Source organism: Sturnira hondurensis, unplaced genomic scaffold (assembly GCF_014824575.4).
Source record: "Sturnira hondurensis isolate 20B ecotype Veracruz unplaced genomic scaffold, ASM1482457v3 Scaffold0011291, whole genome shotgun sequence".
In the NCBI taxonomy this organism is placed as follows: domain Eukaryota; kingdom Metazoa; phylum Chordata; class Mammalia; order Chiroptera; family Phyllostomidae; genus Sturnira; species Sturnira hondurensis.
Window position 1 is genome coordinate 2,268,892 of NW_028083922.1, and position 288,358 is coordinate 2,557,249.

Here is a 288,358-nt window from a genome sequence, read left to right on the forward strand (position 1 = left end):
AGCTATCAGTTTTGGGGGAAGAGAAGGGTTTTAACTTTCCGGCCCTCTCCTGCTAATGGCAGTACAGAAGATGGGAATGAAAATTCTCAGAAGAACATATGCACCAGATTTTTGTATGTAATTTCAGAAGTTCACGAATCCCCTGAAGACCATTTTCATATAATTTTAAAGTTGCACTCAAGCAGAAATATCCAAAATGTTTGCATTCCCATTTGTATATAGATAAACCTGGCTATGACACAGGAGCAAATAACTCCACATCCCAGTGATTTAACACAACAAAAATTTACTTCTTTCTTACCCAGAGTCCACTGTGAGTCTTGGCTATCTGTACAGGCAACTAAATGTTTTCCAACTGATGACTCTGTAATCCAGGCTGATTACTAGGCCTCCCTACTATGGCAGGCAAAATGAGCCTTAAAATGTCTTTCACCAGCAATTAAATTCTTCATATTAGCCTGGATGGCGTAGCTCAGTAGGTTGAGCGCCAGCCTGCGAACCAAAGGATCGTGGTTCAATTCCCAGTCTGGACATACGCTTGGGTTGCAGGCCAGTTCCCAGCAGGGGACGCATGAGAGGCAACCATACATTGATATTTCTCTCCCTCTCTTCTTCCCTTCCCCTCTAAAGATGAATAAATAAAGAAATAAAATCTTTAAAAATAAATACATAAATAATTCATATTAGATGTATCATTCACAACCTATTGATCATAAGTGGTCACATGTCCCTGCCTAATTGCAAGTAGGGATGGGTAGGATGGGTAGGAAAGAGCATGTCTCCCATGGGTTCAGAAAAAAAGTGAATGGGGTGTGTGAATGCACCAGAAGTCTCTCACAAATCCACCCTCTCGTCACTAAATACTCACCACCCTGGCCAGGTAGGTCAGTTGGTTGGAGTGTTGACCTGATATGGCAAAAGTCACAGGTGTGATCATTGGTCAGGGCACATACAAAGAAGCAGCCAATGAATGCACAAATAAGTAAAACAAAAGAAATCAATGTATCTCAAATCAATAAGTTAAAAACATTTTTTTAAACCACACATTAAAAAAATGCTTGCTCTTCTTTCTACAGATGGAATACAGTGACTCCTTTTTGAAGCATATAGCCCCAAAGTCCCACCCAGGCAGTTTTATTGCCCAAGACCAGGCTCTGTAAGAGTGCTAGGTCAGGTCTGGACGTTGCTCCCAGTGGTCTGGAGACCCAGGAACCAAACGGGTATTTCCTTACTGTACAGTGGTGGAATGGTAAAACCATAACCATGATAAATATTCAGAAAGGAAAGAAGAACAGAAATATTGTCAGGTCTCTTACCCTGGGCACCGGGGAATATTTGTGGTTAGACCNAACCCTCCTTATAAAATGATGTTTTTTTTTTTGTTGTCCTTGGGTTAATGTGAAGGGCATTTGAGGAACATGGAACCTTGGGGTTTGTAACATGTTTTTTTTTTTTTTTTTTTTGTGTTTCCTAGACAATTGGGGGCTGGTGTTGTTTTGCTTTTAAAGCTCAGAACAATCACTAGTGCTTTTAGCCAAGGTTTGTAGTTTCTTTTTCAGTATAACTCTTAAAGTAGGCCTATTACCTGCTTCCAGTCAGCTTTACATGCCAGTACCCATACCATTTTATTAAGACAAGTAGTTCTTGGGTTGCCTGTATTTCTCTGATTTCCTACCTCCATACCTCTCCTGATTTTTTGGCAAGTATATTCGGTCTATAAGTTGTGGTGGGAAAGCGATCCATTAGTCACATTTTCACTTTCAGGCATTATTTTTCCCAAGTGAAGAGAAAAATCAAGGTTCCACACCCTTAATTTATTGAAAAATTTTGCAAAATAAATATGAAGTCCATATTCTTAGTTAAGATCTTCACTGCAAGGCTGAGTTTTAATGATCCTTTGTCACTTAAAGTCTTTTTCAAGTTTATCTCCTACTTGGAGTTGAAAATACAACCATGTGTGGCTCAAAATTTCTGGTTATCTCTGTTTCTGCATTTTAGGGTTACAAATTAGCCATTCCTTTCTGAGCTCCATTCTTATAACCTTGCCAAATGCATCCAATAGCACCACATGCACACTGTCTAATTTTTCAATCTTTTTCCTTGTTCAAACCTCACTGGGTACACTTTCTGCTTCCCAGGTTATTGTAGGTTAGAATTATATCGAATGTTTTACCACTGTATAATGTGAAGTGACATGTCTCTAGCCTCTTAACATTAGGTTTCTGTGCATACTAACAAACCTCTAAGCTAATGCCACAATGTATTTTTGCTTCTTTGAGCAGCACACAACTCCCATGACAATATCTGCATTTGTCAGGATAGGCTAGACTTAATGCTGTGTTAACAAATGGCTTCAGAGTCTTAGCCATTCATTCTGCAATCATGCAGCCTTTGGCTGATTTGGGACTCTTTCTTGCCTCTGTTTCCCACGAGGTAACTCAGTGATCCAGGCTCATAGGGGATATACCAAACTTAGCTGCATTATATGAGTCATGTAGCCTTTTTGGTTGATGTGACAGTGCATCCGGTCCAGAAATGACAGTCATCACTTAACCCACAGCTTATTGGCCAGAACTAATTGACAAAGTCCTCCCTAACTTTAAGGAGGCTTAGAAGGATGCTGTCTTCTGTGTGCTACATCTGTGGAGCCTCAGATATTGGTGAACACTAATAATGCCTACAACATCATACATATGAACTAAGTACAGAAACAGTACAACATTTTGAATAACAAAAGATTTTAGGTAAGAATATGCCAGTCAGTGAACAGAGTAGGTTGACCTTACTTTCTTCAATCTGGCCTAAATGGCCATTTCCTGTATGATGTATAAAGCCCAGCTTGGTTCATTGTTAAATAACTGAAGTAATTATTATTTTATATCCTTTTCACACTTCCTTATGCCAGATACTACTTTTTAGGAGATGCTTAAGTAACAATAGTCCTTAAGAATTAAAAGAGTTGTAATTTGTAATAATTTGCTTGTAGCATATTAGGTTTAAATACTTTTTGTCCTATTATATTTTTATTGTGGTAAAAAGTATATATAATAAAATGTACCATTTTAACTGTTTTACGTGTACAATTCAATGACGTTAAGTACACTCATAATGTACAAGTATCACCATTCATTTCTAGAACCCTCTCCAGAGTTAGAAGTTTCTTCTAAATCTGATCCAGGAGAATCTGGTCTTTAAGCGCTTTATCAAGAATGACTGAATTGTATGTAAACTGCACCTATATCCTCACATGTACATTTACCTTCTTTTTTAAAAAATATTTTATTTTAAAGATTTTATTTATTTATTTTAGAGGGGCAGGGAGGAAGAGAGGGAGAGAAACATCAATATGTGGTTATACCCATTCAATAGTAACTCCCCAATTCCCTTTTCCTTCAACCCCCAGCAACAGTTATGCTACTTTCTCTATGAATTTGCCTATCCTAGGTACCTCATGCAAGTGAAATCAAACAGTGTGTCCTTTTGTGTGTGTCTTGTTTCACTTAGCACAATCTTTTCAAGGTTCATCCATGTCTTAGCATGTATTACAATTTTACTTCTTTTTTAGCTGATTGATACCCTATGGCATATATATAGCACTGCTTTAAATATTTTTTTATTTTTAAGTTTTAAGATGGATGCAGTGTGCAACTTAATAACATCATAAAGGTTTACCTTTTGAGAAGCAGGAATTCCTAATTCTGAATCTTCAAAATCTCATTTATTTTTTTCCCTTTTTACCTTGAGTGTAACTTGTTTCCTTAATAATGCAAAGCACTAACTTGAACATATCCTCTCCTTGAATTTTCTACTGCAAGGATTCTGAAAACTGGGGAAGTTAAACTGAATTTACAAAATCTGCTGATTGTCAGTCATAAGAGGGTTGAGGGAATCACGGGGCCAAAATGTAGACCACTGTACTTGAACAATAATGGGGGGGGGTTGGAGAGAGAGAGAGAGAGAGACAGAGAGAGAGAGAGAGAGAGAAGGAGGCAGAGACTGGCAAGGTGAGGTTGTTGAGCACTCTCTGGTCAAGACGGACAGAGCCAGACGGCAGCAGGTCATACACATGGCAGCTGCTCCAATAATTGAAGACAAAAACATTCTGAGAAAGTTTACTATTGAAATATATGTGCTTGATGTCTCCTTCAGATCATCACATTATGGGGGAAATCCTAGGAGATAGTGGTGAGGGAAAGGGAAATGGAGCTTTAAAATTCATTACCTGGTCTGGAAAACAGTAATTGCTGAGTGTCTCATGAAACTGACACAAAGAACAAAATTTAGCATTGGGTTTGCAAAATTATTGACCCATATTGGGGTCGTTCAAAATATTAATTCAATCATTCAACAAATAAAAATATTGTTGCAATTTTTATTTATGCAATATGCTGGCCAGTTGAAAAGCAGAGGTGAAAAAAATTTATCAGGAAGTTGTTTCAACTTTACTAGAGAAAGAAGCAAACAACTGTGGGATGATTGTAGGAAGCAGGAGCATATGAAAGCTTCACTAGGGCAATCAGGTTTTACAGAGAAAGAACATTTCTCTGATTAGGGTATTTCTCAGTGAAATAAACTTGAAAACCAGAGCTACGCAGAAATCTTGGAAAATGAAGAAAATCAGAGCAAAATTAGAGATCAATAAAGTGATTTTTAAAAAGCATATTATGCTGTGTGTAGTTGTGTGTGTGTGAGAGAGAAGTGGAAATTAGGGGTAAGGATCAAAGGAATGGAATTTCTCTTCAGTAGTATTTTCATGAGCTCACAGCATTGTGTTGCCAGGTATAATTAGTGAACTCTTCTACCAAGAGGAAGTTTTATTTGGAGGGCCACTTGGATTTGGTCAACAGATCTTCAGCTGTTGAGAAGTTTCTTCTAAATCTGATCCTGGAGTATCTGGGCTTTAAGTACTTTATTAAGAAAGACTGAATTTTGTACAAACCACACCTATATTCTCACACCTACATTTACCTTCTTTTTTAAAAAATTATTTTATTTTAAAGATTTTATTTATTTATTTTAGAGGGGCAGGGAGGAAGAGAGGGAGAGAAACATCAATGTGTGGTTGTCTCTTGCACACACCCTACTGAGGATCTGGCTGCAACCCAGGTGTGTACTCTAGACAGGGAATCACAGCAGCAACCCTGTGGCTTGCAGGCCAGCACTCAATCCACTCAGCCACACTAGCCAGGGCTATATTTACATTCTACTGGGTTGGCTAAAAAGTTCATTTGGTTTTTGGGTAAGATGGCTGTAGTAGCACTTAGTTGTCTTTAACTTCATTGGAAAAATTTTGTTACATTGTTTTCTGACAGCTTTCATATCAGCCAGCATTTAAAAAAAACTTACCAAAATTGATGAATTTTTGTGTAGCCATTTTAATATTGAAGATGGAAGAAAACAGGTGACATATTGACATATTATGTTTTACTATTTCTAGAACAGCAAAAAAACCTGAAACGCAAAAAATATATATTTGTGCGGTGTATGGAGAAGGCGCTGTGACTGACCGAATGTGTCAAAAGTGGTTTGGGAAGTTTCATTCTGGAGATTCTCACTGGATGATGCTCCATGGTCCAGTAGACCAGTTGAAGTTGATAGTGATCAAATCGAGACATTGAGAACAATCGTTTTTCCACGCAGGAGATAGCTGACATAGTAAAAATATCCACATAAAATTATTGGTGAAAATGGAAAATGTGTTTTTTATTTTACAGAAAACACTACATGAGCTTTTTGGCCAACCCAATATAACTATATAACTCTATTTGTACTCTTACTATATTATTTCTACTGTGATTTGCTATTCCTTTTGCACAATTCCCACTGAAACAATTTAGATACCTGGTGCACTTTCTTCAGTCACACAAAAGTTTCGTGTTACTCCCTAGCAAGAAACTTTGTAACTGGTTGATCGTAGTCTGTTAATCGATACTTTTTATACTTGAACATTGTTTCATATGAAAACACCATGAAATCAAGTATTCCATTCTAAGAACTGCATGGTATAAGTGAAGAATCGCATTGCCTAAGTCCTTTCAGGAGGCCATCTTGTAGTTGAGATGGAAACTGGACTTTACGATCACTTTTCCTTTAAAAGGCAAAGGGGAAAGAATGAAATATCGGGACTTGCTAGGTGAGGTTTAGCTGAGCAAGTGTCCCCGGAAGGGGGCGCGAGGTTTTGAGGTTAACAAAGAGTGACAGCTGCGGGGTCACGTAAGGTCCCCGCCAGCGATACCATTTAGACTGGTCACTTCGCTAATGTCCGGTCTCTCTGAGGCGGGGCCCTTGGCTGCACTCTCTGAAACCGAAGACCAGAGCACTTCAGAAATTCGCACCAGACCGTGGCCAGCCTGAAATGCTGTTCCAGGCGCATCAAGCAACCTGCCAGTTGTTCAGTTTGACCCCTTTGGTCCCTCCGTAGTCTGAAATTAGCTCCACAAACTCAGCCCCCTTTGCCGAAGTTAGTGTTCCTAGTGAAGAACCTATCCTCCTTTTGGAGGGGGATCGCATTGTTCAAGTAAAAAAATTCAGGGGCTCTGTATAGAACACTTAAGTTATTGACTTTCTGCTCAATTAAAGATAAAAATCGGTCGGGTATGGCACTGGCTACATTAAGATTAATCTGCAGGAATGTTCAGACTTGCACGGCGTGTACTACAGATTCCAGGTTGTATTGCCCGTAACAAAAATGGCGCGGAAACAAGTAAACTGGGTACCATTATGAGTTCAAACATCAGGATGCCGGGACCATATACCTTCAAATGACCAGCGGATGTTATTGTTATTACTTCCGGGTGAGATTGCTCCGGCGCCATCTTGTCTTGTTCCTGAAGAAGTAGAAGCATCGAAAGGGTTGGAGAGATACTACAGAAACGGTGGCAACAACAGTGTGCCGGAACCACAGTGGGTAAGTGGTCGAGGACCGTTACGCGTGGGAACTTGCCGGGCCATTACAACCATCATAGTTTCTGTGGCGAAGGTAGCATAACTTAAAACACGTAAGCTGCGTACACTGTTTGGCGCGACTGCTGGAACCTCATTCCCTCAAAGCCGCGGCGTTCGTGTGACTTTTGGTGAATCAAAACGGCCCTCTAGGTTAAAAGGAGTTGCTCCCATGAAGGAAAGTGCTCACGACCCCTTCCTCTAACTGTGGGAGTTTCTTCTCGGGTGAGAAGGGACCGATTCTTGGGTTCCTGACCCGCCGTTAAGCACTGCGCGTGCGCAGTGGGAACTTCTCGTGGAGAGGGGGATGCAATGGGGCGGAGGAGGCGGAGGGCCCGGATCTGGACCTTTTGCGCTGTGCAGCTCAGACTACGCAGGCGCAGCCAAGGACACCTACGTCCTGTATAATTGGGTTCCTTAGTTTGTATTTTTCTTTTTATCCGGTGATGGACATTATCTGTTAAGCCTCACGAGGGGAAGAGGAAGTGTCTGATACTTCAGTTGTACTATCCTGTGGTGGATATTACTGTGATCTGAAAATCTGGGGCACTTTGACAAATTTTGATTGTCGGTGGTTGTTTAATAGAGCAAAATAAACTTGGAATTTCTGATTGGACGGCAGCAAGGCACAACCGTAAAAACAAACCAGAACACTGTAAAGATTCACTCGTTGGACTGCTTTGTAAAGTGTCCTGGAAGTGTAGGGAAAGTAAATGTTTTTTTAAGGTGTTCCTAGGACTATATTTAGTTTTTGTTTTACTAATAGACTTCGTTTTTTAGAACAGTTCTTGATTTACAGAAAAATTAAGCAGATCAGAATTCCCGTATAAACAGCCAAACTTCCATTACATATAGTTTCCCTTGCTATTAACATACATTAGTATGATACATTTGTTGCACAATTAATGGACACATTATTATTAATGGACACAATCTTGACACATTATTATTAACTGAAGTGTGTGTTTATTCATATTTCCTAAATTTTAACCCATTCTTCTTTTTTTGTTCCAAGATCCCATTTAGGATACCAAATGTGTCCTTGTGTCCACATGATACCATGTGTCTTTCGCCTTCTCTTGGTTGTGACACTTTCTCAGGCTTTCCTTGTTTTCATTGACTGTTTCAGGCTGAATTGTGTCCTTCCAAAATTTATACGTTGAAGTTCTAACTTCATTATCTCAGAACATGACTTTATTTTGAGATAGTGCCAAAAAGAAGTTAAATAAGTTCATTAGGGTAGGCCCCAATCCATTATGACTGGTATCTCTATAAGAAAAAGGTTAGGGCACAGAAAACCATGTAAAGACATAGGGAGGAGGCATTCATCTACAAACCAAGGATAGAAGCCTCAGAATGAAATTTACCATGCTGACATTTTGATCTTAGACTTCTAACCTCCAGAACTAAGGAAATAAGTTTGTGTTATTTGAGCTACCTGGTCTGTGGTACTTTGTTATGGCAGGCCTAGCAAATTAGTACAGTGACCTTGACAGTTTTGAAGAGTACTGGTCAGGTATATTGTAGGATGCCCTGCTATTGAAATTTGTCTTTTTCAGGTAAAACTGGTGTTAGGGCTTTTGGGGAGGAAGATCACAGTGGTATTGTATTCAGGACACATACTATAAAATGATTTATCCCATTGAGATTGGCCCTGATTACTTGCTGAAGTAGTGTTTGTCAGGTTTCTGTACTGTAAAGTTACTCTCCCATATCCACTCCTCCCTTCCCAACTGTACTCATTGGGAAGAAGTCCCTTTGTACAGTTCATGCTTAAGAAGTGGAGAGTTACATTCTATCTCCTTTAGGATCAAGTATCTACATAATTTGTTAGAATTCTGCATGGGAGATTTGTCTCTTTCCTTTCATTTATTCATCATATATTTATATCTACATGGACTCAGACATTTATGTCATAATTTGTGTTTTAATTCAGTACTACTTTATTTTTTGCTCAATTTTTTTTTTTAAGTTTTGGACTTTAGGAGTTCTTGCAGTTATCTGGTGTGCCCCTTTGGCATGCCCTCATTCTGTCCTTTCCTCTCCCTCTTCTTTTTCCCCCACTTTCTTTCTAGTACTACAAGATGCTCCAGGCTCATTTTGTATGCCCCAGTCCTAAGAATTAGCTCTTTCTCTATGGATCCCCAATTCCTTTTGTCATAGAATGGTATTAGAAGCAAGATACATACTGGGGTGTCATTACCTTAGGCTCTTGCTCTCTATTGTTTTTCAGATACCACTTTCATTGGTACCTATAAACAAAATATCCAACTCTCTGATTTTTAAAAAATACCTCTGTTAAGCTGCAAAGCATCTCAATATATATCAAAAGCATGTCACATAAAGTAGCAAAAAATTTTTTTTACTGCATTCCAAATAATAACAATATTAACTTTATTGGTGCCATCTCCACCTAATGTGAGTTGAACAAATGAATTTTTTATTTTGAGGCCAGTCAACTGGTGTGTAGGACTGAAAGGGCAGGGGCGAAGAGGATTATTACATTTCGTAGTTTCTAGACTTTGTATTTGATGTGAGAAATACTTGACTGTGCATCAAAGACTAGATGTGCTTTTGTATCTCTTTGATTTTGCAGTTGAGAGGGGAAAGGAGAGAGAGAGAGGGAGAGAGAAACATTGATCAGGGCAAGCTTAGCAGTTTTAAGAGTGCTATGTAATTTTGGAATTTTCTATATGAAATTGCATTTTTAAAAAGAAAACCTCGTGATGTCATTATTTATGCTGTATCACCTAAGTGTCTGCACACTTCCCCCCGCCCCACGTACAATTTGTACATCAATATATTTCAGCATATAAAAGTCTACTGGCCCTGGCTGGTGTGGCTCACAGGATTGAGTGCTGGCCTGCAAACAGAAAGGTCACTGGTTTGATTCCCAGTCAGGGCACATACCTGGGTGTGGGCCAGGTCCCCAGTTAAGGGTGTGTGAGAGGCAACTGATAAACGTATCTCTGGCACATCAGTGTTTCTCTCCCTTTCTTTCTCCATCCCTTCCATTCATCATCCCCTCCCCTTTCTCTAAAAATAAATAAATAAAATCTTTCAAAAAAAAAAGTACCAGCCCAGGCAGGGTTGCTCAGTTGGTTGGAGGACCATCAGCCCATACACCAAAAGGTTATGGATTGGATCCCCAGGGTGTATAGTAGGTTGTGGGTTTTATTCCTGGCTGGCCATGTAGAGGAGGCATCTATCTGATTGATATTTCTCACATCGGTTTCTCTAAAATCAATAAAAACATCCTTGGTTGAGCATTTAAAGTCTACTGTATTTTTTTGTATGGCTGAATAGGAGTCCACTGTATGGTTCACTCTTATCTTTTGCCCTTTGGTTGAGAGTATCACTAAAAAATGTTCACTGTTAAAAACACACTGCAGGCTTTTGAATGACATGGTCTTCATCCGTGGTTGAAGTTGTTGAAGTGGAATTGGTGGGTCAGAATTTTGATAAAATACTATGATTCTGAATTACATTTTCTTCCCAAAAGACTAAATCATTTGGTGCTGTTTACCAGCATCCTCATTTGGCACTTATCCTCTGTAGCCAAACCAAGTCTCTCAACTGCAGATTTACTTGAAGAATTTTATTAAATAGCTCCTAACCTCTTATTTCCTTGACTCCCATTACCTTTGCATGTTTTTATTCTGCTCTACTTCTCCAAGTTTCATCTCTTTCCATATTTTTCTCAGCTTAAGTGTATGAAACACTGTGTTTGAATAGTAGCTTTCATAAAAACCTTTAGGGGAGAAAAGCTTTGGAAAACATAGTAAAAGTAGAAGTGGTTGGTTTTAACAGAAAGATGGCTATAAGTAATACAAGTGAAACTCTTGAAAATAAATATACAAGTAAAAATCTCTGTAGGAAATTTAATTTTTTTTTCTTTTTAAATAATGAAAACTTCAATATGAAGAATAGGGACAGAAAGATTTTTTCCCCCTAAAGATAAAATGAACTCTGGATAAGTCTTAGATTGCTTTCAGAGAAGAAAATGGAATTGAGTAGAAATGGGTTGGCTTGATCAGCTTTCCCCCTACTAGTTGTAAACTTGAGGAAAGCTATCAAAAATGATGCTAAGACAACCTTGGTGGTGATATTAACCGCTGCTTGTTGAAGCTTCTGGTGCTGAGTTTTCATGCATTTCTCATTTAATCATCACAATTACCCTAAGAGATAGACACTATGTCCTCCATTTTACAGATGAGAAAGTCAAGGATTACAGAATAGTTTATTTGACCACATTCACACAACTAGTGAGTGATATGGGTAGGTATCATGAATCAGAACTTGTGCTCTGAAGTCTAGGTAACATGTAAGGACCAGAAAACTTAAAAGGAGAACTGAAAAAGTTGCCCATAAAAACCATTAAACATAAGTAAAAGAAACTTTGTTTAGAGGGATTTCTAGAAAATTGAATCTATGTATTGGAAATGATGGTAGGGAGTCAGTACACACATTTTCACCATTCAAGTGGTTGTACTAAGCACATACCTACTTACAACTCCAGTAGGCACTATATAGTGCTAGTTATAATGTCTGCATTGTATGAGTTTACAACCTTCAACAGGAAAATTATGTATTGAATTCTAATATGCCATTAGAACTTTGGAAAATACCAGGCTGTTCTTAGTGCCAGATTCTTGGTTCTCATAAATGTAAGTCAACAGCTTCTCTGTCATTAACCTTTAAAAGTAAACAGAAAGAAGGAGCTACAGACCATTTATTTGGTGTTTAGTAACTGCTATGTGGAGGAAGCTGACCTGTACCTTTTGAAATATAAACAGATGAGTAGATTTGTCTATCGGCTTTGAAAAGCAGTTGATCTAGTGGGAAGAAAATGAATCTATGTGAGAGAAAGGCTGTTCTTTACTTGTTGGTGTTAATTTTTAATCTTAGAATTTCATAGAAAAATTTAAATTAATGCATTTTATTACTTTGCTTGTACCATTTGATAATACCAGGTGGATGAGATGTTCTTTTCAAGTATTTCTTTCTTTCTCGGCATATATGACAATCCCTAAATTGTTTGACAGTGTTTTGCATTGTTAATAATTTTTTCAAGTAAGTAAAAAAGATACTTTGAAAGAAAAAATGTTGAAAAGTATTGCTTTTTCATTTCTGATGTACCTGTTTCTCTTAACCTTTAAGGTAAATACTTTATCATTATAGTTAGTGGAAGAAAAAGTTCCAAATTAATTTAGAGTTGATCACATTTTCCTGTTACATCTCTGGAATTTATTTTTATTCTAATTTTTCATAATCTAAGAGCAAACTTACACCCCCCCCTTTTTTTTCCAGGACATACGTAATCTTGCTGCTATGCTTCCAAGCTGTAGTATGATTCAATCTAAAGTTTAAACAGAAGGTGAACCTCTGAGGTCAGTCAATATAGCCATTTATATTTCTTCTGGGTTTTAATTAAAGTTATAATTGAAGTTACTTTTCAAGGGCTGTAATGAGTCATATACCTTTTAAAGGATTTTAAAGGTATAGTTGGAAAAGAGGAGTGGGGAAGAAGGGGAAGAGGAACAAAAATCAATCCGAAGAGAGAAAAAGTATATTTAGCCCTGGCTGGTGTGATTCAGTGGATTGAATGCTGGCCTTCAAACCGAAAGGTTGCTGGTTCCTTCCAAGGTCAGGGCAGGTGCCTGGGTTGCAGCCTGGCCCCTGGTTAGGCATGTACAAGAGGCAACCGATTGACGTCTCTCTCATACATTGATATTTCTCTCCCTCTCTCCCTCCCTCCCTCCCCCTCTCTAAAAATAAAGAAATCTTTAAAAGAGAAAAGAGAAGAAAAGAAAAAGTCTATTTAGCTTGGAATTGATACCCAGTTCAGTTGTTGACCTCTACTGTGGTGCTATTTAGTGCCTATTTTGATGTATTTTAAAAATGCCCTTATAATAGACTATATTCATGCAACTAGAAGATAAGTGCACTTGACTCATAAGTCAAGGTAACAAAGGAATGCATATTCCCTAATTCACAGTGTTCTTCAATTGAGAGGTCAACAGCTGTCATTGATAGAATTATAAAATATTCTGAAAATGCTGCAAAGACTGGAGTTGTAAACTCTAAGAGCCTGAATTATAATAGCCCATTGTCCTGTCGGAGTTGGTTTCTCTTCCATGTTATCTGGCTTCTTTACTTTTTGTGATGCTGCAATTCTAAGGCTTTTGTCTTATTTTTAGAGGAAAGGGTCAGTCTAGAAGGATTTATTTTAGTGAACATGTATTTAATGCCTACTTTATACAAAGCCTTGGGGTACAAAAATGAAGAAACATAATGCTGCTTTTCCAGATGTGTCCTTGGTTCTTGAACAAGGTTGTATATCAGTGTTGGATAAAGTGCAAAGACATTGGATGTATAGGAATTTGAAATTTTTACTATGAGGGTTTTCAAACTAGTTGATGGAAAGGTAAACTAGCGTGAGACCCCATACCCATTATCTAGAATAGCTATTAACATATACTCTCTCCCCTAATCTTTTTCATGTTAGAGGAACCTGGTCTTGTAAACTATCTCACCTTCTGGGTTTATCTGATTGTTTCTTTTTATAAATTAAGAAACCTGGTCTTGTAAACTATCTACTTGCTGTATTTATTTGTTTCTTCTGATACTGTTTCTTTCATTCCTTTGTCCACTTACAGTTCCTTCACACTAGAAGTGAGATTGAAAAGCTTGATTGGATTCAGTTAAACATTTTTGGTGAAAATATTTATAGTGATTCTGGGGACATAATATTGTATCTCATGGGGAGACAGCATTACAGATTATTAAATCCATAGGATGATATTTCCACTTTGAATTGTGATTTCTTACCACTTTTCTTCTAAGATAGTCTGAATTGTTTTATTATGATTAGCATATGGCAGTTTTTAAAATATTCTGCTTTAAGCATTAATTAGCTGTAATTATTTATAAGGAATAGTTTTCCTTCATTAGCTAGGACTATTTTGTTTCTTCAAGGAGTATTGGTTGGAGGAGATTAAATCACATTTTTTTCTTCTTATTTTTTTTTTAATTTTAAAAAAGATTTTATTTATTTATTTATCTTTAGAGGGGAAGGAGAGAGAGAGAGAAACATCAATGTATGGTTGCCTTTCGTGTGTCCCCTGCTGGGAGTTGGCCTGCAGGGAACTGGACTACAACCCAGGCATGTGCCCTGACTGGGAATCGAACCTCGATCCTCTGGTTCGCAGGCCCGCGCTCAATCCACTGAACTACACCAGCCAGTGCCTTTTTCTTATTATTTTTAAAGTAATTATATTTAAAGAAATTTATAGTGGGGAGAAATTAGGTTTTTTTCCCCTTTTTGAGCTAAATTGATTTGATGCTTACCACCACACTCTGACATCAGTATTAACATGAAATTTTCTTCCCTTGCTTGCCAGCCTAAAAATTCCAGTTGCCTCTGGCAACCTGTCGATCAGAATTTTAGAGCTCTGATCACATAAATGTATCATCATGTAATAATTTCCATGTGAACTTTTAAAATAATTCTCATTCTCATTTTTAACTTGTGTTCATTTTGTTGAAGATAGAAAATCCAATATATTTTTAAAGTCAGAATGTGGGATCAAGGAGGACAGCCTTGGCAGCAATGGCCCTTGAACCAACAACAGTGGATGCAGTCATTTCAGCACCAGCAGGATCCAAGTAAGGATAAAAACTGAATTTGGATGGTGGGCAAGCAAAAATATATGGAGATAAGTGGAAAATATTCTATGTGATTAAGGGACATGGAATTGGAATTGGTTTATTGGATCATGTTATAGTCCGTATGTAATCTTTAAAACTAGTTCTTTTTTCTAAGGAAAGTGGAGTCTTTTTTTCCCCTTTTTAAAAAAGTTTATTGAGGTAACATTGGTTAATAGGTTTATAGAAGTTTCAAGTATGCATTCGTTGATACATGATCACAAAGTCTTTTCTTAAATGTAATTTAAGTAAAGCATACTTCTGTTGTTAATTCTGAATCTTTCAATTCTGGGTAGATGATAGTCAATTAATGGTATGTTAAATCATCATTTCTCTTTATTCAACATTTCAAGCATAGACAGATGTAGAAAGACAGTATAGGGAGCCCTCATTTATTAGTTAGCTTTAAGTCATGGTTAATTTTGTTTCATTGATACAACCCCTTCCACTTTCTTACTTTTATTGGCTTAATCTGGACCTATTTTTTAAATAACTGCATAGTATTCTATTATAGCACCATACTGTAATTTAATTGATCTACTTTTGGATAATTGATGATTATAGTTTTTACTTTTAAAAGAAATTCCATAATTTCATATGTATATCATTATTCATGTGTTCAGTTATTTTCTTAGGGATAATTTAAGAACTGGGTTTGTTAGATAACAGTTGCATATTTGGAAAGTTTTAGATAGACATTGCCAAGTTTAACTCCATGTGGATTATGCCAATTTATGTTTCCATCAAAATGTATAAGAATATTTTTTTAATCTTTACTAAACTGAGATGCGAAAAACTATCTTACTTTATTTCCTTTATTAATAATGCTAGATCTTAAAATGTTAAGTATAGATACTTGAGAAGGAAAGGAGGACCTTTAAATTACTAGGGACAATGAATTTTGAGTAAAGAATTACTAATAAGTGGTTAGAAATATATTTTGACTAGAGAAGAGAGCCTTAACTGAAGAAAGGTGACTGAGGAGGAGCAGGAAGTATAGGTTGCTATACTCATCCAAGGTCTTACAGAGTCCAGTGTAGGCCTGAAGGGGACCTATTTGAGGAAGAATTTGTTTGTTTCTGTTTTTTAAAGAGTTTTAAAAACCTCAAACTAAAGTGCAAAGGATACGTTTTTTATGAGTTAGTAATATTAGAAATTAATTGGTTAAGAGTGTTTTTGTGGAGTCCTTTACAGAGAGTCTCAAGTAGTTTATTTTACTTCGTACCCTGAATGTAGGTGTAGGTTCTTTTCTGAGTGTCCTTTTGGTCATAACATTCAGTAATATCTAAAATCTCTGGTAAGGAATTACCGAGATGCTGGTTTTACTTAGAGGCACTATTCTTAGAGGCACTGAATGCTAAATTTTGCTTTGTTAAATTTTCAGGCCAGATTGACTGGGCCGCATTGGCTCAAGCTTGGATTGCCCAAAGAGAAGCTTCAGGGCAGCAAAGCATGGTAGAACAACCACCAGGAATGATGCCAAATGGACAAGATATGTCTGCAATGGAATCTGGTCCAAACAATCATGGGAATTTTCAAGGGGATTCAAACTTTAACAGGATGTGGCAACCAGGTTTGTTGTTTGTTTCCCAAATTTTAGGATTTTTTAAAATAAAAAGATTAAACTTAAATTGTTTAATTTGCTTATTAGCCTTGTGACTTCTTGATATTAATGCTTAAAGAATAGGCAGTTTTAATTAGATTTGACCTTGAAATTTTGTGGTTAAAATTATTCTGTACTCAGTCTGCTAGCATTGTGGCACTCAGTTGATTCTTTTCTTGGTTCTTCATTCCTAGGCTGACAGGGGCTGGGAACACTGGAAACCTCACTTGGCATCTAGGGAAGAGAGCATTCTATGGTCTCTCTGTTGCAACCTCTGGCCTTTTCAGAAGCAGGACTGGCAGAGCAAAATATGTCTAGTCTCTAAAGAAAAATTGTGTCACTATGTGACAAATTAATTTGTCAAATATACTCTGCCCCTACCATCCACCCATATTTACTTCCCTTTTTTCACATAGTGAAGATCTTCCATAAGTTTTTATCTGTTTTGTTTGTTTGCTTGCTTGCTTTTTTACTTCACAGTATGATTTAGATTCCTTGTTGCTAGTTCAGTTTTCCATTACTTGTACTATTATTTTAAATAGTCACTTCAGTTTATAGAAGAATCTTAACATTTAAGTGTGTTGATTGGTGAAGTCATATCTCCCTTTCCCTATTAATACTTATTTTTGTTTCTCAATGTAAGAATGGAAAACTCAAAGTAATTCACCAACATTATTTTTAAAAGTATAACAAATATTTCAATATTCGTTATTATGAGAGTAGTTCACTTCTAGTTTTCTTAAAGCTATGCTAAATTTCCTCAAGTTTGACAATGTTTTAGTTCCCATGTTCAAGTTTATAAATAACTCATCCTAGCATTTTCACTTCCCCAACTTCGCTCTACTGGTTTTCTTTGTGACCTTGGCAAGTGAATTATTACTGTGTGCCTCAATTTCCCCTCCTGAAATTGGCAAAAATAATACCTATTTCTCCCTACCTCACAGGGATGTTGTGAGGATAAATGTGTTCATGGAAGAAAGAAGTTATATAAAATCCCTAAGCATTATTTTTATGGTGTTGTTACTGAACAGAAATAGAAAAGTTCAACAAAAAAATTGCTTTGGATTTTGTTACATTTATTAAAGATAATTTTGGGCATTTGGTTTCCATTTGTTTAGGATATGAATTAAGTGGAGTTAGCTCATATGAATTATTTCTTAGATTAATTCATTGCTTATTTTTAAGATATGCAAAAGGAATTTGACCTAGAAGTCATAATTTGTGTATTCATTTATTTACTGAGCTTTCTTGAGAGTTAAAAAATTTGTGTTGATTTTGTTATAACTCCCTGTTGAATGTTTTTATGCCTAAATCCTAAATAGAATGGGGAATGCATCAGCAACCCCCACATCCCCCTCCAGATCAGCCATGGATGCCACCAACACCAGGCCCAATGGACATTGTTCCTCCTTCTGAAGACAGCAACAGTCAGGACAGTGGGGAATTTGCCCCTGACAACAGGCATATTTTTAACCAGAACAATCACAACTTTGGTGGACCACCCGATAATTTTGCAGTGGGCCCAGTGAACCAGTTTGACTATCAGGTGAAAGATATTTTGTTGCTTTAATATTATAGATGTGCACATAATCCATTCTTTGGACGTTTGTCTCACCAAGAAAGAGTACCTGAGATATGTGTTTCACTTTTCAGTCTTACGCAGATAAGTGCATATTATGTCTCAGAAAAGTTACCAGTTTTTGAGTATTAAAATCATTTAGATTTTTTTTGTGTGTGATTTGCTTAGGAAAGTGGTATAAAGGATCATTAGGGAAAATTTTGGATAAAATGAAGATCTGTAAGTGCAAGAGTTATATTATGTTTTGTTTTCTGATTTATAATTTCAAAATGGTATATTTAAATGTTCAATAAAGTTTAGAATGCACAGTAACAATACATTATTTATCAATAAAATTATCGTTAAGCTATGAAGAACATAGATGACTTTCTAAGTGCAGTGCCTTCTGCTGTGTAAAGTTATTCTAGTGTCGTCTTTTTTTTTTTTCCCATTCTAACGTAACATGTTTGTTAATGGAATTGTACACAATTTGCTTTGGAGCATCTAATTCATTCCTAGGGACATAGAACTCTATGGAGAATAGTGTCATCATTTTCTCAAACCACTCTGCCAGGCTCTACCCTTTTGTAATGCTAGGTGACATTTTGAAATTGTAATTATTACCTTATAAACTAAGCTATCATAATTTAAAATTTTGAAAAATAAAACTGTATTATTTTACTAATTTTATGGGTAATGAACATAAATATAAATAATAGTCACCCTGAGACAGTAATCATCATATTCATAACATATTCAGATACTTGTTGCATACTCATACTTGATATACGGATATGGTAGTTTCTGTGACAAGGAGCCTTCTACTTGTACCATATTTGCTTGGTACATCCCCTGGCTAAAAAGACAAAGAACTCTGTTGGCAACTGGCTTAGAAAAGCCTCTTGAAAATGGTAAAATTGAAGAATTAATTTAATATAATGATTTAGTAACTTTGATCTTTGCTTAAAATAGCTATTTCTTGCAAGATTATAGAAATAACCTAAATTCACAAGAACTGGAAAGTTAAAATTGTTTTAAAATTTTTTTCCTGTATTATCTGGTTCCAGAAAAATGGATGTTTTGATATTTTGGTAGTGAAAGGATTAGTTAATAAATGGATATGGAATGAAAAAGTTCATATACATCTTTTTCTTTGCTTCTTGAAAATAGTGTATCGCCTGGATTTTGATGGCTCTAGCATTTTTGTAGGCAGAAAATATTTTTCTGAAGAAAAGTTAGCCTAGGTTCTTAGGGTTATAGAAATATTGGTGGGTATTAGGACCGCGGAATTCTTGGATTTGCTGCACACATGGATTTCTACTGTCCCAGTTCATAACACACGTGTGTCCCAGAGTGTGTATTATATTAATGTGAAGAAAAATAAACTGCAATACTCTTTCAGCATGGGGCTGCTTTTGGTCCACCGCAAGGTGGATTTCATCCTCCTTATTGGCAACCAGGACCTCCAGGACCTCCGGCACCTCCCCAAAATCGAAGAGAAAGGCCATCATCCTTCAGGGATCGGCAACGTTCACCTATTACACTTCCTGTGAAGCAGGAGCCTCCACAAATTGGTAGCTATTTAAGTTTAGTGAACCACAATTGGCATGATTTCTTGATCACATAAAAAGAATTTCTTGTTTTCTTAAATTGTTCTAATACCTGTGATGTTAGAAATTGATACTTTAAAACCTATTTTATAGTCATAAACTTTAAAATTTCAAAGAAGAGATTTGTTTAAAATATTAAATACTTAATTTTCTTTAAAATAAATCTTTACCTTTAAACATAGATTTGGTGATAAGATATAAATTTATCATGGCCATAGCATTTTAATCTCTAATGTTTTCACTGTTTGATTGCATTATGCCAATATTTGAGCATCTTCCCATTTAAAACCTACTTTTTCTCTCTGGTTTCTTTCTACTCTCAATTCATCTGATACACTGGTGCCAGATTAATTTTCTTTTCATTATTTCACTTTCTATAAGTATTTTATAGAAATTTTCATTTAAAAATTATTTATTGATTTTTTTAGAGAGAGGAAGGGAGAGAGAAGCATCAGTTTGTTGTTCTACTTAATTATGCATTCATTTATTGATTCTTGTGTGTGCTCTGACCAGGGATTGAACCCACAACCTTGGTGTATTGCGACGACGCTCTAACCAACTGAACTATCCAGCCAGGGCGAAATTTTCATTTCTTAAGTAACATATTAGAACTAACTGATAATAATAATTTCTGATGATAAATTATATATTTACGCTACTATACATCTAGAAATCCAAATGTAGCAGTTAATGGGCCAGAACATTTAAATCTTTCCTTATCACAAAGTAGACATTTTAGGGAGATTATTACTTCTTTTGTAACTTAATGGAATAAATTTAAAAGTATTCCAATGGAATACTGTTTTAAGTGAATTTTCACTGTGAAAACGGACTTGTGTTTGACTCTCTTCTGTCTTGACATTTTAGGAAGCGGTGTAGTGTAAGTTTTGCTCTGAAATGTCACTACTTACTGGCTTGGTAACCTTGAGCACATCTCTTAATCTCTTTGGGTCTCAGTTTTCTCATTTGCAAATAGATCAAGCAATGGTAGTGGTTATATCCGGCTTTTTTTTTTTACGGTTGAGATGATGGTTTAATGTGCTTTCTAGTGCCTTGGCATATTCTAAACATTAATACAATGTTTATGCTGCTATTAAAAGTATTTGAAAGAAAAGCATGATGTTTAATGGGCTGTTTTTGTTATCACTGTTTTGCTGGACAATGATAATGGTAATGATAGTGTTTGTTAGAAGCGCTCAAGCGGCACCAGCATTCTTTCTCTAAAATATTTATTCACAAGTTTGTGAGAATTCAGGAATAGGATATACATTTGATTTTTGCTTAATTGACTTACAGATGTTCTTTTTCCTATGTGAAACAGATGCAGTAAAACGTAGGACTCTTCCAGCCTGGATTCGGGAAGGTCTTGAAAAAATGGAACGTGAAAAGCAAAAGAAGTTGGAGAAAGAAAGAATGGAACAACAACGTTCACAGTTGTCCAAAAAAGAAAAGAAGACTACAGAAGATACTGAAGGAGGTGATGGCCCTCGTTTACCTCAGAGAAGTAAATTTGTGAGTAGAATCCCTGGACCTGAAACTCCATTTGGTATTTATATGAAAAGGTTATTGAAATGTTTTAGTCTATAGAAAATATTAATGTTCCTGGGATTACTTTCCGCAACTATATTGGGGATTATGTTTTTATATCATGTGTATGTTATTGAGGGTAGAGTAAGGAGAAAGGGGGCATTGAGTTTATGAAACATTTCATTCTGGAGAGGAATTATTCAGTGGAATGCATGATAGACTTTACTATGACAAACATCTGTATTCTTGATGTATCAGGACAATGCTTCAATCAGCTGAGCTACCAGGCTAGGGCAACATCTATAGTCTTTTGTTTTGGTACAGTTAACTCCCTAATGGTGGTTTCTAAAACAAAGCTAAGTTAAAATGGCACTAGAGAGTAAATCTGCCTTTTTGAACATTTCAATAAATACTTATATTGTGCCCTGGCTGGTGTGGCTCAGTGGATTGCACACTGGCCTGTGAACCAAAGGGCTACTGGTGCAATTCCCAGTCTAGGGCACATGCCTAGGTTGCAGGCCAGGTCCCCAGTAGGGGGCACTTGAAAGGCAACCGCACATTGATGTTTCCCTCACTCATTCTCCCTTCCTTCTTCTTTGTCTAAAAAATAAATAAATAAAATATTTTGAATAAACAAATACTTATACCAGAGGATATAATAGCCTTTATAGTTTTTGACATAAACACTGAAAGTAACATAAAGTTTTAAATATTTAAATCTTCATCAGTTAGATGGCAAGAGTGGCTTAGGAATTTTTTAATTTAGCAGTAATGTGCTTCTAGCTGGTAGGATAGTCATAGCACTGGCTTATATCCCACTTAGGAGATGGGTCTTCCACCCAAGGCCATTTTCTGCTTCAAAAAATAAATCTCAAGGACAGCAAGGTAACTGGATTTAACAACACATTGATTTTGCTTAAATTCCATAAATGCCGTAAATTACTTTTATTTTTACAAAAGGACCATGCCCAAAGATGTGTTCTTTGTTCTGGGTATTACAAAATAAACTACAGACTACCACTGTTAAAGTTTACCGTAAAAATTAAGCCCTGGCTGGTGTAGCTCAGTGGGTTCAGCGTGGGCCTGCGAAATCACACAATCTCTGTTCGATTCCCAGTCAGGGCACATGCCTAGGTTGCAGGCCAGTTCCCAGCAGGGGACTCATGAGAGGCAGCCATACATTGATATTTCTCTCCTTCCCTTCCTCTCTAAAGATAAATAAATAAAATCTTTAAAAAAAAGTTTGCCTTAAAAATTAAAAAAATTTTTTACTTGACATAGTTGATTTCCAGAATAGGTGGGGTTTTTTAAGGTAAAAAAAAATTGGAGATTATCTTCCTCCTAGATGCCTTTGGGCTTGTGTTACATGAATTCTTCTCCTGGTTTAAATGGTCTCGCCATAGTAGTATTTAGGTGGTCACCTAACTTTTCCTTAGTAGGATTGCTAAATGTGACTTTGAAATACTTCTTTGCCTAAAGTAGAGTCCCCTCTTTAAGGTACATTGTTTGGATTACTGAAAACCTAACACTCATACAGAATCAGGCAAACTGCTGGCTTTTGTTTCATCTGAAGTAGACCCTGTTTCTAATCTATCTGTCCATTATGTAGCTAGAAAGAAAGAAATTTCACAGAGTTTTAGGGCCAGCTGAGATCTGGAAACTGACTACAGATTTTTTATTTTAAGTGACATGATTTTAAGTAAATAGCTTACATTTACAGCTGTAAAAGTAACACTGAATAATACGATTGTGGTTCATTTACCCAAAGTTCTCAAACCACTCATTTCAGCCATCATATATAATGGATATTAATTAAGTCAGCCTCTGGGCATGATGTATTTCTGGTTATTTATAAAATAAGTGCAAAATTGACTAAGGAAAAAATTAAATTGAAAAAATAATTAAAATAATTGAATCTAATAAGCCATCTTATAATCTTACTCTCAGGTAGCACTTTACCAAATGAATCTGTCATACAAAAATACAATTTAGAGAGAAATTTCATTTTTATATATCTGTTTCATAAACATTTTAACTTGGGGTTTTAAAGTAGAATGGGCAAGATAGTGATTTTTACATTATAAGCATGAACTTGGGGTATACATAACACTACTTTTTTTAGGATAGTGATGAGGAAGAAGAAGATGCTGAAAATGTTGAGGCTGCAAGCAGTGGAAAAGTCACCAGAAGTCCATCTCCGGTTCCTCAAGAAGAGCAAAGTGAACCAGAGATGACTGAAGAAGAGAAAGAGTATCAAATGGTAAAAATGTAAATTTATTTTTCTAATTATTTTTTTGAGGTATAGTTGACATAAAACATTATATTACAGGATTTATTTTGTTTACAATTTGTTAAAACTATTGGTTGGCATCTTGAACATTTAAACTGAGAGCTTATGAAACAGTTATATTAATCTATAGATTTGCTGGGCAATAATGTCTGCAAAATCCAGGTTAACATTTATGATGTGAAATCACAGCTTATAAAGCAGTTATTAAGTACATTTCCTAATACCAATGTTGTAATTAAACGATATTTTACTATATGAGACCCAAGAGAACATAGCTATTATTTTCTAAACTGTGTTTTTGAATACTGGGAATGATTAAAAGACTTCAGATAAAGTAAGTTTAGGAAGCATTGGGTGGGAACATAGGTAAACATTTCTTCATTGAAGGAATTCTCAAAGCCTTAATATCTGAAATTTGTTTGGTCATTTTTCTGAGATTGGGAATAAAAAATGCTGCATTTCTCATTGAAAAACAAGTGATCTTTGGAATGTATTTAACAGATGCTGATTCAGCATCCTCTCATTTTAATAGGTGAGTGGTGTGGTCTGGAGCCCAGAGAGGCTAGGGGACTCACTGTAGCAGTCTATGTTTGAAAGGGCTGTTGTAGCCAGACCAGTGCTAGAACCCAGCTCTGTTTCAAGTCTGTTGTACTACTCTATATCATAGCAATCAAGAAAAGGGGGACTTTATCTGATGAAATTAAATAACTGTTTTTTCCTTATTTCTTTCCCCTCGAATTTTACTTTTGAGCCAAGGGTTAATGTGAATTTCTAAGCAAGTTAAGAAACTACTATTGAACTACTTACTAGTAATATTAAACGAAAGGATACTTCTTTCAACTTAAAACATCTGTGGAAAGTTTTATTACTAGGGAGATGCTTCATCTCCCATGTTAGAATTCAGTGTCTCTGTACAAATAAACTCATTTTTTCCCTTTAATTCATATGATTTTGAAGTTTTTAAAAAAGTTTTGATATTTTAGAACAATTTTCAAGATACTCTATTCTTTGGAGTGGCTGGTGTGATCTCATCTCTAAAAATGTTTTATAAAACGGGTTTGCCTTTTAATTTTTTTGAAAATGTCAGACTGTATTAGTAACTATAATAATAAATTAGAAACAATGTATATTCCTTAGATGTTACTGACAAAAATGCTTCTGACTGAAATTCTACTGGATGTCACAGATGAAGAAATTTATTATGTAGCCAAAGATGCCCACCGGAAAGCAACTAAAGGTATATTATGGGTGTTCTCGGTTTTGTTTTTCTGGGGGTGCTTTGGTTTTGGTGGCTATTTTGGACTTTTTTTTGGTCATTGTTGTCCTTGTTGAAATAACTAGCTGATATTTGAAATTCTCTTGCATGTTTTACTTTTTGGGAAGTTTAGATTTATAGGCACCATATTACAACTACACAAGTATTTTTGTTTTATTCAATCTATCTGAGCACAAATTACTAATTACGCTGTTGTTCTGTAAAATGTATTGTGGAAGATTCTTGATGTTCAATTTATTTCACCTGATTTTTTTATAGATACCATGGCATTGGTGTATGACTTCTAATGCAATTTAGTTTTACTAATGAATTGAATTATGAACCTTTAGTGTTTTCACAGTTTACCACTTACAATTCTTGCAGAAGCTAGTGATTCTCCCACCCAGCCCCACATTTTTAGTAACACTTAAAAAATACACTGAAAGCAAAGTTTGAATTATGGGCCATACCTCAAAAATAACAATAACAATATGCTGTCAACATTTTTTCTAATTACAAACCAATTTCAGCTCACATCAGAATTATATTTTCAAGGCCAGACATGCTACTGGTTTAAAATGAATGTTATGTTTTTAATGTTTCTTCTCTCCCCAAGAAGCAGCAATAGTGGTAGATTTAACAATACCATAGACTCTCATGACTATGAAATCGTGGCTATTTGTGTTAACATGTTGTTCCTGTTGTTGATGTGATACAAAGCTCCTGCAAAACAGCTGGCACAGTCCAGTGCACTGGCTTCCCTCACTGGACTCGGTAAGTGTTCTCCTTACTTGTGAGAGGGCCTTAGAGGGAAAAATCATACTTACCTTGTCTCTCTACATGTTCTGTTTTGAAACTGTACTGTTCCTACTTAGTTTATAAAACCTAGGTCTTAGGGTTATATCAGTTTCTAAACGTTTGCTTATTTTTTTTCTTTGACGGTAGCAGTCACAGTGAGATTATTATAGATGTGACATACATAGCTTATTGAGGCAAGTTATAATTTAGTCATGGTAGTATTTAAGCTCACTTTCAAAATTATTGCATACATGCCTTAGAGAAAAGCCTATCTAGTAATACGATTAAGGATCCTTATTTAGATTGTGTTACAGCAAGTCAGGTTTACCGTAGAGGAAAGGATTTATCTTATATTAGAAGAGTAATGATGTGTTCATAATTTGTTATTTGCATGATGTATTATCAGGTATATAAAAACTTGAATTTGCTTTTCCCATATCTTCATTTCAAATTAATCTTTGTGAGGATCAACAGAAACGGCTAGAACCAAATGCCCATATGGTTTTATTATTACTATTTAGATCATTTCAGGGTGGGGAGTAGTTTTAGCCTTGTATCATTTCTGTACAGTCAGAATTACAGTATTATAATTTTTTTTAGAGAAAAAAAAACTTCGCATAATACCTGGGATTTCTAAGCTTTGAATAACAAAAAAGTAAATTGTAAAACTGTTTTTAGGATCATCATAAATTTTAAGGTAGTCAAATTGATTTGCTTTAGTGAGACTTTGTCGCTGCCCTATTAAATGGTTTTATTGGTTAGCATGGGCATTAAAACAAAACCATTAACATGATTCCTTTATGGTGACAAATATATGAAATATTACAGAAAGAATAAGATACCAAGTATCAGTTTTCATGAAGGGGTCTATGAACTCCGTAAGCATTGGAATTTATACTTCTCCCCACCCTGAATAAATGGGTTTTTGTCTTCCAACAAAACACAATGAAAAAAAGAAATGAGCTTTCTTCTCAAACCTTAAAGTTTTTAGTGCACAGAATGATTTTTCCATATGATAGACTGGGCTTTATGCACACAGGTGGACTGGGTGGTTATGGATCAGGAGACAGCGAAGATGAAAGGAGTGACAGAGGCTCTGAGTCATCTGACACTGATGATGAGGAATTACGACACCGAATCCGGCAAAAACAGGAAGCTTTTTGGAGAAAAGAAAAAGAACAGCAGCTGTTACATGATAAACAGATGGAAGGTATATCTTTTAGATTCCCTTAATTTTTGTCCAGTTTGTTTGTATTTTTATTTTTGAACCAACCTAAAATATCAAAAGGTGAAATTGAGGCTAGATTATAAATAATGTGAGATGTAACTGAAACTGAGGGTTTTTTGTTCATTTTCAATCTTTATCAAATATAAAAGTGAAATTAATTGTAGTATTCAAAGTACATAGTTAAGGTAAGGGAAACTTGGGAGGGATTAATTTCAGGGTCTGTAAGTTAAGTATTTCAGTATATTGTAACTTCTTGTTAAAGTTCTTAAAATGAAAAAAGACTTTTGAAATGATCCCATTTCAAAAATGATCCCATTTCAAATGATCCCATTTACTATGTTTGTAAAACTATTGAAAAGTAATTTGTAGCTAGGGTAATTAAGGATGTATAAAATACTGTAGTAAGTACTGTTCGTAACAGTCTATTAAGAACAGTGAAAGAATATTTATTTAGAATTTCTTTTTAGAAAATTCTTACTTGGATGATTTGAAAGGTAATTATTAAGAGTTTGCAGCCAAAAAATTCTTACAAATTATTTAGTACCTGTAAGTTGCCTTATTGGACAAGAGGGACATTTTCTTTCTTTCTTTCTTATTTTTTTTTTAAAGATTTCATTTATTTATTTTTAGAGCAGAAGGGAAGAAGAAAGAGAGGGAGAGAGATAATGATATGTGGTTGTCTCCCGTGCACCCCCCACCAGGGACTTGGCCTATAACCCAGGCATGTGCCTTGACTGGGAATCGAACCTCTGACCCTTTGGTTCACAGGCCGACGCTCATTCCACTGAATCACACCAGCTAGGGCAGAGATTTTTTTCTTACATGCTTCACATGTACCTCTGTCTATACCTTGATACTCTGTGGTTATACTTTCCAGGAGATTAGCTAACTACATGTTTATCTATTAAGCTTTTTAAATATAGCTAACCCAAATTGAAATGTTATGTAGATTTAATGTATACGCTAAATTTCAAAGACGTTATGTGAAAAAAAGATATTTTGGTATTCTTTTTAATTGATTACATATTGAAATAATTTTTATATGGTTCAATTAAATTAATTTTACCTGTTTTTACTTTTTGTACATACTAGAAAATTTGACATTGCTTATGTGGCCTGCTTTATTGTTATAGTTTGGTAGTATGGGAGTTTTTCATTGTACATTTGACTTTTCTTACTATTTTTTTTTCTATTTCAGAAGAAAAACAACAAACTGAAAGGGTTACAAAAGAGATGAACGAATTTATCCATAAAGAGCAAAATAGTTTATCATTACTAGAAGCAAGAGAAACAGATGGTGATATGGTTAATGAAAAGAAAAGAACTCCAAATGAAACTGCATCAGTTTTAGAACCAAAAAAAGATCATAAAGAAAAAGAGAAACAAGGAAGAAGTAGATCAGGAAGTTCTAGTAGTGGTAGTTCCAGTAGCAACAGCAGGACTAGCAGCACTAGTAGTACGGTCTCTAGCTCTTCATACAGCTCTAGCTCAGGTAGTAGTCGCACATCTTCTCGATCTTCTTCTCCTAAAAGGAAAAAGAGACATAGTAGGAGTAGATCTCCAACAGTAAAAGGTAGACGTAGTCGGAGTAGAAGTTATTCTCGCAGAATTAAAATAGACAGCAATAGGGCTAGAATAAAGATTAGAGATAGGAGGAGATCTAATAGAAATAGCATTGAAAGAGAAAGACGGAGAAATCGGAGTCCTTCCCGAGAGAGACGTAGAAGTAGAAGTCGCTCAAGGGATAGGCGAACCAATCGATCCAGTCGCAGTAGGAGTCGAGATAGGCGTAAAATTGATGATCAACGTGGAAATCTTAGTGGGAGCAGTCATAAACATAAAGGTGAGGCTAAAGAACAAGAGAGGAAAAAAGAGAGGAGTCGAAGTATAGATAAAGATAGGAAAAAGAAAGACAAAGAAAGAGAGCGTGAACAGGATAAAAGAAAAGAGAAACAAAAAAGGGAAGAAAAAGATTTTAAGTTCAGTGGTCAGGATGATAGGTTAAAAAGGAAACGAGAAAGTGAAAGAACATTCTCTAGGAGTGGTTCTATTTCTGTTAAAATCATTAGACATGATTCTAGACAGGATAATAAGAAAAGTACTACCAAAGATAGTAAAAAACATTCAGGCTCTGATTCTAGTGGAAGGAGCAGTTCTGAATCTCCAGGAAGTAGCAAAGAAAAGAAGGCTAAGAAGCCTAAACATAGTCGATCGCGATCCATGGAGAAATCTCAAAGGTCTGGTAAGAAGGCAAGCCGCAAACACAAGTCTAAGTCCCGATCAAGGTAGTATACTTTTTAAAGTATTTTGTCTGATTTTTAAAAAATTTGACTGAATTTATTCAAAGTTGAAAGTGTCCTTTCTCTCTCTCTTTAATAAACTCAGTTTGGTACTTATAAATGATCATAGTCTTAAGTAATTCTAGAAATCCTATATAATATTATTTATTTAAAAATTGCATTCTTTAGTTTAAAATACATTTTTATTTTTAAATTTTGTCTTTTCCCTGTTTTTTTTTCTGCAGATCAACAACCCCTCCCCGTCGTAAACGCTGAGGAATGATGTGGCAAGAATGCCATGATGTTTAAAAAATTCCATGAGTTTTAAGGGCTTGTCTCATTATAGAGGCACATTGTGGCTGTGTAGGTGAAACCAGAATTTTCTTTTTATCTGTATATAGGTATACTTTTTCCAAATGCTGCTTCGAGTTAATAGGATTTCTTTGTATTACTTTTTTTTTCAAAAAAATAGTGCACAATAAGACTATAAACATGCCATTCTCTTTCAGCTGTAATGTTCTTAAAATTATTCTCGAATGTACTGTGATGTCAATAAAGCTCTTTAGTTCATTTTTGTTAACCTCTTGCACCTTAATTTTATGATTTTATTCTAAGGAACGTACTTTTATAAAAAGGCAGCTGGAACTTTGTATAACAAGTTTTAAAGGTACTTCCTCCCATTTGCCCCAAAGAAAATGGTTTTATCTCAATAGTTTGTCAAAGCTTGTAAATTGTACCCATGGATTTTTGTCAAATTCCAACTTTAAGGGTGTGGAAGAGGGCCAGAAACATACCTTTACTTTTTATTTGGAATCACTTAATAGCTTTCTAAACTTTTGCTATTTGGGGGATTTTCAAGTAATATATTCTCTGTGTATAAAGTATGGTTCACTCCTGTACAATGAAATTACTGGATTCAATTGAACCAGTGTACCAATCAGTTACTTATAAGGAATGATTGTGTTTGACACTAATAGTCAAGTCTGGAAATATATTCTGCAGTTACCCACTTCTGTTTTAGAAGCATATTTTAAACACTTGGGGGGTTATTATAGAAATAAGACTCACAGTTCAATATATTTATTTATATTTTTAAAGTATAATATGACCTCAGCTCAGTGGAGGAATGCTCTTTTATGCAGGCTTGTGTCAGTTTCACAACACTGAAATGGTTTGGTTTTGTCAGTTTCTTAAAATTAGGCTCAGTGAGTGGTTTAGCCATTTAGGGCAATCATAATTTACGAATAAAATGAAGGCTCCACAGGCATTCTAATGCTCAACTGCTTTCAGGGTTTGTTTTGTGTGATTATTCACTTATGCCACAGTAGTCAGATAAATCTCTGAAAACAAATGCTTTTAAATCTTAAAGAGAAAAGAGCAGGTGCAGGTCACAGAAATGTTTTAAAGTATGCCTTTTTACCAGCAATAATTCATTTAAAATAAGCCAGATTTTTGCCAAGATCAGTGTTTCCTCAAAACAAAGGTAGAAAATAGATTTGTATAGTGTGCTCTTGTACCTCTACATAAGTTCTTGAATAATTTTGAACAGCTTATGCATTTATCTAGAGGAATAAATCAACTGTGAATAAATGCATGTTTACCAAAATGGTTGTTTTTACAGTGCATTTAGTTCTGATATTTATAAAGTTGACATTTCACAGAATAACTTTTACATAGTTTAGTATTCTATATAGTTTAGACATTAGTCACATCTGGAGACAAAGTGTGCAATATTTTTTATGTAGGTGAGCTAACATGGTATACCTAATTGTAGAATTATCCAATTAATTTGTAATAGATAAGTTGTATAACATTTTCATATCTTAAAATGTTTTTTAGATCAATCTTCAAGTGAAATAATATTTTCAAAATAAAATTCTACAGAAAAGTTCTGCTGGCTATGATATGCACATTTTTGGGCAAGATATGAACTAGAGTCAAAAATAGTATTTGACATTTTAATTTACTCTGCCATACTACACAAGCTCCTTATCATTTAAATCTGTAGATACTTTTAAGAACATAGTTATGGTGTGTGTGATTATTAGTAGACACATTAGTGTTATAATTAAATATTTGGGTTTTTGAGATTTTTATGGATAATTCAGAAAATTCATTATTTCATTGACATGTAATGAAATATGTTTACCTTGAGTGGTAAGACTTTGTAAGATAGGGCTTCCATGATTTGAGATGTGAATGCTAAAGCTTACACATAAGTTAATTAAATATATAATTTGATTACGAAGACTTTTCAAAAATGACACCACCAAAATATTAATAGATTCAATTTTTGAGACAATCATTGATCTGGAGTAGTTAATAAAAACTGTCTAAGAGGTTCTTTAAAAAATATTTCTAGTGTATTAGTCATACTTGTTTTTGTGGAATGGGGGTAAACCACACCATTAACAGAATAAAATGTAATTTGGAAGAGGTAATTACAAGTTTTGTTTCAGGCCCCAAAATATAAATAAAGATTGGTGTGGAATCTTAGTGTATATGTTTTCTGCCATGGTAAATGTCTTTTTTTTTAAGCATTTGTTTGTAATGGTGTATACACAATAGGTGAATTTCCTACACATAGTGAATTTTTTTTTAGTATTTAGTATTTTTAGTAATTACTCTTTTTTCTTCAAAGAAGCACATGGTGTATGATTAATTATAAGTGAGATTTATCATTTTATGTGGGAATATTTACATAGGAATTAAATTTTAAGTCCCTATAATAATTGTCTTATAGGAATCTTTTCAGTTAAACCAAGTGCTTTTCTGATACATACACATACACACACATGTATGTGTACATACATATATACTATACACACACACACACATATATATATATATATATATATATATATATATATATATATATATATAAATCTATTTTAGTTCAGTGAAGTTTCTAAAATGGTACTAAGCATGGTTTAATGGAAATAGTGATGTTCTGGATTGTCCTGGCTCTGCTACATAATGTGTTTTGGGCAAATAATCATTATGGACCTTAATTTCTTCAACCGTATAAGGGTGGAATTAGATTATTTCCAAGATTTTGAACACTTAAAGCCCTAAATTCTTCAATATAAAGTAGAATTTGATTGTATAAGTCTAAACCTGAATGAGAAAATGGGCTTTTTATTAGTTCTAAAATAACTCGTGTGATGAGTTACATTTATATCAAAAAGGTTTATCAGATACAGAGTTCTATAAACACATAGGTTAAATCTGCCACATTTTGATTATGGTAAGTTAAGATAAAATTATCCTAACAATTCTAGTTACCAATTTTTGTGTAGTTTTGTAAGCGTGGAAACTTACCACTTAAGCTCCGAGTGGATATAGTAGTATATCTCATTTTAAAGGAATAAAACTGTTCTAAGGGAGCACATTACCCTTAAATGAAAAATGTTTATATAAAATTGAATTTCAAAATATTAAGTAGATCTTTAGTTTTATAGTGAAATGTAGACTAGTTTATAACACATTTATGGGTGGTGGTAAAGTGTTGGTCTGGGAAATAACTGACAATGGCTATATACCACATAACAACTGCTAGTCCTTCCAACACAACTCAGGTTTAAGTGTCATTGGAAAAACCTTTTAATATTTGTAGAGAACAATAGTATGAGCTAGTTTTGCCTGAGTCACACTAGTGGGTATTCAAGAAACTTTTGTTTTGTTGGTAGAAACAAATTACTGATTGTCTTTGTTGTTAAATTGAAAATGTGAGAAAGCTCTGAAGCCCGGTGAGGTGGTACATTAAAAAAAAAAGTACATTTAAATAAAGCTCTTAGAACTTTACTTGATTATACTTGGACTTTGCTTTTTTTTCTTGGATCTGTCACAACCAACACATACACATTACGCATGTTAAATGATATTTTGTGGAGAGCTTTTTGCCATCTTGAGGAGCTCTGAAGAGGAATGACTCAAGTCCCCAGCTACTCTTAGGAGGAGGTCAATATTTTACTAAGAAGCCATAAGTGAGAGACCATTACTGAGCTATGTAAATTGTAATAATTTAAAGAATACTTCACCAATTTGACACTTGGAAATGTGTAATCATATTTTTACCTTGGAAATTTATTGGAAATAATTTTATTAAAAATTGGAAATTTATTATTCTTACCCAAGGAGAGGCTTTTATGCATTTAGAGGTAAAATGTTACATAATCATTGTTCTTGCTCTAAATGAAGTTCGCCTAATCTGAGCAATTAACAGTCTCCTGCTGTATAAGATGTGTTCTGTTCAGATTATTTTCGGGTCACTTGTGGAAAATTCTGTTTAGACTTCTGGCCCTCTGACACTTGAATACCTTGAAAATGGACACATTTCTACCATTTCTACACATGTAAGAAGTGCTTACATGCTTTTATGATGCTGAGTGTATTACAAGAATATAAATGCCCTAGGGGAAATCTTTTATATATGAAATAGATCTACAAGGGTATTAAAAAAGCTAGGTAAGGTAGCACAAAGCAATACCCTGATTGATGGCTACTTCGCCCATGAGGTTTGAGGTCTGTCAAAGAAATATAATAGAAGGATCTTGAATTCGTTTATGGTAGTAGAAACATTTTACACTTTAAATGCATACACAATCTGACATGTTGAGGGTGAAGAATAGTCCATATATATAACCCACTAATAATGCAGCCGTGATTAGATTGACTCCTAAATGAGCGAGAGTGGATCTCGGAACCTTTCTGTTAGGGATCTTTTGTGGGAGGGACCGGAAAAGAGGTTGGTCCTTCTGTCGCGATGTGGGGAGCCCGCAAGCTAAGCTCCTCCAGGAGTGTTTTTTTAGGAGTGTTTAAGTCGGGGTGCTGGGGTACACAGGCTGACTGTTCTCGCTTAACCACATCGGCGGGTAAGTGTGTGTGGAGGTTTCCTGTGTACAGCCCGCGTGCGGACCAGCTACTGTGCGCAGGCGCGGGAGAGGGTGGAAGGCTGTGGCTGGTTTCCGTGCGGGATCCGCACTAGACTCTCGATTACTTTGGGTCCGGCCCTCGCTGTCCCTTGAATGGGCCTTCTGGGCTGTCGCTTTTCTCTTCCCAGAGGCTGGGAAAAATAGCCTAGAACTTCTGGCCTCGGAGAGCGTAGCCTGCTGGCCTCGGAGAGCGTAGCCTGCGGGCCGCCGCCATAGATCCTGTGACTTTTGTATCATTTTGGTTGAGTTCCTTAGGAGGAACTTTAGGACTCTAGCGACTACGCTGTGCTCGCCGGAGTCTCAAGGTCGTAGGCTTTCTTCCTCTGCCACAGCGGGAAGGGACACCAGCTGCTGTCTTATAGTTATTAATTACGTTATCTTTGTGTATTGTTTGTACTTGCCTCTTTTCAGAAAGAATTTAAAGCAATTATTCTATATTTTGATTAATAGCTTAATTCAACGGCGTGTATTGGCAAAGATGAAAAAATAACGCATTGAACCTGATGCTTGTGGAAGACAGTTCGATTTTTTGTTCCCAGTGTTAACTAGAAAGTTAAGTTCATCCTTTACATGAAACTCAATAAATACTGTATGTCAGGCACTGGGAACTTTAAAATGAAAGATAGCTCAAGGGTCTCTTTTTAAAAAAAATATTAGGATACAACTATGATTTATATAATAAATAAGAAAGAAAGAAATGTAAAGGCAGGCCCTCCAATAGAGTTAAGTTGGTATTCTCATGCAGTGAAAAAGTGTAGCCAATAAAAAGGATGATTTAAATTAATGTGTATCCACATAGAAAAATGATAAGGGTATAGTGTTAAGAAAGTGTTACAAATCAGTATGTATTATGAGTTTAGAGATATGTAGATGGAGATATAGAGGGACTAGAGATACATAAAAATTTTAGCAGTGATTACCTATGGTGGAGTTGGTGATCTCTCTATTTTATCATTCTTTATATACTTTTTGCAGTTTTTAAGTAAACATGTTTTTTATAATCAGAAATTTAGAGAAAATACAATATAAATATTTCAAAATAATCAGAGTAAACATAGAAGGAGCACCTAATACATATTTGGGGATCCTCGTAAAACAGATGTGTAGGGAGCTGTCTTGAAGAAGTTGGCCAGTCTTAGAAGCAGGAGTGGCCAAAGGCACCAGCTTGAATATCTTTGAGGAGGTTTCCGGGAAACAGCAAAGTGTTTCTTTAAAAGTAGTGTGGGTGGGGTTCTGAAGATGAGGGCAGAGAGTGGCAAAGAATGAGACAGGAGACTATAGGCCATGACAAGTCCATGAAAGGCCAGGTATACCTCCTGTGATTGACTTTGAGGACAGTAGCAACTAAGAGGACAGCTAAATCAGGAGTAGAGCCACAGAAATGGAGATCACGTGGAGGGTTAGCAACAGGGGAGTGGGAGGAGGTGGGGGGAGAAGGTACAGAGAATAAGTAGCATAGACAGTAGGTAGAAAATAGACAGGGGTGGAGGGCAGAAATATTATGGGAAATACAGAATCTAAAGAACTTGTGACACATGGACATGAACGAAAGGGAGGGGAATGGTGGGGGAGGGGTGTGCAGGGTGTAGGGGAGTGAAGGGGGAATGGGACAACGGTACTGACATAATGAATAAAATATATTTAAAAAATTACAGAAGGAGCAACATAATCAGATTTGTGTTTAAGAAATAACATTTAGCATTTGTGTAGAAAGTAGTGCAGATGCAAGCAAGACTAGGCTCAATGAAGCCTTAGTAATCCAGGTAATAAATGATTGCTTTTAGGTATTGGCAGGTTAGGGTCTTTATTTATGGATAGGATCTGAATAAATGACTTTTGAAGTAAATGAAATCTTTCCCCATTCTTTTAAAATCTCAAATATCAGAATGATCACAGATTCAAGGTAGAGAAGGAATTGGTAACATCCTATTTGTTAATACAAACTGAATTAGTTTCTCTCAGTTGTGGTGATGTGGTTTCTAAAGCTCTTGATTGTTCTGGCAATACTGATGACTGAAGGACTCATTTGCCAGATATGGGGGAGGTGAGGAGAAGATGGGGTCATCACTGAGCAGGGAGCAGGAATAGTGTGAAAATCTCTAAGGCTCAGTTTCATATTTTATATATTCTTACCTTTATTACAGTTTACGTGTTTCTCTAATAATATCTCCTTTACCTACCTAAAGGCATAAAATAGGTGGTATTTGGACTGGGTCTTAAAAGGTAATACAGCCCTGGCTGGGGTGTGTCAGTGGATTGAATGCTGGCCTACAAAGCAAAGGGTACATGCCTGGGTTACAGGCCAGGTCCTGAGAGGAAACCACACATTGATGTTTCTCTTCCTCTCTTTCTCCTTCCCTTCCCCTCTAAAAAGAAATAAAGGTCTTTAAAAAAATAAAAATAAAAGGTAGTACAGATACTTCAGATAAAACACAAGACATGAAATATAAATATAAATATAAATAACCTTTTGTCTTAGTCCATTGGAACAAAATACCTCAGACCTGTTGGCTTATTAGCTACAGAAATGTATTTCTTATACCGCTGAAGACTGGTAATCTCACAATTCTGGATCTGGTAAGAGTCCACTGCCTAGTTCATAGATGGAGCTTTCTTGCTCTGTCCTCTTGAGATCTCTTTTATAAGGGCACTATACCAACCATGAGGACTCTACCCTTGTGATCTAATCACCTCACAAAGGCCCATCTAATACCATCACCTTGGGGGCTGGAATGTTGAATATGAATTTGAAAGGTTCTGGCCAAGATGGAGGCATAGGCAGAAACACTTCGGCTTCCTCGCACAACCAAAAGGACAACAACCAATTTTAAAACAACAACCATGACAGTCAGAAAAACTTGCATAAAAGTCTAACAACCAAGGAGTTAAACATTCACCTAGATGGTAGGAGGGGTGGAGATGGGCAGAGAGGACTTGCAGCAAGGTGGCTGCTGGCAGGCCAGGGTGGGCAATCCTGCTTTCAAGCTCAGAGAAACCCAGGGGAACAGTGGGGGGGTGATACAGACCCTGAAACCCAGGGTGTCAGGGCTGCGAAACTGAAGACTCAAAACCCCAGGCTATAAAAAATCTGTGGGGGTTGTGGCAGCAGAAGAAACTCCCAGACTCACAGGAAAGTTCGTGGAAGAGACCCACAGGGTCCTAAAACACACACAAACCCACCCGCCTGAGAATCAGCACCTGAAAGGGCACAAACCACTTGTGGGAAGCAAGGGAAATGACGGAAAGTGGGATGAGAGCAGCATTGTTCCTTCTCAGCCCCCTCCCCCACAAACAATGCTATGATGCAGCAAAGAGGGTTGCCCCGCCCTGGTGAATACTTAAGGATCCACCCTCTTACACATAACAGAGGCCCCTGGACAAAAAAATGTGACCCAAATGAAAGAACAGATCAAAATTCCAGAAACAGAACTGAGTGACGAGGAGATAGCCCATCTGTCTGGTACAGAGTTAAAACACTGGTAATCAGGATGCTCATAGAATTGATTGAGCTCAGTTGCAAAATAAAGGAAGAAATGAAGGCTACACAACGTGAAACAAAGCAAAATATATAGGGAACCAACAGTGAAATGAAGGAAACCAGGACTCAATGATTTGGAACGAAAGGGAGAAATAAACGTTCAACAAGAACAGAATGAAGAAACAAAAATGCTAAAAAATGAGGAGAGGCTTAGGAACCTGTGAAACAACTTTGGGCACCCCAACATCTGAATCATGGGAGTGCCAAAAGGAGAAGAGCAAGAGTAAGATATTGAAAACTTATTTGAACAAATAATGAAGGAAAACTTCCCTAATCTGGCAAAGGAAATAGACTTCCAGGAAGTCCAGGAACACCACTGAGTCCCAAAGAAATTGGACTCAAGGAGGAGCACACCAAGGCACACCATCAATCACCCAAGATTAAAGATAAGAAGAGAATCTTTTTTTAAAAAGATATTTTATTTATCTTTAGAGAGGAAGGGAAGGAGAGGAGAGAAATATCAATGTATGGTTGCCTCTCGTGAGTCCCCTGCTGGGGACTGGCCTGCAACCCAGGCATGTGTCCTGACTGGGAATCGAACCGCAATACTCTGGTTCACAGGCCCGTGCTCAATCCACTGAGCTACACCAGCCAGGGCTAGAAGAGAATCTTAAAAGCAAGAGAAAAGGAGAGTGTTATCTACAAAGGAGTTCCCATAAGACTATCAACTGATTTCTCAAAAGAAACCATGCAGGCAAGAAGGGGCTGGAAAGAAGTATTCAAAGCCATGAAAGGTAAGGGCCTACATCCAAGATTACTCTATCCAGCAAAACTGTCGTTTAGAATGGAAGGGCAGATAAAGTGCTTCCCAGATAAAGTCAAGTCATCACCCAGCCCTTATTATATAAAATGTTAAAGGGGCTTGTCTAAGAAATAGAAGATCAAAACTATGAACAGTAAAATGACAACAGACTCACAACTATCAACAACTGAACCTAAAAAAACAAAAACTAAGCAAACAACTGGAACAGGAACAAAACCACAGAAATGGAGATCACATGGAGGGTTATCAGTGGGGAGAGGAAGGGGAAGAATGGGGGGGAGGTACAGGGAATAAGAACCAGAATAGGTAGGCACAAAATAGGCAGAGGGAGGTTAAGAATAGTATAGGAAATGTAGAAGCCGAAAGACTTATATGTACAACCTATGGACATGAACTGTGGTGGGGGAGGATGCTGGAAGGGGAGGGGGTGACAGGGAGGAGGGGAAGAAAGGGAAGGAGGGGAAGAAGTAACGCACTGTCTTCATTACTGCAGTTCTGTGGTCAGTCTGAAAATTGGGTGTTGTGGTTCCTGCAATTTTATAATTCTTTAATATTGTTTTAGCTTTTGTATTTCTTTTGCCATTTCATACAAATTTTAGAACTAGCTTTTTTATGTCTACAAAAAGAGGTTATTGGGATTTTGTTAAGTGTTTTTTTATTTCTTTTATTAGTGTTTTATGTCAATTTTCAGCATATAGACCCTGTACAGGTTTTGTTAGATTTATACAACAATGAAAGTAATTCATTCTTTTCTGGGCTGATTTTAAATGATAGAGCATTTTCAATTTTACTTTCCAGTTGTTTATTGTTAGTAGTAGATAGAAAAAATTGACTTTTTTGTATGTGTTGATCTTATAATCTGACCTCGCTGAACTCACATAATAGTTCCAAGAGCTTTTGTTTTGTTTTCAAATTAGGACAGTTTAATTTCTTCCTTTCTATTCTGTATGCCTTTTATTCCCTCTTTTCACTATTACACTTGCTAAGATTTTTGGTAGTGTGTTGAACAGGAATCAAGAGAATGGGCATCTTGCACGGGTGCTAGTGTTCAGGTAGAGCACTTAGTCTCTCACTGTTGTGGAAGTACTACCTGAGCAATAGGGTTTTTATGGATGCTCTAAAGATCGAAGAATTTCCCTTCTATTCTTAATTTGCTGAGAATTTTTAATCATAAATGAGTGTGGTTTTGTCAAATGTTTTATTCACATCAGTTAATAAAATCATGTCACTTTTCTTTCAACTATTAATATGTAAATTACATTGATTTTCTAATATGGAACTAGTGTTGCATAGCAAGAGTAAGTCCCATGTGGTTAGGCTATAGTACTGTTTATATGTTTCTCGATTGTATTTACTGATTACTGGGAATTTTTGTGACTGTTCATGAGAGAAATTGATCTGTGGTTTTCTTTGCTGTCCCATCTTTGTTTTTTGTGTCAGAGTCATGCTGGCTTAATAAAATGGATTGGAAGGTGTTCCTCAGTCTTTTATTTCTTGGAAGAAATTGGGTAGAATTGGTTATATTTTCTCCTTTAAGTGTTTGGTAGAAAGAATTCACCAGTGAAGCAATATGAGCCTGGAGATGTATTTTTCAGGAGGTTTTTAGCTATGAATTCAATTTCTTTGCTAGTTATAGGACTATTCAGGCTACCTATTTCATCTTGTATGGGTTTTGATAGTTTGTGGTTTTCATGGGATTAGTCTATTTTGTCTAAATTGTAGAAAATTCTGTGTAGAGTTGTTAGTATTCCCTCATCATCCTTTTTATGTCTCTTGGGTTCATAGTGATATGCCCTCTTTACTACTTGACATTGGTAATCTGGGTCTTCTCTTTATCAGCCTTGCTAGAAGCTTATCAAATTTATTGATCTTTGAGAGGAATTAACTTTTGGCTTGATTTATTGTATCTATTCTGTTTTGTTTGAAATGTTATTCATTTCTACTTTTATCACTATTTTCTTTTATCTGATTACTTTGGATTTATTTCACTTTTCGTCTAGTTTGTTGAGACAATAACTTATGGTAGGTCATTGACTTCAGACCCTCCCTCTATTCTAACGTGCGTATTTAGTGCTGTAAGTTCCCCTGTACTGCTTAGATTATGTCCACAGACTTTTTATCTTGTATATTTTAATTTATTTCATTTTTATTTCCCTGAGACTGCCTTGACCCATGGATTGTTTAGAATTGTGTTGTTTAATTTCTAAGTGTTTTTTCTTTTCATGTTTCTGTTATTTATTTCTAGTTTGATTCCACTATAGTTAGAGAACATAGTCTATATCAAGGGTATCAAACTCATTTTCACCAGGGGCCACATCAGCCTCATAGTTGCCTTCAAAGGGCCGAATGCAATTTTAGGACTGTATAAATGTAACTACTCCTTAACAGTTAAGTGAGAGTTTGGTGCTGCTGCCGGGTAGAAACAAGGTGCTGGAAGGGATGAAACAAGGTGGAGGGCCGGATTCAGCCTGCAGGGCTTGAGTTTGCCACCTGTGATGATTTCAGTTGTCTTTCAGTTGTGAAGGTTTGTTCAATAATCGAGGGTATGGCCTATCATTATGAATGATCCATGCATGCTCAAAAGAATGTACATTTTGTTTTTGTTTGGATGGGATGTTTTACAAATTCCAATGAGATCTTATTGGTTGATTGTGTTATTCAGTTCTTTTGCATCCTTTTTGATTTTCTGTCTAGTGGTACTGTCAATCATTGAGAAAGGGGTATTGAGGTCTCCAGCTACAGTTGTAGATTTATTTCTTTTCTCAGTTCCATGATTGCTTCGTGTGTTTTGAAAGTCTGTTGTCTAGCACATTCCCACTTAGTATTGCTTTATCTTCTTAGTGGATTGTCCTTTTTATCACAATGTAATGATCATGGTGATTTTCTTTGCTCTAAGGTTTACTTTGTCTAAATTGAACAATTCAGTGTTCTGCAGCAGAGTAAATAGTTCCTGTGTACGTTTGAACATATAGATTAGATGAGTGTTATTTGAAGAATTTTATGAGGGTTTTTTTTTGTGTGAAGGGTGTTGAACATGCATGTAAATCCATTTCATGTAGGTAAATGGAAGTGACAGAATTTGAACTAGTTTTGATAAGTAATCTCATAACCAATATTACCCTAGTTTAAAAGTTAATGTAGTTTTATTTTGAATATCACTTTAATTATTTTATGCAGCATTATGTGGGTGCAAAAATTAGTGGCATGTAAAACCTTTACAGATGCATTACTTGTTTTTTTAGTTACAGTTTCAGAAATGTTTGATTGAAATTAGATGATGGAATACACAACCTTTTACATTTTAGAGTAAAATCCAAAATTAGGAACAACCCCTTTTATTTATCACTATAATATAGGATTTCCACATAAAATAGTTTCTTTAAGTACATGTATATTAGGAATTCATACTGTGCTTTCTCTAGACATTTCATTTTTTTTTCAGTTTATTTACCGAATCAGCTCAGTTGGACTCTGCAAATTAAACCATGGGTTTTCAGTGAATACAGAATTATGTGGTTCAAATCCTATAGAATGAATTTTGCCTGCTTGAACACAATGAAAAGTTACAGGTAAGTTTATTCATTACTGTGGCAAATATTTGCATAATTATGTGAATAATAGTTTTATATTGGTTGTATTTAATAAACCCTGTCAGTATTTAACAGCTCATGTGATTTGATTAAGGAACTTTTTTATCTAAATATTTTTATTTCTCCAGCAACTTTTGAATTTGGAATATTTGAAACTCACAGAAAAATTGTAATACTGTATGTGGAGTATAGCCTTTATCCACAGTCAGGGGTTAGCTTTTATTTTTAATATAAGACTCTATGGTCTGTAGAAGTACTGTTTACTTCCTCATGTTATCTTTATACAGTGCTTAAAATTATAAATGATTTGGGTGTACCATAAATGGTATGATGAGATGGATAAGTAAGTGTACAAGGTAGCAAATTGAGTCAAAGTAATTTCTTTCTGTATTCTTGTTATAAATCAATTTGTAATCTTATAAAAAATATTGTGTGGGATTAAGGTAGGAGTACATGGTTTTTTGTAAATGAGCTAGCTCTTTTAAGATTGGGTGTGTGTGAAATCCTAATTACAGTGAACTGAACAGCCATCTACTGTTACCTCTTGTACATTAGTCCTTGATTACTGAGCCTTTGCATGAAGCATGGAAAAGGAGGGTGATATTTAAAAGATAATACTAATTATCTAAGTAATTAATTAATTAATTAATTGTGACACTTAATTCTTGGAAGGATAATAAATAATCACAGTAGAATGTATTCTACATAGCTAAGAAAAACAGTAAAAATGTGAATGGCATAACTTATTTTAACATAACAAGTTTATTATCTTTTATCCAAGAACCCATGGAGGATTTTCCTATTGTGTACTTTGATCTGGAACCTGGTATAGTGTCTGTCTGATCCGTGTTCAGTCCCTGTTTGATCCCATCTGGTTAAAAATTTTTTTTAATTGAATCATATGCTTTTCTGGGCCTCCTCCCTCTGATTAGTCAATTGACAAACATTTCCTGAGCACCAGCTGTGTTCCAGGAAATGTGCTGGTCACCAGGGGCAAGACAGTCATGCCTTGCTCTCATAGTTCTTATGTGAAGTGGGGAGACAGGGTCAAATAATCACACAGCCCCATGGAAAAGTATGAAGTTGTATGGGACTTAAAACAGGGGAATATGACCCAGATTGGAGAATCAGGGAGGACTTCTTAGATGATCTTCCATTCAAACTAAGAGCTGAAAGACGAGAAGAAATTAGTATGTACAAGGGGATAGGATAATGTGAGAGTAATGTTCCAGGGAGAGGGAACAACACATTCAGTGTACCTGAGGAAGGTGCAAACACGGTCATTTCAACGACCACGGTTGAACTGCTCGTGGAGAGCAGATTGGAGGAGGGTGAGGTAGGGAGCAGGCTGACTAATCGGAGGCTAGGATAATGATTTAAACCACAGATGATGGGAACTTGGACTAAGGTGATAGCAGTAGACATTGAGAGGAGATGGGGGCACCTGGGTTCAAATCCTGACTCTGCCACTTAATCTCTCTGAGCTTCCCTTTGCTTATCTATGGAATAGAGATATTACATAGTAGTATGTACCTACCTTACAAAAAGTTGCCAGGAAGACTAAATGAGATGACGTATGTTGAGTTCTTAAATAGTCATGCTCAATAATAAATAGTAAATGCTCAATAAATGGTTATTGCTGCTACTACTGCTATATTAAATATGACTCAGAAGGCCAAGTTTTATAGTTTCATTTTTCATAGTAACTTACTTTGAAAGCAAATTAATTCTGTTTCATCTGTGAATAAAGGTATATTTATAAGCAGTGTGATTATAAGGAAACTTGGTTTTGAAGCATCAAAAATGAGCAATACATGTATTTATAATAAATTGTAAATTAGAATATTTTTATATATAACATATTCATGTTACATTTAAAACACCAGGTTTTGCCTGGCTCTTTATTTTGACCTCTTAGATACCCTTGGACAAGACCGTGCAGTACTTCTCGAACCACTGTAGATAGCAGTGAGGTAAAAACCTTCCTGCCCCTGGCTCACAAATGGTGGGATGAGCAAGGAGTGTATGCACCTCTTCATTCTATGAATGACCTGAGGGTGCCGTTTATTAGGTAACATTACACAAATTCTAAGTCTTTTAAAATGCAAGTCTTTTTAATAATTTATTTTCAGTTTATTTTTCTCTTGGTTTATACCTAGGTTCAAAATGCTATGTTTAAGTTTGCTTTAAAAATTAGGGAGATTCTCTTTAATGTCCATTGTTTGAAACCATTAATTTTTATATAACATCATCCAACTTTTAGGCTGCTTTTGTAAATTAACTTGAAGCATTTTTGGAAATCTAGTAATTAGAATTAAATCCTTATGAAAAGGAATTAGGACCCTATGGCATCAATGTCATTTTATAGCAACTTTGATTTTTAGGCAGTCCTGATAAAGGAACTACTACTGAGATAGCTCAATTTAACAAATATTTATTGACAGATACTTATCGAGAACTTACCTTGTACAGAGCTTGGGGCAAGATACTGTAGAAGCTGCTAAGACATTCATCATTCAAAACATAGTCATGTACTTCAGGAACTTAGAGTTTACCATCAGAGGGACAGGCAAGAAGGGTTCATTAGACTCCATTTTTCAAGAAATTGTTCATTCATTCTTATGTTTGTTCATTTATTTGATCATAAAACATTTTTAAGCAGCTGTAAACATTTTTACAGTGCCATGGGCATGGCACTGTAATGGGCACAGAATATCAAGGAGACTCCTGATTGGTTTTTACTGACTCAAAGAGAAATTAGCACCTTTCATTACCACTGAATTTGCAGATCACTGAAACACTAAGAGAAAAGTGAAATGCCCATTTTTAGATTAGATAGTGGTCCTCAAGGGGTAGGCCCTGGACTGGCAATGCCGTGATCACCTGGGAACTTGTTAGAAATGCAAAATTCTCAGGTCTCACTCTGGACCTACTGCTTTGTGGGGTTGCAGACTATGTGGGATTTTAGAAAAACTTCCAGATAATTCTAGTGTCATCTCAGCTTGAAACCCACTCTGTTCTGGGAGGCCATCTCTTACAGACCACTGAGAAACAGATCAGCCAGGCGGTGTGCGTTATAGAAGTGTAGAGTGTTTGGAAGTGTAGAGTTAATTCTCAGTATAATTGGAAGCCATTGAAGGGGAGTGATATGATCTACATTATGATATAAAGGGGTCATTTTGGCTGAAGTGGGTCCTTTCTGTGTTACAACATTGTGAAGTTATCTACTTAACCACTATCTAGGTTATTCTTAGAAGTCGATTAATTTTAATAGCAATAAAGATATCCTAAGATATCCTTATTATGTATACCATTTGTGTTAATAAGTATAATGAAAATTCATATGTAGTCCAACTTAAAAGTCTAGTTTACAGTACTGTGTGTATGTGCACTTATGTTTGCCCATGTAGTAAAACCTTGCTATCATTATCTCAGAAGTAAGTTCACCTGACTTGGATGTCTGTTTACATGATCCTGATAACACCACTAACTCAGAAGATTAAAAGAAACTCAATTTAGAAGGGAATACAGGCAAATTCTGAAAATACAGATCTCCAGTCTGCTTCTTCTAAGCCCTGTAAAGTACCCTATTTGTTGCAGACATGAATTGGGTATAGCAGTACTGACGATGTAGTTAACAGGTGATGTGATATCTCAGGCACATAAATTAGGTTAATCTAAACTAGATTACTTGAAAAGTTTTTCTTTTGATTATGACTGAAATAATAATTGGGTCTTAATTATTGCTGGGTTACTTCAAGAGTTTTACTTTAACCCCCCTGCTTTTGACTCTTAAAAATATCTTGCCCTGGTTGGGTGTCCGCTGGTTAGAGTGTTGTCCTGATACACCAAGACTGTGGGTTCAGTCCCCGGGCAGGTGGGAAACAAACTGATGTTTCTCTTGCTCTCTCATGTTCTCTCTTGCTCTTTCTCTCTCTCTCTCTCAAATCAATAAATTAAAAATATTCTATAAACATAGTTATTTAATGCTGAAAATAAAAGACCCGCTTACCCCCAAATCATTGATCAATTTAAAATGAGAGTTTAATATTTTATTGAAAATTGTACATTTTAAGACTTAATTGATATAATTTTTGTATGTTTTGAATTTTTAAAAAAGAGACAATCTTTTAAAAACAATTGCTAATCACCGGCCGGGAAAACCTCTGTCTGGGATGAAGATTCTTGATGTTGGCTGTGGTGGTGGATTGTTAGCTGAAGTAAGTGATGTACAACTCTCCTGCCATTTTAATGGGGAAAAAAAGTTGAAGAAGGGGCTTATGCCTCATTTATCCTTTTAACAAATAATATTGTTTATTAAAATACCTAATGTTTTAAAATATTTTTATTATTATAAAAGTAATATATTTTCTTAAAAATATAAAAGTTTCAGAAAATTATAGTGAGGGATTTTTTTCTACACAAAAATGAGGCACAAAAAATAGTCATTTGAATAGTGACTTTAGCAATTTTGTTGTCTTTTCTACCCCAAGAGATTAGGCAATTTCCATTGGTTTGATGCAATGGTAAGCTGCTCTTTTATCGAAAGAATAAACCTTTTCTTTAATATCGAAACCTAACAGTTTTGCCTACTTATGGAACTTTTCCCATCTCAGGTGCTTTAGAGTACTTGGAAGAATGCCCATTCTCTCTGTGAAGAGTGAAGGTCTGCTTTAGCTTATAGTAAATTTATGCTCTGCAGCTTTATTTTGTGTTCTTCTATCAACACAGTAACTTTTTGTTTCAGTGCTGCATTATAATCTGATCTTTGAAAGATACTTGAAGCAGCGGTGTAGGATATAAGTGTAGGTGTGGTGCTGTCGAGGTCCATGACAGCGCATTGAGAGTGAGCCTGCCAGAGGTGTTGGATGAGCAGCTAAGTGTCCACATGCCCAGAAAGCATGTTCTTTATACGGCAGTGGGCCGGTTTCTCTGATATCAGGTATAACATTTCAGGAAATATGAAATATGTGAAAATACATTTCTTAGAATCAGGAATAGATGATTTATCAAATTATGAATAAGATTTTATTATATGTGTTCTACAATCTTCTCAGGGTATTATTGCAAATCTCATGTCTCTGAAGTTAAAATAATGTAACTAAAGAGTTATAAAATAAATGCTATGTTAGTTTTGATAAATACTGAGGCTGTGTTTAAAAACTTGGGCATTTCATGGGAAGTGGTTGAATATAAAAGTTGAAAGACTTAGCCGTGAAGAGCCAATCATTCCTAGTTACTTGCTGAAAAAGCTATCAAGAAAATTTGACAATTTGAATGTCAAAAAATCAGCTGCTTTTATAATGTTACATTTATTGCACTTTAAATAAGTCAGTACTATACTACATGCATGTTAAATGTACCTGGAGAATATAAATATTTTTTCACAATTCTCAAGTAGTTCTTGATGAATTTTCTGTTGTTGTGATTATTGTTCTCACTTTTCAGCTTTTTATCATGGAAATTTTCATGTGTACAAACTAGAGAAGATGCTTTATCAAACTTCCTTGTACCCATAAACAGTCTCCAGTAATATTCCCTCATGGTTAATCTTGTTGCCTTTTGATAAGCTTTTTATTGCTAACACGTATTCTCTTTTCTTCCTGAGGGTAACAGTTGTTTTTTTTTTACATCATTAGCCTCTAGGGCGGCTTGGGGCCTCAGTTACTGGAATTGATCCTGTGGATGAGAACATTAAAACAGCGCAGCACCATAAATCCTTTGATCCAGTTCTGGATCGGAGGGTAGAGTACAGAGTGTGTTCCCTGGAAGAGATTGTGGAAGAGACTGCAGAAACGTTCGATGCTGTCATAGCTTCTGAAGTTGTAGAGCATGTGATTGATCTAGAAACATTTATACAGTGCTGCTGTCAAGTGTTAAAAGTAAGACGTACGGAGTTTCCTCGTTTGATTTTTCTTTTCAGTGTATGTATGTAGCCAGAGCATTAAATGTTTCATAATGCTTGAAATCAGGAAGCCATGAATAGGGAACAGCATCTCTGCTGGGGATTACTTCTGCCTCTCAGGTTGCCCTTAGTACTGGGGTTTGGACATCCAGTGTCAGACATCCAAGCTCCAAGTTCCGGGAGCTTGAAAAATGCTCGTGCTGAACATTGTAATACATCCAAAAGATTTATAGTGGTATTTTCCCATTGGCATAATAGACGTAATCCCAATATCTATTAGATTAAATATCTAATAGACATTGAGTGACAATAACTAGGAAATTGGTTTGGATTAATACTTAAAAATCAATAGAAATCATTATTAGCATAAATTGACTTAGATAGCATTTATTAAGTACTCTGTAGGTGATATGTATAACAGTTTTCAGCTTGTAAAAGAATACTTCCTGCATATGATCTCACCTGATCTGACCTACAACCAGGTTAGGGAGGTAAGGCTGACATTATGATGACTTCCTTTGACCAGTGAAGATCAGAATTTGGGAGATGTCAAAGGTCACTTGGTCTTTAAGTTGAAGGTCACTACATACTGAAGTGGCGTTTAAAGCCACATCTTTTGATTCCAAATCTTTTTTTCCCATTATTATCCTTATATAATTTGCCACAGACTTAGTCTTCCAAAAATGATTCCAAATTTTCTTTTAATAAACATGCCTAAACTATTATTATTATTATTATTGCTCTATAACTCTGTTGTTTTTATATTTAAGAGGTAGCACCATAAGGTCAAGAGCTAAAAGAATGCAATGCTTAGCCCTTACCTAAGTAGAAATTATTTTAAAATGGTTTTTCTTTTGAATAATTTTAAATTTATAAAAAAGCTGCAAAAATTGTGCTATTTGCATACATGCTTCACCTAGTTTCCCTTACTTTTAACAGCTTTTCCCCTGGCTCTATTAAGGTATAATTGACTCATAAGTGATTCTTAAGAAGATACTTTAGAATACTGGAGTTTTATAGAGAAAAGTTACAATGTGTGATGAACTAGTGTTTGATATTTTGGTTTTTAATTTAAGTATGCTTGGCAATATTTCAGGGCCTCTCCTTTCCTGTTTTTGGTTTGGGGTGGTATTTGAGATATATTCTCTCTTTCTCTCCTGTATATATATACATACAGGGTCGGGCAAAAGTAGCTTTACAATTGTGAGTATGTAAAACACAGAGTTTATTCCTTTCTTATTTTTTACTAATTACTGTATTATTTTCCATACAAACAACTATAAATCTACTTTTACCCATCCTGTATGTATTCGTATGATTATTTTGCAGTCTCTTTGGCGTTTTATCCTCACTAGACTAATGAGAATGTGTAAAAGAGGGAGAAGATGCTAATGCCTTTGCTGTTTGTGGGACTAAGTATAGGAAACACTAAATTTAGTCACTGAAAAATGGCAGAGTGAACAGCTGCATAAATGGTTTGTATTCATTTTAAATGATTATTTTGATCTCTTCATATTCTTTATACCAGCGATTTCAACCTTTTTATCTCATGGCAAACATAAACTAATTACTAATATTCTGCAGCACAATAAAAATATAACTTTTGCTGATCTGACAAAATATCAGAATAGTTTTTATTTATTCACACCAGATGACTATTGTTGTGTTGGCTGTTGTCATTTTTTTATTTGCCGATCTAAGGGAAAAGAGGTCAGTGCCCCTGGCCGACTAATCAGGTACTGCACAGTTTAAAAGTCCCTGCAGCACACCCATTGAAAATCCCTGCTTTATACTAATGAAATCAAAACATTTTCAAACCGTAATCATTAGTGTTTTTGTCTAAGAACAGCTACTGGTTTCGCCCGCCTGCATGTGTAGCTGTATGCTGTACCAGAGAAGTGAGACAGACTCAAGCACCCAGGAGAAAACAGCGTGAACACATATTAAATCATAAATGTGGACACAAGGAAGAGCAGCCTGATCTCATTTCTATACTTTTACTATAAAATATTTGATATGTGTAAAGCAGTGTATATACTATAAATATAAGTCATAGTAATATATGATTTTAAGGGTTGTAAGCACCATTACATAAACTCAGTGAGTATATCAGTAGTGGATTGCCCTTAGTAATGAATTTCCCATGAGAAAAAAATGCTGTTTTGGTAAATTATGTTTTATTCATACTCATGTATCTTAACTACACATAAAATATTTAGAAGGAAGGAGCAGGGTGGAGGAAGCCAAGGCTGTACCTAACTGATACTCCTGACATTTAAAATTTTACTTCTACATGTTTGTTTTTTAGCCTGGCGGTTCTTTGTTCATTACCACAATCAACAAAACACAGCTGTCCTATGCCTTGGGAATTGTTTTTTCAGAGCAAATTGCAGGTATTGTACCAAAAGGTACTCATACCTGGGAGAAGTTTGTTTCACCTGAAAATCTAGAGAGCATTTTGGAATCAAGTGAGTATTAAGATTTTTTCCAATTTTCAAGGCCTAGCTGAACTTTTAATTCCCCTGTAATTATTAATCATACAACATAGCACTTAATTAAAGAGGCCACAGTTCTTTGGATGTTTGTTTCATCTTCTCAACTAGATCATAATCTCCTTGAACGGAGGGTTAAGTATTAGAAGCCACTTCTCACCTTGGCACCTAACCCAGGGCCAAGCAAGTCATAGGTGGTCCGTGCAGTAAACCGTCTGGCAGTTTAGTCCTCACTTGTTTAAGGATGCGCCGCAAGTGTGTGTTACACACCCTGAGTTTGTCCTGTTGAGCCCTCCTTGTGTCAGCTTCTCCCACGTATTATTTTTTCAGATTCCTCCATTCTCAGACATATTTTGAACTTCCTTGTCAAGTTTTATGTATTTTATACTACTTAAAGCATGCCTTATACAATGGTTAATTTGATGTCTTCAAGCCCCTTCCGGGCCTATAAAGTTCCTGAGGTCAAACTATGTCTCTTCATTGTATTCCTTGCGATGCTTAGCTCTGCTGTACTCACTGTTAACATTGGATTTATATGTTGAATTCCTGTCAAGCAATAACACTTATCAGTTCATTTATTTGGCATTTGGTATTCCTGATAAGTACTTAGACTCATGTATGTTTCATGCTCTTTGTTCATAAAACAGTATATCAATAAACTTGATTTTACTTGGAATATTATCAGCCCAATGCAGTAGTAAGTTCTAAAGACTTCTGCAAGTCACCTTGTTGAAAATAGAGTTAAAGAAATGTTTTGAAGGTGCTTCATAGGAACAATTACTTGTTGGCAAGTATTTTCTAAACACAGCTAATGCTTATTGAGTACTTACCAGTTCCAAGTGCTATGCTAACTTTGTATACATATCTCATCTAATTCTAACAACTCTCAGATAAATGTTCTGTCCATGTGAGGAAACTGAGATGGAAACTGTTGCTTCAGAACAGTGAAGCAACCTATCCAGGGTCACCTAATAGGTGCCAGAGCTGGGATTTGAACCCAAGCAGGTGGCTTTAGATGTTATGTCCTATGCTGCAGTAAAGAATGTGATCATTACTGAATACATTTGCAAGCACATGCTTACAAAGTGTTTTTTGCCCATTGAGTTAGGAATCTTTTTTTAACATGGAGAATTGCATGAGACTGTACAATTGCATTGTATTTGGGAGGTAAATATTTATTAAATGTTCTCTTTGTGATATGTTTTTCAGATGGTCTGGCAGTTCAAACGGTGGTGGGAATGATCTACAACCCCTTCTCAGGTTATTGGCATTGGAGTGAAAATACCAGCCTTAACTATGCAGCTCATGCCGTGAAGCAGGAGCACCCAGTGCCTGCTGGGTTTGTTGTAAAGGGAGAAATGGAAGAGCACCAAGCTGGTGCCTCCACCAGCCCAGCTGTGCATGGCGAGCTGAAGAAATGAATCATTGCAAAGGACTGTAGTGATATGGCTTGAAAGCCTGATGTTTACAAATACAAAAAATGCAGTTTAATTTTGGGGAGAGGATTATGCAGAAAAAGTCAATAAAAAGGGCCAAAACCCCTTTTTTTGGTTGTTTCATCTAATAGCTACTTCTAGGGCATTATTCTATGGATAACAAAGTTTTTTCCAGAGATTATGTGATTTAGGAGCTTATGTTCCTCAGCCTTTGCTATATAAATAGGATATGCCTGTTTCACTTATTTTACAGATTATATGTGTATACTTCCCGTCGTATATGCCCATCCATATCATATGTTTTTAACTCAAAGGAATCTGTGTTATCTGTGTTCTTTATATGGTTTTGGTGAAAGGCAGTTATGCTTCTGACTGATGAAAACCAAATAGCTTTATACTACTTATGTTTGGGAAGATAAAATATATTTTTTCTTCATTTAATGAATTATTTATTTGAATCCTCACCTGAAGATATGCTTATTAATTTCAGAACGAGAAAAAGGGGAGAGAGAGAGAGAAAGAGATAGAGAGAGACAGACAGACATCAGTGTGAGAGGTAGATGTTGACCGGTTGCCTCCTGTACATGTGCAGACGTGGGAGTGAACTTGCAACGTTTTAGTGTTTGAGATGATGCTCCAACCAGCTGAGCCTCCTAGTCAGGCTCTTTCTTCCTTTACATTTTAGTTTGCTGGAAAGCAAATGGATTGCTGGATTTGGATTTAAACATTAAAATCAAGAAATCCAGATTATGCTGCACATACTTCTCTATATAGTTCCATAAGCGTTTTATGGTGCTTTTTTTTTTAAGTAGAAAGGGTTTTTAAAAACTCAGTTTAAAATTTTTGTTATAGAAATTTCCTTTTCAACTAATTTTTATAATTAGAGGGGCTGACTTGAAATATATTTTTTGCCTCTTGAGTTATATAAGTCTCTGTCTCTTTCTGAAATCCATGCTGTGTAAGGACATTTGTAGAGTTGTATTAGGAGCTCTGGCCCTGGCTGGTGTGGCTAGGTGGATTGAGTGCCCCCTTGCAAACCAAAAGGTCGCAGGTTCAATTCCCAGTCAGGGCACATGCTTGGGTAGTGGGCCAGGCAGGGGGCGCTTGTGAGGCAACCCCACACTGATGTTACTCTCCCTCTCTGTCTCCCTCCCTTCCCCTCTCTCTAAAAATAAATAAGCCCTGCCTGGTGTAGGTCAGTGGATTGAGTGCTGGCCTGTGAACCAAAAGGTTAACTGGTTCAATTCCCAGTCCGGGCACATGCCTGAGTTGCCAGCAGGTCCCCAGTTGTGGGCAGGTGTGTGGCAACCATACACTGATGTTTCTCTCCCTTTTTCTCCCTCGCTTCTCCTCTCTCTAAAAATAAGTAAATAAATCTTTAAAAATAAATAAATAAAAATAAATAAAATCTTTAAAAAATTAGGAACTTCCATTGTCTTGCATTTAAAAGTTTGATTCTGAGTCTGAATTTTGATAGTTTTATTCCCAAAACAAAGCTTCCTCATTCTATCTGTTAAGAAAAAAAGTTATTAAAGACTAATCTAAGAAAGATGTAATGGAACTGATTAAAAAAAAAACAGTTCCTCAAACAAAGTGCATTTATTTTAAAACAAAAGCTGTAACTTTCAGTTATTGAAAGTATACATTAAGTGTGGAATATTCAGGATTATTCAGTAATAGCTACTTCTGTGTTTCACTTGACTGCCTATGGAATGAATATATGAAAATTGTGTGCCTCTGTTTATAGTCTAAGTTCATCTTTCAGGCCAATTTTAATCAAATTTCAGGGGGAACAGGCTCAAAAAGATATTGCACATTTTTTAAAAGATTTTGTTTATTTTTAGGGGAAGGGGAAGGGAGGGAGAAAATGGAGAGAAACATCGATGTGTGGGAGAAAAATCCATAGGCTGCCTCACTCACGCCCCCAGTGGGGAACCTGGGCCACAACACAGGCATGTGCCCTGACCGGGAATGGGACCTTTCCTTTTGCCAAACAACGCCCGACCGACTGAGCCACACCCGTCAGAGTGACACTGACACTGACACATTTTTAAAAATGTGTCTGTAGAGTGGGGATTGCCCAAGTGGGAGATGTTAATTTTGAGAACTACCTGCTTTTGAAAAGTAGTAATCTAACAATGAAGGCTATGGTAGAGAGTTTAATCTGCAAGCCTTCCATCAGGAACTGGGGTTCATGAGAGTCCCTTGCAAGAATTAATGATGGAAACTGTATGGCTGATAGTCCAGCAAAAGAGATTGCATACTTGTCTTAGAATGGACAAGAACAAGGCTGGAGAGAGCAAGAAAGTGGATTTGCCTGGGACCTTGGTTTGGGCCGAAAGGAGCAGCTGTGGGAAGCTGGGCACTGACCTGGTCCACCAAGTGCTGTGAGGGAGTCAGACTGCTCAGCGGAGCTCTAGTTACAGAAACTGCTAAACCACTTAGGGTTGGCTCAAGGGGCTACAAGTGCTAGGAGTGCAGAGCTCTTGGCACTGAGAAGTAGCAGCAGATGGTGGTGGGAAGGGTCACACAGTAGGCAGGTGGTGGCGAGAGAGAAGTCAAGTGGTCTAGCTTTTCCCAAAACTTCCATAAGGAACAATAGGACCCAGCACACAAATGCAAAACTCCCGTAGAACCAGAGGAACCTTCTGAAAGCAGAATTCTAGAAACAAGCCTGGTTAGAAAACTATAGAAAATAATTGTTGTTACCAAAGCTTTGATTTTTCCCTGATTTGCTGTATTCTGAGGAAAATAAGTGTTATGCAGGTATGTAAAACATTGCTATATTTGTATCTTCTATATTTTTCCTGAAGACAAAACATCACAAAATATGTGCTTTAATTCTTTTATTTATGTCTGGAAGTCTGTATGAGGTGCCAGAAATGTTGTCACATTGTTTATCCCCCACATCAGGCCTGAGTGCCCTCAAACAAGTGGCGGTACTTCGCAGTGGTGACCTTAGGCAGCTTTCTACATTTGATGATCATGTTTGCATTTGGATAGTGAGGATTTGTTTGATTTTGTTTGTTTGATTTTGTTTGATTTGATTATGATTTGTTAACAGTCATTTTGTACATAAGCTTAAGACTCCACAAAGAATCATTCTTTGGAATTGGTTGACTTAGAGTTTTGTTAGGGGAGTGTCTGTTTTGACGGTGGATTCCACGGTGGAAGATTGGAAAGCTTATAGAATGAAGTGTACTATCTTTACCTCCCCAACACAGCCGAATATATCAAAAAGTTGTCCCCATTTTTCTCACTGTCTCATTTCTCAATGCACTTTGGCCTGCCTTTCTCCATCGTTGCTTTGTTGAAACAGTTCTTACCGAAGTCACAAATTGACCAAGTGACTATATCCAGCTTTCAGCTCTTATTTTACTCGTTTGATGTTGTTAATTACCCCTCTCCCTTCAACATTCTCCTCTATTTCCGTGACTTCACCCTCTGACTCACTGCTCTGTGTCAGTTGAAATCTCCTTTTCTTCTTCTACCTGCTCTCCTGTTGGCTTTAGTTGGATGGTTCCCTATGCCCATACTTTTATAGTCTTGTGTAAATAAATCTCCTCAAATTATCTTATTTTAACTGTGCCATCTGTTTCCTGTTGGGACCCTCCATGGTGAACGGACCCACACCCAGCCTCATTCTTCTTAAAACCCTTTAGGGTTCCTCATGGCCCTGCCATGAGAGGCACAGATTCCTCAGCTTGGCCGCCGAATCCCGGCAAGGTCTGCTTCCGTCTGCTTCTCAGACCTCACTGTTTGGGTTTGGACAAGTGTGCTGCATTTTAATAACAGAACAGTTTTTTACAGGTATCCTTCATTATTTTAAACTTTGCTATTTGACATAATTGTAAAATAATTTCAGACTTACAAAAAGAATTTTCAGAAGTAATCCAGAGGGTCCCCATATAACCTTTACTCACCTTCCCCAAATATTAACGTCTTCACCACAATGCAGTGATAGAAATCAGAAAGTTAAGTTTGATCCAGCATGCTTATCTAATCTGCAAACATTATTTAACTGTGGTGATTGTCTTAAGAGTGTCTTTTTCTAGAAGCAAGATACCATATTGCATTAAATTGTGTCTACTTAGTCTCCTTTAATTTGGGACAGCTCCTCAGTGTATCTTTGATCAAGTGACTTTGACACTTGAACCTAAGTAAATACAGCTTTTCTTGAAGTTCTGAAAAGTATTTAATCTGTCTTTATCCAGTTATTCTTGTCTTCCCCTCATCTTTTTCTAATGACGTGGCCTGGATCCGAACACTGGCAGTCTGATTCCCGACCCTGTGCACTTCACTACTTTCGTACTTGGACCTAGTGTCCATGTCCTCCTGTGGTCACAGGAGTAGCATAACCACACACACAAGATTGCTGTCACACCCCCGAACTGTCTGCTTCCAAGACAGCATCTCCACAAGCAAATCAAACAAAGCTCCGTAAAGTCTAGAGGGCTCTTAGAGCTTCGTTGCTCTTCTGTGTTTACAGACACTACTTGCTGCTTATTGCAACTGAGTGCTTTAAATGCCCTGAAGAAAATTGTAATTTTATTTTCTATGTTATAGTTTATACTTTTTTATTAGTGATAAATTGAAGAAAAGTATTGAGTTAAAATACTACACATCAAGAATATTTTGGTCAAGCAAAACAGTCAAAATTTTGGACAGTATTGGAAATGTCTATCTGATGCTTGCTAGGGACACTCACAAGGGCTTCTGAGCCACCCTCCATCTGGAACACAAACCTCACTGAGAGGCATCAAGAGAGATTTAGAGATTTAGAGACACTGCTCAGTAACCAGGGGCAAGCCGCACTCACGGGAAATGTTGTTTAAACCTGACTGGTGAGTTCCCTGCAATTCCATGAAATGTTTGCATCATTATAGGCTTACAGAAGTAGGTCCCAAAATGCATGAATCCTAAGGAAATGTTGATGTAGAAATAATGATGGAAACAAGATGAAATGAAAGTGTTAGTACAGTCACACACAACTGCTTTTATTAACTTACAATGTGACTTTATTAGAAAGGAGATTTTATTTGACTTTTTTTATCATACTTATTTGATGACACTAATTCTCATTTGATGCAAATTAGATGAAAACCTTTTCTGTGTCAAAAAAATTTAACATCCTGACACTGATGGTTTGCACAAAACTCAAAAGAACGTATTCATTGTGAGATCAATAAACTTCTTGTATCTCAACAAGAAAAGGATGCAGTCCATATAAATGAGCCACTGTCTACAAGCTAAAAGGCACCAGTTGGAACCCAAGAAAGGTGTGTTCTCAAGATGATGTGGGCAGAGCTCAGAATGGGGGGTGGAGGGTTACAAGGTGGATGTGGACACCGGGTGTTTCCATGTCACTGGATTTGAATCCTTGTTTCTTGTTGACTGATAGGGCCTGATGGACATAGAGCTCACTAACAACACATACGATCCCCACTGGTCTCTCCCGACTCTAAAGCAGGCTCTGCAGCTGGGGTGCACAGAAAGGCTTCCAAGGTTCCAGGAACCTCCTCCCCACCCCAGAAGTAGGGAGCAAAATGGTGTGTATGCTTTTGCTGAGAATGTCCCGTAGCTTTCATCAGAGTTTCAAAAGGGTTCATGATCACCCCCTTACAAAAGGCTGAAAATTACTGCACTGAAATACTGCTATAGGGAAATAAAGTCTTTGCTTGACAAGAGGATGTCAGGAAAAGAAAAATATGGTCACTCTACCTTCTGCTTATATTTTGTAAAAGTTAACATGGAGTCTGTCAAAACTCATGAAAGGCAAAAACTGGGACATGGTTTGAATTGCTTCTTGGTCGTTCTTCTGATAGTGAATTGGAGAGACTTTCTGAGGTTCTGTTTTGAGACTTGGTTTTGTCAGGATGATGCTGGGAGGCTGGGCTGGATTAATAATCATATTTATGCAATGTTTAAGGAATTTGAACTCATAAAAAAAGAACACTGGATTTATTTTATTTTTTTCCTCCGTCATAAATGATTTTGAATTACTGTGTTATGTCACAGTATAATAAATACACTTTAAAGAGCTGAATGAGACACAGGACATAATAGTCTAGAAAACAGAATACATTAGTAAAGATCAGTGTGTCTTTAATTTCCTGTATGTAGAAGTGACTTGGCAGGGTCTGACTATGGGATTTCACTGCTTTAGATGCTGAGATAATTGAGCCTCAGTCTCGAGGTGGCTCCTTTATGTCCTTAGGTATAGGACTTTTGTTCAGCCAGTTTCCAGATGCTTTTCCAGGTTGATGGTTCTGTAATTTAGTTGTAGTTTTGATGTGGTCATGGGAGGAGGCAAGGACGGTGCTGACCTACTGGAACTCCTGCTGATTTTAAATAGAGGTAAACAGATCAAAAAGGGCAGAAAGCTGGGTGAAGGGATGAAGGGACGCATGGTGACGAGAGATACTCAACAACAACATTATCAGAGAGCCTACCAGTGCTGCAGGAACTGCCTTACTGCAGTGAGGTGTCTGGGCAGCTGGTCTCCTCACTGCCATCCCCCACTCTCACCCCACACCACCAGGTGGCATCCAGACCCACCACCCAGTGACCAGACCTTTGTCCCCTCAGGCCTCTGTTATCTACCTGAGCACCCACAGACCTGGCAGTTATGCACCTGGTACTTTCCCTGAGGACCAGGCAACTCTGTGTTCCTCTGACCAGTCAGTTCAGGCCCCTACAACAGGCAGTCCAGAGACCTGCTGGGGCTGAATGCTCCCGACACTTGTGTAGCCTGACAACGGTTCCTGCCCTGTCATTGCCCAGGATTTAGACACCCACACCCATTCTTTCCTGCAGTCTCTTCCTGAGGCTCTTGAGTTTGCCATCCATGACTCTACCTCCCACTGTTCCTTCTCTGACATTTTCCTCCTGCAACCTCTGTTAAGTCCCATTTCACGATTTACCAATTACTCTACTTCTCAAGTCTTCACCGAAGTTTCCTTTACTTCCCATCTTAATTGAAACCCGGCTCTCCTCTGATGATACAGTGTCGCCTGGAGCCATTTTGAGAGGAAGTGTCACATGTTCTGTGAACCTGAGTTGGGCGATGGGGTTTATGTCTTTCTCACTCACTGCCATTACTCTTCCGTAAAGGCTCTCCTGTCTCTAAACCTCAAGTCCAGCTCTCCTGTCCTCATTCCCTATCGCCAACCCCCACTTCTGGTCACTCCCCTCCATGGCAGGTCTTTGTTCTTCCCACCCCTAAGTTCTCCCACCTTCCTGAGTAACTCCAGTGTCTGTGTGGAGGCTTCATGTCCGACCTCATCAGCAGCAGGACATGGTCTCAGAGACGTGGACCTTCACAGTCAGGCCCACCACTCCCGGCCGCCTGAGAACATCTGCCATCCTGGCTTGTTGGAACATCCACACAGAGGAAAAGGCCTCTCCAAAGCTATGAGAGAAAAACCATAAGCCATAGGAGAAAAAAAATAAAGAATAAAAAGCTGGGGGAAATATTTGCAAATCAATTCACAAAGAATTGTTTTTCTCAGTTAGGAGCTCATATAAATCTAATAACCCAATTAAAAAAGGAATAGTTCACAGAAAAGTCAATATAAATGCATCTTTCAATGTACTCCATCTCACACATAGGAGAGACACAAATTTGAAACTGCAATGAGATACTTCTTATCAAATTAGGAAAGAACAGAACATTAAGAACATGGGTGGTAAGGGGATGAGTGAGGAAACGGTCACTTTCCAAACTGTTGAGAGTGTGAAGGGCCCTCTGCGGAGGGCAATCTGGCAACGTCCGCCACAGGTCCTATGCATGGCTCCTCCCACCTGGAAGTTCCACTTGTAGGAAGGTATGTGTGTGTGTGCAGATTTATTTGTTTCTGCTATATTCTTCAGCTATAAGGAAAAGAAAGAATCAGGAAGCTTGAAAGTTCTATGTTTAAGATAAAAAAAAAGAAAAAGTAAGGTACAGGATAGGCAGTTAGATGCAACAATTTGTGTAAAAATAATTTAAAACTATATATATATACACACACATTAGCAGGCACATGTATATGTAGGAAGTTCTATAATTAATAGACTATCTCTGGGAATAAACACAGAATCTGATGACTGTATTTTTCTCTGGGGAGGGGAACTGGGGACCAGATTAAGAGGGAGACCGTGTCCCTTATTGTCCCAGCAGGAAGCTGAAGGCATGTCAAATTGGGTATTTCAAGGGGGATTTAATAAAAGGATGATTTGCTTAAATGCAGAGCCCCAGGGCTGGCAATAGCAGGATGCTGTTAGCACCCCTCTTGCAGAAGAAGAAATGTGTGGACTTAAGTCCCAAATTCCACAGAGGGTAGCAATGTGGAGAGAGCTCCTGATAGGAGCTGTGGCCTAGGGTGACTGACTGCAGGAAAAGATACCAAGGGTTAGACATTCCTTCCTTACTCTCCTTCTGTCTTCCCATCTCCATCTAAGGCAAACTTCATGAGGGAGGTCCAGTGCATACAACTGGAAGCCACAGTTCCAGAAAGCCCTCAATGTCCTTCATGCCCTTCATGCAGGCCAGGCTCTGGGGAAAGGAGCAGGGCGAAGAGTCAGAGCTCACCCAGAGGCAAGAGAAGAGCTGGCATAGAGATGTACTTTTCATTGCCTTCTTCTTTGTAGCTTTTGAATGATGTACTGTGTTTAGGCATTGATATTAAAAATAAAATCATTCTCTTTTAAGACAATGAGAAATATTTATTTTTTAAAGATTTATTTATTTATTTTTAGAGAAAAGGAAAAGGAGGGAGAAAGGGAGAGAAACACTGACTGGCTGCCACTCACATACCCCCAAATGGGGACCTGCCCTGCAATCCAGGCACGTGCCCTGCCTGGGCGGGAATCCAACCGGCAACTTTGTTTTGGTCCGTAGGCTGGCACTCAGTCCACTGAGCCACACCAGCCAGGGTGAGAAAAATATGTATTTCTCTCTCTTAACTCTATCAGCTTTGCTTTCCTCCATCACAGACAGACTTGCTGCAGGTGTTACTTGCACTTACATCCTGCCCTCCTCTCAAGCCCAGCTTCTGCCCCTTGACATTTGAGTGCGCCCAGCCACCAAGGTCAGCAATGCCCCTCCTGCTGGTTAAATTTGCTTTACTTGACTTTAGGGGAACATAATGGCCCTATTGATACTACCTCACAGTTTCTTGGACCCCGCTTTCCTTTGGCTTCTGCCACCCCAGCACCTGTCTAGCCCCCCTCTTGGCTCTTTCTCTCTCAGTTTCCCGAGCGAGCCTCCCTTCCTTTGGCCAGCCGCTAAATGTGGTGTCCTCAGGGTTCTGTCCTGGGCCCTGCTCTCATCTCACACAGCAGTCACCCTCACATTCTCGTGTCTCCCCCTTTGCCTCCAATGACTCCTAGCCATCTCAGTCCCAGGCCCAGAGCTCTTATCCAAACTCACACACTCAGTGGCCACTGGGCACCTCCACCTGGCATTGTATGGGCTGTCTGTTATGGGCCAAACTCTGTCCCCCTAAAATGCATATTTTGAAGTCCTAACTCACAGTTCCTCAAAATGTTGCTTTACTTGGAGATAGGGCCATCAGAGATGTAAGTAATTAAGGTAAAAATGAGATCATTAGGATGGCCCCTAAACCAATATGATTAGTTTTTTTAATAAAAAGAAGAGATTAGGGCATAGACATATTAGGGAACACCCTGCAAAGAAACAGGGCAAAGACGGCCATCAAGAAGCTAAGGAGAGAGGCCTCAGAAGATACCAACCCTGCCAACACCTTGATCTCAGACTTCTAACCTGTGAAAGGATTTCTGTTGTTCAAGCTGCGATAAAACAAAATATTTAAAAATAAACAAAAATATTGTTTATTTTTAAAACAATATTGAGATGTTCAATAAAATGGCATAATAAATTTCATTATGTAAAACCAGCAAGAGTGCCGACATCACATCCACTTATCACCACAGCAGCAAGGTCTTAAATCCCTTAAGCTACACTTTGAAACACAACACACATTCTTGTTGAAAAAAATTTCCGGGATCAATGAAATTTATAGAGCATTGTGTTTATTTATGTTCTTTGTGTTGGCACCTGAAAGAGGTACCATGGTATCACCGATTTCCAGGCTGCATCCGTTCGTTCTCCTCTCCTTGGCCCCTCCCCACACCCTCTCTGCTGCCCAGTGGCTTCCTCCCTCAAGTGCTGTCCCGGGAGCTAGGAACTCTCAGAAGAGGTGTGCATTACTATCTGTTCTAATTGCTCTTCTTGGATCTTGGTGTCTCTCCCTGTCTGATTCTACTTCAGAACCAACCCTTTTATCTGTCTGTCTGGTGCGTAAACTCATCCAGAACAGTGACTTCACCATGTTGATTAAGAACCATCCAACATGTGTTGTCCCTTGGGGTAGAGTCTTTGCTCCTCCTTAGAAGCCAGTGGTCTAGACCATTGTCAACCAAAGTGTGGTCTGGTCTCATCTGGAAGCTTGTCAGAAACGCAGAACCTCAGATCACACTCCAGAACTATTGAGCCAGAATTTGCATGTTAAAAAGATCCCCATTGATTCACAGGCACAGTGACGCTGGACAGGCACTGATCTAGTTGTCCATTATTTGCTCATGTGGCAGAGGCCGCCTACTCTTTAAAGTTTGGGAAGCACCGACTTAGTTGTTTTTGTGTCGTATCATCTCGGCCAGGCTGCAGAGTCACATGGTACAGTCCTAGCAATATTTGGAACAAGAACTTTCTGAATCTACCTTTCTCAAAAGGTGCCAATATAACTAGTAGGCCTTTGAGTCTTTGTAGCCACTGAATTTCAGACACAGTTCGAATTAAACGGTGCGCGGAAGAAATACCAAGGACAGCGCTCCAGCGCCGGTACCCGGTGTGAGAACTGTCTTAGATGGTGAAAAGCCGGAAAAGCTGGTGGCGTGAGACGCTTGGGGTTTGAATGCTGGTCTGTCATTACGTAGCTCCGGGAAGTAAACTCGTTAATTTACCTCTCTGAGCCTCGGCTTCCTCACTCGTAAAACGGCGATGACAAGACTTATTTAACACATTTTGTTTTGAAGAGTTACTGAAAAAAATCACTAGACATGTAGGTGTTCAATAAATACCACCCCCTTCTCTTAGCCATCTGGGACTGACCAGGGACTTCTCTTTTCTTGTAATACCTCAATTAAAGTTAGTAAAACAAAGTCCTTGAAAACTAAAAATAACAAGATGCCTCTATCTTGAAGCTAATGTCACAATGCCAAGATCGTCAGAACTGGTGTTGGTGGTGGGAGGGGTGGGAATAAAGATGCCCACTTGATTTTTTTCCGGTTCCCCCAGTTTTAAGTTATCCATACTCTTGCTAAAATGTGTGTGTACATCATAAACTTCTGTGAAACACGATCTTATTCTTTGTACTTACAAGCCTTTAAAAATGGATTTAAAGGGAAAAATTGAGCGCTCGCACATTTTGACCGATTTTCTGCACCGAAGAGGAAAGGAAAAACAAAAACATCGCACATCAGCGAGTTCAGTGATAGTGATTTGAAAGAGGAAAGGCTTGAAGCTGGGTCTGTCAGAAGGAAAAATCTGCCTAGAGTGCATTTTTGCTATTTGTTACAGCAGATACCGTTCCATGAGCACGTGGCCAAGACCTAAGTCATTGTGTAATGTAATGAGAGTATTTTTACAAGTTACGCAAAAAATAGCGCTTTGATAATGGCCAGAACAATCTAATTCCCGACCTCGATCCGGGTCCCGCTAGCCAGCCCGGCTGGGTGGCGTTTCCTGCCCGCAGCCTCGCGCGGCCCCAGGTGAGTCCTGCGCGCTCCCCACGCTCCGGCTTGCGGGAGGGGCTGGAGCGTAGGCGGAAGGCGGGCCGCGGGTTTGGGTGGACGGAGATCCGGGCCCTGACTGCAGCCTGCTTTCGTCGGAGCCGCTTTTGCAGCCGCATCCTCACCCTTTTCCAGGGCGTGCCGCCTGGAGGCGCGGAGCCCGCCCCGCGCGCCCCAGCCCTGCAGCTCCGGCCGGGGCGGAGGCCGCCGGACCGCGGAGATGCAGGGCGGGGGCAGGGCGCGGGGTAGGTGACTTTATCCCGCCTGTTTCCCTGCCTCGGGGAGCAATGACATCACGCAGCCCTGTCCAGGCGCCGACACAAAGAGAGGTGCGGAGAGGCCGCTGCGGGGGAACCCCGCGGCCGCCCCTGCCGCCCTGGACCCTGGGGTCCCGCCGGCCAGGTCCGCCTGCCGTGGCCCGAGCGCTTTCAACTCCTCCTTTGCCGCCGCCGCCTCGGTCGCCGCCGCCCGCGCCGCCTCTCGGAGCGCGCAGCTGAGCCCGCGCCGGGCCGCGCGGGCCCCTTTTCAGGCGGTCGCCGGCCCTGGGAGGGGCGCCCGCAGCCAGCCGCGCAGCATGCACTGGGGGGTTGGCTTTGCCTCGTCCAGGCCGTGCGTGGTGGATCTGAGCTGGAACCAGAGCGTCTCTTTCTTCGGCTGGTGGGCCGGGTCCGAGGAGCCCTTCTCCTTTTATGGGGACATCATCGCTTTCCCTTTGCAGGATTACGGTGGGATCATGGCAGGGCTGGGCTCCGATCCCTGGTGGAAGAAAACACTTTACTTGACCGGGGGAGCTTTGCTGGCTGCAGCTGCGTATCTGCTCCACGAACTCCTGGTCATTAGGTGAGCCGGAGGGAGGGCCCCGCGTAGGGGCTCCCGAGGGGCACTTGAGCAGGGCTGGCCCGAGGCGGGTGGGGGGCGTGCCAGGCCCTCGGTCACGCTACCGAAACGCTCGGAGGCCTGTACTTACCTTTCCCCAGAGGCAGTCCATGGGCACCTGGTCGTGAGGGGCAATTTAGAGTTGACAAGAGAATTAAACTGGTATTGGGAGGGAAAAACATTTGTCTTCCAGTCTTTCGGGGCTGAAAACAAAAAGACTCTGGGCTGTGGAGCAAAATAGTCTAATATGAAATGCCTTAGGAAGATGCTAAGTGCAGTGTTTTTGCAACAATAGAATTAGGCCCTGTAGAAATACTAAGTTACACTTTTCTGAAACCCCTTATTTGTTTATAGATAGTAACGCTGGAATGTTAACCAGTAACCTTATCTTTTTACTTAAAGGTTAGTTCTCCGCTATCCCTCCCCAAATGTTAACATCATCAAAAAGCTGAAATTACACAAGGTCCAGAGAGACCTCTGTGTCCCTGTTAAGGATGCATGGCCAGGTGTGGTGGTGTCCAGTGTGCTGTTTTGATGCAGGCTTAACCTGGTGCTCTGCTAATCTGGTATTTAAAACGAAGCACCATCTTCAGGTTTAAATGGCATGGTTGTGTGAGCCACAGGAGATCCGAGCACATGGGCCCCTTTGACAAGAACACAGGAGTCATCCAGGGCCATAAACAGTTGCATCGGCTGCCTGCCGCAGAACGTTTACAGGATTGACTCGGAAATACCAGAAAATGGAGGCCCCGCTGTTGATGCATCCTGCTGGTCCTGAGATCTTTGAGCAGGATAATGCCATAGGCTGCTGAGACAGTCGTTTGGCTAATTGCTACGTTAAATTGCCATTATGATTTCTGTGCGTTTGAACCCTCTGTCACTGGGAAATGACTAGAGGTGAGCCATTTTCTGTCCCTGTTGGCCAGTATTTTGTCAATACTGAGAAATGGGTCCATACTGCTCTTTTTTAGTGGGAGTCTGACACAGTAGCCTGTAAACAAAGGCAGTGACAGGTGACCTTTCACAGGCCTGCGAGTGTTCCAGGAGGGCACTGTGACAGCTTAACTGAAGTGGTGTGAATATTTCTAGTCTCAGAGGGTGGGGAATCGTGGAGGTCTGGGAAAAGGTATTGGCTTTCATATTATTTAGTCATAATTGGGAAGTTTTATTTTTGTCTTATACATTGACTGCTCTCACCTAGCACAGTGCCTGGAATCTAGGTGAAGCAAATAAAAAAAATTTTAAGTGAAATTATCTCTCTAGATTATTTTATGTTTTTGTTCCTGTTAAAACCATTTCAAGTTGGGTTTTAAGCTATATGAAAACCCAAAACATTTGTGCGGTAATTTAAACAGTAACCCCGTTGTTTCTCAATTACATTCTAGCCCAAAGACTTTTCAGGATCCCAAACCATGTGGCTTCTCACCAGTTGTCCACTTTGTAGAGGGAGTGAAGGCACGGCTTCACAGGACTGAGTCCAAACCTTGCTTAAATGACCTTGCAGAAATAATAGCAAGGAGCTCAGAGCTCACCCTGGGAGCAGGCCACACCCTGGTAGGTGTGGTCATGGGACACAGAAGAGGCCTGTGGACACATATGTGTCCTTCCCTACTTAGGGGTCTGCTTGGATACTTAATTAGTTGAGGTATTTTTAATTCTTGGTTTATTCACTTTTGTTTCTTGACAGATGCTTAAAATCCTGTTACAATGTAAGTGATAAAAGCACCTGCCCATTTCCAGCCCTTAGCAGGGCTTCTGTGGAGCAGGGCTTTACTTGCGTGATTGCATGTATTCGTTAAAACCAGCTTTGGGTGCTTGATCCCCACTTTATAGGTAGGGAAAGTGGGGCCCAGGATGGTTAAGCAATTTGCCCAAGGTCACACAGTAAGAGTAGTAGGATCCAGATTCAGGTCTGGGAATGTGCGTTTGCTGAGCTTGAACTTTTCCACCACTGGCTCCTAGAGAGTATCAGTCCTGAAAGGGGTTTTGATGTGGGGAGGGGGAAAGAAATGTAGAGAACTGGGGTATTGCTTGGGGAAGATAGGCCTGTGGTAAGGACCTGAGTTTCTGACAGCCTTTAGGGGCGCGGAGGGATACGGAGGAAACTGGGACTGGGGACTGATGGTCAGAGGTTACATGTTAGAAACCTCCACTTAGGGTGAAATCAACAGTTTTCTGTGTCGTTTAGGGAACACACAAAACAATGCAAAATATGCAAAATGGACAGTACACTTCGAATTGGCGGCACTAAGTTCCTGGCAATTGCCTAGCCTCCATCACCCTCCTTCAATTTGCTTCTGTGTGGACTTGACCTATGGTTATGTCTCCAGAGTGGAGAGTGAAGTTGACAGATGAGAGGTATTTGCAAAGTTACATCAATGAGTATAACCAAAGTTTAGTACTGGGGATCTTATTCTTGTTTCCCCCCCCACAATGTTTTTAAACAAATGTAGTTCCAACCCTATGTTTTTTCTCCCTGAGTGGAGGTAGACTGGCAACTGTCTTCAATTCAGTTTGGCATTTGGAAACATAGTATTTGTAAGTTGAATGACTAAATTAATAACTTTTTACTGGTAGCTTATTCGCATTTAAGGCACGCGGGCTCAGCCTGCTCTAGAAAACTTAGGGAATCAGAGCAGGGTCACCTGATCTCCACAAGCAGCCAGCCCCTCGGCCGGACACAGGCACAGTCACCTGCGATGTCTTTCACCACGGGAGTAGGGGCCAGTCTCACTGCTCTATAGGTGTTCTCGTATACAACTCTCATTGTAAGGTCACTTTATAAAACATAGTTGTCCAGGAAACGGGTCACCCTATTCTCTGATCCTAAGTTGGAGAGAGGTTCCTGATGTGTGGAGGTAGGGCTCTGGGGCCAGACTGCATTCAAATTCACTCTGCTTTTAATCAATCATGTGAGCCTGGGTTGGAGAGTAACCTTCGTGGCTGCTGGGTTCTCTCATATGTAAAGTAGGGATGGTACAGTAGCCTTCCTCATAGAGTTGATGAAATAGGTTAACACATGTGAAGTGCTTAGCACACCGTTTGGCATACAGTGAGCATACAGTTAAAGTTGGGTATTAGTGACTATAGACTTTCATTAGAAAGTTCCGGGCTTGAGTGGTCTGAGTCAAGCTGGCTGTTTTAATAAAATGAACTGAGGAATGGTCCATTTTGGTGTAGTTGAAGGGCTTAAGGATGGGGGAACTGGAGCTATTAATAATTTGATCTTAAATTGATATTCCTTGGGCAAGTTATTAATGTCTCTGAGCTTCAGTTTACCTGTCTACTATAAAATGTAAGTATAGTATATACTTAAAGGTATGCAATTTTACACTATAACAATATCCACTCTATAGTGTTACTGAAGTCAGTTAATATGCACATATACAAAATCATTGGCATATACACTTGTCACATAGCATCTATTTTATGACATGGCCCAAGTTAACCAATAGAATGAGATTGTTCTGGCCAGTGGCTTGGGGGATTTTGTATTTATCTCCTAACCTTTCAGTTCCAAAAATTTTGCCCAGCTAATTTACATGAAAATACTACTCTGTGACTTGAATTATTTAACTGGGCAAAATCAGTTCATAGTCAAATCTACAATTTGCACTTTCTAGGAACAAAGTCTAAATGGCTTCTTAATGTTAGTATTTGACTTCCAAATGTGTCATCTAAATGAAAACCTTTGTTTCATAGCAAGTATTGCCAGAAAGCAGTAAATATTTTTATTCTTTTGACCAATATTTTCAAAATGAGCCATTCTTCCCTCCTGAAGTGGGCTGGGCACTTGAGTGGCAGACGTCTTCAAGAGAGTTTTGTTATACTGAGTGGAGATGCTGTGGTGAGTGAGCCTCTGTGTGGCGATGGTGTGAAGAGCTCATCTTTGCTTGCCTAGATGTAGCTCTTGAGGGACTAGACTAGGAGCAACAGGAGAAAACCAGAGTCTCAGGGAAGGCCAAGGAGAAGGGTGGAAGGTGGTGGGGTAGAGTGAAGGAAGGAAATTACAGAAGGTTCCCGTGGTGCACGAGTGGAGCTGTGTGGAGTGATGAGATTTCGTAGCGTAAGGCAATAAGAGCATATCTCTTTGAATGAGAATAAAACCCACCTCCCTTACATAATGCTTGATTGCTCCCCACATGTTTACAGATATTAACTTACTTAATTTTCAGGATAATAATCGATACAGAGTAGGTACGGTTCTCACTTTCCCCTTGAGAGAAGAGAAGAGGTTGAGGGTAACATGGCCAGTAGAAAGCAGGAGTTGGACTTGACCCCAAGTGTCCAGATGTGGAATCCAGTATTCATTTTACTTCCTGATGGCTACTGAAAACCTGTACCAGGGAGTCCTCCCCACCCAAAAAAGCAGTGTGCGTGGCTGAGACAGAAGAAGGGGAAAAGGTAGGAGTACTCAGATAAACGCTGTGTGGTAGAGGTGGGGACTGTGTGAGGGTGAAGGACGAGACAGCCCAGAAGCCAGGTTCCTCGGCACCACAGGTGAAAGGCACGGAGAGTTTGAGAGAGGGACCAGCATACTCTGCATCTCAGATCCCCTGAAGACTTGGGTCATGGCAGATAAATCAGCACTGTTACTTCAGGGTTCTGGGGATGAATAGACTGTGTCGCGGTGTGGTCTAGTGGTCAAGGACACAGGCTCTGACTACCTCATTTAGTCTGGGTTCTGCCATTCATTAGTAATGTGACTTTGACTTTGGGCAAGTTAATCCTCTGTGCCTCTGTTTCCTCATCTATCAAACATGGATAACAATAGCACCTTCCTCATAAGGTTATTGTGAAGGTTAAATAATACCTGTGAAGCCCTCAGAGCAATGCCTGACACGTAATAAGCCCAGAATATCATTTTTATCCATCCAACTTGTCCCTGGCAGATAGACTTAGCCAGTAAGGGGGAGGAGGGGACATATACCGGAGAGCACTCTTCCTGTCCATGGGTACCAGATGGAGGTTGATAGGTAGTTACTTTTCTGAGCTTTTGGGGTCATGGTAATAACAGAGTTTCTAAGGTTCTTTTTTGTCTCAAACAAGCTCCCACTTTCTGAGTCCTTCTGTGTGAGTTAAGCCCCATGATAAACAGATCTGCTTGTTCATTGAGGAACTACAGCCCAGCCCCTCAAGGTTGAGGAACTAAAGGAACCAAATGTATAACGTGTGGGTTGTTCTTTATTTCTGTTTTGGTTTTAACAGGAAACAGCAAGAGATTGACTCCAAAGATGCTATTATTTTGCATCAGTTTGCAAGACCTAACAATGGTGTCCCCAGTTTATCTCCTTTCTGTTTGAAAATGGAAACTTATTTAAGGATGGCTGACTTACCCTATCAGGTACTTGTGTGCAAATATGTTTTATTATCCTGACAGTGATGTTGATTAGAGGGTGGTACCTAGTCTCCCGTGGTGGTGGTGGCGGGGCTGGCACTTAGTGCTAGAGGGGCATGGATGAAAGCACCGGTGCCCAGTCCTTGATCGCAGGGGCTGGTGACTTTTACGTTCAATTTAAGGTGGGATCAGAAGGGTTATGAAATTTGTAGGGTTCAGGGCCATGTTATTTTTTCCTGACATAGAGTGTAATTTGGTTCAGAGTTTGGGTAGGCTCACTGGGCAGGTTTAACCCAGGTGGAGGCACCATTGCTTGCCATGGTTTTACCCCTCAGGTTTCCATTTATTGACGGCACTGTATTTTGTCTCCCGTGAACCCTGGGGGCAGAGCGCCCACATGCCACCCGGGAGATGTGTGCGGGTTTTGTGAGAGCTTCCTTCCGGCGTTCCCTGTGTGGTGTGGGTGACTTTCAGGGGCACACCAGCTCAGTTCAGCTTTACAGAGGGAACAGAGCAGGGTACAGGGCACCCACTTTTCCCTGGGTAATGCTTGTGCCGTGTCTCACAAATTTGATGGATTTGCATTTTCATTGCCATTCATTTCTATGTATTTTTAAGAATGCTCTTATGTTTTTCTTTTTCACCTAAGTTCTAGCTAAATGCAATGTGTTAGAAGCTTTTATTTTTGTTATTGTTTTTTAATTCTATCATCAGAGTAGGTAGTCTTTGTGATATTGATTCCTTGGAATTTATTGACTTTTTAAAAAAATTTATTTATTTATTTAACTTTTGTTCAAGTACAGTTTTCTTTCTTGTATTCCCTGCCCTGCACCCCCCCCCAGTGCTCCCCACCCCCCTCCCATCTCCGCCCCCCATCTTAGTTATTGTCCATGTGTCCTTCATACTTATTCATGTGAGTCCATCCCCTTGGAATTTATTGCCTTTTTAGCCTAGTGTGTGGCTATGTTTTATAAATGTAAAGAGTAATTGTGTATTCTCAGTGTGCGTGTATAGCTCTCTCTATGTCCTTGCACAAGCATATTTAGTGTATTGTTTAGACCTTCTATATCTCTGCTTATTTTTGTTTGCCTGTTCTAGCAGTTTCTGAAAGGAATGGGTTAAAATATTCAAGTGTATTTGTTTATCTCCTTTTTCTGGCATTCTGTTGGTTCTTCTTTAAGAGTGTTTATGTATTTGAAGTTATACTGTTAGGTTTGTATGATATGAAAGATCACATCTTTTACTGTTTCATCTCTTTATCTAGTATATCTCACCCATCTCTGTCCCTTATGACTTTTTTAACCTTGAATTCTATATTATCAGTTACTGAGAATGATTCTTGAGCTTTCCTTTGGCTCCTATTTGCTTGAGGTATCTTTCTCCTTGTTTCTTCCTTTCTTTTTTTCCTCCCTTCTTTCTTTCTTTTTTCCCTCCCTCCCTCCCTCCCTCCCTCCCTCCCTCCCTTCCTTCCTTCCTTAATTTCTTTCTTTCTTTTTTTCGTGTGTATTTGTCTTTTGTATGTGATGTATTACTTATACTCAATCTGGATTGGTGTTAGGACTTATTTGTAGCATCTTATTTAATGCTTTTCTCCTTACTATTACTTTATTCTTAATATTTCTTATTTCCTGCTTTCCAATGATAGCTAATTTTTTTCTGTCATTTTAAACAAATTCTACTTTTATTATTATAGTGGTTGTGCTTAAGACCCCAATGTGTGTTTATTTATGTCTATTTATTTATTTATTTTTTAAATTTTAATCGTTGTTCAAGTACAGTTTTATGCCTTTTACTCCCATCCCAGCCCACCCCCCAGCCCTCCCCACCTCCCTCCCATTTCCACTCCCCCCCTTGTTTTTGTCCATGTGTCCTTTATACTTGTTCCTGCAAATCCTTTCCCTTTTCCCCTGAAATGCCCTCCCCTCTCCGCTCTGGTCACTGTCAGCCTGGTCTGAATTTCAGTGTTTTTGGTTATATTTTGCTTGCTTGTTCGTTTTGTTGATTAGGTTCCTGTTAACGGTGAGATTATATGGTATTTATCTTTCACCGCCTGGCTTATTTCACTCAGCATAATGCTTTCCAGTTCCATCCATGCTGTTGCAAAGGGTAGTAGCTCCTTCTTTGTTTCTGCTGCATAGAATTCCATTGTGTAAATGTACCATAGTTTTTTGATCCATTCATTTACTGATATTTATTTCCTAAATGTATCCCGTTCTGTATTTGCCTTCTTATGGTACAAGAATGTTAACAGGCTCGTGTGAACCTTGCGTCCCTTTCTTCCTGACCCTCACCCCATTTGCATCGCTGGGATGTAATATTTACTTAAGGAATTTTTGGAAACATGCTCTTGCTCTCTCTCTCTCCCTCTTGATCCTCTTTCAGTCAACAATCCTTACTAAGTTGTCTGACCAGCCGAATTTCCCATATCTTTGATCCTACAGGATCTGTTCGTCTTTTCTATGGGCGTGCTTCCCCGATGAGCATTTTCAGAGGGAGCCTTAGGTGGCAAGCCATCGATAGTTTGCTGTGCCCTCGCACTTGATGATTCTGTGTTCAAAGTTCTTTCAGTGGTTTAAAAATTATAGTTTAATTTTAATGTAAAATTTAACACTACACCTCCATTGCCTTTTTGCATCCATATTGCTATTGAAAAATCTGATGTTAATCTGATTCTTTTTCTTCCTTTTTTCTCTGGAAGCTGTTAGAAATTGCATTTAATTTTGACATTCTTAACTTTTACTATAATGTGCCTTGGTGTGGGTCTTTATATACCTTGTGTGGTTCTTTATAAACTCTTTTAGTTTGAAATCTTTAATCTTTGTAATTCTTTTCTTTTATATTTGTTTTCCTTTCTCTCTGTATTTCCCTGATACTGAAGGCTCTGCTTTTATTTTCTGCATCTCCCAATGTATCCCTTCATTCTTTTCTTCTTCCTTCTGGAAGAATACGTCTTTTTAAGCTTCTGTGGTTCTGTTCTCCTCTTATATCCACTGTGCTGTTTCTCTCACCTGTTGTGTTCAACTTTCATATTTTTCCTTGTAATATTTCTCCTTGGTTTGTACTGTTAATCTCTTCCATTATCTCTTAGAGGATATTTAGAATGCTAATTAAAATTGTTCAGTCTCTCCCAGTAACTCGGCCTCATGTTGTAGATATCCAGTCTGTTGCCTTCTCTTATAGTGGTCGTACACCTCTGGTGTCTAGTTATTTAGGTTTGAGGTCTCTTTTCACCAGAAATGTCAGTTTACCTGCCTGGGAATGTCTACTGAGCAAGGGCTCAAGTTCTGGTCACAGGTTGTGTACCTCAGAGGGAGTGAAGAAAGGGAAGGAGGTGAGCCCCAGGCATTCCAAGACAGTGTGGTCTCTCCTGTTTGCTGCCCCTTCTCCAAATGACTCCCACTGACCAGGGACTCACCTTCAAGCTCTTACAAAGTAGCAGCATTGAGAGAAGGCAGTGGGTGTCCTTGGATGGAAGCCGACCAGCAGGGAATTTGGAGAGGGAGAGCTTCCAGACCCAGCCAAGCCTTTGACTGCTGTGATAACAATATCCCACCCCTGCACCCCCCAACTCCTGATTCCCTGTGGCCTGTGCTTTCTGAGCCAGTTCCTCCACAGAAGAATCTGGGCGTTGTGGGGTCTGGGAGGGCACAGGGTGTTTGTGACTGGAAACTCAAGTACAAGTGTGAGTCTGGACAGAAAAGCAAGGACAAGATTATTCAGGACTTTCCCAGCCAGTGATGGAGGAGAAAACGGCGATAAAAACAGACAAGGCTTGACTTATCTCAATGCAGTGGATCAGATTTGAAAGATTGCTATTCAGCTTGGTGTTGATAGCTGGCATCAAAGATGAGTGTCACCAAGGGGCACAGACTGGGCACAGCACTGCTGTCCTGAAGCTGCCTGTCTCCTGGCCCTCACTCTAGGCCAGATTGCTCCCTGCAGCCATAGTAGCTTTGGGACAGTGACGCTCCTACACCTGAATTTTGTGCTTCAAGTTTCTGGCTGCCTTTACCTCCATCCCCATGAAGGGATCCTGCTGTTTGTTCTGCCCTTTCCGCTCTTGTGTTCTGGCCGTCCAGTGCTGATTGCCGCTGGCCTGGCCTCACCAGCAGCCTAACCAACTGCCTTTGTTCATGTTTTGGAAAAGCTGCTTTTCAGTTAGTATAACTGGAGCCGCAGGGCGCACGCCTCACTGTGAAGCCTGGAGCTAATACAGAGAAAAGGGAATGCTTACCCCCTTCTAAAATGACTATTTCTTGTTGAGTATATTACTTTAAAAAGGGTTGTATGGGAATATTTTTTCTTCTGTGAGGTCTCTATGGAAAATAAATGCAGGGAGCATTCAGCACAGGGCAGAGATCCAGGTAAAAGGAAAGTGGTTCCGTGGTTTAAAGGGGAAGCTCCGTGCCTGCCTTAGGGCCGCAGCCCCACCTGCCATCAGGAAGGGGCTGGGTCACTCAATGCCTGGGACGTGGTGGTGGGAAGTGCTGACTTCTCAGACGGTCAGTGGGGAGGTTGGTCGTATTCCCAGGGTACCCTGCCCTCTGCCCCTTCTGCCTTCTGTGCCTCTTAAAAAAGATTAAAAGGCCATATTTCTAAAAGCACAACTTTTTATTTGAAGCTTTTCTATTTTTTAACCTAAATGATATAAATAAATATTTGATAACCATTAGTAGGCACTCACAGGCTTTTTTAAAAAGCCTGATGTATTGGTCATAATTGTTATCTTTAAAAAATCTGGATATAAATATCAGTAGGTTAATTTTAAAAACTTTTCATTTTGTACTAATTTCAGATTTATAGGAAGTTGCAAACCATGCAGAGAGAGGCCCTGCAGATATGGCTGATTTAAAAAAATAGTCTATTATTTTAAATTTTTTCTCATTTATTGATTTCAGAGAGAAAGGAAGGGAGGGTGGCAGGGGGAGGAGGAGGAGAGGGAGGGAGAGAAACATCAATTTGTTGTTCCGCTCATTTGTGCATTCAGTGTCTGATTCTGGTCTGTGCTCTGACCGGTGATCGGATCCGCAACCTCGGTGTATCGGGATAACACTCTAACCAATTGAGCTACCTAGCCAAGGCTGGTGAATTTAAAAAAAAAAAAGCTTTACAAAAATAGCTTTAGTTTTTTTCTGATTACATGTATTTGACATATGGTTCTTACCAGGATTTCAAACAACAGAAACAAAGTATAAGTGGAAAATGAAAATTACCTGATATCTACTAGCTGGTGATTATTGTCACTGATATTTTTGACCGTCCTTCCACTCATTTGTCTAGGCATGCCTGAAGACACCCATATCACTCACAATAAATGGTTGTATAAAAGGCATGTATTTCACACAACAATTCTTTTTAAATAAGAGAGGAAAAAAAGAAAGACAGTGGCTTCTTTGAAACTCTTTACTCTGGCTCTCACTTTTAACTTTCGATGTTTCATTTATTTGCTGATCGTGCCTTTTTTTCTCTGATCTCTTAAAAAATTTCTAAGCTACAGACAGTTGAAAGAATAGGAGAGTGAACACCCGTGTGCCCTTCGCCTAGATTCAACGGTTGTTAACATGTTTTCTCTGCTTTATTTCTCTGTATATACACCTTTTGGGGCAATTTTTTAAATGAACCAACCAGTTGAAAGTAGGTGGCAGAAATCATGATACTTTATTCTTCACCCTTTCAGTTTGTGCCAATGTCTTGGTTGTCAAGACTTCCATACAGCTCTATTTTCTGGTGATTCTGGATGATATTTGTTTTGCAGTCTAGTTGTAATTTTTGCTGTGGTTGTGTGAGGAGTTTACCTGTGTCTCCATCTCGAATGGAAGTCCACCTTCCCAAAATAAAATTTTTGGTGAATACATGCTAGAGCTTTAGTTTCCATAAGAGTTGATCATTAATTTTTATCACCACAATTTTAAAAAGTATTCTTGATAGAAATGCGCCATGTACCCAGGGAGAGGTTGGTCCAGAGGGAAAGGCAGAGGTGTAAACAGAAATTCTCTAAGAGGCGAGAGTGTACATTCTACACCGGAAGCATAGAAGAAAGGCAGACAATGGTTGACCTTGGGGAGAGTGTTCCCTAACAAGGTGATATTTGACCTGAATTTTGGGGGTGGACAGGACTTTGCAGAGAATGGGGAAGGGATTCCTGTAAAAAGTAAAGAGTCTACAAAGTCAGAGAGGTGGTGAAGAGTTTGACTTCAGTGCAGGTTTATTGGAATTCAGGAGACCAGAGGGACTGATAGGCTGGGCAGGTGGGCGGCGGCTAGGTGGTGTGGGCCTGGCCTGTATGTGAAGGGAGTTAGATTAGATCCATCAAGGCTACTGGATAGGTTTGAGCAGCAAAGGGCTTATAACTCATTTGCATTGCAGGCTGTTCCCCCTGGTGGTAGAGTGGAGGATAGATTGCATTTGTGAGTGACAGGCGTCAGAAGGGGCTATGTTAGATGGATATGTGTTGTGTTGAGAAATTTGAAACCAGTTATACAGCAAATTGACATCTTTAGAGTACAAATTAGATGAACTAGCAACGTTTAGAGGTATGCACCGTGTCTCCTGGTCAACCTCAGGGGTGAAGTCTAGGGCTGCTGTGTGTGGTTGTGCAGACTGCTCACTGCTCAACAGTGCCTGGCGAGGGAAGGGCCAGGAGGACCTGCCAAGCTGTGAATCCTGGCACAGACTGAATCCACCAGAGTAGAGTCCGGTTTCCTAAGTGCACAAAAGCAATGGCTAACAGCTCCATTAACTCCCTTTGTTCAGTCTGGGCCTACAATGAATTTCTTTACAATAAGCAATGAGGTGAAGTATCAAGATACCAACAGACAGGGAGAGCAGTCAAAGTTTCCAATATATACCATCAAAGACAGCTGTAAGCAACATTAAACTAGTCCTGTTCTGCTTTGAGCCTTCCAAAAAGGTGATATATCCTCAAAGGTCAGAGAAGCCTGGGACCCTCAAGCAGAGTCCTTGGGGGCACAAATGGACAACTGCCTTTAAGAGTCATATCTAGCCATATCCCTGTTACCTCGCTGGAGGCCAATTCAGTGGTCATACGTACTGCACTCAATATGTAAGCAAACTTCTTAGTCCTAGAGGGACCTCACTTAGAAATTTTGTAAAAGTCTGTGTTTTTTGTCCCTTGTGGTAGGATGTACTGTTTGGTTTTGGGGAGAGGCACACACAAACCTTGGTGTGATTTGGGTGAGAACAGTTAGAGTAATAGTCACCTTTGTTAATCCCAATGATTTCTCACAAAAAAACCCCAAAGTGGTAATTTTTTTATTTCTGGGTAAAATTTGGTCTCTAGTCTAAAAGAAGGTTTGGTCAGGGTCTCCTGGAAGGCGGCCCTTGCGTGTTGGCCGTCCTCAAGCACCGTACAGGAGGCATCTTCCTGTGCAGGGCTTGATGGCCATGGTTACATACGCATGATCTTATTTCTCTGGGATGCAGTCTGGACAAATGGCTGCTCTGATACAGAGGTGGGCAGGCTGCAAGTCTGCCGGCCCCATCAGGCTTATGACCTAAGAGGGGTTTTCACATTTCTAAATGGTTGAAAAGTCAAAAGAAGATTAATGTTTTGTGTTATATCACACTCACATTTGGGTGTCCATAAACACATGTTGTTGCCACTCTCATTCACTTATGTGTTGTCTGTGGCTGATTTCAAGCTGCAGCTGCGGCAGTGGGGACCACATGGCTTGCCCACAATGTACGGTCCAGCCGTTTGCAGAAGAGCGTTGCTGACCCCTACTCTGGAGAAACAGTTTAAAGATGTCGAGATCTGATATATTTAAAATTTACCTAGTGCCATCTTTTTAAAGTGAAAACAGCTTTAATGAGATATAATTGACATACTATGAACTGCACATATTGAAAGTGTATAATTTGATAAATTTTGGCACATGTAAATATTCATGAGAACATCACCGTAATCAAGATAGGGATATATCCATGACTACCGAATTTCTTCTTCCCCTTGGTAATCCTGCTCTCCTGTTACTTTCTGTCCCTCATCCTGCCTAGCAAAAACACTGATGAGCTCTCAGTCACTATAGATCAGTTTGAATTTTCTAGAGATTTATGTAAATGGAATCCTACAGTAAGTACTCTTTTTGCGGGCGGGGTGTGTGTGTGTGTCTGGCTTCTCTCACTTAGCAGTGTTATTTTGAGATTCATCTGTGTTATTATGGGTATCAGTAGTTCTTTTTATTATAAGGTTATACCAGAATTTGCTTCATTCATTTACCTCTTGATGAGCATTTGCCCTTTCCCCTGTTTTTGACATTTGCACAACAGAGCTTCTGTGAACATTTGTGTACAAGTCTTCACTTTCTTTTCTTTTGGGTGTCTCTCAACAATGCGCTGGTGCCCATGATAACATTTGCCGGAGTAAAGTAATACCTTCATGTGAACTAAATCTTGTTGTTGTTTTTCCCCCCCAACAGTAACCATTTGTTCTCTCTAAGCGTTTATGTGCTGAGTGCACTTATGTGAGCAGTGCAGTCACTGTCAAATGTACAGGTGGGATGCTTCTTTCTGTTAATCGTACAGAGAAATTGAAATAAAGCATGGCTTTTCTCTTTTTAAACTTTACTCTGCTTAGAACTATTTTGGTGGAAAACTCTCTGCTCAAGGGAAAATGCCTTGGATTGAATATAATCATGAAAAAGTTTCTGGCACAGAATTCATAATTGACTTTCTGGAAGAGAAACTCGGAGTGAATTTAAACAAAAACCTGGGACCTCAGGAGAGAGCCATCTCCAGGGCGGTGACCAAGATGGTGGAGGAGCACTTCTACTGGTGAGTCCTGCCTGCACTGCACACGCCCTCCCCCCCGCCCGGCCCCCCCCCGCCCAGGGGAAGCCAAGTTCCCTGGCACTTTTCAGATACTCCCCAAACCTTTCCTTTCGGAAAGAACACTTTTCAAAAGTTTTCTGCACTCTGACTGACTGAGGAGTCAAACAGGACTGTGAAGTTTCTAGGTATCCAGAGCAGGGCCGACATGTTCTGAAGCTAGCCAGCGAGCGCATATGGTGGGCTTGTGTGCCACCTGTCCCTATGGTAGCTGCAGCTGACCCTGGAACAACGTGAAGGTGACACTCTGCACAGTCAAAAATCCCTCAAAACTTAACTACCAATAGCCTACTGTTGACTGGAAACCTTACTGATAACATGAACTGTCAATTAACACATATTTTGAGTGTTATGTGTATCATATACTGCATTCTTACAATAAAGTGAGCTAGAGAAAAGAAAATATATTAGGAAAAACATTTGGGAAGGAAAATACATTTATAGCACTGTACATATTTATGGGGAGAAATCCCTGGTAAGTGGGCCCCTGAGTTCAAGGGTCAACTGTACTGACTCTGCCCCGCTGTTGTAGTGGGGAAGTGGCCGTAGATGAGATGCAAATGAATATGCGTGGCTGTGTTCCAATAGAAACACTGACATTTGCATGTTATTTAATATAAAACTTCTTTTATTTCTTAGCTTCAATCATTTAAAAATGTAAATCTCTTAGCCAATGGGCTATAGTTGGCTGATCCGCCCCCCCCACCCCCCCCCACCCCCAACCTAGACTGGAACTCACTAAGGTGAGGGCGATATTTTAATAGACTGGCCTCTTCACCAGTATGGGCTGCTGAATTAAAATAACATCGCCTCAGATACCCAGAGGAGGGAACAGAAAACTAAGGCAGGAGAGAAGTCTTAGGTGAAATAAATTACACCAGCTTTGTGAGGTCACGGTCAGTTTTCATCAGGGGAGGAGGGGGCCCCCACGCCGGGGGGGCGGGGGTGAAGCACCACAGGGTACTGCTGTCTGCGAGGGTCTGCCCTCACTGCCCGAGGCAGGCCATAGTCCCCGAGTTGGGAGCACCACACACACTGTGGACGAGTTGGCCCCTTCCGCCCGTGGCGTTGTGCTGGCTGTGACACTGCGGGGCTTAAACAGACATGGTTCTTCTTGCTTTACAAACTCATGGTCATCTGGGTTTTTTCTTTTCATTTCTTCCATCCATCTTTTGGGAGTTGTAGTACCTTTCTATATCCCAGTAGGTAAGAGAAGTTTTCTCTCTGATTTCTGCAAACTTGATCTTGTTCCAAAGATTTAATTAAGAATTGTTAAGCCCAGCATCTTTCCATTCATTGTTCTTTCCTCTTGGGTCAGTAGCTCACCCTGTAGCTCCTCCCTCCCCCACTGGGAGATGCACTCAGTGTGGAGGTGACTAGGGGAGGGTCTTCCTCATCACCTTCCTGTTTCATTTATTCAGTTCTCTAAATGAGAAACTGGTTCTGTTTTTTTGATTTTAAGTGACCCTCTATTTCTCTTCTCATTTTTCTACCTTCAGTTCTTGCCCGCTTTATTCCAGGGCCGGCCTGAAGGGCCACTCCTTGCTCTTCTCCCTCTCAGGACAGCGGTGAGGTGGGAGGGGAGCAGGCAGAGGTGCGGGTCTGTGTGGGAGGAATCAGAGACTGTGTCCCAGGTCTTTAGCTGGTAGTACTGCTGGGCTTCCCTTCTCGAAGACTGCAGGGTTTGGCCGTGAGGACTGGAAAGTGTGAGTGCGAGTGACATGCTTAGCTTCAGGGGAAAGCCTGTGGGATGGGGCCTGGCTCACCTGCTAGCTGGGTTCTATCACAGCGATTAAGGGAAAGGAAGGACCAGCCCGGCCAGCACAGGACCACCACGACCCTCCTGCCACCTCATTTGATGGATGGGCACATTAATGTGGAGCACTAGTGCTTTGTCAGGGGCCGAAAAGGAGCTGAAAGCCCTCCATGGGTTGGTAGTTTTGTCATAACTCTTTGATTTCCGTAGTGGTTTGTAAAATTTATATTCCAGTTTGTGGGGGCAACTCTCCTTGCAAGCCCCCCCATCCTCTACAGTGTGCCACAGATGAGAGTAATCATGACTGAGACATGATGTGATCTGCCTGGGGAAGAGAAGTGGCCATTTTCCCAGAGGAAAAAGGCCGTGAGCAGTGGCCACTTTCTCAGGGGAAAAAGGCCTCAAGCCCAATCCTCCAGGGCCTTTTATTGGGTTCTAATACACAGGAATACAGGGCAGGAAGGATCAAACAGTAGATAACATTGCAAAGAAACCTGAGGGCTTACTCTGAGTCAGAGTCTGTCAGGAACAGAGTTTTAGGGTTTCCTGCTAGAACCCTTAACATATGAATGAAAGCACTCTTAGCAGAGCAGATTTCACAGGTTTATCAGGAAGTCTTTGTGATGCCAGATTTTTCCCCAGGACACGCTCTAGCAAAGCAAGGAGCTGCACCCCTTCCCAACAGGTATTCAGGTTTAAGGGGATTAGAGCCAGGAAACACTTCTCCCAGAGAACATGGGGACTCAGACTTTGAAGTGGGGGTGGGGGGGGCAAGGGTCAATTGCTCCCTCTTTGTTGCAGCCTCCCCCAGTCCTTCCATGAAGGCCTCCCAAGTGACTGAGTCTGGCTTAGGTTGCCCTGCACTGTGAGGGGTCTTACCCGTCCTTGACTTCCGACCAAGCTTTGGGGGCAGGGAGAGGAAACTGAGGCAGCCTTTGCTACCAGAGACAAGCTTTGTTTCCTGCAACTCGCCTTGAATTCCAAAGGTCTTCCCTCGCCCTTAGCCACAAGGGGTTGAGATACAATTCCTAGAACCAGGCAGAGCAGAGCGGTCTACCACACCAGTTAGAAAGACATTTATCCAAGTACTACCTGCCGCAGCCTCTTGCTCTGGGTGTGGGGGGCATTTTATGTATGTCTGCTTCATGGTAGAAGTTCATCTTCTGGTCTTCCCTCCCCTTCTCTCTACAAGGGCCCCTGCTAATACTTACGGGGGGCAGAGATGGGGATGGGGTGGGGAGAAGGAGATGGGAGCTGGTGTCCTGGTAGGGGAGTATCTTAATTCTATGGACTACAAACCTCCAAGTGCTTGGGTCCTACATAGACTCTTCGCTTTTTAATTAGAAAAGCACTTTTTGGGGGGTTAGCTATTCTTTCTCATTTGTGTTCTGCAAGAGTTAGTTTGAGGAAGAAATAGTTAAGGTGGGAGGCCTTGATTGAAAGGCACGTGTGTAGAGTGAACTTTCAAAAAAAAAGTCCTTCGATTCCCAGTCAGGGCACATGCCTGGGTTGCAGGCCAGTTCCCGGTTCCTGGCAGGGGACACACGAGAGGCAACCATACATTGATCTCTCTCTCTCTCTCTTTCTCCTTCCCTTCCCCTCTAAGATAAATAAATAAAATCTTTAAAAAAAGAATGTTATATAGTAGGTATAGATTCAGTTCAATCTCTAATTCTTACCTTTAAAAAAAAAGTCCTAATTCATCCAATTCCCTTAAGTCCCTAGTAACAGAAGGAGAAACGAACCTTCCTTGGTTTCATAAGTTTTCCAAACCTTTAGCCAACTTCTTGCTCTGGGGTGATGCTGAACAGGCTCTCCCGAAAGCTCTGAACCCCAGAGGAGAAAAGCCCTGTTCCCCTCATGGTGGGAGAACCTCCGCCCCCAGGCTCCTCTCCTCCTTCCCATTGTCTAGTCTCAGAGGCAAAACACCAAACGTGCACCTGGGGAATATGAGCCCAGCACAGGGAACTGATCTCAATATGTAGGAAAACAGCACAAGTATGAGCTTTCTTCCCATGAGAGCCTGTTAAATTCCAACAGTCCATGAGCTGCCAGGTTGTGTCTGTACTCACAGTACTGGAAGAGATGGGATAATTGTTGACTCAATCAACTAAATTATCTGGGGTTTTCAGGTATGTTTATTTTACTCTGGAACTTTAAAAATATTCCAACTGTGATTTTTCTGAAGAACAAAGACAATGGAAAGCTCTTACTGTTATAACGTCACAATTCTGAAGGTCTGTTTTAGGTCTGCTCGAGGAAGCACACTCAGCTGTAAAGTGGTTTTTGTCTTGCACTTGAAAGCCCTATAATTATGTCCCACTTCCTTTATACAGCTATTATGGAAGATGAAGAAGGCAGGTTTTAACCTCTTTGTTCCTTTGAACGCTTAAGTCAGATCCAATGCAGGGAAGTCCCTATAAGGGAAGTCTGATAGACACAGGATCAAATTACTTGAGTGAAATCGATTTTTGGTAGCTGACAACACAGCTTCTTCTCTGTGACATACTGCCCCCTTGTGGACACCACTGTCTTAATAGTCTTCCCATCACGTAGGGAAATGTGTAGGAGGCACGGTAGTCAAACAAGTCATAGCAGCACATAATACATATAAGTATATAGGTGTTAGAACAGGGAATTCAAGTTTGCTTCTAGACTGGCCATAATTTTAAAATTTTGAGTTTTTCAGTGAGTGGAGAGATGGGAAGCCTTAATAAAATGACTTAACACCAAGATCTTTTTTCAAAAAGATTTTATTTATTTATCTTTAGAGGGGAAGGGAAGGAGAGAGGGGGAGAAATATCAACTTATGGTTGCCTCTCGTGCGTCCCCTGCCGGGAACTGGCTTGCAACTGGCCTGCAACTTAGGCATGTGCCCTGATTGGAAATCAAACTGCAATCCTTTGGTTCGCAGGCTCGTGCTCAATCACTGAGCTACACCAGCCAGGGCAACACCAAGATCTTTTGATTACAACTTGATTGATGTGTTCTCCTCTGATATGCCCTCTCCCAGTTCTAGATGTAGTGAGGGCTCCTTTTGGGAGGAACTAATCTCATGCCTGTGAAACTTGGGAAAACACAGAAACTTGTTAGTTATCCTGTGCTTCTGCTCCCTTGAGTATTTGGAGAACAAGCAAAATAAGGCAAGGATAGCACGACATGGAGAAAGACATTCTCATGGTTGGGAAGGCCACCTGCAAGGACTCGGTCATCAGACAGTGGTTTGCCATGGTTTGTGGCTTCCTGCCTATTGATATTTGTTTCTGCTCTGGGCCAAGTCTTGTTAGGTTATAGCAAGACATGTCCATTTAAACATCCAGGGTCAGTTTTTCTTTCCTGTCTTCTTGATATCCTTTAAAAATGTTTGAGCACCCTGACTGGTGTGGCTCAATAGGTTGGGTGTCATTCTGCAAGGTGAGGGGTCACTGGTTCAATTCCTGGTTGGGGTGCATGCTTGGTTTGTGGGTTTGGTCCCTGGTTAGGGTGCATGCGAGAGGCAACCAATTAATGTTTCTCTCCCTTTTTTCTCCCTCCTTTCTCTTCTCTCTCTAAAAATAAATCAATAAAATCTTAAAAAATGATTGAACAGGGTTTATTCTTCTGTTTCAATATAATCATTCTTTTAAAAAAAGAACCCTCTTTGACCCAATTTTACAGAAGAGATCAGATCCATCAGTTGCAATAAAGAACACGAGTATCAGCTTCCTGAAAGAGGCTCTCAGAATGACAGATTATTTTAATTGCTCAGCCTAGTCTACTTTCCAAATGGCTCTCGTTGGCCTCTCCAGTTAAGAATTCATGACTCCTTGTGCAGAGGCCTCTTCCCAGCAGAGACTGACACAGATCTCAGAAAAGATAGTGGCAGCCTCTTCTTCATTTTCATAGCCACTGCAGCTTGTTCCATTTTTTAAATTTAAATACTGTCACCCCTCAGAAACACTGCTTAGCAGTGGCTGGCTCAGAAGTGAATCCTTTTTTCATTCAATCAATAATTCACTTAGTGAGTGTGTGACTTCCTGAGGCCAGGCACCATGCTGGATGTGGTGGTGGGCGGTGTGGCTGAAAGCAAGGTGATGAGATGCCTGCCACTCTGTCCTCAAGTGGCCTCCAGGCTGGAGGGAGACGTGGAGCCTTTGTATTTTCAGTGCTGGGGAATTGTTTGAAGAACCAAGGAAAGGCACCAGCTGGAAGGATGAGGGGAAGGCTCCGCACAGGAGAAGGTGTCACAACAGAATCTAGGGACACGTAGAGTGGCAGGTGAAAGGGCGCATGGTAGGGAAAGATTAGGATATCCAGGCAGAGGGAGCAGTGTCTGCAAAAGTTGAGAGGCTCAAAAGTGGCGTTTAGGAGCCACATATAATTCTGTGGTGGGGCATGGGAGGCAGGGCAGGGGGATGGGTCACACCGTGGGGAGAGGCCTGGTGTGCCACGCCAAAGAGCTATGGGCAGTTGATGAATGACTCTGAGAATCGGCATCATTCTCACTCAGTTAGACTTGTGTTTTAGGAAGCTCTCTGTGGCTGCCTTGGGGCAAAGAGATTTTTGGATGGCCTTGAGGGGGATGTCGGGGGCCTGCTAGGAGGCCACTGTCCTCAGGGTTAAGAATGCTGAAGGGCTGAACTCCACTGTTAGCTGAGTTGGAAACAAGAGTGAATTCCCAGGGTGACTGGCTGTCAGGAGTGAGGGATGGGGAGCAGTGAGGAATGACTCTAGAGCTGCTTTCTGGCTTGGGCGAGGAGAAGCAGATTGGACAGGAAGGAAGATGAGGAGTCCAGTTGTCCAGGTGTTGGTTTGCAGTTCCCGAGGGTCCCTCCCTCATGAGAGTCTGTGAATCTCTGGCAGAGGACAGGGCTAGATACGGAGGGAGGTGGGCGTTATCGCTTTGGAATCATGGGTGGGAAATAGATCACTCTTGGAGTGAGAAGGTAGAGGGAGTAAAGATAAAAATCTTGGCAACATGAAAGAGGTGAGAGGAAAAGCAGTGGAGGCATAAGCCAAGGAAGGATTCTAAGAAAGACACCAGTATTGTTGGATGCCGTAGAGGGTTCAAGGAAGATAAATAAGGAAGAAGGATGACTTGGATTATGCAATAAGGAGGGATCGTGGACTTGAGCAGCGTGGTTTCAGTGGAGTGTTACAGGTGGCAGGACAGTTTTCGGGAAACGAAGTGGCAGGAGGAGATGGATTCGGGGTAGTAATAATATGGAAGCATGTGTCAGTAATGTCAATTCCCTGTAGTAATTGACTTAGGAACTCATGAAGCATACCTTTTCTTTGGTATTTAAATTGAAGGGTGGTATTATACACACTTTATGGGGCTTGATCCTGAAAGAGCCTGCCTGGCCTTCGTTATCTTCTCTTTCCTAACACATGGGAATGAAAGAAAGGAAAGAAATCAAGAGTAGGGTGGGAAAGAGACCAGAGGAAGACCAGAGAGTTTCTGAGGTTACTGTTAACTGCAAAATTCTCAATCAACCCAGTGTTTCTTCTGTGTCCTGCATTCAACCAGGTAATGCAGGTAGAGAACCTTACACACGTCCTTGCCTTGGTGGGGGCCCCTGCTTGCTCAGCTGTGTGGCCAAGAAAGTGTCTCTCCCACCCCCACCTGCCACTCTGCCCATTTGTCTTCGAAAACTCCCCATTGCTGCCTCCTCTTCTGCGTCTGCCCTTGTTTCCTGCTCTACAGGGGAAACCGAAGTCGTAGGAGCTCTAAACCTCTCCCCAGCTCCTCACCTCTTGCAAATGGTGTCCTTACTATTTTCCATCTCAGAAAGCCATGTCCGCTACTCATCTTTAAGCTGGCCCTGGAGCCCAGCTGTCTTCTCTTCTGACTTGCCCTTGAACTGTGGTTTCCCTAATACCACTCCTTACCCTTGAAACTTCCTTGGGCAACCTCATCTCCTCTCACAGCTTTAAAACTGCCCCTGCTGCCCCCGCCTACAAATTCCCCATTTTGATCTACATCTGTCTCCTGAGTTCTCAAACTGCAGGACCGCTCACTTTGGAGGTTCTGTGGAAACTTCAGATGCAACAGGTTAACTCATCTTTCATCAACTAGGTCTATTCCACCTTGTGTATTGCCAGTATTGGTTAATGGCATTATCATCTATGAAAACTATCAGCCTGGGAGAAAATGCCTAAGTTCTCCTTCTACCTAAGCCTGAATAAGAAAAAGATCCATTGGCCTCTTTCTCATGTCTCCATGTTTTCCCCCATGCATTCCTTGTTCACCATCCCCTCCGCTGTCGCCTTAGTTCAGTGCATCATTTCTTGCCTGGTCTTGCCATGGTCTTCTAGCTAGCCTTCCTCTTCCAATTTCTCCACTTGCAGCCCTTCCTTCACCACAAATCTGATCATATTTCTTGCCTGCTTTAAGCTTTTTAGGTGGTTAAACTTTGGTTTAAAAATAAAGTTTAGCCTCCTCTGCTTCTGATGCATCCTGACCGATCCTTGCTCACCCTTCCAGCCTCAAACTCTTTACGAGCTTCCTCAGGCATCCTGTACACTGCCCACCTGTCCTGAAGTTCTTGGCATTCGTCCACTAGACAGTGCTGTTCCTGGACACAGCCTCTCCCTCTGCTCCGCCCAGTGAGCTGTTGGTCACCCTTCAGCATCAGTTATGCTTATGACAAAACCTATGAAATTTGCTTATAAAGAATGCATTTTCCCCCCACATCAACTTGTTAGCTTGGAGCCGCCGCATTCCTCATTTTTATACCCCAGATGCTTCCTGGATACTATTATTACCTGGTCATGATTAAATTTAGGATAATTTTGTTTTATTTTCAGACCACTGACTTCCAGAACAATCATGGATTGCATAGCTTATTTATTGTGAATTTAGATGTAGTTTATTAGAAGGAAAGTGCCAAATTATTCTGAGAGAATGTAGAAAGAAGAGCAAATAGAAAAGCATTTTGTTTGAAAAATTTTTAATATTTACTAGAATAAATATAAGATTTTAAAAGAATTTATTGATTTTTAGAGAGAGAGGAAGGGAGGCAGAGAGAGAGAAACGTGGATTTGTTGTTCCAATTATTTATACATTTGTTGGTTGATTCTTGTGTGTGCCCTGACCAGGGAGAGAAGCAACCACCGTGGCGTATGGGGACAGCGTTCCAACCAGCTGAGCTACCTGGGCGGGGCAAGTGAGAGGTCTTTTATATCAAAGGCTCCACTGACTACTCTGACTGTACATGTTAATGAGTCGCCATTGTGATATACTTTTTCCTCTTTTCACCAAAACCCATCTCTTGACTCCTCAATACTTTCTTTTAAGGAGACTTTTAAAAAAGAGGTACACAAATCTTTCTACAGGATTTGCATTTGTCCCTGTAAAAAAGGTGACAAGAAAGAGTGATGGTCACCATAGAGAGAGTACGTTAAACTTGGTTGTAGGATCTTTCAGGAAACATGAAGAATGCTTAAGACTTTTAGAGAAATCTAGTTTTTTCCCCTAATTTTTGTTTTATAGAGAAACAGTCTCTTAAAAACAAGAGCAATATAAAATGGTAAAAATTTCAGGGCCTCTTATAGCTTTTTTTCTCTTGAGGTAGAAAGTAGCTATAATTTACTATCATCCCTTGTGTTCTCTCTGTGAAAATATTTTTTAACTCTTCTAATTATTTCGAAGTGGCCATTCTGCTCTATCAACCAGCACTAGGAGTAGGGATGACTGCTGATACCTCTTTATTGCTCATTATGAGAAAAAAACTAAATATCTTATGCCTGTAGACCCTCAGCTACATCTTTCTCAGCCTTCGGTACGAAACCCCTTGATTTGTATCCACCAGCACCGTTAACCATAAAGACATTCCTGCCGGTGCACAGGTTCAGATAGTAAAATCAGCGAAGGCCTGGGTGTTGCAGCCAGCACAACACACGGACAGTGAATAGCTGCTTAACTGTCCATCCCTGTTACATAGGGACACCTGGGCAGATGAGAAAGCACCTTCCAGATGGGAAAAATGATTCCACTAAGTTTATTTGGTATTTGTATCCACTTTAGAGTTCCGGAGAGCAAACTGAAGCAGAGAATTGACTTTCTGGAGAGCAAATCATTAATGTGAACATTTATAATTTACATAGTTTATGATAAACATGAACAGGTATACGTACTTCCTAATCTTTTCACAAAGACGAAAGGCTTCTTTAAAAAAATTATTTGATATCATAAAACATAACATGTATACACAAAGTGTACAAAACAGAAATGTGCAGCTTAATGAACAGAACATACTCCTGTGTAACCATTGCTTTGATCAAGAAAGAGAATGCAGCCAGCGCGCCAGTCACTGCCGCCTCCTCCCAATGGCCCCTTAGGTCCACCCTGTGCTGCCTGCAACCCTTCTGAAGAGGGTTTCTGCTGGCTTTCTGTGGGGTGGCCTAAGAGAGAGCAGAGCAAGGCCGTGGGAGTGGGAGAGGGGACGGTTCGGAGGCGGGTGCCGGGAGAGGTCGGGTGGAATTGTAGCGCGGCACCATTTTCTGGATTTGTGACTGTGTAGCTCACAGGCCCGAAGTTCAGGCATCCATGAGGGCCTGTTGTCATGGCTGCCATGCAGACTGCTCTTTATAAAAACTGCAATGATTCAGTTCCTCCAGAGTGTGCCCAGTTCTGAACCACTTAATGGAAATCGACGCTGCGGAACTGCGATGTATCTAATGCACAGTAGTAACTTGTTTCCACACACTTCCAGGACGTTAGCTTATTGCCAGTGGGTGGACAATCTCAATGAGACCCGCAAGATGCTCTCTCTGAGTGGTGGCGGTCCCTTCAGCAACCTGCTGAGGTGGGTTGTGTGCCACATAACGAAAGGAATTGTGAAACGTGAGATGCACGGCCACGGCATCGGCCGCTTCTCAGAGGACGAGATTTACATGCTGATGGAGAAGGACATGCGCTCTTTAGCAGGGCTTTTGGGTAATGTACCACACCTTCTATTCTATATTTTCTATCCTTTTTGCATGATTAGTAAAGAACTGTAAGTTTACTAATTTAAAGTAAGATTTTGATTGGTTTCTTTGCATCCACGTGTAGGTTGCAGCCCCACCATGGGTTCATTTGTGCTTGGGAAGCCCCTCCCAGGGAAGCTGCCTTCGCCCATGGGTGGGTGAGGGTGCTGAGGGGAGGGTGACCTGCCCTGGCTCACCTTGTTGGCTGGGCTGATGTGAGTCTGAACTAGGCAGAGCCTGAGTCTTAGCAGTAACAATTCATAAATATCATTTGAATTTAGGATCTTCAACGCATGAAACGATGGCCTCTCCTGGGGACAACTAATGTTTAAGGAGCCAAGCTCTCTCTGTGACTAGTCATATGACCTAGTCCTTTGGGGATGCTGCTTTTGTTTGGGGAAGATGGGTTTTCACTGACCTTTCTCAGCACCCTCGTCTCCATTCTGGAGCACATTAGGTACCTCACTTCTAGGAAGTGAGGTTTGAGATTGATTTTCTTGGAACCCACCTTAGTGCCCTGGGAACTGGGGTCTGTGCTGGGTGTAATCTGCCCCCTGCAGGGACACCCATTGGCTGGCTCCTTCCTGCTCCACATTCCAGATGCTTCCTGGACCGGGGGTCCTCCCCCGAAACCCCAGCCTGCAGGGGGAGATCCTGATAGGACATGCAGCACTCACATACAGTCTCGGCCAGCTTCGTTACATGGGAGTGCATAGGGGTGGTGTTGGCTGGGCCCCTACTCCAAACAGACATGGAAAAGCACTGCCTGGCTTGAAGAGTGACCCTGTCTGGTGCTTTTCCTGCCTGGGCCAAGGGTGACCTGCCTGATGTAGATATGAGTGGAATTAGCCTTCGGTTTGTCTCGTTCCTTGGGAATGTCAGGCCAGACTCCCGGCCTCACAGAGCAGGTGTGCAGTGTCTTTTCCTCCTTAGCAATGGCTCTGTCTGCTCCTGGCTTTCTCCCCTTCCTCACTAGCTCAGCTGTTGGGAGCCCCAGCAAGCCAGGTGTTGAGCCCTTGAAGTCAAGACAGAGATTGTGCCAGTGACATGGTGCTCATCTTTCACAATTTAACAAACAGTGTGGCTCCTTAACCAGAGGGGGGTGCTCATGACCTTTCTGGAGCATTTCTGGTTGGGAGAACCAGGAGTAAGGTCCTAGCTGTAATAATGATAAACTGCCATTGTGTTTCTGGCACTCAATGACTTAGAAAAAGGCTTTTCCCCCAGTTGTGAATGAATGGTCCATGGTAGCTAGTCTGGATACCTGGCAAGTATTCAGAACTGCATCGCGAATCTAGATGACTTTCTGCAGTGGGAAACTGAGTGGGCCGCTCAGAAGCCAAGTTAGCTGGAGTTGGGTCCTGCGTGGGGGCCCAGGGAGCAGCCTGGCTCTCTCACAGAGGCTCTTCTGCTGCACTTGGGGAGGGAGAGGCTCTTTGGCTGGACATCAAAGTTTTTCTTACTAAATGAGGCAAAATTATCTGCTTCTCCCTTTACCCAGGGAGATAGCTTACTTTTAATGCCCAGATGCCTAAGCAACTCAAAATGCAAACTGACTTTCTTTTGGAATTGTTCAAGATTTGGGGAAATTGATTCATCGGGATAAATTAGACACTGTTGTTTTAGTTTAACTGTCATCAGTGATTTGAACACTTCCGTGTCCAGGAGCTGGGGAATACGAAGATGAATTAGAGGTCACCCCTGCTGTCAGGGAGTTTACGGCCCAGTGGAAGGGATGAGGCTCTGAACCATTAGTCAGCAAATGATGGCCCCAAGCTGGTGGTCCATTGTTTTTATAACCTATGCGTTCAAAATGGGGCCTATGGCCTCCAGCCTATGAGGCCAACATTATTTTTACATTATTAAAATCTAAGGCCAAATGCAATAGAGATTAAATATGGCCTGGAAATCCTAAAATGTTTACCCCCTGACCATCTGGAAAGGTATGATGGCCCCTGCTCGAAAACAGTGACCGTGCACAGGTCGGGCTGGGGCAGGTCACGTGACAAAGGTCTACACTCAGGGCTGTGGGGACACAGCAGAAGCAAGGATGACGTGGTGGAGAACTGGGGAGGACCATGCAAGAGGCTGCAGTTGTGTTAGCCCAAGATAGGAAACAGTCGTTCTAATGAGGAAAATAAGAAAGGACCTTCCAGGCAAATGATGAGAAAAGGACTCATGAGTGAGGGGCATTTTGGGATCAAAGATTACAATGAAGATTAAAGGTGGTTGGAGCCCTAGTATAAGGGGTGATAATTATGCTAGGAGGTATGTACTTCGGCGTACTGAAAACGTGGAGGTGTTGCACGTTTCTGAGTGTAACAGGAAGAGCCATAGTTGCGACTCAGACAGTGGCTCTCCTTACACCTTAGAGGGTGGGTGAGGCCTGAGGAGTAGGTGGTAGAGACTGAAGGCAGGCAGTGACTGTCTGTGCATGTAGTTTAAAGAATTCTCATTAAATTAAAATAAAAAATTAAATTTGAAATGGAAATTAAAGTTTGTTCATTTTAATTTTTAGTTACTTTTAATTTCAGTGTATAAAAAGGTTTTTACATCCAGACCAAGTAAAAACAGAATAGAAAATATGATTTGATATATGAAACACATTAATAATACTTGCTATGATTAGCTAGGAGGAGGATCATAATTCTCTGAACACTGAAAGGTATTTGATGATGGAATTACGTATCTGTTTCTGATAGAAACTGTTAGTAATGATACTTGAAGACTAGTTTCTCAACGTGATAAAAGAACTGAGCCAGTAGCCAGTGTCATAGTGAATGATGAGTCACTGGGGGCATCTCCACCGCGCAGAAGACAAGGGTGGCTGCTCTCACTATTCTTTTTTTAAAAAATAATGTATTGTATTGATCATGCCATTACAGTTGTCCCCTTTCCCTCCTTCATTCCCCTCCACCCTACACACCCCCTCCCACCCACATTCCTCCCTTTAGTTCATGTCCATGTGTCATAAGTTCTTTAGCTTCTACATTTCCCACACCACTCTTGCCCTCCCCGTGTGTATTTTCTCCCCACTATCTATGCTACTTATTCTCTGTACCTTTTCCCCACCTCTTCTCCCACTCCCCTGTTGCTAACCCTCCATGTGATCTCCATTTCTGTGGCTCTGCTCCTATTTTAGCTGTCCGCTTAGTTTGCTTTTGTTTTAGGTGTGGTTGTTAATAACTGAGCTTGCTGTCCATTCACTGTTCATGTTTTTTATCTTCTTTTTCTTATATAAGTCCCTTTAACATTTCATAAAATAAGGGCTTGGTGATGATGAACTCCTTGAACTTGACCTTATCTGAGAAGCACTTTATCTGTCCTTCCATTCTGAATGAAAGCTTAGCTGAATAGAGCAATCTTGGATGTAGGTCCTTGTCTTTCATGACTTGGAATACTTCTTTCCAGCCCCTTCTTGCCTCTAAGGTCTCTTTTGAGAAATCCGCTGACAGTCTGATGGGAACTCCTTTGTAGATGACTGTCCCCTTATCTCTTGCTGCTTCTAGAATTCTCTCCTTCATTTTAATTGTGGCTAGAGTGATTATGATGTGCCTTGGTGTGTTCCTCCTTGGGTCCACCTTCTTTGGGACTCTCTGAGCTTCCTGGATTTCCTGGAAGTCTATTTCCTTTGCCAGATTGGGGAAGTTCTCCTTCATTATTTGTTCAAATACATTTCCCACTTGCTGCTCTTCCTCTTCCCCTTCTGGTACCCCTATAATTCGAATGTTGGAACATTTAAAGATGTCCTGGAGGTTCATAAGCCTCTCCTCATTTTTTTTTTTGAATTCTTGTTTCTTCCTTCTTTTCTGTTTGGTTGTTTCTTTCTTCCTTCTGGTCAACTCCACTTATTTGAGTCCCAGTTTTCTTTCTATCACTATTGGTTCCCTGTGTATTTCCCTTCATTTTACTTAGTGTAGCCTTCATTTTTTCATCTAATTTGCAACCAAAATCAACCAGTTCTGTGAGCATCCTGGTCATCAGTGTTTTGAACTGTGCATCTAATAGGTTGGCTATCTCTTGGTTGCTTAAAAGTATTGGCTCTGGGGCTTTGATTTGTCCTTCTGTTTGAGCCATAACTTTTTGGTCAGGTCATGCCTCTTACGTATGAGGAGCAGAGCCTTAGGTGTTCACCAGGGTGTGGCAACCCAGTCACTGGGTTGTGACACTGTATGTAGGCTCAGAGAGAGAACAATGGTGCTTGTTCTGCTCTCTCTCGGATTTCAGTCCCTTCTGCTGCTCCCCACAAGCAAATTGGGCCCTTCTGATGCTGGTTCCTGAATGGGTGGGCTTGTGTATGCTCTAGGACCCTGTGGGTCTCTCCAGCAAATTCTCCTGTAAGGCTAGGAGTCTCTCCTGGCACCTTTTCAATTGGTGCTTTTAAGCTATATTTCTCCGCACTGGAGCCCTGGGTTGAGCGGTCTGTCTCACTGCCCATTTTTGCCTAGTTTATTTGCGTGCCAGTGTGTGAATCGTGGTCAGTCCTGCACTGCCTCAGCTCCCGGGTCTGGCAGCTACCACCTTTTCCTGCTGCAACCCCTCTCCACTGGCCCCTGAATTTGCCTGTCTTACCAGTCTGATTGAATGGTTGTTGGACTTCCATACAGTTCAATTTTCTGTCTGTTCTGGTTGCATTTTTGTTTCTAAATCTTTGCTGTCCTTAAATATGGTTGTGCGAGGAGGCACAGTGTTTCCACCTATACCTCCATCTTGGCCAGAAATCTCACTATTCTTTATTTAGTTTTGGGAGAGCCTGTCCGTGAAATTGGGCAACATGAAAAAAGATGATACCTCCAGTACTGGAAAGAGCAGACAAAATTATTATCTATAGAAACTAAGAGATTATGTAGCTAAAACAATGGGGAAACAACTAAAGTTATTACATTAAGTGTTCAATACCATTCAGTTTTGTGTGCCTGGGAGCGCACCTCACGGTGCTGTCAGACTATCAGCCAGTCTCCACTTTTCCCTCTGCCTCTTTTGTATTTTTGTTCTGTTATGAATCCTGAATCTACAGGTACGATCTGGAGGCAGAAGGAAAATAAGGCAGAATACAAATAAGAATACACAGTTGTGTCCACTAGATATGAGTTTAAAGTAAGAACAGGAGATGAAGTCCAGTACGAATCAGGGTCACACCACCCACTTGCCACAGGAGGCAATGGAGGCACAGGAAGGGTCTGTGACTTGCTCACAGTCACACAGAGTAAAACTGGGGCCAGGAACCAAAGCCGGGCATCTGACTCCAGGTCCCTGCTAGTTCTCGCCCCAAAACTGCCCTGATTGTGACTTAAAGTGTGGTTACGTTTGTCAGGATGACTCCTGAGCATTTTCGGAAGTTGTCACAACTAAGCAAGTTAAAATGTAGTTTTCAAGGTAATTTTTAAATGTGCTTTATAATGTACTCCTGGAGGCTAAGTAGAGAATTAAATAAGAAGTTTTATCACTGATTAGATTTCCTGGGCTGTGTGAGGTGAGGCCGTACACTTCTTTACTTAGGAGGCTGGCTCCCCAACAAAGAAATGTGTTAAAACTCAGTATGAAGTTCATAAATATTTGAGGAGGAATGACGTATTTTTGAAGCTGCAGTTGAAGGAGCCAAGTAATAAAGTAGAATTTGTTAATAGAAGTGAGAAAAACAAGCCGATTGCCCGCCAATACACTTGACTAATGACAAATGTAAAGCACTCCTCCCCGCCCTGACTCCTTCTCACCCAGCCTGAAGCCTTTGATTAAGACATAAGCACGGCTTGGAAATCTTTATTTTTCAGAGTCCTTGTTCACACTGGGTTGGCACATGTCAAAGAGCCAGATCTCTTGGTTATTTTTAATAAACACCGGTATGTGATCTCAACTATTTAGTAAAGAGTAAAGCGAGGCAAAGTAGCACTTCTTTTCAAAGGCAATAAAAAGCAGTCACTTGCCATGTGTCCTTCATGCTACCCTTATCAGCATGTATAGTTACAATGTGATGCAGTTTTTCAGGATGAGTTAAAAAATAAAATAATTTTTAAGGTACATAGATATTTGACCATTTTGTTCTTAGTTAAATAATGCATAGAAGATTAAAGGAAGCTTTTGTGTTTAGTAAAGAAACTTCCTAGCCCACTGTTAACCAGACATGCCTTTGGGGTTCCACGCCTCCAGACTGGGAAGCCTCACTCAGGGCGAAGGTGACGTGGCTCAGGAAGCAGGTGGACTGCGGCAGAGTCAGGGGCGAGGAAGAGGTACAGAGAGCATGGCTGCAATTGTGCATGTGAGTCTGAGTCAGAAATCTGTGAACAACAAGGCACCACTCGGCAGACCCCCTTACCCCTCTGGCATGCCAGGAGAAGGGAGAGAGTTGGTCTCGGGGACCTGGGACTCCAGAGGGGGAAGCAGGACCCTGGGAAGGCACAGATGAGGGGAGGGATGTGGTCACTACAGCGAGGGGGCTGCCCTCTTTGGGGAGTGTGCCTTTGGTTGTTGCCAAGTCCTTTCAGTGGGTTTATACTCCATATCTGTTCTCACATTTTCCCCAGTCACAACAGAAGGTTTTATTTTAATGTTTTTGGAAGGTAGTTTTTATAAAGTTGAGCTAACAGTTATTGAGGAAAGTGGACATGGGAACCCCTCGTGTTTAGGTCAGGGCAGATTGCTGCTGGGCCTGAGATTCCTCTCTTGTCTCTACTGACCCTAGAGCTCAGGCTGGGGTGGCAGCCTGCAGGATGAGGGGGTGTTGGGGATAGTTCAGATTGTCACGAAGGAGTCTTAAGGAAGCTGTGCATTTATCTGAGTGGAATGAGGCAGGCACCACCAGAATCTAATGTTTCTTTGCTTTTAATTGAGCTTTTATAGATCCTATGCGGTGACACAGCAGTTATCTGGTGGGGAAAGCAAATGAATGACTGGTGAAGAGAGTTGGTTTGGGAGAGATAACCATATGGGGGAGAATAATGAAAATACAGTTTTGGTTATGATGCTCAGCTATGCACCATTGGTGAGCAATAAATAAGTGCTGGATGAACAGCAAAAGTGGACTCCAGGATCCGTGGATATGGAAATATTTTCCTAGTAAAATGTTGAAATTTGTGGATGCAGTTAAGAAGTGCAATCAGAAACAGTGATGGGTTCTCCAGGTGACATCTGCAATTTCCTATCAGAGAATGTAATTGCCAGTCATGGCTAGAGATTTAAGAGAGAGAGTATACTTGTAATAATTGGAATTCAGACAGAAGGGCTATGCCTTTGACTGAGGACTGTGCGAGTGTACCTGTATGGACAAATACACAAAGGTGTACCAGGGTCTTTGTGAGGGGCTGAAGAGGCAGTGGTGAACGAGTTGGGCACAGTCCTGAGCGGCCAGAGCTGTCACCCGAGGGAGATAGTGTCATAAACATCTATAATGTAGCAAACTTAGGAGAAGTGCCATGTGGGGAAATACAAGGCGTTGTGCAGGGGAAACTAACCTGGTTGGTGAGGAGGAGGTTGTGGAAGGCCTCTGTGGGGGGATGACATGTAAACTGGGCTCTGAAAGATAAGCAGGAGTTAGGTAGGGATGGGCGTGGGGAAGAGGAACCGGGGTGGGACGGGGAGGAAATTACTGTGGAAATACAAGGTTCTGAGATGAAGAGCAGCTGGGATTGTTTACGGAATGAAAAGATTACCAGTGTGTCTGGAAATTGTGCAAGAGCTGAAGTGTGGCATGAGGTGGAGGTAGGTAGGGGTAGATCACACAGGCCTTGTATGCCCCCTAAATCATTTTGGGCTTTGTTTTTAAGAGCAATGGAAGCCATGAGAGGTTGAAAGTAGGGAAGGGGCAAGACCTTATTTATATTTAATGTGCCAGAGGGGCCAAGAATGGATTCGGGGGCCTGGCAAGGAAGCCTTGCAGTTCAGGAAAGAGAAGATGGTGTTGTGGACTACAGCCAGGGTGCTGGATTTGGCCATTAAGTGATGGATTAAGGCTATATTTTAGAGACAGGATTGGCTACAATGTAGTGATTTGATATGTGTGTATGGGGCAGGGTGAGGGTGGTGGTAGTGAGGACAGGGGTGTGGAATAACCAAGTTCTTGACATAAAAACTTACGAAACAAAATAGTGAATAGACTTGAAGAACACTGGAGGAGAGGGAAGATTACATTTTTAAGCTGTGGATGTTGAGTTTAGTTTGATATTCCTGTGAGATAGACATGTGGGTGGAAACAAAGACTGTGATAAAGGTGGCCATTTCTATGAGTGGAGAAAAGACAAATTAATTCAGTAAATGGTTCTGGGACAGCTGGCTAACCATTCAGAACAAAATATGTACAATCTTGACTTTATGTCATACACCTGAATAAATTGCTAATGGGTTAAGCATTTTGGTGTAAAAAATAAAATCATAAAATTTTTAGGATAAAATGTGGAAGACTTTTCTATAACCTCGAAGTTGGGAAATTTTTTCTCACATGGCATGAAAAAGAGAAACTATAAAAGAAAAGTTGAATCGCCATATTACATGAGAAGAATAAAACAAACCTCCTCTATGTCAAAAATCTTCATAACTAAAGTTAAAATTGAAATGGTAAGCTGGAAAAATGTTTGCAACAGATAACAAAAGCATTAATATTACTAAATATATGAAGAGCTACAAATCAATGAGGAAAATGAATACCTGAAGGGGAGAATTTGGCAAAAGAGATACAAAGATAATTTGCAACAACAATACAAATGATGAATAAATACATGAAAAGTATTCAACCTCATTAGTATTGGGCTGGCCAAAAAGTTTGTTTAGCTTTTTCCATATGATGGCTCTGGTAGTGCTTAGTAGTCTTGAACTGTATTTGAACCAATTTTGTTAGATTGTGTTGTGATAGCTGTCATTATCAGCATGCATTTAAAAAAACATCAAAATTGGTGAATATTTGTGTAGCCATTTTAATATTGAAGGAGATATACAACATTTTTGGCTTGTTATGCTTTATTTTTTCAAGAAAGGTAAAAACAACTGAAAGGCAAAAAGAGATTTGTGCAGTGTATGGAGAAGGCGCTGTGAGTTATTGAACTTGTCAAAAGTGGTTTGCGAAGTTTCTTGGTACTGTTGACATTCTAGTCGAATAATTCTTTGCTGGGGCTGTTTTATGCATTGGAAGATGTTTAGCAGCACCCCTGGCCCCTACCCACCAGAAGCCAATAGAAGGAGATGGCCAACACACTCAGAATATCCAAATCAATAAGGTTATTGGTGAAAATGAAAAATGTGCTTCCCAGCAATTTTCATCAGTTTGGGTCAAATTAAATCTTATAAAATTTTTTTAAAAATGAAAACTGTGTCTTCTACATTACAGAAAAACTAAACAGACTTTTTAGCCAATTCAGTAATTAGAGAATGCAAGTTTAAAGATGAAGCACCACTCTCAATCTGGCCAAGATTTTTTTTTAAGATAATGTGATGTATTGGCCAGGGGTTTGGCAGATGCACTGACACTCTGCTGGTAGGAATTAAAACTGGTACGTACTTTCTAAAGTTGTATTCCACAGTTTCAAACGTCATACAATTTGCGCTGGCAGGCGTGGTTCAGTGGATTGAGTGCTGGACTGTGAACCGAAAGGTCACCAGTTCTATTTCCAGTCAGGGCACATGCCTGGGTTGTGGGCCAGGTTCCCAGTAGGGAGTAAGCAAGAGGCAACCACGCATTGATGTTTCCCTTTCTCCCTCCCTTCCTCTCTCTCTGAAAATAAATAAATACAATCTTTTTAGAAGTCATAAAACTTTACACATGGTAAATAATTAAATTTTGAGGATTTTTTCCCTAAGAAAATTATGATTTATCTATAAAGAAGATTATAATATTGAAAGATTGATATCTTACAGTTGTTGTTGGTATAGATTTTTTATCTTGTGTCCCTCGCTTTTGTTTGAAGTGGTAACAGGAAACTTAATTACTTGAGGCTCTTGGCTGCTCTCCTTTTCCCCGCCCTCTTCTCATCCCCTTGTACTGTCATCGGGCTTCTTTCAGCTGCGGGTGTTAAGGTTGAACCATAGCAGAACTCACGTAAATTGGAATATCTGTAGGTGCCAACTCCTGGCTTATTTGTGAGTAATTTGCATTTCTCTTGGGGAAAAGGATATGATTTCATTAGTTTTCTTTGGTCAGAGACATACCTAAAGAGGTCAGTCACTGCAAAGGATGGTCTGAAGAGCTAAGCAGTGGGCCACGGTGTGGGGAGGTCAAGGGCAGGGGCCACCTGCAGGTTTTGTTTAATGGTACAAAGTTAAGTGACAACAAGGAGAAAGTCAAAGCACTCAACTCATAATTTGCTTCTACACAGGTAAGAATTGAAATACAAGCTAGATGAGAAGGTCGCTAGAGAGCACTTCAATATCTTTAAACTAACAGATTCATTGGTAAACTCGTTATTTAAACACTATTCTTGCATTGGTTATATATCAGGTGCTAGGCTAAGCTCTTGGGAAACCAAGATGAATGAGAATCACCTCTGCCTTCAAGGAGCTTACGATCTAATGGTGCTCAAGTCCTAGGATGGGAAAAATTTCCCATGTGCTCTTGCAACTCTGATGGTGGTCTTTCAGCAGTGGGAAGGATAGCAAACATGTCAGAGGTGGAGACAGGAAATTGTCCCAGTTTCTGAAAGGGGAGGGAGAAACAGAAACTGGTAGCGAAATAATGTACTAGAATGACTTATTAAGTAGATAGTTTTCATGAAGGACTGTCATTGGTTTATAATGAATAAATCATACCAAAAAGTGACCACTGTTTTCTTGACTTGCCAGACCGACTAGTTGGAGAAACCACCTCTTGATTTCTCCAAACCACTGGATTCCGTCTCTCATAATGTTCTTGTGGGCAAGATGGCTGGTTTTCAAAGGGGACTCCGTGGCTGTGACAGCAAAGGTTGTTGAATGCTCTGGTGGGGAGGAGAGGGTCTCTCTCCACTCCTGCTTCACCTACAGCAGTTGCTCTATTGTCTGTTTATAAGGGTGGGGCAAGAGTAGGTTTACAGCCGTTTATATGGGAAATAGTACAGTAATTAATAGGGAATAATTTGGGAGTAAACTCTGTGTTTCACATCCTCACAACTGTAAACCTGCCTTTGCCCCACACTGTATGTTGGAAATCTGCTGATTTTTGTTTGACAGGCAACTTCCCTTGCCAAATAAAAAAGTTTGAAAGTCTGTGGATTCATTGCGGTACATTTGTGGCTGATTCAGTGGTTGCATCCTCACAGTGCCGATTAATGGACTGATACAACCTGAAGAGAGCTCTCCCGGGACTCTGCTCTTGACTTCTCTCAGTGTCTTGTTGGTAACTTCAAAGGCATACTTAATGGCTTTTGAATGACTCTAGGTTGAAGGATAGCTAAAAAATTGGACAGGAAAACCAGGAATCAAAGCTTTCAATCTTGACAGGATGAAACCTAATAGGGATGTGTCAAATTCTGTACAGGTCCCCAAATTGAATTGCACAAATCTAGGATGAAAAGAGACATGTGAGAAAAGACTTATGATTCTGGTTGATTTTAATCTCAGTATGTCACCAGCGTGATGGGCTGCCAAAGAAGCTAACACAAACCTGGCCTGTTTGCTCAGAGCAGTGTCCTTTCTGGAACTTTATCCTGGAGTGTGTCGGGCAAACTGGTTCCATGGTCCCAGGCACCTGGTGCCTTTTCGCTCGGAGTGCTCCCTGCCTCCTTGCACCTTCTCTCTGTGATTCGGTTTGACCGCCTCCTCAGCTGGGCTTCGCTCCAGGTCTGGTGGGTTCATTTCTGTCTCCAGGGCCTGACTGAGTGCCTGGCACACATTAGAAACAATTGTTTCTTGAACCAAGAAGTACATATTCAGTTCCGGAATCCATCTTTTAAACTTTTTTAAAGAAAGATTTTATTTATTTACTTTTAGAGAGAGGGGAAGGGAGGGAGAAAGAGAGGAAGAGAAACATCAGTGTGTGGTTGCCTCTCATGTGTCCCCTCCTGGGGACCAGGCCCACAACCCAGGCATGTGCCCTGACTGGAATAGAACTGGTGACCTTTCAGTTTGCAGGCTGGCGCTCAGTCCACTGGGCTATACCAGCGACAGGTAGGATCTGTCTTTTAAAAAGAACGTGGCCAAGCTAGAGTGTATCCAGAGGAGGATGGTTAGGAAGATTGTTAGTCTCAAAATAATTTTATGTAAGGAATTTGAGGATCCTGGGGATGGATAGTCTGGAGAAGTGAAGATATATGGGTCATATGCTGTTTTTTGAAATATTGAAAGTGGGTGGTGACTTAGGTTACTGCAGGTGATGAACGTATTTGGGGAGAGGAGGACAGAGAGGAGGAGGGAGCATGTATGTGGGAAAACGACAGTGGATCACAACTCAGGGTAAGGCAGCGCTTTAAAATAGACCTGTCCAGAATTGGAAGGGCTTGTCTTGTGTGCACAGAGCAGACTTCTTCAGAATTACTCAGCGTGTGGTTTTTACTCAAAGGCTTTGAACACTAGCAAACTTGTTGTTGTTTTTAAGGTGCCTGGGAATAGGCTGTTTTAATAGCTGCTCTTTCTACCTTGTTTAATTCCCATCGTGCAAAGGCACTGCATTCACATTAGGCCTCAGGCCTGGGCTGGGAGCCTCCTAAAGCACAGCAGCCACACACGGGGCCTCCCAGTGAATGACAGGGGGAAGGTTCATGCCTAGGCGTTAGAAGAGGATGAGAAGCATTAGGTTACTTCTGTGCACATTTTAGCACAGTTAGCATATGCTGAGTAATTGTGAACAGAGGGCAGAGGAGGGGAAATAGAAGTGATTATGCCCGTCAGTCTAGCTAGAAAGATAAAATCCACAGATAAAGAAGAAAATGATGGACAGTATGAGGAATGTTCTGGAACCTGAAAGCAATGTTTCCTAATGCAGGTTCTAAGCCCTTTTCAAATAACCTGTCTAGATCAGGGGTTCTTCACCCCCCCCACCCCCCCACCCCCGATTGCTCATTACAATCCCTGGGGGGTGGGGGGCAGCTTTTAGACCACAGCTGTGCAGGCCCTAAGCTGGGCTACATAACTCTGAGTCTCTGAGAGTGGCATGGTGGTGGGGGATGGGTGGTGGGGGGTGGTGGGGGGGAAGGTGCTTTTTAAAGCTCAGCAGGTGATTCCAGTGTGTCATTATCTAGTATAAGGCAGTGGGGAGGACTGAAGGGGGCAGAGGAAAGGGCAAAGGGTGGGCCAGGATGCCGGGAGGAGGACAGTGGGTGAAGAGCCATGCGAGGGCCCATCTGAGGAGGGTGGCTGTGCCTCGGTTTGGGCAGGTATGATGGGGGGAAATTGTAGTCTTTATAAGGGAGACAATAAAATTCATAACAAACCAGGCTTACTTTGTGGTTTTGTTGAGAGGGTAACCCTGGGTGGGTCTGTTTGCCTGGCACTTAGCCCAGCCCTTCCTGGTTTCTGTGTCAAAAACCTACTATGTACACTGCAGAATTCTTGTGTGGGTAAAGCTTGGGCCCTCATTCTTACAGCATCTTGCGATGTTATAGTCTTACAGTGCCTCTGAGAGTGAGTTATCTCACAGATGAGAAAGCCCAGTGAGGGTCAGAGCAGCTGGAGGCTGGTTCTCAGGCCACTTAGCTAACGACAGTGCTGGTTTTTTTTTCCTCCTGTACCACCTTTGTGTGTTGGCCTTGGTGGCTCATTAAAATCATATGCAAGGATGGTAATAATTTGATTTGGAAACCATAAAATCTATTTTTACCCTTATTAATTGATTTTCAGTGGGAGCCTTAGCTTTTTACAAGTTCATACTGGAGCCTTTCACTCCCTGACTGAAGTGGAAGGTATTCACTCTGAGGGGTCTTTGCATATTATTCAGTAACTCTAAGTTGCTCCCTGCTCACTAGAGGAGAGGAGCGTTAGACCAGGGACTCTGAAAGCATGGACTCTTCTTTTCAAGCATCCTGCCCATTCCAGAGTTCCTGAGGGGGGAAGGGATGGCCTAGGGGCCTGGAAATCCTTAACTAGCCAGGGACTGCTGGGGACAGGCCTGCTCTTACGAAAGTGTTCTCAGGTGTGTGGGGATTTGGCAGCGTCTGGCCAGAGTTGTGGCTCCCTTCCCATTTCATTGTTGCTATCTCAGTGGCTAAAAATATGTTTATTACTCATGAAAATATATAAATTACTGGTAGCAGAATAAAATTAAATGCTGATCAGTACCAAGCTCTGAGACATCTTTGTGGTGTATTTAGTTGGTATAATTCTGCCTGCAGTGATCTGGTCTCAACTGTATCCTGGGGATGGTGTGTTTTCCTTTTCTTCCTCTGACAATAGTGACCTTGTGCTTGAGTTTTCAGGGTTCCAATTACTAAGTGACTAGAATGAAAGAAAGAAAAAAATTATACGTCAGCATCGTGAGACAGTAGGTTTGTAAATGTATCAGCACACATCTCGTAGGCACTTCTGCATTAGACTGATACAGAGCGAGGAGGCTCAGTGCTTTCCTAGTGTGCCAGGTGGGGAAGCCCACCCCCCCGCCCCACCCCATGTGCCAGCTGATTTGCTCCGACAATTCAGTGAGCAGACCGCCCAACTCAGGGAGGAATTACAAATAACTGATGACCTGATGTGTCCTAATACATTAAGTCAGTTGTTTGGTCCTTTGGTGAACCCAACAACATATTTTTATTTCTTAAAGTTATTCAGTTTGTATTGAAAAAACTATAATCAGCCCATAAAAACTTGAAAAGAACTTAGATATGTTCCATAATTCTATCACTTAACTCAGTAGCTATTTTCTATTTCCCTGTATCTTCCACATATATATTTTTTATAAATATTATTTTTGATGTATGCATCTGCTTGTATTCCACTTATTTTTAAAGCAAACTAAACATTTTTCTGTTTGACACATTTTAGAAATCCATCCTTTTAAATAGCTGCATAATATTTTATTATGTTGTAAAGTATTATTAATTCCCTTAGACTCGGCCCAATTTTTTTAATAGCTAACTCTAAATTAAATTCCTGCATGCTTTACTTTTGAGGAATTATTTACTTGAGAAACACTCATAGGGGGGAAATCCCTGGGAGAAACGTTATGAACGCTGTTACATCTGTTCCTAGGCACTGCCGTGGTTTTCCAAAAGGAAAGCATGGAGTTACCCAGTGACAGGTAAAGGACTCAGTCTGAAGGCTCATCAGTAACAGGTCTTATTACTGAAAAATAGTTTATCACTTCATTCATTATAAAACTGGTATCTTAAGGTTATTTTGTTTTCTAATTCTTTAATCACTTCTAAGAAACATTTTTTCTTTTGATTTTTTCCTAATTACGTATGTGAATTCGTGTTCCAATCCTTTGTACATTTTTTGAAATTAAATCTTGAGGTTTTCTTTGAAACATAATTGGTCTCCTTCTATCTCACAGATGTAGTCCCTGAGTGATGTGTGTGGCAAATATTCTTTCTGTCTTATTTGGAATCTTAAAGGTGTATGTGGATGGACAGTCTTCCTCATGGTCATCCTCTTCAGTCCCACCCCACTGTAGGCGCTCACGGTGCTCGTGTGGACCTTTTGGCCAACACCTCACAGGCTTGCACCCTGTCCCCACACTGACCCCTGCTCTTCCTGTTGCGAAAGCTCGCCTTCTGCCACAGGCCAGCTTCAGACTCAGACAACACCTGCACTGTCCGACATTGGACCAGGGCCTCACACCTGCCAGGATGCTCTCTCTTACACCATCTCGCTCCCTCACTTGATCACTGGCTGCCTCCAGATCTCAAGCTTCTTTCTCATTCACCTTCCCTCCACTCGCCATTTTATTAGTCCCTTCATGGACTGACTTTCCTCTCACTTAGCTGAGCCAGAGACCACCAGGGCTACTTCTCCAGCCAGCTCCTTTAAAGATTGGGAGTGAAAGAGAGGGGGAGAGAAACATTAATGTGTGGTTGCCTTTCACACACCCCCAACCAGGGACCTGGCCTGAAACCCAGGTATGTGCCCTGACTGGGAATTGAACTGGTGACCCTTTGGTTTGCAAGCCAGCACTCAATCCACTGAGCCATGCCAGCCAGGGTTCCAGTCAGGTCCTTTAGCCTGATCATCCTCTCTCTCCCCTCTGCTAAGTCCTAGCCTGTCCACCAATGCCTCTGTTCAGGAGTCGGAGACCAAATCCTCATCTCTTCAACCTTTATTTCTTTATAGGCTTCATCTACTTACTGTGTTAGGTCTTTCCATCTTTAAAAATAACATTCCAGCCCTGGCCAGGTTGCTCAGTTGGTTGGAGCATTGTCCTGTGCAACAAAAGTTTGAGGGTTCAATCCCTGATCAGAGCACAGACCTAGGTTGTGGGTTCCATCCCTGGTGGAGGTGCCTATGGGAAACAGCGGATCCATATTTCTTTCTCACATTAGTGTTTCTCTCTCTTCCCCCACTCCCCTCTCCCTCCCTGCCTCCCTCCATGTTTCCTTCTCCCTCTCCTCCTTCCTCTCCCTCCCTCCCTTTTTCTCAAATCAATAAACATATCCTTGGTTGAGGGTTAAAAAATAATGGTAAATGAGACAATAACACTCCAATTCTGTCCTTACCCTTCCCTTTCCTTCACACAGAAGTTTATTTGAAATGTGGCAACAACCACATTCTTCGCCTATCTCCCATGTACTCTTGAGCCACTGCATCCTGACTCCTGCCCCGCTCCCAAATTATTTGTGAAAAGGTAAATAACACAGTGTCCATCACCAGATCCATCTAAACGCCTTTTATTTTAGTTCTTTTTTTTATTTTGACTTTTGGAAGTAACAGACTTCTACCCGAGGGAGAGACTTTGAGAAGTGTCCTTCCTGATTAAGGCCAATGAAAATAAGGTGTCTTTTGGTGATTGAAGTACAAAGGGTTCAGGCTTTCTCTTCCCCATGTTCAACGCTACGGACTCCCAGGTGTCCCTGAGGCGGTATTAGTCTCTTGCTACTTCAGATGACGCCCTGGTGGTTGGGTGTAATCTACTAACACATGTAGGCACTTTCTTTTCATACCTTAATTCATTTACTGCTTACGATGGTCTATCTATGAGAAAATTTAGGCCCAAAGAGGTTATGTCCAGGATACCTAGGTAATAAATGGTGGAGCTTGGATTTAAACCTAAGGTTGCCCAGAAGAAGTCAGAAGTCATTGCTGAATATTTTTAGTCTTTATCTTTCTTATTGGGTAAGTAACCATTTCTATCCATTCTTCCCTGCCTCTCTTTTTCAGATTTCTTAAATCTTGATGGTTCTCAGTATTCTTCCCTGTCCCCATGCTCCATTCATCTCCTGAATCCAGCTGTTTTCTATATTTTTACCAAGATGTCCTACAGCTACCTCAAATTCAGCTTATCCCAAAACAGAACTCTCACCCTCCCACCAAACCAGCATCCCTTCTTATAACCTCTGCTGGTGAGTGGTACCCTCGTTCATTCAGTTATTCAAGTTGGATGCCAAAGACTCATCCTAGGTCTCTCCTCCTCCATTACCCTCCTCCTGGCTTTCAAAGCCCTGCACTGCCTGGGCCCCGCCTGCTTTCTAATCTCATTTCTTACCCCTGACCTCTTGCTGACTGTGTGCCAAATATACTGGTCTTCTCTCAGCTTCACAGACCCACTGATGACCTTAAGGCATTTGTCTTAGCTGGTTTTTTTTGCCCTGCCTAAAATTCTCATCCTCAAGTTCTTTCCAGAGCTAGATCCTTCTTGGCATTTCTATCTCTGTGTAAATATCACTGCCGTAGAGAGGCCTTCCCTTCCCAGCCGACGCAGCTGCCCGTAGCCCTCTGTTATGTCACCTTCCTGTAGTTCTCTGCATGACTCATCCCCAACTAAAAAGCTCTCATACTGATCACTTGATTGGTTTGTCATCTCTCCATGTGATGTGGACTCTGAGAGCAGTGACTTTGTCTTCCGTTAGTCCCTGTCTCGCAAGCACCCAGAGCTATTTTCGCATATAATCAAAATAATATTATTAAGAACTGACATTTATAGAGCATTTCCAATGTGTTTTTACAAATAGTAGTACAATATATAGTACCTTTATATGGTAATATAATATATACTTTCATAATAATATGCATTATGTATATTATACATTAATTATATAATATACAACATAATAAATTATGGAATATATAACACATATATGATGCACATATATGTAAGTAAAATGTGTACTATATATTTATATATACATATGTACATGTGTGTATATGTATATATTTCTTTATGGTACTATAAAAACAATACTTATTTTCATAAGGTTTTAGAAAACTAAATGAGCTAGAAACTATTCTTAGTAATTCTCACTAAAGCCATGTGAGGCCAGTACTATTATCATCAACATCATCAACGTCATCATCAGTATTATTGTGCCTGCTGTGGGAATGGAGAAACTGAAGAATGGTTACCTAACTTACCTGAGGTCACATGGCCAACGAGTAGTGAGGCCAGGCTTGGACCCAGGAGTCCGTCTGTAGAGCCGGATGCTCCATGAGTTTTTGCTTACCGCGTGAATGGGTATAATTCATCTCCGGGGTGCCTGCCAAACACCCTAATCTCCCACTTCCTGTCTGCCCTCCAGCCATTGTAGAGGCACCCGATGTCTCATGTCTGGATTTTGCCACAGCTTTTTAGCTGGTGTCCCAACCTCCTGTTTTGCTTTTTAATTTCGGTGGAGTGATTACTCTAAAATGGAAACCAGAAGCATAGGCCCCCAATTGTTTTAGACTAAAATCCAAACTCCTTTTCTTCACAATCTGAATTCTACTCACATTCTCTCCCCCTTTCCCCCTTCTCCCCCTTCTCCCCCTTCTCCCCCTTCTCCCCCATGCACACCTTGAGTCCCGCCACACCAAGTTACCGTTGGATTCCTGAAGCCCACTGTGCTGTTTTCAGCTTCAGGCCTTTGCATTGGCTTCCCTTGCCTTGCTGAATTTGACAGTCTCTTACTTAAAAACTTCTGAACATTCCTGCCAAAGTCCTCTAATCCCACGGGGCAACCTATGTTGGGTGTTCCTCTTCTTTCCTGTTTCATTCTCTGCGTACTTCCATCATGGAAGGACTACATTGTATTTGTCTGGGGTCTTCCCATGCTTCCCCCTTTCTCCATGCTTGCCCCAACCTTGCCTGTGGACCTCGTTATTTTGAAGGAATTGGCTCTAACCCTGGTACCTAACAGGAAGCCTGGTAAATAGTAGACACTCAATAACTATTGGCTTAATGAACATTAACTTCCAAAAGGAATTTGAGGCATTCCACACGTAAGACAGGGCAATATAATATATTCAAGATTAATACAAACCTTTTAGAAAGCAATTTAGAAAAAAATTATGTTTTTGGAATGAGTGTTTCTATAATTGGGCAGAATTTAACTTTGAGTTTTTTGGCTACTAAGATGAAATGGGAAGTGTATGGGGTAGGTTTGCGTTTATTTTCTTTTTTTAAATTTAATCTATTTATCTTTAGAGGGGAGGGGAAGGGAATGAGAGAGGGAGAGAAATATCAATGTATGGTTGCCTCTGGTGTGTCCCCTGCTGGGAACTGGCCTGCAAACCAGGCATGTGCCCTGACTGGGAATCGAACCACGATTGTGTGGTTCGCAAGCCCGTGCTCAATCCACTAAGCTACACCAGCCAGGGCCATGCGTTTATTTTCTAGGAAAAGGAAACACATAGGTTCTTCAATTGGGACAACAATTTTTTTTTGTCCTGAATTCTAGGAAGAAATTCTTCTATGGATGTTACATAAGGGAGATTGGCTTTCCTTACGGACAGTGATTTTGAACATAAACATTGCAAAAAATGGTTTAAAAAAGCTCAAGTTTTCAGATTGAAGTGCAGCTCCAAAGGCATTTGTTTGGGGACTACTTTAATATAATTTCAATATCTTGTTCCTGATATAACTTATTTAGGGGTGGAGCTTGGAGAACCTAGAGGTTTTGATAACTTGTCCTACAACCACGGCACAGGCACCTTAGACTGACTTTCTAATCAGTTATGTTTTTCAGGAAGGGGTTGAGGGCAAGCTTTGGCTAGTTCTGAGTTAGCTATTTTACATTTAATTCTTCGATGGCTACCAGAGGCATGGCCTTCCATGTTGTTGGGAAAGGAGAGCTCTCCTTGCATTAGGTGGTCCAACCTTAAATATTCTCTTGGGAAAACTTAAAAAGCTAACTTGCTGTGCTGCCTGGTTGGAAGGCTGTCTTGCCTTTGTGGAAGGTGAGCTGTAGCAGCACGGGGCAAGGCAAAAATAATTCTTCATGAACTATTAGCTCAGGTACCTATACAAGCCCCCGGATGCCCCCCAGGGTTCTGCATCCTAGAGTTCTTCTAAACTATCAAGTATTGGGAGGGGTAATTTTGGTCTAAAAGATTTAAGAGTAGTTATTATAAAGTAGTTGCCATTCACTGAAAAGTATATTTATTTATTATCTACTGTATATAATAAAAGCATATTTGTTTATTATCTACTGGGCACCAGGAGGGCACTGGGGATGCAGCCTTAGCACTCAGGTGGAGGTCATCATCTAGTGTGATTCCTTTCACAGCTTTTACAGGTTAGACAAGAGAGCCATTCTGGCGAGGCGGTCAGAGCATCCAGGTACCAGTAAGCCCCAAATGGTTGAGTTTGTTCACCTGTTAGATGAGGGCCTTGTCCATTTAAACATTGGGGAGTGGCTGCCAAATGTTATAATTTAGGATTTAGCATGTTTTACACATGTTTTCCTTGATCCATTATTAGTGAACAAGATCAGGTGGTTTAGATTTTACTAAATTTTCATTAGTAATGAAAATTTTTCATTTTTCAAACAGATAGAAAAATGGAATAATAGTCCAGTGAACAGCTTTTATAACCATCACCTCAATTTAAAAGCTGTTAACATTTTTCACATTTTTTTCAATCATTTTTTGGGGGTGTGTGTGTGGGGGTGGATATATTTTAAAGAATATCCAGATATCAAGACATTTAACCTCCAAATACTTTTGAATGTCGCTCTGGTGTTTCCCCCTGTAGGCAGCCGATGATCCCACCCCCCAGTGCTCCAGTTCTCATGTAATCCCCTCCCCTGGGAGTGGAGGCTGGACATAGTGGTTTGCCCCTAACAGATGGACTATAACAGACGCAATGGCATGCCCCTTCCAAGATTAGGTTAAAAAAGACAGTAGCTTCCAAGTTGGGCAACCTCTTGCTCTGGCTTTTGCTCCCTCACCTGCTCTAACAGAAGTGAGCTCTGTTGTGAGCTGCTCAGTGGAGAGTCCACCTGGCAAGAAACTAATATCTCTGGTCAAGAGCCAGCGAGGACCTGAGCGAGTTTGGAAACAGGTTGTTCCGAGTCAGGCCTTGAGATAAGTGCCCTCCTGGGTGACATCTTGACTGCAGCCTGTGAAAGACGCTGACCCAGCGGCACCCTGCTAAGGCTGCATAAAGTCTTGACCCATGGAAACTGTGAGGTAATAAATGTTTGTTGTTTGAGCTGCTAAGTTTTGGGGTGATCTGTTATGTGGCTAGCAAGAACTAATGGACCTACATAGCTGCAATACTGTTAGTCCTAGCAGGTGCCTTCTTGAGCTGTTGTTGGTGTAAAGAGGAAGTTGGCAGAGAAAGTTCTTCTCCTGCTAAAGTGGGGGATGGGCACCAGATCTCAGTTGCCTCAAGTTAGACAAAAGGTTTTCCATCATTTAGAAGTGGAATCTTATCTTTCAGTCTCTCAAGAGATGAATATTATTGCCTGATCTGATTCTAGTAGGAGTATTCTCATCTCAGCTGTGAAGAAACTTGAATGTGTTCTGAGATTATGGAGCCTGGCCCACAAGAGGGTCCTGTCTCTGGATTCTCACTTATCCTTGACCAAGTGGTCTGCTCTGGGGAGAGTCATAGGGGGTATTTGTCACCGTTAGGTAGTCAGGATGCAAGGCCTCCCACAGAGGAGGAGATAAAAATGCCTGCACTTGAAAAGAAGCATCATGCAGGATTTTTTTTTGTGATGCCCAGTGTCCTCATGGGTGTATCATTTGAGAAGGTATAGGATGTACATTTTAAAAACTGAGGTTGATGGTAGTGTGATTTCTTTCTAAGGGGCCTGTATCTTGAGTCAATAAGTAAGGCCCACCTTATTTAGGACTCTGGGCAGGGCCCAAACAGTTCCGATGGTTAAAACTGCTTACCAGTTTCCGATGATGGTTCAGATGTTTGAAACTGGATGAAGATCCTGGGATCCATAAAATGAAGAAAAGTCCTTCGGGAAATTGGAGTCTTCTTGTCCAGTTCTGATGCCCACACAACCTGACCTCCCTTGAGAATCTGTTACTATTCAGGTTTCTTGAAGGAGGATAAATTTCTTATAAAAGGGTTTGAACTTAGATTTCAACATGACATTGAGTTCTGTCTGATATGTCACTTCATGAACTAAACCAGACTCGGGGGGCTACCAGATAGTCTTTATTGGACAAAGAGATAGGACAGCTGGTTCCTCTGATTGCCCAAGTGCGGGACAACCAAGATGGACATGCCATTAAAGGAAAAACTTCCGCTGGGATGGAGTTTGAGTCGAGTGCTCCATATCTTTACCCTCAGAAGGTGCATTTGGGAAGGTGAAACTGGGGAGCCCCATGTGACTTTTATGCCCATTAAATCTTACCGTTTGAGTCAATTATGTAGTCAGACTCAGAAATAACAGTATTACAGCAACTTCAAGAGGTGAGACAAATAAGGCCGATTATTAGTGAGTCAGTAATAGTGCACCATCGTTAGAGATGCGATTCTTTAAGACTGCTGGGAGCTGCTGTTTAATGATATTAATATAGTAATAAGTGAGTCTGAGCACGCACTTGCCTCCCCTTCAGAGTGCTTTCCTAATCTGCATTAGTGTGTGAAGTTTTCCACACCTGCTGCAAAGTTTTCTCAAACCACAGTATATGCCCATGGGCGCTGTGAGTGGAGTTCAGAGGGTGCTCAGGGCGACTGCAGTACAGAGGAGCAAGTGCGATCTGTTCATGGCCGTGGGGAACGTATGTGCTTTTTCATCTCATCCTGGGGAATATTAGGCGTCAGGGTGTCAAAGCGAGGGCTGGGAGGAACGGGTGAGATGATCAGTTCTGGTGGTCAATAGGGAAGAGGTGGGATAGTTCATACAAACTGGAAAAAAATTCTCTTGTGTGTTCTTTCAGAGTCTTACAGAAAACTGCGGGACCGTCTAGTTGGTTTCCATAATGAAATCTGAGGAGAGATTAAATTGAGGGGCTTCTTCTGTTAGTCCTCCACCCACCTTGATCTGTTCTTAGAGTGTGAGCCAATTGATGCAACTAGTACAGATCAGAAAGTCATTGAAGTTGATGGTTTTAATTCTGAGATTTACTCTTAAGGGCCACCAATAACCTCACATATAAGGTAGCTACCCCTCCCCACTCCAAGTAGCTGAAAAAAATCACGTACTGAGTGATTTCAGCTGGGAATATGAACAAGCACTCTTTAAAGAGAGTCGGATCAGGAGTATGAGAAAGAACAGAAAGTAGATTTCATTTTTTCCTGTAGCTCTGGGAGATTTACATGATAAAAAAAAGCTTAAGGGGTGAGTGTGTTCTTTGAAATTTGACTGGCAAGATTACTGTGACCTGTTCTGTCCTTGGGGAAAGTGCTGAAAATCTTCATTTCTTAATTTTTCTTACATTCCCAGCTAATTAAAGGTGAGAGGAACAATTAGAAGTATGAATGGTGTCCACGTTGACTCTGAAATTACCTGCTTATAAATTGTATCTGTGCTCTCATATAGGGAACTTTAGGTGGGTCAGAGACACAATTACTCTTTATTTCTTATATTAACAGGAAAAAATGAGTGCTTTAAAATATGATTATTCTCTTTAATGTCTCTCTTAAAGTTACATTTTTCTAGCAAAGCAAGTCTTTTATCTTTTGCCACTTACAGAACTTGAAACCTTAGCTAAATGGCGTAAATGGGGCTGATAGCGACTGTTAGCTGGTAGTGGCTAATTCTGGGAACAGAAGTAGTGATGGAGGAAGCAGATGTGATCAGAGGTCCATTTCTGTAGCAGTTTCAGTGCTCTGAAATAACCTTCCTACCCACTCTTCCACAGTGACATACGTGAAAACAAGTAACCAAGTTTTACTTAGAAGTATGATTATGGACACTTATTTTCCTAGGAAGAGGAAATATGGCCATGAATTCTTTGTGTGATTCCAGAGGAGAGAGCTGGGGTCAGTGGTGGCAGTTCTAAGGAGACAGGCTTTGTCTCAGTATCGGGAGCTATGTAACCATAGAATAGTTTGCCCTGCTGAAGAAGGGATGGAGAAGCCTCTTGTGGGGTTGGGGCTGACAGATACGTGGTGGGGAAGTGGGAGGAGGAATTTCTACCCTGGGAGGAAGGTTGGACTGCTTCTGTCTGCAGGCAGTGCTTATTTTGGTTATTGGAGGTGAGTGTAAGACACCTTGTGTTAGAACAGCATCTTCCAGTTTACAAAGTGCTTTCACATTATTACCGGTGTGCCTTTTAATTCTTCTGATAGCTCTCCATTCTAAGGAAGGACAGAGGTAAAAAATAATTAAGGCTCTTGTCACCTTCATTGATGGTTTCTACACTGATAGGTACCAAATGGACAGAAAAGTAAAACAGAAAGTTACTGCCCTCAAGGAACTTGAAAACGACCTGAGCTAGGACATCCACATACATGAGACTGAGGTGGCCCGAGTCAGTTACCTACTGGGTGATCTGGGTCACTGGTTCTCGGAGTGCAGTCCTTGTGCAGCAGTGTCCGCCTTATGTGAGGTCCCATTGAAATGCTGATCCTTGGTGCCGCACCACACCTAGTGGCTTAGAAACTCCTGGTGAAGAGTAGGGACATCAATTAGTGTTTTTGAAAAGCCCTCAAGGTGATTATGATGCATGCTCAAGTTTAAAATTGATGATTTATTCTAGTGTAGACTGATGCTTCTGAAACTTGAGCAATCGTGAGAATCTCCGGGAAGCGTGCTGCTCAATGTGTTGCCCAAGAACTGCAGGCTCTCCAGGTGCTTTTTATGCCTGTGAAGTTTCAGAGACATTGACCTGACAGATTGTTAAAACAGATTCTCTAGTCCCACTCTCCAACATTCCGATTCAGTAGGTGGGACCTGAGGCTGTGTGCTGTTGCTGCCCCTGGCCATTCCTTGAGCAGTGTGCTCTAAGCTGTTGTGCCCAGCAGAGGAATGGACACTGAGGGGGGCTAGAGTGCTGGGGCCATGTGGGTAGCCTTCATGGTGTGCAGGAAGAGGCACTTGATCTGAATGGTAAGGGAAGGGTTAGGTTAGAGGAGTGGAAGTCATTTGGGACAGTCATTTGGGAAAGAAGGGATGGAGGATGGTAGTGTGATGAGCACCAAGCATATTGGACTGAGTGTTCATGCTAGGTGTGCCTTGGCTTGTCCTGCTTGGGCCTGGAGAGAGTTTTCTGCCATCAGCTCTCACACAACCCAAGAAGGGGGCTGAGAGCCAGGCAGCAGGCAAACAGCCTGGGACCAGGAGTGCTTCCTCAGTTGTCCTGTTACGTGGTTCTGCCCTCCAGTGGGACTTTTAAGATCCACATAGCACTGGGGCGGGGGGGGGGGGGGCAGTNCCCCCCCCCCCCCCCCCCCCCCCCCCCCCCCCCCCCCCCCCAGGGCTGAGAATATAAGACAGAAAACTGTACTTGAACAAGAATTAAATTAAAAAAAAAAAGATCCACATTGCTTTCTGCTTTTCTCTTCTTCCCTTGGTTCCCCTGCTTACCGAACCCAGTGTGTATCAGCTCTGCAGCTTGCTTGTTCTCTCAGACTGGCTTGAATCTTCAGGCTTGGATTCTGGCCATTCTCCAAAGATTCTATGTTCATTTAGTTCTCCCTGGACAACTGTGTGGCTTTGCTGTCTGCACTTTCCCTTCCCTATCATTGCCCAGCCATTGCCTCAGTCAGTCCTATTGGGGGAAGGGGTAGGCAATAAAGGTGAGGGACCTAGGCGACATGTTCAGTTTTTTTCCACATGCTCTCATGTTTGTTGCATCCTGGTGTCTCCTGGTCATCCCTGTGTTGTGGCTCATAATAGAAGTGGAAGACAATGTGGGAAGGGCCAGAGGGCAGGCTTGAAGGTCAGGATAAGGAACCTGGGGTTAATGGGTCACTTAAGGTTTTGACCAGTGCTCACTGTAAGTGTGAATCTGGGTTATAAAGAGTAAATATCCTTCAGGACCCGAGGAGATTCTTGTTATTCATGACTTAGTACTCCCCCACTCAATTTTGATTATCCTTGTGTACCCCAGTGGTTCTTGCATCCACAACATAGACTTTCTCATGGGGGGGGACAGAGCTGCCCAAGCCACCAAGGAGAGGTAAGATTGTAGAAACACCCAGGACCAGGTATTATTTCCCAGCCTTCAGTGCAGCCAACTCCTGCCTCAGTCTCTCCTTCTCCAGGACCACATGGCCCCTCCCCTCTGGCTGTTTGGTCTTGTATTTTCTCCCTGATCTCTGCTACTTGAGGTTCCAGCCACACAGGCCTGTGAAATCACACTGGGCCCCTAAAGTTACCCCACCGCGTTGGCTGGGTATGCGCCACACCCTCTTGTGATGTGGGCTCACACTCCGAGGAGGTCTTTGCACCCTCGGGGACAGAGTCTGGGTACTTGAAAGCTGCTGGTGGAGCATCCCTCAGGAAATCTGATGAAGCCTGAGTCCCTCACCTCCCAGAATTTCTGGTAGAGTCAACCTCTATTTGCCCTCATCAGAGGTTCCAGTCCATACTTCCAGCCTGGAGACTTGCAGAAAGTTATAGGTGCTCTGATATTCCTCATCCATCCTGACAGAGCCCGTGGGATGGTTCGGCTACTGAATACGCAGCTCGAGTGGCCTCATCAGCCAGGTCTGCTCCTTCATTACCCTCAGAAGTGCCCTTAGTGCTTTGTTTCTGTTAAAACCCCCTGGGCGGGAGATGTGGGACCACGTGGTGAAACCTGGGGGTGCTGCGGACTTGAGACTTCGGCTTGATTTGTCTGCCCCTAAATAGTCAAGTCTAAAGTCAAGTTCCCTCTTAAAAAAAAACATGTCCCACCAAGGTCCGAAAGGCCAAAGCTGAAGCAACTTGAGCAACGAAATAAAATAATGAGAGTAGTGGATTTTAAGCATAGGATAAAAATAATTATTTGTAAGTGCATCCTTAAATAAATAATTGAATACATTAATAAATGAGGGATGGAGTGAACAGTAGAATTCTAATCAATACACATAGAAGAAATGAGATAAATAGAAAATGTTTCTTGGGCAAATGCTACAGTAGTAATTGTTTCAGATGACATCCACCAATGGATGCTAAAATCAGAGGGCGAAAGTCTGAGGAGAAATAGGATATCTAAAAGTCTCAAAATGTTTTCTCCTAAGATGATTAATTGCAAAAAGGAAAAATAGTACCATTGCAGTGAAGAAACCTGAGAGATACTACCTCTAACGCATGGTCAAGGTTAAAACTGCAGTCATAAGACATGGACATTATGGACCCACTTTTTGTTTTTTTTGGACCCTTTGATTTGATGCCCTGAGAAGGTGTGTTAGGGTTCCCCAGAGAAAAAGACCAATGGAAAAATGAAAAAACATTTTTAGTATAACAATTTAGTATAAGGAATTGGCTCATGCAATTATGGAGGCCGACAGGTCCACAGACGTTCAGGGTGAGTTGGCAAATGGGGACCTGGATTGTGATGGTGGAGTTTGAGCCCGAAGGCCCAAAGGCTCCAGACCCAGGAAGAGCCACTGTTTCAGTTTGGGTCTGAGGGGAGGAAAAAACCCACACCCCAGTTTGAAAGCAGTCAGGCACGAGGGAATTTTTTCTTTCTTGGAAGAGAGTCAGCCTTTCTGTTCTGTGCAAGCCTTCACCTAGTGAGATGAGGCCCACCCACAGCAGAGAGGGAAATCTGCTGAGATGAGTCTACCACTCAAATGTTAATCTCGTCCAAGAGCACCCTCACAATCGCACCCACAATAATGTTTGACCAAGTAATGCAGCACTCCATGGCCTAGTCAAGTCGACACACAAAATTAACCACCGCAGAAGGTGCTGTACTGCTTATGTGGTGTTCCTGCCAGAAATGCATGACCTCATCTAACCATAAAAACCCTTAGTCAACCCCAGATTGGTGGACGTTTTACAAAATAACTGACTAATATTTTGTAAAAGTGTCAAGGTTATAGAAGACAAGGGAAGACAACAATTTCACAGGTTGCAGAGACTAAGCAGAAATGACAGCTAAATGTAATGTGAGATCTTGGATTGGATCTCGGAACAGAAAAGAACATTAGTTGAAAAACCAATAATTTGAATGAGGTCTGTAGTGCAGTTAATATTATATTAATGTTAATTTCTTATTTTTTATAAATGTGCTGTGGTTATATAAGATGTTAATATTAGCAGCAGCTGGTTGAAAGGTATACAGCAACTCTGCTATTTTTATAACTTTTCTGTTAGTCTAAAATTATTTTAAAATAAAATGTTTTAAAAAAGCTTCCTGCCATTGGGTACTCTAAGGACTTTTTAATAACAGGTTATTTTTATGTTCTTTAAATTTATAACTGTTTTGTATGTATACTCATATAATTTTGTCTCTGCCATTCACTATTTCCACAAATGATAAAGTCAATCAATTTTGTTTGCTAGCACCTTTTAAAAACCCGGAGACTTCTGGGTTCTCCCCGCATACATTCTGTATTCCTTACTGGCTAACACGTCCTTTTGTAAACATTCCCAGCTCAACCCCCTTGCCGTCCCATGGGCCTTTATGTCTCGGATGACGACCCACATGGCACATTGGGCAGAGCAAAGAACCTGGGGCTGGAAGTCAGGAGGCCTGGGTGCCAGCTTTCTTAGGGTCGGTTACTAACTCAGTCAGTGTCCTTCCAGTTTTAGTGCTCTGAGGCCAATGGCAAATTTGGACTGAATACTAGATGCACTAGTTCATGTATGGTTTCAAATTATTATATTTTTATTATTTTTTTCTTTTTATCAAGGTCCTGTGAATTCTATGTTTAGGTGTCTGAAGTGTTTTTTAAATCAATATACATTTATCCTCCTGTCCTTGGATTGTACAGTGGGCTTAACAATTCATAGACTTTATTCTTCCGGCATTTCCCAGAGACTTTTTTAGCAATGTGAAGAGATTGATGTTTTTTTTCTTCTTCTTTTGATTAGAAAGTGCTCCTCAGGTCTTCTCTGTGAAATGGGGTGCAGCCAGCTCTTCTCGCAATAGTCCCTAAAAGTCCTCTGTGGCTTCCAGTTGGTGGGCTTCCCCCATTCAGGCCTTGAGTGGCTGAGCACTGACACAGGGCCCTAGGGAGCACCGGCTGGCACGCCCCTCCTGTACTTGCAGGGTGGTGGGCCAAGAGCTCGGGGCCCGGGGCCCTCTGCCTTGCCTGCCCGCCCGCAGCACTGGTGCCAGCAGGGGAGTGGCTGAGGCAAGGAGCCAGCAGGACATAGTGCTAAGGAGTGACTGACACTCTTGAGAACAAATGATGCACTTAGTTTTCCCTTGTTCTTTTTGCCTGCGTAGTATTTTTCCCTTGCATTCCCAGTACTTGGGGAGTAGGTTTAGATCCCAGTTTAAAATTCAAATGGTGGAGAAGTTGGTTGACAACGGAAGACACCTAAGGGCTGTAGCATGGACAACTTGCTTGTCCTCACGGGAAAAGACAGTTTGGTTAGGTTCAGCATATTGTGCTAGGGTAGGTGATTCCTTGGTCCATGTGGAAGATAGAGTGGAAATGATTTTTAAAAAAATCACCTCCAGCTTCATACAGTGGGCTTTTTGTTATTTCTTACTTTTTAAAATTGAGATATAATTGACCTATAATATTGTGTAAGTTTAGGGTTGATTTGATGTGTACATAAACTGCAGTGTGATTGCCAGCGTACGTAGGGTTCATCAACACCTCCACCCACCTCCAGCTTCGTTTGCATCGGTCTGTGCACTCACACCACCTCCCAGCTTGCTTATGCGTTGTTACCAGATATTTAACTTTCTTGACTTACCACTCAAGAACAGTGAAGTGGGTGGATATTTGTAGTGTATAGCAAGGAGAACCGTGCCTGGCACTGTGTTAGAGTTTGTTAAATACAAAGAAGAAATCACACTTTCTTTCAAAGAGCTCGCCATTAAGTTGGAAAGATAAAACGAACACATGAAGAACAACAAATATATAGAGCCGAATGGAACATACGGCCACTCAGAGGCCTGGATGAAGAGAGGCAGGACCTGTCTGCTGTGTGCCCTCCTCAAGTCATCTCATTTATGTTGCTAGACAATTAGTGATGTTTTCCCATTTCATGGTTCAAGAAACTGAGGTTAATGGGCATTAAAGGACTTAAAGTTCTCTAAGTCTATACACGTGAAAGTGAAATTTGAACCCAGGGCTGTCTGAAGTAAAAGCTCCCGTTGCCACCAGACATATGAGCACAAAAAGCTTTGAAAGGAGGCTTGAGCCCGACCTCAAGGGATGGATGGGACTTGTGTGTAGAGAAGTAGGGAGCATGTAGGTTTTCCAGGGCAGGGAAAGGGGTAAGCGTAGCATAAGCAAAGGTGTAGCAGTAGGAAACATAAAGTGTCCTGGATAATGTGGGGTGTGCCCTAGCTTTGCTAGAGAAAGAGGAATGCGGGATAAAGCTGCAGTGTGGGTTGGAGGCAGAGAGCTTGAATTCCAAGTTTGGCCTTTATTTCATAACCCATTTTGTAAACCATTAAAGGTATTTGTGAGAGGGAGTGATGTGATGAAAAAGTGTCTTGGAGATTTAAGTTCAGGGGTATGGAGTGGACTGGAGACCCAGAGGGACTGTCATCATGATGTCTGATGCTTATTGAGTCACCCAGATATGTGCTATGTGCTTTACATGTATTCTGCCATTTCATCCTCACAATAACCCTAAGAAACGTGCACCGTTAACATCATCCCCATTTTCTGGATGGGAAAACTGAGGCTTTGAGAGGTTAAGGAAGAACAAGGCTTCCACAGTGAGTTCCAGGATGTGAACTAGGTGGATCACTTCCAACTGTGATGCCTCTGTATGCTATAGCGCCTGACCGTAGCCCAGGAGACAAGCTTGGGGCAATTTTCATAAGTCAGATGTGATAGTTAAGGTGACAAGGCCTGAGGCAGGTCACAGTGGTAGTGGGAAGGAGAGATGGGAGCAGCAGTATGAAACATCCTTATATCAGAGCCTGATTCTGGGCCCAAGCCTGCAATTTGACAGCTTTCCTTTAGGTAGTGTTTCCAGTGGAAGCTGGTGTCAGTGGTGAGAACCTTGCCAAGACCAAGGGGCGTCATGAAGAACCATGCCTCCAGACTTCTTAAATAGCTTAGGCCTCTCGTTTTCCCTGAGGAAATGTATTAATTCAATAAAGTGAGTGCTGAGGTTGGGTGTGCTCGACTGGGGTTACTTGTGAGAAGGTTTAAGCAAACTTCCAGGGGTTCTCAAGCTTCAATCCCTAGAAGTGGAGATGAGGAAGTCCCCCCAGAGGACTGAAGGGGATTGGTTGTCCCTTTTTTTATAAACCTCCTCTTGTATCTGTTTATCTTGATACCTTCTCAGTTACTTCCCTGCTTTGTTGTTGTATGGGTTGATATATCACAGAATTATTTGTTTTACTTTTGTTTCTAATTTTTTTAAGAAAAGGGGTGCATGCATTTTGACTCTGTAAAGTTTTGGATTCACAGTTAAACGAGCATATGATGCAAGTGTGCTGAATGTCTGTGACTGTGGGGGGCGGTGCCGGCCAGCACTGACCTCTCCGTTCTGTCTGCTGCAGGTGACAAGAAGTACATCATGGGGCCCAAGCTCTCCACTCTCGATGCCACTGTCTTTGGACACTTGGCACAGGCAATGTGGACCTTACCTGGGACGAGGCCCGAGCGGTTGATCAAAGGCAAGCACTACAAACCTCTTCAGGTTTGGGGAATTGCTGGGAGGGTGCAGGGTGGGGTAAGACAACGGAGAACTCCAGGCCGATGCCTGTGAGCTTGCTGGTGCTTTATGGAGACACTGGGCTGTGGTACCCAAACCAGGATCACTTTTCTGTGCTCAGGATAAGTCCAGGTGGAGGAGAGACTGGGCTTCTCACCTGCCATCTTGTTCACAGTGTTCTGGCAAAACTGACACCATCGTGCCATGTTCTCCCAGGGCTTTTCTCCCAGATGCTTGCATGGTGGACTTAGTGCTTGTTACTGAAACGGGGCTTGAATTCTACCCAGTGCCCTTGTTCTGTTGGCCTTTGTTACAGTCCTTGGCATGGTGGTAGCTCACCACTTTCTGGCGTATCCAGTGCCACAGTAAGCACAGTGGGGTGGGGACGATGTGCTGACTTCCCATCTCAGAGGCTGTTTTTGTCTTACTTGATCTTATATATTTCACATGTAGGTAAAAGTACACGATCCTGTGTCATTTGGGTTCAAAGCCCTCCTTTCTCCTGTTTCAGTGAAGTGTCTATAGATCATACAGACAATGAGGAGAATGTCAATAAATGCTTTGTAAATCTGGTGCTATGCAAAGTTTTATTGTTAGTGTATGTTCATTTTGACCAAAGAAACACAATCTTGTATCTTCATTGTGTGATCTTGGCTGTAAGACCATGAGAATTGCAATTCTAGACTGGAGGGGTAGAAGTGGGGATGGTTGGGACTTGAGCTAGAGGATGGGCATGAGGGTGGTAGCCAGAAGTAAATTCATGTTGCCACGGAGCAGGGAAAATCAGCTCAACTTGGGCTGATGTCAGGGGACCAGATCTTGGCCTGTGTACCTGCATGTGTGTGTGCTTTTGCATGTGCCTGTGTGTGGTGGAGTGTGATGGGGGACAAACAAGGCAGCTAGGGCCCCTGGGGGAGGCTATCCTCACAGTGCTGGGTGGGACTGTTTAGAGTCATCTCCACTTTTAAGCAGTACCTAAACAAGTGCCTGGGGGCTGGGGATTTGGGGACCCAGGTTCAATATTTAGGTTTGGGGAAGGGGATTGATTGACAAGTGTTAATTGTGGTGTTCATTGCCCAACTGAGCAGGCTGGAGGTGTAGATGAGCTCACTAGTGAATAGCAAAGCAGAATTGTACAAGGAATTGAGGCAGATGAGCAGTCATGGGTGGGTGTGTGGGGAGGTTGGTCGGTGAAGGGTGGAGCTCTGTGTGTGTACGCTCATGTGCACTCAGGTGCATGCCCAGACGTTCATAGCAGGCTGTGGGTGACAGGAGTCACTCTCCAGATCCTCCTGTTGTTGAGGCTGGGGCTCCAGAAGCGTGACCAGGTTTGGTTGGATTGGTTTAGGCATAGACTGAAGGTCTTCTGAGACTTCGGCTGAGTGGGGTGGAGGTAGTGTGGATTGATGTCTAGCTTCCCAGATAATCAGCGTGGAGATGTTCCTTGTCCTGTGATGTATTGGAACTTACCTAAGTTGAATACATTTTCTTATTAGTGATATTTATAGCTTTTAAAATACTGGTTTCCCATTTTAAATCATGGTGGTCTAAGGTACATTGATTCCTTTTAGTTCATGTAGGAGTGTGTTTTATATTTACTCTTCCTTCTTGTTACTTCCTACTCCCTCCCTGCGTTTCTCTGCCCTGCCACCTCTCACACCCACCAGCACACACCCACAGCTACTTACATACTTTTATACACACACCTGCCCCCCACTTGCTTGTACACATAAACTTACACTTCTGACCAAGCACATTCGTGTGCATGTGCACACACATGCACCCTATGCATATGCACACACACATCTCTTGAGGTCTTCTGTTACTTAGGAGCATTTCGGAATCCATCATCAGTGGCACTTGCAGATCTATAGTATCGCTGCTTACAGAAATGAAGCATCTTTTGTTAATTTATTTATGACTTGGCCCTTCCCTCTGTTATTTCCTGGAAGGCCCTGCGGCACTGAGTGTTCCTTTTAGAGCAATGATCGGCCTTTGTGGAGGCTTGATTCCAGTCCCACCCTGAGACACACATCTGCAGGGGACTTCTGGCACCAGGTTGGATGTGCTTTGATTCTTGACACAAGTTAGTAGCTTCCAGCTCTCCCTGGGGACAGGGGTAGCATGAATTAGTAAAGTGCGGAGCGTCTCTAAATCTCATTTGAGTCTTTAGGCCCCGGCTCCTTCCAAACATTTTGATCTGAACTGCTAATATGCAGGCACACTGCTAGTTTGGTCTCAACTTATTTCTCTGCCTTTTTTGTGTGTGAGTGTGATGGAAACTTTCCCAACAAGTAAGAAGAGAAAGGAAATGTAGGAGCAACCAAGAGCCTGGATAAGTTACAACTGGCTCAAACCCAGAAATGTGAAAGGCTTGGATGAGGCAGATTCCCGCCTTAGCTTTGGAACACCCGTATGTGTGTGTGTATAAGTATTAGCTTTTGGTTCTAGATCTTATTCACAGTATCGAGCTGCACAAGCTGCTTCTGGAACTACTAGATTAGTAAGAAATAATCTTTAATTTAGGTGAGTAAAGGACAGGCTGTGAATATTCAGTAATTCTTAAAATACTTATGTGTTTGTTTACATATCTACCTCTGTAGATGTAGGTGTATAAAATATTATTTCCTTACTGGAGAAAATTTAGAAAAGATAGAAAAGTTAAAACAATTAAAAAACAACTTATGACCCGATCACTCAGAGAACTGCTATTAATATTGTGGTATGTATCCTCTTCTTTTATCAAGTATATGTATGTCTATATTTTTAAAAATTGGGATCATGACATAGATAAAATTATAGCCTGCCATTTTTAAATTGACTATGTATTGTTGCCATTTCCCTCATTTTTAAATATTCTTCAGAACTATTTAGTAGTTGTATAATATCCTATTCCTATAGCTACATTGTAATTTATGTGATTAGTCTTTTTTCTGGACTCGTGGGCTACTTTATATAATGTTTAGTAACATTCTTTAATGACTGTTGTATAAATATACATTAGTGTTTATTGCTGGCTATTTCCTTAAATTTCGAGTTGGGGAGTTACTGTCTTGAAGGGCATGAGCTCCTGGTCTATATGGCTAAATTGCTTCTAGAAAGATGGTTGCAGTTTATTCTCACAAGTATTCGAAGCACTTCAATTTTGTTCCTCAGTTGGTTAAATATAATTTATTTTGAAATATTTGCCATTTTTACAGTCAAAAAAGAATCTCGATTTTATCATCACTAATACTCTTTTTTTTTAAGATTTTATTTATTTATCTTAGAGGGGAAGGGAAGGAGAGAGAGAGAGAGATACCAATGTATGGTTGCTTCTCGTGCATCCCCCGCAGGGAACCGGAAACCGGCCTGCAACCCAGGCACGTGCCCTGACTGGGAATCCAACCTCGATCCTGTGGTTCGCAGGCCCGCGCTCAATCCACTGAGCTACACCAGCCAGGGCGCATCACTAATACTCTAATGAGCAGTCACATTTGGTACTTTGGTCAGAGTGGCCTTACTCGAGAAATGCAGGGGGACTTGGGCGCTGTACAAAACAGGCCCGGAGAACTGGAGGGCGGAGAACAGTGAAACTGAAGGGACGAAAGGGGAAAGGCTCGGCGAACCCTCTGCGGGCCCCGCAGAGCCGCATCCAGACCACAGCACCTAACTCGGTTTTTCTGAATTTGTGAGAAATAAAACCTCTCTGTTCTAAGAAAAATCTTTATCAGCAACTCTTTTACCAACAGTTATTTATTACATTTTTTCTTATCATTTGATTGTTCCAAAGGTAGGAAAATGCCGGATATCCTTGAAAAACACGTAAGTGCCCACTCTTCCTGTTCTCCATGTGGACTTGCCCAGGAAGAGGTTGTTGGGGGGCACTCAGGCGCCCCCAGCAAAGGGCTGGCTCAAATGACTTTGGGGGATCTTCGTAGTCTGAAGTCTACGAATTAGTATCTTTCGGCTTCAAGGAGATGAGGCAAGGTGGTGTCCTCATTAGGGCATTGAAGTTTGCTAAGGACCCTTCTGAGAGGATATTCTCAGTCCCGCCCCCCCCCCCCGCCCCCCTCCCCGCTGTGTGACAGAATGCTAATGGAGCAACAAAGGGCACGCGCCAGCCCTGCACACAGGTGTGAAACTGGGAGGTGCTGAGCAAGTGCCCGTACATCAGGTGAGTGTGTGCGGGTGCCAACTCCATGCTTTCCCGACATTTGCTGGTTAGTGAGCAGGGCTGAGCAGGCGGTGCTGGGAGATGCTGGTAGGCCCGGTCTCACTCGCCTTCCCGCCCGCCACACATGATCGGCAGCGGGAGAAACTGAGTCCTGGGTTCCGGGTCTGGTTGACAGTGTTTTCAGTGTCAGGTTGGACTCGATGTTTTTGAATATTAGAGAAATTCAAATAGCATGGGAAAATAAAATAAGTCACTTTTTTCCCCAGAGTGGTCGGGGATATTTCTATTTGAGAAACTCTAGAGGAAAGCTCTTTATTTGTCTGGGAGTGTGCTCTGGTTATAGGGCCATTTGGCTTTCTGCGAAATATCTTCTCCAGGTGTTTGAGAAGGTCACTAATCACTCATTGGTATTTTACTAATTTATTTTATTGGATTTTTATTTATTGTCACATTAAGTTGAATAATATAGGTGTATTTTTAAAGATCTATGACCTCCTCCTCATCCATGTCCAATATCACCCCCCATACAATAACCCATATTATAGATTTGGAGTAAATCCTCTGTGTCTTTCTTTTTTTATCTACAAATTTACGTACATGCATATAGCTGTTTTGGTGTGTTTTTACTATTTTAAAATTAAATAAAGAAATTACATTATATATATTACATGCTTTTGTTTTAGTAGAGTCCTAAAAGTGGTCTGATACATACAGTTAAAATTTCAATAGACACCATCAGATTACTTTCCAAAAATGTGGCAATTCAGACTTCTACCAGCCGTGCAGTATAGTGCCTTACCCGTTACCTCGGATATCATTAGACTTTAATTTTTACCAGATGGATGAAATTGTTATATGATTATTGAGTACACTTTGACAATGCAGTTTTTCTATTGTTTCACAAAGTTTACATCTTCAGTACAGGCATTTATGTTAATAGTCATCTCTCCCTGCTACCCCCATACACATGCTATATACAACCTGTTCCTACTGATGACTTTTTCTGGTCTTTTGGCTGGTATGCATGTTGACTGGGTCTGCTGAGGAGAGTCTGGGTGCAGGAAGGGTTGGCAAAGCCAGGTAAGTGTAGCAGTCACTTACAGATTTTCACTCTTTTCATAAGGGGCAAGACCTGAGGATGGGTGTGTGAGCTCCTAGTCCTTGCTCATCCAGGCAGACCCTTTCTTAACTGCATGAGGGAATAATCACTTCCTTCACGACAATGCATTACCTTGGAGGGGCAGCATCTTCTAATTCTTTGAGACCCTACAAAAATATTCTGTGACAGATGGTGCAAAGCTGTTAATTCCCAGGCCGGGCTGTCGACTCACCAGTAGAGAGAGGCAGAGTCAAGTTGTAGTGGAGGGCTGGAGACTGCTTCTGTTTGCATCCTGCCTCTGCACTATCTAGAACTTGACCTCAGTCACCTCTCTGTCACAGTTTTCCCATTACAGATGGAGATGATATCATTTCCTGCCTGATTGAGGATTTTTGCGAGGGGTAAGGGAGTTAATATGAATTCAACAATGAAAAGAGCACTTCATGGTACACAGTAAGGACTACATGTGCGTCTCCTAGTCTTATTAATTTTTATGATTGCACACTAAGTGGTATTAATGTCACACAGTCATGAAGGGGCAGGTCTCCTGGGAGAAAGGTAAAGCCACAGGCTGTGGAGAGAACAGCTGCAAAGGAGGTGGATAGAGTCAGATGGTGTAGTTACTGTGGACCTTGTGACTGGATTCTGACTTCTAGCAGCTCCGAGGGAGTGGGCTTGAGCGAGGCAAACAGGGTTCTCCCCAGACCTGCTGTGGGGTGACCATAATCCATTTCTGATGTCTTCCCCAAACCCCACCTCCTTGCTGTTGCCCACACAGCTTCATCCAGTTCTTGGTTACCAGTGACTGATGGCAATACCTGGGGAGGTGTATCTCATGACTGCTTCCTTGAGGGAGAAAGAAAAAGTGAAGGTTTTGCATGCACCTTTCCAAAAGGGACAGTGACGTTGGCTTTTCTGATTCTGACTCTTTGGCGGGTACATAAAAATCTCCCCATGGGGAGGGATCAGAATGGGCTCTTATGCAGTGTGAATTGAGCTGTTGTGATCAGATAGGACTGAAACGGTGGCCTGGAGACAGCCCAGAACAGTGGTTTACAAGGTCCAGGAGGCAGGGAGATTTGCTTTATTGTGCTTTGTGGGGGTGTGTTTATTTAAGCAGAACAGCGATCAAGTTTTGAAAAATTTTAATGACATGGGAATACATTTGCATTAATGTTACAGGAAGTAATAGGTAATAATGACAATAAACAAATAGGAAAAAATACTGAAAGAAATGACATCAAAATGTTGATTTTGATTATCTTGGTTGATGAGATTATAGATCCTTCGTGTTTTGTTCTTTATGATTTATAGTTTCTCTATTCAGACTTCTAATTTTCCAAAATGGGGATATATAAATTTTTTTGATAGAAAATAAAATAGAGTACTTACAGATTGCAATTAATAGTGCTGTTTATACAGAAACAACATAAATGAGCCGTGACAAAATAAAACTATAGTACATTTGTATAATGAAATGCTATGCAATTATTAAGGTGGTGATAGTGTGAAATTGAGATATTTTCACTGTCTTGTTAAGTGGGAAAAAGTAGGATAGGAAACAGACTATATGGTAAAATGTTACACAGCAAAGGTAAATATATATAAATGTATGTATAAATACATAATATTCTGGAAGAATATAAATGAAAATATTATAGAGAATGGGATTTTTCATAATTGTTTTATTTTTTGCCTACCTATATTGTCTAATTTTCTGCAGTAAAACATGGATTACCTACCTACATAATGAGTGAATATTTATATAACTTTTAAAAAGTAAACATCCAAAGAATATTTTTAGTGCAATGAAGTCCTGTAAGACAGTGACAAGTTACATGTTTATGAGCAATGTTGCCACCTAGTGGATTAAAGGCAAAAGCTCACCCTTCTTCGTGTGAAATGAGGAAACGAAAGCCCACTACTGTGTCATATTTCAGACAAATGCCTGGCTGGTTTTAGTGACTCACCCACCGTGTTCCTTTGATTTGCACGGAAAAGAAGTAGTCCATCCACTGAGTGGGAACCCAACTGTGAATGCAGTGTAAAATTTAATTTAAAAAGTTAAAAATGTATTTGCTTTACCATGGGTACCACACTCATCCAAGAAGGTAATTCTGAGTTATCCACTTTATGGATGATTTAGAGCAAAGTTTCCATCTCAACATAACATTTCCCACTTGGCCCAGTAGTACGACTATAAATATTTGTGGGACGAATGATTACTTCTGGTTTGTTTAATCCAATTGTCAGTTGCTGTATATTCACAGACTACAAATTAATTTAAAAATGAATGAGATGAAGCACTAATTTTCTTGATACGCAAACATAGAATATTAGAGTGCTTCACCAGCCAGATGATGATGGTCTAGCCGCCATTTTGGACAGACTACCCACCCCCAATTTGTCATTGTCCTAGGACTCAGCCCTATGTGTTTCCCAACCTCTCACTGAATTTAGCTTGTCCCATTTACCTTTCTTATTATGTGTAGAAAATCTAAATGTTTTGACAGTTCCTCTGTGGAAAACACTTTTAGTGTCTACCCCGCCCTGTTCTTCCAAATTTCCCAGAAGGCCAGGTGGCGGGCAGATGGCTGCCTTTGAGAACTAACCCTCGCTGTCCTTGCCGCACTGCAGGGGAGCTGATCAACCTCGCCATGTACTGTGAGAGGATACGGAGGAAATTCTGGCCGGAGTGGCACCACGACGACGACAACACCGTCTATGAGTCGGAGGAGAGCAGCGAAGGCAGCAAGACCCACACGCCTCTGCTGGATTTCAGCTTTTACTCAAGGACAGAGACCTTCGACGATGAGGGAGCCGAGAACAGTTTCTCCAGAACCCCAGACACGGATTTCACGGGACACTCGCTCTTTGATTCTGATGTGGACATGGATGACTACACAGACCACGAACAGTGCAAGTGACGTTCAGCCTCGCTGGCCCTTTGCTGCTGTGGCTCCGCCCCCCGGGGCTCGGTCCAGTTTCCCAGGTGGAAATCCATCTGAGCTGGAGGAGATCTTCGTGCTTGGCACAATTCTCACAAGCTAGCTGGAGTACAGCAGCCTTATTTCTTTTTTTTTGTACAAACAAAACACAGAACCATTCAGATGGCTCCATTTCAAACAAACAGGCAAAAAAAAAAATTGTCAGCATGGTTCCTGAAATCCATTTTTGTTTTCATTAGAAAACTAATATCGTGAGGTAGACCAAGTGCAAGAGCAGGTTTTCCTCAGATTGTTTATGTTGATCCTCTTCAGCCTGAGGGCTTAGCTGTGAGATGAAATCTTGAACATCCTTCCTACAACAGGGTTTGAAGTAATGGGAGATGTCATCAGAAGAAATGTAGGAGATGAATGTTCTATGCTGTTTGTCTTCTCTGTGTATATTGTATGTCAAGATATAAGTCCAATAAAATCCATAGGTATTTGGTGAACACCTACTATGTGCAAAGCACTGTGCTAGGTGCTAATCAGTATAAGTTTTTCTCTAAGCCCTGCTGGTGACTAGCTGTGTGATTTCAGGCAAGTCTCTTAATTCTTGTGTGCCTCATTTCCCCCACCTGTAAAGTGGGGACAACAATACTTTCCGCCTACCTACCTCACAGGGGTGTTGTGAGGATTCAGGTGGTCACATTTGGAGCTTTAAACCTCTTGGAAGAGGTGTGACATAAACACAACATTTTATTCTTTCTTGTGCTTCACAAATTTGAATCTCTGAATTCACATTTGAAGGATGTGAATTCTTCAAAGGCAAAGGAATTCACATTCAGGCAATAGCAGTCATGGCCCCTCGAAAAACCCGAGGAAGTGCAACGGGCAGACACAGTCAGGACTCTGTCGTCATCCCTCTCGTGATCTTGTTTGAATCGAAATCTTTTGTTGAAAGAACCGTGGAAACATTTGCACAAATCATCAACAGCTACAAATAGTCTATAATTCTGTACCCTTACAGAAGCGCCTTTCCTTCATTGCCTGTGAATGCACACTGGAATGTCATCCTTTGCTGATTTCTGTGTGTGTTAAGTTGCCTGTGTTTGATTTGTTTGGTGGGAATAAAGCTCAGGAATATGATGGGCTTAATGGGAGTGAAGGAGAAAGTATTTGGTTGATTTTTGTAAGCAGAAGTTGCCAACTTGTAATGTCTTTTTGAAGACAAACCTGGGGGGTGGTATTGAAGAGGGAAAGGAGGACGAGGACCATGTTACTAGTATCAGGCACTTTGCGCAGTGTAGACTCTACGCAGTTGGATTAACGCAGCTTTTCTGGTGTCCTCAGCCACAGCCCAGTGAGAGGACAGTGGAGGACAATGCTGAGGACAAATTTTAATGTTTCTTCAGGGTCTCCCATCCCATCCCCACACTCCACCCTCCCCTTAGTGCCCATGAACTCTGTTATTTACTGTATATACTAAGGCACTCTATTGCTGAAGACACAGTTTTTGTTGACTTAAAATATTTTTCTATTGAAATTCAGGTTGAAATTCAGCTCCTGGGGTGGTGGCTGTGGATTTGGGCTAATAGAGTCAGTATTAAGATTTACAGCTGCAAAGAAAACTGCTTTGCTTATGATTACAATGGACAGAATGGGTAAGGATTATTCATGACGGGGTTAAAGAGGCATTTCTGAAAAGACAGCAACTTCTTCTGAGAAGTTCTTCAAAAAGACTCTTTGAATATAGCTTTTGCAAAACCTAAGATGCTGTGGATTCGCAGAGACATAAGGTGGGGGAATGTTTGAGGCTGTTTCCCATTTAAACAACTGTGCAGGGGATGTGGAACTGGAAGAAATGCTGAGATACCTTAGTCTTCAGATTCCTTCCTTGTTAGTATCTTCTTAAAATGACTTATTTTTGAGGGGTCTGATGCCTACTGAGAATGTAGTGGCGAAGATATGAATGGGCAAACCTATTTTTTGTCTCCAGTTTCATTTGGAAGGACTGTTGACTGCTTTCTGTCACTAGCAACTGTGTCCCAAGGCCAGCTGGAGGTAGTTCTGTGTGACAAGGGACATTCCGGACCTGAAAATGTGGATGTAATGAACAGGTAGACTATAGACCTGTCTCCAGAAAGACTGGGTCACCCTTTCTCCACCCACAGCTGGAAAGAGTTGTGTTTGAAATTTTGCCTACAATTTATTCTTGTATAGTACTGTTTGATGTATGTCCACTCCGAGAGTGATCGAGCTATGAGTCTGTAGATTCAAAAATACGTACTTTTTATTATGTTTTACTTGGAGGGCCAGTACGTGGAGAGCCAACCTTCAAAGAGAAGTTGTGGAGCAGTTGACTCCATCCAGGTAACTCCCACAGGAGCTTGAATGGACACTGTCACCAGGGGGCTTGGGTCCTGGCCTGGCAGCTCACGATGGGGTCATCAACATTTTGCAGGTGCAACTTGATTTGGAAACCTAAAACATATTCAGGTTTTACTTTCCCAATAATGTTATGGAGGAAACAAAATGACCGAGACAAAAATCACTGTGGCGGGGAATGACTTACTCAGTTTTTATTGGAAGGGCTTTAATTTTACGTGGTTTGTTCTTAAGCTAGCCAGATTGGAAGCATTCTCCAATTTGATGAACAGGTGCTACTTATTAGAAAAATTAACATCAAGAAATACGGAGACATTTGGTCACCTGGCTCACTTGTTGAACGTCTGTGTTCGTTTTCACTGGAAAGTAACTTCAGGAAGTGTGCTCTTTGATGTTAACTTATGCTTCTGGTTGGACAGAAGACCCGTAGGCCACCTGCTTTGTTCCGCCTCTCACTGTGCAAACAAATTCTGCCCCTCTATCCACTTCCCTGGGCCCTCCCCACCCCTGCACATCAGGATTCATGAGCAGCAGTAGTATGTTTTGCATATAGCAGAGTAGATATAAGGACAATATAAATTTATGCAGAAGTGAACTATAGTGCTAGAGTCTGCCATTTTGTAATTGTAACATAATGCATCGCGAACAGTGACATTACCAAGGCCACGGGCTACCCCGAGGACCGATCACAGACTTAGAGCAACTGGAACATGAATCACAACAGATGTCTGGTCCTCCAGGGAGCCCTGCCAGTGTGTACTGAGGCACTAGAACACTCTTGTGGAACAACTGGGGTTCCAGAAAGGAGGTGTGGAGGGTTAGTCTCGTGGGTTTTCCTTGGATCATTTGAGTGAATCATTGAAGTGTTTGGCGAGGCCATGGATTAGCCCTAGAAAGCCTGTTACAAGAGAGCCCTGAGGTCATTATTGACTCAGTGTCACGTAAATATTTACTTGCAAGGCAGGACCGGGAACTGGGTGAGAGCTTTCACTTTGTCCTAGATTGTTCTTATTATTCCACTTTGATTTGATTTTCTTTGAAAATAGATGTTCCCTGAGAGCTCACTCCTAGAAGTCCCTAGAACTAGCACATCCCCAGCCTCCTAGAGAGTGCTGGGGATCCTCCACCTTCGTGCCCCATGTCTGTTCAGCCTGGTCCAGGCCGATTCAAGAGACTGTTCTTCATGATCTATTCTCTGCAAGGCTCTGCTAGGCTGGCTCTGTGAGTGGCACCAGGATTGATATCCAAGTCACCAGTACTCTTCATTCTTGGTTATTTATCTTTTAAGCATCCATACCCATCTGCTCACTGTCCGCTGGACACCAACCCCTTGCCTGGCCCAGGGGTCCACACTGGGTGATTGAGTGATGAACAGGGCAGATGTGGGCCCTGATTTCAGTGCATCTTCTTCTGGCTGAACTTCTGCGATAGCCTCCTTTATGTGCTTGTCCACTACCTATCCCATGCCACCTATCACCATTAGGTCAGTCTTTGTAAAAAGCTCTAACCCTCGTGGGGTGCTGCACAGCCTCAGGATGAGGGTCACTCCTTAGGGCTGGGTATCCTCACCTCTTTATTCACCTTGTCTCCTGGGGCTCCTTCATGTGAGACATTCAGGTGCATCCGGGCTGGTTCCTTTGCTGTGTCCTAAACATGCCTCATGTACCCCCGCTCTGTGCCTCTGTTTATGCCAGTCTCTCTCATGAAATACTCACTCTCCTTCTCCACTGGCTCAACTCATACTCACCTCTCAAGGCCCAACTTCATTGATTCTGAAATGAACCTCATTGAAATCTACCTTTCCTCTAGAAAACCAACATTCATCATTTCCTTCCCTGAAGACTGCATGGTAAAGGTGTGCTCAGAAAGTGGGCCATAGGCTAGAACAGTGCTTTCAAATTTTTGTGTCTAATGAAAGCCCTATACCCTATTCCTAGAAAAATACCTATATGCAAATATATACAATTTACATCTAAGTTAAGGAGATTTCAGAAACCTTTTGAAATTATCTGTGGATTCTTTCAGAGATTCATGAACCCCAATTGAAGAAGCTTTCTTCAAAGAGTCTTTAAAAATTGTTAGTGTTCATTCTTTCTTGCCTTTAGCATTTCCCAAGAGGAGGAAAATTGGAATGGGATGGGCAAGGGAAAGCAATATTTGTTGTTGTCCCCGTTGAGCAAGTTCTAAGTGACAGGGAAGAAGGACGGAGATCTGGCTTGCATTAATTGAGAGAATATTTTTGTCTTGACAGATTGGGCATTTTGAAATTGACGGGGTTTTGTTATCACCATTGTCATTTATCTACTAACCATCTAAAAGGTCAATCTATCGAAATTAGTTCAGGGCCCAGTGAGCTTCATTTGAGCCCTGAAACTAACCACTTTCGCATTGCATGGGCAGGCTGACTGGCCTGGCGCTGAGGTGGGAGCGAAGAGGCTGGATTTTTCCTTACAAGAAAAAGGCCTGCAAAGGAAAAAGCAGGTTTTCCTGAATTCACTCATTCATTCATTCATGCATGCATGCATGAATCCATCCATACAATTGTTCAGTTATTTTCCATAAAAGGATAGTGACATTTGTTGGTAGGAAGAACTCAGGTTCTCTTCTTCTCCCTCCATCTCTTCCCCTCCCCTTCCTCCTACTTTCAGGGTAAAGTTATTTTTGTTGCTCCTGACTATGACCCAGGTTGTTCTCCTTTACACAGTTCTGTTTAAGTTGAGTAAGAATTGATGGGACTACATTCAATGACAAATACTTCTGAGTCTAAATGCTGAACTCTGGCCACCCCTTTTAACAGGTCCAGGGATCAGTTGCATGTGATTGTGGAGTGCTTGACTTCTATTCCATTTCTGCCAGTGGTTGGATAAAACTTTCAAAGTTCAAAAGGATCCCCTTGGTGAGTGAGGTAGGAAGTGCTTCTTGCCTGCAGAACTGTTGCTAGTGCCAGGATTTTCATCATTTGAATTCCTCTCCAGAAATTTAGACATTTAGTCCTTGACTTTAAAGAATATCTTTGTCCTCCCTCACTGAGGACATTTTTATCATTGCTTTTTTAGAGAGTGAGGAAGGGAGAGAGAGAAACATTGATGTGAGAAACATCTATTGGTTCCATCCCATACCTGCCCAGACTAGGGATGGAACGTGCAACCTTTCAGTTATGGGATGATGCTCCAACCCACTGACCCACACCAGCCAGGGCTTTGAAGAATATCTTAAAGATATGTAAGGTTTCTTCATCTATCAGATAACTTGAGGCAACCACATAGTGGCCTTGCTCCTTAGAGATTACAGAGAATACTGAAAAACAGCTTGAAGAAAAGTAACTCATTTACCGTGACCACCCCAGTCACTCTGGCTCTTGACCAAGCAGAGAACTTGTCCTCAAACCAAGCACTCCAACTGCTGCTGCCTAGACCAAAGTAGGATGCTTACATTTTTGAGGAATTTCTTCTTCATTAAGGGTGACATGTTTGTGTGACTCCTGCCACAGTGATTTCTCATCGAGTAATCCGTTTCATGGGATTATGCTTACTGTAAGCATATGTTTTTCCCAGTGACCTGTATCATGCAGAGCGTCTGACAACTCACATGTTGATGATGAGGGTGGTGGTTTCTTGATCGTGATGGTTGTGAAGTTGAAGACCTTAGTTCTTTATTTGGTGGTGTTCGAGTTACACTGAGTAGGAGGAAAGAAGGAAAACGACAGATACGGGCTAAAAGCAACTGGTGGTATGGCTGTGGGTCAGAGGTGTCAGGCACACTGGGAGTTTTATAGGTTCTAGCATCTTCCTTAAGTACAGGTTTTAAATTTAAAAAATACAATCTGTAGGAGGATGGTATATAAATGTGCAGGTGGCTGGTGAGGAAGCATTGAAGTTACATGATCTTTGTCACATTTTATATTTTCACGCTCCCAGATTGTCCCAGCTGAAGTGATTCCTGGGAACCGTGGAAGAAGCTGAGAATGGCCAGCCCCACTGTGTTCACGTCTACGATTCTGCANAAAAGCAACTGGTGGTATGGCTGTGGGTCAGAGGTGTCAGGCACACTGGGAGTTTTATAGGTTCTAGCATCTTCCTTAAGTACAGGTTTTAAATTTAAAAAATACAATCTGTAGGAGGATGGTATATAAATGTGCAGGTGGCTGGTGAGGAAGCATTGAAGTTACATGATCTTTGTCACATTTTATATTTTCACGCTCTCAGATTGTCCCAGCTGAAGTGATTCCTGGGAACCGTGGAAGAAGCTGAGAGTGGCCAGCCCCACTGTGTTCGCGTCTACGATTCTGCAGCTCCCTTCTAGTCTCTCAAACATAGTTTTCGTTGTACAAAGTAATGTATATTTGTTGTACAGAAATCCTTTAAAATGGAGATACCCCAAGTCATCCCTATGTAGACAATGGTCTTCAAACATTTGTGCTCATTCACTGCATCAGTAAAAGTTCCTGTGCATGCCCTTCAGCATAGTTGTTTGTAAACATACACGTGCTGCTCACACTGCTGTACTGATTGAGTATGTATATTGAAAACTGGGGCAAATGCAGAAATTTACAGACAATATGCTCCTGTACTCCATAGAGCCTAGAGGAAGAGACAGGGTAAGCACACAGGGTAGCATCTAGAAGGCCGTAACTGATTGAAGAATGTCAGGTAACATGTGGCAAAGTGGATGTAGAATAAGCATGGGTGCATGATTTTAGCTCAAGGTATTTCTTCATTATTTTTACTTAAACAGGCATTTTTGGTCAGAGAAGAGTGAATAATTAGATGTCACCTTTACAAGATCTCATTTTATTTTTTTTGGGGGGGGACCACTCTTTCTAGAAGCTTGAAAATTTCTGAAAGATTTCACAGTACACCCATTTAAGCAAAACTAGAAAAGAAAGGATGATGAAAACCTCAAATAATGCAGATGCAGGATGTATTGCCTGAGGATTTGAGCCACAATCTGAAAAACATGTTTTGATAATTCCTGATAATCATCATCTCATTGATATGTCTGTCTTCTATTTGTGTATAACCTTGTGTCTCCAAATGTGTGGGAAATGTACAGATTTATTTCAGATGTCTGAGATGGGAAGGACCACTGTTGGTATAATTGGAACCACATTTCAGCTGCTTGGGGGCTGCTGGGTGGACGCTCCCTGGAAACATTCACCTGCACCATCTGTTTTGCAAACACAGTGACTAGCATCTTGCTGAATGAGGGCCTCAGTGTGGAGGTAGTGTTCCGATGTTTATTTCTGGACCTATGAGTTACTTTAGCACAGTTATTGTTAGTAGTTTATAAAGCCATATTTAAACTTGTAAACTCGATTGTAAGATAGATTTGAATTGTGCACTCTGTTGATTACTGTATATAGATGTGTCAATTCTGTATATTTGGTCTGTATGTATTTGATGTGTAAATGATAACTAATGGATATGAAATAGCTTTCTGTGAATGTCTTTATTCCAATTCACTTCTCTTTTGCAGATTTAAATCTTTAAACTTTATACCCATGGGGAAAATATAAAATTTTTGCTGGGAGAATATTTTACTTGTAAGGCTCTTGTATAATTAGAACAGAGGTAATGAATTCTTTAGGCATATCACTTGCTGACAGTATTTCAAATGAATGTTTTTTAAGTGGAAAAGCAGGTCTTTGAATATGCTGTCCTATCCCCTCCTGCCCTCACTTCATGCTCAGTGTGCCGAGCATTCTGAGGGGTGGTGTCTACTGGTAGAGGGAGGAAAGGAAAGGAGGAGAGAGCAGGACGTGTTACTAAGGCCTTCCCAGGCCCTGGCCAGATAGCTCAGTTCATTAGAGCATCATCCCCATATACCAAGGTTGTGGGTTTGATCTCCAGTCAGGGCACATACAAGAATCAACCAATCAATGCACAAATAAGTGCATTGACAAATCGATGTTTCTTTTTCTCTCTCTCTCTTTTTTAAAATCAGTAAATATAATTTAAAAAAATCAAGACCTTCCCTGTGGTAGCTAATCATATAGTAGACCAATTTCCCTTTCTATAAATATAATCTTAATTAGTTTTTTGCACCTCTTCAATCAAGTAATTATGATTCCCACTTTATTGATGAGGAGAGAGGCTTGGGTAGATAAATTAGGATAATGTGGCTAAGATATGCTCAAGTTATATCTTGGGGTCAGAGATTTTGGGAATATACATTACTTTTCACACCCATATGTATGAACTGCAAAAGATAGCTGGGCACAGGGCATATTGAGATTGAGACATTCTAGGTGCTTGAAACGCTATCTACAAATTTGACCAACTGTTATTCAAATATTAGCTGCTTACCCTTTAAAGCCAAGTCCAGTAAGGTAACATCCAAAGTCACTGATAGCCCAAACCAGGGGAGTACCTAGTAAGTAGAAAATAAGGGAAACCCCTAATCATACATTCTAGAGATACTTTGTTTTTTATCCTTTTATACCCCTTTCCTCTCTTGACCTAATAAATCCTAACTATTTATCCCTGCTTATTAACATAGATTCTCCCTGTAAATATTTTAGGACAAATCTATATCTACTTCAACTTAAGTTGGCTCCAGATCCTTCTAGAACTTGTGTCAGGGTCCTGGACTCAAGCTTGACAGCTGTCCTTTAAGGGAAGCTTTATTCTCCTTGCTTCTGGGAGGCGGCAATGGGGAGGGAGTCATTTGCCTTTCCAACACACGGCGCTCTCTGAAGTGTTGAGAGAAGTGTTTTGCAGCCAGTTGTACTGAACGTTCCATGACCTGGTTTTCGTATTTTTGTCCTTCCCTTCAGAGGGGAGGCAGCACAGTGGGAGGCCTTGCTCCCCCAGGGCCGCCCCTTGTGTATGTAGAGGATGCCACTGTCAGTACCCACCGAACACTTAGCAGCTGGGCTGCTTCCCCTTAGCAACAGACTTTTCTTTCAAACCCTGCCAAAGCTAGAGTAGCTCATCCTTTGGATGAAAGGGAACTTTGGAGAACAAAGAGGTAATTACTGTGTTGCTGTCCTGCATGCCTAAGAGGTACCTGGTCTACTTTAGTAACGTGTTCTTGTGTGCAGACTTAGGGATTGTCTCCACTGGAGAGATGTGAGGACTGGAGGTTTGTATACTTGGGGGCATGTTTGGCCTGGGCAAGCACACCGGGTATCTCGTGCTCACCATGTATCCAGGTAAACTCTGCTTAAAACAATGTCTCTGGCAGCCTTGAAAGGAGGAGAGTGGAGGGAAGGCCTGTGTGTGGAAGGGAGCAGCCCTAGTGCCTTCCCTGACCCTCTTGTGTCCACCCTCAAAAGCCTCCCTCCACTTTAGCTGCTGTGTTCAAAGAAAAAGGGCAGAAATTTCAAGGATGGCTTGACGATGTCAAACAGTCCAGATTTGCTGGTGGCGCAAGCATGGGAGGGGTGGGGGTGAGGAGGAGGGCCCTGAGCAGACTGTTGGGAAGTCATTCCTTTGGAGTGGGGAGGTTTTTTGAGCAGGGGACTAACAAGAGGAAAGAGTGAGTAAATAAGATTTATCCGATTGCGGAGTGGGTGCAGGACTAGTCAGAGGAGAGACTGCAGCCCAGCTGCTGGACCTGACCTCAGGGTCTCAGAGGGAAGGAGGGGTGTGAGATGGGGTGGGGCTGGCCCAGGGTGGGTGGTGGGAATGTGGATGGGGAAGGGCAGCCACTGAGCTCCTGGAAACACTGAGACTCTTGGATGTGGGGAACACAACGGGAGGGAGATGACGAAGGTAACCCTGGGACATGGGGGACATGGTGATATGTAGGAAATGCCACTGCTTTGGGGAAAAGCATCGTCCTGTTTGAGCCACACTGAATTTCAGGAATCGGTAGGTAATAGAGGACTGGAACTTCCGAAGGGGCTGGAAGGGAATCCACGGCCCCTGAAGGGGTTGCTGAAGGAAGTAAGTTGGAAGGATGGTGAAAGTCAATACCTTGCATTTGTATAATGTTTGTCTTCAAGATACTGTTAGAGTCAGTAACACCTGGACTATGTCCTTTGTATCCTCATATACAAATGGACAATTCTTCCAGGTGATCTTTAAGATGCCTTCCAGCTCAAATGTCCTTTCTTCTTTCTTGGAGGTTCAGTACCACTTCTCTATTAACCCTGATTCCACCCCCTGCTTCATTGGTTCTCATTGTGTTGAAAGAGGAGTTTCTTGACCAAATCAACTAGTGATAGCTGACATCTACATATGAATTACTGTTCTTAGCAACCCACAAATATTAACTCATTTAATCCTCACAACCCCCTTGTGACATTGGTACTATCATCGTCACCATCAGGTTTTTATCACCACCACCACTTTCATCACCATCATCACCATCATCACCATCCTCCGTTTGCAGACGAGAAAACTGAGGCAAAGAGAGGCTAAATACAGTGGTACCGATACTCACTGTGAATTCATTCTGGGAGTCATGACAAGTGCCGAGATTGACAAGCACCAAACAAGGACGAGTGCTGGAGCCTTTGCTCTGGCGGGCTGGCATCCCGACTCATACAGGTTCCACAGTCCAAGTGCTGAAACATTCATCAAAACGCGATGAGTACAGGGTCTGACAAGTTCTGAGGCTGATGAGTACCGAGGTATGACTGCAACTTGTCCCAGATCTCTGCCGAGTGAACAGAGCAGCTGCAGTTTCAGTGCAGAACCTGAGAAGTAGAGTCCAGATACCACTAGCTGTACAGCTTTCAATGGATAAAGGATGCAAAGAAGTGTCACAAAAGGGTTAAAGTGGACATGGAGCGCATTTGTGGTCCTGTGGGGACAAGGTTTAGCTGGGGGGCAGTATACCAGCTGCTAGCAGGCAGGTGGTATGAGTTGATTGGGTGTGTGCACCTCACGTCTTAACATCAACTAAGGCGACCTCTTTTTCCTGAGAAGCAGCTTCCTCAAGTCACCATGCAGTAGCTTCTCCCTCCGAGTGGAGCCCCGGGAAACCGCATAGATAGAACCCTGAGATGGAGCCCTCCGGGAACCACACCCCACAAAACTCATGGTTGTGTCCCCACTTGACATTTTAGTTTTTGCTTTTGATGGTCATTTACTGTAGCTGGCACATGTAGGATGTCTGATTTCTGGTGTTGGATGGCCTTAAGTGTGGAAAGCCTGCCGCAGCTGGAGACCAGAGGGGCTGCACAGGCCACTTCACCCCACATCATGGTATATATATGTATGTAGTAAATTGTTGTGGACCGCTCTGCCTGGTTTTAGGAGTTGTAACTCTCTATCCCCTGTGGCTAAGGATGAATGAGTGACCTCTGGAATTCGAGCAGCAGGAGACAAAGCTTGTCTCTGGTAGCAAACGTTGCTTCAGTTTCCTCCCTGCCCCAAAGCATGGTTGGAAGTCCTTGACGAGTAAGACTCCTCAAAGGAGGGGCAACCTAGGCCAGACACAACTACTTGGGGGGCCAACATGGAAAGACTTGGGGGGCTGCAACAAAGAGCAATGGACTCTCACCCCACCCCTGACTTCGACATAGCCCGAGTCCCCATGTTCTCTGGGAGAAGCACTTTCTGGCTCTAATCTCCTTAAGCCTAAATACCTGATGGGGAGGGGTGCAGCTCCTTGCCTTGCTAGAGGGTGTCCTGGGGAAAAATCTGGCATCACAAAGACTTGCTGATGAATCTGTGAAATCTGCTCTGTTAAGAGTGCTTTCATTCGTATGTTAAGGGTTCGAGCAAGAAACCCTAAAACTCTGTTCCTGACAGACTCTGACTCACAGTAAGCCCTCAGGTTTCTTTGAAACGTTATCTACTGTTTGATCCTTGCTGCCCTGTATTCCTGTGCATTACGATCCAATAGAAGCCCTTGGAGGAAGGGGCTCAATACCTTTTTCTCCTGAGAAACTGGCCACTGCCCAAGGCCTTTTTCCTCTGGGAAATCGAGCCACCTCTCCTCCCCAAGCAGATCACATCATGTCTCAGTCATGTTTACTCTTATCCATGGCACATGGGGGGACTTGTGAGGAAAGTCGCCCCCACAGTAAATGCTCAATAAAGACTGGTCACAGGATTGGGCAGATTCTCAGGTAAAAGACAAACAACATTGTAAACAAATATCCAAAGTCTGAAGTTTGAAAGGACAGACTATGCAAAGGCAGTAAATTACTCATAGAACAAACCATAGGTGGCTGAAATACGGGGTAGTGATTTCTGTAGGCTCAAGTGGTCTATGCCGTCCCCAGGATCCCTCCCTGGAATTACAGCCCTATAATTCAAACTGCTCCTGTTTCCTTGACACACATATACTATGGATCTGAATCCCAGATCCTGCTGATGGTTGGCACTGTGTTTTTTCCACCCTGGTGCACTCATGCTGCCTGATCCATTCTTTTGTTAGAGCCGCTAGGATAAGGCACATTCACCTATCCTTTGTCTTATATTGTCACTATGTATTACAGGATATTTAACTTATCATGAGGCTACATACATTATAACTTTGTGAATAGCTTTATTCTGGGGTTTTGGAAGTTCATTCCTTTTAGCTATCAGTCTTTGCATTCTATAGGAAGCAGAGTGTGGTTAGGGATGCATTCTTTGCTTAAGTACCGACACATGGATTTAGCGCAATCTGTGTACACAAAAGTAGGAGAGATTCCTGACAGCCAGAAGATAAGCCTTCCTCTTTTACCTTTTCTACTGTGTGCATCAACTCTTTCCAGACATTAGGAATTTTAATTCATAGTGATATGATATTGTACTAGCTCTCTTTTTCTGTATTGTTGTATACATACATAGATAACTAGCCCCTGAACAGCAGACATGAGACATGTCTAGTACAATTATAAACTTATTTTTTTAACAATTGCTCCTAAAAAGTTGCTGTGTAGGGTAGTTTTTCCATAGTGTTGAATGAAATTTTTAAAAAAGATTTTATTTATTTATTTTTAGAGAGAAGGGAAGGGAGGGAGAAACGGAGGGAAAGAAACATCAAAGTGTGGTTGCTTCCTGCACACCCCTTACTGGGGACCTGGCCCGAAACCCAGCATGTGCTCTGGCTGCGAACCTAACCAGCAACACTTTGAATCTCAGGCTGGAGCTCAATCTACTGAGCAACACCAGCCAGGGTGTGTTAGGCAAGCCTCATTGTTTATATGCTCACTCTGAGCCAGTGAGAAGTTGTGCATCTCCTAAGTCCGGCAAAGCAGCTGCAGTTCTGTTATTAATACGGGCAGTCAAGCATAATAATAAGAATTCTGACTTGTGTTCAACCTTGACACTGCTCTCCTGATTTGCTCCCTTTCTATTCACATTGCTGATTTCAATTTGGGTCCTTATTGCTTCTTGTCAGAACTCCTTGCTCAGATACCTTTGATGGCTCCTCACTGCCTACAGAGTAGTCTCAACTCTTTAACCCACTTGTCAAGAACTTTCAGAATTTGGCCTCTAAATGTCTTACTTTCCTGCTGTCCTACGTGGGCACCCAAACAGGAGCTGCATTCTCCACCCAGGCAGCTGATTTACTCAAAATTGTGTCGTACCCTTGGCCGCCTCCTTGGCTGCCTCCATGGGTTTTCCATCCTGTTAGCTTCCTCGTGCCCATCCTGTGCATTATGCCACAGCAAATTCATTCTTCTCCAGGAAATCTCCCTTCTTGGAGAAGTGGTCCCTGTTTCTCAATGTCTGAGGCAATCATTGTTCATCTGTCTTTGAGCACCTAGCATGTACCTACATGCGTTTCTATTTGTCTCTTCTCCCACTTTCTAGATTATAAACCTTCAGAAACCACATTCAATTTCCCATATTTTTTTATTTTTCTCTGAGGCTGTGATAAATGTATGTTGTCCAAGGCAGGGACAGTGGGAATGGGGGGGGGGGAGAGACATTTGCAGGAGGAAGCATTCACAGAACTTTTGAAGGGAGAATTCACAGACTTTGCTATTACTGACTTATCTAAATCCTTCTTGGGGAATTATTTTTATTAGCATGCTGTTCAAACTCTTGAAATAATGGGTTCCATATACATCCATACCATTGTGCAAACAAATTCCTCCTTTTATTTGTCCTAAGTTGCCCTTTATACTAATGATCCTATTTAAAGCATAAGGTCTATATGCCTTTTAAAGGTTAGGGCACTGTTTAGCCAGACGCCCAAATATTTATATACTGAGACCTACACGAGTGTTGTCTGATTAATACCTGTCTTCTTGGGAAAGCTGTGAATAATGTCAACATGAACTACATTATTCCTGCTAAAAATTCATCCATTTAGTTTAACTTGCATGTAATGACACCTGAACGTCAAGAGCTGTTTGCAGAGCGCTGTTGCAATACTGTTGTAGCTCATTCATAACAAATGGCAATGAAGTCCCTTCAGCATATCGATTGGGAGAATGAACATAAATAGGAAATTTGGGGGCTCCTGGAAACCTGTAATAGGTGAAGAATATAAAGGGAAAATGCAATGGGTCTCAGAGAAATCTTTGGGGAAAAAGATACCTTTGGCTATAAAATTGATTTGAGAGTTAAAACTATGTTGTTAACCAAATGCTTTACATAATGCCAGTTGAAATTTCTCAAAATAGCTAAACAATAAAGAAGGTGAAGATGGAGCTGGGAAACAGATCAAGGGAGGTCCAGGGAAAGGCGGAAAGTTCTCTGTTCTCTTTCTGTTTTTCTCCTTCCTCTTTTTCGGTTCCTTCCATTCTCTCCTATTCCATGACTCTGTTTCCATTTTCCTTCCCTCATCACAAAAACACTGATTTCTCCTGGTCTGTCATCCGCCTCTCTTCTTTCTGTAATTGCAGAGGCTTTTCTCCCCTCCACCCTCTTTCCTACTCTCTGTGAATCATATTCCCTCTGTGCTGGAAGTTACGGGGTTTTGCAATGCAAGAGACCTCGAGACCATCTAATTCGGTTTCCTCTCCTAAGAGGTGAGGCTGAAAAGCCCAAGAGAAATTAACTTGCCTGCTCCAGTCACCGAGACAGTGAGTGGTAAGATCCACACAAGATGTAATGCATCTCAGTATCCAAAGAAACTGAGATGTCATCTCTGCCACTCACTTTCTAATGCAGAAGCACATTCTAAACCATCCAGAAATGTTTAGCCTGTTTGGGATTTCCAGGAAGGGCAGGTGCCTTATTATTTTGCTGGAGAATTCTGACAAAAGCTAGTCTTTAGATTAAACACTGCCTCCCTATAATTTTCTTATACTATCCCTACTTCTGTCTACTAGAGCTACAAGGAAGGCTTTCTTTCAAGCTATTGCTTTTTAAATTTGTGATAAAGCAAAATTGGACTCTCTTCAGCCTTTCCTTCCCTACGTCAAGCACCCCCAGTTGTGTTAACGGTTCCTCACGTCACATGGTTTATACTTCTCTCATCACTTTAGACCCCTCCCCCATGATTTCTAGGCAGTATCATTCTTATAGGATGACAGTGGATTTAGAGACAATATTGCAAATAATATTTAATGCATGCAGACTGCAGAGTCATTACTACCTATGGTCATCTGGAGACTTGATCGATTTCTTAGCCTCATTCCCTTGTGCTCATATGATGTTAGTTTATCCTGATTAGAGGCAGCTGAAACCCTCAGGTCTCTTGCAATCAAACTGGCAAGAATCCAGATCTTTCCAGCTCCTCTTATCTGGTTATGTAGATGATTATAGCTTTAATGTGGGTCCTAATCACTACTCCTATAGGATGTAATCATTTTGGTTTTGCACCATGTTCTTCCCAGCAATCCGAGCTCCTTCTAGGTGGACAGCATTCACCCGCACCCTGGCCATCACAGTGCACCGACAGCTCCCTCCTGGTCAACAGCCACCTCTGATCCATGTGCAAGTTTATCTTGGCTACCACTTAATGGCCATATTGCAACTGTGATATCTGCCAGCTAGAATGTTAGGGGAAGAATCGCATGCTACAGAGTAGAATTGAGTACACCTTGGCTTTATCGGTTAACGTTCATTTGATTGCAAACAGCAGAAGGACTTTTGTATCTCACAAAGCTAAAGAAAGAGCAGGACAACCAAACCTCAGAATGGGCAATTCTGTGGTAAGTGCTCATGATGTTTTCTATAGATTGGTGACTCGCAGTCTTTGGGTCAGATGTGCAATTTAAAGGATCTTTCAAAATAAGAGAAATCGAAACAAAAATTGTATATAAGTACTCTACCAAGTTCAGGGCTCCTCTCCTCAGGAATGAATCCTGACATTCAAAGATGAGTGAAGAGATGGTTCCTCAGCTTATTTTGGTGAAAAAATCGATTGAATCCCACATGGGTGCTGCTGAGACTCCCGAAACTACCCCCCACCCTGTGGTTATCCCACTTTGCTCTGGGCCATGTTGACAGCGGTGCAAAGTTTTGTAATGTAAACATAGTCACCAGGATCCAACTCCTGTGCCCTGGGCTGCCCAGCAAAGGAGAAATAGAAGCTGGGCGGCCTCAGCAATGCCTGCTAAGGAGGAGGAGACTGCCAACGGAAGAGAGTGTATTTACTGGAACATGTAAGAATGGAGCCTCATTAGTATAGAAAGAGAGCAAGGTCAGGGCAAGAACAGACTGTCTCAGACAGCTACACAGAGCTGAAGGGCAACCACAGGACTAGCGAGAGGTATAAGGACACTGCACAATATAGTTATATTGTGGGAGTGATTCTGCCATAATTTTGCTGACCTCATTTGCTCATTAAATAGTCATCAAATGCTTATTATATGTTTACTATGTGTGAGTCATTATCATGGGAGCTAGAGAAACCATGGTGAATAAAACATGTGGCCACTGGCTGATTGAAACATGACTAGTCCAATGGAGGGACTTTCTTTTAATGAATTAAAGCATAAATTTAAACAGACACACCTGGGTAGAGGCTGTTGGACAGGGCAGCTTTAGAATATGTAGGGCCATGAGAGATTCTAGGTGAGGAAGTGGTGCAATTAGATACGTGTTTCATGATGCCTCCAATGGAGGAGTCATCAGTATGAAGCTGTGTCTGTGCCATGCTGGGACAGTCAGTCAAGTAAGAAACATCATCCGTTGATTGGTTTCTGCACAGACCAACCTTAGAAATGAAACAACAGTGGCATCAGGGGTGGAGGACGCTCACCGTGCAGGCTTTTCCAGCGCGAATGCTCCTGGCATCTGAATGAAGGCTGCTTCAAAACCTCTAGTCATAGTATTCGTAGCTTCTTAATTGTGATATAACAGTAAAAAGATAACAAGTCAGATATTGTTTTGTTAAGGCTCCCCTATTTCTTTAGGTTATTATGTTGCATTTCTGTAAAATTTCTGGAAATTTGTCCCTGTATTAAGAATGTAATAATTCAAAAAAGCCCATCCTTCTTCATTTATCTTTCTCTAGTTAAGTTGCAAATGATGTGGCAGCTAACAGGGAAATCTTAAATCTTTCATTAGCACAGGGTAGTCTCCAGAGAACTGTGACTTCAACACAGGTTTTGGATATATTCCAAGCAATGGAGGATATCTTTCAACATTTCTGAAAACAAAAACATTCCTTTTAGTGCTTGAAGGGCTAAGGTCTCGTTCTGCCCACTGGGGATGAGCCTGGGGCTGCCAGGCGGGGGCACGGCATCTGCTTCCTGCCCGGGCTCCTCGGTGCAGGTTCACTCTCCCTCCTGCCCCCGGAAGCCTGGCTTGTTTCCACAGTTAATCTAGTCTAGCATTTCATGATGGGCCCAAGCCCCTGACCCCAGCTGCTCTAGAGAAGATGTAACCCTAAGGACTGGTCCTGAATATCTCATCTTACTAGCTCTTCCCACCTCCCTGCTCCTTGGCTGGCCCACCTCTCAGGGTTAGGCCAACAGTCCAAATCCAGGTTTGTGCCATTGGGAAATTATAAACACCACGACAAATCAGACCTTTCGTTGCTTCTCCTCCTCCACCTTTCCTTCGAGGCTAAGGGCATGCTCAGACTTCCCTTGAGTGCACCAAGCCCCTGCCAGAACTAAACGGAGCTGTGGACACACATGGGAAGTTTGGGAGCAAGTGGAAGTGTCATTTTTCCAGGTCCTTTGCTGAGGTGAGCTGGGCTTTTGGACACCATGTATACTGCCCACCGCCTGCCTTTTATGTGTCTTGTGTTGCACACTGGCTGGGAAGGAAACCAAGTCACCCACAAGAGGGCAGCAAATGATTTCCATTCTAGCTTTGTTTCTCTTCCACAGAACTTCTATTTAGTCAAGAAATGAAAATTTGATGCTGCTGGAAGGAACGGGACCTGGGTTTTGTTTCCCAGTGCGGCTTTCTGCTGCACGTTTCCCAGGTATCCTTGTTAGTACAGCTTGTCTCTGGGGTGCAGCCAGTCCAGGCCGGTGGCTCCTGGGCCCAGGCATGTGGGATGGGGGGCTTGTGGGGAGCCTCCTTCTCTCCTTTCAAGGTCAAGTTTTATTTATGAGGAGAGGAACATCACAGCCCTGCACTTAATAGAATATATATATATATATATATATTCTATTATATATATATATATATATATTGTTTGTTTGTTTGTTTCAACTTCCCTTGTTCTGAAAGATTCTTCAGATTGTGCCCATGACCAAACTATCAGATGCTGTTCAGTTGCCAGTTTACCTGCCGGGGGGAGACTGGATGCTGTTGGAATGTCTCCAAGGTAGCGGCCTTTCCCTCACTGGTCATCTTGGGGAACGCTGCTCTGTCGGTGGATGGAGTGTGATGATTCCTGTGTCCCCACTGTGTGAGGATCAGAAAGGCCTCGGCTCAGCTGTGAGACTGGACCTACTGTGGCATCCTTTGGTCACCTCCCTGTGCCCTACTCTCTCAAGGGAGGGGCTTTCCATGGTCTCCACTTCAAATCAACAAGTGTTTATTAAGCAGCTCCACTGGGAGCCACAGTGTAGATGCTCGGAGGGCGACCCAATGGCCCTAACAGTGACACCTTATTAAATGTGTATACAATGCATTCCACGACATTGCAGGAATCCTGTAAACAACCTTCTGAATTAGGTATTATTCCCAATTTGTGGATGAAGAAATTAAGGCTGTGAGAAGTTAAGCATTTGATCACTTAGTCAAGGGCGAGGCACAGGAATTTAAACCCAGGCTTGGCTGACTCCGGGAACCTTAACTCAGCTGCTATACTGGTTTTCTCCCAAAAAGGCCTTTAGTTTCAAAGGCCTTGTAATTTAATGCAGCAGTTTTCTGACTTGGATGCACCGCAGAATCACCTAGGGAGCTTTGAAAAATCCCAACGCCAGGGGCTTATCCCAGACTGGCTAAGGCTGTGTGTGTGTGTGTGTGTGTGTGTGTGTGTGTGTGTGTGTGTGTGTGTGTTTGAGGGTATGGGGGAGCCCCAGGCACTGACATTTGCTCTTGAGGAAGAGAAGGGATGGGTGATGGGAAGTCCAGGCACCAAAGAGAAGAGAGGGGCCTGTTTGTTTCGGCTGGGATCCCCTGCCAGTGCAGCCCACCCCTCTGCAGAAGGTGGTTGGCCATTCCTGCCAAGTTGAGCACCTGTGTGCCGAAGGCGCTCCCATGTGATAACAGTTATAATAATGAGGTTTTTTGAGTGCTTACCCCTTGCGAGGCAGCTTTAAATTTTTACCTATATGAACTCTTTTAATCCTTACAGAAATCTAACACAGTAGCTTCTCCATTTTCATCTGGTCTATGATGCTGTGGGTTCTAAGATGCATCATCATTTTATGTGCACTAAGAAATAGAGAAGAAACACTATCAACAAATTGAAAGCCTCTGCAAATTATGATTTGTTTTTTTCTAGAGAACTTAAAATGTGAGCAACCATGCATCTTAAAATTAATGAAATATGGTGGTGTTATTTCCATGTATAGATGAGGAAACAGAGGCAGAGGAAGCTTCAGCAATGTGTCCAAGACTGCTCAGCTAGGAGGCATATATGAGCAGTTACCATCCATCAATATTCTTCCTAAACATTTTTAATGGCAACATTAAGTTTCATATAAATATACTCTAATTACTTTAATTACTCCCCCAATTTTAGTTGATTATATCTTGATGTAGGTTTTTATATGTCTCTTTTCCCAGGGCATTGCCAACCATACATTATGTGCTGACTATTTTATAGTCAATAATTCAGTTAAATCATCCCCACGGATTCTCCATGTATCTTATGTGGAGCGGATGCTGGGATATCACCAGCCTCTTGCAGAGGTTTCTCTTTTCTCGCTGCTTTATGTTGTGCTATGTGGACCGTGGGAGCCCGACTGGCCGAAATTGGCTGGTTTCCTCATCCAGCATCTCCAGTCCACTGGCCTCAGATCAGGCCTTTCCTGTGCCCTGGCCCCGCTGTTCTCTGCGACCTAAAGACCAATGGTTGCCCAGTACATCAGCTCTGCAGTGTGTTGCTTTTCCATCAGTCATGGGAGGTGACTGGAAATTCATGACCTGAGGGGTGAGCACATTTGAGGATCAAGAAAAAGTTGCTGGGGCTTTTTGACTCTGGGAGACCCACCCCTCTTCACGGCAATCACCTTTTGACCCTTGTGCAGAGTAGAGGTGGGGGAAAGACTGAGACTAAACTTGGGACAGGATCTCGAAGGAAAACTTTAGGGATGTTAACAAAAAGTGAAGACTCAACAGGGCCCAGTAGGTTTAGGAACAGGGGGAGGAAGTGCAGCCCAGGCTTCTCAAGCTTTTGTGTGCGAGGAAATTATATAGAGGTGCTGACAAAAAGCAGATTCTTACTCGGCAGTTTCAGTTGGGGTCTGAGGATCTGCATCTCTAGTAAGTTCCTCGGTATGCTGAGGTGAAAACTGAGACAGTTTTCAGGATAGAGAAACGTAGGTGCAGCTTTTGGTGGTGAGAATGTTAATGGAGTTGCTTTTCTCTGGAGGTAGTGCCCGCCCTTCCAGAAGGCAGGTGTGTGGGAGGGAAAGGTACCAGGCTTTTCTGTTTATTTGGAACAATTTGGCAAGTTGAATTCAGATTTTCTCTAAAACAGTCCTCACCGAACACTTCCCTTCTCTGGGTGCATTGGGATTCCATTTTTCTAGCCTTACCTGTAAAATGATCTCAGATTCATTCTTTGGGAAAATAGGGAATTTGTTAATTTTGAAACTGCTTTGAGATTCTGGACAGATGCTATGATAGCCCGAAATTCATTTAAAGATCAAAGTGATGTTTGAAGACTTCAGATGGTAAACGAAGATGAGAAGTACATGAAAAAAAACTATCTACTGACTGTTTCCCATTTAACGCTATTCTTTATTTTCGTTTTTCTTACATGGCAAGATTTTCATTTTCTCAGTTCAATATGGTAACCGTTCTAAATAGTGTTAGGTTGCTTCTACTTCTAAGAATATGCTTCTAATCTCCCAATGAAATCCTGTTAATTCTTGGGGCACTCAACCCTGGCTAACTAAGGGGGAGACTCAAGGAGCCAATGGCCTTGGCTGCAGCTGTGTGGAGGGGTCTCCCTCCAGTCCATCTGAGATGGATGGACCCAGGACCACCACTGCTTCCGTGGTGAGAACCGTATATGGGCTGCAATGGGCGGATAACACCTCTGTAGATTTATGACTCCAAGCCACCATTCAAGTAGACAGTGTCTCCTTTTACCACATCCCTTTTGTCCTAACCTGGGAGACTACAGTCAGGGTCGAGATAAATGACACCATTCAAGCTCAACTGATGATTTTTGTATCATAATAGTTATTTCAGGTGTACACTCCCAAGCACTATGAAATGTGCTGTCATGTCATTTTTGGGTGTGAACTGTTGACATGTAATACTCATTTTCCAGATAATTGTTTTCTTGGTCTTGCACTGTTGCAAACCACTCCCTGGAAAGCTAGTACTGAATGTATCTTTTTCTTCTTTTAAAGTGGTCTGGTGTAGATAAGAAAACACAATTTCAGATTCCTACCCAAAGCCTATGCAAACCACTTTGGTTTAGAAAATTAGTCTGTGAATCTTACAGGGTCAAGGGTTTTCTTGGGCACTTACGTGGTTTCAGATGGATCAGAAATATTGATGCAGCCTGCTCTTAAAATTACAGAATTGCCTTTAAGCCAGCCCATACTTTGGAATACTGGGTAGTGTCATGAGACGGAAAGGAGAAGTTCTTGGTTGTTTTGAACTCTAAAAGGAACTTCTGTTTCATTTCCATGTTAGCTTAAAGGCCAGTCTTCTCTGATGGTGAACCTTACTGTGTCCTCTGGGGATCCCCTGACCTTGATAGAAACAGTCTGCCTGCTCTCCAGGGGCCAAAGGTAACACAGCCAGACTGGGGTAGGGCTACCTCTGCCTTGTCTGGTGAAGCTGAGCTGTGTGTGACACTGTGTGGCAGCTGGTTACAGAAAAGGCAGTAATGGTGCAGAGGATGCTGATGTGCATGACCCTTCAGGAGAGTAAACAATGAAAACTGCTACCATTTATCCTGTGCCTACTGCATGCTGGACTTCATGTAGACACTGAGTCGCTGAATTCTTTCAGCATCCTTGCAAGACAGGCATCATCATTTTCATTTCCCAGTAGAGAAAACCACAGCTTGGAGAAGAGAGATCTTCAACTTTTTGCCAGAATCACAGCAGAAGGACCTGTCAACACAGCTAGCTTCAATAGTGGCAAAAAGTTAATTGGGTTCAGCTTCCTCTCCAAACTTGCCCATCGCTTTAGCTTCTTTGTCCTACTCCCTGCCCCCTAACCCTTTGGGAAAAAAGGAAGGGTGGGAGAGGAGGAGGCAGGAGGAGCAGAAAAAAAGGTGATGCTGGTTACTCAAGTTAAAAGGACTGCACAGACTCAGGAAGTGGGTGGCATGAATTTGCTCTGTCTTGATGCTCTAGGCCCTGACACATGAGCACTTTTTTTCTCTGAAGGAGATGTGAGTGGTCCACATAAATTCTTCTGTGGAATAGTGTAGAGGGCAGGGCAGAGGACAGGCTCCCTGGATGAGCTCCCCTTGGCATCACTGCCTGCACCAAGGGTGCTGTGGTGTGGAAGAGACCAGAACCTCCCATTGGTGAAGGGAAGCTCTTCTATCTGTTAAAGAAAGGCCAGGGGCTGCTATGTTATTAATATTCAGAATTCAGACAGTTTCAGTACAGGGAGTGAGCCCTTTGGGGAAGCGCTTCCTCTCCTTTGCTGGACTTACACTCTGCCCTAGGGCTAAGGATGTGGTCTCACAGGGAGTCCTGAAGTTGTGGAATGAGGCACCACAGACGCTGGTTCTGAGAAGTTGAGCCTCCTGTCTGGAATCCTCCATAGAGGCTCTGGATCTGCAAGGCAGCTGTCTCTGTTCTTTGAAACTGGGGTTATTTGCAAAGCAAAGGCAGCACCATCACATCTTGCTGATGCTTCTAGCAAACATCAGTAGCAAATGATCCTCTTAAGCAAGTGCAAGTGGCTGGAGGCAATGCTGGGGGCTAAAAATACCCAACAGACTAAAACCAAAACAACGGCTCCACCTCAATGCCACTGCATCTGAAGACCCCTTCAGAATACTGATGTGGGGAAGGTGCCATAGAACCAGCAGGCAGTGGCAGAAGGGGCTTCTTCCCCTGTGAGCAAACGGCCCGCATGCCGGGGCACCGAGTCAGGGACTTCAGCTCTTCTGCTTCGTTTGTCTGGTTAGGGAGAGGCTCATCCACTGAGGCCAACTTGAATGAAGGTGTAAGAAGTCTGGACCAGAGCTGGAAAGGGAAATACCTTCAGCACACGGTGATTCTTTGATTTCAGCTCGCATTATTCCTGTGAGTCTGATGGACCACTTCCCATTCCTTTCAATGGATGGCAGAAGTCCCTGCCACAATCTATGTTTTGATTTTGGAAAAGAAAATCCTTGCATATTTTTTCATGTAATCCTTGCTCAGTCTTAACATTCTTGTCAACGGTTTATTCTAAATCATAGGAATTCCCTTTTCCTATGGAAGCCTGGGACAAGGCTTTTTGTGTGGAAAGGATGTCAGGGAATGTTGATGGCTAGTGGCATTTGTGTTACTAGGTTATTAATTATTATTAGCACATGAGGTTGTTAGTGTAATTGGGACCCACCAAAGTGGGATTACATGAGGGTTCCAGCTTCTTAACTGTGTGCAGCTATTTTTCAGTGGGGTGGAGGTGTTTTCGGAATACTGTTGGAATGGTCCATGGGGTGTGATGTTTGTGTTTTTCTGGAAACCTATCTCCGTTCTCTTTACTGGAGTCACTGGGGGTCCTGTTTGCTTCCCAGGTTGTCTGATTTCCAGCCTTTGTTGTCTCCTCTCCCCAGGGCTGGCTCTTCCTGAACACAGCTGTAGTCTCAGCTCTGCCCTGGGATCAAGGACTAACTAGTTCCACTTCTAGGTAGGAAAGACTTCAGGAGTTTCATATCAAGTGGCCTTCAGTGCTTGTACAACCTTGACGTCATGCCCCAGGTCTGATGGCTGAAGTTGTGTGCCAGCCCCGAGCCACCTCACTCTGTGCCTTAGGGTCTAAAAATTGAGCTTCTGTCTAGTACTTGAGACCAATTGTTGTTTTCTCATCGGAGAGCATAGTGTTTATGTTATTTTCCTGTTATGAATTCTTGTTTAAACAATCTTCCATTTATTATGGTTCCTCCAGGCTGGGGCTTCTGCTCTAATTCAATTCCTCCTGTTCTCTACCCCGGAATACCTTCCACCTGCTGACAAATATCTCTGATGCCACCTTCCTCTCAGGGTTGCCGAGTTTCTCATCTGTTCATCATGTCTCCCAATTTGCTGCCTTTATAGGTAACATGCTGTTTCTTTGGGGACTCTGACTCTGAATGGCCATTCAATGACCCACTCACCCATCTATCCACTTACACAGCCATCCATCATCCATCCATCCATCCCACCAGGAGTTACTGCTATGTTCCAGGCACCATCTTCTGTGACTGTATCTTTAGAGAACATGTTGCACCTGGCAGGTTGTGTTTCCTTCCAGCACTTATCACTAGATCTATGTCATTCAACTCCACTGAGTGGACTCAGGCACAGGCATCCTCACCACCCACTGCCACCCCTGGGGTCAGGCTCTGCTGGCTGCTCTGTCTAGTGGTCCTTCATTGGGATTTCTCATTTGCCTACATCTGACAGAATCTTCAATTCAGTTTTTTCATTCTTTCTTTTATAATTCTGATCACTATTATGAAAATATTTAGTTTAACATTTTAAATTCAATTATTGTTAGCTTTATGGTATCCCTTGGACTTTGTTCATGAAGACGCAGGATCTGGTCCGTGTGAACCTGATTTGGTTGTTCCAGACACGTTCCAATTCTTTCTAAGTTGTACAGTTAGTTCATATTTATTCCACTCCTACTTTTGTCTTGGTGAATTTTAATGCTGTGTTCTTCAGAGGAATTTTATACCATTTTACTAAAAATCTCTCATACTTTCAAGACACTTATGAATGGAAAAAAACAGAGTGGCAAAGAACAAATGTCTTGCCAATTTAGGCAACCTTAGAGAGTGACAGGACCAAAGAGAAAGACTTTTGGTGCTCTCTTTAGACTNCGTTCCAATTCTTTCTAAGTTGTACAGTTAGTTCATATTTATTCCACTCCTACTTTTGTCTTGGTGAATTTTAATGCTGTGTTCTTCAGAGGAATTTTATACCATTTTACTAAAAATCTCTCATACTTTCAAGACACTTATGAATGGAAAAAACAGGGTGGCAAAGAACAAATGTCTTGCCAATTTAGGCAACCTCAAAGAGTGACAGGACCAAAGAGAAAGACTTTTGGTGCTCTCTTTAGACTCCTCAATAGGTGGTTATTGTTCTGCTTTGCAAATAATTGTTTAAAATGATTTCCTTTGAAGTGGTAGATTTGTACTGCAAAACAGCAAAATGATAGAAAAGAGATAAAGAATTAAGACATAATAAAATTATTTGGTTTAAAAGAGTATGAAAAGACATTTAATAATCTGAAAATATGGAGATTTTTTTTACTTAAAAATTAGTGGCATGCATAATGAGTTAATCCAAAAGCAAGTGCTCAATGCAAACCAAGTGCTCAACTCGGTGAACTGGTTGAATACATAAACATCTCAGGGAGAGGGCATTGGTCCTTTTGGAGGAAGACTGTTGGAATATGGATGCTGCTCTCTGGAAGGTCAGGGTCCCGGGATTTGGATGGTGACATTCAAAGACAAGCAGATGCCTCTGGAATCCGGACACTTTCATTTAAGCTTCCGGACACTGTGTTCTGAACGAGCACTTGAATAGTTCCTCTGGGCAAAGTCCTTAGATGTGGTGGCTGAAAGCCAGTCCTGTTATCTCCCCAGTCCTCCTCCTCTCAACTCGATAACAATTCGCTTGATTCCCAAGTGAAATGCTTCTCTTCCCTCAGAGTCTTTGATCTGGCGTGTCAGCGTCACATCGGATTGCGTCACCTGCTCTCTTCTCTCCTTGCTGTATCATCTTACTCTGCTTCTCCTGAACTGCATGTTCCTTCACATTTGGATGATTGTTTGGAAACGCTGCCTTGACATTTTCCCTATTGTATCATGTGTCTTGTGCTCCCACTCTCTGGTGGGAATGAGAATGCACAGTTGAAAGAAACCCAAATAGTTAACAAGATAGAATGGAAGCCTTGCAGTGTGTGCCATGCACTGGAGTCCGTCTGAAGAGACATCCTTACACAAAAAACCGAACTTCTTTAAAAGCATTGCATATAATTCACTTAAAGTATTAAATTTAAAATTTAGAAAACTCTAAATCTGCATGGACTCCGATCAATTTATTTTCTTGTACCTTTTTTTGAAAATTGTTAAGATCTACATACAAAATTATGCGTTTCTCTCTGTTATTTATTATAGCATGGTAGATATAATTTATTATGAAATAGTATTACAGCATGTCATATGCTATTTAAACATGATCACAATTATCTGGACCTCCATCAAATGTATAATTATTATAGTTCTGACTTATTAAGCACATACTACATAAAACAGTGTTTTTCAAACAGGTGCACCTCAGAATTACCTGGGGAAGTTTTTAAAATCCCACTTCTTAGGCCACACCCCCGGACCAATTATACAAGAAGCTCAGGGGGTGAGACCCAGTCATCAGTATTCTCTAACGTTCCTTGGCAAGGTGTACTCAGATTTGAGAACCAGTGATGCAAAACTTTGCAGCTCCCGTTGTTCTGTGTGCCAGCAGTACTGGCGTTACCTGGGAGCTCGTTGGAACCCTCGAGTCCCAGCCCATGCTTACTGACTCAGAACCTGCATTTTCTCAAGACCCCAAGATGCTTCTATAGGTGCTTTAAAATTTGGGAAGCACCGATGGACATGGACGGGCACTCTGCTAAGCATTTCAAGCCTGGTCATACACAGACAATTTATTACCCTTCTACAGTGTGCTGGGCACCATTCGAGGCTTAAATTTATCACTGCCTGGCAAAGTGGTGTTTGAGCCTTATTTTATGAGGAAATGGCGTATCCGGCAGGCTAACTATCTCAAAAACAGGCTCAGCCAGGATTTGTATCCTGTTACTCTAAAACACAGCTTTTCCCACAAGAGCAAGCTGTTTCTAAGTATAGTTCTCCGGTAAGCCAAACAAACAATGCTTCCTAAATCTTTACCTTATTAATAACATCTTTAATCTGTTCATCAGGAAGAGAATTAAAGGTAAGATTGCCTGGTGAAACATGCCATTCCTGGCAGAGAAACACAGTGAGGTGACGAGTTGTTTGTTAATCACCGATGCAGAAGGTGGGAGGCACAATGAAAATATTCCCCTTTCCTTAGGACTGAGTCCCAGGGGAAACACTGAATATTCATTTTAAAGAGGAAGTCTATTCTCCGTTAGTTGTGTGTGGGCTCTAGTGCACCTGACTTCGGGAACTGGTTTGGAAGAACCAAAATTGCCTGTGGGGTAGCTTCATGTAATTCAACATACATTCTTGTCATCGCGCTCAGCTGTTTGCCTCAAGGGCATCATTCCGGGGCTACTTGTTCAAAGATTTTGTGTGAGCAGTTCATGGGGACTCTAGTAGCTGGAATGTGAGGGATATTTGATGTGACTGCAGGTGTGCTCAGTGATGTACATGGTAGGCACGGATATTATTTTAACTAAATAATAATAATGATCTGCCACTGTAGTTCTTTTTCACAAATCTAACTCTCGGCTACCATGTGTCAGTTTCCTTCCCAAATTAGAGATGACTTTAGTGGAACATTTCTAAGATACAGTAAATGTAGTAAAATAGAATAGGCAAAATAAACCTACCTTTTCACTTAATTATAAGTATTTTTTCCTGACATTAAAAATCATAAACATGCAACAGCTTTTCAAAATTATTGTGAACATTTTGATCTATGGCTACTTCCTAATGTACTTCACCACCATCATACCTTGACCACATCACTTTTTCTCAATTTTATATGAACATTTTTCTCCATAAACCTTTGTTCATAATTTAGATAATTTCCTTAGGATGTTTTTCCTAATTGAACATAGTGAGTTAGAGAGTATAACTATTAAAATTAGAAAGGGCATATATTAATTTACAATGAAAGAGATAATTATCAAAAAGGCCACTCATCATCACAATCTCTCCTTGTCATGGAAAAGTGCAGATGTTTTGTCCTGACTGGTGTGGCTCAGTGGGCTGGGCGTTGTCCCCACAAACCGAGAGGGGAATGATGCCCCTCTCAATCGCTGGTTCAATTTGCGTTCAGAGCACATGCCTGGCTTGTGGGCCAGGTTCTCTGTTGGGCATATGTAAGAGGCAGTCGATTGATGGTTTTCTTGCACATTGATGTTTCCCTCCCTCTCCTTCTCCTTCCTTCCTCTCCATAACTAAATAAATAAATAGAAAAAAGTACAGATACTTTGAAGGTTCATGATAGATGTCGTACGTTTCCTTTCCAGAAAGTTTATTCATGTGCACATTTGCACCAAAGAGCTGGTGTTTGAACACCAACTGCCCCTGCAGGACTTGTGGTGGCTGGAGGTCAGTGCGGCAGGACATCAGTCTGGGCAGCAGCAGAGCTGTGACAGCAGGGAGTTAACCCTAGCCCTGCCACTTCTGAGCTCTGTCACGTCAGTGATCATCTGTGAGTGCTGTTTTCTGCAAAAAAACATTCAAGTTATTTAGCAAAAACAAGAATTCCAAGAGGATGAACCAGGACACAGGCACAATCAGATCTATTGGACAACTGCAGTCATCAGGATATTATCTCCTTTCTCAGATCTTCTTTTGTCTTTTTGGGTTCATTCACAGGTGGAATTTTTCTACTTTGTGGCAAAATGTATGCTTAGTTAGCTTGCCACTCAGATATTCCTCCTAAATAACAATCCAGGGTAGAAGGTACGAAGTCCTCTTCTTCTATATCCAGGCCGATTTCTGAAAGTGATTCTAATTGTCTGTGTCTTATCTCCATCCTTAGACCAATCTCCCTGTCCTGGGGATGTATATTTTGATTGGCAGCCACAGTTATGTGTCCATTTCTGTGATTGAAAGTGATATAGTAAATTCACTTTTAAAAAAATTGAAAATCTACCAGAATAGAAAAGGGAAGCCACTCAGAGAAAAAGTTTGAAGACTGACAAAAAAGTCATTGTGGAAGACAAAAATTATTCATCGTGTAATTCTCTGAGCTCCAGTTTCTTCAATGATATAATTAAGGAATTGAATATGATAATCTCTGAAATATTTTGAAAACCTTATTAACTTACCTCTCAAGGTAACAGATGTTAGTGTAAAAATGAAAGCAATACAAATGAATGAGTTAATTAGTGTATCTATTTATTTAGGGTTAGCATGCAGTAGAGTTTATTCAGCACCCATTCTTCCAGAGGACCTCTCACAAGTGTCATTGCAATGAGCACTTCACAAATTTGTAATATAAAAGAGGAAAAATCACCTAGCCTCCAAATTAGTATATGTTTTCTAGGTCCCCTCCCACTACTGTGTATTACCAATAGTCATTTTACAAGATTTTATCTACTGTTGGGCTGCTAGAATAAAAACACCACAGAATGGGTGGCTTCTCAACAGTAGACGTTCGTTGCTCACAGTGCTGGAGGCTGGAAGTCTGAGATCCGGTGCCAGCATGGTCGGGGGGGGGGGGCCCTTTCCACCCTTTTTGCTGTGTCCTCACACGGTGGAAGGAAGTGGGAGCTCTTTGGAGCCGCTTTTATAAGAACATGAATTCCTTCATAAGGGCTCCACCTTCATAACCTATTCACCTCCCAAACAACCTTCCTCTTAATACCATCACATTGGGGGTTAGGATTTCAACATATGAATTTGAGGGAAAAACAAACATTTAGTCCATAAGAAATAGCATATGCAGTTATATTTTGTTTAATCTAATTTATTTTATTTTGATTTGATCTTTATTATATTTTTTCTATTACCATTTAGTCTCCTTATTCCCCCTGTTGCCTAGCAATCACCACACTGTTGTCCATGTCCCTGAGTCCTTTTTCCTCAATTGCTCCATATATACATATATGATGACTCACCAAAGGGTAGTGTGAATTTACACTCACACTGACAGTGATGGAGAGAACTTGCTTCCCTATATCTTCATCAAAGCAGGGTCTGTTTTCTTTTCTTTATTTTTTAAAAGATTTTATTTATTCATTTTCAGAGAGAGGGGAAGAGGAGGAGAGAGAGGGAGGGAAACATCAATGTGTGGTTGCCTCTCATGCATCCCCTGCTGGGTACTGGCCTGCAATCCAGGCATGTGCCCTGACTGGGAATTGAACCACGGTTGTTTGGTTCACAGGCCTGCACTCAATCCACTGAGCTACACCAGCCAGGGCAGGGTCTGTTTTCTTAATCTTTGCTAATCTAACAGATAAAATATATCTGACCAAATATAATTGACCAAATTCTTCAATTTATTTTTAAGGCTTGTCCTAAGATGATCCTGGCTTATATAGTCAATGATCATTTTTATAATTTCATATAAATTGGGTCAATATGGTAAAGTTTTATGGATTTTGAAGGGCTACACATGAATCACAATAGAAGAGTTCTGCTCATTAATTTATTCAACAACAATTTCCTGAGTGCCTACTATGTGTAAGACACTCTGATTGGTAGTGATGATCTAGAAGTAAATAAAATAGATATGATTCCTGTTCTCTTCCTTAAGGAAAGACAATGAATATTGCACAATTGACTACTAAATGGAAAATAAAGTGCATTGGGGATTTAAAATAAGGGGACCAGACTTTACCTGAAGAAATAATTAAGCTTCTCTGAGAGAGTGACATTTATATTGAAACCCAAAGGATGAGTCGGCTACAGGAGTGAGGGCAGAGAAACTTCTAGGCAGAGGGTGGCTAGTGGGAAACCTGGGAAGGGCTGGAGTTGAGAGGAGTGTGGTCCGTTTAAAGAAATCCAAATTGGCTGGAGCAGAGCAAACAGTGGTACAGGCTGTGCTGTGATCAGGTGGGCCAGACCAGACCATGTGGGTCCAGTTGGCTATGGTAGAGATTTTGGATCTTTTTCTAAGGAAAATGGAGAACTCCTTTCAGGTTTTAAGCAGTGGAGTGACATGATTGTATTTGCATTTAAAACGATCACTCTAGCTGGAGTGTGGATAATGGATTGGAGATGAGCAAGATGAAAGTGTGCAGAGCTCATCAGCAGTCTGTTGCAGTGGTCCGGGCAAGAGAGGGAGCGGGTGAGGACAGCAGAGGTAGAGAAACGAGGGGAGATATGGGCGATGGGTGGAGGAGAGAATCTACAGGACTTCGGGGCGAGAGAGGAGTTAAGGGTGCATATGATAAAAGGTTTGCCTAGATGGCATTTAGATGCCTTTGCATCTCTGATGTGGTAACACCCCATGAGCCTTGGGCATAACAGGGTCACCCAAATTTGAACTTTTTCTGTTGGGAAATATACTTGGCTCTAGGGAGAAAAAAATTCCTCAAACACAGCAAGATTCCTCAAAGCTGGGATAAAATAAAGCACAACAATGGTAATAATGAAGCTTGTGTATTACTTTTTCAACATTTGAAGTTTATTTATTTGGAAACAGCTTTATTAATATACAAGTGACATTCAGTGAACGACGTATATTTAAAGACTGCAACTTGGCATGTTTTGATACATATATACAACCATGACACCATCACCACATCCAAGAGAGTACATGTGTCCCTCACCCCCAGACGTCTCCTTGTGCCCCTGGGTAGTCTCCCTCTGCCACGCCACCCCCAGGCAACCACTGATCTACTTTTTATTATTGATTAGTTTGTGTTTTTAGAGTTAAATGGAACAATACCACATTGCACTCTTTTTTTTTGTAGGGGGAGGTCTGACTTCTTTTATTCACGAAGCTCGTTTACATACATCTGTCCTATCTAATTATTATAGCAATAACCCTATTATCAAAAAACCAATATTCAAAGAGGCTAAGTCCCAAGGTCACCCAGCTAAATAGTGACAGTGATGGTCTCAGAGCCCATGCTTTTCTCACCACCACACACAGCCAGGCCAGCACGCCCCCGCAGTACTAAGTCTTGGAGGTGCTTCATTCCACTCAAAGAGGAATGGTTCTACCCGTGTCTTATGGGTTTGGAGGTTGGAATCATGTCCTGGAGTATCTGAAGATGAGCCCCTTACCTCCCATGACAGGGCAGGTGTAAAGAATGTTAGTGGTAGAGCAAAGGGACACGAGTGGTCTGAAGTTTTGTGGGATCTTCAGCTGTGAAGGCCCCTGAGGGCCTGGACTGGTGGAGACAGGGGGATCGGGAGAGATCGCAGAGATTGTGCCCAGAACTCAGGGCAGGCCTGGGTTTCGCAGAAGGTGGGACAACAGCGCTGGCTGCCCCGCTCTGCCTCAGCCAGGGCAGCTCTGTTCTTATCTGTCTCATACATGGTGCTTCTGGGCCGGTTCTTTTTTGAAAGGAGATCTTTGCCCTTAAAAAGGTTTAAAAATCACTGATCTGGTTTAATATTGCACTTACAGGTGAGGACACCAAGGCCTTGGTGAGGTTGCCAGATAAAGGGCAGGATACAAAGTCAAATTTGAATTTCAAATGGACAAAAATATTTTTTTAGTGTATAAATATGTCTCAGATATGGTATGGGAGAGAATTTATATGCACAATTATTTATTTTTCCTGAATCTGACAGCACTACGCCTGCAGAGGTAACTGCTCCGAACGCCGAGGCGGCTGAGGCACAAGGAGGGAAGTGGGTGGCTGGTTTGGATGGACAAGACTGTGTCCACAAGTGAACCTTGGAGGGACTCTGCTCCATAAACGTACAGACCCTCCCTTGCTGGAGGTCCAAAAGTTGTTTTCAGCAGAGCTGCATTTGTTCAAGTTTGGGGTGGGGAGAGTGTTGGGAACTGCTCTGCCTGGTTTCGGTAGTTGTAACTGCCCTCCATGGCTAAGGCTGAGTGAGCGACCTCCAGAATGCGAGCCACTAAGGAGACAAAGCTTGTCTCTGGCAGCAGCGCTGCTTCTGCTTCATCCCCTGCCCCCAACACCTGGTCAGTTAGTCAAAGATGGGTAAGACCCCTCAGAAGGGGGGCAACCTAAGCCAGACACAATCACTTGGGAGGCCCTCAAGGAAGGACTCGGGGGGGCTGCAACAAAGAGAGAGTGATGGACCCTGGCCCCCCAGCTATTCTGACATAGCCTGAGTCCCCATTTCTGTCTGGGAGAAGTGCTTTCTGGCTCTAATCCACTTAAGCCTGAAAACCTATGATGGGGAAGGTGGTACAGTCCCTTGCTGGCTAGAGTGGGATCTGGGGTGATCAGGCATAAGAAAGAATTCGTAAAGTCCTGTGAAACCTGCTTTGCCAAGAGCGCTTTCATTCACATGATAGGGGTTCAAGCAGTAAATGAGTATGTCTCCTAAAATTTTGTAACCCCCTTACCTGACAGACACTGACTCATAATAAGCCCTCAGATATCTTTGAAATGTTATCTACTGTTTGATCCTTGCTGCCTGTATTCCTGTATATTACAACCCAATAAAAGCCATTGAGGAAGGGCCTCTTGGTCTTTCTCCTCTAAGAGATTGACCACCTCTTTTCCCCAAGCAGATCGTCTTGGTAGTTTCACTTTCATCCGTGGTGGACAGGGGGACTTTCGGGTAAAGTTGCCCCCACAGAACTGGTTAAAGGAGGCCGGCCAGGATAAGGCCAGTGGCCTGCTGGCGTCCACTATGCCTGCCTTGTCCCTGGGTATCTTGCCATCTTCTCTTCCCAACTGTGCCCTAGGATCTGGGAGCTGAGCAGCCCATGACACATAGGAGATGAGCCCCATGATAGCTCCAGCATGGGTGCCTGGTCACACTGAATCCTCATCCTCTAAGCTTCCAGCTTTCTCTCTCAAGCATGGGCAAGAAGAGAGGAGAGGGAGAGAGAAGAGGCCTGAAAGTTAACAAGCAAAATCACTGAAATGATCTCCTGTCTTCCTCTTCCCTGACTTGGCCTCATTAACACAGGAGGCTAATATTTGGCTCTGGAGCACAGCAGGACCGGAGCGCTCTCCAGGGGCTCTGTTAAATGTCATAAATTGTGAGAGCACAGCTTGAGGAGTTTGCGAATGGCATCTGAGCCTGAGGCCATCTAGTAATATTTATACTGTGGAAGTTCAGCCCTTTTCCCCCCTTTAGAAAAAGTTTCTGATTTGTTTCAGAGGATGTCCATCTTAATCACTGTTTCTGGTGCTCTAATGGGCGAGAAGCTCAGGGTCTGGAACCCAGGGAAAGGTTGCGGGAGAAACAAAAGTTTACACTTGGGGAGGTGCTCACAGGAGCTCATTTCTTGGACCTTTTATCCTGCTGAATGCTTTTTTCTCTTTGGGGCACAGTTAGGAAATGGGTCTCTAGCTGTCATGAGCAAAATCATACTTATTTTTAGTCTATAAAATCTGAGAATGAATTCAATTGACTGTTTAGTGATGTCCAAAGGGCATAAAACTCCTCAGCAGAAATGATGAAATATTGCCAAATACAATAAAATAGTTGTTATATATTACATATGTTCATTTTACCCTTCAAACAACACTATGAGGTGAGTACTGTTATCCCCATTTTAAAGGCTGAGAAACTAATCTCTGTCACAGACTCAAGCGTAAAACCATGCTGGCTGCTCACACTCAGGTTGCCTTCTGAAGCCTGTGGTCTGGCATTCCAGGCCCCTCACTCTGTACCCTGAACTGCCTTTTCAATTTTACCTCACATGACTCATCTGTGGGCACAACTCAGATGTGGCAGGTCTCACTGTCCTTGAGCTCACCAGGCACACTCCTTCTCTGAGGTTCTAAGTCCGTTGGGTACATTGGGAATATGGTCTGCCCATTTTTCCAAAATTATTCTATGCACCCTTGGGTCGGGTCCCAACTTCCACCCAGGCATCTTCATGGCCATTCCAGACTGCCAAGATTTCTCTCTTGGTCTGAATTATTGAAGAACTATTCCTCAGTTGGTCAAGCCTGTACAGTCCTGAAGTCATTTGTTCTGTCCCTCAAGTCACCTTGTTCTGTCTCTCCAGTCTGTGCTGTTTTTTAATGACTCATCTCTCTGTCTTCTTCCCTAAATAAATTATGAGCCACAGAAGGGAAGAGGCTCTGCATGAACACAATGGTCCCTCAGTCGGGATGAGGGGCTGGAGCTTTATTTTATACTTGCTGACTCTTACAGGCATCACCAAAGAGGTGAACACTGGTCTTTATGAGCAACTGGGATGCTCTTTGTGGCTGTTGGATTAGGCGTGGTCTAAAATTTAATATCGAATATAAGCAGACAGCTCTCTCACTTATGCAATGCTGGTCTTACCCAAATTCATTTTCCTCAAATTATTCCATAAAACACATAATAAGATTTTGGAGTTGAAGAAAGTTTGTGTTCTTACAGGAACAGAGTCAACTGTTGCGGGCAGTGGCTGCTGTAAGCAGGTCTGTCCCTTTCCTTCTGGCATTACTTCTCGACCATAGGACTCCTGATGCATCAGCTTATCGTATATCAGTGTTATTTGTGTCATTTTCCCATTAATTGCCATGAGTTCCCATTAAGTGCCTTTCCCATTAATTGCAGACCAATGATTTAGGAGAGACTAGAAGTCTGACTGAAGATGTAAGGGTAAAGTCCAGTGGTGCCAGCCGTGACTTTGTGTCTAGCTGTGGACAGTTCAATAGATTGAGCTCATGCTTATTTCTAAAATGCAAAAGTGGGTTCTGAGAGGGGACTGAAAGGAAGAGCATTTATGCTGCAGTATCCTTGACTTTCACTAAATATGAGTTTCGCAAGAACTTTCCTACCTGAACATTTGTGTGTCTCAGGGAGCATTCATTCGTCATTCATGAATCTGGGTAAGATGAACTGAAGGTGAAATATTTCTGTAAGCATTTTGTGTCTTTATCCTTTATGAGGATTCTCAGCTCACACCTATGGTACTTTGGGCCCCCAGGCTTGTCCTCAGCTTTCTTCACTGTCCAGAGAAAGCTGTCCATCCTTATGACAAAAGAGAGGAGGCCTTCTGGGGACAGAGAACAATGATTGCTTTTCTTTTATGTTCATCACAAAGATCGATAATCTACATATAATTTCCACATTGGGCCATAAGTATAAGTAATTACAGAATAATTAAATGTGCTAACGGTGGCCAGGACTGTTAAAAGAGCAATTATGTCACTAACCCCTCTGGGCTGCCTTCACTCTGAGTTGGAATGAAATAATTTGAAATATAAAATCAGATTTCAGAATGAACATTTCAGAGTCCTCATCTATTACACACTGTTTACCTATAATAGAACTTCTTCTTTCTTTCTCAAAATTTAATGAGCAGGTACTAGACTTAAGATTTCAAACACGGGCGGGGACAAAGGGAATTCAACCCTGCTGCCCCTACCTGCCTTATACATTTCTCTCCTAGATTCCTGCCAGCCTTTCAACATCTAGTTTGAATGCTGCTTTCTCTTGACTTCTGTGATCTTATTTGTCTGAGTCTCCCCAAGCCATAGTACTTTCTACTTCTGTAGTAGAATTCAGACTTCAAATTTACAGATGAAGAAACTAAAACCCAAACGACTTAAGACTTTTAAACTCAAATGCTTATAGGAACCAAACAAGATTTGAGGATAACGTTGGTACTGCACATGTGTTTGCTTGTGCTGACTGATACACACCGCAACAGATTGTTCTGTATTTGTATTTGCTTGGCTCCTATGGACATTTGAATTTAAAAGTCTTATCTTAAGGCACTTGAGTTTAGTTTTTTCTTCTATAAGTTTGCATTACTGTGTATGCCTACCCACAAAGTTATGAGTAAGATATATGAAAAATGCACTGTAAATTAATATAGAAAGGTTTTTATTACCAAGTAGTCATAAAATAAGACAGATTTTACCGAATTCTACTATAGAAGTAGAAGGTACTAAGTATCAATCCAAGTTTATTTCTCAATGGGGCTTCAGGTTCATGGTAGGTTGGCTGTGGCCCTTCTCTGTGTATCTTAAATTAACTTCAGGACCCAGGCCGACATGGGGACAGAGCTGGGAGTGAGGCACCACAGGACGGTATGGGTCTCTTCTGCTCACAAATCAAAACACACCCTTTTCCTTTGGTTTCTCTAATGGCTGTGCATGAACCAGACATTCATCCTGCATCAGGGTTGGCGAACTAAAAGGTTGACAAAAATCAGGAGAAGGACAATATTTTGTGGCCTACAAAACTTACATGAAATTCAAATTGTAGTGTTTCTATCAATTAAGTTTTATTTGGACAAAGTTAATCTGTTTGTGTGTTGTCTATGTCTTGTTCATCCTATAATAGCAGAGATGACTTACAGAAGTCTGCACAATTTAAAATACGTACTGTCTGGCCCTTACAGACAGTACCCCCTTACAGAGGGTTTGCTGTACCCTGCCTTATATCACTAGTCAGAAAACAACTCAGTCAGGTAGGAGCTCAGTCTAGGTTAGTTTTAGCTGGTTTTTGTTTGCATAGAATGGGCAATGTGTTTGGAATTCAGGGCCACTATGTACTGCTGTGCATACCAGGGGCTGTTGATCCCACAGTCTCTAGTGTGACAGGAGCTCCTAGACTTGTGTGATGGGGCAACAAGGCTATTAGCGTCTGCATGCAGAAGGTTTCTTATTCTTACTTAGAGCACTTTCAGAATGGTATTGAATTCTAGCTAATGCAAAACTACCCTAAATTATATTAAAAGCAAATGATAGCCTGTAGGGAACATTGACAACAAATATGGTAGGCCAAAGACAGATATTTTAATGCATAAAAATTCTTGCAAATTAATAAAAGATAAATACTAGGAATTTTAAAATGACTAAAGTTAAAACTATTTAAGTAACTGTCCAAATATATATGATAAAATTTTAACCTTACCAATAAACAAAGAAATGCCAATTAAAATAGGGAACTCCAAATTTTAACTCCAATTTAATATTGGCAAAATAACAGACAAGCCCACCATTGGCAAAGGAGCAAGGAATAGGGCTCATTCTATGAATGTGCCCAATTTTGATGGGTAGCTTGTTAAGATAAACTGAAAGCTTAAAAGCATTTATACTCAGACTTTGCCTGGAGAAATTTACCTTAAGAAACTAATAAGTAGAGATGCACAAAGAGATTTATGTACAAGAACTTTTACTACTAATGTTACTTCTAATAGAGACAACTTAACTATCCAACAGTAAATGCTAGATAATCCTTGAAATCATGCTGTAGAAGGAAAATTAATGTCATGGGAAGCAGTTTATGGTGTATCATTAAGTGAAATAAACAGGATACAAATAGCATATAGAATATACTCCAATTTTTCTCTTTTTCCCCCAATTTTTTTATTTAATTATTTTTCAAGTACAGATTTCTGTCTATTACTCCCATCCCATCCCACCCCCATGTTCCCCCCTCCCTCCCATTTCCACCCTTCTCAGTTGTTGTCCATGTATCCTTTATATATGTTCCTCTAAATCCCTCCCCTATTTCCCCTGAAATTCCCTCCCCTCTCCCCCTGGCCACTGTCAGCCTGTTCTCTATTTCAGTGTCTTTAGTTATATTTTGCTTGCTTGTTTGTTTTGTTGTTTAGCTTCCTGTTAAAGGTGAGATCATATGGTATTTGTCCTTCAACACCTGGCTTATTTCACTCAGCATAATGCTTTCCAGTTCCATCCATGATGTTGCAAAGGGTAGGAGATCCTGCTTTCGTTCTGCAGCATAAAATTCCATTGTGTAAATGTACCATAGTTTTTTGATCCATTCATTTACTGTTGGGCACCTAGGTTGCTTCCAACTCTTGGCTATTGTAAATTGTGCTGCTGTGAACACTGGGGTGCATACGTTCTTTGGGATTGGTGTTTTAGGGTTCTTAGGATATAATCCTAGCAGTGGAATTGCTGGGTCAAAAGGCAAGTCCAATTTTAGTTTTCTGAGAAAAATTCCACACTGTTTCCCATAATGGTTGTACCAGTCTGCAATCCCACCAACAGTGGACCAGAGTCCCCTTTTCCCCACACCCTCTCCAACATTTGTTGTTTATTGCTTTGTTTATGATAGCCATTCTCACTGGTGTAAAGTGGTATCTCATTGTGGTTTTAATTTGCATCTCTCTGATAGCAAGTGATATTGAGCATCTCTTCATGTGTCTCTGGATCCTCTGTATGTCCTCCTTGGAGAAGGGTCTGTTCAAGTCCTTTTCCCATTTTTTAATTGGGTTAGTTGTCTTCTTAGAGTGGAGTCATGTGAGTTCTTTGTATATTTTGGAGATTAAACCTTTGTCTGAGGTATCATTGGCAAATATGTTTTCCCATACAGTTGGTTGTCTTTATTTTAGTGCTGTTTTCTTTAGCCGCACAGAAGCTTTTTAATTTGATGAGATCCCATTTGTTTATTCTTTCCTTTATAGTCCTTGCTCTAGGGGACATATCAGTAAAAATATTGCTGCGTGGAATATCTGAGATTTTCCTGCCAATGCTCTCCTCTAGGGCTTTAATGGTGTCACGGCTTATATTTAAGTCTTTTATCCACCTTGAATTAATTTTGGTGTATGGTGTAAGTTGGTGCTCGAGTTTCATTTTTTTGCATGTAGCTGTCCGGTTCTCCCAACACCATTTGTTGAAGAGGCTATCTTTACCCCATTTTATGTTACTGCCCCCTTTTGTTGAATATTAATTGACTGTAGAGAGTTGGGTTTATTTCTGGGTTCTCTATTCTGTTCCATTGGTCTATGTGCCTGTTTTTATGCAAAAATATGGAACGCTTCACGAATTTGCGTGTCATCCTTGTGCAGGGGCCATGCTAACCTTCTCTGTATCGTTCCAATTTTAGTATATGTGCTGCCGAAGTGAGCACCAATTTTTCTAAAGACAACAGCAGAAGAGAAATGTAAATGAACAAAAAAGTGCTGGTGTTTATTTACTAAACTGTCAATAGTAGTTAACTCTGAGTTTGTGGATAATGATTGATTTACATTATTACCTTTGTGCTTTTCTGTACTTTACTGTTTCTACTTTATAAACACTTAATTACCTTGGTAATCAGAAAAAAATTAAACATGTTTGGCTTGAGGAAACTGACTTACAGAATGCTTGTGAGTATATGGGGACCATGGAAACTTCTGCATTACTTCCCGAGCTTGAAGAAAGTTATTTTTGAGTAAATTATGGGCTTTTGTTTTCTTTGACACACTAGAAAATCTGTGATTCCTGATGTTCGCAGAGAACATCCTGCTTTGGTCTCTCTCACCTGGGCATTAAAGAGAAAATATTTTGCTTGGATGCTCTGAGGTATTTAGAGAATTGTCTCAGCTCAGCAGGCTGCTTTATTACTATAGCTGTGGCTTCATCAGAGGCCAGAGCACTTTCTGAGCTGGGATGATCCTGCTTTGAATAGAAGTGGTCTTCCAAATTGGGGTGGGCCCCTGCAGCATGTGGTCTTCATTGAGAGTCTGCACACTGCCCCACCCCCTCGGATGCACGGGCACCTCCTCACTCCAGCCCAGGCTCGTCTCCCAGGGAGCAGCTGCCTATGGCCGGGTTCTCTTTGGAAAGGTTGCCGACTGCTACTCAAGAAAATTGCTTTTGTTCTCCAGTTTTTGTTCTTACTAGTCTGGCCCGAGTTTTCTGTGGCCAATGAAATTCTAGGCAAAGTTTGGAGAAAGTTAAATACTTTTCTTAGGTCTGAAGCTAGAAATCTAGAAAGTTACCGGCAAAAGCCTGTTCGTTTCTTTTGGAAGACAGTTTTTGCTTGGCCTCTCACACCTGGTGCCATCACAGTGTATATTACCTGACATCTCTGGTGTCGTGATTCTTCCTCTCCTTTCTTAGGATTCACGTGGGTCAGGTGTTCATAGGCAGGCATGGCAGAATGGAAGGGGCCCAGAATGGCTCTGGTCAGCCTTTGGGAGCCAAGAGAGGGTTGGTCTGGCCAGCACAGAAGAGGTTCAAGGAATGGGGGACCAGCCTGGTATAGCACAGCCCTCCTGTCCCAACAGGTGGAATTATGGGGTGAAAGTGTTCTGAATTCCTGGTGAGCAGCCAGTCAGTGGGCGGCAGGGCACCAGCCACCAGGTTCAGAGATGCCAGACGCTTAGCACAACAGCCTGGTAAAGGTCTTGCACTGGCTGGGTGGACCTGTGGAAAAGTATGGGCTTTGGAGCTGGACAGTCCTGGGTTTGATCCTGGCTTCACCTCTGCCTCACTGCGTGCTGCTGATGGAGGCCTCGCTGTCTTACCTGCGAGTAGGGCTAACGTCTCCTAGCTCTGCAAGGTGTTGGGAGAATTAACTGAGAGAAGTTGTATAATGCATTAGAACACAGCAGACACACTAAAGGACCTTCTTAAGGCTCTTGTGCCCCAGCTCAGAATCAGTACCGGGAATTAGGCTGGGCCGGTACTGTCGGGAACCGGTGGTCCCAGCCAGGGACCCACTGTGTTGAGGCTGAAAGCTAGGCTGGGAGTCACACTGTTGATGGGAACTTTAGGAAAATATTCCCACTGTGTTTTCCTACTCTCTTTTCAAATGGTTTCTCTTTGGAAACTCAAGGACTTTAATCTGATTTTATCAAAATCTGAGAGGATTAGAAAAGAATGGGAGTGGTTGAAAACAACTGAATTTAGACTTGTGGAGAGAATTCCAGGATGCAGCCGAAATTCTTGCAAAGATTTAAAATTGTAAATGTTTGTTGAGAGAGACGATAAAAATATAAAGGTTATTGTTCATCTGACACAGTGCTTTCCAATTTTAAAGAAAATGAGTGTGAACCTATTCTTTAGGTTTTAGTTCCTTTGCAAACAATCTAAAAAGATTTATTAAGGGGAATATTTATTTTTATGAGTTTGTAAAATGACTAACACTGTAAGCCTTTCAGCACCATATTAAAAACTTCCAGGTCTTCTAGAGTCGGGACATAATGCCCAGTATGACATTCAGTGAAAACAAAATAAGGAAGCCAAGTCCTTGAAGCCCACAGGGACTGTGCTGGGTTCACCTCTGCTCTCTGATTCTTCCCCCAGGGTGTCCCTCCTCTTAGCAGGTCCTTAGCAAAGGTTGTTGAGCTGAACTGAATAATAAACAGCATCTTATTTTATTTTATTACAGCTCTATTGAGGTATAATTGATATACAAAAACTGCACGTATTTAAGGTGTACAATTTGATAAGTTTGAACATATGCACACACCTGTAATGCCAGCATTACAATCAAGGTAATAAACATATCCATCACCTACAAAAGTTTCCTGATGGTTGATGTGGCTCAGTGGATTGAGTGCCAACCTGCAAACCAAAGGGTCACCGGTTTGATTCCCAGTCAGGGCACATGCCTGGGTTGCGGGCCAGGCCCCCAGTAGGGGGTGCTCGAGAGGCAACTGTGCATTGATGTTTCTTTCCCTCTCTTTCTCCCTCCCTTTCCCTCTCTCTAAAAGTAAATAAATAAAATGTAAAAAAAAAAGTTTCCTGATAAATGACATTTTCAGTTGAATGTGCTCTACTCCAAGAAAATCCAAAGATCTTCAAATTTATCAAACAGATACCTAAGGGGGTGGTGGTGGTTTGGATGTAAGGGAAGTTAAACAATGAAGTTGGGGAAATTCATCTTTGCATCCCTTTCTGGGGACATTATAATTTTATGAACTAAAGAACATAGATCTTTCTTTTTCTATTAAAGTCACTTACTAATAATTTTTTTAAAAAGCTTGGTTTTCCTTGAGTTGTCAGAGAATGTGTGGCTTTCTGACCTTGATAAGGAGAGGAACTTCCCCAATTTTGCTACAGACCTGAAACCTAAACTCCTGGTACCCAAATTCTAAGCCCTCTGCAGCCCACCCCCTGAAGAGCCTCTGCGCAGTTGTTGTGCCCTTGGACACACGGCAGAGCAGCAGTCGTGGGGACAGAAGTTTTCTGGGCAGTGGGTGTCGGTGTGTATTAGTCCCATGGCCTCCCAGGACCAGTCACACTTGGTGTGGGAGTTCTTTTCTGCAGCGAAATGAATGCCTCTGGGTGCTTGAGCTGTAGGGAGAGATTGTGTTCTCAGAGCACCTGAGCGCAGAGGCAAGGTAAAGAGGCGATATACTCAGAGAAGACCATTCCTAAAATATAGAAGATAAAGTGAGTTATTTACCTTGCTTACCTTGCCCTGCATGTACTTATTACCAGTGCTAAGAGCTACACCACTGACGTGTTTGAAGCAGCTTTTGTGGATCATAAAGATCAACCATATTGAGCGTGGGCCTGCGAACCACACGATCACGGTTTGATTCCCAGTCAGGGCACATGCCTGGGTCGCAGGACAGTTCCCAGCGGGGGACTCACGAGAAGCAACCATACAGTGATACTTCTCTCCCTCTCTCCTTCCCTTCCCCTCTAAAGATAAATAAATAAGATCTTTAAAAAAAAACCAACCATAGTTCACCAACAAGAGCTTTTCACAATCAATGCTGGCAGCCATTCACAGACACCATTTTAGCCACAAAGGCACAGTAGATGGAGTTTGAACGTGTCTCTCAGTCGAGCAGTTTGCCATTGAGGTAGAATAAGATTCTTTATGCAGAGGCTGAAATTTTAAAATGTCATCTGTACTTCTAAGTTCTTCCAAATTATCCACTAAATGCTGACCCGTTAGCAGATGATGGACAGTCTGGCACTCTCATGGGTGTCCCACTGCATTTCTCCCAGCCCCGCAGTTTGGACTCTGAGGTCCAGCTTTGCTGAATTATTCACTGTTCCTTTTAACTGCCTGTGGCTGTTTGCCTCTGTGCATTTTTTTGAGCTGTTCCTTCACCTGAAATCCCTCTGCCCTCCACAAGCCAAATCCTAGTTTTTCCTGTAAGACTTTTTTCTATGCACAATGTATATTTGGGTTCTCCCAAAACTCATGTGTTGAAGCCTAATGCCCAACATGATGTTACAAAAAGAGGGGCCTTTGGGAGGTGGATTAGGTCATAAGGGTGGAGCCTTCATGACTGGGAAAAGTGCCCTTATAAAAGGGACCCAACAGAACTCCCTAGTTAGGCTGTCGGGAGAAGATGAGCCAGGAAGTGAGCTCTCACCAGACACTGAATCTGCCTGCACTTTGACCTTGGACTTTGCAGTCTCTAGACCATTGAGCTTTGAGAAACAGACATTTGTCTACAAGCCAGTTTATGGTATTTTTGTTATAGCAGCCCACATGGATTAAGGAGGACCCCACTGAAGTCTGATACTCCATGAAGACTTTTGTATGTTTGCTGGGTGTCCACCCACATTCCTTTAGCCCACCCAGGGGACTTGCAGGCAGGTCCTGGTAACTCTGGCACTTCGTGCCCCCTGCTCTAGAGAGTGTTCTCTGGCCTCAGGTTGGGGTTTGGACTGCGGGGCACTGGAAGTTAGTGACCGTCAATCCTGAGAGGTGGGAGTTGTGAGGCAAACACCCCAACTTCCTCACTCCTAGTTTTGATGATTCTGAGGGGTGCTCGGCCTCTCCTAGAGACTCCCCAAGAGGTTGAGCCCCACATGTTTGTAGTGGTAACTGATGGTTAAAGCATCCTGTGCTGGTTTTCCTCTCCCTGCTGCCTTGGCTTCCATTTCTTGTGCTCACGGAGAACTTTTCTCTCCCAAATAAACGACTCGTACCCGAATTCTTGTCTCAGGATCTGCTTTTGGGGAAAGCCCAACTGCAGACAACTTCCCCTGTATTCCAAATGACATCAATGTCTTTCCATTCCTGAGACACACTCAGTGCTGCCTGTACTTTTCTCATAGTTTATGTCATCTCAGAAAAAGCTATAGCCACGACATCTCCTCTGTTAAAGGACAACCTTTTGAGGGCAGGATACCTCAGTACTGTGTCTGACACAGTACTTTTCACAGAGGAGATATTCAGTATCTATCCGTTGAATATATGAGTAAGTGAATGATGAACAAACAAACAAATGGCAAAGTTCCTTTTCGCCTTGTTTTTTTTCAGGGCAGGTTCAGGTAGCACATGTCCCAGAGGCTCTGCATCCCCAGTCTTTGCACATGGGAGGTGCTCAAAAGGTGTTAGTGGTCTGAAAGTAAAGTGTATTTGATTGCAAAAAAAACTCAATCTGCAGGAGGGACCAGAGTCGGTTATCAGACCTAGGTCCAATTGCTGGTAACTTGATCCAATGATATTTGAGAGGCCTGTGTGTTCTGCTGACTTTGGGGGTCATTGGCAGCCAAACCAAGTACGCTGGGGTTTCATGGAACCAGCCAAAACAGTGTGTCAGTTTGGGCTCTGTCCCTGTCTCAGTGAATGGCACTCAGGATTGGCCGGTGGCAGGAGGGAGGCTTGCCTCCCTGACAGCTGTCAGCTGCCCATGGAAATCAACTCAAGTTATAGCCTACAAAATTCAGACTACTCTGAACCACTGAGGAGAAACCTTAAAACCCCTTAGATAGCGCCCTAGGGCCTATCTCAGCCTGAAGAAACCCCTGGGGGCCTGGGGCTTGGCTGGATTCCACAGGGGATGTGTGGGAAGAGGGAGACCAGAAAATTCTTTGGGTGGTGGAAGTGCAGAGGAGATAGTGATTCCGATTCTCAGCGACTTAAAGTATTTTCGTGCTGGTGGACTGTGTTGATACCTGAGGGTCCAGGGTGGTGAAGGGGTGACACCCACTTCTTTGTGTCAAGGCAGTTGCTTAGTGTGTTAGGAAAGGCTTTGAAAAAATGAGGTGCGCAGGCAAGGGCACTCACACGCCCTGCCTCCCGAAAGGGAGCAGAGAGCAATACTTAGTTTGAAAAGAGACAAAATCTGCTAGGAGCATCTCATCCTACTCAGGAGAGACATTAATAACTTCATAATTTTTAGTGTTAAAAGCCAGTAATTTTAACAGGCAGTTGATAACAGAGAGACAGGAATGTGGCATAATAAACTTCTAACACTTTTCTGTTAGGAGGCAGGAACAATGAATGGAAAGCAAAAAATTTGTAAGACAAATCTGCTTTTTAAGGAGAGAAAACAAGTTTCAAACATTTATTGTTATAGATCAGTGAGAACCCCCTTCTGTCACAGCTTTGCTTATAATGTTGGCAGTTATACTTTCATTACTCCATTAATGTATTTACCTAATATTCTTTTTAAGATTCATGCTTCAGCAGAGAAACAGAGGGCCCTGTGCATTTCTATTGATCTCTGTCAGTAAAACTGAGGAAAATACATTTTGATACAATGATATATATTGTTAGAACCCTATCTTGGTATATGCATCTATTAATCAAACATCATGGGTTAGATTTGTGTGTTTTACAGCCATAAAGTACCAATGAAAAGAACTACGTTGACATTCCAAGTATTCTTTCTTGCGTTTTGAAAGTGGAATTACCTTAAAATGCTTATGTATTAACAATGAGGTACCCAGGAAAAAATACTCCATCTCTTTCAGCCTCAGAACTGCATGTGAACTTAGTTGTTGTTTAAAGCGAGCCATCACCTTAAATGGGGATGTGTGTACCTGTGGTTGCCATAGGGGCTGCAACTGGCCTTGAGGGGAGAGCATGAGGGGCTGGGGTGGGTATGCGGATGGTCAGGGGCAGAGGCAGGGGACACCTTCCTCCTGGAAGGTCATCAGAGGGTCCAGCTAAGATGAGGGAAGCTCATGTCTCCATCTGTGCATGGAGATCAGTGTGGTCTCTCACAGGAAGAGGTGTGGGAAGTCACAGAGCGCCTGTGGGTAGCAGTAGAGGAAAAAATGAAAGAAAGTTCAGATAGTTTGCCACAACCTTGCTCCTATCAGTCATGGATTCACCTAGCATAGATCAAAAGGGTCTTAAACTCTCATGAGCCCAAAGTGTAGGGCTTTGAGATTGGGAGATTACCCGGGATTATCCAGGGGGTCCCACCTAATCATGTGGGTTTCCTAAGAGTGGAGAGAACCCTTCCAGGCTGTGACCAGAGAGGGATGCAACTACAGGAAAATGGTCAGAGATGTAACATTGCTGGTTTGGAGGATGGAGGAAGAGGCCATAGCTAACAAATGCAAGAAATGGATTCCCTCCCTGAGAAAGGAGTGAAGCCTGGTGGACATCTTGATTTTAACCCAGACTTATGCCAGATTTCTGAGCCGCAGATCTGTAAGGTAATAAATTTCTGTTGTGTTAGACTATCCACTTCCCAGTAGTTTGTTACAGTCACAATAGGAGAGAACTGGACTAAATGACTACAGATCTTTTAGAGCGCTTCTAGCTCTGGGATTTCTTAATTGAATCTGGTTTAGTAAATACCTCCGCCTACATGAATAATTTCCATATTAGCCTCACATATTTCCAGATCGTGACAGCATAAAATATTTATGTCATGTTAGACAGACTTAATGAGTTGGCTTATGTTGATTTTTATGAACCTTTTCTCATTGGTCAAAGAGAGTCTTTTTCTTCTTTTTTAAAAATTCTGTTCACTCAGAGCAGTGCAGTTCCAACACACTTCCTTTGAAATTGAGTTCACACGTGTATCCTGTGCCCATTGTCAGGGTTTTGCGCTCTAGGACCTTAGGAAATTAACTTTTATATGTTACCTTTTAGCTGCCACGGCAGGTCACTGACACCTGAAGAGACAAGATTTAATTAAAGTACAAATGAAAACGTATCAATGTGCGATGGAGAGCAAACCAGTCCTGGCTGAAGAGCGCTCAGGACAGCTCGGATTCTGACAGTCAATTAGCAGTGTGACGGACTCTGGGGCCCAGAGCCGGCGGCCACACCGACCTGGGTCTCACTGGGCTGCTCTGTGAGGGGGTTTCTTTTTAAAAGTGGCTATTAGGCAAAACACCCTGAAATCATTGTTTTTAAGGATTGAAATGCATATTTATACTCGAAAGACTAAAAGATTTTGAAAAGGTCATTGAATTGGTCTTATTCCTTCCTAGAGTGTTTTGCAGCTCACAGAGGAAGAGAACGTGCAGAGAGCGACAAAAAACAAATTAAATTTCCACTTTCAACAGGCGAGAGGGTCACAGGCACTGAATCGCAAATTTTTTCACGTTGCCGTTCCCTAGATCCCTTTCTACCTCAAAGCTTTCTGGAGTTTGTAGACAAGAAATAAATTTAGGGCATACCATTCCATTCTTTCTATGCCACTGAATTAAATTCAATTCTTGTTTCTTGAGCACCTATTATCAGTCAGGCATAAGATACAATTTTTGCCCTCAAAGAACTCACTGTTGAGCAGGAAAAATATGCAAACAAATTTCAGTAGAGGGATTAATGCTACAATAGGGGTTAATATAGAGTGTAGAGGGAGCCGAGGAGGAATTAATCAAGAAGACAGAGTGGAAGCCTTCCTGGAGGAGGTGATCCTTACTGGAACTTTACTTATGACTGGTATCTTATCAGGTGGCAAGGGGAAAGTGTTCTGTGGGCTGTGGAAGCAGCTCTGTGGGTGCTTCCACCCCTGGAAGGCTGCCTGGAGGAGCCCTTCCCAGTGGACTGGGGGCTAGAGGGTCACCAGTCTACTGACCACGGACTTTGTTTCCAGAAGAACCTTCTTGTGAGTTTTGCCACCAACTTCTTGGGTGACTTTTAAAAAATTGCTTAACTTTTTAATGCATCAGATTCCTCTTCTGTGGAGATACAAATTTGATTCTACGGTGGACATACACATAGTGACTACCTTATACAGCTGTTGTGAGGATTAAATGACCTCATGCTTTGCATATTGCTTGGGATCTGGTAGCAAACAGCATTATTTATTTTTGTCTCCTCGTAAGTTTTATCCTCCCAAAATCTAAGTGCAGCCCTTTCCATTGCTACAAGTTTGCTTAGGTCACTAGAGTGCCATGGATGTTAACTTCATTCTCTCTTTTGAGCCAAAAATGCTAGAGTCAGAACTGATCAGCCATGAGTAGTGGGGCAACCAGAAGTCATTAGAGGCTGAAACAGAGAAGACAAGCAAGTCTGGCTTCAATGGCATGTGACCTGCGTAGTCATACAAGGCCTCACACTCCAAAGAGTGCTACATTGGGTTTCTGTCATCACTGTCCTGAAATTCTTGATTTTTGAACAAGGGACGTGACATTTTCATTTTGCACTAGACTCTGCAAGTTATGTAGCTGTTCTTGAGGACAAGGCTGTCTTGGGGGTGGCCCATCCGTTCTATGCCATGCTCCCCTGTTGTTCAGGGACTGTAGGGTCGCACCCCTTCTTGAGGTCCTTCCTGGGGGACAGGCTATGGTATTTCTTCCTATGGGTGTCTCAAGGTCCCTGGCACAGTACCGAGGCTGGACAAACCCTCTCATCGACCAGCTCACCTGGCCCTATTCTGGGGAGAAACAAAGGTAAACTTGGTACAGCTTTTTTTTTTTTAAATTCAGGGAGGCTCACATTCTAGAAAGTGGAGACACTGCGTACACACAAGCAGCCACAGATTGATACAGCCAATGCTAGAGGCAGAGATACAGATGCTATAGGATGTCCAGAGGTTACATTTGTGACATGTTTGTGACCTTTGTGTATGGCCCTTTTTCTCTTTTTTTTTTTTTTGCTGAAAGATTCCATTTTATTATGATTCTATTTCTCTAAGGAAGGAAGTTTTGATAGTATGATTCTTGAAACACTGAAAAAGGCACAATGCATGGACTTGTTCTGGTGGAGGCCTTCTGCTGAGGTCCCACCGCAGGCTGGAAGCCCCACCTCACCAGACTGTGTGAACAGCTTGCTGGTGACTCTATGATCTGGCAAACAGGCAGCTGGAGCCAGCGGGGCCTTGGTCATGAGGTCCTTTATCATGTTTTCTAATACCGTTTTCCTGAGTGATCTCATCCTTTCCGTAATAAGTGTATTTCCCTTGTCACTTGGAAATGTGTTGAGTGTTCCCTTTGCTAGAGGTAAAAGGGTCCTAAAAAGGAATAGCCATTCAGCACTCTCAATTATAAAATATTTTTATTGGTCACCCAAAGAGATGATCTGTGGGAGAGTTAAAACTTCTCCCCATTCTAACAAGAGAATTATAAACAAAGGTCTAGACTGGGAGGCAGGCCCCAACAGAAAAATGTTACCTCTTCATTACGAACTCCATGAAGGCAGGACTTATATCCTACTGACCCTTGTCTCTGTTGTGCCTAGCTTATTGTCTGACACCTGGTAAGGGCTCGAACAACAACTCCTGAAACTGAATAGAATAATAATGGAGTTGGATTAAATGCTGTTAGGAACATGAGTATCAAAAAGCAATTTTGAGAGGCATAATGGAGCTTCTATTAGAGTAGCTGCTGAAAAGTAGCAAACTATGCCAAGCTCCTGGTCATTTTAGGGCCCTGAAGTGTATCTGCCTCTGAACATCAAGGTTGTACCTCCTTGATGCCAAGCCGTTGGATGAACTGATTTCGGCTCTTTGTGAATTGGCCAGTTGTGGGCTGCTCTTGGGAAGAGCCTTGCAGAGCGCTCCAGCTTCTCTCCAGTCCCACAAACTGAGGCCTGAGCTCCTCTCCAGGATATTTCCCAGCTGACTTGATTCAATGTGTTGCATTATTCTGTTTAACCTAATACCCTTCTAGGCAGAAACAACAGATCTGGCCTCACTTACAGCCAAGGCATGAATATGCACATCTCCAACAGAGCGCAGTGCTCTTTCAGAGCCAAACCCCACCTTCGGAGGTTGACACGGCGCCTTTGGAAGTTGCTGGGAGCTGGGAGCCACCCCCGCAGACATCAGTTCTGCCTTTGGATTTCGGTCATGTTCTCCAGCAGCCGAGGCAAGCGGTTAAGGTGAGCCGGGGCTCTCGAGAGCTGAACTTCTGCTCCTTATTTCCTGTGAGAAGATCTAGCACTTTTGATAAAATAATACCTAGCATTTGTTTTATTGAATGGAGAGAGAGAAAGAAGAAAAAGCAAGTAAAAGAAGAATACATTTAAATTAGAAAATCTTTGTAGTTGGAGTTCTGAGGTCAGACTTCTGCCCTGGCTTTCTTTTTCTTCATTGTTTGTTGAGTAGCAACTTGTTGAACGGATGACCAGTGTCACCATTATTATTACATATCAGTCACATAGCACTAGACACACATGCGCAAAGTTATTTACAGTCATGCTTTATGACTTATTAAAGAGAAAATAATTCTTTGAGGAGAATTGACGTTCCTCTGGGGAGTATTTGTCTACTGATCTCCTGTTCGCTTGACTCAGGCAGCAAAAACAAATGGCTCATTCTCACTCCTCAATTGGAGCACATTTGTATACAGCCTCCACATTTTAGAGTTTAACACTTTGGTGGAAGAGGAAAGATCGATACAGTGTTTTAAAAAAAATGCTAGCCTTTCATAAAGACATCCCTTCTGCAGTACTTGTAGTAATTTGGGTAGTTACAGAGAATTCAAATGAGAAAAAGGGAAATTAGGTTAGAGGGAAGAAGAGACTGACTTGGGTCTAAAACAAATGTCATCCCCACTGCCACTGTCTGAGCGCTGGTCCTCACTGTTTGGTGTAGGTAATTAGAATGACTTGTTCCATCTCCCACTTCCATAGTAGCGGTCGGTCTGTGTGATCATGTCCCCTCTTGGTTGAACTTGTACATTGCAACCTATTGCTTTTTATGGCTACCCAGTGTCTGACACAGAGTAGACACAAAGCAAGCTTGAGATGAATTCGTTTGTTGAAATTCTCATTTACGATACCCCTAGGCCATAGGAAAGGAGTCAGGAAGGAGACTTCTGATTGGTCACTAGTGAGGTGGGATTTCCCCCCTAAGTTTATTGAATGTTGTGTGTGTATATATGAATTTCTTGTTTATGTCCCTTATCTAGTTTTCTGATGTGGTCAACATATACTGATTAAACCTCCTTGTAAAACTTGATGGGCCAGCTCTTAGCTCTCTTAGCTGTGAATGAGTGAGCATGTGTGCGCACACACAGGCGTACTCTGTGACCTCTGTGTCCCACCATCACTTAGTATATTGTGCTTAAGCTGCTTCAGTAAAGTTGTTCTCATTTCCTTTTCTATAAACCTTGCCTTTTCTTCCTGTCCCATATCTAAAGCACATATTAGCAGTGCTAACCTTGTGGAAACATTAAGTTTTGCCAGTGTAGTCTCAAGCATGGGGTTTAAATGGGTTCCTTCGTTATGGAGGTCCAAGCTTTGTGCTCTGGGGTGAGCCCTCTTCCTTCTGTTGGGGACACTCTCCTGGGTCGTCGTTGTCCATTTTCCCAACTGCCCCACATGAAGCTGTTAAGGAAGGACTAGAAAAGGAATTGATGTCAAATAAATGCATTAAAAAGCACTTATTGCATTCTTTCATCATAGGGCAACTTGAGAAGAAGACCTGGCATGCCCTTCAGGAAGCTGGCCTGTTCGGGTCTTTGAGCAATAGAAACACTACAGGCTTCAGTCATGAAATAATGAGGTCACAAGTGGTCACTGGTTTGAGGGAATGGTTCAGATAAAAAGAGCTATAGGAATCAAAGAAAGGAGAGAGCTATGGAAATGGAAAGAATGGAGAGGTATTGCTAGAGAAAATGGGACTTGACTTGGAATCTCAAGAGTGGTTAGTTTGGTTATGAAGATGCTCCAGGCAAGAAGAGAGAGAGTCTGAAGTGGCGGTTTTGTTTAGAGAATGGGGGTGGGGTGGGTAACATGGATTCATTGGACAGGTCAGGTTATTTTGTAACCTTGGGCCAGGGGAACCCTGGGCTCTGGGCTGAGGACCTGCTAGAGGCTTCTGAGCGGGGCTGGTGAGAGATGAGTTTCAGGAGGATGACTCTGCTGACATAGTGGGGGAAGAAACAATGAGGTAAGAGCTGGTGCAAGGGAGACCCTTTGCGTGTGCTCAGTGGTCCACTCACAGTGTCAGAGTAGGGCTTTGTCTTGGATGGCAGTCAGACAGATAGGCTTGAACAGATAGGAGGTTTGATAACTGAATGGACATAGGTCTGAACTTTACAATGCAGGATCTCTGACAATAGCATGTAAAACAGGAGGGAACTGTGTTTCTGGTCTTTGGTGAAAAACACAGAAGGGCTGGAGTACAGGTCCTCTGAATGCTGGGCTGCTGGCTCTCAGCCACTTCCTCCTTCTATGAACACCTAGGCTCTTCGTAGGGGGCAGGCTAATTTGGTGCCACCCTGTGCTATAGGAGCTTTCATGAGGTCATCAAAGGACCTGCCACTGATGTGCCACTCTTGAACACACTATTTCGTTCTGCTGTTCCCAGGCTTTGCTGGGAGCTGAGGGTGTGTGCTGAAGGACTAGTTGGCCTAGACAAAGGGCATGGCCATTTCTGCCCAGGGCACAGGGAACTCTGCATCTCTCTGCTATTTTCCAGGGACTCTGTCCAGGAAGGGGCTAGATTCTCCTCACTCTCAGTTTTGCACCCTATCAGCCTACTTCATGCCCTTCCCCAACACACACACACACATACACACACACACACACACACACACACACACACACACACTTTAGTTCTCTACATCTCCTTCAGTTCTTCCTTTACTTAGGCAAGGGGATCTTTATCTGAGCTTGGGAGGGGGTAGAAAATGTTGGAAAGGCTTTGTTCTTCACATTGCATCTTTCCTATTATTTTGCCTATGTTAGGGCTAAGGCATTGGAAGACAAGAGGTGACTCCTGTGTGTTTTCTACTTTATGCTGTGTCGTCTCTTCCTGGAGGTAATAAATACCACACCAGGAAGAGTAGGAGGAATAAGAACTACTAGGAGAAAATTCTGGATAATGATTTAATATATGAAACAAATTTTGGGACATGAGTATATCATGCTGTTTTACTTAAAATTGCTTTTTCACCATTTTCCTATCTCATTTAATACTGTTCTAAAGCATGATTTTTAATGATTGCATCATTTATTGAACTGCCATTCTACTCTTAGAATTCATTGTGCTTTAGTCTGCTTGGGCTGCTACAACAAAATACCACAGAGTATGTGACTTAGAAATAGTGGAAATTTATTGCTCACAATTTTTCCGAGAATAGGGTGCCAGTATGGTTGGGTGAAGGCCCTCTTCCAGGTTGCAGACAGAGTCTGCTCATGAGTGGAAGGAGGCTAGGGAGCTCTCTGGACCGGTTTTACAAGGGCACTAATCCCTTTCATGAGGGCTCCCTCATGACCTAATTACCTCCTGAAGGTCCCAACTATTAATAAATACTATCACCTTTGGGGATTAGGATTTCAACATATGGATTTTGCAGAGATACAAACACTCAGACCATAGCACATTGTTTCCAAGTTTTTTTAATTTTAAAATATCTTAGTAATAAAAAACATTGTTTGTAAGTCTTTGGCCACATTTCTCTTTATTTCCTTATTATGAATTCCTAAAGAGGAAGTATTTAGTCAATGCCCATGAATATTTGAAGGACTTCTAATAACTGAATCCAAATGCCCCTCCAGCCAAACTGTTCCAAACAGTCCGAAAAATGGCAACTATTTATTTATAAAGCCAGCAGCCTAATTATATTGAGGAGCATTAACTATAGAATCTTCTTCATCTTGAGATCCCATCTTTCTGTGTAGTTCTGAGGTTGAATGCTATTTGAGGTTGGGACCTTCAACGAGGTTGAAGGTTAGCGAGGTTGCATAAACAGAAATTATTTTGGAAGGTTTCTGGGGAAGTGGGACTGGTGTGGGGCGGCAGGGAAAAGTGGAGAGGCCTTGATAGCCTTGGGAAGGGCTTACCATCTGCGTCCAGGGAAGCAGGTGGGAATGTGGCAGGTGGGAAAAAGAGAGCTCAGTCAGGATGGTCAGATGAAGGGTCTTCCTGGGAGGAGAGGATGGAGGCAGGACATCCAGGTGCCACCTACTCTTTCAACTACTCACGAACCTCAGTGTAGACACATTCACTTTTATTTTTCAGCTATCACATTAAAAAGAAAAACCTCCCTATTTTTTCTAGTAAACTAGAAGACAAGGAAACTGTAAGGCTAGCATACAGCACATTCTAAGTGGGACCTATTTGCTGGCTAAGCAGTAGATCAGCACAAATTATGAGCATGTAGACATGTGTTAACCTACTAATTGAAGGTGGGGACATTAGATGATTTGCTCTCCCTAGATGTCCTTGATCTTCCCCTCCTGATTCCTGAAACACCAATTAACACTCTTAGTCAATACTAGAAAACATATGGTGAGGATAAACACTACCCCATAAAAATATCTCACCCTGGCTTGTCACAGGACATTAACCAACCCATACTGGCACCCCTAAGGGGTGGCAACAGCAAATTGTAATGGAAAAGTTACTATTTTCCTATTTTACTTTCTATTTGAGAAGAAGATCTTTTGAAAATTTAAAAACAATAAAAGAAACTGTGTGTGTGTGTGTGTTGGGTCTTGTGTTCTAATTCTCATTTGCACATGTGATCTGATGGTTTTTGCTTTGGAATAAGGTCAGCCTAATTATAGTTTGTTAGAGGACTGAGTATGTGATACATTATGAGAAGTCATCCATATAACTCTCCAAATGATGTCTGCAATTTTACCATTGATAAGTCATCTTCAGGAGCTCCTATGTCATGGGAAGTCCCTTGGGATGGATTAGTTACTGTCCTGAAGGAGTAATGAAGCCACCTCAAAGGCAGGGGCTCTGGTCGGCTCCGAGGGAAGGACAGCAGCACCGGCCCTTTGGCCGAGGGCTCTCTGTAGGCAATCCTCTCTAGCCTGAGGGCTTCCTCTGTTCCACTGAGACAGTTCCTCCCAGGACTTTGGGACTTGGCTTCCCTTGCTCTGCATGCCTACGGCAGTCAGAATGATGGCCCACAATGCTGTCCTTGCCCCAGTCCCTGGAACCTGTGAGTGTGTTAGGGCACGTGGCAAAGGGAATTAAAATTACAGATGGAATTAAGGTTGCTAATTATCTGACCTTGAGATGGGAAGATTATATTGGATTAATCAGGTAGGCTAAACATAATCATAAGAGCCCTTATAAGTGGAAGAGGAAGGGGGAGGGGAGAGAACAAGAGAGAAGGTAGGTGAGAAAGAGCCACCTAGTATTGGCTTTGAAGATGCAGAAATGGGACCTTGAACCAAGGAAGGCACATGGCCTCTAGGAGCTGGGAAATGAAAGGAAATATATTCTTCCTAAGAGTCTCCAGAAGAAATTTACTCTTGCTGACACCTTGGTTTTAGCCTAGCGGGACCCATTTTAAACTTCTGAAATTTAGAGCTTCAAGATAATAAGCATACATGTATTCTTACACCAGTGAAGTGTGTGCTATTTTTTTTTTCAGCTGTAGGAAACTAATACACACTACCTACTTCTTTTGTCCCTGAGCCTGGGACCCCAGTAGCGACATTGTCTGAATGCCCACCAAACTCAGGGTTGTGCTGATTCTCTTGGCTGGTATGTGCTGGTTATTTAGTAGAAGCTTAAAATGGCCAGAAATGAGATACCTGGAACACCTAGGAAGGTGCTTCAGAATATTTCTAAATTGCGCCAACTGGGCTGGGGAGGATATGGGAAAAATACAAGGATAGTGCTTTGAGTCCCTAAACATTTCTCAACCCACAAATAACACTTTTTTGTCCCTGTTTAAATCTTTAAGGCCTGCCATCCACTTGATCCTCTCCTTGTGCTCTTGTTCAGCCCCGGCAGGTTCTCAAGGGTCTGTGCTATTCAGCAATATAAAGAACACAAAAAAAGGTTTTTGTATCTAAAAATAGAGATGAGTGTAAACATTTATTGATTCATTTATCCATTGCAAATTAACTCTAGGTTTTTGTTATGTAAGCTGGCAGGAGAATGCTGCCCCATCCTTAGGGAGCGCAAACCTGTGGGAAGCCTGAGAGCAAGAACATGAAATCTGCCCTTGAACTTACTTACCCACTAGTCCACGACTGAGGCAGATTAAAACCCCAATTCTATTAAAAAGAAGATTGTGGACATTCCCTAAGGGAGGTATTAGCAGGGTGCAATGTGAGTTTGGAAGGTCAAAGATAAAATGGTTCTGTTGGGACAGTGGAACCAGTCTTTAAAACGGGACAGATCATCGGCCGCAAAGGTACATCCTGCTTCAAGGTGGAGTTTAGTACAATACTCAGGGCCAGTTTGGTTCGAGAGACAAAACTCAGTGCCGCTCTGGCAACAAACTGGCATTTACTCTTGGGGTCAGGAGAGCTAAACACATTTAAAAAAATGGGTTTAATTTTTTCATGTTTTATAATAATGGTGCAAGTGTGCAATAGTAGCATATTGTCTTCCAGCAAAGGGAGGAGGTTATGAATATAAACGGTCAGAGTGTAACCATATCTGGAGGATGTGGACCAGAGGAGGGCAACCCCAGAGTGCTTAAAATTGAGTTGCTTTATTGTCTGAGCTCGAGTAATGAGCCAAGCAAGTGTATGTGAGTCATTCTACTTCTGTTTCCAAAACAGACTTACTGACCTGATTTAAGAGGCATTAAAAGGGACGAAGTTGGCATTTGCAAATATATTTAACTTATTTGTCTTGCAGGCAGAGAATATGTTGGGACAACTTTCAGCTGCATTATGAGTGGTCCAGGAGCTTTGATCTCTTTATGCTTCCTTTATATTGAAAAAAAAAAAGTGCTTTGAAGTATCCTGCAATAATGAATACAGTAGACGCCTGTTGTAATGGGTCGCTATGAAATTGCTTTGACTCTACCAAGGGTCAACTCTTGTCTCCCAATGAAACCCTCATGTGCTGTAAAAGCCTTTTGCCTCCCAGTAACCTAAGAGAAGAGTATTAGTCATACTTCCGATTTTCAGCTCAGGGAGAGGTATTTACCATTTAAGTTCCTCCTTCAAGTCACTGATTAGATTGGGTATGTGTACCAGAAAGGCTGTCACAATATCCAATACAAGAGAAGATGACATGATTGCTAGGCATCTACATCTAGGTGATTTTTTCTCAGTTGTAAGTAAACTTTTGAGTGATGCTGGTGATTTTTGACATGATGCTTTTTTTTAAATGACTATTCCATTGATCAGGGAAACTAAAGCAAAACCTAAAATCAACAATCTCCTGGATTTAAAATTATCCATCATAGGTAGGTTTGGTCTGATTTTATGTGATAGTTTGGATCACATAAAAAACAAATCTTGTGTTTGATCAACTGAATATTCCTTTCTGAGTTCTTTGTCTAGGCATTTCAAATGAAACCAAAGAATGGGGAGCTCTGTAGCCCCCGCGGTCCCACCTTTCTGGGCCTTGGGACTTATAGTCAAGAGTTACTGAAGGGGGGTGGCATGCATCTGTCACGGTCCTTAGTCATTCTTCAGTGGATAGAACAAGGGGGAAACCATACTTGTGCTTCCACTGAGTAGAGATAACATTCCTTTTTCTTGTTTTTTTTCTGCCCCCCACCACGTTGTTTCATATTCCCAGGCTTCTGGTCGTGTGGGCATTATCTCAGAAGCGGAGATGGGTAATGGGGTGAACAGCATGCTCATGTCTCTGTGTATGTGATTTCTTTCCGTACTGAGACAGCTCTGTGTGGGATACAGGACTCTGCCTGGGATTTGCTAAACCTTTGCCAAACCCTAATTCAGTGGGTCAGGTCATGAGCACCCAGTAAATTTTTCATCTTTTAGGTGGGGCAAATTCACAATATCTAGGTGCTGTTTTGAGAAGAAGGCAGGAAGAAAAGAGGTGGATCTGAGTAACAAGGATCTCTCCTGTGGTGGGGAGGAGGTGTTTTTACAACTTAGAAAGAGTGGCTGTAGACATAAATAATGAGTGCTGGAAGCCCAACAATGAGACACTGGTCTTTAATAAACTCTAAATAATCTCCTTTCAGTGGATTGACTTTCACTTCAGAAGGATTGGTTTGTGGCTGAAATACATTCATAGTGCTCCTTTAATGAGAAAATTGGTGACCTGGGAGGAGGGAGGCCTGTTTAGAACACAGATAGCTATTATTACAATTCTAGATAACTCAGTCTAATAGAAGGACATATGATTGAAGGGACAGATGATAAAAATCTAAATATGAGTAGAGCCTGAGAATACACTCTTTCTTCTAGTGCTGACTGTCTAGTTTTGTCTGTTATCTAACCCTGTAATTAGGGTGGCATTTAGAAAATATGAGGAAAGTTGGTATTCTTTTCATTACCCCCAAATCTTTGCATTGCTACGAGAAACTTTTGGCTTCAGCTCTTCCCTGTTCATTAACCATGCCAAAATTTTTAATCTAACACCACTGTTAAAGAGTGGCAGGCTTCCAGGGAAATATATCAGCCAGGCTTATTAATTTCATGCCAAGTGCTGGAGGCGTGAATGTAGAGAACGCTGTTTGACTTTGGATAATAGGAATCAGGCAGCTTAAAGGCAAGGGATAAAGATCAGGAGCCCTGTGTCTCAAGAGGAGGAGCAGGTGCAGGCTTCAAGCAAGGCCTTCAGGCCCAAAGGGGCAGCCCATGCTTAAAACAATCTGCAGTGCATTTTTTTTTAATTTGGCGTGTGCCTCTCACAGCTTAACAGACCGCTGCTCCACAAAGAGGGGTAAACAGAGAAAGGGAAATTAAAAAGGGATGTCTCAAGGTAGACAAAAACAAATTAGGGCAAACAAATTACACAGAGTCAACAAATAAACAAGGGAACATCTGCGAATTTATTTCTTGGATTTTCTGACTCTGAATGCAACCTAAGAAATGGTAGAGGGAGGTGAGCAGTTTAATCTAGAGCAGAGTCCTTTCTAGAAGGAAGAACAAGCTGAACACACAAAAAGTGCGAAGTCCTCAGAAGTCTGACTCTCAGCAGGGTGCTAGCGAAGGGGGCCAGAAACACTGCAGAGGGGGCTGAGCAGCCTAAGGCAGCAGCCTGGGTGAGCTAGTTTCGCAACTGCTTTCTGTGCTGCACCCTGTCTCCCTTGGAAGACAGTTGCCGCTCTGGTTTCTGCTGCCCTTCACATAGGAAAAGGCTGTAGAAATAGAAAGAGGTGTCAGTCCGCTCACATCAGCAAAACAAAATAAAGCAAGCAACATTCCCAAAGTGCATGTGTTCACCGTATCCACTTTTCACATCTAGTTCTAGTGGGCACACTCAACTCTTCTGACCACTAGCCCCTTGCCAGGTGTTGACTGGATACTGGGAAACATTTGAGCTGCTCTTTCTGGCAGGGTGGTTGCTACTGACACAGTTTCCCTTTTTCCCCAGGGCTGGTGAGATGGACTCAAGGTCGTAAAGGAAGTACAACACAGTATCAATACAAGACCTACTGTTAACCAAAGGCAGAAAAAGTGTTCCTAAATATAGAGACTTACCTGTATGTATCTAAAAAGTTGGGATTGGTTGAAAGCATCTTCCATGGATCCTCTCACTGTAGAGAGTAGACATTTATTATATGGAGTGAAGAAATGATAAATATTTGATTTACTCATCACATAAACTCAAATGATTTTCATATAATTTCCAAAACTTCTCCTTTGGATTTTTTTAAGCTTCATGAAGTGTGAGGTTCTTTAGGGTTTAAACTACTCTTTTTCTAATATAGTCGTTGTTCTAAATGCCCTATTTACTTTTCCTCTCTTTTGCTTTCACCTTGCAGGGGATAATAACCTACAAGAAATGTCCAAAAAGATGGGAAGTTTTCTGGGGGAGGGTAAGTACAAGGAGGAAATGAGTGTCCAATTCTCCCCCTATTCCTCACTTACATAATTTTGCTTCATTGCTTATTCCTAAATGAGGCACAACGGGTGAGATGTATGTTGGAAGAACTGTACTGCATGTGGTCACTTTGCAAACATGGGGATGGGACTACTGTATGCAAAGTTTAGTCGTTAGGTTTTGGTCTATGAAGTAAACTGTAGGGCGTAAGCAGGATGTCAGTACTAATCAATAACTCATTAAATTGGTGGTGGGAACATGGTGGGCCTTAGCAGAGGTGGGCGTGTTATGTGACTTTTGTTGAAATACTTGACTGCTTTGTGCTTGCTGATTCGTGAAATGGACATAGCTATATTTGTTTCTTCCTAGTCTTTCAAGAAAAGGTAAGAAGTCCAACCAGTCTCTGTGAGATACTTTTAATTTTGGACAGAAATTGGCTATAAAAATACCAGCCTCCATTTATTCTGAATCCTCAATTCATAGGGCTGCTTACAGGGCTGTGTGAGGTCAGCTTATCCTCATCCAGCTTGTGGTGCTTGTTACTTGGAATCTTAGAAAAACGTCATGAAAGATTATTCCAAATTCTTTTGTACTAATATGGTATTAAATGAGTTACCCAATTACTATCACAGCCCCACTAAATCCTCATTGTAGGATGTAAGAAATCAATATCATCAAATATTTATTGGGTATCTATTGGGTGCTTTGTGCTTCATTTGTAACTATTTGCCATAACTTAGAATTCAGGTCTACAGGCTCCTACTTGCTTATTTAGTAACTTTTCTCCCCACTCAGTTTTTCTTTTTAAATCTTTAAATTTCTTTATAAACTAAATATGCTTCTCTGGAAAGAATTTATAAGAAATGCAGGTTTAATGCCAATTCTGGAGAGAAGGCATGAAAATAACTCCAATTTCATAGAACAAAATATCACTTCAAAGGCTACTGCTACGCTAAACCTGAAAGGATAAGCAGAATATGGTTTGTAAAATTATTATGGTTTGCACTTACATGAGAAACTCTATTCCGAATTAAACTGCAGAATTTGTTGTTTTACAAATCTTATAAAAATTATTTCACTGTAATTATGTTGTTTAAAACACAATTTGAGTAGCCTGGATACCAATCTGTTTACTTTACTTGATGAAGTGCCCAGACCAGCATTTAATACTTTCTGCATAGATTCCATACCCCTTTAGGGCACTAGAGGTTACAGAGAGTTACATGCTTAATGTGAACCGTGCTGTACTTATGGAGAGTCCCCTTCCTTGGATTTCAAACCATGTCGATGATTTTGGCCATCAGCATGTTTAGTGCCCGTTTTTCTCTGATTTCTCTGGATACCTATGTACCTGGGAAGCTGCTATTTTATTCTGTTACTCCAGTGTCAGATTTACAAGTTAGAGCTGCTGACAACTAGTAGTGGTCCTTTGTTAATGTGTAAAAGTGCTTTGAAATCCTTTGAAGAATGTTGTTGTAGGAATTCAAGGTGGTTATTCATCTAATTAACCAAATAATTTAATGAATCAAGTAGTTCTCAACTTTGTACTGCTTGTAGCCTATTAAAAAAGTAATTACTGCTCCTGCTTTTGATTAAGATTAAGTAGCTGGTATCAGAGTAACCTTCCTGCTAAGAGCAACTAAAAAACAGATATTTGAAGCAACAATGGGAAATTAAGGAAGCCAGGACTTGATAGATCAAAATTCCAAGAAGAAGAAAAGTGATTAACATGAGCCCTACATTTACTATCAGCTTTTCCCTGTAGGCACTTGCAAATTGTAGGGCAGGGCATAGAGTCTGGACAGAAACCTTGTCATAAGTGTACTCACTGGGCTGCGAGTCAAATATTAGAGTTCAAGGCTTCCAAGGCAGCCAGGACTTGAGGAGCCAGATCCTAAAGGAAAGAGTGCTATAGACTATTGAGCCCACTATTCTGCCTGCAATTTGTCTTGAGTCATTTGTTGCATCCTAAAAAGTACATGCTTTGGATGAGATGCTGATAAACTAAGCAGAAAGCTGCAAGAAGCTAAAAAGCAAAGAGAGTAGTATCACAGTGCTTTGGAGATTGAAATTGAGTTCAGGAAGAGGGGCTCTGGTAAATAGTGGAGGCTCTCACATGAGACTATTAAAGGACCAAGCTTCGGAACAAGGGAAAACCTGAAATAGACTCGCCTTACCTGGATCAGGATAATCTTTCAGTTATCCATCTCCCAGGGGAAAAAAATCCTCTCTGTGGAATTATGCACAGACAGAATTCCTCACAAATTAAAATAAAGGATTACCAGGCATAATAGGAAAGAGAACTGAATAAAACCCCCCACAAAACAAAACCCCAAATCAAGCAAACAACTCCCTCCTTCTATCATAAGGAAACATGGTAAAAGAAACACCCCCGCAGATGGTCCACACATTGGGATTTTAGACACAGGCATAGTTTAAAATAACTATGATTAATGTACTCAAGAAATAGAGAAAACAATAGAAATTATTACCAGAAAATAAGAACCTGTAAAAATGAAGCAAAAACAAGAACCTATAGGAGTATAACTGAAATTATAGTAAGCAAATTTAATAATTCAATAGGTGGGTTCAATACCAGATTAGCATTCAGTAAACCAGGATTGTTGAACTGAAAAGTAGCTCTGTTGAAAATATTCAGATTGATATACAGAGGGAGAAAAAGGTATGGAAAATATGCAATAAAAGATATATATGAAAAATGGTGAAAGTTCTAAATATATGTAATTAGAGTCCCAGAAAACAAAAAGAGAGACAATGGTCAGAAGTAATTCTTGAAGATATATTGACTGACAATTTTCATAAATCCATGGGACATCTAACCACAGATGCAGATGTTCTACGGAAAAACACAGAGAAAACTATTCTGAGGCATACCAAAATAAACTGATGAAAAACAAAGACAAGCCAGAATTTTAAATCAGCCATAAAGAAAAGAAACAAGTTCGCAGGAAGAACAATATGACTGAGATCTGACTTTTAAGAGAACTAATGGAAGCTAGATAAAAATAGCATATCTTTAGTGTCAAAAGAAAATAATTATTAATTTAGAATTTTATATCAAGGAAAATGTTCTTCAAGATGAAGGTAAAATAAAAATGACATTTTGAGACAAACAAAAGCTGATAGAATTCATCTTTGGCATACGAACCCTAAAAGAAATAGTAAAGGAATTTCTTCAGTAAGAAGGAAAATGATCTTATACTGGTATTAATGATACTAATATCAGACAAAGTAGATTTTCAGGCAAGAGATATTAGCATAAATTGGGGTTTCTCTGTTATGTACAGTTGGCACTTTGGACGGATGATTCTTTGTCGTGGGAACTGCCTTGTGCATTGTAAGATGCTTATCAGCAACTCAGCATCCACTCACTAGGTGAGTAGCATCCTGCCCACCAATTGTAACAACTGAAAAATTTTCCCGACATTACCAAATGTCATCAGTGGAAAAGCATTGTTATGGATAAAAAGAGACATTTCACAATGTTAAGAGTCAATTCAATAGGAAGATGAAACAACCCTAAATTTAAGCTTTATACTTCTCCCAACTTAAGCATTAAAGTTATAAATTTTTCTCTAAGCATTGCTTCACCTTAGTTCATTGTGACTATTATTTGATCCATGGGTTGATTAGTATTGTGTTGTTTAATTTTCAAACATTTGGTGATTTTCTAATTATTTTTCTGTTATTGATTTCCAGATAACAAAAATTAGTAAGCATGTAGAAAATGGGACAGCATGATCTATAACATGCTACATGTGGAACATTGTATGGAATGACTATAGATACACACTTTTTTTTCTTTTTAAAAAAAATTTTATTTAATTCTTGTTCAAGTACAGTTTTCTGTCTTGTATTCCCAGCCCAGCCCCCACCTACACTTTCTTTTCAAGTGAATGTGGAACATTTGACAAAATAGAGTGTATGCCTGGCCATAAAGCATGTTTCAACCAATTTCAAAAGTCAAAATTGTACAGAGTATATTTTCTGACCATAATGAAATTAAGTAGAAAGTTTAACAAAGAAGGAAAAATATGATCACCTCAATAACTACAAGAAACCACCTTGAGAAACTACATTGAATACAGTTTAATATCAACTCATGGAAAAATTCTTTGAAAAGTAAGAATCCAAAGTAACTTCCTTAATTATAAAAGTGATCACCCCCTCCCAAACCAGAATCAGTAGCAAACATCACTCACTCTTACTGATTATATACTGAAAATATTTCCTCTGCTATTTGGAATGAGTTATAGATCACCACTCGTTCCAAATAGCAGAGGAACCACTATTCTATCACCACTTTTATTCATCATTGTATTGAAATTGGTAGCTAGTGCAATGAGACAAGAAAAGACAAATATTATAAAGAAATAAAACTACTTTTGTTTGCAGATGACAGAATTGTGCACACAGAAGTTCCAAAGAAATCTGCCAGTGAACTATTAAAATTAATAATAGTTAATTTAGCAAGGCCACTGTATACAACAAAGTCAATATATAAAAATGAACAGTATAATATTTACATATATACCAGCCACACCAAATTAGAAAATTGATTTTTAAAAACATGCCATTTGTATTACCATGAAAAAATTAAATAGGAAAATTGTAATACATGAAAGGAGTCTACACAGAAGAGTATAAAATATTACTGAGAGGAATTACAGACCTAAATAAATGGAGGAGCATATAGCAATTTCATAGATTGGAGGTTCAATATTGAAAAGATGCCAATTCTCAAACTGACCTATCTTAATAAAAATTCCATCAGATTTTCTGGTGGAAATTGACAACCTGATTCTAAAATTTACCTGTAAATGCAAAGGGTTAAGAATAGTGAAGACAATCATGCAGGAGTACAACGTTACAGGATGTAGACTCCCCAATATCAAGATTTCTTACAAAGCTGCAGGGGTAATTAACACTATTTTGCTGGCCCAAGGATAGACAAATTGACTAAAGGAATAGAAAAGTCCAGAAATAGACCCACAGATATCCCTGGCCACCTGATTTATGATCAAGGTGACATAGCAACACAGTGCCAAAGCCTATTTTTCTTTATGCAATAAATGGTGCTGCACCCGTTGGATATAAATATAGGGGAAAAAAGAACGTTGTTCTTCATTTCAAACCATACACAAAAATCGATTCTCAGTGGGTCATTGACCTTAATGTAAAATAGATATTATAGATAATAACATTGATATTATAGATAATAACATTGAAGAATGTATTCGAGACCGTGGAACCTGCAAAACTTGCTTAAATGGGCACAAAAAGAGCTAACCATAAAATGAAAAGTTGATAAACTGACTTTATAAAAATCAAAAATCTCTTTTCTTACCATTAAGAAAAGTAAAATGACAAACAACAAAAGAAGATATTTATATTAGGCAGAAGATATTTATGTCATTAATATCAGACAGAGAAGTAGCATCTACAATTTATTTTTAAAAATCTTACAAATCAACAAGAAAAGGAGAAAATCTAATTAAAAATTAACAAGAGGATCAAACAAGAACTTTTTGAAAAAAATTTCTCAGCAGCCAATATGCATATAAAAAGATGCTCAATATCAGGAACCATCAGGGAAATGCATATTAATACCACAATGAGCTATTACCAGCTAACCCATGAGAATGCTTACAATTTTATAAGTTGATAATAGTAAGTTATGTAGAGCATGTGAAAGACTGGGACTCATATATTAGTAGAGGTATAAATTGGTAAAATCGTGCTGAAAACTGACAATATTTTCTAAAACTGAACATACCTGCACTCTGTAATGAACCAGTTCCACTTCTGGAACAAACCCTGGGTACAAACCCTGCAGAAATTCATAAATATGTCTGCCAAAAAACATGTATAAGAATGTTTCTAGCAGCATTATTCATAATTGCTGAAATTAGAAGTAACCCAGATGCCTGTCAACAGTAGAGTGGATAAATAAGCCGTGGTATATTCATATAATGGAAAATCATACAGTAGTGAAAAAGAATGAGTTAATGATATTCACCTCAACATAGAATCGTGTCATGGACATAATCACTGAGCAAGAGAATCTAGACATAAAAGAGTATGTATGGTATGATTCCATTTAAATATATAAAGTTCAAAACCAGGCAAAGCTCATCTACGGTGACAGAAATAAAAACTGTAGTTACAGTTGACTGAGTTAGTGACTAGCAGGAGGTATGTGGGAGGCTTCTGGGACACCAGTAACATCATACATCTCAATCTGGGTGCTAGTTAGCAATGTGAGCTCAGGGTGTTCCCTTCATAAAGACTCATTAGGTATGCACTTGAAATTTGTGTACATTTATGTACTTATACAACAAAAAAAGTTTACAAAGATAATTACTATCAATAATCTAGAGATAAAACCAGGGTAGTGGAGAAGCACTTTCAGTGGAGCTGAATCATAGCAGCTTTCTAACTGCAACTTTTTAAAAGGGAAGATTGTCCTCACATTCCTCTGATACTTTCTTTTTCTGGTGATTCCGTTGTATGCTCAATACAAGGGGTATGGGTTTTTTTTTTTTTTTTACCAGTCAGCCTGATTGGTTAATGACCAAGGTTAATGACCATTGGTTCAATGACCAAGTGTTGTTTCAAGAATCTTATGAGAAAAAACTCATTGGTTAATGACCATTGGTTCAATGACCAAGTGTTGTTTCAAGAATCTTATGAGAAAAACCACACTTGGGATTAACAAAGTCATTCTACTACCTTTTCTCTAAGAACAAGGAGCCAAGAGGCGGAATTGGTAAAGCTTCTTACACTTGGGTTTTAAATAAAAGAAAGATGACTTCTAGCCTGGCATCTTTGGGGGCAAACAAAGCAAAAGGAGACATGTGGGCTAGGGTGATGATGGGTAGCGGGAGAGCCTGCCAGGGAACTGAGCAGGACTGAAAGAGCAGAATTCAGAGCATCTGAGGGAGGGGCAGGGAGGGTCAGAGGCTGAGAGTTAAAAAACAGTCAGGGAACCTGAAGAGAATCAGTATTTGTTCATTTGGTTATGTAAAGCACCTAAGGGAGAGGAAAACAGGTGCAATATGAATGCATTAATGGAATGAAAGATGAAGCTTGACCTATGAATAAATATGTGGAATAAAAGCATTTTAAAATGTATCTTGGTTTTAGGGCACTTACTTTGGCAGCTAATGCAAAGTTTTCATGGTCACACATACGCACATGGTTTGCCAGCTTCATGTGGGGCTGAGACACCCTCCCTGAGGGCCTCTGGGTCTGTGCTCTCTTTCCTCTTCTCTTGCCCAGTCATATTTCTTTTATCAGCAGAGTCTGTCTATATTGTATAAAATAGAATCCTTATTATATGGATTTAGATGTACATATTACGTCACCAGAAACCATAACCTGGACCTACGGCCCCTCTCAGCAATCCTTGAGGGTGGTTGGTTTTCTTCAAGTTTCCCAGAAGGCCATTTGGTGGCACTGGCATTATGGCCTTAGATTTTGCCCTAGTCCTATGACCAAAATCTTACCAGAAACCGATTAAAGGAAAGAATGTTATTTCCCCTTAAAAATGTGGCTTGTGGCAGGTTGGGTGGAAACCCCAACTAGTTCAGATCTGTGAAGAGCATCTCTCAAAAACAAGAAAGTAGGCTTTCAACAAAACAGTTTTCTCAGACTGGAGATGTTTGGGCCATCAGGAAACTGAATTCCACACACAGCTGTTTCTTTGGCCTGAGACATGGGTGCAGAAATGGGGCTTCCTCAAGTTTACAAGAGGGGCCCCCTGCCCTCTGCCTAAATATTGAAACATTTTTTTCTGACCAAAGGGAGACTCTTCTGATGAGGCCACTTAAGATACCTCAGTGCAGGCAGGCTTCTAGGGTCCCATGTACAGCCCCTGTCTGGAGTGCCAGGAGCAACCCTGAGCCTTCTCCATCCTCCCTTTGCTGAGTTCTGCCTCAGCCCACCCCCTCTACACTGGCCTTTGAAGGTGCTGTCCTGCCTCAGCTTCTTCAGAATTGTTATTTGGCTTTTGAACCTTTGTGAGATTTCAAGATAGAAAGTACATTTCTGCTATAGAACTACATTTAGATTTCATTGAATTCTTTAGGCTGCAGATGGGCAAGAGGGTTGGTGTGGCACAGACAGAATAGGAAGCTATTCCGGAAGTGGGCATGGGATCAGGTCGGTGCATCATGATGCTTCCATGGCAGTTCTCTGCCCCTGTGGTAGTCACTAGTGGAAAATGATCCCATATCTTTCGCTTCTCTGAATCCCAACCCCCTTCTCTAAGATCGGCTTTCAAAAAAGTTTTAGTTGGTGCAATGCCGTGACTGACTGAGCGTGCCTTTTATACAGTTGTACCTCCTCTGGGAAAAGGGGTTTTTATAATAGAAAAGAGCCTATACTTTCCCCCTAACATTTAAAATTTTTGCCCTGGCTGCTGTGGCTCAGTTGGTTGGGCTTCCTCCTATAAACCAAAGATCGCAGGTTGGATCGCAGATTCCTGGTCAGGGCACATGCTTAGGTTTCAGGCTGGACCCCTATCAGGGCGCATTCCAGAGGCAACCCATTGGTGTTTCTCTCCTTCTCTTTCTCCCTCCTTTCCCCTTTCCTTAAAATTAATAAACATGCCCTCAGTGAGGATAAATAAAAAATGTAAAAATATTTAAAATTTTCAAAATTGTGGATGTGGACCTTAAACAAATAGACAGCACGACGAGTTTCTTTGGGAGCAACAAAGAAGTGCATTTGCAGCTAGGCTGTGAGACAACAAACTAGGTGCAAATTCACAGGAAACCCTGTTTTCGTGGACTTGGGGCGGGCTTTTGAAACGGAGACTCACTTCATTGGAGGAAACTGAGACTTGAAGTTTATTGACTTTTCATTGGCTAAACTCTGTCAGTCTCCCCAAAGGCAAAGGAAATCAGAGGGAGATTACAGGGCTGACATTTGAGTAAGGCCTAGTGAGAAAACAAAACAGAAACAATTACTTGAGATATACATTTGCTGTATAAAAATGCAAACAGCACAGGGTATATGGAAAAAGAAGGGAAAAACTACTCCCTCTCAGAGGTGTCTGTTAAAAGTTTAATATACATTCTTTAGACACTTTTTAATAATTTGCATTCTATATATTCTTTCAAACATTTCTTGTATATTGACACCTAATAACATGAAGTTAGGCTCAAACTAAGTAGGTGCAGATTGTATACACTGTTCCGTGCAGTGTTAGAGATTTTTCTGTGTCATATCATATCATATAGGTCCATTTCATTCTTTTAGTTGTTCATTAATAATTGATTAAACGGTTATAGCACAGTTTACTTACAATCATGCTACTGATGGGCATTTTGTTTAGTTCCATTTTTTGCTCCCATAGACAATGCTACCGTAAAATATGCATATATACCATTATCACTATGTGTTTGGCATATATATTATTCTCACTATATAGAATTTGTTTGGTATATATGCTCACTTCAAAATTTGATATACACTGACAATTTACCTCTAGTGAGGCTGTTCCAGCCGCTGAGTACCCTTTCCTCCTACACTTGTCCATATTGGATATTAGTAGTCTTGAAATCTAACCAATGTGGTCATTAACATGACACATCATTATTTTAATTTTTATTCCCCTGAACACTAAAATGTTTATCCTTGCTTTTATCATTAAACTTTGTGCTTTCAGTTTTTAAGTTATTATTATTATCATTCTGTTGTCAGGATTTTGCTGTATGAGGCATCTTTGTCTCTTTCTTTGGTGATTTGTATGGCTCACATCCTGCTTGAAATTTCATATTGCATGCCTCTTGGGGGTTCAGAAACTTTCTTCAGTTTACATTTCATTCGAGATCAAAGAATTTAAAGTTTCCTTTTGCCATGCTCCTATGCCATGTAAGATGGATTCCTCAGCATTATTTTACTGTGTTCTTTATTCTCTGCTACTCATCACCCCCCCATCCTCTTGGTTCTTCTTGCTGACTTTGGGCATCCAGATTACTGTTCTTTGATTACAATCCTTTTCCTTTTCACATCTTCTCTTTAAAGAACATTTCTAGGTAGATGTGGTTAATTTTGTATCTGTGTACACATATTATTTTTTGCCTTTGACTATTTATAATATTTACTGCTAATCTTTTTATACCACAACTCTCAGGCCTTTATTTGGATTTATTACTCATTTGATTAGAGTAGATATTCAGTTATTTTTTTCAAGAAGGGGAAGAGTATAGTATGTGTTTTGGGCCCCTATATACTTGAGGATGTTTTTCCATTCCCTTGACACGTGAATGATGACTTAGCTGGGAATACAATTTTAGAATTTTTTGTTTGTGTTTTGTCAAAATTGTCTTTTTGGATTTAGTGTATGGAGGAGATGTCTGAGCTCAGATTGATTTTTTTTTAATTGTAGGAGTTTCCCCTACAATTAAAAGTTTCAACTTTTTCAAGTTGATTGCTGGTCTCCTCCTTCCTCTCCTTCTTGTATTTAGAGAAGTATAAAAGGTAATCAAAATACAAATAACAAAACAAACATTAAATACTCTCAATATCCATAAGGAACAATTATATTGTCTCCCTTGCTTCAAGTCTTGTCTTTAAAAATATATATTTTATTGATTATGCTATTACAGTTGTCCCATTTTTTCTCCCCTTTATTCCCCTCTGCCCTGTACCTCCTTCCCACCCCCTCCCTCATCATTCCCCCACCTTAGTTCATGTCCATGAGTCAGACATATAAATTCTTTGGCTTCTAGATTTCCCATACTGTTCTTAACCTCCCCCTGCCTATTTGTACCTACCATTTATGCTTATTCCCTGTGCCCTTCCCCACTGATAACCCTCCATGTGATCTCCATTTCTGTGATTCTCTTCTTGTTCTAGTTGTTTGCTTAGTTTACATATTTTTTCGGTTCAGTTGTGCTGGTTGTGTGTTTATTGTCATTTTACTGTTTATATTTATATTTTCTTTTTCTTAGATAAGTCTCTTTTACATTTCATGTAATAAGGGCTTGGTGATGGTGAAATTCTTTAACTTGACCTTATCTGGGAAGCACTTTATCTGCCCTTACATTTTAAATGAAAGCTTTGCTGGATAAAGTAACCTTGGATGTAGGTCCTTGCCTTTCATGACTTCAAATACTTCTTTCCATCTTCTTCTTTCCTGCAAGGTTTCTTTTGAGAAATCAGCTGACAGTCTGATGGGCACTCCTTTGTAGGCAACTGTCTCCTTTTCTCTTGCTGCTTTTAAGATTCCTTGTCTTTAATCTTGGCTAATGTAATTATGATGTGTCTTGGTGTGTTCTCCCTTGGGTCCAACTTCTTTGGAACTCTCTGAGCTTCCTGGACTTCCTGGAAGTCTATTTCCTTCACCAAATTGGGGAAGTTCTCCTTCATTATTTTTTAAAATAAGTTTTCAATTTCTTGCTCTCTCTTTTATCCTTCTGGCACCCTATAATTTGGATGTTAGAACATTTAAAGTTTTCCTGGAGGTCCCAAGGCCTCTCCTCATTTTTTTGAATTCTTGTTTCTTCATTCTGTTCTGGCTGAATGTTTATTTCTTCCTTCTGGCCCAAACTGTTGATTTGAGACCCAGTTTCCTCCCCATCACTGTTGGTTTCCTGTGCATTTTTCTTTATTTCAGTTTTCATAGCCTTCACTTTTTCCTCTATTTTGTGACCATACTTAGCCATTTCTGTGAGCATCCTGATTACCAGTGTTTTGAACTCTGCATCTGATAGGTTGGCTAACTCTCCATTGCTTAGTTGTATTTTTTCTAGAGTTTTGATCTGCTCTTTCATTTGGGCCATACTTTTTGGTCTCGGAGCACCTGTTATGTAGTAAGGGGTGGAGCCTTAGGTATTTGCCACTGCAGAGCAATCCAGGTCACTGCATTGTGATGCTGTATGTGGGGGAGGGGTCCAAGAGGGAACTATGCCACTTGCTCAGCTCTCTGCCAGCTTTCAGTCACTTCCTCTGCTACCCACAAGCAAACTGGGCCCTTCTGGTGCTGATTCTGGAGTAGGTGGGTTTGTATACATTCTAGGACCCTGTGAGTTTCTCTAACGAACTCTCCTTTGAGGCTGGGAGTTTCTTGTAACACCTCAACCCCCACAGGTATTTTGAGTCAGAGGTTTTGAGGCTTTATTTCCCTGCGCCGGAACCCTAGGTGGTATGGTTTGTCTCATTCCCTGGTTCCTCCTGTTTTATCTGCACACAAATGTGGGACTTCCTGCTCTTCCAGCTAACACCTTGTCCACCTTTGCTCCCTGGCTGCCTGTCTCCACCCCTCCTACTGGTTTGGATGAAGGTTTCTTCTTTAACTCCTTGGTTGTCGGACTTCCATACAGTTCAATTTTCTTTCAGTTCTGGTTGTTTTTGTTTTTAAATTTGTTGCTGTCCTTCTTTTGGTTGTGTGAAGAGGTAGAATGTATCTACTTATGCCTCCATCCTGGTCAGAAGTTAAATCTTTTCTTTTTTTTCTCCTTTCCCTCCCTTCCTACCTTCTTTTCTTTCTTCCTTCCAAAAAATATTACCGATATAACCAAAGTGCCCTTCAACCAGCATCCCACTTCCCATTTCACTCACTAGCCCCTTGCACAGCCACTTAAGGACAGCCACTGTTAATAATATGAAATGTAACTTTCATGCCATTTTTATAATTGTAGATACATATTTATACATATGTAAATAATATATAGTATTATTCTGAGTGTATATATGTTTTCCATATTTGTGTAAATGGTATATTACTAGGGATATTCTGTATCTACCTTTTAAAGAATTTATTTTTCTTAACTCCTGTACTTAAAAAAACTGCCACAATGTATTGAGGTGTGGCTGTCTTACTGATTTCAAAGAGTATATTTTGATCCCCTTTAATTTGTACATTCAGCTTTTTCTCAGGTCAAATTTTTAAAAATTATATGTGTGTTTATTGCTTTTGGTTGAACTGTTATAGTCTTCCATTGGGAATATTTCTAATTTGTAGGGTGGGTCTAGTTGTTGATCACTTGTTTTTTCCCCCTTACTTATGTTTTGATGAGAAGAGATTAATCCTGAGTCAGAGTTCATGAACAGAGAGACACATGGATTTTGCTATTAACATGTGCTCTGTTAACATCCTTTTAAAGGTCATAGCTATAGGAAAGATTGATATTCTCCTTTCCCGGCCTAATTCCCAGTTTCTCCCAGTTTTATCTTGGATGGTTCTACTGTACTGGGGTGGAATCATTTTTCACTCTTCAGTTCTGTGTTCCTTGATGAATTGGAGAGAGAGTTACCCAAAAAATCTAAAGTCTCCATGTCACCTCATCCAAGAATCGTTTTATCTCTGGCCCCACCCACCTAATTTACATATGCAGAATAAGTTTCCCAACTTGCTTTGCAGAATCAGCAGAATTTCCACCTCTTTTTTCATTCCAATTCCTGTGTCATTTACTGAAATTTACTATCTCAGAATGGATGAAGAAAGATTTGGGAGGAGCATGTTTGGGATACAGAACTCTAGACTTCCATATGCCACATAGATCTTGGCGATAAGCTACCTATAACTTAAGGTCTTAGTTTTGGATGATATTATAAGTCCTCTTTTTCTTTCCCTCTCTTCTTCGTGTGTGTGTGTGTGTTTTTATCCTATCTAGTTTAATGGTAGTTTAAAAAAGGACAGTTAACCCGATCCTATTTAACTGAATACATTGTGATTGTTTCAACTCTAGGACACCTCCACTATTTCCTTTGTGCCTTGGAACTTGGATGAAATAAAGTGGTTTTTTTTTTCTGCTAAAGCATTATTATCTCTATTCAGCATTTATTCCTGTGTTGGCTGCACACTCCTGAGTCTCTGCATTTCTCTTACCTGCCAGTTTAAAGTACCATTTAACTAGGTACTTAGAATAGCAGTAGGTCCTTAGCTAGGTAAGGGTGAAGTGGTGTGGTGCTGGGCTCAGTGGTGATAAAGAAAAAAAAACAGGCAATAAGAAGAAGATGGGAAGAACATAGTGCATATGGGGAGTATTAAATTGTTGATGAGACTGTCTTAGTAGTCCTAAGAACCCAGGTTTTATTATTAGACCAACTGCATTAATGTTTACAAGTCACTGAAACATTCTTCACCTTCCTTAACTGTAAATTAGAGACACTAAGAGCAGGTAGCTCATATGTTTTTTTACACAGATTAAATGATGTGCATGCATAGCACAGAATAATGTTCTGCTGCTGTTATTGTTATCATTCATGGTTAATTTTGACCTAAAATGCAGTTGCAGCCATAGATGTTGTCAAAGGATGATGACATGGTTGTGGTCAGAGATGTGGTCAGGGGATGACCTGTGATCAGAGCCATAGGTGTGGTCACATAATGAGAATCCACAAAGAAGAGTAGGAACATTGACATGATCAAATTTGTGCTGAAATATTTGTCTACTGTGCTTTCAAGAACAGTGTGAGTGCAGAAGTTCGGAACAGGGCTGCAGCATGTTGGAGTGGGTACATATCAGCTTGTGAGAGCCAATTGTGAAATTCTCGGGGATTTTTTGATCAGGTTGTTGATATTATGTATTAAATTACATAGTTATAATTAAATTATATTAAAAACCAAGATGATAAAACTTAAAGCTTACAACTTCCTAATTATTTTACTATATTTTATCATCTATGCTCTTGAGGTTATTTATACATGTTGTGTCTGTTTGGTAGAAACACTACATGATTCTGTGCTACTGAGCATCTTTTCCCAACACTGTCATCAGTGAGTCACTTTAGTAGCTTGGAATGAGGCAGGGTAGGAGTATTTATGTAATGCAAATCAGTAGATTCTACAAATCAGGGCTTATCCACCCCCTGGAGAGTTGGTTATTAAACCTTTACTACCACACTACTGGTCCAGAGAAACCCTTAGAAACCTATTGAAGCAGTTCCGTAGAAAGATAAGTGCTTGAATCTTAGCACTTGGAGTGGAGAGGAGATAGACTTGAGAGCTACTTCAGTGTTAGGGAAACTGAGTGTGGGGGGAAAGAAGAAAAAGACTGAATCCTGAAAAGGAGGTGTCTGGCTTGAGGAACTCCCCCTTGTTGTCTTTGACCTGCCCTATGGAAAGGCTCATGTGGTAAGGAACTGAAGGTGACATCTGGCTGACAGCCAGTGAGTAACTGAAGCCCTCAGTCCAACAGCTGGGAAGGCGCTAAACCTTGATAACAATTGTATGAGTTTGTGAGCAGATCCTTTCCCAGGGAAGCCTTCAGACAGGACTCTAGCTCTGGCTGACACTTTGATTACAGTTTCCTGAGAGACACTAAAGTAGAGGACCCAGCTAAGCTGTGCTTGAATTTCTGATCCACCAAAACCATGAGATAATAAATGTGTAGTATTTTGAGCTGCTAGGTTGTGACATAGTGTTCTGTAGCAGTAGGTAACAAATTCAAGGCCTTTCACTACTTAAAAGTGCTGGGGAGCACTTTTATGGCTTGGGGGTGAGCCTGGCCTTCCAGTCCACTAAGCAAAGTTTCACAGTGAAAACTACAATGGGGACTTGTCCTTTGGGTGACAAGTGAGTAGCTCAGAGCTTGTCATGCTGCACTCTGTTTTCTTGCATGCACCAAGTGAGGCCTTCAGGCTTCTGGAAAGTGGTCAGCATGCCCTGGGATCAGAATGGTAGGGGACGTAAACCCTGCTCCAGCAGGTGGAGCCCAACCATGGATCTAGCTTTGGCCATGAAGAGCTATTCTCTGGTGAAGGAGCCATGATCCTCCCCCCATGCATGACTGTGGGGTGGGCCAGAATTCATGCCAAAAGAACTGCTCATTTTTCAGAAGTTGGGGGGAAGGACCCTCAAGGGAGACATGGGTCCTTTTTGATATTAATTGTTTGACATGAGAAAGACCACATGATACTAGATACTCTTTTGTTGTTGTTTTTCAGTGGAGAGGATTTGAAGTTTTTTGTGGAGATTTTGTTTATTCAACTAATGCAGCATAGAGGAAAACAGAGGGTGTACATTTTGAGATTATGCTACTCATAGAAGGAGCTCTGAATGCAGTTTGGGAACTAACTGGCAAAAGTGTGGGTCAGCATCTTTCTCCTGGTCCCTCAAGCTAAAGAGAACTTATGTTTGACACTCTGCCCCAGACATGGTGTTTAAGAAGGACCATGGTCAAGACAGGAGTCTACTAAAGTGACTTATTTTCACAGACACCCATTTTAAGAAGTCTAATTGCCTATGGGGAATTTAAATAACAAAATAATGTAATTTATTTTTTAAACCAACTACCAGCATTTAAAAGACTGTCTCTGTAGGATGTCAAGTTGAACCCCTTATTTAAACTGACCCCTTAATAACATACTTATTGAATTTTTTTGCTTAAAACAGGCTAATTTTAAATAAGCATTTTTGGGAGTAAGATTCATTTATTTATTCAACAAATATGTATGGCATGACTACTTGGTGCCAGGCACTGTTCTAGGTACTGTCTTCATTCTAGTGAGGAAGAAAAACAACAAAGATACAATATGTTTTATCATATGATAACATAATATAATATTATCAATAAAATATAAGTAACATACAGTATGATATTAACTTTACTGAGTAAATATATTTATGACAGAATAAAATTAATATCTTGATAATTCTAATCTATTTTTAAAGAATAAGTGTAACTATAGTAATTATATAGCATAATGTTAGGTAGTGATATTATTAAATTTATAAGTGCACAAAATCTAGAAGTTTATCCTTTTATAGCATCATGCTAAAATGGAAAAAATATAATTTACTCTTTAGAAAAATAAAGACTACTAAACAAAGCTCTTTTTCAAAGTGTTAAAGGGATAAAGAAACTTCTACAGGTAGCTATGAGAATACATTCGATGACCCTGGAGTGTTACATGGGAATGCTTTTGCCTGCATGCAAGAGAAGACCCAGTTACAGTGACTCATATAACAAAGCACCAGGGAGGCAGGCAGCTGCTAGAGTTGACTTGACAACGTCAAGGCAAGCTTTCCAGTGTACTTGTTGCCTGGTTGTCACAAAATGGTTGCTCCAGAATCAGGTGTTAAACTCACCTTCAGAGCAGAAAGATGGAGGGGAGGGAGGGTTGGGGCAAGGACAGCTGTATTTGCCTTTCTTATCAGGAAACCAAAAGCTTTCCCAGGACCATCCTCACTTCAGTAGACTTCTGCTACATCTTATTGAACAGAACTGCACCGTATGGTGCTCCCCACTTGTAGAGGAGCCTGGGAAGGTGCATACTTCATCACCCATGTTCTGAAGAAAAGGACTGAAAAACAAAAGGAGCCAGAAATTGGGTCTGGATGTTGCATTAGCCAATGAGCAGGGGTTGCCACAGGGATCTCTGACTTAGGGCTGTAAAATGAACTGGCTTGTTCTCAAAGCTTTTCCTGTATTCCATACTTACCTGCTACCATGGTTTTGTCTGATCTGGAGAAAGGTGGAAGCAGTTTGATAGCAACAAATTCAGGATAAACTATGTATATGTATATATGTATATATGTATATGTATGTGTGTATTTTATCTATCTATCTATCTATCTATCTATCTATCTATCTATCTATCTATCTATCTATGTGAAGGAGTTTTAGAGAAATGAATGAATCATAACAATGGCCTAAAATGAGAGCTTTCGGTTTAAAGTGAAAAACATAACAGGGAATTGACAGTAATGGTCTGGCTCCATGCTAGGGGCAGGGAAGTCCATGGGTTAATGGCGTTGTAAGAAACAAAACAAATTGCTACTCCTTGTCAGGAAGAGTGGTGGGAGAGAAAAACTATTTGTCAGATTAGTCCAAATATGATACAACAGAGGTAGTTAAAATAAAACAATAGGTTGTGGAATATAGAGAAAGATGTGATATGAACTATAGAGCCCAGTATTGGGGGAAGCGTTCTGATGCTGGGTTGAAGCTGAGGCTGTGTAGATGCCGAGGGAGTACATACAGAAATAAAGAAGCAGAAGGGCAGGCCCTGCCATCCTTTTGGAGGACTTGGGTAGAACACTGGCATGGTGTCAGGACAGGAATTAAATATGGAAAGACAAAAAAAGCAAAAGGAACCAGAAGTTGTATGATTGACTACCTATCTGCCTTTAGAAACAAGTAAGTGGGACAAATCCCATTACTGTTCTCAGTACAGTTAGATTTATACTGGTTCAACACATGCTCACTGAACTAGTTTGAAATAAATGTGGGTCAGTGGAAAGGTCTGGTGCATGAGGATGATTCATGGGTATACAGGGTGATCTTTATTATGCAGTGATGATCTTTACTGACTGAGAAAATGTTTGTCATGTTTTTTATTTTATAAAATATATTTTATTGATTATGCTATGACAGCTGTCCCAATTTTTTGCCCTTTGATCCCCTCTGCCTGGTACCTCCCATTTCCCTCAGCAATCCCCCTTGCTTAATTCATGTCCATGGGTCATGCATGTAAGTTCTTTGGGTACTCCAGTTCCTATACTGTTCTTAACATCCCCCTATCTATTTAGTACCTACCAATTTGTACTTCTTAATCCCTACAACCTTTCCCTCTTTCTCCTACCCACCCCCCCACTGATAACCCTCCAAATGATCTCCAAATCTATGATCCTGTTCCTGTTCTGCTTGTTTGCTTAGTTTATTATTTGGATTCAGTTGTTGGTAGTTGTAAATTTGTTGCCATTTTAATGTTCATAGTTTTGATCTTCTTTTTCTTAAATAAGTCCCTTTGATATTTTATATAATAATGGTTTGGTGATGATGAACTCCTTTAGCTTTACCTTGTCTGGGAAGCACTTTATCTGCCCTTGCATTCTAAATGATAGCCTTGCTGGATAGAGTAATCTAGGCTGTAGGTCTTTGCTTTTCATCACTTTGACTTCTTCTTGCAAGTCCCTTCTAGCCTGCAAAGTTTCTTTTAAAAAATCAGCTGACAGTTTTATGGGAACTCTGTTGTAGGTAACTATCTATTTTTCTCTTGCTGATTTTAAGATTCTCTCTTTATCTCTAACCTAAGCATTTTAATTATGATATGTCTTGGTGTGTTCCTCTTTGGGTCCATCTTTTTTTGGACTTTCTGTGCTCCCTGGACTTGTATATCTATTTCCTTCACCAAATTAGGTAAGTTTTCTTTCATTATTTCTTCAAATAAGTTTTCAATTTCTTGCTGTTTCTCTTTTCCTCCCAGCACCCCTATAATTCAAATGTTGGTACATTTAAAGATGTCCCAGAAGCCCCTTAGTCTATCCTCTTTTCTTTAAATTCTTTTTTCTTCTTGCTGTTCTGGTGGAATGTTTTTTGCTTTCTTATGTTTCAAATCATTGATTTGATTTTGGGCTTCATCCACTCCACTGTTAGTCCCATGTAAATTTTTCTTTATTTCAGTTAGTGTAACCTTCATTTTTGCCTGGGTCATTTTTATGCTGTTGAAGTAACTAATGAGTTCCTTAAGTATCCTAATAACCAGTGTTTTGAATTCTGCATCTGATAGATGGGTTATCTCCATTGCGTTTCCATCGCATCATCAGAAGAGTGAAAAAGTAGTTCATTCTTCCTTCATGTCACTTGAAGGATTAAAGAGATATTTAATTTACATTTTATAATCTTACTTATTAAGATCTCCTTGAAAATTTCTACATCTTTCTCTCTTCATCAAGACTTTTCTGGAGTTTTGTTCTGTTCTTTCATTTGGGCCATATTTCTTTGTCTCCTCATTTTGGCAGCCTTTCCTGTGTTTGTTTCTATGTATTAGGTACAGCGGCTTTGACTCCCTGTCTCAGTAGCATGGTCTATTGTAGAAAAGCACACTGGTAAGTTGGGTTGGCTGGAGCCTTAGGTAACTGCCAGGGTGGAGGCAACCTGAGTTGCTGCTCTGCGCTCTGTGTGTCGGGACTTAGAGAGAGGAAAATGCTGCTGCCTGGCCTCTGGAGTTTTGTCCAGGAGGAAGCGGTCTCTGGCACTTGCCCTGAGGCCAGACACTTCCATTTCTCCCTTTACCCTACTGGTGCCCTTCCAGCATACCTCCAGCTGTTGCTCTGGTGCTGAAGCTCAGAGGAAGTGAGTTTGTGTATGTCCCAAGTTAATTGTAGGACCTTTAAGAGGAAACTCTTGAGAATCCTGCAGTTTCTTCTACTGCCTCAACCCCCACTGTTTTTTACAGCCAGAAGTTATGGGGATTTATCTTCTTGGTGCTGGAACTCTGGGCTGAGTGGTCTGGCGTGGGGCAGGGACCCCACTCCTGAGGTATCCCTTCTGATTTTTATGTACCACATGTGGGTGTCGGACTGCCCATTCTGTGTCTTCACTTCTTTGCAACTCTCCATGTTTCTGTCCCTCCCACCTGTCTGGATGAATGTGGCTTCTTTAATTCCTTGGTTGTTGGACTTCCACACAGCTCAGTTCTCTGATGTTTCTGGGTGATATTTGTTTTGTAGTCTAGTTGTCATTTTTGATGTGGTTGTGTGAGCTGGTGAGCTATGTTTACCTATGCCTCCATTTTGACCAGAAGTCTGTCATGTTGAAGGAACCCCATCAAAACTCTAGACAATGGTTTATAGGCTGATGTAAGAATGGTGAAGACTGGTGTACACAGATATTTTAGATGGAAAGCAAGCTCTTCCTTTCAAGGGATTATGGTATCAGGCTCAGTTTGTGAAAGCTAAATCCTATCACCACCATTAAGACATTTAATCTCCTAGATTCAGAAGTAGAATTTTAGTGCTCTTTTGTAGGGTTAATTGAAAGAATAACTGTCTTAAAGTTTTATAACAACCTTGGTTTGACTATTGATTATGAGGCCAGTGGCTTGCCTCATATTTTTAAGAGTCACCAACCATAAGAAAAAGTGGTTCACTCTTCCTTCGAATCACCTGAAGGATGAAAGAGATATTTAACTTATACTTTATAGTCTTACTTATTAAGATCTCTTTGAAAATTTCTAAATCTTTCTCTCTTCATCAGGACTTTCTCTAGCATTCAGGACACTCTGTTTTTCTGTCTTCTTCATTTCCTGAGAACTTCAGTGCATTTTAGGTAGACAAATTGAGGACTTTTGTCTTATTTTGTTTTCCTACCCCATGGACTATTTTCCTGGGCTTTATGCAACACAGGAAAGGCCAGGAACTGACCTAGTGGGTAAGTTTGCATCCACAGGTGGTCTGAAAATTTAGGATCTTTGAACCCATTTCAGTAGATAAGCCATGAGGGAGGTAACACACCAGAAATGTTGCCTTGAGGCAGTGCTTTTTGGTAACTTTGTATGTCAAAAATTTGTACAAGGGCTTTAAAAGTGGATTTTGTGGCTTTGTCTGAATCATTTGGTAAAAGCAACATGTCTTATGCTGGTGGAATAGGGAAGGGGTGCCAAATTTGGTAACTTACCAAGGTCAAGGCAAAAGGAAAGGCAATTAGCTTTGTTTTATTTACTTAGTTTGAACACGAAAAGCCTAATATAGAGAATTACTCATTTTTGTAGGGGATTGGAACAATGAAAGATTAGCTAAAAAGATGTAAAAAGAACCTAAAGAAGACAGGCACAGCGGATACAAGGAGCAGCTATCACCCTTGTTCTAAGACTGAGATAGAGTGCCTGAGAAAGAGTGTCCCTGCCCCCAAACACCTTACCTGTCTGCCCTCAGACTAAGTTCAACACCCTGGGCTCAGTGGATGGCCGAGTGCTTGCTGAGATGCTGTGCCATGGGAGTGCATTGGGAATCTTCCTTCGGAATGCAGGGAAAAGGGTCTAGGAAGGTGCAGAAACTCAGAGTGGGTGCTGGGGAACCTGCAGGCCTGAGCACCGGAGAAGCCATGTGTGCTGCCCCTCATTTTATCTTTCCACCACAAAAGTACTCTAGGTATAAACTCAGTGGTGTGTAAGTTTCAATTTTTCCCTTGTCAAATAATCAAGCAGCTACTTTCTGCCAGGTAACTGGAGAAATAGCCAAAAGCCACTGCAAACTGTCTTCATAGTTTCATAGCCATAAGAGTTTCCCTTCAGCATGAGGTTTTGTACTCTGTTAAAATGCAAATATCCTATAGAAGAAATGGCATTTTAAATCTGTTATCAATCATTTATACCTTCGTGTACATGAAGATACTGTGTCCTATCCACATACAGGGTTTGATGTGATGGCTGGAGATGGGAGGGAGATGAGATGATGCCAGGCAGCTAAAGACTTTGGAAGTGGATGCTCCCAGCCCGACAGGCATGGAGAACAGGACCCAGGGGTCCCAGCTGTGACCCAACCTACTTCACAGTTTCTGGGAGTCCTGTCTTGCCTGAGTTCCATCAAAACATCAAATGCAAAATCCACTTTCTTTGTAGAACATTTCCCTTCTGTTTCTTCTCTTTTCTTACTTGCTTCAGGGAGGTTTATGGTTTGAAAAATTAAAGTGCGGATCTATTTTCATTACCAAAGGATTTGCAAAACTGAGCTGGGCCTGTCTGAGCTCACATTTGCATTTGCCATCCCTTAAGCTGATTTTCAATGCTGAGCAGCTATTTTAAATATTTTCAAGAGCCTCCTTTTTAACTCTTTTCCTTACTTGTGTTATCTATTTCTGCAGTTAAAAAAATTCCATTGCTGATTCCTGTTGGAAAGTCTCTTTGCCACAAGCCAGGTACAATCACGTGTAAGAGTGTTTGCTCGGGGAGTGACCAGCAGTCAGAACAAATATCCAAGGGGTGGCTCACCCCCAAAAGTGGGCCGGTGGGGGGAGCGGCAGCAGATCTGGAGCCTCAGAGGATTGAGATGACTTCAAAGTTTCTTTATGGGTGGAGCACTGGCCCAGAGTTGGTACTCACAATATTTGTTGAATACATGAGTGGGCTAAAGGAGAAAAAAATGCTGGGCAACTGAGGCAACAATCCATTGCTCAATAATGCTAGGTGAATACCTTATTGGCTACCCATTTCCTACAGGATAGACTATGTGACTACATAGTCTATCAGGTGCCATGATCCTTCATAATGTGGCGCTTGCTTGCCTATTCATCTGGATCCCCCTCTTTCCCATTCTTCACATTCTGAACTTTGACCTGGAATGCTGCTGAGGCTTCTTTGTGAGGCTTTCCCTGACTCTTCTAGAGCCTGGCTCTTCAGCAATCTCACTGTACCTTACACAACTCCCATTAAAATAATGGACACCTTGTTTTTATATACTACACTGTAATTATTTTGCTTATCTATCTTCCTACTAGACTAAAAATTTGATGCTACCAGGTATCATGTCTTAATATTTGAGCCCTTCATTAAGGGTTTGTTGAATGAATAAGTAAACTAGTAACTCTATACTCAAAGTAGAGTAGTAGAGGTGTATTTAAGTAGTCAGAAGTACTTATCGCTTTTGAGTTGGCTCTTGTGGCGGTTCGTGATGAACTCTGGTGTTGGCTGCTAAACAGCCATTGAAGGAGAATGATATACCAGAAGGTCAGCCCAGTGCTGATTTCAGGACCAATTGTTAGCCCCAATCTAAGTGTTTGCAAGAAAAAGATGGTTGTGGTTGACTTTTTGTATTTTATTTGTGCGCTATTTTACTTGTGTAAGTTTACTTCTATTTCAAAGTTATTTTTTTTTCCTTTTTGGGTAGTAGCTTTTATATGAACTTGTACTTGCAAATCCAACCCTAAGAGAGAGAAAGTGGAGAGTCTCTGGCAGAGCGTGGGGAACCTCCAAATCTCATCCCCCTTCAATTCTGTCAGTGGTAGACCCTCAGACTCCAAGGAGCACGATTTGAATACCATTGATTTGGATTAAGGAATAAAGTGAACACATGAGAATAAATCTTTTCCTGATATATTAAGTAGGAACCCTTTGGCAACCAGGTAGTATATTTACCAAGCCTTTCATATGACTTGAAACAGTAATTCCAAGTTAGTTTTTACAGCTTAAAAATTGGTATTGAAATAGTTACTTAGCTTTAATTTTAGACAACTCAGGTCAATCAATATGTATGACTTTTAAGTTTAATCCTTCCTGTGGGGATCACGGAAGCTCCTTCCGGCTCCAGTGCTCTTTGATTTTCCGATTGTGAAGGGCGAGGTGGGGAAGAAATAAACAAGGTGACTAGGTTTCAAGGGCTAGCTTTCTTGGCATGAATGAGTAATTGGGAAGCCAGCATAATCAAAGTAATTTCATCCATCATGTACAGAAAGGGAAATGGAATTCAGGTTATTAAGGTTGCATGAAACTACTTTTTGAATGTATGTACATATTTCTTCCTAGGGGCCAGATAACATTTCCCATTTTTATTTCTATGCAGAGTTATGGAAAAAGACAACTGAAAATAAAACAGAAACTGTGGTCTCAGAGCAAAATTAGAATAATTCATTCAAGAAAAGAAAAGGGTTTTAGGTTTCCCTTTTAAAAGAAGAAGCTTGAAAACCAGAACACACATTTTCAGTCCCTGAAGGGCCCCCAGGCCATGAGTCAGCAAGTCTTTCCTGGCTCCTGCCCAGCTCAGGGCCAGCCTGAAGAGGCCAGCAAGAACCTCCGCTCTTAGCTCCTCAGTCTGCCCTTCTTCCCTGGAGGAAGAAATCACGTAACTACTTTTGGGTTTCCTAATTGTGTAGGTATGTGACCTTTCAGAGTTTGGGGAAAACAAACAATGGGGGAATCGAGGAAAAGAGAACCTGTCACCCAAGTAAGAGGGTTGGAAAAAGATTTGAGGAAGGCCAGCTGCATTAAGCAGAAGAGAATTACATGGTTAACTAGATAGACAAGGAGAGCAGCTGTGAAGGGGAACCAGCAGAAACAGGGTACATGTCTAGACTCAGTGTCAGAAAGCTGAATTTTCCCTGTGGGATAGATTAAAAAAATAATAATGAAAATCAACTTACACTCAGTGGTGTAAGGTTCACTTACATTATTAGAGCCCAGGTATATTCAGCTTTGCTTACCTCATTTAAAAAAATCTTAAGATGGAGAATATTTTCCATTGACACAAACACTCCAAACTTTTAAGAAATTTATCAATTTGTTCACAGGTGTGTCCCTAGCACCTAAAGCAGTAGTAGGTATGTAATAAAAGTTTTTAGAGTAAATGAATGAATAAAATGACCTTTATTTCCTTATTTTCCACCCTTTTAATTTTTATTTCTTTTTAAAAAATATATTGGAATAAGCAAAGAAAATGTACCCCTGGGAGCTATGATGCATTCTGCAGTTATTAGGGATGCATGGATAGAGAGTATGGTTGCATTTCCTCAGTATTGAATAGGTCCAGATTGCTGAGCCTTCAGTGTTCTGCCTCATTCATCATTATTAGTAGGTACCACTCTCTGTTACTAGCTTGTTTTAAGTACACAGCCTCCCCACTTTCCTCTTACTATTTCAAATTTGGTCCTCCCTGAAATCCAGGAAGAACTGAAGATTGTCTAAAGAATAAGAACACCAAATGTATTACACTGTCAACCTCCTTTTTTATACTTTTCTAAGTCATGGCCATGGGCAAAACTGCTCCTTTTTTATTAATAAAAAATAAAAGGGGAGGAAAAGGAAGCCATAAAGGTCATTTTGCCAACATGAAATTCCATGCATGGTGTCGATTCTTTTCCTTGCATATCCACCTGAGACTAGTTCTGGTAGCATCCTTCAAAGCCCCAGTGTGTGCATTCTATGAAGTCTTTCCCAATTATTCTGATTTCAATTTTCTTTCTCTGAACAGCTAGGATATTAATTTATTACTTAATCATGAATTATGGCATACAATTCCCTCGTTGATGTTTGTGGGTTTTTCCCAGCTATATTTTAATTTCCTTGAGGACAGAAGCCTTGCTTTTATAGTATTAAAATACCCATCTCCTACAGCTCTTAACACAGTGATATGTGTGTAGAGGGTATATGTTAGTTCACCAATTTGTTCCTTACACCAAATGCCCAGGAAGATCTTACACTGAGCAAGGACAGTCTAGATTCTCTAGCCTACCGAAGACCAGTATGTACTCCTCAGTCACCATAGCTTCCTAAGTCTGTAGGTCTTTCAATTTGTTCCTGAAAAGAAAGGAGGGTAGGGAAGGCTTTCCTTGAGTAAGGCAAAACCATGTGTGGACTCACCTGATTCCAGCTTGGAAGTTAGCATTTGGTCCGAAGTCAAGTAACCTTGGCTTCACTTAACTTGTTCTTGGAGTCATCCAAACAACAGTTATTTAGCATTAAAAAACCCACAAAACTCTGAGATCCAAGAAGACCTTGGATTATTGTTATTTAACTATTATTATTAATACTCATAACTGTATATTTTGCACCTGTCCCCTGCAGGTTAAAATAAACCCTGGACATCTTAATTACATATAATGTCACTCTCTATGACATATTACATTCCACAGGGACCCTAAACCCTATTTAATAATACTATTTCTGGCTTCAACGTCTTTCTTCTTTCATCCTCACATTGTATCTGGGTTTGCAAAAGCAAAAGAACTTCAACAACATGAAGGGATGGGGATAGAGACTTGGCATTATTTCTAAAGACTGCCAAGCTTTGTTTGATATACTGTTTTTACAACAAAAGTTTCAGGTTTCCTGTGACTTGATGGTTAATACAAGGTTCATGCATGATGCCATAAAGATGATGTAGCCACGATATAATTGTGTTTAAAATTTTTAGCTTAGTTCCTCATTTTAATCTGTAGACTTCAAATTTATGAAAAAATACCATGAATTGAATTTCTCTTGTTAATGATTTTTCTCTTCATATACAAGATTAAATTTTAACATAAAAATTGGGGGTTTTCTTTTCATTGAATTAGGACTATATTATTTATGGGGAAATTATTTTTTACTTTATTTGATGTAAGAGATACAGAAGAAATGGTGGAATTTTATAGTTATAAGCGGTTCTGTTTGGCTGTTAGCATCACCTGAGGAGGTTTTTAAAAATATGGATATGCCCTGACTGGTGTAGCTCAGTGGATTGAGCACCAGTCTCTGAACCAAAGGGTTGCCGGTTCGACTCCCAGTCAGGGCACATGCCTGGGTTGCAGTCCAGGTGCCCAGTTCAGGGTGTAGGAGAGGCAACCACACATTGATGTTTTTCTCCTTCTCTTTCTCCTTACCTTCCCCTTTCTCTGAAAATAAGTAAATAAAATGTTTAAAAAATAAATAAAATAGGCTTAATAAAATATGGATACCATTCCTCTTCTTCTTCCAATAGAAGTCGTGGAGAAGAACTCCACTCTAGATGAAACAGACCTGATTTGGCCAATTGAAGAAGTGTGAATTGTTCAGGTTTCCCAAGAACCTTGATATTTTGATAAACGTTCTCTCCCAGGGCTCTCCAGAGGAAACCTTGCAGGGAATGAATCTCTCTGAATAGCTGACCTTCCTGGATAAATGAGGGTTACTCAAAGCTGACACCACCTTATTATGGCTTTGCGCCTGGCATACTGCCTGGTACAGACCTGCCCCTCAAAATGCATTTTAAAGGCAGGATCAAGCTATAGTCTCCTCATGTTGTTATCATATATTATGGATGTCTTTGCTTTTTTAGACTATTTCAAATAGTATAACTTCTTTTCATGATGGTATAGGCCATCACACTGAGCTCTAGTGCACTCAGAGGTCTCTTGTAGTGTGTGAGATGCTTTTGTTCTTCCCTAAATGATCCTAAACTGCTGTGATCTTTATTTCTTTTGTTTGCTTTCTGTAGTTATTTCCGCATTTCCATCCTTGCTGTAAGGCCATCAGCTGGCACTCGTTACTGTTATTGATGTGCCTCTTCTAGTTTTCTTCTTTTAATTTGCTGCTCTTATTGGGCCATTCGTTTGGAAACCATATCACTAAGCCTGCTAGAATCTCTGACAAGGAAGACTAGGCCCCGAGTAAGGACTTCATGAAATCTCTTCGGTGAAGTTCATTAATGAGGGCAGTCTCTGTGGTGTGGATATTTTGACTGCTCAGAGGTCTCTTTTGTTGGTTTCTTCGTTCTCAGCTGTTTTCCAATAAGGTAAGTACCAAGTAAAAAAAAAGTGACACCGTGTCTTTAGAGAGAAGCGGAGCTTCCTTCTTCTGCATTTCGATTTCTTATACTTCTTGGCAATTAGAGTTGGTCAGCAAATATTTTTCTCTCCATACTCCTCTGTTCAGAGAGGAATTAGCTTGAGGTAATGAGGAACTTGGTAAAGCAGATAAGGGCTGGTTTGGGGTCCTAACTCGGGTAGAGGTCCAGTACCCCTAGGATGAAGGAGGTGAAAAGGGTTGGCCCTGTACATTCAAGCCTTTAAGAAGCAGGGTGGGAAGGAAAGTGAGAGTGTTTAACCTCGTGAGGAGAGCAAGGCAAGTATTTTACTCTCATGTATTACTCTCATTTTACAGGGAGGAAAGCAAACATTGGCTTCGAACTGTGACTCAACTTTAAACTTCTGCTAACATTAGATTTCACTCATCTTAAGTTGCCTTATCTCACAGGCGTTCTCAGCCCCCCTCTTGTGTGTTGGCATTCAAGACCGGTGAGCACGTCTGCTGGAAACTTCTCCTTTCCTGGGTTTTACAGAAAACCCCGCCTCTCCTGAGTTTCCTCCTCTCAGGCCTCTTGTCATTCTCAAGGCAAAACTTCCTCATCCTGAACACAGATCCTGGAACCTCCTCTGCAGCCTTCTTCTGTTCTTTCTCCTCCATTTTCCCTCGTGTCCTAACCTTGGGCCTGCTTGATTTCATTTGTTCTTAAAAATAACAACCACCACAACAGCAACAACAACACAGAAAACCCACTGGAACAGTAATGTAAGCAAGTGGGGTTCCCATGAGACCTTTCCAAGGTATAAATATGACCAAATTATTATCCAGCTCAATTCTTCAAAGATTTTCAAATAAATAGATAAAAAGAAAGAAACAAACAAAAAGCTAGGATAAAACAAATTCTTTTATGTAGCACTTGAGGCTCCTGGTTATCAAACCCTTTCAGTCTCAGCTCTTGCTTCTCCCCTCCCAACAACAACACTGTGCTCGAGCAAGCGAACGTGTGTTTTCCTGTACACAGTACTTTTTGAATTCTCCTAAACCTCTGAATTGGCTGTTGCTCTCCTTCCTTGCTACTCCACCCTGTTGCTCTCCACCTTGCTACTCCGCACAGTGACGGTCTGACTAATCAAGTGCCGCTCATCTTCTAAATCTTGTCTTCTCATTGGTGCGTTACAGGCTCCACTGCCTTTTCCCTGGGCTCTGGCTGCACTGCTCACACATCTCCACTGGGGTGTCCCTTCTGGAGCTGAAGGAACATGTCTGTGATCTGGCGGGAGAGACCTCAGGGAAACACCGTGGCATTGAGGCTAAGAAACCTCCTTGGGGACAAAAAGTCACACTGACCTCTCTTAATATGCAGGCAGGTCTTATGAAGTCCATACACCCAGCAGGGTGGCCTGGCTCAAGGTTTTTCTAAGGATGTCAAGGAGTCTTTCAGGAGACTTGGATTTGTCTCCTGGCCAAACTCACACTGGCTTCAATCTGATAGGTCCAAATCCTATGGGAGTGTCAGGAAAGGCTACAAATGCTGCTTCACTGAATTCTCTAAAGTTTCATTAGGACCTGCAACACGGTAAAACACAAATAGGGCTGTATCCTCCTAGTCTGCAACAGACTGTGGGGTGGACGAGGGAAGATTCTGGATGAGGGAAAAATAGTGAGCGTAACAGAGGTGTGGGGGAGCCTTGTGCCCTACCATGGCCTCAGAAGCAGCTCTGGCTTCTGAGTGCTGCAGGGCAGACTCTGGTTCTCAGAACAGGAGTGGGTGTCAGCATTGTGCCTGACAGGAGAAGAATTGCCTGGAGCCTCCATGAGCTAATTAAAAGGGTGTGCGCAGCCTGTGTGATGATGCACACAGATAGTCAAAGGGAAATTTTAGTTACATACCAATTCTCATTTTGAATGGTAATTGTTATCAGGTTTGCCTCTTCACTAGACAGTATGCTTTTTGAAGACAGACCCTGAGTTCCCACTGCTTGGCATACCTAAAATTTAGTAAATGCTGGAATGAGTGGATGAATGAATTAAGGAATGAATGACTCTTTTCACCACATGGGACTGAGTTCTTTTCACTTTTAGGAGCGTACTATGTGTTAAACTTTGAAAACAGATTGGACATGGGTATTTATTTGGTCTTAGGTAAAAACCTTTTGCGAGGTCTACGGGGTTGTTTATTGCAAAATTTAAAAATTGTCATCCAAAAGTATGTATTCACCTGGCTGGTGTAGCTCAGTGGATTGAGCGCGGGCCTGCGAACCAGATGATCGCGGTTCGATTCCCAGTCAGGGCACATTCCTGGGTTGCAGGCCAGTTCCTGGCAGGGGCCATTTCCCAGCAGGGGATGCACAAGCAGCAACCATACATTGATGTTTCTCTTCCTCTCCTTCCCTTCCCCTCTAAAAATAAATAAATAAATAAATATTAAAAAAAACCCCAAAAGTATGTATTCATGCATATCTGACAGGAAATAATCATTTATGTCTGGTTCACAGATGCTTAACATCACTTGACTGGCAGCTCATCCAATGAAGACTTCCTTTTCCCTCATTTCCTACAGAGTGCATATTAGGCCACTGGAGGTCAGAAGAGCGGACAATGTGGACAGTAGTTTCAAAGTGGTTCTAGTCGATTTGAAAACTACCGGCACAGATAATCTCCAGGGCCCCCTTTCTGCTTCCTATGTCCCTAGCAGCTGCATCAAATTGATCCTATTTGACCATGAAACTTGGAAACTCCAGCCTCTTCTATTCCTACCCAGAAGGGAAAAAACAGATAAGAGAAAAGATTCTTCTTATTGGACTCGAAGTTTGGCAAGGTTAGAGATGTGAGCGGGAGCTCGGGACTGGATATACAGAGACGTTGTTCGGGAAAATTGTACATGATTATTAGATGTCTGGTTCCAGCGTAATTCCATTTGTCTCATTTTTTTTTTGGTAGAAACAATTAGAAAATTCAAATGCTGTATTCATAAATTGCATTTGGGACTTAATGGTGGTCTTTGCTCCCCAACTGGAATGCCTCTGTGAGTTGCCCTCTAATTCCCATTTATTTTCCCTTTAAGCTTCAGCCTAATTCACATGTGGATCAGAATAAAAACACTTTGTGCAATCTCCTAACTGTTAAGTTTGACATCCATAGAGATCCTGGGGGCCTGACAGAGTGTCAGTCTTTTGACTGCTGATGTCAGGGAAAGGAGTTCCCAGGAACTGTGGCGAAATGGCTAACGTTTGAATGTGGCTGTTCTTTAAAAATGTATGTGTTTCAATGATAGTCATCTTCCTGTTGACTTATCTATTTATTAATGAAATCATCCAGTGGTTGCCTTGAAACAAATAATGATATTTCTTATGTGTGCTTATATTAGAACAGCATTATTTTCTAAATTACACAAATTAGATACAAAGGCACAGGAAAATTTATTTTCGAAACACAAGATACCTTTGGGGGTTTGAATGCAGAATCATGTGCTCCTTATCCTTTTGATACAACTGCCCCTTGTACAGTTGATAAATATTCTTTTGTTAGCTGTGTTATTTGAAACTCTCTGTACTTAAGAGAGGTTACTTTTATTTTCTTTATTTTTGCCACACGTCTTTGTCAGAAGAATTGAGTTGCAGTGGATATTTATGAGATACTTGAATTCATTTCAGGAATAGGTTCTTATATTTGTGTTGGTCCACGTGAACTTGGGTTGGCTGAACCCTTTTGATCCAAGCAGAGAAACTTGCCAGCATTTGGGTCCAGCCAGGGTCAACATCATTGAATTGATGAAGAAAAAGTAGTAGGTAATGCCTACATGGCTAAGACTAACACTTAGTTGTCAATTATATCTCTATAAAAGAAGACACCAGTGAATAAGTATTTATTGGGAATTCACAATATGTCAGGTACTGAGGGTTCACACACTCTCCTCCTTCAGGGATCTGAAATATGCTGAAATTTGCATTCATTTTCACATCAGTGAAAAGAATATGACCCTTGGAATTTAACAAATAGGGATTTAGCTATTTATTATGAGTTATTTTTAAGTCATTTAATCAACATGAGATGCTTTCCTCATTTGAATTATGTAATGAGGACAATCAATACCTTCCTGGTTGTTGTAAGGATGAGAGATAATGTGTATAAAGCACCTTGTATAGGGTCTGACCTGTACAGAAACTGAGCTGATTATAATATATAAATATGTTTAAAGTGGGATTTCACCATTTTAAGTAGGTTGAGAACACGGGTCTACGTCGTTTGTGGTAGCTGATACCATCAAAGCTGTTGTTCCAACAACATATATGCCTTAATGAAAACTTTCAGTCAATTTTCTTACAAAAAACAGCCACACCCCAGCCATCCAGGCAAGTCCTCCTCCGACCATCCTCCAAGCCTTGAAAGATGAGCAGCTGTGGCTCCTTGAGGTGCCAAACATTAATTTATGTTTTCTTTGGGAAGTTGTGCTCTGTATAACCAGAAATCTCTGCATACCAGCCCTGCTGAGGAGAAAGCTATGTGGCCTTTCTCTGGGAGGGTGGGCTGGCCGAATCTCACCAAAGCCACGTCTTGCTTGGGAAGGAGCAGAGGGTGTTTTCCCAATCCTTTTTGTCAACACAGTGGGAGTTATCTGGATTTCATTTGGGCATTAACTGCTGTGTGAGTTGGGTTTCTCTCCCTTAGAGAAGCTGCTGTTATTGGATTAAAACTACTGTGGTTGGGAAGCACTTAAGATTCCGTGGGGGATTTCCCTATCAAGAGTAGGGTCAGAGTTTTGTTTTTTCTCACTGCTAGTAACCCCACTCACCAGCGATTTCGTTTTTTGTTTGTTTGTTTTTGTTTTTAGGTAACTATACCACTTAGCTGAAGACCAAGGAGAAGCAGACTTTCTTTCTTATTTTTTCTTTAAAAAAATTCTTGTTTATTCTATCACAGTTGTCCCACTTTTGTCCCCTTTGCCCTCCACCATCCTGCTTACCACACCCCCACAGTCGGTCCCCACATCCTTGTCTATGTCTATGGGTTATTCATACATTTTCTTTGACTAATCCCTTTCCCTTTTTTACACCAAGAATTTCTTTCCTATTACCAAGGTGCCAGACTAGTTAGCTTGGACATTATCCAAAGTTTGATTTGGCTCTCGGCTGCCGGCCTGGAACCACAGCCCATGTGGGGATGCAGAACTCAGCTGAGGGAAGAATTTCATGAGCAACAAACTCCAGGTAAAGCCATACATTCTTATGTGGTCAAAAGGCCCTCTTACAAATATTAACTCACTCTCAGATTCTCTTGTGGTTTAGAGTCACTGTAGATTTTATCTTCTTATACAGTCCCCGGTGGCCTTGGCATGTCCCTGAGTGATATTCTGCCCAAGGTGAAAACTAGAGGCCACTACTGGAACCGCTGGAATGTGCAGGTTGGCACCCATGGGCCTACTGGCTAGAAAAACCAAAAGCCTGGGTTCTAACCCTAAACCTTGTCTGCCAGAGCTCAGCCAACAAATTTACCCAGTAAAGAAAAATACATTCGGATGCCTTGAAAGTTTAGCATCTGCTTCTCGTTGGCTCATGCTGCTTTAGAGAAACATTCGGAAGTTTCCATTGGATTTGGATGAGACAGAGATGGCATATTTTCTGCATCTCTGGAAGCCTACACCACCCCATTTGGGGAGCTTAATTTGCATGCATGTCGGATGCCGGCTGACTGCCTCGGACTGCACCTTTGAGCAGATCCGGTGGGATCCCCACATGCATGTAAATGAAGCTCCAAAGAGGCAAAGAGCAGGCTTTTCTTGAAACTTGTTACCTCGACAAGCTGAAGCCAGACACCACAATAAGAAATTTCTTTTTCCTAGCTTCTGCGTGTGCCAGGAGGACGCCACATAACTTGGTTTTCCAGGCTGAGGTAATTTATTTAGATATGGATTATTTGAAAAATGGGAAGGGATACAGGGCTTGATTTTAATCCCTGCTAACACAGAGAAAAGAATGCTCGTGTCACAACTCAGTGAGTGTAAAAATTAAAAAATGCTGAGACTATTGTTTGAAAACAGGCAAAATAATTAAAATTATTATGGAATAATCACATATCACACAACAACCTCCCACTCTTAGGAGCAACAATCCAAAACAGCTCCTCCAAAGCGGGCCCAAGGGCAGAGGTTCTGTATATCATTCAAAGACCATCTGTCGTGCAATTCCTGTAGCGCCTTTGCCCTATTCTGAGGGCAGGCTGAAATTTAGTCCTGGCAGTTCTCTCTCCATTTGCTAACAAACAGCAGTGATGGCAGATAAATATGGCAAACAATAGGCGTTTGTAATGAACTGGAAAGGGATGGGGAGTTTTGGAACCAGCACCAAAATCGGAAGTTGTTGGTCCTGTGCTGGGCTCCTGAGACCCCCGGGGCCAGTTCTTGCCATGTGGCAGCTCAGACAGACATCTGCAGTTTGAGTGAGGCCTCTGCGCACCCAGCCAACCTACAGAAAGCCTGATTGAACTGAAGTTCTTTTTTCTTAAAAAAAAATCGCAAAAACTCAAGGCTGGTACATATGTAAGTATGTATGTATGTAATTATCTATTTATTTTTGCTTCAGGCAAGTCAAACATTGCAAATAGTTCCAAAAGCTGACTTTTTAGTTTTCAGTCTTGTCCCTCCATAACTCCCCCAACTTGTGTGTTCTTGTATGCTATCTCATTTTATGGTTTTATGGGGCCTGTTAAAGCATAATCTTGATGGTTAGGCTAACTATGATGCTTATATTCATTGCTTTAGAAGTATAAATTTGAGATTTGATTGTTTAATATTGATTCAGGAAGGTCAAGATATACTTAAATTAATCTTTAATAATTATAGTGTTAATTCACAAATTAGTAATACTTGAAGATCTCTAGATTAAAGCTGTTGTTTTGAACATTCATAGCAATGTAGAATTCTGACCCAAATTTTCTTGTAAAATCATTTGTTGATCACTCTTTTGTGATCTATATTTATATACATACATATATATACACAGGCTCATAGACTCATATACTCAGCTATCCCTACTTTATTTCTACCTTCTTTCCTTCCTCACCTATAACTCTCTCTCTTTTCCTCCCTCCCTCCCTCTGCCTCTCTATCCTCTCTCTCTCTCTCTCTCTGTCTTTACCTGCACCCCCCGCCCCTGCAAACACACACAGAATTCATTAGTCAAAAGTGTCTGTAAGGCATCATGGCAGGTTCAAGAAGGGATCACAAGAATCGATCACGAGTAGAACAGTGTTATTTGCAATAGGCACAGAACGGAATCTTTAGTAATTTTAATTTATGGTTGAAGTAATAAAATGGTTGTTCCAGCGCATCCTACAAAATGGGCACTTCATGCTAAGAAGGACCCTGGTCTGAGCTGATGAAGAACCCGTGTGGACCTTAAATAGCAAGGCCATCCTGCATGTTATGTGAACTCTGGAAACAGGTGGCATTGGTGTAGTTTGCAGTTCAGGCGTTAACAGGAACTGCAGTAGCCTAAGTAGGGAAGTTCAAGGCAAATTTCAGTCCTCCATTACTGAAATTATTAAAAAGCAGGGAGCTGATGCGGGGTGCTCTTCCTGTACCGCCTCCAACTCTGCTTCTCACTGACACACTTCTGCCGGAGTGGTGCGCTCTGCTCCAGTGTTGAAGCCGTATTGGAACCCAAGCATGTTTTTATTTCCACTGGTACTTCGCAGCGAGCGTAGTTTTAAAGTCAAAACAACTGAAGTGATTTTTAAAAATTCCACTTAAAAGCTTAGCATTGTAGAGCTGCAAGGGGTTTTAGAGGATTATTTAGTTTATAGATGAGGCCAACTGAAACTTTGGCAAGTTATGTGATTTTTCCTACATCATTCAATACAGGAATGAGAACTATATATACTGGGGGCTTCCGAATCCTGCGTCAGTGCTTTTTGTCACACCACACTGTCCCTTCAGGTCTCGGTAGCACAGGTCACTGAATCCTGCTCTTGGTAATTTAATGTGGTGCTCTAGCGAAAGCCGTGCCATCACGGGACTGCACGTCTGAAACCCCTGCCTTTAGACCAATGCATGCGACCGTTACAGTAGTACAACAGACAACTGAGACTTCTCTTCTGTCCTTGAGAGTGATTGCCAAGTCTCAGTATGTCTCCAGTTACTCTGACTTTGTGACAGTTCAGTTCGTTCTGCAGGTTACTGATTTATCTACCTATTCAGCTGTTGGCAAATAACTATAATTCATGTCACCTGATTTCTAGAACAGTAGTTTCCCCCCCACCACTCCAACATTTTTCCCCCTCAAAGGGTGGGGAAAATCTTCTGAGTTCATATAGGATAATTTTGCCCCATGTAATTTCTTCCCCATCTAGCAGTATGCTGGTGCTGGCCTGTAGCAACTCATTGAGAGCCAGTTATTGTTGGGAATTTTGCATGTCAGTCATTGAACTGCTGGAAGCTTTAAATTGACCACATTGGAGTATTTACACCAAACGAATTGGCAAACATTGCAAGTCTGGGTACCCCCTCACCAGAGACCTGTTTGTTCTAAATTTACCAACACATGACTGCTTCTCTCCTTACCTTTCTATAGTTGAGATCAAGAGGTGACTTAAAAGAAAGGTTAGAGTTCAGCACTTTTACTGCTGGGGAATGCCCAGTGAGACCAAAATAAACAACTTATAGCAAACCAATGCTAACCAAACAATAGTCTGAGAGCACTATCTTTTTTTTATTGCTGCATTAGTAATGATGACTAAATTGGAGATACATAGAAATACTTATGTTTAGATCTTTTTAGAAGTGTCTCACTACTGATATAGACAATATTTCACAATGCCTGAATTGTATCTATGTATGCTACCAGAAAGGAAGTTATTTAGACTACTGAATAAATTCATCACATCTCTACAATATGTCTGTGGGTTCTTACTCTTTCCTCTCAGATGAGGAAAGGAAGGCCCCCAGTTATGTTAGCTCTTGTGAAGAGTAATATCTCAACTGAACATGTCGTGAAAATGAAAGCAATTTAAAACATACTTAGGGAGGGCCTATCATATCTAAGGCACTGGACAATAAGAGCCCAACTAAATTAACAACAGTAGGCATAGCCCCATGTCCTCTAATTCTTTTTTTTTCAAATTCAAAACCATATCATGTGCATGTATTTCCTCCACAATGAATGGCTGAGCACGTTGGTTCTCCATTCACAAGCTCTCCATTACACTATCTCCTTTTCTCCCTCCTTTCCAGAGTCTTTACAACAAATGAGAAAGGAAAAGTTCTATGCTCTTAGGCCAAAATTCTGAGAGGATTAAACAGCAGTGGGTGGCAGCTGGTCAGTTTATCAGACAGCTCTAATGTGGAGATGTTCCTAAAAAGAGAGTGGAGATTTTCCATTCTGCCCTGGGAGCTGGCCCATGATTCCAGGGCAAGTGCAGGCTTGGTTTCTGCCAGACACAAGTGAAACTGGAATGCACGCTGAAAGCAGATGCTGTTAAAAATCAAACAGGGATCTGGGCTCCTCCAGAACCTCATGGGTAGTGAAGGCAGGACATTGAATAGAGGGTTTAAAACTCAACAACTGGGTCAACTACAAAGTCACCAAACCTGGTTAGTAAATCTGCTGTTCCTTAAAAACCTATCTGTAACCCAATGTGTACATTGCTGAATCATACTTTATCTCATGATGCTTCCTCTTCTACCCTCCCGTTTCAACCTGAGTGATGAGGAATGGGCTATGTGAGCACCACTTCTCTTTTTAAAAAAAATTTATTTAACTATTTTTCAAGTAGTTTTCTGTCTATTACTTCCATCCCATCCCATCCCCGTGCTCCCCCCTCCCTCCCATTTCCACCCTTCTTAGTTGTTGTCCATGTATCCTTTATATATGTTCCTCTAAATCCCTCCCCTATTTCCCCTGAAATTCCCTCCCCTCTCCCCTCTGGTCACACTTTTCTTAGATATAAAAACAGTGGAAATCCTAACCGCTGGCGTTGGTTTGCCCTGGCAAGCATACGGCTAGAATAGAGGAGACCCGAATGTCCGTTCTACTTCTGTTATGGTTGGGCCAGACCTGTGACACTGGAACAAAGACCGAATCACCTAAAGCTTCAGCCAACTCACCTTTAAATGGGATTAAAACCAGATGGCGTGCATCAGTGAGAGGCTGGTAATTCTTTAGTACACACCTTTGGCATCCCTCTTCTTTTCTCCCGACCACCTATATTTTCTCCACATAACTTGTTTCCTTTTGCTTCTCCCACATCTCTTGTAACATTCTAAGTAAAGTGCTCTTCTTTTATAGCCATCGTTCCTAAAGAGCGCTCTCCAGGCCAGTAGCACTAACATCACACAGGAGCTTGGAAGTGCAGCTGTCAGGCTTGATCCTGGGTCTGCTGAATCAGAGCTTCTTAGGTGGGGCCCAGCAGGCGGGGTTGGGGCAGCCCTTCCAGGTGATCTTGATGGACTGTTTCAGAGGGGCCGATTGAGGGGCGAACAAGCGCAGGAGAATGGTAAGTGTGAGGAGCAGTTTTTCTGAAATCCCTTTGGCTCTCAAGTCCCAAGTTCTTAGTGGCTGAAGCATAATAACATGAATAGTGCTTTTTACATTTCCGTATTTTTACTTTAAGTTCTCACGTGAGACTCGGAGCTGGCAGCTAGAATAGTGATGAGGAGAGGCCGGGGTACTCTGAGCAGGGGCCTAGCAACACAACACGCTGATTTCCATTCAAGGAGAGATGGGGCCCCTGCTCCAAAGCCACGTTCTCTGGGGTGTGGTGATAGGCAGAGCACCACCAGTGCCACACATGGACTCTGCTCCTCTCTGGTGTGGATCAACAATCTTTTCTGAGGAACTGTGGATCCAGCAGACTAATAATCACACATCTCAACCAATGACAGGTACCACAAGGGAAATAATTCTCAAATTTAAGCCACCCAAGTCCGTGACCAAATAAGTTACAAGTGTAGATGGAAAAAACTCTTGTTTCTGCAGCTCATGGGTAAGAGGAGCCTGCTGACTGGGAATTACTTACTCCCAAAGTCAGAGGGCTTCAGAATAGTATGACATATGGCCCTCGGGCCTCTCACTCCTGTGATTGGCAGGTCACACTCTCTGGTTTTTTGACTAAGGCCTGTCACAGTCGAAAAGACAGCTAGTGAAATGGTTTTCACTCCACTGAGGGCTATGCCACAGGTCACCTACTGCTGCCACCCTAACAGTGAAATGCTGCAATGCGTCTGGGTTAAGGACGGTGCTTAGAGTTGTTTTGCTTGGCTTTGTGTTGCTGCTGGGTGAAGTGGTTGCCAAATGGACTAATGGAAAGAAGAGGAACTATTGTAATCTATACATATCTGCTAAAGCTGACAGGATGATGTTTTATTTATTAATATGCTTGTACGGAAGCTAGAGTCACAACTTAGTAAATGTAAGAAATGAGTGTATTCAAAATAGCTTGTTTTGGACAAAAATTTAGATATTTGTATCAAAAAAGAAAAATACCTCATTAACATACTGATTAAATAGGAAATTTATAAGGAAAGTCTAGAGAATCAAGAGTGTCTTTCAGGGCATAGATTTGATAGAATCTGAGGTACATTTGGCAGCAAACCTCGGCAGAGTTTCTATGGCTTGTACGTAAGAGTGTATATTCATATTAATGCAAATACATATTTAATTATCCTTAAAATGAAATGATATAGCATTTAGAAATGAATAAATGCATACACTTTGGAATTGTTTATTGTGACATCTCTCGTTGTGTGTCTGAGAGAAAGAGGAGGAGAGAGAGAGGCCACTTTCATCAGTAACTGTGTTCTGGGGTTCAGGAGAAGGATGTGGATTATTGTGGCAGATTACTCAACGTCACTACTTGATAGAAGTTGAGTGGTAGGGAGCCATGTCTCCGTGTGTGTTTTTCTTAAGCAACATTTCCCTTCCCCCTTTCTGCTTTTTCTTTTCTTTCCTTTCTTTCTTACAAGAATTTAATCTTGAATTGGTATTCAGATTTGCTTGGGGACATGATTTGAAGAACAGAAAATGATGTCAAATCTGATAACACTGGCAAAACATACCTTTAAAGGGATTTAAAAAATCTAAACCACATAAATATAAGTATCTTGCTTTAAAATCTTCATTTCCTCCTATTTCAGAGGGCACGTTGATTTTTAAGTGTCGTCTTTGGCGCAGCTGTAGAGATCAGGAGATACTGCAGTTTGTTCATCATAGGAAGGAAGTGGTGGGACGGCTGAGGGGCAAACTACACTGAGAAAACTGTATGTCCTGCCAAAGTAAAGCAATTCTGTGAAAATGGGGATCTCTCTCTTTGTCTCACTTTGTTCGCTTTGTTTTTAAGTTTTCAACACTTTCTATTATTTTTATTTCTCACAATTGTAACAAATAATAAGCTTTGATTTCAATGTTTTTAACTTTCTGGGTGATGTATAATGTATATATTTTAATTAAAGACCAAACACTGGCAAATGCCTGCCTGGTAAAAGCCAATTGGCAAGTTACTAAAACAGAGTGCTTTTTATTCTATATAATCAAAGCTAGTTATTTCTGCTTTTATTATTTCCAATGAAAACAATTCATGTGAATTTTCATAAGTAGGTTTAAATTTCATCCTTATTGTAGTTCACAGCAGATACCCAGGCTTAATTAGTATTTTCTTATAGTCAGTATTTTTTCTTCAAGTAACACATGGATCATCCTTTATATTAAAAGTTTTAAACAAATCCGCAATTTGTGAATGGCTGTCCCCTGACATGCAAGTTAGTATCTAGTGGTTGTTTGATGATATCTACTTATTTATAGGATTTCTCACCATCTAATTGGTCAGATAGGTGGTCTTTGTCCAGGAAGTCCTCTGCTTACTGTCTGCCCACCTGGTCTCTTAGTAGCTGTTTTCCCTGGTGTTCATTCTAAGCTACACTTTCGTAGGCATTTTGCTCTTGGCTGTGTACACGTGAAGTCAAATGACAAACAAGTTAAAAATCCTCCCATCAAGTAAGTAAATGTTCCACCTGAGTACCTTTGTCTTATTTAAGGAACCAAATTCTATCAGATTAGTTGTGCACGTGGGTGTAGCCTGACTACACGATGTTGGAGGGAAGAGGTGTCTGTATTTCTAGGGGATATATCTCACCTTGGTCTTGAGCTTCATAATTATTCAAGTTGTAACTTTCTCTGTCCTCCTACCCTGAAACTATCTGTGTTCCAAAAGTGGACAGACTGGAGTAGGTGGAGAATTCCATCATGTGCCCTTTTGGTTTTCATTCAGTTGGCAACAAGGCCACTTATTCCCGTTTTTACTCTGGCGTTCACAGGCAAGATTAGATATTTACTTTGAAGGGTATTAGGAAGTTGTGTACATGACACTCTAGTTCTTTCCGACTCTCAGGACACATTTAGTTCTAGATTTTTAAGTAAATTGGAATAAGTTGTACAGCTTTGTCCTAGTGCATAGAGTTAGATGAAAATTATTAGCAATGCCTAGCCTATATTGATTTCAAGTACTAAAGATTCTATAAGTCTTTAGTTTCTAGTTATACCTAACCATTTTATTTTAATTTTTATGGTGAATACTATGCTAGTCTTCCAGATTATGACCTATTTCCTAAGATAGCTAATGTCTTTTTCCCCTTTGGAAGACCTTTTTTAAAGAACAGTATATAAATATGCATCTTAAAATATTTTTCTTACTATGGAATTAAAGTTTATTGTAGAAAATATAGATTAACAAAAATACAATAAAAACCACCTTTAACTTCACCGTCTATGGATAAGCATGCTTAATATTTTGAGGGATTTACTTCTAGACATTTTTCCTTATGCATACAAAACAGTACTGTTTCCTCCTTATTGGGGCTGAAGGGGTTAACAAGGAAAGAGAGAATTATTTTACTTCTTGCTTACATTTTCAGCTCCCTCAAGGTCCCCTCTTTAACAGACTGTCTCTGGAGTGATTCAGGATGCTGAAGCAGTTGATCACTGAATAAATCTTTCCTGACTCTGAAAATGTTACAGTATTATGCAGCGCACACAACGCGGGTTGCAGCTGAGCTGCTCTGTGGCCAGAGATGATCTCTGGGTAAAGAAACTGCCTGGAATTACCCAGGGGAGATTGCATTTCAGTAGCAGAATCGTGAGGGTAGAAATGGAATTGAGTGACTTGCTCAAGATTTGGGCCATATAAACACTGAGCACGGGCCCCGGGAAGTGTAAGATAAAAGAAACCTCAGTATCTTTGGATGCAAGGAAGAGAAGGGCACCTTATAAATGTCACTCATTAGAGACCCCTAGAAATGGGCCATTTCAAATACATCACCAAACTGCTGGCAGGGGGGAATGTCCTGGAAGCCCCATTTTTCTTGGAGCCACCGTGAATGAGAAAGCCATGTAGCATGAGGTAACGTCTGCTTCGGAGCGTTGAAGACCTTCGGATGTCAGCCTGTCTTTGTGTTGATATTGGGATGTGAGAGATGGGGAAGGAATACTTCAAAATAAATTCACCTAGAGATCAATTTCCACAGCATTTGGGCAGTAAGAAATCAGTTTTTACACTTGGATTTCAAAGAATATTTTCGTGCCATTCTGACCATCTGAATCATTTTGAAACATATCCCTCCAAAGTGTGAGCTACTTATCTTACTCAGTTTTGTGTTTCCAGTGCTGAAGCAAGTGCTTGGAACATATTAGGTGCCCAATAAACAGGTACTGAATGAAGAAATGAGTGGATGTATATATAATAGTTAACAATGATGTAGGATTAGCTATAATTTGTGAAGGGCATGGCTGTATGTGGCAGAAAATACTTTGTGTACCATTTCTGTTTCATGTATCAACAGGAGTGAACCATTAAGATGCTTGCTGTATGGCGTAGTCTGCTGAGACTCCAAGCTGCCAGCCTCAATTCAGTACACAGCTGTGTTTTCCAGGGGGCCGGGTAGGAGAAGCTGCCCCTGCTGCTCCAAGGGATGGCAGAGGCAGCTCGCAGTGTCAGGAACATTCTCAATGTAAATGCCTTTGGATGGAATATTTATTTTCTTGTACACACTTGCTTCTGTTAAAAGACATTGTCCTATACACAAATTTACTTGCCTTGCTTATGAGATATTTGAACTTGAGGTCCTTGGTGTGGTACAAAGCTTCCCATATACCAAGTGTACTGAATCTGACTCCCCTGGGGAAGACAAGTTAGGAATTTATAATTTTTTGAAAAAAGTTCTCCAGGTGATTTGAGTACAGGTGGTCTGCACACAGGCATTTGGTATGGAGAAAGGTATAATGTGACTTTTCCCTTTTTCTATAATTTATGTGAACCATTTAGTCTTAATGTCCAATTACTATGCAGTGTCATAACAATTACCACATGTATGTTGTTAAGTGTGTGCCTGATTAACTTTATTACAGGTTATATTTGGAATAGCAGTAACTGTACCTACGTGGGGTCTTGGTCTTCAGAGATTTTATGAGCAGAATATTAGAAGCATTAAAGGGAGCACAATTTAAGGCCAAACTTCAGCATAATGGCTTTTGTAAGTTTTTACATGTATACCTGTGTGAAAAGTTAAGCTATAAATTGTCACTTTAAAAATCTGGTAGAATACTTTTAATCTGGTAGAATATTGTTATCTCTTTCTTGATGTTTGGATTTTCATTTCCTTTGTGATAAATTTGGGAGAAAGGAAAAAGATGATCTGCAAGAATGCAGAATGAGCAAAATTCTGTTGTTGTTGGCAGCCTCTTCTTTTCTAAAAGGTTGATCTAAAATCAGGGCACATTCCAGTGCCTGCCAATCTCCCTGGGCAGATTATTGGGCATGGCCATGAAAGCTTGACCCAGAAGCCATATTGAATTCAAAGATTCACTCCAAGGAAAGGAAGAGCATTTTGTTTAGTTAGACTCTAGAAATGACCGATGCACCCCTTGTTCTACCACACGCCTTTACTACACTAGCAATGGCTGGGCCCCACCTGCTTATGGCACACACCATGCCATAGAGGACCCTTTCTGACAGTGGTCGTGAAGTCAAATTTTAGCATTTCAGTGAGAAAAGAGAAAAACGAGGCGAGCTGAAAAAACAGTATCGATAAAATAACTGTACCACAAAACAAAGTTCTGAAGACAATTATTTTACATAACTACGGAGGATGGTGAATGGACAAAGAGGCACTGTCCTGAGTGCCAAAGGAAATACAACCATGACTGCTCGCACCTTCCGGAATTCACAATTTGTCAGGCTTTCCCTGCGTCTGGCTACCATGGGGTAACAGCAGAACTCTCTCTTCCTGAATGAGTCAGCCACTCACTGGCACTAAGCCACCTGGGTTTAGTAAAGAGCTGGCACTCCAACAAGAAAAGAATGTGTCCTGCTCTAGCTTCCTTTCCACCTTGAGTGATCCTCAGGGAAGCAGTGATGCTTGTGCAAAGCTCAGACTTGGGCAGTCAAGCCCACCTGACTTCCCATTCCAGTCTTGATAACTTCCAGTGTGAACCTGGGCATGTTATTGCAACCCTAAGAGGCTTTGCTTCTCCAGGTGATAAACCAAGATGGTGATATCTGCCTTACAGTGTTTCTCTGAGGGTTGAGTTGGTATATGTACAGTGCCTGCCATGTGGTCAGGTATCACTATGGCTATTTCCCTTTGCTAGGGGCTGTGGAGGTAGCTCATAGTTACCCTGACCCCAGAGTGATGGTCCAGATCCTGTGTCTATGGGACCAGCTTGGCTTTCCAGGGGAGCTGATCCTTTGCAAATCAACTCTCTCCTCCTATTTCCAAGTGTAACTGGACAATTCTCCATAACTAGAGACACTGTTTTGGATCTGGGACTATGTACATCTTACTAGAAACATACTACTCGTCTTCTCAGTTCTATGCCCCATTAGTGTGTAATAGAGGCATGGTGCAAAATCTGCTGCTTTCTTGGGCAAGCAGAGGGAGAAAGAGAGTCATGAGTGCCAGGAACTGCTAGGGTTCAAGGTTAGGAGGTTATCGTCGGTTCTTTTAAGAACAGGCAGTTGTTTACAGCAGGAAATTTAAAGGGAAAAGATTAGTCAAAGATATTTTACTGCAGCTTCCCTGAGGGATGTCTCATGTTGCCTTCTACCCACATCCGGTCTTGTCTTTGGCTAATGCTGACAGTTTGCCCTTCCAGTGATCTGCTGTGATTCTTTGCACTGTCTGTTAGCTATTTCACATGTTACTTCTTTCCTCTAAGAGACTGTAAGCTTCTGGAGGTCAGGCAAAATTTTTCCATTTCTTAGGCCATCGGGGGGGCCTTTCAGGTCTCATCAGGGGCGCTGTGCACGCTGGTAAGTTTGGTAATATATACCAGCTGAAAGAACAAGTGCTCAAGTTTCTAAAAGGCTGTTGGGTGCAGTGAGTGAGCTCTTATTATAAGAAAGACTTAAAAGGACTGGAATTTATTGGGAGAAGGATGCTTGCTTTATTAACTTTCCTGGTCACCTGAATTTAATGCAGAGTATTCAACATGGATAAATCTTCACTTACTAATTTAGGAAGTGATGCCTGCAATGGTGGGGAGAAAACCAGACCAGAAGTCATCCCTGGTTTTGCTTCTAAGAAGAGGTGTAACTTTTTAGACAATTCACTTCTGGACTCTCGCCTTTGGTTTTCTCATCTATGAAATGGACGTGCTACAACACCTAATGTCTAAGTCTCTGAGACTGAATTTTTATTATCTTTCAGTGTTCTGAGGTCTCTGTTATGACATGAATGCTCATTATGCAGTCCCATAGCTGTCTGGAAAGGTGTAGAAGTTGGATTATTTATCCTTTTCAAAATCACCTTTCTAGTAAATCATTTTTATTGTTGCTGCTTATTTTTAATAGAATTATATGGGAGGGAGGGAGGGAGCACTGGGAGGGCAGGGCTGGGAATATAAGACAGAAAACTGAACTTGAACAAGAGTTCAATAAAATAAAAAAAGAAAAGAAAAGAAAAGAAAATCAGAAAAAAAGAATTATAGAAATATTACTTGATAAATTTAGTGTTTGGGTCAATGAAGATTTTAGCTAACTTGAGGATTCAAAAGTTACTTTTACCAAAATGCCTTTCTGGTATTTTTTTATGAAGAGTAATTTATAGCATTTTATAATTATGTTTTTAAATTATGTCTTTAATAAAAAAAACCTCAATGCTGTAAACTCAAGCTGTAAAAGGTAGAGAGATTAAAAAGAAATCTAATATCTAGAATAAATATATTTTTTCCTGGTAAAATTATAGACAGTATTATGAGCGTTCTGCCTGATTAACTTCCGATTACAACATTCTAATTGGAAAAGTCCTTCAGGTAAAATAGGACAAGATGCAGAATAATAGCCTGAGAGGCATGGCTTCATGGGCATAGTCAGGCTTCAAGTATTTCTGCTTGCTCCTGGGTGTCAACTTCTGGGCTGGAAGTTTGTAGGGAAACAATAAAAGTTCAGTAGATTCTGTCCTCAGAGCTCTTATATTTTTATGTAGGACTTGTAATTCCTACACAGTATAACATCTATATATATATATGTTTGCCCACCTAGCTCTATCTATCAGCTGAGTAAATAAAGCCACCCAATCAAAGTCTTATTTTAAAAAGCAAAACATAAAATGGTAGCCTTGCAATTTTTTTCCAAATTTTTTTTTCAAAGTTCCACTTGCTCTAAAAAATCTATATTGGCTATCTGCATTGGAAACCAGTTATAGACATTCTGATACATTTTGGCCTGCCCAGATTTTTTTGTTTTGTTTTGTGTTAGCTGAAAGCAATGCAAAATTTGCCTAAAGACATCTTTGAGTTATCCTATAAACACCAGTGAGTTCCTTTAAAAGCCAATCAGAAGGAAAAGAAAATGAAGAAAAGATACAAGCAAATTATCCTGATTTCTGGTAGGCCCCGGACCTGAGTTTACTTTTAGACCTAACTAAAAATTTTGCATTTATTTATGTATGGTCTGCTTTGTTCCGAAAAGGATTTAAGGTTGTTCTATGTTCTCTGTTTTTAGTTCTCAAGTGCAACTAATTTGAACAAATCAGCCAGATAGTACAAAGTAGGTCCTATGTTGAAAATGTGGCAAGCACCCAACTGTCACTGAGAAATTAGAAGGGTGCCGAAAAGCCTTCTGAAGCTAGAATATTTTCCCCAATTGACCTTCCCATTATCAGATTTCATTAGAATCACTTCTGAGGAATCTTCTGTAGACAGGCATTTTAACTGGGTTAAGATGTTACCTGGGAGAGGTGCCAAATAAACCAATCTGTGTTAATGCGTTATATATCTGATTAATTCCTGGATGCAAACACAGTGCCTCAGGGGCCAGGCCAGTAGCTTTCGGGAGGGCGGCTAACTGGGGAGGGCAGGACAAGGGCTGGTAGGCCTGGGGCTCCTTTCCAGGCAGCCGTGGCTCCGCCCCTGTGAGGGTGTAGGATCAAGGTCCAGGCAGCTGGTTGGCCTTACTTTGAAAAACATTATTATTTGGAATATCCTGATTTCTAAATGTTGGTAATTGATTGAGAATTTTTGAAAACAGTTCATGGTCTTTAAAAAAAACCCCATCTATCTGGCCACCCTGATTTGATCGGGCTCATCAGCCTCCAGTTTCCCACCCCTGAATCAGCGCATTCACTGCTCGTGTTGTGTCCTAATGGCAGATCCGGGAGCAGGGGACTGTTCTGAATGTTCTGATTGAGGGCCAGGATGAGAAGAGGTCTGCAGATAACTCCCAGTCTCTGGGCTGCGGGATATGGGGGCTCAGGGGCAGGACTCGGGTCCTACAGACCAAGAGTCATGAAAGAGAATGAGGTGCAGGGGAAGGGTGGGTGGGGGCCACATCATCACTTATTCAGGCTGAGCTGAGACCCTGAATGCCTTGGGGGCTTCTGTCAGCTTCAGTAGATGACCCTCGGTTTCCTTTGCTGTTGTTAGTGGTTCAGAGAACTCCGTGTGTTCTTTGGTTCTCAAGGTGCTCCTGAGCAGAGCTGATACGGAGAGTCCTGCCCTACCAGGGAGCAAACAACCCCCCTGTGGGAACTTCTGGCTGCCTCTCAGCCAGAGGATTTAAAGAAACCCCGGAGGACACTTTGAAGCGTGTCTTCTTGCACGGGAGTCAGCTTTCAGGAGAAATGCAACCCTTCAATTTAGGAGCCAAAATACAATTTTTCAAACAGTTCCTGAAGTCCGTGGTGACAGCCTGGCACTTATGACAAGGAGGCACCATTTAAGCTAGCTTCAGTATGAAAGATCTTCACTGTGCCACAGGCATGGACCTTAGTGGGGGACAGAGGTATCCTAAGAAGTGGACCTTGACACAGAGTCTGGTGGCCATGGTAGGGAATTCTGTGGGCAGCAGGTGAGAAGGTACAAGGAGGGCAAGACTATCGTGAACAAGAGTAACATCCAAGAAGTGGCTTGTTTTGTTTTTCATCTCTGGAAATGTAAGACAATATGCAATTCTGGTTTTCCTTTTCTTTCCCCCTTCATGGTCTGGTCATTAGGGGGAGCTCTGTGCTTGACTAAGATTCAGAGATGGTTTGGTTCAGCAGGCGTCTGAAATTTTCAGAGAACTCAAAGATCTCATTTTATATTCTTTTTCACGCTCTACCTTTGTCCTGCTGCAACAAGTGATCGCTTTAGGACACTATTTCAGAATGGAGATGAGAAGTCACTGGGGCTGAACAAAAGAGAGGTGGTTCGAGTTGATCTTGGTATTTTGGAACAAGAGGGATTTCTGTCGGAAAAGTAATTACGTGTGAATGGGAGAAAGGGACAGAGAAAGGGAAGGGAGGAAGGAGGAGGGAGGAAGAGGGGAAAATAAATTCTTTGTTGTTAGGAGATGAATTCTGCATTTGTGACTTAAGTGAGTCTTACCTGCACTGGACCACTGCGTTTTCTTTTCTTAGACCATGATTATAGTCCTGGATTAATCACCCTGTGGCAGCTGATCGGCTGACCAGAACGCCCAGTGGAGTGAACTTTAGAACAATTAATGATAGCGCATTGCTCAGCAGCTGACAAGTGAGTGGTTGGAGTGACTGCATCCCCAGCCAAGATTTTACATGGTCCCTTTTGGTCTGTGCTGCCGGCTTTAAGGGATTGACTTATGTAATCCCCAGTCAGTGCAGAGATCTGGAAGTATAAGTAGAATCCGTAACTGCTCTGTAACTTCACACACAGAAACACCCTGCGTGCTGCCTTTGTAATAAGAAGGAACATATACTCTGACTTTCTCTCTCTGGCTCTGTTCTTCTGTTTGTTTTCATTCTCATCAGTTAGGAGGGAATGGAAGAGAGAGTAGCAAATGTGGTTGACTATGTTAATTTACCAGCTGTTTTTGTTAAACAAATTAACAACAACAACAAAATTTTGGCCAAAATAAAATATAGATTTTGTTTATGGCATTCAGTGGTCCGGATAACCCTAGGCTTTCACTAACATCTATATGCACATTTCCTAAATGGTAGTATCTGCAAAACTTCACAGTCATTGGGGTGGGTAATAATATTTCTTTAAAATACTTAGGGGAAGTGAAAGTCATTGCAAAGGACTTTAATTGCTGTGGAGCGATTCCACTTCCCATTTAACTTTTTCTGCCTCAAGGTCCCCTTTACACAGACTGTCTAAGGCGTGATTTAGGATTTTGGAAGCAACTGACAGTGGCATAAATCTGCCCAGACAGGGAGGGGGCTGCGGAACTGGCAGTACACTCAGCTGGCCTGTGTGCCTGAAAGTCACAGGAAGCACTCTGGGATGAAGCAGACAGGAACTGCCGGGCATCTGGACCAGTGCAGACAAGTATTCACGCAAAGGGGTGTTGGTTCATGTGTTTAAATTAGAGGGGTCCAATTTGAGTGTGGTTTTGGCCCCAACAGGAGCAATGTTAGAAAGGTCTTGGGTGGTGTTCCTCAAAGTGAGGCCTGAGAAATCTAGAAGGTAGTGGGGTGGCAGGCACCTCAGTCTCACCTCTGACCTACTGCATCAGAGCAAGGGACTTTTTGCTTTAGAAAGTGTCCGGGATGACTCTGAGAACTGCTGCTTTTGGGACTCAGGGTCCCTATCCTGAGAGGTTAGCACAAAAAAGGGAAGGTGCAGGCCAATATTTACCCGGTGACCTTTATGTTCTAGTTCTCTGGCCCTTTCACCTACACTCTCACAGTATCCTCAAGTGAGAGTAATGATACCAGGGAAAATATGGAAGCACAGAGAGGTTAAGCAAATCGTCCAAGGTCACAGAGCTGGTAGGAAGCTGAGCCAGCCCTTGATTCAAAAGTTAGTGCTCTTGTCACTACAGCAGGAAATGGAAGATTTTTAATTTCCTTGTCAAGGAATGTCCCCAGACATCACTCATTATAACATGGCATGAATAGAGTTTAATTCCAGTTTAAAAATTTTGTTCAGGCTCCTTTCAGCCTTTTGGAGGGAAATCCTGACATCTGGCAGCTGTGGAAACAATCCAAGGTTACCCCTCACACTTCAAAGCAGCCCCCCTTTTCCTTGGGGCTGCTCAGGAAACTGGAGAGAAAGGAAAGACTCATGCTCTACCTCCAGGGGGACAGTTTAGATGCCACACTCCTTAAATTTTGTATTCGTAGCATCTCTTATACCAATCTTTGGTTTTCAGTCACTGGTCGAAATAGAAATAAAGCCTTTTCTTAGGTGAATTTTAGGTCAAACTACTCTATTTGTAGGTTTGGCAGGATTCATTATTTTTCAGAAGATTTTAATTTACAAAAGGAAAGCTCTCTTTGAAGAGGGCTTTCCCATGAGAATCTGTCGCTAGTCAAGGACCCAACCTCTTATTTTCTGAGATACTGATTTTAGAGCACCACACAAGTGCTTCTTAGTGAAATCTAACCTGCAGCATTTGTCTTTCAGATCAAGAGTGGAATCAGCACAATTCGGTGAAAAGATTATAGGCTCTGGGGGCTAACAGAAGCAAGCTATTGAACTGTTTGGGCACCTGTTTTCTCAACCGTTAAATAGGGATAATAAAACCAACTTTACAGGGAGGCTGGGACGACTAAATGAGATAAAGCATGTGAAATACCATTCCAGCCTCTAACGTATGGAAGGAGTCAAATGTCCCTTCCTGTCTTGTTTTTGGAAGGTGGAAGCGACTGCAGCACGTGGAAGCTTCACAGGGAGGGTCAAAGCAAAGGTCAGCAGCCCACAGAGACTAAAGTGTTAAGCATTTCACCCTTACTAGATGAGAATTGCGTTCATCTCAGCTTCTTTGGCTCCAAGCTACCCAGCCAGGTAGTACCCTTTTTAAAGGTGCTTTGCAAGGCATAAACCTCCGTGAGACCCACAGTTGACTGCTTGGTTCGTATCCCAGCTATGCTATTCATTGTTGTGTGGCTTGGGGTGAGTTACTGACTCACTTTCTTCCTCTGGGAAAACGGAGATTCACTTACTAAAAGTACCTCTTGCTCCGCTAAGAGGCTGAGCAAAGTGGTGGCTGAGAGCTGAGCAAAATGCACAGCAGTCTCTCACAGGGTGTGGGCGGGGAGTTGATTGCAGTCCCCACCAGAAAGAGGAGCTCTGGTAAACGCCCAAAGACTGCATGTGGGTCCCCTAAAGCTAATCTTCTTTGTACCTGATGCTCTTGCTTTCGCCATCCGAGTTGCTAGTGAATAGGTGTTTGTAATAGGTTAACCAAAGCCCACCATTCTAAACAACTGATACCCAACTGAAAAAAAGCCACTGTGTTGGCAAGGAGAGGGTGCTTCCCAGGGTTAGTACTCCCCTCCTCTTAGCCCAATGGGTGTCAACTTTTGGTAAATCACCACGTCTTCATCAAGTCATGGGATCAGATAAATAGAAATGCAAGGTCGTTATTCAGGTTTTGTAACTAAGTGAAAGGCCATGGAGTTGACATCCACTTAGATATTTGTGGGCTATCCTGTAAAGAGATGTTAAAAACATTGTTAGTTAATTAAGAGGGCAGTGGCAACTTAATTTACAATAAATGTTTTTTCAAATTGTGTCGTATGTCTTAAACTCAGTATTTTCAAAATGCCATCTGTTGGATGCTTTATTTCTCTGTTGGAATACTAGAGTAAGATGTATATGACCATAATTTGAAATTTGATCATATGTGCTATAATTCAAAATTACTTTAGAATCCCAAAGTTGAAGAACATATAGCTTAGGTAGCATGCAAGTTTTGTTTCATTAATTTTCTTTTATATATGAAAATGTGTCAGTATTGCACATGACTGCCCTCAGTAACTTCTGTATTCATTAGAGATTGGGGAAGATTTTGAGTACAGGATGTACTGGATCTGGTAAAACAGATAAATTAACACTAAGATGGGTACAATGTGCCAGTGAATCTGTGTAATCTCCTCTATTTTGAGCAGCTATTTAAATGAAATAACTGAGGAAGATGCAGTACTGACTTGAAGGCTTAAATATTTTAAAGCATATTTTTGTTTGGAAATAATTTCAAACTCAGAGAAAACTTAGAAGAACTAGAATAGTACAAAGAACAGCATAAAGTCTTTAGCTATATTTACCCATTGTTAACATTTTACCCCATTTGCTGTCTTATTTGTGCTCTCTCTTTACATGTACATATATTTATACTCTATAATATGATATATGTAAATGTATATATACTCAGACTATTTTGTTCTGAACCATTTAAAGATCACTTACACATACTGTAGTCCTTTATCCCTAATACTTCTGAGTGTATTCTCAGCACAGGGGTATTTTCTTACATAATCACAGCAGACCTATCAGCTTCAGGAAATTTAACACTGATATGATACTTTTGGTCTAAGCTAATGTCCATATTTTAATTTTCTTAATTTCACAATAGCAACCTTCATAGCAGTTTGCCCCTCAATATAGCATTTCTCTTCCTTTAATTTAGAACATTTCCATAGCCTTTCTCTTTTTTGACATTGAAAAATTTAAAGAATGTAGCCTTCTTCCCCCATTTTTTTTAACAGAACATACCCCATTCTGTCAGGCATTTTTCTCATGTTTCGAGTTAGGCTATGTGTGGGCACATCCAGAGGCAAACGATGGACCTGTCCCTGCATTGGGGATGCTAATTTCCATCACTCGGTCAGTGTGTTTTCTGGTGTCTCCATTATATGATTACTGGATCTCTCCTTGCAACTAAAAGCAGTCTGCAGGTAGGCACTTTAAGACCATGCAAATATTTTGCCCTTCATGGTAATTCCCCCTGGTTCAGCACTCACTGGTTCTTGCCCGATGGAGTCTTTACTCTAATCATAATATGCAGGGTTTTTAATGGTAAATATTAGGCAGTTAAAAGGGCATTAGTTTTAGAATGTGTGTATATCTAATATATCTAATATACGAGAATATCTTTCAAACTGTCACCTGCAAGTTTATAATAGCTACTGGCTTTGAAAGTGTAATGTCTCGTTCCCCTTTCTTTTTAATCCAGGACACCAAAGAATGTTGAGGTTAAGTCCCCGTTTTCCCGGCCTGCTGGCATTATTATGAGATTTAAATGAATGTGCCACCATTCTCCCCTTGTGCTCCATCTGTCTTCAGCTGCTTGGTGTGGGCCTTGGGGAGGGTGGCGTGACTGTGACTCGTCATAGCACTCAGAAGTGAGTTTATTGCCCGTTTTGTCTTCTCCTTGTCCCATCACAATGGATTGATCCGCACTTGGGCTTCTCAGGGTTTGCTTTACTTGTTAACTGGGTTTTCTTCCCTTGACCCTGAGCTCTTGGGAAAAGAGAGGGGTTTGGGGGGACTCTGGTGAGGAGAAACACTTACTTCTCAAGTATTGACAAAACAGTGTGCAGAAAGAATAAATAAATAAATAAAAGAAGGCAGGGAGCCCGCTCAGAGGAGCTTGCAGTCCCGCTCCCTGCTGGGAGTTTGCACTTTGGGGCTCACAATCCGTACATTACAACGAGATAAGCAGGAAGAGAGTGGTGCTGTGCCTCTCTGCCTCAGGGGGGTGGGCTGCTTTTCCTGTGGCAGAAACTATCTGTGCTCCCCAGTAAGTCTAGGAACAATCTTCACTTATTATACCAGCTCAAAACGCAGGACTGTTTACAGCCTCACGCCAACGAGATACTAACCCTCACTCATTACTGTCGCTGTGGGGATTGATCTGCACCGCACTCTCCTTGCATGTGGCCCACATTTTCATCCAGTAAAATCACATGTTGTTAACTCAATGTGTACAGCGAAAACAGCATGAATAATGGAACCTTTAATCCTTATTTCTCAAAATTAGATTTCCGCTTTATCCTTCTCCCATTTCCTCTCCTTAAAAAAAAAAATTCCTCTCAGTGCCAAGCAGACTAGATGTTGTCCAAATTTTAGCTCTGAGCAGATTCTGTGGCATTTCCTTTCATTATTAGGTACCTTTGCAGAACCAATTTCTGGGTGGATTGATTGTATTTCTTTCCCTGGTCACTTCACACGTGACTCTGGAGAAATTAACATCATCCTTGTCACAGAGAAAGAGATGAGCCCGTTGACACTGGGCACGTTTCAGCAAATGGAGTGAAAACTTTGATTAAACTTGCATCTATAATATCAGACCATGAAGGCACACTCATAGCCTGTCTTTTTTTCTTAGTCTTCTTCTCTAAACAGATTTATTGGATTGGAATTATTTTTGGTATTAAATCAGAAACAAGCAATACTAAATCAAACTTCAAGGATAAGTTTGCCGAAATGAGTGTGAGGCATTAGGACTTCTTTGTGAACAAAACTCCTTTGAGTATTATGTGGTATTCAGACAAATACACCTAAGGGTTGTACAAGGACATTCAGCTTGTTAGATTTGCATGATTCCAGATATAGGTAAGTAAAACAAAGGGACCCGATTTGTGCTGGCCATTAGGATGGTCAACCTGCATAGATCAACCATCCATTCCTTTGGAAGGTTTAAAAATGTCACTTGTATTTCTCAAGTTTCACAGCTCTGAATATCTGATTACACATACATGGTGGGACATAGGTAGCTTTACAATCATCTGTATGAAAAAGAATGCAATAAATAGTAAGTAATAGTGCAAGAATAAACTGTCACACATACTACCACGGTAAGCCTATTTTTGCCCAACCCTGTACATACTTGTATTTGTGTGTTATCTAAAACTTGATGCCATGCGTGAATACATTGAGTTCCAGCCCTGACTCTGTTCCTATTTGTGAGGTAGCCTTGGCCAAGTTCCTCCTTTTCCTATCTGTAAACTAGGGATAATCGTGAAGCCTACCGTGCAAGGCTGTAAAGTACACATGGTGCTAGTGTGGTGCCTGGCACATACTCAACGTGCAATAGATGTTAGTTGTTGTTACCAGAGAGGCAGTGTGATAAAGAGTGGGTGAGCTGAACTGTGGCTCATGTGATCCTGATCTGAAACCACAGTCTTGGAAAAAAAAAAAAGAAAAACCAAAAACAATGTGAAGTACAGTACAGGAAATGGAGTAGCCAAAGAACTTACTATACACATGACCCATGGATGTGAACAGTGGGGAGGATTGCCTGAGGGAGTGGGGGGGATGCTGGGTGGAAGGAGGGGGCAAAGGGAGTAAATCAGGACAACTGTAATTTTATTGATTAATAAAATATAATTAAAAATTAAAACTAATAAATTCTGTAGCTATAACTATATTGATCTACATCAATCATCCAGGTGGCCAAGAAAATAGATTGGTTAGCCTGTGATCTATTCACTTTATGAATTTAAATTTATCTTAAGAGTTTCTTTTGAAATATCTTAAAAATGTATCTCTTCTGTCACACCCTCTATTAAAGACATAGAAACAATTTTTCCTCTTTTAGATGCCTCCCCATTTGGATGGCTTATTTTTTTTAAGATTTTATTTATTTATTTTTTAGAAAGATGGGAAGGAGAAAGAGTGGGAGAGAAACATCAATGTGCGGTTGCCTCTCACGTGGGCCCCAACTGGGGACCTTGCCGGCAACCCAGTCATGTGCTCTGACTGGGAATTGAACTGGCGATCCTTTGGTTTGCCTGCGCTCTGTCCACTGAGCTACAGCAACCAGGGCTGGAGAGCTTATTTTAAACAAATCAAAGCCTTAAGTAACTGTTTGGAAAGATGTATAGCCTTTCTTAATGAAAAGTACCTGGTGGGAAATAAGTGGAGCTTGCTCTCGTGTGCCTTTCCATCCTCCAGACCATGAGAGGCCTGTGGGTAAGGCCAGCCACACAGTATGGTGGCCCTGTTTCCATGGCCGTCAGCACTTGCTCCCAGCACACCCGACCGTGTGTGCCTCCTCCTTGTTTTAGTGATAGAACCAGCTGTGTAGAAGGGGGAAGCCTGTGTGAGTCGTCTGGGGCTCAGGCCCGAACAGAACACCAGAGGGTAGCATCAGGGTCCGGGGTATCAGGCAGCCAGCCATGTCCAGGATTGTCTGCTCCTGCTCTGCACTGTCAGGCCAGTAAGACCCATCACTTAGCACAGTTGAGGCACTTTTCGGGCATTAGTAAAATACCCTCTTTCAGGAAAGTAGATATTTCTGCCTGTACTTCATAGAGAAGTGTGTAAAGGTGGAAGACAGGAAAAGATACCCGCCCCCGCCCAACCAGGTCTGCCTGTGCTAGCACTGACAGAGGAGCCGGTTTCTGAATGCAGGAGAGCCTGATTCCTGCCTTTTCCCCATCTGGTCACTTAAGTCTTTCTTAGTAGATTTATTAACTGTTAGGGAGTTTATAACAAAGTGACAAAATGGCCACATTCAAAAAAATATCTCCACAGGCATGTGAAGACTTGTGAATTGCGGTTCCAAACTCTGTTAGATGAACAGGATCACCGAGGCATTCAAGACGCACACAGGTGTACCCGTCTGCCACAGGCGTGTGCAGGCAGCCCTGAGGTTAGAGAGCAGGGTGCGCTGGTGGCAGTCCGAACAGGAGGAGAGTGGGCAGGGACCGTAACAAGTGGAGACAGCCATCCTTTGTGAATTTCCTAAAGTGCAATGGTGTTGTAACACGGTCACTCACCTGTTGTGACTTCTCTTCTGTTCTTTACCTGATGACTGTAAAGGTAGCGTTGGTCTCCTCTGTTTGCCTTATTATTATAATCTGTGTCCCCCCTACCCCGACATGAGCACAGGGCCCTGAGATGAGATAAATGGCCTCTATCCCAGAACAGTCCAGGGTTCTGCTGCCCTGTGGCGATCAAGTTTAGTCATGGCTGGTGGGTGTGCTCATTGGCAGATGGACAGCTTCACAGTGTGCATCACTACATTTCTAGTCCATCTACTTGTGACCCCGTGGCCGATTTAATGACTGGACATGTGATTGCTTTAGCGATGTGTCATTTTCTCAGAAATGATATTTGCTTTAAATGAGGCTAAGGTTTTAGTAGTTGCGGTCCAGGATCTTGCGAAAGCCTAATTAACATGAAGTCAAGGAAAATGAATAAAATGAGAAATTCACTCAATTTTTATTAATTACTGATAGGGGCTCTCTAACAGGAGCTAGGCTGCTGCCCTTTCTCTGAGTGTGACCTGTCCCTTCCTCTAGTCAGTGCCGTCTGGCTTAAATCTTCAAGACGGCGGGCAGGGCCCATTTAAGTGCAGCCCAACAGTATGCGGCACATCGGTGCTGCTCACCTGCTATTTGGTTATTCTGATGAGGTCCTAGCTGCGCTTCTCCATGGTGAGGAGGGAAAAGGATTCATTCTTTCAGATGTAAGTGAGTTTATATTTAATTCCATATGTTACTTCATTTTGACAGTGGAAAAAAATAGATGTAGAAAATGCCATAATTCTGAAAAGTAGAATAAATGAAAGTTAAATAGTTAAAAAAGTTAAATCCAAGGCTTATTTCTGAATTTGTAATGGATTTAGTGCATATCAGGACTCCAGATCAGAGGTGTGTTGAAATTCTTTTTTTTTTAACTCTAGACTTTAGGAAACACCTTCATAGCAAGGGAGATTTGTCCTTTTATTATGCTTTAAGAGCAAAGCATTTTTACTGATGCTGCAAATATGAGCGAATGACAAAAAGTCCTGATAACTGCATTCATAACGTGGTTTGGTGACTGAAGGATGTTATGATAGGTGGTTAGGCAACTGATGTGCATGTGTTGAATTGATTTTTGTGCATATGGGCGTGTGTGTGAGCTGCATTAATTTAAACTCCTCTCCAGTTTATCCAGCTTTGATTTTTTCATAAAACGTCTTCTGTTCCTTTAGAAAGCCAGTAGAACCTGTAATGAGTGGTAAGCCTACTACAAAATGGTACAGAAACAAATCCAAGTTTACCCTTGGTAGGGTCACTTCTGCAGTGTTGTGCTGCATGGAGATCTAGACGAAGTAAAAGGATATAACCAAGGCAAGTGCCTTGTAATTTTTTTCAAAACTGTTCATAGTCTTCTGAACTGTGAGTAAAATAAAATAGAACGCTCATGTAGGAAATAGGAAATAGGAGGTTGGTGGTCCTTTCCCAAGTACCTAATTTTTTCTTCATTCTCTGTCCAGCAGGGGGTAGTCTGACACTAGAATAGTTTATAAAAGGCAGGAAAACTCAATCTGGGATCACTAGCTTTCTTCACCGGAGGAAGAGTCATCCCAACTAGAATCTTGCTGTCTTGGTGAATCAGACATGCCACTCAAGCGTAGTGTTAAATGATATTAGCATAGAGGGAACCACTCAGCTATTCTAAACTGTGTCATAACTGCAGGTAAAAGAAAGAAGAGTTCACATTAGTCCCTTGCATGAGCATCTCCTGTTTCTATTCTTCCAGATGTGTGCGTGTTGCTTTATTTCCCCTCTTTGGAGCCTGTCCTTTAAGGTTGTGATGTTGGCCCCACAGCCTCTATTGCTAAATCATTGCTCTGATTGGGTGTCACCATAACAATGGACAGTTTTTCCCCTCCTGCTCTCTTTTGAGTAGGCAGAACTCCAGATTTCATCCCTTCTCTAGTATGAGTGGAGATGATTTCCAGTGCAGAAAACTGTTCTTAAGTGTTAGAAACTTTAAAAAAATATTTTATTTATTATTTTTAGAGAGAGGGGATGGGAAGGAGAAAGAGTGGGAGAGAAACATCAGTGTGTAGTTGCCTCTCATGTGTTCCCTACTGGGGAACTGGCCTGCAACCCAGGCATGTACCCTGACTGGTAATCGAACCTGCAACCTTTTGCTTCACAGGCCTGTGCTCAATCCACTGAGCTACACCAGCCAGGGCTAAGTGTTAGAAACTTGAACAGGTGCAGCATCTACTGATTTCTAGAAAACAAAAATGGTGTGTGTATATAGACATATATATTTGATTATCTAGGTTTGCATTGTCCATGGTAGCCACCAACCACATATGCCTTTTAAACTCATTAAAATTAGATAAAATTAAACTCTCAGTTCCTCAGTCATACTAGATACATTTCAATGCTCAATAGCTACATGCAGTGAGTGGCTACTGTTTTGGATTCTGTAAAATAGAACATTTTTCCATCATCTGAGAAAGTGCTCTCGAACAGAACTGGCCTAGAAGGAGCATGTAGGCTCTCATTCTAGGTCCTAAATAAAACTTTCCAAAAGATTTTCTCTCCATGCCTCTACTTTCTATAGTCACCCAACCAAGGTGAATGGTGGAAGGGCACGCCTCCTCTGTAGAGGTGTCCAGTCCTACTATCTTTCAGGACATGAACTTTTCAAAGCATGGTGATAAATGTCTGTGTCTACAGGGAAGTTCCTAAACACTGCCTTGTTTTGTGACAGCTTTCGCCAGATCAGTTCAACATGGGCAGCAGAGAACAATGCTTTTTGTTTTTGCTTTTTTAATAGTTGGAGAAGAGAGAAATTAGATTATAAATGAGCCCTGTGTGGTCTATCCACTGGCAGCATTTCTCCCACCTGAAGTGTTGGAAGAGAAGGCTGATCTTAGGAAAGAAAAAGGCTGTAATCCTGGTTCACATTTTTGTAGTTACAGAAAAGCCTTTTCCATGCTCATTTTTTTGTACTTTTCTCCAAGTTTCTTCACCAAAAGATGAGGTTTTTATGACATTTGGAGAGTATTTAAATGAGAATACCTATTCAAAGACTGCAAAATTCGGGTTTCTAGTCTAGCTGCAAAGAAATGAGACAGGCACAATTAGTGTAATTATTAATGGCACCTTCTTTCTCTCTCAGCAATGTCCCAGTTTGGGTGATACATTATACTGTCCCTGTATATGTTGTGTAACAAATGTTTACAAACTGACCAAATTTAGGAATGCCCTCCTAAAAAGACTACCTATTTTAGTTTGAATTTCCCTCTGAACTGCCATAAAACTGACTTTCAACATATCCCCTGTCTGTTCTGATCAAAACCACCACCCTTAAGAGGGCTCAGCCCTATTCCTTTTAGGGCTCAGCCCTATTCCTTTCTCTTTCCCCCATCATTTGAAACTCTGAGATAAGATTCTGTGATTCTATTTGGATTTACAGACTCCTGAAAGAACATCAGTGTTCTCATCACAAAACTATGCTTTTGTTGTGATACAGATTTGTATTACTACTTTGGCCAATTCTGTGCTTTTGCACCCCAATTTTTTCATTGGCTAAGTGGGGATGTTAATACTTGAGAACTGCCTCATAGTAACGGGATGGGAGAAAACTGTGTTTTTTTAAAGGGCTTTGAAGTTTCTAGATGAAAGATAATGTTATCATTCAAAGCATTAGTTAGGAATGATACTAAATTATTTTATATATGTATATCATTTAGCATCTTTAGAACACAGCCATTCTGAAAAAAAAAAACCTTGCTCCTCCTGCCTTAATGATTAATTGCCACACCAAGGACTCATGCCTTCATGAAGGGCCAGACATACTGCACATGGGGTCTTCCCCTTCCTCCCAAATATGTGCAAATAGAGGGAGAGGGGCACATTTGTAGGGTACAATAAGTCAGCAGCCTCTGACAGAAAGACAGCTGCCAAAAGCCCTGTCTGGGGTGTACATGATTTCATTTGCATTTTGATTTCTGTGATTTAACTGAAGGCACAGGTTGTCTCTGCCAAATTCCCTGGCCTACCAAGGGATGCCAGGTAGAGCTGCCCAGAGCAGGCTGACTCGTGCGGACCCCACAGCCGCACAACCAGTGCGTCTCTAAACACCCAGTAATAAAAAGTCTGTTGTTCTTTGGTCGCCAGGATTTAACAAGCCTAATCCCTAGGAGAGGCGATAAAAATTCATTAATCTAATTAAATACTTCTTATTGCCAAAGTGACTTTGTAGAGTAGCTTTGCTGAAGGATAAGTGCAAAGTAAAATGGGGTCCCAGCAGAGAAACAAACGTTAGACTTGAGCAAGCTGGTGCACGCTTCATTAAACTCATAATTATCCTTTGGTTCTAAGTAGCTGATAATATTTAATGAGTATCCAAGATAATTTAAAGAAAATGTTTACTAATGAGGTACAAACAGTGCCACGGAACATGGATACCGCGGGTGCCATAACCGTGTATCTGCCTGCTGAATCTTGTTTGTTGGATATTGGGAGGGAGTCCACAGGCTTCGTGACAGGCTTTTGAACTGAGTAAAGTGAATTTGATGGTAAAAACACATCGCTAGAAGCCAAAAAGTTCTATGAGGCAGAGAGAATGCTAAGGGGATTTAGTACTGGAATAGAGAGTTGGAAAAACAAAATTTTTGAGGAAAGTTCCAAATTCCATGTTATATGAGAAATAGTTGAAAGGCTTGGGTGTTTCTGATCTTTGAGAAGCTGTCCCATGGAAAAGAACTTAGTCCTCATGCAGAACTAAGTGGATGGGTTAACCCACAGCTAACCCACAATACATACGTAGCTTGAACAGAGAAAAACCTTTGATGTTTTTAAACCATTGGGATTGGGAGGTTGTATACAGCCCATCCTGACTGATGCAGACTATATTCTGGACAAAATGACCCCCAACCACTCCTATAGCTGTGGTATTATTATAAATATCATCCTAAAAACACTTAAATATGTACTATACTATCTATGACATTGTTTACTTCTAATTATTTAATTTTTTTACTTCTTTTGTCAGAAGTGAGTTGTAATTATCAGAGGTTATAAAGTCAGTGTAAAATCATGAATTGTCAAAATTACCCTTGAAAATAATTAAAAACATCCATGAACAGCAATAAATACAAAAGTATATATACAATTCTATAAGTGTTGTATATGCATTTATAATGAAGTCGGATTGTTTTTAAGGATCATGTTGCACAACAATACATATCTTTCAATTCTTGAATTATGGACACTGTAGCAAGATACTTATGTTTTGAAAGCTATTGGGAAACTGAGACCAAACCGAAGAAATAGAGATTTGTGTCTCCCATTTCCTGCTAGCTGAGGCACATACTCACTGAGTGGAATGACAGGTGAAACCCCCCGTGGTGTAAGTGTTCTCTCTTTCTTCCTGTCCGCAGTCAGTGTAGTAAGGTGAATTCACCTAAGTTGCACGTGTTCTTGACGCAGGGCTGTTGTACTGCCCTTCCTTTGTTCTTTATGATAGCGGGAGTGGTGGAAAGCGAGGCTGGATCCTGATTTCGAATTGCAGGTGCTCACAGGTTTGGGGAGACTATCATATTTGGATAATATTCTTTTGTGTTTATTTCTTGCCAAGGATATTTTGGGTGGGGGTGAGGTGTGGCTTTACATCCTTCTACCAGAGTATCTACCAATCCTCACCTTGGCCAGGAGTGGGCAGAACAATGGAATCAAGAGACAGAGCAGCCACATTGTCTTAGTCTGTTTCATCTGAGGATAAAGTAGAAAGGAGACAAATACGACACAAAAGAAACGTTTTTGGAAGCCAGCTGAATTGAGAATGAAGCGAAGTCATTGTATCTTCAAGATTCTATGAACTATGCTTCATTTTCTTGCCTACTCACTTTGGGAGGAGACAAGTAAAACAAAGTGGTAAAGCATTTTACTGAGGTTCCCTTTCTTCTTAGTAACAGCAGCAGCGTTGCTGTGCTGGGCAAAGGCAAGGTTATAGGAGAGACGATGAAGGTGAGTGGCAGGATTAAAGGGCAAGGCCAGCCTTGTTCAAGTCTTCTAGCACTGATGCGCCAACAAAGCTCAAGTGTTTTAGCGCAGAGGAGAGGAAAATGTTGAAATAAACCAACAGCCTCATGTTAATCAGCAATTGTACCAGTTCTCACAAACTGTGGTTACTCAAGGATTATGATTTTGGATATTGCTATTAAATCCTAATTGCTAGAATTTGTGAATGTTATTTCATTTGGAAAAGGGGTCTTTGCAGATAGACATCATTGTTAGCAACCTTACGTAGAAGGGATTATCCTGAGTTACCTGAGTGAGTCCTACAGTGCCACCATGAAGGCTGTTAAAAGGGAGAGGCAAAGGGAGGTAAAATGGGCAGAAGAATCACTGTGATCGTGGAAGCAGAGACTGGAAAGACATGGCCACAAGTGAAGGAATGCTGATCGCCACCAGGAGCTGGAAGAGACAAAGGAAGATTCCTAGAGCCTTGATTTATGGCTTCTGGCCCCAGCACTGTGAGAGATAAGCTACCCAGTTTGTGGCAGTTTGTCTCAGCAGCCCCAGGAAACCAAAACAGATTTCTAATGAAAAATGTGAGAGAATTCCGGAGCCACGACCACATGAATGCTGCTGTCTGCACATCAGCCTGCTAGGAAACAGGCAGAGATTTCTATGAAGGCTTCTGTTGGATCCTTGCTTTCAAACAAGCTCCCTGATTTCATAACAAAGAGCTTAGTACTCTAAAAGTTCTTCTCTGGCAAAATACGAGGTGCCCAGTTTTTCTGGGGTAAGGTTTAGCACAATCCAGGCCGACTCGGATGATTCTGGTGGGCTGCTGGGTTATGAATGGGCTAGGGAGACTGAAGGGCTTTGTACAAGAAGAGCAAATGGAATTGTAATGGGAAACTTTTGATTTTCACCACCTTGAGATGTCCTCTTCTACTGAAATGCATGTTTCTGGTTAAGCTCTATATGCATGCAAATTTCAGCCTTTTCCAACCCAGTGGGAGACTGGTTGCCTAATAGGTAAGAATTAGGGGGTCTATAAGCTGTAATGGTTTGGTTTCTGTTGCTTCACAAGAGGTGGAATTTTTGCTAATAATAGAAGACTGGCAACACGCCTTGATATTTTCAGAGGACTTCTTATATATGTATATAAAAAACTCATCAACAGGGATCAGGCAAGATGACTTTTCCACAGAACTCACAAACCTCACAACTGGGGGATGGTTTTAATGCAGGAAGAGTGTAATTTTAACAGCTGCCTTTTCTGCTTCTGAGTGTGGTTTTGCAGATGTGTTACCTATTGTGCAGCACAAAAGGTGCCAGAATAGTAAGCAGTCATCAATACAGAGTCAGGAGCTGTCTGTTCACATCCTGGAAATATAAGCACATGATAATGGCCTGAATGCTTCATCTTGTAGACACAGTGAGATTCATAAAACTGTCTTTTAGCCATTTTAGAGTTGAATCTTTCTCACCCTCCAAAGCACTCCTTCAAAAACTAGCAGGCATTTTACAACTGAGCAGAGAGGCTGATGCTTCAAAAACTGCTTTAAGGGACACAGTGAATGGAAATAGCTGTCTTAACTTCAGACCGGCTGGGAATGCAATCTCTATTATATGCAAAATGGAATACCTGGTTAGCTTTATTTTTTTAATACTCACCTTTATTATTTTTTTCTGAATTTTATAGATGCTATAGAAATATTCTGCGTATGAAATCATACTCCCAATGTTAAGTTATGCAGGATGATTGTTTAAAGCTGTTAGAAACTTTCCTGTCTCAATTCATTTCTGATTCATTTGTCCCCCACCCCTGACCTCATCAGTAAATGGCTTTGCCCATATCTATACTTGTAGCATGAAATGAAAATTTCAGGCAATTTCCTGGGTAATTGAAAGTGTAAAACCTTATTTTACTCGGCAAATACTTTGGGCTAATTATACAAACACTAGTTATTTCAATTTTCACTTTTCAGGGTGAGACTATTTGAACTCTATATTCTTAAATTTTCTTTCTACCTGCCTTCCAACCTACAGATTAAAAAAATCTGTTCTATATCTCATTCTCTTCAGAACTTACTTTCCACCTCCCAAGGTGACACCTAGGTTTTTTTGCTAAAGGAGATGCTAGATTTTGTAGTTAGTTTCCTGTGTTTGTTTAGAAAGAGAAATGTACCTCTGAGCTTTTGTTTTAAAACATACCCTCTATTTGAGGAAACCATGTTATACATATATCCTGATAGGTAGAAAAAAGCATGGGTGATCTCCTCCCTATTGTTTTTGTTTTGGATTACCAAAAAAAAAAGAGTTTAAGAAGCTAATTTTTGAGCTTCCCCATTCTTTACAGATAATATATTTCTTAAAAAAGAACTCTGCTTAGAAAATGTACACGAAAAAATGTTTCACCCTCAGCCTAAGCAAATCCTTCCTTGGAAGCTGTGTGTTGCTGAGGGATGGGGGAGAGGATTGCACACATTTCCTTGACCTTGAGTGAGGGAGTGCAGGGATCCAAGCTGAAAAGAGGACGATGAGGTTACATTCCGAGATACACCAGTACATTGGTTACTGAGATAAACTCACACCACTTGGAAGCAGAAAAGAGTTCAGTGTGCCTGTAATATAAAAAGAGCCCAACTATATTTACTCAAAAGGTACTACCAGTTATAAGTATGGATCTACTGGTCTTTGTGTTTTTGAGAATCAGTTGTTGAATTTTTACATTAGCATGCCCTTGTTAGCCTGTCCTTGGAAAGTCATTTGATTTCCAGCAGCTCCTATAGCAACTCCACTCTGTACCATCAGTATGAACCAGAATGCAGGCCTCATACATGCTTTACTGTGTTTTCAGCTGTTGACTTTCTTGATGTGATTTTCTATACTTTTATGATCCTACGTTTTATTTATTTATTTATTTATTTATTTTATTTATCTTTAGAGGGGAAGGGAAGGAGAGGGGAAGGGAAGGAGAGAAGGAGAGAAGTATCAATGTATGGTTGCCTCTTGTGAGTCCCCTGCTGGGAACTGACCTGCAACCCAGGCATGTGCCCTGACTGGGAATCAAACCGCGATCGTGTTGTTCCCAGCCCGCGCTCAATCCACTGAGCTATACCAGCCAGGGCGAGAATTCTTATGTATAGATTTAACCTCATTTTAGGAAGGTCATTTTTTAAAAGATTTTTTATTATTATTTGTTTATCTTTAGAGGGGAAGGGAAGGCAAGAGGGAGAGAATATCAATGTGTGGTTGCCTCTCATGTGTCCCCTGATGGGAACTGGCCTGCAACCCAGGCATGTGTCCTGACTGGGAATCAAACCGTGATTCTTTGGTTCATAGGCCCGCGCTCAATCCACTGAGCTACACCAGCCAGGGCAGGAAGGTCATTTTTAAAATATGACTTAGATATACAGTTTCTTGTACCTCCAGAACAGTCTTTAGTGAATACTTTTAGTAAAACATCCTAAGCCTTCGGTGGTCAAAAACTACTAAATTAGAGAATTTCCAGAAAAGGTATGGAAAGCAATCCACCCCCAGTTCCTTTCAGACTACTTTAAGCCAGGTCACATCAAACAAAGAGAAAAAACAGGTATTGCTAGATTTCACTACATTTAGGCCAGAACTTTTTTTGGTTGCTAACTGTTTTGAGAAGCTGAATAAAGCTATAGGTTCTTTCTTTCTGTTGATATAGTTCATACATATAAATAACACTTTGTGTATTAACACTACAAAACTCATCTATTAACTTTCATTAATTCAGATGTGATTGTATTAAAATAACAATATTGAAATAAGATATAATATTGAAAAATGCAAAATGAAATGAACAATCTATATCGCATATCCAATGGCTCAAGAAACTATGACCAGAGAGTGATAATTATGTAAGAGTTCTGGTTGCCTTTTGTTTAACACATTGTGGGGTGAGAGGGATGGGCTAAAGCATCCCCAACACTCTTTGTTTCAATCACAGTGAAATAAATGGATATGACACATTTGATGAACAATTTTATGTTCCTCTTGTTTTAAGAATAATATTGATGATGATCTTCATTCCCATTGCTATGACTGATATCTAGTACTGGCTTTCATGGACATTTGTGCCATTGAATATTGAGGTTCAGAAGAACAATCTGGAACAATGTAAATAGACATTTACAATGTATTACTTCAATTATTTATTAATTCAGTAACTAGTTAATAAGTTGTGCCAGACTCAGATTTTTGCTGGGGATATAGTAATCAGCAAGACAGATATGATTTGGAATAAACTTTGTGTGTCTTTAAATAAATGGAATGATTTTTTCATGGCTAATAAAAGTTGATTGTAAGGAGCAAATGCGTACTTTATATATTTTTCTCTTTAAAAAATGTCAGCAGCTGATTTCTGAATTTTCTGAAATGGGCTGTAGTAGAACACTTGGTGAGACTGGAAATAGGGGGCCGATGTGATCGGTTTGAATCGCAAACGTTGTGATGACTGATGGTAGGAATGGCAAGCCCTCACTCAGTGCAGGGGATAGTTAAGAGAAATTCCCATTTAAATAGTGAGAGAAGGGACGCTTTCACCAACTCTAGAAAACTACCCTACCTCTTGACTGTGAGACAAGCTTATAATCATAATAAGTTATAAGGCAAGAAGATTTCTGAACGACCTGAGGAAAGTCTAGTGAATCAATTATCCCTGCGACCATAAAAGAGCTTCCTCCTTTGTAGACAAAGACGAGAACAGCAATAAAAGCCTGCAAGGAGCCGACATACCAGCTTCTGTTAATCTGCCTGCCTGGCTTATGAAAAAGGCTGACTGCAGGTGATAAAGCTGTCAAGGTGTAAAGGACACTTGCCAGGATGGCAAAGGGGACACACGTTGTGCCAGGACCTTTGGCCTTTTTTCCTTTGAAAAAAGGAAAGTAAAGCAAAGGACAATTTTCAAACGTATCATAACGGCAAAGTGCCACCAGCTGTTTTTCTCTATATAATAAAAGCATGACAGGAAGGCTCCTGTTCCTCATGTTGGTTGTTATGAAGAGTAGTTATTTTTTTCCCTGATTTCTTTCATCCTTTAGTATATGGGGAAGCTAATTTTAGAGGAGGGATGAAAATGAAGTGATAAATTACAAGTAAAAAATAAGTGATAAAATTAGGTTTTAGGCCATACATTTATTATGCATTTCTACAGCTTCTCACAGTTTAGGTTGGAATCCTGGGAAGTTTGAAAATAATAAGTTACGTCAAAGTAAAATATTTCTCCTCACTTTATGAGTTAAACATTTATGTCACCTTTAAAGTAGCACACTGAGCAGTTTGGTACAGTGAGAGAGTTGCCAGTTTCACAGGGGAAGAAATCCAGGATGAGAGCTATAGTGTGCTTCGCAGCCATGGCTGCCCAGCAGTTTTTGTGTGCCATTTCCAAACTTTGATGGTTTTCCATATTGTGAGTGTTGTTTTCTCAAGACAGAATCTAAACCTATATTTCCCAGCTGTTACCTTCAGCTGGGGAGCAGATATGTGACTTAACACTGCCATTCTGGTGCGCAAGAGCGAGACGTGAACACAGAACTGAGCAACACGAGGCCGTGGCCAGGCGAGGGTATCCGCCGGCCTGCACAGCAGTGGGGGTGTGTTGTTCTCTAGAACCCTGTGATGGAGCCCCTGGATCCTTAGATATTGCATTGATTCTGCTGTGTATTTTACGAGTTTGAGCTTCATAGTAGCCAGAGTGGATACTGTTGTTTGCAACCAAGACCACTGCCCAGTGTAAGAGGCTAAACATTTGCCTTGCAATTATCTGGTAAATTAGAGAAAGAGCCAGAATTAGAAGTATGCTGTCTATTTTCCAAATTTCAGCTCCTAGGCAGAATTGACATAACATGGAAATTGCACTTTTGTGTTCTTACTATTTTCACTTACTTAAGTTGCAGCCTGGAATCCTTCTCCATTCATTGCTCTAGGCTAGGAGTCTGGAGTTAGCAGACCAAGTCTGGCCCACTGTCTGTATCTGTAAATAACATTTTATCGGGACATAGCCACACCCATTTGTTGATATATTACCTGAGTTTGCTTTCATACTGTAACAGCAGAGTTGTATAATTGCCATAGGGACTGTATGGCCTGTAAAGCCCAAAATATCTACCCTCTTGCTCGTTACAGATAAAGTTTACTGACCCCTGATTGGTCGGCAGTCACTACCAATCAGCAGGATCTGGCAGGTGAAATGGAGCTTGATTGGCATCCATGTCCTGTTAGTCATCCATTGCTGCTTTTATTAGCAATATTAGCATTCTACATGCTCTCTGGCCAGGAGGCTGGTGGAGATGGGAACTGTACAGACAAAAATAAGAGAATATGTCCACACACATGTTGGAGGATATGTGCACTGTTTATTATCTTGTCTCTAAATGACTTTTTATAAGAGTGAGTAGTTAGAAAGTTGTGCTTTTTTACTCAGTAGACATTATTATCTCTGTAAATGATTAGATTGATAGATTTCAACTAAACAAAAAAAGAAAAAGAAAGAAACCCGATCAAGATTGTTTCCTTTCTACTCTGGCATTTAGTGAATATCTTCAACCAAACTGGACATTGGCCACCCTTAAAATGATTGATTCAAGTCCATAGTTCGTAGGTTCAGATCCAGAGGGTCAGTATTGTCTTGTTGCCAATACCTGGACTTGGGACACAGAGTGATCCAGATAAAAGAAATTTAGCTTCTTAAAATCTTAGGCGGAAGTTACTGAGTTGACCGTATCTCCAGCAGATAACCTGTTTTGTTGCCCCAGCTACGGTGGCAGTTTCCTGAATTTGCCAATCTGTCTGACGGGAGGTTTTGCACGTACTGCTTGCACTCTCTCTGTGGCATGTGCATTCCTCATTGCCTAACCAGCTGCTTCTAGTCCTCTGAGATTCAAGCCTAGTGCCATCCTCTCCAGAAAGAGTTTCCCGATCCCCATCCTCTGGGCTTAGCTCTGTCCTGGGCTCTTCAGAGCATGTGGTGTTCGTTTACTTATCCTCCTTCCATAGTTGACTGTGCTGGTGCTGGAGCACTTATCTCTGTTTCCTGCACATCACAGAGTGCTCAGCACCCAGATGGTGTTCAAATATGGTTATTAAAAGAAGTGGCACCCATTTTGTGGTCCAGAGGTAAGGTCTTAGATCCAGAGGGATCTAAGCTTTCTTTGTGACTTTTTTTTTCCAGCAGAGGATTACAATACAGTAGGGTTTTTAATTTGATTCCAAACTAGTTTATTTACTTTGTAGTGAATGAAGAGAGAAAAAAGAAGAAAATGCATCAAAATACAATGACATGCAATTTGAGGTGGTAGGATTTTGAGTGATTTTTTTTGTGCTTTCCTGTATTTTCAAAACTTTCTATATGGGTATGTATTTTTACTTTTATAAATAGAAAAATAGACATTAATAAGAGTTAAAAATAAAAAAACTGAAATAAGATATCAAATAGATTTGCTACTATTTATTATAAAAATTAAAACTTTGTAACAAACATGTTAGTTTTAAAATTCTGAATAAAATATGAGTAAACAGGAGACAAAAATGACCTCATTCTAATTAGATAAAAAATATAGGATAATGTTGAAGCATTAAGATGGCTAGAACGAGTATTTTCTATTACAAGCCTCAGTTTGGCCCTGGTTGAACTTGAGAGTGGGGTCCTATGTTCAGCTTGCTCTTTTTCTCATTCATCCCACTGAGCACAGATGGATAGTTTTTGAGAACTGTCTTCATCAACAGGTCGCCTGTATCCTATAGAAGAAATGCAAATGAAGAAGTTTCCAGGAACAGAAGAAGAAAAATTCATTGTCCACCAGACTCAGGGAAAACACTCACTACACACTCAGGCAAGGGTTGTGGATCGGAGCATTTGTAGGCGCAGCCATCAGCTGCAGGCCTGGGAGTGAAAGCAACCCTGTGCCACAGGCAAGGAACTGGTGAGAAAAGTACCACAGTTACCTGCAGACAAACTTAAAACAAAAGACCCGAATGCCAAACCCTGCTGGTATGAGCATAAATGTAGCACAATGAGGAAAATCCTAAAAGAAAAACCACCCTGCTAGTGATTCCGATCAAGGCCAAGGGAACTGGTAGAGGCAAGATTGCAGGCCCTCACTGAGATAGCTTGGAGGTGCTCACCACGGGGGTCCTGCTTATGTGTCCAGTGCTAAATTCACTCATAAAACCCCCACATTAGAGCACTCAGACATCAGCCAGATTGTTAATAATTTATGTTTATCCGAGAATATCTTTCAAACTGACACTTGCAAGTTTATAATACTGTCATATGGTGATTTGGGTATATATCTAGGCCTCAATTTCCAAACAATTAAAGTTCCAGGTTGAGATTCTTGAAATTTTATTTATTATATATGTTAATTCATGAACAAGCACAAATGAAAACTATACCCACATCAAGAATTCTTTTTTTAATTATATTTTATTGATTATGCCATTACAGTTGTCCCATTCCCCCCCTTCACTCCCCTCCACCCTGCACACCCCTCCGCCACCATTCCCCCTCTTTCATTCATGTCCATGTGTCACAAGTTCTTTAGATTCTGTATTTACCATAGTATTCCTGCCCTCCCCTCATCTATTTTCTACTTACCATAGAAAGAAACGATACTTATTCTTTGTACCTTCTCCCCCCTTCTCCTCCTCCCACTTTCCTGTTGCTAACCCTCCATGTGATCTCCATTTCTACATTTCCACTCCCGATCTGGCTGTTCTCTTAGTTTGTTTTTGTTTTAGGTGTGGTTGTTAATAACTGTGAGTTTGCTGTCCTTTCACTGTTCATATTTTTTATCTTCTTTTTCTTAGGTAAGTCCTTTTACCATTTCATGTAATAAGGGCTTGGTGATGATGAACTCCTTGAATTTCACCTTATCTGAGAAGCACTTTATTTGCCCTTCCATTCTAAATGAAAGCTTTGCTGGATAGAGCAATCTTGGATGTAGGTCTTTGGATTTCATGACTTGGAATACTTCTTTCCAGCCCCTCCTTGCCTGTAAGGTCTCTTTTGAGAAATCCACTGACAGTCTGATGGGCACTCCTTTGTAGGTGACTGTCCCCTTATCTCTTGCTGCTTCTAGGATTCTCTCCTTCATTTTAGTCTTGGCTGGTGTAATTATGATGTGTCTTGGTGTGTTCCTTCTTGGGTCCAGGTTCTTTGGGACTCTCTGAGCTTCCTGGATTTCCTGGAAGTCTATTTCCTTTGCCAGACTGGGGAAGTTCTCCTTTATTATTTGTTCAAATACGTTTTCCACTCATGGCTGTTCCTCTTCCCCTTCTGGTACCCCTATAATTCGAATGTTGGAACATTTAAAGTTGTCCTGGAGGTTCCTAAGCCTCTCCTCATTTTTTTGTATTCTTGTTTTTTCCTTCTTTTCTGTTTGGTTGTTTCTTTCTTCCTTCTGGTCCATTTGCTTGATTTGAGTCCCAGTTTCCTTTCCATCAATCACTATTGGTTTCCTGTGCATTTCCTTTCATTTCAATTAGTTTAGCCTTCATATGTTCCTCCAATTTGTGACTAAAATCAACCAATCTATGAGCATCCTGATCACCAGTATTTTGAACTGTGCATCTGAAAGGCTGGCTATTTCTTGGTCACTTAGAATTATAGACTCTGGGGCTTTGAGCTGTTCTTGAGTCATAATGTTTGGTCCGTTCACACCTGTTATGTATGAGGGGCAGAGCCTTAGGTGTTCACCAGGGTGGGGCGACCCAGTCACTGGGTTGTGACGCTGTATGTGGGGGTGGGGTCAGAGGGGGAAAAATGGCACTTTGCTCCGCTCCACTCTCTCAGATTTCTGTCCCCTCTGCGGCTTCTCACGAGTAAATTGGGCCCCTCTGGTGCTGGTTCCCGGATGTGTCAGCCCATGTACTCTCCAGCACCCTGTGGGTCTCTCCAACGAACTCTCTGTGAGCCTGGGAGCCTCTCCCGGCCCCTCGACCCCGAGAAAGTCTTTCCAGTTGGTGCTTCCAGGCTCTAATTCCCATCGCTGGGGCCCTAGCCTGAGTGGTCTGTCTCACTGTTTGCTCCTTTGCTGGGTTTATCTGTGTGTGAATGTGTGACCGCAGTCAGCCAGCTGCCCTGCACCCTCACTGGGTCTGCCTGTCACCACCCCACACCTGGGATCCACCAACTGCCTCTGCCTCTGCTGCCGCTCCTGGGTCGGTGGGACTGAACGGTCTTTCCTGCCCAACTCCGCTCCACCGCTGCTGACTCCGCCCCTCTTACCGGTCTGGCTGAGTGGTTCGTTGTTGCTGGACTTCTGTACAGTTCAATTTTCACTGTTTTGGCTGTGTTTTTGTTTCTAAAACTTTGCTGTCTTTAAATGTAGTTGTGGGAGGGGGTACAGTGTTTCCACCTATACCTCCATCTTGGCTGGAAGCCTCCCCGCATCAAGAATTCTTCTAGGTGCATGTAAGTATATGAAAACAAAAATTTTGGGGAAAAGTTATTGTTCCATTTCCCATTATTCAAATTTAAGAACTAAATTTTAAATGTGTTATAAAATTCATTGATTTACAAATAATATTTCTTCTAATTAGAAATAATTCAGTTTATAATTCTATGGTAAAATCAAATACTTCCTTTTGTACTGGAACAAAACTATGTTGTAGAGTTCATGTGCTTTTTGCAATAAGTCATCACCATGTCATTCTGAACCTTGGACTATTTGTCACTGTGGCACAGAAATTATCATTATTTTAAGGTTGGAGTTTGAGAGAGTATTTCAGATGGTATCCTTCAAAAACAGTATGTAGCAATCGGTTCTTAAGTAAACTGGATGGTTGGAAACCCCTGCTTTTTTCTTTTTTTAATTATATTTATTGATAATGCTATTACAATTGTCCAAATTTTGCCCCCTTTGTTTCCTCCACCCAACACTCCCCACTCCCTCAGGCAATCTCCACACCATTGTTCATGTCTATGGGTCAAACATAAGTTCTTTTTCTACTTCATTTCCTACACTGTACTTTACATCCCCATTGTTATTCTGTAACTATCTATTTCTACTTCTTAAAATATTTTATTTATTTATTTTTAGAGAGAGGAGATGGGAAGGAGATAGAAAGGGAGAGAAACATCAGTGTGTGGTTGCCTCTCATGTGTCCCCCACTGGGGACCTGGCCTGCAGCCCAGGCATGTGCCCTGACTGGGAATTGAACCGGCGACCCTTTGCTTCACAGGCCTGTGCTCAATCCACTGAGCTACACCAGCCAGGGCCTATTTCTACTTCTTAATCCCCTCACCTCTTCACCCATTTTCCTACACCCCTCTTCCATCTGGCAACTATCAAAATGCTCTCTATAGCCATGATTTTGTTTCTATTTTCTTACTTGCTTAGTTTGTTTTTTAGGTTAAATTGTTGATAGATATATATTTGTCATCATTTTATTGTTCATAGTTTTGATCTTCTTTTTCTTCAGTAAGTCTCTTTAACATTTCATATAATGATGGTTTGGTGATGAACTCATTTAATTTTTTCTTGTCTTGGAAGCTCTTTATCTGCTCTTTGATTCTAAATGATAGCTTTGCTGGGTAGAGCAATCTTGGCTATAGTTCCCTGCTTTTCATTACTTGGAATATTTCTTGTCAATCCCTTCCAGCTCACACAGTTTCTTTTGAGAAATCAGCTGACCATCTTATGGGAACTCTCCTGTAGGTAACTAACTGCTTTTCTCATGATGCTTTAAGATTCTCTCTTTTTCTTTAACCTTTGGCATTTGATTCATGATGTGTCTTAGAGCGAGCCTCTTTACATCCATCTTTTTTGGGACTCTCTGTGCTTCCTGGACATGCATGTATATTTCCTTAATCAAATTAGAAATTTTCTTTCATTATTTTTTCAAATAGATTTCCAATTTCTTAATCTTTTTCTGGCACCCCTATAATGTGAATGTTGGAACATTTGAAGTTGTCCTAGAAGCTCCTTATGCTATCCTCCTTTTTTTGGATTCTTCTTCTTCCTGTTGTTCTGATTAGTTGTTTTTTGCTCCCTTATGTTCTGAATGATTGATTTGATTCTGGCTTCATCCAGTGTACTGTTGTTTCCCTATAAATTGTTCTTTTTCAATCAGTGTATCCTTCATTTCTGACTAGATACTTTTTATTCTGCTGAATTCCTCACTAAACTCCTTGAGCATCCTTAGAGCAAGTGTTTTGAACTCTGCATTTGATAGATTGCTTATTTCCATTTTGTTTAGTTCTTTTTCTGGAGTTTTGTTCTGTTCTTCCATTTGGGCCATGATCCTTTGCCTCCTCATGTTGGCAGCCTCCCTGTATTTGTTTCTGTGTATTAGATAGAGCTGCTATGACTTGTTAGTGTGGCCTAATATAGCAGGTGTCCATGGGGTCCAGTGGCATAGCTCCCCTCACTACCAAGCTGGGTACTTGAGGTGTACCCTACGTGTGGGTTGAGTACCCCCTCCTCTTGTAATTGAGGCTTGATTGTGGTTGGCAGATGTATGGGAAGGATTTAGCATATCAGTCTGCAAGGAATGGCTATATCCACTGACCACAAAACTCTGCCTCTGTGGAGGATCAGTTGTGCAGGAACAGGGTGGTGGTGCTCTAACATGGTCTGTAGCTGTCCACTAAGTGTGAAGGCTCTGGTGTTTCCTGGGTAGTGCAGGCCAAGGTCAGTCTCCCACCTGTGGTCTGCTCAGGGCCATCCTGCATGAGTTATAAAGCAATCTGAGATGGCTGCTACTTGTGCTAGACTTGGAAATTCCCAGTTGAAGCCAAGCTAGGAATCTAGGTTGGTTGCTGCTAGTGGTGGGCCTGGGGCCACTTAGTAAGAGGTATGGGGGCTGGGGACTCACTGAGGCCAGCTGTTGTTTGAGAGGATTTAGGAAGTTATGAAACATGTGCTAAGACCAGACATTCATGTGGAAGTCACCGTTAATAGCTTGGATAGGCCTATAAACTGGGTGGGGAGTCTCAGGGGATTTCCAGAGTGGGGCAAATGGTATTAGTCAGTTTGATGGAGTCTCAGATATAACACTTGCCTGACAGCTCTGTGCCTCTGTGGGGGGAGGGTTCAGACAAGGGGCAATGGCCTCTGCCCACCTTTCTGTCTGGGAGAAAGCTGTGCCCCAGCACTCACCTTGATCCTAGACACTTTAGTTCCTCCCTGTATGCCACTGGTGCCTTTCAAGCTGCTGCCCTGGTGCTAGAGCTCAGAGGGAGTGAGTCTAGTAAGTCTCTGTGTGGGTTCTTTAAGAGGAGCTGCTTGGGACTCCAGAATTTTCTTCCACTGACTCAATCCCTGCTGGTTTTTGCAGCCAGAAGTTATGGGGATTTCCCTTCCTTGCACTGGAACCCCGGGCTGGGCAGTCTGATATGGGGCTGGGACTCTGCACTCTCATGATATCCCTCCTGAATTTTTATCCATCACATGTGGATATGGGACCAACCTGTTCTGGGTCTCTGCCCCTCCTACCAGTCTCGATGGATGTAGTTTCTTTAATTCTGTAGTTGTCAGACTTCTGTTCAACTCCATTTCTGGTGGTTCTGAGGATGGTTATTCTATAATTTACTTGTAATTTTGATACGGTTGTGCAAGGAGGTCAGCCATGTTTGCTTATGACACCATCTTGACTAGAAGTCTTGCCTGCTTTTCTTTATCTCTGATCTCAGAGCTCTGCGATGACTTATCCTGCAGATGTAAGCCGGGTGAAGTGCCATTAACTCTGCTTAGTTGACACTATCCCTAGTTCTGTTACTCAGTGTTGCTGATGTATCATAACTTTAATATTTTCTTCTGTAAAATCCTGACAAAGGGTAGAATACTTTTATGTTAAAATGTGATTAAGTTTCTTCTCCTTAGGAAAATCTCACATTTTAAAACCTAAATACTTGTTCAGTTCCAGCTAACATGCGGGAGATCCTCTTCTGAATACTGGAGACTTCTCTTCTCTAAGCTGGGAGGCATTGGATGAATAATTGCATTTGTTTTTTGGAGGTTTTTTTGTGTCATCACTTGTGCTCCTCAGGGCCACCAAACAACCGTGTTAGTTAATGTTCCAGGCTCTCTTCATTTCCCAAGAGCAGATGGGATCTGGGAGAGGCAACTCCATTTTACCATTTTCCAGATGAGAAAAATAAAACTCAAAGGGATTAAGTAACTTCCTCAGATTTAGACATTGTCTGTCCATGCAATGTGGAGTAGAGGAAGGATGGAGCTATAACTGTGTTCAGAAAAGACCATAAACATGATTAATTCAGGACATTGCCCTGTTCATTCCTCTTCCCTCCCCTCCTCTCTTCAATAAGTCTTTTTCATACACTCCCCAGTTAAGTGACTCAACTGTCCCCTCCCCAACATTTATTTTGCTTGTGTAAATGGAGCCTTAGAGAGCTGGGGATGGTGAAATTTTGCTGGACTGTGTGTAGTTTATCATTCATGGTCAGAGCATCTGGAGGAGAAGTTGAACACTTTTTTACTACTCAGCACTGGACTTATGCTGGGTATCCATCAAGGAAGTCCTTCAGCTATACTATTTTTTATTTGCTCAGGGCTTTTTGACTCTAGGAGAATGAGGTTGGTAAGGTACCACTAGGACAACTACCCCCAGTTGGGGATTATTGTGCCCACTTCTCTGTAGACACTATTAACTAATTCATTTATTTCCTCACTCAACATATCTTAATGTGCCAGAAACTGCCACAATGATATAATGGCCAACAAGAATAAGAGCTACTATGCTCATATAGCTTGTTCTAGAGGGAGAGAGAAACAATAACCAAGGACACAAATGAGATAATCACCTTGTGACATATAATGCAGAAAATAAATGGGGAACTTACCAGAGAATATCCCGAGAGGATGATTCTGTAATTAGAGTTGTCTAGAAGACCACCTTAAGGAGCTGTCTTCTGTACTGACACTTGATAGACAGGAAGGGCTTAGCCAATAAAGAACCTGGAGAAAGACCACTTCAGGCAGTGGGAGCAGGAGAATGCTCAGAGGTGAGGATGAATCTGACTTAGTTGAAGGGTTGAAAATGGGCCAGTGTAGCTGGAGAATAGTGAGGGAGGAGGTGTAGTAAGAAATGGGATAGGGCCCGGTCCTGGTGGGCTTTGTCAGCAGCAGTGATTTTTAGCTGTAACACAATAACAGACACACTGGTTGTTTCCAGTAAGTATTCATTTGACTGGCTTATGCTTTGTATTAGATATTTAGATTCCCACCCCTGTCATAAGCCATGGCAAGGATGATTGTACCATAAAAGCGTGTATTTTACTATTTCCTTTTAATCTTCCCAGACTGTCAGCATTAGGTGAGCTGTCAAGAACTGAGGAGCTTGGTCCCCAGAGAGGTGACCATTTCACCCCCTGAGGACATGAGCTGGAGTGGAGCACAGGTTGCTCCTGTTCCTGTTCTGACCTTCCTGTTTATCCAAATCATTCTGAGACACTTGCGTTTCCTTTGGCAGCCCACACAGCACTTAACCTTCACCATGCAAATTAGTATTAATCTATCAAGGATTCTAGGCCAGCCTGTTTTTGTCCCCATTAACCTCTGGCTAGCCCTACACTTTTCCAATAAAGAGAACTCCATTTCCTAATCAATGGTCACTTCCAGATGGAAATCATAATTATGGCTCTGCAGCATTCAGTTAGCATACACAGCTTTTATAAGTGTGATTGATAGAAATGAGGCAATGGGACTGAGTGGGTCTCGTGGCCACTTGCTTTGTTCACCTTATTTTGCATGTTATGTGGTGTGGTCATATATTTTCTTGTCCTAATAGATACACTTTTGGGAATGAAGGGAACTCTATTCATAATCACACCACAAAAACAGACCCAAATTAGGATGGGTGGTCAACCTAGGTCTTTAGTATTTGGATACCACACTGTTACTATGTTTTATAGGCTTTTCCATATAACAACGAGTGATGACCACTCTTTCTTGCTCCTTCTATTTCAGTCAAGTACATTAAATCTGTCCCTTTTATGGGTCTAGAGAGAAAGCCACAAAATCACTTTTTACACAGACTGCGGTTTACTGGTGGCTTATGCCAAGCTTAAGAAGGAAATAGCTAAGCCCTTTGTAACCATAGGACTGTTCTGAGGGTCTAGAGGGTTAGGAAAGTGGCAGCGAGGTCTCAGAGTGGTTTGCTTCGCGTGCTCCACAGTCGCCTCCCTGCATGACGAAAGCACCCGGAGGAGAGAGGTGGAGGTGGCACGGAGATAATTTGCCTGGTGATCTCTGGTTAGACCACCTGCTAGTGACAGGAAAGGTGGAAAAGGACTTATTTTCAAGTCAGCAAATAATTTTCCACAGTGAGAACCTGTTGTGTGTGCTAATAAGAAGTGGGCTGTCTTGACAGAAAGGGATAAATGGGGTGAAACCAATTTATTACTCTTGGCATTACAGGAAAGAGAAATATGTAACTCTGAATATCCTCAATTGGCAATAGTAATTTTTATTATTCTTTAATTTATTAGAAAATCTTTAAAAAGAATCCAGGCTCAATGCTTGTTTTCTTTTTTCCTTAAAGAGCACACAACTGTTGGATAAATTAACATATATCCTGTCTTCCCTCCCCATACCATATCTAACCTAAGGTCTATCAGGCAAGTTAAAGATGTTCTTCAGATGTCACTTCCAATGAATCTGTCAATAACAGATTCTTTCAATCAGGCTGAAGTTCTTGAAGATGCAAATTATTCCTAAACAGAACCTAATGGTTCATTTTTCCCAAGGGCCACTTTTCTTCTTTCATCTGAGAACTGGCTGAGGCTTTCCTGTAAGAGAATACGTAGCTGGGTGAATTAGACCAGCAAAATATCTGATACCACAATTGTCCACTAGGGTGTTAGTAAGCTGCACCAATGCCCTGAGACGTTGTGGACATTTATAGGGAAGCTCACCTACTCTTCCAATGGCCCATTCCCTCCCCTTTCTGGCCCGCTATTGTTTTCTATGCTTTGTCATTGTTATTTTTTACAACTGCCAAAAAAAATGAGCCTTCTCCCATATTAGAACAGCTGCCTCCCAAGTTTAGTGCAGCTCAGCCTGAAATAAATGTTTTTAGGAAACAACTGGAATATAACTATATAATTAACAAATAAAACAGGAATAGGGTGGTGGTTTGATTCTATGGAAAAATAATAAATTACCTAGTGTGACTCACATAAATGTAGGATTAAAGATGCTCAACACTAAAACTATTTTGCCATCTAGACCAGTGCTCCCCAAAAAGTATGATGTGAGCCACATATGTAATATAAAATTTCCTGGTAGCTACACACACACACAAAACAGGAGAAAATAATTTTAATAATTTATTTTACTTAACCCAATATATGCAAAATGTTATCATCTCAACACATGATCAATATGAAATGTATTAATGAGATATTTTACATTTTTTCATACTAAGCCTTTGAAATCTGGAGCATGTTTCAATCCACACTAGCCACATATCTTGTGTCCAACAGCCACGTGTGGCTAGTGGCTGCTGTGTTGGAGGGAGAGGACAGCCTCAGGGGTGGCAAACTCATTTTCCCCAGGCACCACATCAGCCTTGTCGATGCCTTTGAAGGGCCGAATGTAGTTTTAGGACTGTATAAATGTAACTACTCCTTAACTAGGGGCAAGGAGCTTGGTGCTGCTACTGGGTGGAAACGGGGTGGAGGTCCTGATTCAGCTTGTGACCTATGGCCTAGGTGTAGACTTTTGCTACTCAATATGTAGTCTATGGATAGATGCCATTCTGTGGCCTCTTTGGTACAGGTCCACAATAAGATAAGCTTAGAAACTGGAAGAAAATGTTTAAAAACTCATAACAATCTGATATTGCCATGATATCTAAACATGTGATAATTAAAAAAATAATTGTTTCTTAATGTATTTTGCAGAATATTAGTCTGCATTTGGCTGGGGGTAGGAGTGGGGCAACAACCTGAATCTTCCTTGCAGATGGCTTGAGAAGCCCTGCTTTGGACCTGCCACCCTCCCCGCTTCTCAATCTCAGGTTTGTCTGGCAATCTGTAGAAAAGGGTCTCTGAAAACTCATTAGTACAATGAATAGTGGAAGTGTGGTTTCATTCTGGTCTTCATTGTCTTCAGTGTTTCATGATATTTAATTGTTAATCGCTTTTTTTTCTTAAAACTTTCTCTCCCTAAAACTTTTTCTTAACTGATTTTGTTATTATCCTTCTACCTTCTAAATCCAGGGGCACCAGGGGATAGCATGGTTGGAAGGGAGCTAATTTAGGAAGAGTAGTTTGTCCATTGAGCTTAATATGATGAGAGGGAGAAGGAGGGAGGTGGGTCTCCAGGGTGAGGAAGAGAGTGTGTATTAGTCACAACTCTCAAGACGAATAGAACCAATAGTTTTTCTTTCTTTCTTTCTTTCTTTCTTTCTTTCTTTCTTTCTTTCTTTCTTTCTTTCTTTCTTTCTTTCTTTCTTTCTTTCTCTCTTTCTCTCTCTCTCACTCTCTCTCTCTCTTTCTTTCTTTCTTCCCTCTTCTATCTACATATCTATCTGAAGGGAAAAGGAAGGGCAGAGAGAGAGAGACAGAGAGAGAAATTATAAGGAACCAGATTATGCAACTATGGAGGCTAAGAAGTTCTAAGATATGCGGTGGGTGCGCTGGAGACTTGGGAGATCCAGTGTGTAGTTTCAGTCAGAATCTGAAGAACTGAGAACAGAACCAATGGTGTGAGTTCCAGTCCTACAACCTGCAGTGTTGACACCCAGGAAGAGTCAAAGTTCAGCCTGAGTTTGAAAGCCGGAAAAGACTAATGTCCCAGCTCAGAGCAATCAGGCAGGGCAAGTTCCCACTTATTCTCTGGAGAATCAACCTTTTTGTTCTATTCAGACCTTCAACAGATTGGATAAGGCCCACCCAGACTGGAGAGAGCAATCTGCTTTACTCAAACTACTGATTCAAATGTTAATCTAATTCAAAAAACATCCCCACAGATATACCCAGAATAATGTTTAATTAAATAGCATGCCATCCTATGGTCCAGTCAACTTGACACATAAGTTACCCATCATAGTGCATATGGAATTCAGATGAGAGGTGATAGAACTTGTATATTGGCAGTAGACAGGTGTGAAAAAGAGAAGAAAGGACTAAATTAAGAGACTATTGGGCAGGACACAGGTTGTGAGAGAGAAGGAGCATATGAGGCTGATTCCCAGGCCTGGGTAGCATGATTTCAGGGAGGGCAAATCCACTTGGCTGTTTCCCTAGCACCTGAAATTTAAAGTCAAAGTATCAGAAATGTCCCTTTCCTCCTCTGCCCTCAGTCTCTTCCTCTCATCCCTAGCTTTTTCTTCTGCTGGCCATTCCGTGAGTGACATCGCCATTCTTTCCAACCTGTAGGGTCAGAATCTGGAGTCACTTCTGCTTTCCTTCTTCTCTTATGCCCCATCTCTTTTGGAGTCCTACAGCATCTATATCTACAGACTCTCTCTCTTTCAGTTTCTCTTTTCCATTCATATTCCTTAGCAACAGCTAGACCAAATTCATTACCTTTAGACAGACTCTCAAAATATTTTATTAATGCATCTCATTGCCAGCCCCTCTGTGCTCCACACTACCTTGTATATCACTGATAATTGTCTTAAAAAGCAGCTTCAAGCAGCCCAAGTGTTCATCAGTAGATAAGTGGATAGAACAGCAATGGAACATTTACACAATGGAATACTACTTGGCAATAAAAAAAAGAAAATTTTACCCTTCGAGACAGTATGCATGAACCTGGAGAACATTATGCTAAGTGAAATAAGCCAGTCAGAGAAAGACAAATACCACATGATTTCACTCATATGTGGAATCCAATGAATAAACTGCATTAACAGGAAAAATGGGGACAGACTCATAGATGGAAAGCAGGATGACAGCTATTGCTGGGGGGAGTTGAGGGGGTAGAGGGACTGAGTAAAAAGGAAAAAAACATGCATGGACAGGGACAACAGTGTGGAGATTGCTGGGGGAAGGGGGTATCAAGGGACTAAATAGTAATGGAAAAATACAATAAAGATTAATTTTTTAAAAAAAGCAGCAGCCTCAAGCCTGTTCTCCATCCCTCTAAACCCCAATGTCTGCTCATTGCCTACTGATGATGTTTAGTCTCCATCCTTGGGAACTCAAGATCCTCCCTGACCTGGCTCTCACAAATGCTTTAAGGCTCATCTTCACTGTATGTTATTGAGGTCTGTGCATGTTGGGTACTGTGACAGATCCTGAGGGTGCAGCCCTAGTAGCATGCGAGGCCCTGGAGCAAAGAGTGGCATTCACTGGGAGCCCAGGGTAAAAGGCTTTAACCTGAGTCAGGGCTGTCATTAAGGTGATCCTTAAAGAAGTTTTAGGAATTAGCCAGGAACAAAACAACATAAATACTCTAGCCTAGACATTAGAAAGAATGTGATTCATTCAGGGGCCCAGGGGAAAAGCACGTGGCTTAACCCACAGAGGAAAAGGACAAGCTCAAAATGGTGCCAGGAGGGTGTAAGGCAACTATTTTAAGGACATGGGACTTAATTGTAAGGGCTGTGGGAAACCGTGGAAGAGTTTTAAGTAGGGATGTGAAATGATCAGAGTTTGCTTTTAAAAAGTTCACTCTTAGCTGCTGTAGATTTTAACTATTGTTAACTTCTTTCCTAAACTTTCTCTAACATTTTAACCCTATGTTCATTGTTATTTGCATATAAGTTGGAAATTCCAAAACTTATTTATCAAAGAAACTATTTCGTAACATCTCTTTGCATGCCTTTTGTTCTTTGGAACACCGTTTGAGAAATGCCGACTTCAATAATGGCCTCTGCCTGAGATGCCTCCTTGCCCTGGGAACCCAGCGCACCATACCAGATGCACGTCCAGCCAGCCCGTCTATCCAGTGCTAGCACAGTGTCTGGAGCCTCTCCCAGATCCTACTGTCAGCTCTAAAGTCAGCTTTCTTCATCCCTGAAGCCAAGGCTCTTTGCAGATCTTAACAGGCTACAAGTCTAGACCTCTGTCCAGGGACCTCTGTATCAGAGACCTCCATCTTTTCTGAATTCCTGTAGTGCATCATTGATATTTCTCTTGGGCACTCATCAATAGACCTTGTGTAAGAAGGTAGAGGTTGGCGATTATTCGTTTTGGCATCTCTCTCACACTCTGTCTTGTCCAGAGGAGGAACTTGTTTGCTCCTTACTAATCTCACCCCTTCAGCAGTCAACCTTCCACATCTTGGGCAGAACTGCAATCCTCACAACCTGGTGTGGGTGTTGTCAGCCCGCATGCCTGCAGGCATGCCAAGGGCAGAGCTCTTCCTGTGCTCAGTTTGTTGGGTCCTTAAAGCCTTGGCAAATTCCTATCACCCACCCTATGTTTTTAGCCTGCTCTGGAATGTTTATTTCATTTTTTTATCTTTACCCAAGGACACCTTTTCATTGCTTCTAGAGAGAGAAAAGAAGGGAGAGAGGGAAAGAAAAGGAGAGAGGGAGAAAAAGAGAAACACTGATCTGCTCTCTCCTACATACGCCCCATCCAGGGATTGAACCCTCAACCCAGATAAGTGCCTGACCAGGAATCATATCTGTCACCCTTCTGTACCTGGGGCAATGCTCCAAACAACTGAGACACACTGGCCAGGGCAGGAGTGCTGTTTAGAGATCCTTGAGAACATCTGGGATGCACAGACTGAGACAGGCATGTGAAGGGCACATTCATTTCTTCACTCAGTGCTTCTCAGGTTCCCAGTCAGTCAACCCGTGGAACAGAAGGCTTGTTTCCTCTTGTGCCTTAGGGTGTTTCTCAGCCTGCACCTAAGAAGAGGCTTCCTTTGGTCCAAAGGATGTCACAGCTGCATTCCTTCTTTTGTGATAGTGTATGTGTGGTTAAGGCAAGTGGGCTGTAATGGCGCTGGTCACAGAGTGTGTCCCCCACCCCCCACATCAGTGTCAGCTCCCCTTGCCAGGGCTTGTTCCTCTCACTCCTTGTGGGAAGGACTGTCAAAGATGTCAGGATAAATTCTCCGCTTCTACTTGCACCTTTTCTTTCTCTCCCTCTCCCTCCCTCTTGTCTTTTGATTCTGTCTTGATGTCATCCCTTCAAAGTATACTACCTGTAAAATATTGATTCACAGCAGGCTGCATCTGCCAAGATCAGCTTTCTCTTCTGCTGGCGGCAAGTAATAAACCACTGCAGACACCACAGACCCAGGTGCCAGCTTCAATGTCGCCTCGCACACATCTGTCTGTCTTACGTTGCCTGATTCTACATAATGAAACAGCAGTCAGAGACATTTTAGAAGTAGAGAAACCAAGTAACAACCAGTGGGGACATAAAGGAGCCACTGGAGACTGCAAACAGAGTGTAACAGGTATTACCTCCAGCAGCAGAGGCATCAGAAGCTCCCTGGGTCCCTGATAGCAACTGGAAAAATGTCAGAGGAAAGCAAAGCCCCCCCAGTTAACTGCCCATGGGGGCATAATTGCAATGGTCCTCCACCTCCTGTCTTCCCTCCTTTTGCCCAGTTGTTGTGGGCTGGCTTGTGGCACTGACAACTTATGAACCTGCTGGGAATATCAAATGTAGAGGGTGACCTTATTAAGTAGGCAGGTGAATTTTGTTTGCATAGAAAAAAAGAATATTATTGGCCAGGGCAGGGTAGTGAAGAGCTTGGGCTCTGGACCCAGAACCTGGGTTTGATACCTGGCTTTATTGCTTACCATCCATGTTATTTGGAGCAAGATACTAAACTTACATCTCCATTTCTTTGTCAGTGTTATGGGATTATTGTTATGATTAAGTGAATTAATCATTGTAAGACATTAAGAATAGTGTTTGGCTGTTGGGATTGCAGACTGGTGCAGCCACTGTGGAAAACAGTATGGAGTTTCCTCAGAAAACTAAAAATGGAACTACCTTCTGACCCAGCCATTCCACTGCTGGGATTATATCCTAAGAATCCTGAAACATGAATCCAAAAAAACCTATGCACCCCAATGTTCACAGCAGCACAATTTACAATAGCCAAGTGTTGGAAGCAACCTAGGTGCCCATCAGTAAATGAATGAATCCAAAACTATGGTACATTTACACAACGGAATTCTATGCAGCAGAAAGAAAGCAGGAGCTCCTACCCTTTGCAGCAGCATGGATGGAACTGGAGAGCATTATGCTAAGTGAAGTAAGCCAGGCCGTGAGGGACAAATACCATATTATCTCACCTTTAACTGGAACATAACAAAAGGAAAAAGACAAATAAAATATGACCAGAGACATTGAAATTAAGAACAATCTAACAATAGCCAGAGGGGAGTGGGAGAGGTTAGTGGGGGGAAGGGTTTTCAGGAACTGCTACAAAGGAGAAAACCAAGACAGGAGGGTGGAAGCAAGGGAGGAAGGTGGGTTTGGCTGGGGTGGTGGGGAAAATGCAGACAACTGTAACTGAACAATAAAATAAGAAAATAAAGAATAGTGCTTGGCACATAGCACTATTAAAATACTTATTAAATACATACATACAATTTCCCTGATGGGAAGTCCCAGTTAATGGGAGGAGTGTGGGCATTCCTCTTCCCTCTTGTAGCTATGACTCATCCCCCTGGAAGGCTCCAGAGCAGATAGGCCCTGGGGAACCAGCAAACACTGATGAGGGCAGGGCTGAACATTCTCCTACTGCTTTTTTTTGCAAATATGTACTTGTTCTGAGGTGTCCCATTCTCTGAGAAGGTGACTTTTTATTCAGAAGCATAGAAGTTGGTGGGAAGAGTTTTGTGAACCTCAGTGACATGTCTGTGTCACTGGGGTGAGGCATCCTGGCTAGGCAACAAAGTATTAAAAACAGAAGTGGCCATCCAAAGTCAGTTAATCCATCACCAGAGATGACAGCTGTGGGCTTGCATCCTTGTTTTACTGTGACTTTGAGCAAGCTGGTGAAGGTGGCCGTGGCATCCCGCTCTGGCCTGTGAAGAGTGATGATTTTTTTACTCTATGAAGCTACTGAGGGGAACGTACCACTCAGTACCCTCCAGGGAACCTCCCTTTTGCAGTACAGGGAAATTTACCCCTTGTGACTGAATGTTAAGCTTCCTTTGAAGCCTGTTTTAATTCAGATTTGGTTCATCTCACAATAGCTTTAGAGTCAGTGGGGAGAACGTTTACAATATGACAAACTAGCAACCTGTACTTTTTAATGTTCTGTTAGAGAAATCATGGGTCTTTTTTACTCAATGGTCCTTTGCTTTTTGTTGGGAGAGAGGTCCTTTGAGACCCCTCAGTTTCTCACTTTACATTCTTTCTCCTCTTCAAGCCTCCCTGCGCAGTGGTAGGCTTCCCTTTGAAGAGGCAGGCTGGAGAGAGTTTCATCTGGGGCCTGCCATCGTCAGTGGTGTATGGTCAAAAGGGAGACTGCCAAGTCAAATGGAGCATCCACCCCACCACTGGGGAGGGGGATAGCTCCTCCCAAATGACGGGGTTTATTTCCATTTCCCAAAGGCCTTGAAGGGCACTACAATCTCATGGGCTTTGTGTGGGTTCAATGGGCCCACCCTGTCATCCTCTGTGTGGCATGCTCCACAGAACGGTCTGGTTCTTCTTTAAGCCAGGATCCTAAGTTATCATTTGTGTTCCTTTTCACATATACAGCAGGACATTAGCACTGTTCAAAGCATCTTGGGATAGCCAGTGGTGAAGCTATGGGAATCTGGGCATAAAGAGTGATAAGTGAGGTGCCAGCAGGAAGACACAGGCTAAATCTTGACCCTGAGCCAGGTTTTGTCAAAGACATGATGTAGAGAGTGAATGTCTTCTATTAAAAAAGGGACATGAAGGGGGGGCTCATTTGGCAGCCACATGTAGGGGTCCAATAGAGTAATCAACTGCCTGGGCCTGCAGATCAGTTCCGCAGGTGCAAGGCCTTGGGGAAAATGACTTCGCCTCTCTGTCTTCAGCTCCTTATCTTTAAAATGGGTTGTTACGGGATTGAATTTGATAATCCATGTAAAGTATGCAGTAAGGTTCAGATTAATATTAACATGTTGGTATAAAGAAGTATTGAGAGTAAGGAGTTCCTCAGAATTTATAACCCCTTAGGAATGCAATGGGAAAACCTTGGAAAAGAAATCTTTTAAAGGCCAGTTAATAAAGAACTTAAAGTTCAGCCTTGGTTTTCATCCACTAGCAAAATTGTTCATACTCTTCCTCCTATTTTACCTGCTTACCTCCCTGTTAAGTAATAGGCACTCAATAAATATTTGTTCAACAAATAAACAAACATAGTCTCATATTTATGTCTGTGAGCTTAGTAATTATCAGTAGCCTAAAAATGTTACCATTGGCTCCACTGATCTAATTTCAATTTTATTGTTCTTTTCAATTTAAAAAATTGTCCTATTTTTTATTTGGTTATTTTTCAGGTCTGAGATTTAGGAGTCTGTGTTAATTTGCATGACTGGGCCAACCTAAATCATATTAAGTATTATCTACATATTGATTTAACCAATATTTATTGATAATCTTCCATATTTCACTAGGTGCTGTGCTTTAGTTTCTACTTTCACGATCTGAAAGAGAATAAAATAGACTAAAACAACATACCTCAAGAAGTATAGAGACAGATGTAAATAGTGGCTGTTGTGTAGATACAAAGAAAGAGAATTTTACCCACCTCATGACAGTGGGCGCATGTTGGGATGGAGGGTCTCAGGGAAGTTTTCTAGAGAGGATGACATCTAATATTTGCATAGTGGCATGTCGCATTTCAGTGAATAAGTAGATACTATGGTGAGAAAATGTTTTTAGACCAACTAAACACTTAGTAAAATATAGTCTGGTACAAGGGGATGAAAATCCTAGGATGTGGAAGTTGACACTCAACATGCAGCCTTCAAAATATAAAACAAAAATATCTGGCTGAACTTTCCTGGTGTAGCCTCTTTAATCTTCCTCCCCTCCCCCCTCCCCTCCCTCCTCCCCTCCCCTCCCCTCCCCTCCCCTTTCCTTTCTCCTTTCCTTTCTCTCCCCTCCTCCCTACCTCCATCCCCACCTCTTCCCTCTCTCCCTCCCTTCTCTCTATTTTATTACCTCCTTTATTGAGATATATTTGCCATCCTTAACTTAGGGGAGTGGAGGTAGGAGAGGGTAAAGGAAGGACAAGTGGTGATAAAAAAAAGACTTGACCTGGGATGGCGAACACACAATACATTGTACATACTTTTTTAAAAATTAAAAAAAAATAGCAATTTGGTTCTGTGACTATCCTACTAGAATAGGCCAATGAGAATTTGGAGAACAGGCAGATGAGTCTTTCATGACTAACTAAACTGCAATTTTAGCTTTAAGCTTCTGGTGGCAGGAATTAACCAAAAAAGCAAGTGTATTGTGTAGGGCATGTCTCTCATAGTTTTTGTTCCTGAAGAGAAACAATGAGTGAGCTTTATTTTGTGTTGACTAATATCTGTTCAGAAAGAACAATGCCAAACGTTAGGTAGAAAGATCAGTCAGTTGCTTTTATTAAAACATTGAGATAGGACACACAGTGCCTGCCATATTACTTAGGAAATTGTTTGGATAACAAAAGCCCTTCTACTTCAGTAGTAAACACAAGCAAGGGTCTAGGAGTCACAGGGAAGCTAGTTCAGGTAATGGCTGGCATCTGCAATGATAAGAAGAAATGGTCAAGGTTTGGAAAGCAAAAGAAAACTCATTTGAAGAGGGAGAATCAATGTTAGCTAGCATGTTTGCTCGTGTATAAAATGAGGAGTTTGGGGCTAGATCAAGCCCAAGGTTCTTGCCATCTTTGACACATTATGAACCTATAGATCCAATATGGAGCTGACAGGCTACAGAGGGAACTGACAGGCTTATTTATAAGAACTTATTACATTGTTTTTTCTTAAGAATAGAAGGTTCTGCAAATAATGTTTAAGTCCAGGGCATTTTTAAAGAGAAAAATGAAAAAACAAAATTCAGGAACAAATAACAGAACACACACACACACACACACACACACACACAGTGTCACACCATCAGATTGATGCTTCAATGCACGTGCCATTTTCTCTGGGAGTGAGATATTTGGAAAGTTGATCAAATCTTTGAAACATTGAATAATATTTAGTACACAGTTAATTTGTTGTACTAAAGAGTTTATCCAAAGCCCCCATAATGTGAATTTTAGGAAACTTCCGTAATTTACAGCCATAGCTTTGGTTTTAAGAGAATTTGCTTCAAAATAGAAAATTAGACTAGTGCATGGCATTTCTATGTTCATTGGAACATTTTGGAAGAGAGAGAAATGTGTGCTCCCCAATCATGAGTTGTCACTGAAAGTGGCTGCCCAATTACGAACACCTTTGTCAAAAACCCATGCCTTTGGATAGGATCATATGACTATTCTCGTCAGCGGTCTGTTAGAGGAAGTTCTGTATATCCTGTCTTGGCCCAAGATGTTAAGAATTTATTAGGCCTTCATCACAGTCTCTGTTTGCCCTTAAGATGAGACATTGAAGACTCCCCAGTCCTAGGGGGGGCAGAACCTGGCAGCAGAGGAAGCTCAGCGCCCTGATGTACCACATAAAGAAATCTTCCCATCTACCAGAAACCCTGTTAAGTGAATAAAAAGTAAACTTCTATTGATCCTTTGGGCTGTATTCTATAACAATTTTCTGATGGATAAAGATACCAAATCCCTTGGTCTTGTGCAGGATGGCAAATTAGTTCATTGGAGAGAAACACACACACACACACACTCTGATTTGTGAGTGTGGAGCTTATTGAGAATTCTGATATGTTCTATGATCTGAAGCTATTAGCAAAGAAAAATCAGTAATCCTTTTTTAGTGGTGTTAAGCTCTTACTACAATGCTCCAGTTTTCTTCTTCTTTATGTCAAGGTGGGACATTTTGCCGCAGCCATTCAGAGAATCAGAGTTACTTCTTGGTAATTTACAACTTGATTTCAGGGAGAAGCACAAGTTTCTTACTTTTTTTTCAGCTATACATGATGAGAGGGGATAAGTATGATTGGTATGAAGTGGGCAAGAATTGTGTCTAAAACTAGCAAAAAATGCCATTTATTTTTATACTTATTCCACAAACTTACAAAATAAGCCACAGAATCTTTAACAGTCAATAGCCATGGTACATTTCTGCTACTGCTAGCATTAAAAAAACACAATGGGTCAAATAACATGTGCCATAGATTTATCCAAGGGTCAAAGGAATTTCCTGTTAAAACCCAATCTTACTCCTTTAATTGCCATTTAGGGTTTTTGTAGCTGCTTATAGTCAGCATGCTCTTTAAGCACTGAGCCAAAAGTAAACCCAAGAGTTCGATGAACAGTCTTATACAATCTTATAGGCAGAACTCTATATACTTGTATAAAAATAGCACAATTGTAAAAATTGATAGAAAATCATCATAACTAAAACCTGGACAAGGGAAAATTATATTATACACGATAACAAATGTTATGTAGTAAAACAATTTAATTAGTATGATGACAAGGTGAAGGAGAAAAGGGCAATTACAGTCAGGATTGTTATAGACATGTTAATATTTTAAATACACCAACTAAGTTGCGCAATATGAACACAGACATCCCTCTTAGGGCAAAGATTAATGTTTGCAGATACTTTCGTGTTTTGAATACCTCAAAGAATCCTGCTGTCTCTCTGGGATGACTTTGTGTGTGTGTGTGTGTGTAGTTCACAGTCAATGCCTACTTTACTCAACTCTGTTTGTGTGAAGATCAAATATTAAATCATTATTCTTTGACAGTCTCCTAAGCAACTCAGAACCCATTTTAGTAGACTATTAAAATTTTATTTTTATCTTCTTTCTTCATGATTAAGGATTACTTAGAAGTAACAAGTTTCTCCAAGGTGAAGATCAAGGTAAAGAATTGAGGTACCTATATTGTAGAATTTAAAGTGGCACTCTTCTCACCCTGCATCTGCACGACCCTGAGAGTAGGTTCCTCCTCTAGGCCGCACCCTAGTCCTATCATTGAATGCCACAGATTAAGTAGTTTGAAAGGTGTACACCTGAGGTGTGCAGAGCAAACTGGGGCTGCTTAAACATAGTGTCAGAGTTGAGGTGTCTGGTAGTAACTTCTGAATGAAAAATGTAAGGAAATCAGCTCCAATGTCAAGGTGAGTACCTACTGAGCAAATGACACCAGGAAAGAAAAGCTCCTTTTTTGGTCTTTGCTTGAATAATAATAATAAAAGGACCTATAATTGGATTTCCTTAAAGACTTCGAGAACTTATGGTCTTTATAACTTTTCAGATTGAAAGGTAGTCTTTTTGAATTCTATTAACTTGGCAGCCTACATTTTTTAGAAAGTAAGATTATGTAGCTTCTGAAGAAAATCAGGAACAATGAAGTGAGCAATATTTGCATTCACAAGTTATTCTGTGTTGGAAGATTGTCATCTTTTATAGAAATACCATAATTTTTCAAAAAGACCACTTTGAAGATAAAGAATAATCTTTAATCATTTCTTAAATGCAAGAGTCATTTTGAATGCTCCCTTTGACAATCAAAGATCCCATCACCCTTTGGCACGGTGCAGCCCACTTCAGGTTACCATATTGCAATCAAGGGCACCATTCCCTCTCATCTTCAACTTTGACAGGATAATAGCCCACATTCACCCCCTTGTCCCTTAAGTTTCTAAAGGTTCCTGTTAGCAGAGGAACAAGAACCCTGTTACGTAGGAAATCTTAGTAGCCCGACTTCTGAAGAATAGCAGCTAATAGCTGCAGTAGAATACTGTAGCTAGCAAATTTCATGATGGATCAGAAAACTGTATTTTTATATTCCTATCTTAGTTTAAAATCTTAAGCCTCTGTGAGAAAGAGTTGCCTACACCAAGGTCACTGATAAAGAAACAAGATCTCTAAACAAGACTCCTTCTCCTTTTACTTACAGAAGTTTCAAATTTTGAGTTTCAAGGGATCAAGGTTGGTAGATTGTATCATCTCTCTTAGAAAGTGGTAAATTTTCACATCATGTGAAAAATGGTGGCAGTCTTTATGCATACTAACTAGACATTGGTATCATAGTCAGGGCTCAGAAGATGATCATAAATGTAAATGCTATGTTGAATGCATGACATCTTGGATATGGCAAAATGCTGGTCTGGATTTTCTTCTACTGCTTCTTTGAAATTGAGGTTGTGGGGAGACTCTTTCTCTGTCCTTGGATGGAAGATCCCATGACTGTTACACTAATTACTTTTACTATTTTGAAAAAAGAGTTTATTTATATATTTTTAGAGAGAAAGGGAGGGAGAAAGAGAGGGACAGAAACACTGATGTGAGAGAGAAACATCAATCAGTTGTGTCTTGCATGCCCCCAGCCAGGGGCCTGGCCCACAACCCAGGCACTCGCCCTGACCAGGAATCCAACTGGCGATCCTGTTCTTCACTAGATGATGCCCAGTCCACTGAGTCACACCACTCAGGGCTACACTAATGCCTAAGAAAAATACTGGTATATGATTCCTTTAAGCTAAAAACAAAGTCTCAGTTTAGCAAGTAGAATTTCGGGCCCAAATGCTTATGCTTTCATCCTCTCTTAAAGGTAAGATTTCTGCACTGAATCCTCACCCCCATGCAAAGAACTGACTTACTCAGTTTTCTGTTTGCTAGCTGCTTTTCATCTCCACAAGAGTCAAAACTAGTAGAGGGAGGAGAAGTGAGGGCATAGGGTCCCTTCTCTAGAGTGCTTTCCTGGCTCTTCAGAGAGTCCCTAACTTGTGGGTCCCTTAGTATTAGTGGGACTACATGTGACCTCTTTCTGGAGTCCTGGGTAGTGGTGGGTCATCTCCAGACTCCTACCAGAGCCTGATATCTGAGACAATCTCACTTCCTTGTGGCATCCTTCTGATGCAGGGGAAACACTGTTGCCGTAGGCGCAGACTGACTCAGGGAGCTGCTCGCTCTGCCACCATGGTCTTTGCGTGTGTTGGGGGTGGCCCTCAGTGGCTCCATTGCAGAGAATGCCCTCACTAGGCTCGAAGTGAAGGAGTTGTAACCCCAGAGAGGGTCCTCACACCACTAGTATGTAACAACAATAACTTCCTCCAAATAAATATCACCACGAAGTCACTTCCCCCTTCCTTCCAGTTCTGGCCCTTTTATGTTCTTGCTGATGGTGACTCTCATGATCAAGTTAGTGCCTGTTACTTTGGTGCCACAGTCAAAATGGAGGCCAGAGGAGCCTGTTTTAATGCTTTGGTATATAACTAAAACAGAATAATCAAAATATTTTCTATAAAAACATTATTTAATGAAACATTCAATTATTTAATCATTTTTGTCTGCAATCAATTTGATAAAATATGATCAGTTTGATAAAAATCCTTTGCTGAAGACTGCTTCATCCCAGCTCGGGTGCAGCTCACACTCCACTAGATTGCGTGCTGTGTACCCATCCTCTCTAATGTGCTTTTATGCAAACACTGACCCAACTGACTTCTCAAGTGCAGAGACACGTGCTCCCTATGCACCTGGGCCTGGGAAGGACATGGGTGTTTCCCACCTGTCATTCATTCCTTGACTGATTTTTAGGGAACTATGTCTGGTCCCTCAGAAGATGGAGATACTATCTATTGGGTTGGCCAACAAGTTTGCTTGTTTTTTTCTGTAAAATAAAAGACACATTTTTCTTTTCTACCAATAACTTTATTGATTTGGATATTTTCAGTATGTCAGTTATCTCTTGCATGGTATAATGTTAATTGTTTTCAATTAATGTCTTGATTTGATCACTATCAACTTCAACTCATCTACCCAACCGTGGAGAATTGTTCAGCAAGAAATCTCCAGCACTAAATTTTGCAAACCACTTTTGACACATTCAATCAGTCATGGCACCTGCTCCATCACTGCACAAATCTTTTTTTTTTCTGCATTTCAGTTGTGTTTTTACCTTTCTTGAAATAATAAAGCATAATATACTGAAAATGACATGTATTTTCTTCCATCTTCAATATTAAAATGGCTACACAAAAATTCACCCATTTGGTAAGTTGGTTTTTAAATGAATGCTGATATGACCGCTGTCACAATACAGTCTAACAAAACTGTTTTTGAAGTTAAAGACAGCTAAGTGCTACTTGAGCCATCTTACAGAAATAAAACTGAACTAACTTTTTGGCCAACCCATAAACATCTATTATTTTTAAAGAGCAATTAGTATTTTTCCTTGTTATACACTGTGTTAAATCTATATAACTCACAAAGAATAATTTCATAAAACATTGGCCTAACACCCTTTACAGATAATTTAACCTCCTCAGGAAGGGGTCTTGTCTAGCATCTGGGACATAGAGACAATAACTAGGTCACAAAAGCTGCCATACACATTTTAGAAAAATAAACTTGATTCCAGCCTGGCCTCCTGGTGGGCTTGATGGAGCTGAAGGCTCCACTCCCTTATGGTGGTCTGAGGCATACTGATATTTCAGAACACAGAACTTCTAGAAGGACCTCAGGTATGTGGCACAGAAGGATTGTAATCTGGGAAATCTGGAGGAACTATGTTAGCAGGCAACACCTAAAGAACCTTCCCCTTTATACTTTGCTCCCTTTTTCCTCTTAGTTTTGGAGCAGTACGTTGCAGGGACTTGGAGAGTGTGTTGTGGCTGAGATAAGAAGCTGCAAGCTGACTTTCAGGAGGGCCCCAGGCTGGAGGCATTTAGGAGGTAATTGGTGTTTCTTACTGTGAGGTTCTGCTCAGCTCACTGGGGAGAGAAGTGGACAGGTACTGCAAAAACACGGGAGAGAAGGGAGCCTAGCAGAGAATAAAATTATAAGAAAAATCAAAATTCATTACACTAATATTCAAACCACATTTTCTGCTCATGAAAGCTTTAATGCAGGCAAAAATATTACTTAAGCAAATTATTTGCCTTGAAAGAAAAGTATGAACAGCCCAAATGATGTAATTACCTATAATTTTCTATTCTTTACTATAGACAATTCAAGTTAACATGTTTTACTAAGTATCTTCTCCATGATTGCAATGGAGACATACATTTAAATAGGATGCAGGCCTTGCCTTCTAGGAGCTTACAGTAAGAAGAATATTAACTAGTATTTGGTAGTTACCCATCTATTGTTTTAAACTAAAATTCGGTTTCAGACCAGCAATGAAACTACCAGCTTTCTACTCTATGATGAACATGACAAAACAAGATATGTCTAATGTTTATAACTTCTCCTACCCAAAGAACTCAGGGGATGTTAACAGCACAATGGCATCCAAAACCAAAAGCCAAATGCTCCCTTCTTTTATTCATGAGAGAAGACTTAAAATTTACCTGAGAATATACATGTGCCTTCTTGCCAGGCATTCTTTTTACTATTATCTTCTAATTCCAACTGCACACTTCCTATCTCTGTGATTCAAGTGAAAAGTTATTTGTTAAATCTTATCCTCAGGGCTTATTCTTTCATTTACTCAGTGAACCTGGTTTTGTGGCCTACCATGCACCATTATCCACTCTGTAACTTAGCATATCATTTTACTCTCAAGCTTATAAATCTTACATGTTTGCTGTAGAGCAATTTTTTTCTCCAGCATAATTTTTGGAGAATGAACTATCACCTTTTGTTCCAGTTAAGTGAGATTCTTTCCTATAATATTGCCAAATGCTTTCCTATCTTCATGTTTTTGTCTCTCTTCCCTCTTCTGTTTCTAGCCACTTAACTATTTCTCACTTTTTATGTAGAATACAAATGGTACCTTTCTTCATTACCTCTGGTAAGTTTCCCTCAACCTTCCAACCCAAAGCAATTTTTTTGTGAGCATTATATTAGTCATCAATGCTGCTCACTGTATTTGGTTCTCTCTCTCATTTGGGGCATGTGGGAAGATTGTTCCTTCCTGGTTCTGAGCTCAAGCATGGTCATGACACATTTTGAGCCAACACAATGTGAATGGAAGTGATATATGTCACCTCCAGGTGGAAACTTCAGGAGTCACCATGTGCTTTGCTGTCTTCTTCTTTCCCTCTGCCATGGCAGCTAGTGATGTTCTAGGTAGTGATTGATCTGCCAGCCTGGATGATAGAATGAGAATGCATGATGATGATATGAAATTGACCTCCCCGTCAATCTGCAATAGACATGTAATATGAGCAAGAAATAAACTTTTGTTGTTTAACCCATTGAGATTTTGAGGTTGTTCATTATTGCAGCAGAACCTAATTTATTCTGACTGGTGATGTGGATACACAGTGCTGATGTTTCTTTTTATCCCATTCGCTTCACAAAGGTCTGTTGACATTCCGTCCAGTTGAGCCTTCAGGTGACTGCAGCCCCAGCCTGTATCTGACTGATACCATCAGAGGGAATCCAAGGAAAAATTAGCAAAAAAACAGAGTTTTTGGTCACCTGTTTTTCTCAGTGGCCATGGAAATTCTTTTCCAAGGAGTGCATACAAGTTAGAAGTAAAAAATAAAACAAAACAAAATAAAACACTTATTTTTTTGGTTGACTCCATAAAGACTTGTGTTCTTTATACAGATACTTTTATTAATTCTCACAGTAACCTCAGAAGCAGGTACTATTACTATTGCCATTTACAGAAGAGGTAGCTGAGGCACAGAGTTAATACCCAAAGCTACACAGTTAGTAAGTAGTAGAGTCAAGCAATTCACCTTCAAAGGTGGTGGTCTTCACCATTATTTTTTCATCCTCTCTATTTTCAGAACTCCCAGCCTTCCCTCCTTTAGTCTGATCATGCTTGGAGGGCTTAATAAAACAGTATTTGATGCTGAACCTCATTTTTCAATTGCTAATAAATGACCATCTTTCCCTGACTGAGGAAATAAATCAATTATATTCTGGGTCTATGGAAGCATTTTCTGAAATAGGGTCTGTGAGGGTCAGCCAAGAACATATTAAGTGGTATAACAATATCATTACCAGTGCTTTCATCACTCTGATTCTGTATTGCTAGATATTTGTAACAATAATCACTTTATAAATCTATATATGAAATTTGCATTTCTTAAAAAAGAAGAGAGAGAACCTCAAAAAATAAATTCTATAGAGGTTTGTATGTGTAGTGCAAAGTTACATTTCAAGGTGACTTACCCAAATAATAGATGTATC

General features: G+C 41.1%; 3 protein-coding genes and 1 non-coding gene across 8 annotated transcripts; 3 read left to right on the plus strand and 1 right to left on the minus strand.

The window, feature by feature from the left end:
• The first annotated feature begins 6,783 nt into the window (after positions 1–6,783).
• Positions 6,784–30,688, plus strand: PNISR (PNN interacting serine and arginine rich protein). 4 transcript variants are annotated; one of them, XM_037059716.1, is made up of 13 exons: positions 6,786–6,907; positions 12,253–12,332; positions 14,492–14,610; positions 16,034–16,222; positions 17,575–17,798; positions 19,213–19,384; positions 20,742–20,932; positions 23,070–23,207; positions 24,375–24,474; positions 25,213–25,266; positions 26,330–26,500; positions 27,717–28,803; positions 29,043–30,688. In XM_037059716.1, exons 3-13 carry the CDS (start codon positions 14,523–14,525, stop codon positions 29,071–29,073), a joined length of 2,445 nt encoding a protein of 814 aa, XP_036915611.1. In that variant the 5' UTR covers positions 6,786–6,907; positions 12,253–12,332; positions 14,492–14,522; the 3' UTR covers positions 29,074–30,688. The 4 variants fall into 4 exon arrangements, with proteins under 4 accessions (XP_036915614.1, XP_036915611.1, XP_036915612.1 ...); XM_037059717.1 differs by having other exon boundaries at positions 14,496–14,610; XM_037059718.1 differs by lacking the exon at positions 12,253–12,332.
• A 2,843-nt stretch (positions 30,689–33,531) lies between these two features.
• COQ3 (coenzyme Q3, methyltransferase) lies at positions 33,532–51,701 on the plus strand. Its single transcript, XM_037059729.1, has 7 exons — positions 33,532–33,671; positions 41,475–41,601; positions 43,541–43,693; positions 45,743–45,842; positions 47,262–47,504; positions 49,836–49,995; positions 51,229–51,701. The coding sequence occupies exons 1-7, from the start codon at positions 33,563–33,565 to the stop codon at positions 51,438–51,440; spliced, it is 1,104 nt and encodes a 367-aa protein (XP_036915624.1). The 5' UTR covers positions 33,532–33,562; the 3' UTR covers positions 51,441–51,701.
• Positions 51,702–63,236: 11,535 nt separating this feature from the next.
• On the plus strand, positions 63,237–129,642 carry FAXC (failed axon connections homolog, metaxin like GST domain containing). Of its 2 annotated transcripts, XM_037059728.1 has the most exons (7): positions 63,238–63,493; positions 63,967–64,088; positions 69,333–69,468; positions 78,059–78,255; positions 88,762–88,985; positions 120,797–120,913; positions 128,844–129,642. In XM_037059728.1, exons 2-7 carry the CDS (start codon positions 63,982–63,984, stop codon positions 129,131–129,133), a joined length of 1,071 nt encoding a protein of 356 aa, XP_036915623.1. In that variant the 5' UTR covers positions 63,238–63,493; positions 63,967–63,981; the 3' UTR covers positions 129,134–129,642. The 2 variants fall into 2 exon arrangements, with proteins under 2 accessions (XP_036915622.1, XP_036915623.1); XM_037059727.1 differs by having other exon boundaries at positions 63,237–64,088.
• Positions 129,643–169,613: 39,971 nt separating this feature from the next.
• LOC118996389 (U6 spliceosomal RNA) lies at positions 169,614–169,720 on the minus strand. Its single transcript, XR_005068475.1, has one exon. It is a non-coding gene; the product is annotated as a U6 spliceosomal RNA (small nuclear RNA).
• Positions 169,721–288,358: the final 118,638 nt, after the last annotated feature.

Bases quoted from the DNA above. Each gene is read 5' to 3' on its own strand.
- PNISR (XM_037059716.1), top strand. From the start codon at position 14,523: ATGTGGGATCAAGGAGGACAGCCTTGGCAGCAATGGCCCTTGAACCAA. The intron at 19,385-20,741 runs GTAGCTATTTAA...TATGTGAAACAG, and splicing joins GCAGGAGCCTCCACAAATTG to ATGCAGTAAAACGTAGGACT. The intron at 26,501-27,716 runs GTATATCTTTTA...TTTCTATTTCAG, and splicing joins ACATGATAAACAGATGGAAG to AAGAAAAACAACAAACTGAA.
- COQ3 (XM_037059729.1), top strand. From the start codon at position 33,563: ATGTGGGGAGCCCGCAAGCTAAGCTCCTCCAGGAGTGTTTTTTTAGGA. The intron at 41,602-43,540 runs GTAAGTTTATTC...TTGACCTCTTAG, and splicing joins AACACAATGAAAAGTTACAG to ATACCCTTGGACAAGACCGT. The intron at 47,505-49,835 runs GTAAGACGTACG...TTTGTTTTTTAG, and splicing joins GCTGCTGTCAAGTGTTAAAA to CCTGGCGGTTCTTTGTTCAT.
- FAXC (XM_037059727.1), top strand. From the start codon at position 63,823: ATGCACTGGGGGGTTGGCTTTGCCTCGTCCAGGCCGTGCGTGGTGGAT. The intron at 78,256-88,761 runs GTGAGTCCTGCC...ACACACTTCCAG, and splicing joins GTGGAGGAGCACTTCTACTG to GACGTTAGCTTATTGCCAGT. The intron at 120,914-128,843 runs GCAAGCACTACA...GCCGCACTGCAG, and splicing joins GCCCGAGCGGTTGATCAAAG to GGGAGCTGATCAACCTCGCC.